The sequence below is a fragment of the Arvicola amphibius genome, chromosome 11, assembly GCF_903992535.2.
Source record: "Arvicola amphibius chromosome 11, mArvAmp1.2, whole genome shotgun sequence".
Lineage (NCBI taxonomy): Eukaryota > Metazoa > Chordata > Mammalia > Rodentia > Cricetidae > Arvicola > Arvicola amphibius.
In genome coordinates, this window is record NC_052057.2 from 52473031 (window position 1) to 52761388 (window position 288358).

General features: G+C 40.8%; 1 protein-coding gene across 3 annotated transcripts; it reads right to left on the reverse strand.

Moving 5' to 3' along the window:
• Positions 1-16576: 16576 nt before the first annotated feature.
• Tbl1xr1 (TBL1X receptor 1) lies at positions 16577-168475 on the reverse strand. 3 transcript variants are annotated; one of them, XM_038347411.1, is made up of 16 exons: positions 168292-168475; positions 80338-80404; positions 50531-50633; positions 42289-42434; positions 40720-40942; positions 40053-40185; positions 39502-39643; positions 39003-39066; positions 38807-38904; positions 37718-37778; positions 32912-33033; positions 32698-32772; positions 30244-30371; positions 29482-29647; positions 21955-22056; positions 16577-21299 (listed from the first exon to the last, which is right to left on the reverse strand). In XM_038347411.1, the coding sequence occupies exons 3-16, from the start codon at positions 50586-50588 to the stop codon at positions 21273-21275; spliced, it is 1545 nt and encodes a 514-aa protein (XP_038203339.1). In that variant the 5' UTR covers positions 50589-50633; positions 80338-80404; positions 168292-168475; the 3' UTR covers positions 16577-21272. The 3 variants fall into 3 exon arrangements, with proteins under 3 accessions (XP_038203339.1, XP_038203340.1, XP_038203341.1); XM_038347412.1 differs by lacking the exon at positions 168292-168475 and adding an exon at positions 167803-167848; XM_038347413.1 differs by lacking the exon at positions 80338-80404.
• Between the last annotated feature and the right edge of the window lie 119883 nt (positions 168476-288358).

Genomic DNA, 288358 nt, shown 5'->3' on the forward strand with positions numbered 1-288358 from the left:
AGCACTTGGAAAAAGTTTGTGGACATCAAACATTTTGGGAAAAGAATAAATGTTGATCCCTCTATAGTCAGATTTAAAAAGGTCATCTCAGACCACTCCTATCCAACACTATATTAGAAGTGTTAAGTTAGAGCAGTAAGTATATATATAATATAAAATGTTTGCATATATATATATATGTAAACAGACCCTCTGCCATGTAAGACACAATACCACCATAAACAGGGACTCTGTATCACTAAATTGTTAAGGAAAGGCAAGCTGAAACCACCCTTTTCACCTAACACACCATACACACACCATATACCTAACAACAGCTTCTATGGAAAAAGAAACTTTAGAAATTATTAATGCTGATGAAGATGTGGAGTGATAATGATTCTCCTTTGAATCTGATGAGAATCACATTTTAAAAAATAGTACAGCTATTTTGCCAGTCAACTTTTGTTTCTTATATAGTTAGTCTTGTTTATGCCACACCCACTCCTGTGCACTGACCTGTGACCTTTAAATTTCTGACACAAAAACGTGTGCATGAATAATGATACAAGATTGGTTCAAAATTTCCAAATACAGGAAAAAAGCAAAATGTCCAATAGCAGACAAAGATAGTCACGCTGTAGATGAAATAAAGCACCAACTGACAGAGCATGGCTGGTGAGCCATAGCTTCTCTTTAAAAACTGGGCAAGACAGCACATGTAAAGCTGCTCCCCTCCCCACTCTCTTGTGTGAGTATAAAATGTTTCAGTTATGTGATACCTGCAAACCAAAAACTGTGTTGAAAACGCATCATCAATTGAGGATTGAAACAAGAGCAGAATTAACGCCAGCGTCTGCACATAGGGATTTTCACAATGTTTTGCATTTCTCTATGGTGTTTTGGTGGTTAATACATAAATGACTCTATTTGTCAAGAGCCATAGAGTTGAACAACCTTGGAGTGGTATTTATGACATGCATGCTTAGAAGCGACTCTATATTGATGTCTGGAAACCGGCAGACTTATTGGAGACTCCAGTGCACATTCACAGACTAATGTACTGTGAATACTATGCTAACTGCAATTTTTCCAATGATGTTCTAGAAGATAATCATACACTATGTTTCTAAGAGTTTTAATTATCAGCCATTTTTCTGGTGACCTTCTCCTCCTATCAGTGCCTCTCATTCATCACCCAATCTTCTATTTTCCAGGCTCAGAGCTAGGATCCAGGGAACCAGAGAGAAGTAGAAGGTCTTTGTACTCTAGTGACTTGGTGACAAGTATTTCTCATCTTAAGAATGAGGAACCATTCTGCAAACAGCTAAAAAAGGAAAACCAAGGCACCTAATTCATATAAAGGCAGAGAAGTAAGCAATGAGCAGGTAGGTCATAAGCCTAAAGTTTGACTTTATCTGATAACAATATATTCAGCTACATGCACACACACACACATACAGACACACACACACACACACACACACAGAGAGAGAGAGAGAGAGAGAGAGAGAGAGAGAGAGAGAGAGAGAGAGAGAGAGAGAGAGAGAGAGAGAGAGAGAGAGAAATAAAAAAGAGCACAAAAAGACATCAAAGTAGAACAGGATTTTGCTAGGATGAAGGGGTCATCAGGAATGATCAGGAAGAGAGAATGATGGAGCAAATATCATCCTAATACATCCTATACCCATGTATGAAGTTGACAAAATAAGGCAGAAGGGACTGGGCAGGGTTTTTTAAGATTAAGATTTGCTTAAGATTATTTATGTGTATGTATTTGTTACTTGCTTATCTTTGTGTACATGTGCATCTTCTCTTCTGGATCGCACCAGTCCCTGGAGGATGGAGTTAACTCACCTACTAGCATGGGCCTGATATAGGCAAGAGGTTAGGAAGGGGAGGGGAGGATTTGCATGCAAATGAGGGGAAGGCAGAAGCAACTTTAGGAATAAAGGGAAAGGTAAATATCCAGGAAGTTCATGGTTTGCTAAGAATAGCTAAACTGAAAGTTACCAGCAGGCCATTCCCCAGTCCCTGTCATGCAGCCTCCACCGCAACTCAGCACAAAACTCTCCCCATTGCTCTCTAAAAGGGCCCTCTTTGTGTTAGCCTGGCTTCTGATTTGCTCCAGAACCTCATTTTTCATATACCGGTCCCCTTGCCCCATCAGGTAGGCCACAGATGACTCCCCCCAGAGAAAGAGGAGTCTTCACAGACACCAGCAACAACTCACAAATATGGGCCACACCTGTGCCAGGCATATTCTAACTAGAAGCCCCCATTCCCTGTATGTAGAATATTGTCATGCAAAATGTGACTGCTGAACTCTCCACACCCAGGGACTGTCCTGGTCTTCATCACTATTGAGTCAACCACTTCCCCAAGTGTAGAGAGCACTACAGAAGAAAAAATAAAAACCTTAAGTGATGCCAAGTGGTGCCATTAAAAACTGATAGTGACTCACTGTAGCTAGGCCTGTTGCAAGAATCATGAAAAGGTTTACTTTTATCATTATTTTTAGATAAAAGGAAATCAGACTGGGGACTGGACAGGATTTAGTATGGTCTGGGAAAGATTTGTAGGTGATCATTTACTCTAAAAGAAATTACCAAATTTCAATGCCACAGGATCTTCTGGAGTCTAGATACTAAAAATCAATCTATTGAGAGTAAAGGCTACACCGGCCTCGCACATCAACGTGGAAGATGAGCATGAGTCTTTAGTGAGCTCCTATAAGAATTCTGTAGTTAACAAGCTCAGCACACCTGGAGAACAGATGTGAGATAGATAAGACTGTTGCTCCCTCTGCATCCATCCCACTGGTGTAGGCATAAGAAGAAATACCACTTCTCGCACTGGGACTCCTGGACTTACACAGATAAGTGAAGTCTAAGAGAAGAAAATGTGACCTGAATAGGATATATAGTATCAAGTTATATATCACATAAGTTATCTATAACACAAGACTCAGACAGACCACTGGGCAAGGAACAGAATTTGCCATCCCCAAATAAACATGAATTCCATGGGACAGATGCAAAAGTAGAGTTTAGGAATAAAGCCAATTTCCAAATGGGCAATGAACTCAGCATATGTGGATAATTTGTATATGAGCTGTCATTATGAATACAAAGGACGACTTGATTCTCAACACAAGGGGTTAAGACTCTCAAATGCTAACCTAGCATCTTCCACCAATATGGCTTTCCTACACACTGAACACTGCTTTAAAATACATAGTCCTTACAATCAGATGCAGTAGTCACTGCCAGACAACAGAATAAGGCAAGCAGAAACCGTATATTGATCAGACAATCCAGTTCATTTGAGCTTATCTTTCATGACAACCCTTTGAAACAGTTTAGCTAGTGTTTATCCACTGAATGTTTTCATTAGTAAGCTGTGACAAGATTCTTTTAGGGAACCTCTTCCTTTTTCCTTGTACCCCATCAGTGGTCTCAAGAATTGCCACTATTTGGGGGCTGGATAGATGGCTCAGAGGTTAAGAGCATTTCCTGTTCTTCCAAAGGTCCTGAGTTCAATTCCCAGCAACCATATGGTGACTCACAACCATCTCTAATGGGGGGTCTAGTGCCCTCTTCTGGCCTGCAGGCATACACACAAACAGAGTATTGTATACATAATAAATAAATAATTTTTTTAAAAAAGAATTGCCACTATTCTTTAGGATAGCCATGGATATGGACATCTCTATTTTGATTTGTGTCTTTAAAGTTTTCCTGTGTGCACAGTTTACTTGGGAGATATTTCATCATAACAGATTTATTAGGTTCTTGTTTGTCAGATACTAGGATATCATAGCCAAGTTGCTAGTTTCAAAGTAGCCTTCTAAGAGCTGAACTGAGTAGCAAAAGGCACAAAGGCAGTGAAATGATCTGAAACATTCAGTTTATTTCTTTGGAAATCTGGGATTATGAAGAACATGAGATTGATAGGCAAAGGATCCCCAAACCCCCAAGTTCTTGCTCTCAGCAGTTAACTGCTCCATTCAGCTCATTTTTGTGAGAATTAGGATAAACGCATGATTCCTTTGCCATTTGTAGTTAAGAAAGCCAGGAGAACTATTTAATAGAAATGCTGCAAAGTGTAAGTGTACTGTGTGTCGGTGTCTGTAGTGAGAAAGACTGCATCCACCCATAGACCCAGTGTTTAAACATTTGCTGCCTGGATGGTCCAACTGTTTGGGAAAGATTAGGAGGTGTAGCCTGGACGTGTGTCACTGGAAGTGGACTTTGAGATGTTAAAAGTCCACATCATTCCTGTTGCCACACACATGGATCAGACACAAGCTCTCAGCTACTGTTCAGTGTCCTGCCCGACTGCAGCCATGCTCCCCACCATGAACCATTACATGATTTCTTTTATGAGTTGCCTTCATTATGGTATCTTTTCACAGCAATAGAAAAGTAGCCAAGACAGCGACCCAAAACAGACTCACACCACTCTTCAGTCCAAGGACTCAGACCCTCAGTCTCTTAGGGATCATTTCCCTTTGCACAGAACCACAAATCAGGCTGCATTATTTGAATCTACCACCAGTCGGCTCAGTTTTCATTAACAGAAATTTTAGGTATGTAGTTTTATTTAATTCTTTCCTCTTTTAGGACATGGCAAACTATCACCCCTGAAGTCTCACTTCAAAAGAAGACAGTCTGTTTTTGACTGGATCATGACTGCATTTTCAGTGCCAACAGGAAATGATGAAGAAAGGAAGACCACTTACTGGGGGAGGGGAAAATGAGTTCAAAATTCCTTTAAAAAGAATTTTCACAGAAAATAATCCTAAATGTTTGCTAGAACAGCATATGAACTAGGAGCCTGACTTCCTAAAGATCTGCAAAGGTGTCCAGAGTGGAGGCATAGGCCAATAATTTAGGACATGGAAATAGAATTATAAGACTGAGCACAACTTGGACTATGTAGTAAGATTCCATCCCCCAAAAGAAACATCATGGAACTTAGATTTTACACCCATACATACACACACACACGCACACACACATACACACACACACACACACACACACACACACCATATACTTTCAACAAAATCTTAATTCTATTTTTAGCATTTAATGATGAAATGACTTAATAAAAGACCAGGTATTTGGACTGCCATCCTGGCCTCTCACTCTCCAGTGTCTGCATGGAGTGGATGGAAACACCTGTCCCAGGGGTTCCTCTTCTACAAATTTCTAAACAGTTCCCTTTGAAAATGAAATACAGTAACTGACCTTCATGGACTCTCTGAAGTGACTCAAAGCCAACCTATGCACCAAATCAAACTGATAAATCTATTCTACCCATGGGTTTTCTCTTTCTGTATGTGTACCAGTTTGTAAATAAAGTTAATAAAGGAGTGTCTAGGAGGTGACTGAGTTTCTATGTGAGAAACATGGCTAGAGAAAGTCAGAGGGGCAGGCTGTGGACCAGGGAGGTGACTCAGCATGTAAAACTGCAGGCTGCACATGGCAGCACCTACAAACAGTGGCTGTGTCTGTACTCCCAGCTCTCCTATGAGGAGATAGGAGACAGATATGATGAGAAAAGGCTGAAGCTCAGGGTCCAGCTAGCTTTGAGTGTGCAGGACAGTGACAGAAACAATGGAGACAACCGACCTCAAAAGAAAACCAACAGCAAACCAAGGTGGAGGAAAATCAACTTGCCCTTTGACCTTCACACACATGTTGGGGCACTTGAACTCATATATAAAATAAATGAACGTATTTTAAAATGCCTTCATGGTGTGCTGTACACAAACAAGTACTGTTTTCTAAGTACAGACAACAAGATTAATCTTCATGGTCAATCTATGAAACAACTAACTACCTCTAGCACCATTTCATAGGGGAGGAAACATGTCCAACAGCCATGAAAATCAAGCTGAGCAGATACTAAGACATGCTACATCTACAGGCTGGAGAAAAGACACTAACATCCCCAGGCATCTCACGTGCAGTGATGTTTTGAAGAATACATCAAACTGCTAACAACTCATTAGTGAGAAACTGGTTACAGCTTAGGTGCACATCAGTTGTTATACTTTTTATTGATTTTCTTCATATGTATGAGCTGCAGTCAACCCCATGTCAATGAGAACCTCCTGCACAAACAAGTTCACAAAAGCACACTCATTGTCACCCCACACCCCACACCCGGTATGTCAGAAGTGAGCCAAGCACTTTATTTTTTATAAGAATTCTAATGCACATTCCAGAAATACTCCATTTTTATTGATTTTATGAAGCTATATATTTTTCTCCACTCCCCTCTCAATCTCTCTCCTCTCCTTATACCCTCTCCCATGGTCCACATGCTCCCAATTTACTCACGGGCTCTTGTCTTTTTCTACTTCTCATGTAGATTATGTATGTCTCCCTTAGGGTCTTTTTTGTTTTCTAGGTTCTCTGGGATTAGGAACTGTAGGATGGTTTTTATTTGTTTTATATCTAAAAGTCACTTATGAGTGAGTACATACGATATTTGCCTTTCTTGGTATGGGTTACCTCACTCAATATGTTTTCTAGATCCATCCATTTGCCCACAAATTTCAAGATATCATTATTATTTTCTGCTGTGTAGTACTCCATTGTGTATATGTACCATATTTTTCTTATCCATTCTTCAGTAGAGGGGCATTTATGTTGTTTCTAGGTTCTGGCTATGACAATATCGCTATGAACATAGTTGAGCATATGTCCTTGTGGTATGATTGAGCATCCTTTGGATATATACCCAAAAGTAGTATTTCTGGGTCTTGAGATAGGTTGTTTCCAAGTTTTCTGAAAAATTGCCATACTTATATCCAAAGTGGATGTACCAGTTTTAACTCCCACCAGCAATGGAGGAGTATTGCCTTTACCACACATCCTCTGCAGCAAAAGTTGTCATCAGTATTTGTGATCTTGGCCATTCTTACAGATGTAAGATGAAATCTGAGACTTGTTTTGATTTGCATTTCTCTGATGGGTAAGGATGTTGAGCATTCCCTTAAGTGTCTTTCTGCCATTTTAGATTTCTCTGTTGAGAGTTTTCTGTTTAGGTCTGTACTCAATTTATTATTGGATTATTTGTTCTTTTGATTATAAATTTCTTGAGTTCTTTGTGTATTTTGGAGATCAGACCTCTGTCTGATGTGGGGATGGCGAAGATCATTTCCCATTCTATGAGCTGCCATTTTGTCTTGCTGACTGTGCCTTTTGATTTATAGAAACTTCTCAGCTTCAGAAGAAACAATTTATTAATTGATTAACTCAGTGTCTATACTACTGGTGTTATATTAGGGAAGTGGTCTCCTGTGCCAATGCATTCAAGTGTACTTTCCATATTCTCTTCTATGAGGTTCAGAGTGGTTGGTTATGTGTTGAAGTCTTTGATCCATTTGGACTTGAGTTTTGTGCATGATGATAGATATGGGTCTATTTTCATTCTTCAGCATGTTGATAACCAGTTCTGACAGCACCATTTGTTGAATATGATTTCTTTTTTCTATTTGATATTTTTTGATTCTTTTTCAAAAATCAGGTATTTGTAGGTGTGTGGATTGATATCTAGGTTTTTGCTTTGGTTTCTTTGGTCTTAATGTCTGTTTTTATGCCAATACCAGGCCATTTCAGTACTGTAGCTCTGTAGTACAGTTTGAAGTCAGGGATTGTGATGCCTCCAGAAGTCCCTTTATTGTAACAGGAGATTGTTTTTGTTATCCTAGGTTTTTTTTTTTTTTTTTTTTTTTTTTTTTGCTTTTCTATATGAAGTTGTGTATTGTTCTTTACAGGTCTGTGAAGAATTTTGCTGAGATTTTGATGGGCACTGCATTGAATATATAGATTGCCTTTGGAAAGATTGCCATTTTTACTATGTTAATTCTAACATAGTATGGGAGATCTTTCCAATTTCTGGTGTCTTCTACAATTTCTTTCTGCAAAGATTTAAAGTTCTTATCATATAGGTCTTTTACTTGTTTGACTAGAGTTACTCCAAGATATCTTATGTTATTTGTGGCTACTGTGGAAGGTAAAGTTTCTCTGGTTTCTTTTTCAGCCCATTTATTATCTGTGTAAAGGAGGCCTACTGAGTTTTTTTCAAGCTAATCTTGTATTCTGCTATATTACTGAAGGTGTTTATGAGTTGTAGAAGTTCCTTGGGAGATATTTTGGAGTCAGTTATGGAAACTTATCATATCATCAGCAAATAGTGAGAGTCTGACTTCTTTTGGGGTCAATTATGGAAACTATCATATCATCAGCAAATAATGAGAGTCTGACTTCTTTTCTGATTCGTATCCCCTTGATCTCTTTTGGTGTCTTATTGCTCTAGCTAGGACCTCAAATACTATATTGAATAGATATGGAGAAACTGGACAACCATGTCTTGTTTCTGACTTCAGTGGGATCACTTTGAGTTTCTCTCAATTTAGTTTGAAGTTAACTTGACACACATTGCCTTTATTATGTTCAGGTATATTCCTTGTAACCCTGCTCTGTCCAAGACCTTTATCATGAAGGGATATTGTATTTTTTTCAAAAGCTTTTTCATCATCTAATAAGAAAATCATGTGTTTGTTTTATTTTTTTCAGTTTGTTTATATGGTAGAGTATATCAATAGATTTTTGTATGCTGAACCATCACTCTATCTCTGGTATGAAGCCAACTTGATCACAGTGGATGATTTTTTCTGATGGGTTCTTGGATTCGGCTTGCCAATATTTTATTGAGTATTTTTGCATCAATGTTCATGAGTGAGATTGGTTTGTAATTCTCTTCCTTAGTAATGTCTTTGTGTAGTCTGGGTATCAGGGTAATTATAGCTTTGTAAAATGATTTTGGCAATATTCCTTCTGTTTCTATTTTGTGGAACAATTTGAGGAGTATTGCTATTAGTTCTTTGAAAATCTTGTAGAATTCTGTGCTGAAATCAAGTGGATCTGGGCTTTTTATTTGGTTGGGAGACTTGATGACTGCCTCTACTTTTTTAGCAATTATAGTCCTATTTGTTTGTGTGGTCTTGATTCAATTTTGGCAAGTGATATTTATTCAGAAATTTGTCTATTTCTTTTAATTTTTCCAATTTTGTGGAGTACAGGTTTTTGAAGTATAACCTCTGATTCTCTGTATTTTCTTTGTATCTGTTGTTATTTCTCACTTTTCATTTCTGATTTTGTTAATATGGATATTCTCTCTGCCTTTTGGTTAGTTTGGATAAAGCTTTGTATAATTTGTTGATTTTTTCAAAGAAACCACTCTTTTATTGATTCTTTGAATTGTTTGTATTTTGTTGATTTCAGTTCTCAATTTGATTATTTCCTGCCATCTAGTCCTCCTGAGTGAGTTTGCTCCTTTTTGTTCTAGAGTGTTCAGGTATTTTGTTAACATAGTAGTCTGGGACGTTCTCAGCTTCTTTATGTAGGCATTTAGTGCTGTGAACTTACCTCTTCACACTGCTTAAATGTGTCTCATAAATTTGGGTAAGTTGTGTGGTCATTTTCATTGAATTTTAGGAAGTCTTTAATTTTCTTTCTTTATATTTTCCTTGACCCATTGAAAATTCAGGCAAGCATTGTTTAATTTCCGTGTATTTGTGCATTCTCTGAAATTAATGTTGCTTTTAAATTCTAATTATAAGCCATGGTGATCCGGTAAAATACTTGGGGTTATCCCATTTTTTATTAATATTTATTGAGCTCTACATTTTTCTCCGCTCCCCTCCCTGCCTCTCCCCTACCCACTTCAGCCCTCCTCCAAGTTCCCCATGCTCCCAATTTACTCAGGAGATCTTGTCTTTTTTTACTCTCTACTTCCCATGTAGAGTAGATCTGTGTAAGTCTCTCTTAGTGTCCACATTGTTGTCCAAGTTCTCTGGTATTATGGTTTGTAAGCTGACTTTCTTTGCTTTATGTTTAAAAACCACCTTCATGAGTACATGTGATAATTGTCTTTCTGTGTCTGGGTTACCTCACTCAAAATGTTTTCTAGCTCTATCCATTTTCCTGCAAAATTCAAGATGTCGTTATTTTTTTCTGCTGTGTCCATTGTGTAAATGTACCACATTTTTCTTATTCATTCTTCGATTGAGGGGTATTTAGGTTGTTTCCAGGTTCTGCCTATGACAAACAAAGCTGCTATGAACATAGTTGAGCACATGTCCTTGTGGCACAATTGAGCATCCTTTGAATATATACCCAAAAGTGGTATTACTGGGTCTTGAAGAAGGTTGTCTCCTAATTTTCTGAGAAATCACCACACTGACATCTAAAGGGGTTGTACCAGCTTGCATTCCAACCAGCAAGGCAGAAGTATTCCCTTTTCCCCACAACCTCTCCAGCATAAGCTGTCATCAGTGTTTTTGATTTTGGCCATTCTTACAGGTGTTAGATGGAATCTCAGAGTTATATTGATTTGCATTTCTCTGATGACTACGGATGTTGAACATTTTCTTAAGTGTCTTTTAGCCATTTTGGATTCCTCTGTTGAGAGTCTTCTGTTTAGGTCTGTACTCCATTTTTTTTATTGGATTATGTGATCTTTTGGTGACCAATTTCTTGAGTTCTTTTTATATTTTGGAGATCAGACCTCTGTCTGATGTGGGGTAAGTAAAGATCTTTTCCCATTCTGTAGGCTGTCGTTTTGTCTTATTGACCATGTCCTTTGCTTTACAGAAGCTTTTCAGTTTCAGGAGGTCCCATTTATTAATTGTTTCTCTCAGTGTGCTATTGGAGTTATATTTAGGAAGCGGTTCTCTGTGCCAATGTGTTCAACTGCACTTCCCACTTTCTCTTCTAAAAGGTTCAGTGTGTCTGGCTTTATGTTGAGATCTTTGATTCATTTGGACTTGAGTTTTGTGCATGGCGATAGATATGGGTCTATTTTCATTCTTATACATGTTGATATCCAGATATACCAGCACCACTTGTTAAATATGCTTTCCTTTTTCCATTTGACATTTTTTGTTTATCAAAGATAAGGTGTTCGAAGATGTGTGGATTGATATCTGGATCTTGTATTGGGTTCCATACGTCTTCCTGTAGGTTCTTATGCCAATACCAGACTGCTTTCAGTACTATAGCTCTGTAGTAGAGTTTGAAGTCAGGGATTGTGATGCCTCCAGAAGTTCTTTTATTGCACAGGATTGTTTTGACTATCCTGGGTTTTTTGCTTTTCCAAATAAGTTGAGTACCATTCTTTCGAGGTTTTTGAAGAATTTTGCTGGGATTTTCCTGGGCATTGTGTTGAATCTGTAGATGCTTTTGGTAAGATTGCCATTTTTACTATGTTCATTCTGCCTACCAAAGAGCATGGGAAATCTTTCCACTTGCTGGTGTCTTCTTCAATTTCTTTCTTCAAAGATTTAAAGTTCTTTTCATATAAGTCTTCCACTTGTTTGGTTAGAGTTACTCCAAGATATTTTATGCTATTTGTGGCTATTGTGAAGGGTGTTGATTCTCTGATTTCTTCCCCAGATCTTTTATCATCTGGATACTGGAGGGCTACTGATCTTTTTTGAGTTAATCTTGTATCCTGCTTCATTGCTGAAAGTGTTTATTATTTGTATAAGTTCCTTGGTAGAATTTTTGGGATCAATTATGTAAACTATCATATCATCAGCAAACAAGTGAGAGTTTGACTTCTTTTCCAATTTATATCCCCTATATCTCCCTTTGGTGTCTTATTGCCCTAGCTAGGACCTCAAGAACTATATTGAATAGATATGGAGAGAGTGGACAACCTTGTCTTGTTCCTGATTTCAGTGGAATCGCTGGGAGTTTCTCTCCATTTAGTTTGATGTTGGCTTGCTGTATATTGCCTTAATTATGTTTAGGTATGTTCCTTTTATCGTTGCTCTCTCCAATACCTTTATCATGAAGGGATGTTTTATTTTGTCAAATGCTCTTTCAGCATCTAATGAGATGATCATGTGGTTTTTATTTTTCAGCTTGTTTATATGGTGTATTACGTTGACAGATTTTCGTATGTTGAACCATCCCTGCATCTGTGGGACACATGAAAATGTCAACGTAATCCACCATTTTTTTTTTAATTTGGTGAGGTTAGCTCTGTTGTCTAGTACATGTTCCATTTTTGAGGAGTTACCATGAGGTGCTGAGAAGGTATATTCTTTTGTTTGGATAGGATGTTCTATAGATATCTGTTAAGTTTATTTGAACAATATCATGTTAGTTCCCTTATTTCTCTGTTAATTTTCTGTCTGACAGACATGTCCAGTGGTGAGAATGAGGTGTTGAAATTTCCCACTATTAGTGTGTGGGGTTTAACATATGATTTAAGTTTTAGTAGTGTTTCTTTTATACATGAGTGTGCCCTTGTATTTGGGGCATAGATGTTGGGTACTGGGATTTCCTCTTGATGGATTTTTTCCTGTGACCAATATGAAATATCCATGTCTCTCTTGATTGATTTTATTTTGAAGTCTATTTTGTTAGAGACTAGGATAGCCACACCAGCTTGTTTCTTAGATCCATTTGATTAAAAAAAATTTCCCAACCTTTTACTGTGAGGCAATGTCTGTCTTTGAAGTTGAGTTTATTGTATGCAGCAGAAGGATGGATTCTGTTTTCATATCCAATCTGTTAGCCTGTCTTTTTATTGGTGAGTTGAGTCCATTTATATTCAGGGATATTATAACCAGTGATTGGTGGTTCCTGACATTTTAGTTTTTGTTGTTGGTGATATTTTGTGTTTCTCTCTTCTTTGGGATTTGCTATTTTGTGATCCTCTATTGTCTATGTTTTTGTGGATGTAGCTAACTTCCTTGGGTTGGAATTTTTCTTCTGGTACTTTGTGCAGGACTGAGTTTGTGGCTAGGTATTGGTTAAATCTGGTTCTGTCATGGAATATCTTGTTTTGTCCATCTATTGTGATTCAAAGTTTAGCTGTGTATAGTAGTCTGTGCTGGCATCCATGGTCTCTTAATGTCTGCATAACCTCTGACTAGGACCTTTTGGCTTTGTTTCCATTGAGAAGTTAGATGTAATTCTGATAGGTCTGCCTTTATATGTTATTTGGCCCTTTTTCTTTGTACCTCGTAATATTCTTTATTCTGTACACTTAATGTATTATTATGCGGTGAGTGGACTCTTCCTTTTATCCAGTCTATTTGGTATTCTGTAAGCTTTTTGTATCTTCATATGCATATTTTTCTTTAAGTTGGAAAAGTTTTCTTACAATTTTGTTGAATATATTTTCTGTGCTTATGAGTTGGACTTCTTCTATACCTATTATTGTTAAGTTTTGTCTTTTCATGCTATCCCATATTTCCTGGATATTGTGTTAAGCTTTTGTTAATATTTTCTTTGACTCATGAGTCTATTTCCTCTAGTGTATCTTCAGAACTTGAGATTCTCTCTTCCATGTCTTATACTGTTTATATTTGCATTTGTGGTTCCTAATCATTTTCTTATAATTTCCTTTTCCAGAATTCCCTTTGTTTTATTGTCTCTACTTTGGTTTTCAAGTCTTCAATCATTTCCTTCATCTGTTTGCTTTTTCTTGTTTTTTTAAAAGTGATTTATTGATTTCTCCAATTTTTTTTCTTTTCCTTCATTTCTTTGAGGATTTTTTTTCATCTCCTCTTTAAGGGCCTTAAACATTCTCCTAAAGCTAATTTTTTAGAGAATTTTCTGTCTTCATCTATACTTGGATGTTTAAAGTTGCTGTAGGGCCACTAGTTTTTGTTGGTGTCATGCTGCTTTGTAGTGTTGTGTTCTTCCCTTATCTACCCATCGTTTCCTCTGACTGGTGTTTTTTAGGGCTGTGTCTCTGGTGATCAATCTTCCAGGTGCAAGTGGATCCAAGGCTCAGATGGTTGCTCCTCATGGTATAGTCAGGGCCATGGTCCCAGTCACCATGGAGGTCACTCAGTGCTCCTGGGGGTCTTTTGGGCCTGCTACTGCAGAGGTCCTGCTTTGGGTTACTCCCTTAAGGTTGCTGCCAGGTGCCTGCTCCAGTGAAGATCGGTGGTCACTGATTTACACCCAGTCCCGCAGAGGTCTCTAGCTCAGACTTGATACCTCAGCAGTGGCTCCCTTGTACCTGTTCCTGTGGAGGTCATTGCCTCTGGCCTGTCCCATTGGAGGCCACTGGCTCAAGTCTGCTTCTATGGAGGTTGATGCCTTGGACCTGCTCCTGTGGGGGTTGTTGCCTTGGACCTGCTCTGGTGGAGGTCTCTGGCTTGGGTCTGCTCCTTCAGCAGTCACTCCTTTGTACCTGCTCCTGTGGAGGTCGCTGCATCAGGCCTTCTCCAGCAGAGGTTGCTGGCTCAGGCCTGTTGTTTTGCACATGCTCCCTCAAAGGATTTCTCCAAAACATTTTGCAACTAAGCAGGAAGGCTTTCAGAATGTATGGGCTGGGCTTTATAAGGAGTTGCAGTGCATAGATGTAATCCCGATACTTGGGAGGTATGAACAGGAGTGCTTCAAGGTCCAGGCCAGCTAAGGAGGCCAAGAGAGGTCCTATCTGGATGATGATAGGCTGCACCTTTTCCGTTCTTTCATCCAAAAAGCCCAGGTATACTATTTTCTTAAGTTAAAATTAATTACCTGTTACTACTAACTGTTCATGCATTTTACTCCACATTGAAATATTTTTGCCAACCCAGCCAGAAAAATCAACACTAATGCTACACAGTATTTTTCATTCTTTGGGATGAAGGGGAATCTCATGTAGGCTAGGCTGGCCTCAAACTGGACATGTGACCTTGAACCCAAACTTCCTGACCCCACCTCCCACATGCCAGGATGACAGGTGTGTAGGCACTTAGCTCGTAGGCATGATCATGTAAACTACATTGGCTCTGATAATTTTGGGGTTTCTCTGTATCATCCCCACTTATCATGCAGGGGCTTGTGCTTTCTTCCTCCTCCTGTAAGTCTCCTCAAATGACCAAGGCAGTATGTAAAATAGTTGATGCAAAAGTCAAGTTTCTGGCAATGCACAGGTTTTTTACTTTCCTGAATTATGTGGACTGTCAAGCTGGTGTCTCCAGGTCTGTGATCCCACAACAGTGCCACCCACCCATGCATGTCCTGGACAGCAGAGTGGCATCTTGTAGGGCAGTCCAATCTGACACTGTATCAGTATGTTATTTTAAAGTAAATAATTGTTTTTCAGTGCTAATTCCAACCCATTGGTCCTAGTGTTTAAAAGAATTTCTCTTCCCTCTGGATCATATAAACCCAACAACCAAGAAACATTAGTAATTGTCAGCTGGACTTTACTAAACACTTTGTGTTTAATATATTTTAAATTATAAAGAAATTACAAGGAACTCCTAAAAAATTTAATACAAAAATATTACAAGTTAGGACAATTAAGCATTGGTAGATGACATTTAAAGAAGCATGCAGGAAAAGGTAGCATAGGATTAACATTTTCACTGTTAACAGAGCCTGTGTGCAGCAGAGAAAAGCACCACAAAACCAAGTGTCCATAATGGCTTTTCCTCTACTGTAGTTTTCAAGTCAATATATAGGAAAAACTAAAACCCAGTAAACTTTAACCTAGTCAGCTACATATTATAGTAGGTAAGAAACCTAATTCATGATAAAGTATGAGAACTAGGAAATAAAAAGTAACCCCCCCCCCCTGCGATGCCGGGCTCAATGAATTTCTGCTTAACTTCAGGCTCATACAGACTCTAATTCTTGGCAGCCCAATGCTTTCTGGAAAAGGTTAAAAACAGAATGCTATTAACAACCTATGCCATGCAATATAAGTTAACTGCTTGAAAACTAAAGGTTGTTAGCTCTAGTAACTGCAGTGACAGCATGACAAGGCTGTATTTGCCTGTTCCTATCGAGGAGCTAAAGAAAAGTAGAGGACATGGAGAAGGCAACTTGACTAAAAAAATGAAGAACATGTCCGATGGTTCTATTCTGAAAAAGTCTCTGGTAACTACAAAAGTGTTGAGAGTAATGGAGGCTGGAAAGGGTGCCTTGAGACTTTCATCATAGATTATGTTTGCAGTGATATAAGCAATTAGCTAACCACTGCAATATGCTTTGTTTATGTGGAGGGAGGAGCTCCTGCCCTGAAAGCCTTCAGTGGCACATGTGGTGTGTCTTGTGTCACTGCATATGAAGCTAACAGTGAACCCGAGTCTTCATTCATGAGAGAAATCCTCTCAATAAAGTATCACATTTTCAAAATCACTTAGGAGTCATCATGATCTTTTAGTTATTACATGCTATTATTTAACAAATATAGAAAATAATCCCTCCATTTTAAAAAATCTTATCCCCTGCAAGAAGTAATAAAATAGCAAAAACTTTAATTTCATCTATGGGCTTCTTTAAAGTATACATCTTGGAAACAATGTTTATGAAAAACAGTGATTCCCATGGCAGTTATACTCACTGGAGACAGTGAGAACTAGGACTGAGAGGTTGTAATAGGGAAGACTCTTGGAGCAAAATCATTTACTCTACACTGATTAGTGGGAGATAAAAGCAATTGAAATGTAAACAGGAAATTGTAAACAAACACCATCCCTCTCTTTACTTGACTAAATAGTCTTTACAAACCACATGGGGATCAAAGGTTTTATATATGTACACAGCCAACATAATATCAAAATATATTTTATTCTGGACCTCTTTCAGATCTGATTCAAATTACAGTTGTCAAAGCAATACAACGCAAAGGAGAAAACTGCAACAACAACACACACACAAAAAAAATGTGCCTGGAAAGGGTCAAAGGGTCATTAGGGACAAATCACTGTGATGTGGAACCAAAATACATCATAAGTGTCATTGACATGGTCCAGGAGAGACAGGCATTTGCATCAGTCTTCCTTGCACAATCATCATGAAAACTGAACAATAAAGTTCTTTAACATGTACAAAAACTGTCCAGGGCTGGGTTATACTTTTACAACAGCTTTACAGTTAACTGGGGAATTAAAGGGAGGATGCAGACATCACCACCCAGTGCTATGGTATGCTCAGAGAATTAGACCCAACGGATTTGCCAAACCCAAATGAAAACATTATATATAACAATAATGTCCAAGTCAGGAGAGAAATCACTTCTGTATTTAAGGATGGCAGAGATACACAAAGAAGTCTGCCTGCTTGTAATGAGATGAAAAAGTACACCAGATACGACATGCACAACATTTCCTCCAACTTACCCAGAAATTCCAAAGAAAACATAAAGTAGCCTGCTAGGTTTTTTTTAAACAAACAAACAAAAGCCTGGTTATTCAACCTGCTTCAACACTGTCACAGAAGGGCAGAAATAAAGAATGCTATGGACACCTCAGAACTGATATAGAAGACACAAGATTCTAAATAAGAGAATTAAAAAAAATGTGAGCACTCCACTCCCTTTTTTTCTCTCTTCTACATTCAACTAGAATCATGTATAAAAAACTGATATTAAACATGACAGACACTTCAGAGCTATTACTGGAAGGAGATCAACCTTCACTCCTTGCTGATTTCAGAAAAGAGGGAACCAAAATCAAACGAAAAATCACTCCCAGGGTCTCTGCAGGTTGGCTGCTAGCCCCCAAATGCTGGCTTTTGCTGGTGTGCCACAATGTTGGTCCACGCAGGCAGAATTTCTACAGCATCTATGCAAGTACCACTCTTAGTTCAAGGGAATGAAGCTTTGGGGAAATATGCAACGTGCTCACAAAAACATAAATGGTCTTTAAAAGAGCAAGACAGCACTGTCTGAGATGGTTTTCCTACGCATCTGGTAAAACCTGTCTGCTAGCAGAAGCCTGGTCATTTGCGACTCCTTTCAACACTACAATGCCCAGTCATCTGTGGGCCTCTGTTCCTCATTCATATTTTACAGTACTCTTTTTAACAAAATCATTCTACATTAACAGATAGCTCCTCAAAAATAGTACTCTCTCATTAAATCTGATTCGACAGAAAGGATCCTAAGAAAAAAGGGAGTGCTTTATAAGTGAAAAGTACAAATCTTTGGCCTGTCTCTTGACATTTTTATGTCAAAAAGCAAAAAACCTTCATGTGATTCAATCTACTGATTACTTTTTGCACCATAATTTGTTTTTTTATACCACAAAAGGAGGCACTTTCAGTATCTGCAAAAGGTGTTTAATCCTAAAAACATACTCACCTAGAGAATAATTTATGAAAACAGAATTTGCTACACTCTAAGACCTATTCCAGTTACTACTCCTAAAGTCATCTGAAAGTCAATATTACCTGATCATGGAAAAAGGAAATAGGGCAAATCTATGTCTCCAGCATGGAGAGCAGAGATTCATGCCTTCTAAGGGTGGCAGCTGCTCCCTCTATTTGATGGTAATCAAAGAGTATTCATGTAAGTCTCCTTGCTCTCTTTTCCTTATGATTAAGTTCCTTACCGTAGAGGAAAAAAAAAAAAAAGGTGATTTAAATGAACACCATAGAAAGAGTACTGGACTCTGGGGATCTTCAGAGTAAGCTCTCAGAAAAAGACAAGAGGGAAAGTAAGAACCCCAAGACAGAACTTAATATGCTGTGAAACATGGTCTCCCATGATCATCTGGAGAGACATGGTGCAGCATCTGTGGAGCAGCATTGTGGCACGTCAGCAGGCTACGGAGACAGCGACAGCAGCAGCAAAGCACACGGTCCTATGCTCACGAAGCACCACCAGGCTAAAGATGGACACATCTTCAGACAAGTCTGTCCGGAAAGATCCAAGACCCAAGACTTCGGGACAGAAAGCTCTGCACTCATGCTCTGTTAGACATCCTGTCATAGTTAGGTGCTGAAGTAAAATAGCCAAAGAAAGAGGAAAAGAAACCAAACCAAGAAACATACCCAACAGGAAGCAAGACAACATCATAAAATTCAGCTCTCATTCTGGCAGCTGTATTGCAGGAATTTGTGACTGTCTTTGAATCAGCTGGGAAGAATGTCAATGACTGTATGCAAATGAATAAAATGTCATATCAAAATACAAAGCACTATCAGCGACCACCTCTGACTTCCGCTTAGATTCAGTGCAACTGAGAAACGCACCGCTGAAGGAGATGCAGCGCAGGCATGCTCAAACATTTGTGTCTATTCCTGGGAGCATATTTAAAAATTATTGCACACATTTTTAATTTTTTTTTAAACAACAACAGAGGCCAACAGATGTGACCCTCTCTCAGTATAAGCAAAATCACAAGTGCCAGATACTCAGCATTGTAGATTTCCTACAGAGCCCCAGAGCAGTGAGCTCTACATATCTCAGTGGATCCAACCCTAAAAATACCTGGCACAAACCATAAACGACTGCCTCTCTGGGTGTAAATTTTAAAAATATTATTACAGTATCCTAGACCCCACTAAGAACAATGGGGAGATATAACAATGTATAGTGAAATTTAAGTGTATTCACCCTCTTTACCAAAAGCAAATGCCACCCTACCTTAGTGAAGACAAGACTTGCGTCAATCAATGCTGTTTTGCAAAGAACAAAGCAGCAGATACTGAGCATCAAAGCTGCAGGGCTGAGTTGGAGACGCTTACCAAAACACAGGGTGGGACTCAGCAGTCAGAGGCCTCAAACCAACTCGTGACACAAATAGTGTTATAAATTTTCTAAGCAGTTTCTTAATAAAAAATTTGAAGATATAAATTTGACAACTGTTCTCTTCAGAAGCGACACATCTGGGGTTCTTCTGTTAATCTTGACTCTCCTGTTAATAAGCACCTTCGCAAACATGGCCTCTAGTGAATATTTGTAGGTATATTGTACTTTCAGCTGAGCACAAGAAGAGATCTGATTGGATGCCTATTATCTTTAAAAAATACTTGATATGAACAGAGTAGAAGACATGATATAGTAGTGATTACTGGAAAACAACAGCTTAGATCTATGTTGCTTGACAAAGTGCAGCCCTGAAGCCACAGATGCAGGCAGAGTGGCACAGCGGCCACAGCTCTCCCTGAACTCTCAGTAGCCGCGACTCAGACCTCTAAGCAAGCCTTTAAAGTTGTTTTTAAAACTAAGGTAGCAAACATTTTGCTAAGTGATGGCAGTGTTATATGCCATAATCTTGCTTTGTAAAAAAGAAAAATAACATGAGAGATTTTTAATACTGGAATCTGGTTACATTACATATTTAAGCTTCTATACAGAATGATGGACACTTTGAGAAGCTAATCCTTATCCAGAAATATTTTAATCTCTTAAGAAATAAGTAAAACAGACAAATGGTTAAAAAAAGAAAAAAAGAAAGGAAAAAAAAAGCCCCATCCTAGGTTGCTCGTTCTCATAATAGTGCACATTTTGACCATAATTTAGTTATGGCTGCAAAACATCAGAAGATTTTTTTATTAAAAAACTGTCTCTTCTTTATGGTATTTAAAAAAAATTGTGCCCTTCTAGTCTTTAATTGGCAGAAATACGTCCCCAAGAAGAAACTATTTTACTTAAGCTATTATTTCTCTCTCTCTCTCTCTCTCTCTCTCTCTCTCTCTCTCTCTCTCTCTCTCTCTCTCTCTCTCTCTCTCTCTCTCTCTCTCTCTCTCGCACACATACATAAAACAAAAACAAAACCCCAAAAGAAAGATAACATAATAATACCCTTTGCTGATGTGTTCTAGAGAGTAACATGACGGGCGTCATGTGGTTTCCTTTAATTCCAACTCCTTCACAATATGCATCAACTGAATATATGCTCTGGGAGCCATAAAATGTACCAAACATCTACCTTTCCAAAGAATGCAGTAAAATATTTTTAAGATTTTTTTTTGTTTTTTAAAAGGTAAGGAAAAATAAAAGCAAGAAAATGATTCACTCCCTTACTTCATGCATCCATAATCTAAACCAAAACAAACTTGAAAGCAAGAACGAACTACCGCCGCGAGTTTTTGTTAAGTCCTTGTTCTCTGTACATACAAACTGTGCACTACTGAAGGGAAAAAGAATATAATCCATGGTGTCGGCTGATTTAAAGAGAGAAACAAGGCTGTTATTAATATCCAAAACTGGTACATGTGTGGTTTGCTCTTATAACGCATATTCCATCTCTTCTGCTTTTCATATCCAAACTTCTAAATGCTACTTAGGGGCACAGCAGGTTAGATCCCAGCACTTGGTGAGCAGAATTCACAAGCTGGGAAGAGACTCATCTTCAGGGTACAGCTGTGTTCATATATACTGCATGTATATATTTCTCTTAGATTTGGCTGTAGTGGACTGGCCATGGTTCAAGTGGGACTATAGCAGGATGTGGGTCAGGGATAGTCTTGTGGCTATGTACACATTCATAGTCGGTCCATGGCTTCCAACTAGTAACGCTATTTCCGAAGGTCTAAGACACAAACCTGTAAGAGATTATAACAGTCAGCCAGAAATCTGCCTTACATTTCAAGCGTAACTTGTATATGGATCACAGTGTAATTTTTAATGTTTCTAAGCTGAATATTCATAAAGTGAAAGCAACAAATCACAGAAAAAGACTTACGTGAAGAGCATAAGATCACTAAGCTGAGCAACGAATCCCCACAAGCTACAGTAACTGAAGAAATGCTGTCATAATTTTTAGGCATTAATCTTTATAGTCAGTAAAAAGGAGATGGGAGACATACAAAGTACTGTTCCTAACTCAAATCTTAATAAAAGGTATCAACATTATGAAAGCCATCTCAATGAATAGCCCTGGAACTCTGCAGCTTCTCCTGTTTTACAACAGCAGAGGCTGCACTACCGTTTTTCAAAAAACAACCTACTAAGAGCATCCTATTGGTCTCAGTGTCAAATACGTCCATGAAGAAATCAGTCTCAACTCCACAACCTTAACACTTCCTCCACTGACAAAGTCACCTTAATCTTTACTTTATTCAAAGGTAATGGATACATCCGGCACATGTCCAGCACAGGGAGCGGTGGTGGGATGATGCCAATACCTTTATTAACATTTTGCTAAGACTGTGTTTTCAACATGTCCCCTGCTTTCTAAAAATGTATGAGTATACTCACTGAACCGTCTGATGCACTGGCTCCAACTTTGTCTCCTGCTGCATTCCAGCAAACTTCAAAAATCCCACCGGTTCCCCTGTAACTGTGAACTAGAGCACCTGTCTGAAAATATAAAAAGCAGAACCCTAAGAATCATCATAGAAATGAAAATAGTGAGATTATAATGCGTGAGAGGGAATGAGACTCCACCCCCTACACACACACACACACACACACACACACACACACTGATCTAGAAGCAGCTAATGGTTGCTAAGGAAGAAGACATTTTCTTTAGTGGTGTAGCTGTTGCCAGTGTTCCGAAAAGGAACTCCATTTAGATTCACAGTCTTCAATCTCCAAATGCCACTAGAGGAGGAGGATTAACTGGGCAAGAAAAGGAGTCAGTGGAAGTGGAAAGACAAAGGCAGCATACATAATGGAACCTATTAGTATGTATAACTACCATATAGTAATTTTAAAAAGGAAAAGAGGGGAAAGAGAAAAACAGAGTGGGGGCAGGGGAAGAGAAACCCATTTAGGAGGTTAGTATCGTAGAATTATAATTGTAATTCATATAAACTTGGATAAAGTAGTTTAAAAAGCGGTATATGGGCTCAAGATAAACTGTCAAGGAAAACAGAACTTGTGAATAGTTGGGGTCTGAGAATGAGTCAAAAATATAAAAATATATTATGATGCATTATTTTTAGCAATCAAGAGGTAGGACTTCATTTCAAATAAAAATATAGGCAGGTTCTGAAACTCCAGAAATGTGCTATGATAACCCCTTCACAGATGTGATCAAACTATTCTGAATTGATGTTTGGTGACCATTCCCCATTAGGATCTTGAGCCTCTCTGAAACAGCTACAGGTGGGACAGTCAATGCAGGGTATAAAGAGTGCTGGCTACTGAGAGACGTATGCATTTTGTCAATAACAGCATCACAAAGATCAAGTTTAAAAAAAACAAGAAAGACACTGTGTTCATGCTGTTATGGTATGCTTCCTTGAGTAGTGTGAGTAGGTCAAGGATAGATAGTCCAAGGTAGGTAAAGGAAGAAAAGATGCACATATCCTTCTTGAAGGATGCTATAGAAGTTCCTTAAAAGTGTGTCCAGGAATGTTAACAATCCAATTCTCTTAGCTGAATTCTAAAAATAGCTATTTTATTCCTTTAATGAGAACAAAAGTTCAGTTGCCACTTAAGACCTAAAATCAGACCAGAAATGTACTTTCCTGTGAAGCCACAGTGCAAAGGGCAGAGGTTGTGCGGTGCAGCTAAAAAACTACAAAGGTCTGACAAAGCACGAGTGACCCTGCAGCTCAGCGGTAACCTGAGGATTTTCTTCACAACAAAACCCTCACACACCTTGCCCACCACTATCCTGGCACACAGGCCTCAACACCTTGGTCTTGACTTCCTGTTCAAATTTAGCCCAACACCATATACAAACCACAGATGTTATGACTGAACTTTCAGAAATGTCTCTTCCCTAAAGTTTTCATAGTTTGAGACCAATGACAAATGAGTACAGCAGCCTTAAGTATCTGTGCTTACTGAGAAAAAAAGAGGACAGAGGCAGGATGGAGAGTGACTAAGTGTAAAAGCAGAACCTGCAGACCACAGACCTATGGCAGATGGATAAATGTGGGGCTATAACAAATGGCCACCCACCTGCCCAAGCTACCTATATTAAGAAGATCTCCCAATCTATCTCTAAGTTGAGGCAGTATGGTAATAAGTCCAAACAAGACCAAAGGTAGAACTGAGATGGTGAGGATTAGTGGGTCACATTTATCTTTTCTGTATGCTGGAACAAGACACTCAGGGGACAAACTTTAACCAACAGCAGTCTGTACCTACCACCTGATGCCATCTGCCATTTCACACTCAAGTTTAAAAAGGTAAAGGGACTCAAAACAGTGAACAGCACAACAGCAGACAGCTGGTCAGATAATCTTAAATGAGTTACATTTCACTGAAATTATTTTGGCACAATGGATTACAATTGGAAAAATCTTCCAAGCATTAAGCAAACACCAAAGAGAACACGTATTTTAAAAAACAGCATTTATACAAATGTAAAAACCACAAAGCACATCAGAGCAATCATAAAAATTTACTGAAGAAATAAGCCAGAAAAATGGATATAGCGTATTCATGGGTAATGAATTCAAAGTAATACATAGACTTAATGTAGTTAAATCCAGAAACACATCTAATTTAGGAAATGCTGAAGACTAAAGTGCCAAGAACAGAGACACATGCCATAGAGAGTAGTTATGCCTGCACTGTGGATTCAGCTATGTACAAGGACACAAAAGAGAATTGGGGGCTAGAGATGCAGCTCACTGTAGAGGGTGCTTATCTGGGACATCTAGGGACCTAGCTCAATCTTCTGGACTATGAGGCAAGGAACAAGCAGCAAGCCAACCATCTTCATAATTGACAGATTTGGTATACATAGTAAAAACAGGAAACAATGAATGACTCTACGACAACTGCCTATCCACATGAAAAGATGACTTTCTTTCTGGACCTCACACCATACAGACCACAACAGGGACCAATAACAAAATCAAGCTTAAACATTGTAGGAAAAAAAGAAAAGAGACCCCAGTGATTTTATATATATATATACACATACACACACACACACACACACACACATATATTAGTGATATATATATCTCACTAATCTGAACACTCATTTGAAAGAGCGATACAGCAAGTTCTGCATGAAGCCAGTGGAAAGGAAGACTACTGCAATGATACCTAGGATGGAAGAGACCCAGAACATACAAGGACCAAGTAGCCAGCGATCAAAAAGAATAGCAGAGCTGTACTGTTTCTACTCTAAACAGAACATGAAACTGAATGTTTAAATAAGTATGATTACATTTACCAAATCACAAAAATGTTTAGTGAACTGAGAATTCAGGATACAGGAGATACGAAGTACAAAATGGTATGGATTCTTCATGAATCCAGAGTTTCCTTTCTGAGTATACAAAATCAAACATGCACACACATAGATATGCAAAAATACTTGAACATAATGCCCACATAAGCATTAGAAAAAGTTTGATTCATTTGCATGTCAATAACATTGAGGTTTTAGACCTCAATGAACTCCTATAATCATAAACCAGAGACTGTTAATACAAATCACAAATTTTAAAAGATATGTAGTATATCATACCATTTATGTACAATTTTACCACACAGAATATACATTTACTATGGGATTGGCTGACAGCTCTTCATGACTGATGCAGACAGGCGTTAAATACTTTAGCTGTGTCAATAAAACAATTTAGTTGAAATCCTTTTGAGAACTATAAGAAAGATATCTACAACAAACACACCAAAATATCCTTATAAAGTAAATCTGGAGATTTATGTTAATCATATTATTCATATTTATGTTCACCCCCAGGCATGCATCATTGTTCAGTTTTTAGAAGTTGAGCTGCATGCACAGGATTCTCTTAGGAACACAAAAGTAAAAATTTGGAAATGGTGGTTTTAAACAGGTATTTCATAACAACAAAATTTGTTTGGTATATATTTATAAAGAAAAATAAAAGAATAGAGATAAGACATTATATGTGTGTGTGTGTGTGTGTGTGTATGCATGCATTTATGGATATATGGAGCTGGTTTTTGAGTTGGCCACTGGCTCTGTCCCTCTCTAAATCCAAGCATGTTGTTACAATAAGAATTCAGAGTTTCTGTCTCATGTCAGGAGCATGATATGGGAAAGAAAAAGGAATTTAGAAAAAAATTTACTTTTCTTCCTATCTATTTTTGTCTCTATTGTACCTTTCACTGAATATATACATCTGTATACTTCTATATAAATAATGTTTAAGTTTTCCATAATGAATAATGAATTTTCCTGCAGTAATCTTTGAAGTTTCCATGAAGAAGATGGAGCCCCACAACTCCACCTGGTTGATATGACGTCATGATGATGACAGTGTTACTACAAGACCTGTTTTGAGTACCAGCTGCTCAAGATAGTTCCAACTTGGTTAGCTGAAATGATGCATTTTTTTTTACAACGTTCTGGCCAGACCTCCAAATAGGAAGCTCAGAAAAACCCTACCAAATACTCAGAGACTATTTGCAATTACACCAGACAGTATCTTGAAACTTAACCATCATTTTACTTTCACAGGATCCCATAGAAAGAACATTGTTCCCATGACAGCTGGATGTAATTCTAGAAGACAATGTCCCCTCTCCCAACAAAGTTTGTCCTCAGGGTCAGGGACATCATTTAGGGGTTGATTATAATTGGTAGAGGGCTGGGGGTTGGGGAAAAATTATGTCAGCTCAAGGATCTCTTTGGGAAAAAAGGAGGAAATTGTTGGGATAATAGATTAGTATGAGCTTACATTAATAAGTAACACATTAATAATAATAAGAGTGAATACTTGTGAGTTATTATTTATAGGCAATTACATTGGTATAGATTCTTGTATATTGATACAAAGTTAAATTACATTGAATATTGTATGCATGCATGCTTCTACCTCTGCTTAAAACATTTTTTATATGTTGATATATATTTATCATACTGCAATGTACATTTCTACCTCTGATCAAGATAATTATACATTGTTTGCAGTCTGAGGTCATTGTCCTCACTTGTTGGATATTTGTTTATTGTATAATATTCTAATATGAAGTCTTAAAGTTATATAGGTATTAAGAATTATAGATCAATAATCATCTGTGTTTGTCATACTTAAATTAGACTAATCAGGTTCTTTAAATACAGAGATTATATTCTGCATATATAGGTAATCTTCAACCACTTCAAAAAGCTGTAGGATATGGCATTTAAATAACTTAGGGTTCTGTTGAAGTGAGACACGATTGCTCCTGGCAGCACTTCCTGCTTACTCAAGCAATATTATTTCCCTTCTCAGATCTTCGATGGGGTTGAAGACCAGATAGTTGTAGTTACTTTCCTCTCATGACTTGGCCAAGTTATTTATTTATAAAAGACTTAAACTATAGTTAGGATAGGATAATTATTGAATATATTTGTTCTTATTGTATATAATTTTGTATTAGGCTTAGAACTCTCTTATTTAAACAAAAGGGGGAGGTGCTGTAGGAAGTCTTACAGCCAGCAAGTGGTTACCCGCCCACTGGGGCGTGGCTTCTTATAATATATAATCCGATGTAGAACATGAATCGACTCTTTCCAGTTGCTGGATTCAGTTTCTATTCTCCATTCAAGCAGAGGATTCTGATTTGTAAGTTTACCCCTAAATAAATAACCATCTATTTCTCAATTCTGAACTAGTGTGGGATTTCTTTTAAGCATTCTTCCACAACATTATCTAGTAAGATATTATGATACAATACATTTTTCTTTCTTTTTTTGATTTTATGGTTTGTTTGAGACAGGTTTTCTTTTATGGAACAGCCCTGGCTGCCGTGGAACTAGTTCTTGTAGACCAGGCTGGCCTCAAACTCACAGAGATCCACCCACATCTGCCTCCTGAGTACTGGTATTAAAGGCATGTGCCACCACCATCTGGCAAGATAGAATATTTTTATTTTAAATCCAGGAACATGCTTCTAATCCTAGCACTTGGAAGGGGAGGCAAGACAAGTTCAAGACCAGCCTGACTACAAAATGAAACCTCTCAAAAAACAAAAACCACCAACGATCCAGTTGAAAAAGGAAAGAGCATGATCTAAAAGAAGCCTCCCCTACAGGGGAATTAACTCCAAGCACTGATAGAGGAGATTACTTGAAATAATTCTGCACAGCAAAGCAAATATTCAGCAGAGTAGAGACAGAAAATTGAAACGGGAAAATATTTGTGCCAACTATACTTCAGATAGAAAAATATAGACAGAAAATATTTTTAAAAGTGAAGCACTGAATAAGTGACTTATCCTGTCAGTGAATCGGCCAACTAAGCAACTGACATGGCCAATAAATGTTTCCTAAGTTTTCAACATCCTTGCATCAGAGAAAGGTATGTTGAAACCACTTTAAACTCCCAGCTTCCCTACTCATGATGGCTGTCATGAAGCAGACAAGGGTCAACGTGCTGGCAGGCGTGCAAACCAGTCCAGTACCTAGAGAAACCAGAGCGCAAAGACAGGACCACATGTAGGTGTGGCATAAGTACACACCTGTAGGAATTCCTCAACACACCAAAGACACATGCACAGCCATGTTTACTGCTGTACTATTCAAGATGACCAAGAAATGAAATCAGCCTAGGTGTTTATCAACAGAGAAAAGGAATGCATATTTATGAATGGAATTTGATGTAGACTTAAAGAAAAAATAAAACCATGACATTTTACAGGGAAAATGGCTGAAATGGCAATTATTGCTAAGCAAAATATGCCAGACTCAGAAAGATAAATATAACATGTTTCCTTTCATGGGGATCCTAGATTTTAGTTTTTATTTATGTGGGTGGAGTACTCATTATCATCTAGTGACATCATAAACAGGAGGTTATGAGAAGGGATTAAAGAGGTCTTAATGGGGAGGGGGGTCGGGTAATAAAACCCATGTGATGTGAAGATGGAATGGGAGGCTGTAGGGTGGGTAGAAGGATCAGAGAGGGGACTGGGAAACAGTTCAACAAGAACAAAGTATATAGAAAGTGCCACAATGAAGTCCTTAGTTCCAATGCTAGTTTTCAAAGTAAAATTAAAATGAATTTTTAAAAATGCTTAGAAAAGTCAGCCTGCACCCTCAGGTGTGTAAGGAGACACTCAGCCCTATTCCCCACTGAAATGCCATGCTCTATGTGGGAGTCGGACCTCTGCTGAGTATGATCCAGAAATCTCATGGTGCTTTGTGCAATGAGCAACTCAGTAAGGATGAAAGAAGCTGCTAAGAACAGTTACTGTAGGGCACGAGGGCAGAGATGGCCAGAGCTCCTCAGTGTAGACCTTCCTACGCCACAGGATGTACAACTTAATGAAAACTACTCAAATGTGATGGTTTCTAGTAGGTAACTTGTGACATTAACTATGGTGGATATCTAGCAAAAGAGTTGCCAATAATATACTAGTATGCCAGACACCAACAAAGACCTGGGGAACACAGAAGACGCTGTGTATGGGGCACAAAAGCTCACCCACTGGCTTCTATTTGGGAGAAGGCTCTTTACAGTACCATCCCTGAAAAGGCAGCAGGGTGTTAAATCTGGTTCAGTCATGATCTTGTCTTTTAACCTCAACAAATGTCAACTACAACACTTCTTATTTCATATCCACTATGTTGATCAAAAATAGAATAACAAGACAAGAGATCTAATTCTAAATTCTGATTTGCACAAAAAATGCAGTGTTCAATCACTGCTGATTGAAAAAGTACACTGTTGATTTTAAAAAGGCTTTTTTTTTTTTTTTTGGTTTTTCGAGACAGGGTTTCTCTGCAGCTTTTAAAACTAAACAGTAAATTGATGTCAAATGAGGAATAACCAAAATGTAAGTAAGTAGGTAAATGCTTCTAACTCAGTGACAGTTTAAATGACTGGGACGTACCTGTGTGTTCCAGATGTGTACACATTTGTCAAAAGAACCACTTGCCAGATACCTGCCATCAGGACTGAAAGCCACACTGTACACAGGCTCTTGGTGTTTTGTCAAAGTATGGATACAAATCCCTCGGTCTACGTCCCATAACCTAACTGTAGAATCAAAGGATGCACTGAAAGTGAAAGTGAAAATAATTTTATAAGTAACTAAATATTCTCTTGGCCTTGTCCCCAGTTCCCCACATTCTGCCCAGCAGATTATACTGTTAAAATCCAAGTATTATAGAAACTGGAAAACAAACAAACAAAAGCTGAAGGCCCAGCTCCTGCCCAGTCACTGTATTCCCAACAGTCCTAGTTATTGGTCTATGGTTCTGAATATCAAACTGACTGTATTTTGGGATTCATCTCCCTCTTGAATAAAAAAACACTGCTGACACAACAATTTTATTATTATCCCATGCTCCAATATCTGTATGTCTCACTATAGAGCCCAAGTTGATTACTATGTTAGGCATACTGGCCTAAGTGCTGGATTACAAGAACAACCAAGCCTAATTATGGGGTTTTATTTAAGAGATTTAAAAAAGAAAAAAAGAAAAATGGCATTAAGGCCTGAAATACTAATGCTAAAAATCCAACGTTTAAAGGTTTCCATTGAAATATATCCCTCTCAAGATATAAGATATACTCCGTGTTTTCTGCCATATTTTCCCAAATTTTTTATTCTTGAGAGACTCAATAGGAAAAGTGAAACAGACACAATTACCTTGCTAGCATAAGGTTGGCATTTGGATTATTTGTCCCTGGTCCTGTTGGACTCCATTTAATAGTATAAATCTCTTTATTATGTGCTTGCAAATCATGGACACAGTTATCTTGCTTCATACTCCAAATCTACCAAGAGAAAAAAATTGGTAATTTTTCCATATAACAGATACATTTAAAAGCATTACTTTTCCAGTACAAAATGAGTCATATAATCAACCATCAAAGGAATGATTACAAACATTAAAAGTAGTTGAAATGTATTTAACATTACTCCATAACTTGTATTAAATTCTTCACAAATACTTATTGTAAAACTTGAAGGCTGAATTAATTAACTGCAGTTTTTCTAAGATTGTTTTGAATAGCCATAATGTGCACAAATCTTAACATTTAGAAAGTCCTTGGACTAGGGTTATAGTAACTCTGGTGGAGCACTTGTGTGAGCGGTAAAGTACTGTGTGAGGCCCTGGGTTCAGTCCCAAAACTACAAACACACACACAACCGAAAACAACTGGAATTCACACTCTGGAAATGCAGTAAACAGCTAAAGAATACCACAGTGCTTTGTAGCTTAGATAAATAGTCATAGGGAAGCAATCAGATCACACAGTTCTACAGTTCTCTTTGGTCTTTTCAACAGCACTGGCAAGCTTGACATACCCCTTGCAACCCTATTTACATTTCCTATCTACTTTGGCCATTGTCTTGATCTAGATTCTATTCTTGAGGTTCTTTGGAATCCTCTGTAGCCCAAACGTCTTTGTAAGGTTAAGAAAAGATCCAATCTAGAACCTGAGGTATCTAATTACAGGCTGTTTAGCTTGCAGCTCAATTCATGGTATGAGCTTCTCTGGATATTGGCTTTCCTTCATAGTAGAAGTCCTAATGCATGAACATGAGAAGAAAACTTGGAGACAGACAATTAAGTTATTGTGGTGGTATAGGCTCATACCCAGTGCTTGGTAAGATGTGAAGACTCTCGAATTCAAGACCAGTATGGGCTACATACTGAGAGTCTGACTCAAAATAAAGATCAGCCCAGAGCTGGCATGCTTTCTTAGTACACCTAAGTCCTCCATTTGATCCTCAAGATGGAGGGAGGGAAAAGAACACTTAGCTTGTACACAGTAAAAGAAGTGATTCTCTCTGCATGACTATCCTATTTGTAATGGTTGTCACTATACTCAACTTTACTGCAAGGCTAAAAATAAAATGTTTCAGGAGATCATGTGTGGCATGAGGAGGCACCAACATTCATTCTGGAGGTTAGCACTAAGCTAGTCTTTACCTAACAATTATGTTTTTACGACCTGTGGTACGAAAGGTATTAAGTTTTTAGTCACTTTTAGTCACATCACACTGTGTTCTTTGATGGTTAATGCTCTGTCTCAACTTGATTGGGTCATAGAGAAATCAGGTATTTGGCTAAGAAATATTTGTCCATTTTTCTCAAAAAGAAAGAACAAAGCAGACTGAATTCTCTATATGGGCGGGCAGTATTTATGTAAAAAGCCACCACTGTCTTCTCTAGCTTCACTACTGAGCTGAAATATGGGACTTCTGCCTGTGTCTTACTAAACGGCCCTGGCACTCCAGATTCTTAGGTCTTGGGCTTCAAGATTGGAATCACATGGCTGGTTGTGATGTTTGAGTGAGAATGGTCCCCAAAAGCTTATATATTTAAGTGCATGGTCCCCAGTTGGTGAGACTATTTGGGAAGGATTAGGAAGTGTGACCCTGTTGGATGATATGTATCACTAGGGGTGGGCTGTTTAATTTAAAAAAAAAATGCACACCATTCCCATTTAGTTCTGGGTGGCATGGTTGCTGATATAAGCCAGTGCCATGCCTGTCTGACTCCATGCTCCATGCCATAATGGTCAAGGACTCACCATCTGAAACTGTAAAGCTCAACAAACTCTTCTATAAGTTGCTTTCTTCATGGTGTCTTAGCACAGCAATAGACAGTAACTAAAGTATTGGCTTTCCTCAGTATCCAGTTTGATGACAGCAGTGAATACAAAGTCCCAGCTGCCATGATATATAATTTTCATAAGTCTCTTACAGATTAATGTATATCCCTATTACCTTCTTGCCAGTGAGAACAATAACAAATACAGCAGCATGGTATACCTATACCGTCATTCTTTCAATAGAATTTACTATATTCAAGTATACAAGTATTTCAGGGGGGAAATTAACAATCAAAAAGCTTTAATTTAGGTTTTACATATCAAAAGGACACTTTTAAAAAGTCTTAAGCCAGATATGGTAGCATTCAGGAGGCAGACTCTTGAGTTTAAGATAAGCTTGGTCTATATAACTGAATTCCAGGACAACCAGAACTACACAGCGAGACCTTGACTGAAAAAAAACAAAACTCCTTAAAATGCCCAGTCACACATCATGAAACACCTTCACCCTAAAGCGCCCACCCACATTCTAAATTACCTTCAAGGTCATGTCATCTGAGCATGAGGCCAGGAGATTGCCAGTTGGGTCCCATTTGATAGCGTTTACTTCATTCTAAAAACAGTAGTAAATATTTGTATTTTCATTTTATAGAACAGGTTGTTATTTGATATTTAATATGTGTAATCAAGAACTATTCTGAAATATTATTTGCTAAAAATAACCATTTTACACAAGGGAACAGACTTCTTACCGTGTGTCCCTGGAATGTTTTGACAGGTCTGTCTTGTCCCAATTTGCAGACATGAATGCACATATCTGTGCTACAAGACGCGAAGGTGTTGTTGCTCTGCCAGTCGACATCCAGTGCTGGGGCTGGAAAGATGCAGAGGTTAGGCTTGCATTGTACACAGGTTTGTCATGTAGGAGGAGAACTCTGAATCATGGCTAGACATTAAGAGTTCTAGGCAGTAAATATTTTTGTCTTCATACTTTTTTATATATTTATTTTTTATTTTTAATGTACACTGGTGTTTTGCCTGCATGCATGTCTGTGTGAAGATGTCTGGTACCAGAGAAGGAGAGTTATAAACGATTGTGAACTGTCATATTTGGGAATTGAACACAGGTCTTCTGGAAGATCAGCCAATGCTCTTAACTGCTGTGCCATCTCTCAGTCCCTACTTCACATTTTTTATGATACAAAGAAAAAATCTTAAAAGATAAAGCTATCTAAGTATCAAAAATACCAGGAAATTTCAGCTATATGATCACGGCACCCAATGACTCACACTGTGCACTGGAGCACTAAGTCTTGGCTTCTCATTTGTATAACAATAAAAGTCAAGCCTGCGCATGTGTGATGGAAGGAAGCTTTGGTTCTACCACTATTGTTTTTAGGAAAGAAAGTCACTGGTGACCCTGGGGTAACACCCACTTCTAAATGTCACTTAGTATTTGGAGATGGTGCCGGGACCAAGAAGACACTGCTTTTTGAAAGAATGCTACAGATTATAGCTCAGAGAAACGATGCACCAAAGCTACTCCCACTGTTAACTGTTCTACCCAAGCAAGGACACTGCAGATAATTAGCAAATATATTTTCTTTTAAATAATTCTTGCAAAATTCCTTTCTAAGAAAAATCAAATGAATCTTAAAACTGTTAAATTTAAAATCACTAAGTCCCAAAATTGACTCAGATTTAGTATGCAGCCTAATTTCAGCTCAGAGATGGTTACAGATTTCTTTTCTTTCCCCTATAGCAAGCAGCAATGGCTCTGTTATTAGTTTCACAGATCAAGGCAAGTGTAGCAGTAACTGGCTTAATTATGAACACACAGGGAACACTGTCTTCACACACTAGGCAGCTGTGTGCTGTGAGAAGTTTTCACAGGGGAAATAATAGGACATTTAGACTTAGCCTCAGTTATGACACAATTCCTATGGTCTGCCAAACTAGAAAAAAAATACTTTCTGAACCTTGCTAGTCTGTCAACCCCACTTAGAGACAAGAAGAAACAGAAAGGTGAAGGATATTTCTCCATTTGCATTTCACAGAAATTTCCTAATCCCATCTCTTACTTCATTTTCACACTTGGCTAAGTATGACTTCCAGGGGGTGGAACCTGCACCACCCAGCGACTGTAGCCACCCTGATCAACAGCATGTGATTGCTGGCATGCCAGATGTCCTGTTCTCTTCAGTCTGCCCTCAGGTTCACTCTCACAAGTTACCCTCCAGTTCCTGTGATCCCTAGTCCTGCACGTGTTTCATGGAAAAGAAAAGGGGGTCAGGAGCCCAAGGATAGTAGGAGACAAACTGCTGTTGCCCCTTGCTCAGCCTGGGTTTCTCATGGTTCCTGCTGTTACTGGGTAGCCTCTTCTCAGTGGTTTAGATTCCCACTGGACTGGTAGCACCTCCCACTACTCTGCAGTCTCTTTCCTGCAGTTGCTCCTCTCTGGGTGACCTCACTGTTCCTAATGGTCTCTCTTTCTGATACTGCAACAATGACTTCCTTCTGCTGCAGTTCCTGTCTTGGATCCAAGTATAGACTATTTTCCTGCCAAAAGCTTGATTCAGTAAATACTGCAATATTAACTTGAAATATTATTCTGTAAAATGCTATTTAAATTTATTTCTTTATAAAAAATAATTCTAAGATTAAGAAGTAGGAAATAAAGTAGGAAGAAAAGGCTGGAATTTTTAATGATTTTTAGAAAATAGATAATTATACAAAAAAAAGTACAAAGAAGGGTAAATACCTGACATGACCTATGAGAGCCTGACATGGACCGCAGACATGAGAGAGGCCAAAAAATATTAATCTGCACTAAGACAGACATACTTTGGTTCAGGGAAGAAAACAAACTGTATTGTAGCATAATTAATAAAAACCCAGAGACAGAAATTGGAGTTCAACCTGAAGGTCAGAAAAGTAAAACAGCCAGCCACTGGCTCTTACTTCTACCTCAGTCTGAAACGGGGATCCTAATGTGGTAATATTTCATTTGTGTTTTAATAAATAAAGCTTGCCTGGAGTTCTGAGAATAAAATAGCCACACTGATCAGTTTTACAGATAAGGCAGTGGTGACACACACCTTTAGTCACACTATAGTTGCCATAGAAACTGGGCAGTAGTGGTGCACACCTTTAATCCAAGCACTAGAGAGGAATATAAGACGGGAGGAAACAGTTCTCACACATAATCATTCTGAGATTCCTGGAGGCAGAATGGCCATTTTGGACTGAGGTAGAGGTGAGAGCCAGTGGCTGGTTGCTTTGATTTTTTTTGACCTTTAGGCTAAACTCTAATTTCTGTCTCAGGGTTTTTATTAATCGTGCTACACTAGTAACTAAAAAATTCAGCTAGGAATGTTAAATTGAGTGCTGTGATTCAAGTGCCTACAATGTGCCTGGTTTTGAAAGCCCACAGACCCAGACAACTCGGAAACGCTAGGGAATAGGCATCCTAAGATGGGCCAAGGAAGAGTAAGTTCCTAATCCAAAACAAACCCACGGGAAAGTCTATTTATTATTATGGCCATATTTTATACATGTAGAGGAAGCTAAGAAAAGTTAAGTAATTTTCCTGGAATACTTTTATTCTACAGTTTTAAAAGTTTTAAAGTTAAACGAAAAATTCTCTCTTCAATTCTAATTCATTTTTATTAATCCAAATGATTGCAGAATTTTTGTAAAGAATAAACCTATGGGGAAAAGGCACATTTATTTTTTACTAGTGTTCTTTAAAATTTGTTCTTTGACAACTCACTGGCATTTTTAATGGCCTTACTGAGATGTAATTCACCTATTTTAAATATCTCAGCCAATGGTGCTTAGAGCTTTTCGTTATTTTTAAAACTGGTGACGAAATGTGATTGTCTGGAGAATGACATCACAGAGAGGAGAAAAGCTTGATGCTAACGAATATACCTATATCTTCAGTGTAATGATTTCCATGGTTTACATTTGTAAAAACTGCAAGGCAAATACTTCCAGTTCATTCTATCTCAGCTACTTCTCACCAGAACTTTGTTAAATTATAAACTTCATATTTTGAAAAGTTTCAGTTCTTCCATCATCCCTCTTCATCCCGGCCCCTCTCGGGTTCTTGTTCCCTTATGTTTTGATTCCTGTCTAAAGGGCATTATATCCCTTAGCCCAGGATCTCATAACTCCCATATGTACATGCATACACGAGGCAGGAACAAATAGACAGAGGCTTAATTCTACTCCTTATTTAGCTTAGGTTGGAAGTCTGAGAGGATATACTGAGGAACACCTCAAATGGGTAGAATTCATTACACTGTGGCTAAGCATGCACACTCCCCTGACCCCAACTTTGTATCACTCCCAGGAAGTATGAAAAAATGAGAGTACCCAGAGACAGAGGGGAAGGACGAGGACCCAGGGTGAAACAGAAGCAGAACAGGTAAACAGGGGGTGCTGTATAAACATGTATTTGTGTGGTAAGCTCTGATGGAATATTCGGTGCTTAACACCATGTCTGCAAACCACTCTACTCATATCATACTGAAGTCATTTTGCTCCCAGTTGGTTTGTTTGGTCACAGCTGCAATTTTAGCTCTTTGTAAGAGCAGCCACCTGCTCAGCTTCCAGTGTAGAACCTCAGAGCACAAATCTCCAAGCAGCAACTGTTATCAGGTAATGGTAAACTCCTGCTCTGACTGGCCTCATGCAATCTTGCTGAAGTCAACATTACTCAGCTACTGAAATCAAGAAATTCACTAAGAATCAAAACAAACAGGTACACACCTATAACCCAGTACTCTGCAGGCTGAAGAAAGAAGAGTGTTTGAAGCCAGCCTGGGATATACAGCAAAATTTTGTTCTTCCCTCACTTCTCAGATAACAAACTAGTCAGTGAGAACAGGCACAGGGGTTCCAAGATGAAGGAACTGATGACAGTGAGCTGCATGCTCAGAATGCACCACGCAGGAAGAAGCCTGCAAAAGTCACTGAGGAAGCCTGTTTCAGTGCACAAACACAGGACATCTGCCCTAGACACATTAATGTAAAATGAGATGGTGATACCCAAACCTCTAAGAGTTGAATTTATCACCATATAAGCCGTTTTTCCTATCCTCACAATAAACAACTATCAAGAATCCTCATTTATGGGCAGTGGTGGAGCACGCCTTTAATCCGAGCACTCGGGAGGCAGAGAGAGGCAGGTGGATCTCTGGGAGCTTGAGGCCACCCTGGTCTAAAGAGCTAGTTGCAGGGCAGGCTCCAAAGCTACCGAGAAACCCTGCCTCGAAAAACCAATCAATAATCAATAAGTAAATATACATAAAAAGAACCCTCATTTACATACAGTGAAAATGAAGTTCATAAGGCGAAGTGATTGAGAGCTGATCAAGTGAAGAATTACACTCTCAACTCTACAGCACTGCCCCTAAGCACATCACTCAGGTGCTTTCTTTACAGCACCCCCTGAGGACTGGTACTAACAGTGCTGGCTGACACTCAGTCCTGAATGGATTCCATTGAGGCCAAGACCTCAGCTTCCTTCCCTGTGTATTGTCAAGATTTACCTGAATGGAACGGGAACTGCTGCTTGGCTTCACCCGTGTGTGCATCCCAAATAATGGTAGTCTGAGAATAAAGGGAAAAGAAAACTTAGTTTCTCTGATGTTAAAGAGTGCAAATGCAAGAACAGATAACCAGCTGTATTAAAGCAGAAGGAAACTTTAGAGTGAACTTCACTTCAATATTTTTATTCCTCACAGCACACGGCGATCTGCACCCAGGTCAGGGGAAATGATCATGATGCGGTTTAACTTTCTGTAATTTTTCACTAACTTACTGCCAATAACAATTATTGTTTGTCAATTAAGTATCTGACACTATGCTAGGCTGCTTAATAGATTTCACTGCAATGGTGCATTTAATCGACCTTTTACAGCTTTGAACTGATTATGAACTTATCAGGTTACAGTGAAATGACCTAGTTGGAAATACTGAAACATTTCTCCTTCTTCGAAGCTCACATGTACAAAAAAGAAAAAAAAATGGCTGCTTACATTTTTGATACCACTTAAGGTAGGTTCTGAAGCTGCCTGTGAGAGAGACAAGTACTGGCTCTTCTTCTCCCTCCCCAAATTCTTTTGTTAAAAATCACTCACTAGAATTGTGAGTCTAAGGCAGTTTATGTCCCCACCCACAACACCATCCAACTGATAATAACTGAATCAAAAAATCTTAAACCTTTGCTTATTGAGGGAGGTGTGGTAGAGAGGGACTGTAGGAGAGAGAAGCCAGTGCCAACCAGTCTCTGTTTACTTCCTGGAGCTAAAGAGGAACTGCTTCAATAAGCACAGGAGGACACAGAGGGTCCACTGAGTCACCCCAAATCTATGGTCACCACTAAAATAAACTGGGAGCACAAAGAGCTTAATGATGACATTTCATTAAGTTCAAATCCCAGCAAAAATGAAGAGTGATCATTATCAACAAACGAGATTATGAATAGATTTAAGAAAACAAGCAGATGAGAAATTATTTCTATTACTGCCATAAATTCATACTGGAAAAAATAGAAGTCTATTTAAGTGATTATCAGGAAAGAAAAAAAGTTACTTTCAAATAGTGTCCTTACAGAGCTTAGCTAAATGTTCATTTACCTTATCTACGCCAGCACTTAGGATGAAATTTCCTTTCTTATTCCATTTTAATGCAAATATAGGGCCTTTATGCTGCCCCAAGGTGCTGGCAAGATTACCTAAAGTTAAAAAAAAAAAAAAAAAAAAAAAAAAAAACCTTTAAAATTACTTCAAACTTTGTAACTTAGAACATGAATAAATTTAGAAAAATACATACCATCTTTAGTCCATATTCTGGCAAATCCATCGTATGACCCAGTTGCTAGAAGTGTACCTTCACTCTGTCATAGGATACATGTTGTTCATTACACAATTAAGGCCAATTAATTCCTACGAACATGTCCCAGGCACACTAGATGCTTATTTATGTGTAAGTGCCAACAAAGGCCAGCAAAACACCCTTCCCTGATGAAGCCAGTGTTCTTTGAAAGGCCCACCCCAAATCTGGTACTAACTGCTGTGGAGTAGGACTGACAGGATCCCTCTGCACAACACTTCACAGACGCCCATGAATGAGAATGGAGGCAGGTAGTAGACTAGAAGGACATCAAAATGATACCGCAAAAATGCTTTTTAAAGAAGTAACAAGTAAAATCTTCCAAAATATCTTTAATTCTGATTAGGACTTTGGGAACATGGAGACAAGTTGACCATATAATATGAAATCATCAAATGCCTTCATTCACAGACTATTTAGGCAAGAAGAGAGCACTCACATTCCAGTCTAGAGAAGTGACATCCTTGTTGCTGGGAACATCTTGTCCCCCTTCCCGTATGCAATGTCGAAGGACCAGCTGTGTGGGACCACTTGTGCTGTTCTCACTAAGATTCCATATTCTTGCTGTGGAGTCTCCAGACCTTCAAAGTCCAAAAATAGGTTTAAGTTCTCATGATAATCTCATGCATTCCAGAATTCAAGCCACACATTTATCATTTGAATAAGAAGCAGACTACCAGGCATAAGCATTTCTAATATTTTTCTTATTCTATATTATAGAGCTCCTATCAAGTAATTCTAAACTTACTTCACAAAGAAATACTACTTTCTAAGGCAACATGACCATAAGCAAGAAACAAGTGTCTGGAAAGTGCAGTCCATTCAGTAACGTAGCCTTAAATGGTAGTGTAGAGCTGGGTATGGTGAAGCAGGCCTATTAATCCCAGTACTCGAGGGTCAACAGTTCAAAGCTAGCCTCAGTTAAACAGTAAATCCTATCTAAAACCAAATAAAACACCCAACATCTAGAAGCACTTTTGAAAAACTTACCCTGATGCCAGGAGATCACTAACAGGGTTCCAGGCACAGATGAAAACTTCAGATTCATGGCCCCGTAGCACAACTGCTTTGTTGGGAGGGATTTCAACATCCCCATCTACCTCCATCATATCAGTATGATTGTCTGCATCATGAGAAGCAAAAGTCTGTCAGAGGGAATCACATTTCTACAAAGTATGAGTGTGCTAGTTTTAACCAAGGCAATGTCTATGTACACAGAAGTGGATATGGAACGAAGGAGTGAAAGGGGAGTGAGCCTTGGCAAGGCTGAAATGATAATGTGGCTGAATTAAAGTCTATCACAGTACTATTCTGAGTTTCTGCCAGCAGGGGTTGCTGATATCGTTCATATATCATGAGAGCCATCTTTACTCCTCAATGTCAGAGCCTTACTGTATGTTTAACAGAGAGTATTACAGATTTTATCTAGAAGTAAGATGCAGATTCAAAATTCATTTAAGAGTAGAAGGGGTTCAGAAACATCTAAAAAGGAAATCACAGTGAATTTAGCTTTTTGAATCCCAGGTATAAAATCTGAGCTGTTTTGTGTGATGTAAATTGGGGATAGAGGTAAACACCAGGTATCACTTCAGCTCTAAGGATGGGACATTCTTGTATGGCACAGTATTTTCTGAATGTCTAAACATTCTTAGCTCACTTGTGATGGTGTGTGCTCCATTCTCCTCCCCATTTGCTGTATTCTCTCCATTTTTTGCAGATCCTTGTTGGTTAGTGGCTGCGGCAGCAGCTGCAGCAGCGGCTGCATGTTGCTGTGCAAGTTTGTCTCTGTAGGCTTGTTGTCTTGTTTGGACGACATCAGGCATAACAGCATCTATCAGGGACAGAGACTCAATAGGCCGACCATCAAATAAGGTGCCATCCTGAGGGTGGAAAACCAAGAAAGAAAAATGAGATGTAGCTTTGAGAGTGACATGCACCCCACTAACAGGGCTTCATTCTGAGGAAAACTTGGTAATTTTTTGAACTTGAACAGCAAGGGAAGGAAGAAGAATGATACTGCAAGAGGCAGATGCAAGCAGCCATCTACTCTTCGTTCTGGTCCTGCTAAACTTCGCACAAAGACAACTGTAATACAAGAAGCCATTCGTAAAAGCTTAAACAAATGATAAAATGCAAATACCTAAAATTCAGGTAAAGAAGGCTGCTAGTAAAAAACATCAACCACTAAGACTAGGTCATACAACCGAGGCAGCGTCTCCATCAGTACTCTAAATTCAGGCCTTGGAATAAGTAAGTGCACCTATACTGAAACGAGGCAGATCTTTTTCTTGCTGGTTTTCTTTAAACATTATAGGGTAGCAATCACATCATACACATGATCTAGATGTGTGTGATATACAAACTTGCCATTTGGTATAAGTCTAGAGCACCTGCAGAGGGTACTACCTGTGGCAAAGTGGGAGGTACTATCCTTGAGGGTACCAACAGGCGCTGGGCTGCTAACAGCTAAACTCCTTCCACTTACTCTGGGGTTTGGGGTGGGGGGAGGACGTGTTCAGCTCTCAAGTAAAAAATAAAGGGAATTCTTTAACATGTTCTAAGTCCTGGATATATATTAAACTTTCTAGCTAGAGCAAAGTTCTGTAGACTTCCAGGGAAGAACAGGCAGTGTGTCCTTTGAAGACTGTAAGATCCCTGTCACAGTATCTCATGTTCCCAGCACCCACATATAGTTCAGAGTGAGTGAGTTTGGCTGTGTCATACAAAGCTGATTTACAGAATCAGGAAGCAGATAAGATTGTCTCAGGCACCAGTAGCATGCCAACACCTGAAATAATCACACTACTTACATATGACCTCAGACACACAGTTTTGAGCATCACAAGTTGGCATCAATTACAAGTAATTGGCTTCCATGCGGGTACATAAAACTAAAAATGGTTTTTCAACTAGCTGCCACCAATTTGCTCCCAGTACTATACAGTAAAATTCCTTATGTGTTAAAAATTATTTCTTTGTGCTTAAAGCACTTGTTTGTGTGCGCGCACACAAGCACAGCCCCCACCATTGCCCCCTTCACAAAAGAAATAATCTAGAGACCCTGGCCACTGGGTAGAAGCCCACAACTAGAGCTGCAGCAACATAACGGGTACAGTAAGAGTACCTTAATCTGTCTGAAGCCAGTGATGTAAGGTTAGATACTGAATAAACAAACACACATTTAAGAATCAGAATCAGTGTTTGAAATGAAGCTCATCTGTCTTACCTCATTTATGCTAACTTCTGCCTCTACATACTGCAGGCCTTTCTGGATGATAGAGATCAATGCGGCAGGTGGGACAAGGGCACCGTTTATATTGGATTGACTTATATGGCTCTCTATACCAAAGGTAAATGCGGAATGAGAAAATCCTAAAAGCAAAAGAAAAGATGTGAGAATTTATTTTCCTAGTAACTTCTTATTAAATTACAAATGTAACAAACTCTGTAAACTTTCATAATCACATATCATCACTTGAAACTGTAAATGGACAGCCAATGTAAAATATATATTTTAAACAAAATTCAATGTACTGTTAGTAAGTTAATGAAATCTACTGGCTTACATGGCTCTAGTTTTTCTAAACAAAAGGAATACAGCTTTCCTCAAGAAAATACAACACATGTAAACACTGAAAACCCTTGATAAACAACACACCTCAACTGACAAACTGAAATCAAGATATATGTAGCAGGTCTTCTGTGGTTATATTTGAAATTTTAGAGACAAACTGTCAAAAACCTTCAATGTTCTGTGGCTTTTAAAAAAGACTTAGTTAATAAAAATACAAGCTATAAGACAATAAAAACAAAGCAAAATTATAAGAGAGTTAGGCTGGAGATGTGGTTCAGTTAGCAATGCTTGCCCAGTATGCTTCGCATCAAGTCCTGGGCTCTAGTCAACTGTGCAGTGGTGCACACTTGAACTGCCAGCAGGCAGAAGGCAGAGGCAGGGAGATCAGAGTTCAAGGTCATCTTTGGCTACATAATGAGATAGAGACAAACCTGGGCTATACGAGACAGTTTCCAAAAGAAATAAAAAGCCGAACTGTAACACTTAAATTTTTATTTTATTTTAAAAAATTATTATTTTTATATATCTACTGTTTAAAAAAATACTAATTTACCATTTAATAACAACTCATCTAAACCAGTGCTTTTAAAATAAGAACTACGAAATGAAAATTCAGTAATGTCTCCTTTAACAATTAGTCCCAGCACCTAGGAAACAGAGACAGTGGTACATTACAGAACATATTCCAGGACAGCCAGGGGCTCGCTGCACTGAAAGGCCATTCAAAACATTAAATAACTTAAAAAAAAACTTAAAAACATGAAACTCACATAGCCAATATCTTTACATTAGTCTCATATTTTGATGAAAATCTAGTACAGTGAACAAAGTGAAGTTCCAGTAATGCACAGAGTGGTTGCTCTCTGTGAAATCCCATCACAGCTTACTAAGTGTTAAATGCTGTGCACTTCCTAACTGCATGAGGCTGGGAAAGGCCAAGGTTCACCTCAAAGCTCTCACTCCTATCCTAATGGTCCATGCTGGGGGAGGGGACATGGGCATTTCTCTAAGACCCTGGTTTTAAACTCATCTGTGATCATGAAGATGCTGAGGCAAGTGTGGCTGTGAGACAAGGGAGGAAGACACTTTTCTGAAGTATGCTTCAGGAATCCCAAGTTCCTAAATCAGGTAGGTAGGTTCCAGATCACTAGCAGAAAAGGGCAAGACTAAGTCCAGGAGGCATTAGGAGAGATGCCTGGAGATGAGGAAATGAAGTTGGAGATTGGAGATTTCTGTGTATATAACATGGCAGTCCCCAAATAAGTTCTTCAACAAACCAAAATTGGGGTGGGGACAGCCACCTGGGAAGACTTTGAAATAGAAGATGTCATTATGGAAAGTACATTAGATCTTTATTACATTATATTATGAACTCAGGCTGGGGAACAGTCACAGAACACAGTAAAGACTCAAATCCATTCCGCATCCTGATTCTCTTGAAAAGTCAAAATATGTCATCAAGATTACACTTGAGAGAGTCATCGTCACTGCTCTGTTGTTCCTCAGGGGCTGAGAAAAGGGACAGCACATTATGAAACATCAGGGCACCTCACTAGTTTTACTACCAGAACTGCACAGGTGGTTATACTCATTTGAGACCATAAACAGAGTAAAACTTGTTTTCTCTACATCCTCGTTGAATACAACATTACTCAGAACTACCAGATTCCAGGCCCTATCCAACTTCCTTCCAGTAGCAGACACAACTGTGTTTTAAGCAGAAAAGTGGAGTATAAATAGCATTTGTTTCTGGAGAAAGGCTCATGGACATCTCCAGCCACTGCAAATGTGCTCCAAATAATCTCAAGAAGTAAGGAGACAACTCAGAGCAAGTATTGGGTGGCTCTCTTCTCCACCCTGCTGCTCCCAGGGAAAGCCCATGGGTGCACATCTGATTAGACATTCAACTGGAATGGCTTCTCTAGTTCTACTAATCTCCCAGCACCACGAGGTCAGTACACTAAAAACTCCCCACTTCCCCTTCAGTTTTCATGTTCAACCATCAAATCAAACCATCCTTCCTGCACATTCCTGAGACTCTCTCTGCACTTATCCTTGTCTTCTAGGACCTCCCCTTCTTCTTGGACTGCCCCTGGCCTAAACCTGTTCTTCTCTCCTTCCTTCAGCTAGCTAAATAATCACCTTCAAACTGTCAGCATCACTTCACAACCCGTTGGTAATCCCCTTGGCCATCACAATAAAGACTTGCATAACACAGACAACTATTTCTCCGAGGCTCCATCTCTCCAATTCCACTGAGAAGCCCCACTCACAGTGCACACATTAAGTCTACCAAACAACACCCAACGTCTCCACCATGCTCCACTACCCCTGATGGTCTTCTCCTTATCTATCCGTTTCTCCTCCGCTTAACAAATTATAAAAAACGAACAGCCTACACAGATTACTCCATGTAGATGCCGAGAAATGTTTAAATACAGTAATCCTTTAAATCTGGGAACTAGTAAGTTACCTATTTAATCATCCGTTAAATCAGAATGCTACTCCACCATTTTGGCATATGTAAAAATCTGTCACTCCAGAAAAGCCATAGTCTTTGTTAAAAGACAACTAAAACTTGAACTAGGTTTATGCTCCTCTTAAATTCCCATTCACATTTGATGAAAATGTTCTTTTTCAGGGACAATCTTAGATTTATGCAGGAGCAAATGAAATTGCTTAAATCTGCAAACTGGTGAAATCTGGCTTATTAAAATCAGCAGCCTTTCTTTTCACAGGCAAAAGTGAGTCTGACAGAAGCAGCACCCCATGATGTATACTAAGGTAACAAAAAGTGGGAGGCAGAGGAGCTCCTCAAGAAGGCTGACGTAGAAACCAAGTCAAATGTCACAGTTTGTCATAGGAACAAACAGTGGCAGGGTGTGTATGTGTGTACCTCAATTACATGGACAATCATACAGCTCCTATTTTTCTACACTGCTTGGTTAAGCAAGTGCCTTCTAGGGACAAGTTGGGCTTTAAGAGGGGAATGAGCTCTCCAGAGCCTGGCAACTCTACTTTGCAAGCATAAAAGATGAGTTTTTGAAAAAAGGGAAAAATTGGTTCTTGAATATATTTATGGTATAAGGCACGTGGATAAGCAAGCAAACTACCTTTTCCCCACTTAAGGCAAAGCTTAAATGAACACAAAAGTGTCCTAGGAGGGAGATGAAGCTGATTACTCAAGGTCCTGTTTAAGCTCCATGCCAGTACTGCTCAGAAACTGTATCTTGTTCACATTACCCATACCCCTTTAGCTGTGCCTTCTAGACCCACCTTTGGGAAAAGACAGTGTCGCAGTGTCAACAAAGAATGTTCAACTCTGCATAGCTACAGAGACCACTCACGCACAAGATACACAGTTTTGTGCCCTAAATTTTGCTTAAAAATTAAGTTCAGGACTGAGAAGCTTGGTGCTAGAACGTTTTTACAGAAGGCCCTAGCTTGTGTGAGGCCACGCCCTCAAACAGACAAAACAAGCCCACTAACTAGTTTAGAGTTTATATGACTATTAGAGTCTCCCGAACTATTTAGCCAGGACCACAACATTGAGTCTGGGAGTCATTCACGCCTCAGCCCGACACCTTGCTTTACATAATGTTCACTCTTGTAAAGACTCTTATCTTGGATGTCTGTATACATGACTTTGGCCATGTGTGGATTTTGTCCTTCAAAAGATACACATGTGCACATGTGCGTGCATATTGAGAGACAGAGTGTGAGAGAGAAAGAGAGAGGGAGAGAGAGAGGGAGAGGGAGAGGAAAAGGGAGAGGGAGAGGGAGAGAGAGAGGAAAGGAGGGAGAGAATGTTTAAAAGGATGTCCTTATAACCGTCACACTACTTTCCAAAGAACTATGCAAAGACATAAAGCCACAAACAATACATGCTTCTTTATACTTGTAATAAAATACAAGAAGAAAAAATGGTAAGATTAAGAATGAGCAAGTGCTCTGGCAACTTTTCCATATAAAATGGTCATCCCACTTATAAAATAAGAAAAACTGATTTGAAAGTATAAAAGTCCTTTAATTAGGTCAACCCTAAACTTTATTTTATTATACACTTTATTATAAAGAAACACAAATGCTAACCTGCACTTCTGTAGCTAGTCATCTTCTCATTAAAAAAAAAAAGATAAAATAACAAATATAACAGAGGGAAAACTGAGGCTGGACACAGCCTGAGTTTCCTGTCCTATTCCCAAGCACTGAGGTGAATTACTGATTGCCAGTTTAACCTGAGAAGTGAGGTTTGGTTGGGGTAAGGAAGGTTCATATCTAATCATCTGTACAAGCGTCAACAGAAACTGCACTGTCACTTGGTTACTGACATTTGGTCAGCACTACTGAGGTTAAGAGAAAACTACCAGAGAAGAGAAATGAGTGGCCTGTGACTAGGGTACAGACACTCAATGCTAAACACCTTCTCCTTGTTCTGCGCCTGAGTCAACACAGGGTTTGGAGAGGTGATCTTGTAACTGAAACACAGGCCCAGGATTCCATGTCTGAAATGGCCACATGTGCTACTGACTGCGGATTCTGGAACATCTGCCTTCCTGTAATGAGACTGTCTCTTGGGGATGAGATCCACACTTAAACAAATTCATTTATGGTATATAGCACCTGTTTCAGAAAATCTAGAGGTATTCTTTGTAATATTATAGCTGGTGTGGCCTGTATTTTAACTGAGACCTATTAACATGAGGTCAGATGAGGAATTTTCTACTTGCCCTAAAATAGTTACTACTTGATAGTGGATTCTGAAGCACTTTGGATTTTGGATTTTTGGGTTAGAGGGGCCCAGTTTCTACATCACTTGGATAAGCACTGCATCATGAAGTACTATGGCCCATACCTAGGAGGTTACAAAAGTGAGAGGTGAAGTACAAGAGTGATGGCATGGAGACTCTCAGGTCTAAAACCATAAGAGTTTTTTTTCCTATGACTTTCCAACATCATAACCTAGTGATTTAATGGCTTTAGTAGTAGTAAGTGCATTTTGATTTTTGCAATTTCTACTTAGTCAATCCTAAGATTCATCCATTTCACACTTTTAAGAGCTAAGTTCACTATGTTGCAGAGCTCCTGAACATGTCAAATCTGTGGACTTCTCCAATGAGAAAAAGGGAACAAAATGAAATTTTATCTTGCCCTTCCCCCAATCCAAGACAGTATTTCTCTGCGTAGCCCTGGCTGTCCTAGAACTCACCCTGAAGTCCAGGTTGGCTTTAAACTCCTGAGTGCTGGGTTTAAAGGTGTGTGCTATCACTATCCGGCTGAAATTTTATCTTCTTAGACAAAGTAGATAGAAGAACAAATACCAGAAAGGTCACAAGAAATTACCAGGGAAAATATTTAACATTCCCGCCCAACAAATAAAACTGAATGTGGGTGGAGTGGTAGGAAATATCCAAACCAGGTTAGCTTTAGTGAACACTGTGCCTGGCTTAAACGCCATGACTCATCATGGACCACTGGGTAGCTAATGCACAGGGTGGTCAGGTAAGTCAATAGGGTAAGCAAATCCACACCCGAGGCAAACACTAACTAGAGAAGAAACACTGGTTCATGTCAACCCTTACTTAAATGTAACAAATACTTCACATTTTAAAAGTTATCTCAAAAGGAAGAAGAAATTACTTCCTAATAGGTATATGCTGTACTGGGTTGGCATCCTAAAAACGCTGAATGGTGGGGACCCCAGCAACTTTCTTATCACAAACTTAACTGAGACAAAATTGAGAAGTATGAAGTAAAAATACTTAACAAAAGTCCAATGATAAATAACACTTTTGTCTTCATCTTGACAAGTCAGGGACAGCCAATTTGAAAAGGCAAGCCCAACTGAATATTTAAAACTATCACGATACCATTCCTTTCGGCAAGCAACCCATCTCTGAATTTAGTCATCTGGAGGCAAATCATGTTTTCTAGTGTTAATAGTATAAAATATTTTATGACTAAAATTAGCTTCATTTCTTCTAGATATGAATGTCCCAATCTAGTTAACATTAAAAACAGTATTCGGGGGAACAGGTGTTACAAGTTCTTACTGAAAAATATCACTTCTTGCTGTGGGACAATGGTCTGTACCGTCACTTGTATTTTAATAAAACGCTGATTGGCCCGTAGCCAGGGAGGAAGTATAGGTGGGGCAACAAGAACAGGAGAATTCTGGAAAGAGTCTGCCGTCATCACCCAGATACAGGGTCGCAGGTGCCTCGCTGATGAAGATACCAAGCCATGTAACTAACACAGACAAGAATAATGGGCTAATTTAAGATGTAAGAATTAATTAATAAGAAGCCTGAGTGAGCTACTAAGCCAACCAGTTTATAATTAATGTAGACCTCTGGGTATTTCTTTGGGACTGAACAGCTGCGGGACCGGGCGGGACAGAAACCCCTGTCAATAACTTTTAAGCCAATTATTTATCAAAACAGAACCAGAGCTTCCTAAGACTTTTCTTGCCTGAGAGCCAGAACAAGACACTTTAGTCCAGTCATTTAACACATGAGTTTTCTAAGATTATCTGTCATGGTCTCCTTTCTCTCCATATCCTGGGCTCATTTACTTCATAGGGGACACAATAAGGAGTAAGACGGCTTTTTGTTGTGTGTATTATTAGATATTTCAATAGAAAAAGTTATGACTGAAACAACATATATTGTTTAAATATTTGACTGGCTGCTATGAGCACCCCTGAAGTCAATGGTGCAGATACAACTGAATCCTACAGTTCCAGAGATGACCACAATCATATAATGCTAGATGGCAGAACCAAGGTTGAACTCTCTGGACAAAAAGTAAGTGCCCAGTTCTACAGTCAATGAAGTTTGTTGTGGCTGGGATTCTAGGTTCCAATGGTTTGACCTAAACAGTTGCCTTTCCAATACACCAAATGAGACTTTTTTAACAAATCCCCATTCATCAGTCCCTCACACTGTTTTCTGTCTGCTTGTCTAAAGGCTTCAAAACTTTGGCTTGATAGACCGTCATATTCAAGAGTAGAAAGCCATGGCATCCCTGCAACAAACCCTTCCCATGGCATGGTGTTATATAACTATCAAACACTTTCACAGCCTTTGCTTCAAACAGTCATGAGGGCCACTATTCTGTCACTTGATTCGTCATCTTGAACAGTCTCTGGAAATCTTTATTGCATCTGTCTTCGCTCTCAGCTTAAACAAATCCCAAGCTTCCCAATAGGTTATTCTCTGTGGGGTGGTTACTCTAGTCTCTGAGCTCTTTCCTTCCCTGCTCTTTCTCATCAGACATCAATTCTCAGCTACTCAGAAAGAGGGGTAATTTCTTTACCTATTCCTGCAACATTTTCACTCATAGTTTTGCTTCTACCTTATGATTAGATATCTTTATCTAGAAAACTTGGATCATCAACATTAATTATAAACTGCATTCAATGATCTATATTAATAACTATACCAATATATCAATCAGAATTCAGATCAAAATATATTTAACAAATTGAGATTAATACTTAAGAAAATATTCTAAAAATATTAATTTAGTTTTTAAGATTCAACAATAAGTAGGAAAATTTAACTGTGCATATGCAATATACATTATCAAGCTGATGGTATCTGAGTTTTTCTAAACATATGCCATGCCACTTCATAACACCTTAGTTATTAAAAATGACCTCTGAACATCAAAAGAAAAACTGCTAGTTATATTTTCCTGAGATGATCCCAACATATTTGAAAGAGTCAGAGAGTTAAACCATGCAGCAAGCACAGCTTTAAACGGGCAGTCCAGACATCAAGAAACAGACAAAGCTCAACGGTTTGGACTGGTACAAATTTCAAATGCATAAAAAAATTATTTTGAGAATAGTGAAAGAATTTGAGGCCTATTACTTTACAGAAGTACTCACCTGACTCTTGCAAGTACCTATATACCAAGAAGTTGACCTCATCACTGCTTATACTCATCTTTATTCCCACTTAAACCATGAGGTCACAACACAGGATATAACCCTAAAAATAAAACAAAGTTAATTATTTTCTCAGTAAAATTTTATTAAAACGAAATGTAAACATTTAATTTTATTAAACGATGTTAAACAAAGGTTCTTCATTGCATTGCAATATTAACATAGTTATTTCCACTGACAGTAAAAGGATTTACACAAAAGCATAACTAGTGCTATTTTTCTATAACATCCTGTCAAGAAAAAAGATTCACAAAGGCCTTCAACATTGCATGTAATATAAAATTTACTCTTTTTAAGTCTCCTTAACTAGAAAAAAAAAAGAAAAGAAAGAAAGATTTAAGATTCAAGATAATCAGCCACTGAACACAGGCACAGTTTTAAAGCAGTCAGCAAGGAGGCTGGCTGTCCTCTGACTCTGTCATATCTACATACCTAGAAGACTTGCTCTCTAGCACCCCAGAATCTCTTAACATGGTGTTCGAGTCTTAAGATCTGGGTATGTGTAAAAGCAGGAAACTGGAACACAGTTCTTAGAATGCCACATTCTCTTACTGGGTAGGGTTGGGTATGGCAAGAAGGACACTATGACATGACTTAAGTATATATAATCATAAATCTATTCTCATAATTTAAGAAGTGGTCAGAAAACTTCTCATAAGAGCCAAACAATAAATAGTTGAGGTTCTGTCAGCCATACAGTCTGTCACAATTACTTGGTGTTACTATGTGGTACAAAAACAGTAAATACAAATGAACATGGCTGTGTTCTAATAAAACTTTATTTGTGGATACTGAAGCTTATATTTTACAATAACTGTGTTAAATTAAAAGTGAAAGTAAAAAATAACAAAACAAAACCTCTCTTTGATAGAGGTAGTGGGATAGATGTGACCCATTGTGTACTAATGTAATTCAAAACTCTAAACTGGCACTTACACAGAATAAAGACACACCAAACACGTGGGCTTATGCTAACTGTTCTGCTACATTGTGGCTCTTGTGTAGGCATGGCCCTTGCCTATCACACTGGGTAGATGTGGATGCGGAAGTAAAGGGACCTTCTAGCAGCAGAATCAACTGCACCACAACCATCCTGATTCATAGAGAGAAATGTCAATGTTCTCCATGGTTGAGGAGAACTACATTTCCACTTCCTTGTGGTACTGTGTGTGGATTAGACGTGCGAACAGAAACAGAACTGAAAAGGCTGCGGCACTCATGTAGAAGTGAACTTGCTGAAGCTACCTGAACTACAAGCAAGCCCCGGAGCTCTGACAAACACAACAAGGCTATGGCCACACCCCACAATCTTCCTGTTTGTGGGAGAAAAAAAAATCACTTTTTTTTTGCGATCACTCATTGCAACTTGGATAACTCTAAGTGCACACAAATTAGGCAGTGTGTCTAAGGAAGTAAAGGATGTGAAATATGGGTGCTTCACAGAAGCCACGGATGGCACAAATGGAAAATCTAGCTCTTGAATTCCACTCTTTTAAGTATAGCTAATTACCTTTATGACCATGGCATACATACTTCTTCCCATTAGCTTGGAATAGTAGGAAAAATGAAAGGGGTGGAAAGGATTTCCATTTATAGAGGACTTGCTAGACAGTAGGTAAAAAACCTGGTTAAATACACATTGATTTTCCTTTTCAGTATTATCTTCCTCATTTCAATGTGGCAAGATTCACAAAAAAGAAAACCATTTCTATACAAGGCAATGTACTCAAAAACACTTAAATACTTATTTCTGATGACTACTAGAAGTGCAAGACACAGTGAGACCAGTGGGAGAAGCTCAGCACTAGGAGGTCTCTCTACTAAATCCAAGTCTTTACCCATGTCACCAACCTATATGAACATTGGAAGATGTCACTCACAGTTTACACACAACACTATCTTAACAAATGGCATCACATCCTCAAAGGCAACCAGAACATGTTATGACAGGCAATAAAATCCCTCTTGAACGAGACCTCAGAAATACACAACAGCATCTTCTACTAGCACAATCCTGACTGGGGAGTGAACTCTCAAACACATCATTCATCTGTGGCCATGTTGCTCACTAGGGCCACATGATGTGCTCTGTCAAGCTGACTTTGTGAAACCAAGACACACTGTGATAACAGCACCTCTTTAACATGGTGGAGTCATTATACCTTTCAACTCCAAACACCAAATAGTGTAACTAGGAACAACAGTCTGTGTACAAGCACACAGGAAGTGACCCACCTTGGATGTAATTCTAATGGAGACATGGTCTTTCAAGTCTCTAAGTTCACATAAAGATATGTGGATCTTACTTGGCTGGTTCTCTTCTGATGGAGGACGGTCATCTGTCTATGTGTTACTTTCATTGGTTAATAAAGAAACTGCCTTGGCCCTTTAATAGGACAGAAAATTAGGTGGGCGAAGTAGACAGAACAGAATGCTGGGAGGAAGAAGGCAGTGAGGCAGCCGCCGCAGGCAGTTGCCAGGCCTCTCCTCTCCGAGACAGACGCAGGTTAAGATTTCTCCTGGTAAGCTACCACCTTATGGTGCTCACACATTAATAGAAATGGGTTAAGCAAGATGTGAGAATTAGCCAATAAGAGGCCGAAACTAATGGGCCAAGCAGTATTTAAAAGAATACAGTTTCCGTGTAATTATTTCTGGTGTAAAGCTAGCCAGGCGGCAGGGAGCCGTGCGGGAATGCAGCCCGCAGCTCCCACTACACTCTTCTCAGAGACACACTAGGGATACATGGGCAAAGAGGAGCCTCAGAAGATACTGACTATAATGGTGCCTTGGCCTTGGATTACCCAGGATCCTGAGAAAAGGTTTCTTTTGGCCATTCAGTCAGTGGTATTAGCTCCAGCTAATGTAAAATTACTATTGTTTGGTTTTGTTGTCTAGGAGGAAGGCTTAGCTTTGGTACCCTTTCTAGTAACCATCTCATGAGCTCAAGTGAACCTGTTTTTATATGTCAAGTCAATGGCACTACAGGGATGTGCCACCACATGTGGCTTCACAATGCAAAGTCTGAAACTTTACACAATCATTCTTCTACCTGTAGATTTAACATAGGCATAATCAGAGCTTGCGTTTGCCCTTCAGAAAGAGACTCCATCTTCAACATACCATGCCCTTCAGGATCACTCAAGAAGAACAGATGAACTCAGTAGATTAGCACCTAGTATCTCCTGCCAACCAATACCCAACTCCCCTCTCAATAAAACAACATTGAACACTGTAACAGCACTGAAAGTTCTCTACTCTCAATTTCCCACTTCATTAAAAATAATGAAAACCTCACCAATAGTTAAAATAATGCCATTTTGTGGACATAAAGTACTTGGGAGGAAGGAAAGCTTTGAGACAATTTTTACATCTTCTAAAACATACCTTAAAAGACAAGTAATGTCTAGTGTTTTAAGACTAAATAATATCCTGCTTATGAAAGCCCATTTGTAAACTGTAAATCAAATAAAACAAAGATCTTAATGGGATTAGACAATCTCAGGAAAAAAAGCCCCGAATGAAATGTATGCTTCCGTTTGTTTGATAACTAATCAAAAATAAATTTAAACCCCAGTCTAACAAAATCAAATCAATTCCTTTTCCGCCACTTTTTTTTTTGACACAGAGTCTATGTGCCCCTGGCTGACATGAAACTCACTCTAACTCAGAGATCCTCCTGCCTCTGCCTCCCAAATCCTGGGATTAAAGGTGTGAGCCATCATGCTTGGCCAAATCAATTAACTTCTTAAAGCATCACTAGCTAATAGTACACTTCCCTTTTCATGCGTATCGACACTGACTTGTGCCGGCAGTCTATCTAATCAAAACAACAACTCCCCAAGTTGGGAAAACAGCTCATTGGTCAAAAGTACTTGCCACAGAAGCAGGAGAAGCATAGCCCAGATCCCCAGAGCCCATGTGAAAGCTGGACACTGTAGCTTGAGTTCCTAAGCAAGCATTCACAGTGTGAGATGGAAAGCAAAGACAGGAGCATCTCAGGTGCTGGCAGCAAACAGCAACGTCGGAGGGGAGGATTCATCTTCCACATGCACACTGTGGCTCACTGTGCCTAATACACACAAGAGCATGTAAGAGCCATCTGGGGGATTTTAAAAAAAGAAGAAACCTGACCCCAAATTAAGGATAAATGCTATTTAAACTATATTTTCAATCGTAAAACTCTTCCTATGAAATACACAGTAAAATGAAAAAGAAAAAAGAAAAAAAGAAAAGTCACTGGATCTACATCTCATATTTTTCACAAGGCATATTTAATACTTTAAATATAATGCCCCAGTACAGATAAAGTACACTTGGCTAGATGTTCACTTACACAAAAGGGTACTTTCGTTTTGTATTTATACTTAATTTTGTGGGGTTTTTTTTGTTACACAAGATAGTCACCACTGTTTGATACTAGAGAACACTGTACTGAAATCCCAAATTAGCCATTTCAAAGGGTCTTAGCAATGTATCTAGAAAAATTTACAACCAGAATTTACAAGCCAACTGTATCAATTAACAATAACTATTCTCCTATTGAGAAGACCTGTGGTAAACTATTTCAAAGTTCAGATGTCTATAACTTCCAAAACATAAAGAAAGACTCTTTATAGAAGTATCTAAAATCTCTTTGAAACAGAGAGTATACAGGAACACATTAACTAGGTGCTGAATAGCCGAGTACACTCTAGTTTGAACACATGCATGGGGAGCACTGAAGGGTGAGATCCAGTAGACAGAGAGCAGGTCACAAAATACAACCACAGGATTCAAAGTAAACAAACCACTTTTTTTTTTTTTTTGTTGAGAAAGAACGTGAGAAAGTACAGTAGGGGAAGCAAACTAGGATTAGCATAGAAAGCTCATGGGCATAGAAAGATAGTACAGCCACGTCAAATGAAACCAATCCAATATATTGCTGCAGCTTCAGTCTTATAAGAAAGACTTAACACAGGCACACTCTCCAAAGACTGGTCAATCAGCAGAAGAGCTGAACACTGTGTTCTTAACTCATGAACTTCAGGAAGAATAGAGAAAACCATGCTTGACCAAACCAGGATTCTAATGATGTTTTTGAAACCATTTCCAGAATAAGGAGGTTAGCAAGCAAAGTTGAGAAAAGTGTTCACACACTGTTGTCCTTAGAATTTGTGGAAAAGGAAAAAGTGAAGGTCTGTGCCTAATGGTGCTGGTTAGCAAACAGTGGTAGATGGGGATTAAGTGTCCAATGAAGTGCAAAGAGAAGACTAGTATAAAGAAGGAACCAGCATCGACCTTAACAGACAATGGGAGCCTGTTCATGTCAAATGAAGAGTGCTTCAGCTACATTTGGTGTTTAGTAAGAGATAATACAGATCTTGGAAAGTGGGGAAAAGCAATAAAGGTGATAGCACTTCCTCCAGGGTTTTCTGCTCTGAAAACAAGCAGACAAACACACAAAACAAAAATCTACTCCATAATCACCAGAAGTCAGATACTGGAGAATCCTGTCAGGGACGTTATACAATCTCTACCTGCAACGAGAGGCAAGTATCCTTTTGGAAGATGCATCCTCCCCACTTCACAGCAAATGTTTCACTGTTACACCTGTTCGAGGTACTCACAGCTTCAAGCAAAGCATAATAAATACACAGAGTATACATGGCAAAATGGGATCAACTTTTAAAATTCAGTGCAGTATTGGATCTTAGGATGAGGTCTACAGAATTTTACAGTGTCCTGGGGGCAAACTTCCTTTCATACAATGCTGCCTTTTCTCACAGAGTTGACATCTGCACAGATATTCCCTAGCAATGATGAGCTTCCATCTCACAGGTAGAAACACGTGTTATGAATTTTCCATCTCTATGCATGACAACAAAACCAAACAAAAAGATCTCCCTGGAGAATTAACTGCATTACTATTTTACCACTAGTGTGATCGATATTAAGTTCATGTAAGCCTCTGCTTCTGGGGCTGATCTGGCTGCACCCTTATTAATTAGTTCACTCTTCAAAAAACACAAGAATGGCTTTTCAATTGGCATCTCACAGATATCTTTACAGATGAATAAGGTAAACTCTACTTTCAAGAAAATACTAAATTTATTTCTTGTTTAAACAGAAAAAGGGGAAATGGTGTAGAAAGGTCAAAGCCTTTTTTTTGTTTAAACAGAAAAAGGGGAAATGGTGTAGGAGGGGAGGGTCTTCTTTTTATGTGTTGCTTTCATTGGTTGAATAAAAGAAAACTGCCTTGGCCTTTTGATAGGGCAGACTTAGGTGGGTGGTGTAGACAGAACAAAATGCTGGGAAGAAGGGAAGTGTGGCAGATGCCATGATTCTCCCGCCCCAGATGGACGTAGGTTAGACACTTGCTGGTAAGTCACAATCGTGTAGTGATACACAGATTTAACATAAATGGGTTAATCAAGATGTGAGAGTTAGCCAAGAAGAGGCTAGATATAATGTGCCAGGCAGTAATCTAATTAATACAATTTCCATGTGGTTATTTCGGGGGTTAAGTTAGTCCGCCGCTCCTCATTACTACAGAGTGGCACTCCAACGTGGTAACTAACTCCACATAAAACCTAAGAGGGCTTAAAAAGTAATTCTATACACACAGAAAAAAAACAGACTTTAACACAGCTTTTTGCTGTTTGCTAGCGTTTTTCCCTGACTCAGCAGCCGTACAAAAAAAAAAAAAAGCCACACAATTTTAAAATGAGGATTCCCGGGCCCTGCCGCCGGTGAAAACTCCAGCTATGGAGCATTTCTGGACCCACTTGGGATTGGGAACAAAGTAGCTGAGACCATGCCCTTGGCTCAGCTCTTTCTGCCTGGGTAGGTGGTGGGATCAAGTCTACTAGAAAGTAGTGGTTTTGAAATACCAGATTCTGGGCTGTGCCACAATCATGACCTCTGGCTCCTGCGGGAGACAAAGCTTTTGAATGGGGTTTGTGATTAAAATGATATGGCTTGCTTGATGGCAATGTGGACTCGCTGCTGTGTGCCTGGAACTGTGTGTGGCTCAGGGGCACTAAATGGCTCTGAGGCAGGAGTGGCTCCACCATGCTGAACTGTACTGATCTCAGGCAGGAACTATTGTAATTATAATAATAACAGCGCAGTTAAGGTTTAGACCGGGCAGTAAACAGGCGGTACCGTATTATCTCTACACAGCGCAACATAAGTTTTTAAGAAGTGCTTAGCATTTTAAGAAGTACTCCTGGATAGTAAAGAATTACAGATTCACAATAGGCCAGGCTGCACAGTGCTCTGCGTGGCACATTTGGCTGTAACTCAGATAAAAAAGAGTTTATGTGCTGCATGCGCATTCTCAGAGTTAAAGTGCTGAGTGTGGCTCCTACCTGGCGGCCCCAGAGCCAGCAGAAATGGTACGTCCACCATTTTGAAATTAGAGAGAGGTGGAGCCAACATCAAGAGCAGGCACAACTAAACTGCTTAGCATTTTAAAAGCTCTTCAAGACATTAGAGAATTGAAGACAATGCAATAGGACAGATTCATACATAAAAGACCTCTAAATGGGTCATAGTATTAGATAGACATACATTGGCTTGGGAGAGAGGAAAGAATATAGATAATAAAGTTAATGCTTTAAAAAAGGGTAAAATCTTTAAAGAAACAGAGTACAGATAGCTAATAGATTAAAAGAAATAAAATAAGCCACGTAAAAATGGAAAATTCACAGAGAGCCTAGATTCTATGTACTATTGTGTTTTCTTTGAATTCTTTGACTGCTAAGGAGCTAAATTCAGAGAGACATTTCATTGTGTGGTCTGCTAAGCTAATCCAACATGTATATTATAAAGCTATCTTGACTTCAGAATTTGGGTCTAAGGATATAATGCTTTGGAAAAGAGGTTCTTCTTTTGTTTTCAAAGAGGATGAGACCCTATGGATTGCTTCTATCCCAATATGGTATGATAGACCACGCTCTCCTGAAAGGTTGCCGTAAACACTCTTTAAAAATTACTTTGCTCAACTGTTGACTGAGAGAAACCTAGCTGATGGAGGAGAGTTATCTGTCTATGTTACTTTCATTGGTTAATTAATAAAGAAAACTGCCTTGGCCCTTTAAGAGACAGAAAATTAGGTAGGTGGAGTAGACAGAACAAAATACTGGGTAGCACGAGTGGGGAGACGCTTCAGGCAGTCGCCATATGCAGACTCCATGCTTCTCCTCTCCGAGATGGATGCAGGTTAAGATCTCTCCTGGTAAGCCACACCTCATGGTGCTACACAGATTACTAAATATGGGTTAAAGGAAGATGTGAGAATTAGCCAATAAGAGGCTGAAACTATGGGCCAGGCAGTGTTTAAAAGAATACAGTTTCCGTGTAATTATTTCGGGTGTAAAGCTAGCCGACGGCCAGGTGGCGGGACACAGCCCCGCCGCTTCCTACTACAGATTGGCGCTCCAACGTGGTAACTAAATCCACGTAAAAACCTGAAAAAGCTTTAAATAAAGGAGAGAGAGAGTTTAACACAGCTTTTTGCTGTTTGCCTGGACATGCTGTAGAGAGATTTCCTGTTTCGGCAATAGTGGCAGAGAAAAAGCTGAGTCATTTTAAAACGCGGCTTCCTGGTGCTGTGCTGCCAGTGCAAACTCTGGCTATAAAGCATTTCAGTGGCTTTTATGGACTGGATGTTTGTGTGCCCGCTCGGGATCGGAAAGAAAGTACTCTGAGACCATGCCAATGGCTCACTGCTCCCTGCCTGCACCTGGGCAGATGGCAGAATCAGGCTTCGGCGAGCAGGAGAGCATGGCGGATTTCTGCCGATGTTTCCAGGCTGTGTGGTGCTCTGTGCGTCAGATTTGGCTGTAACTTGGATGAAAAGAGTTTCTGTGCTGCACGCTCAGTCTCAGAGTTAAACTGCTGAGTGTGGCTCCAATGTCGACTGTTGTGTGCCTGGAACTGTGTGCGGCTCAGGGGCACCAAATGACTGAGGCAGGGGTGGCTTTGGCTCTGCTCCGCCACGCTGAACTGTACTGATCTCAGGCAGGATCTATCGTAATTAACATGATAACAGCACAGTTAAGGTTTAGACTTGGCTGGAAACAGGCGGTACCATATTACCTCTACATGGCACAACTTAAGTTTTTTAAGAAGTAGTTAACCTTTTAAGAAGTGCTCCTGGATAGTAAAGAATTAAAGATTCACAATAGGACAGATTCAGACATATGAATGTACGTAGGCTTGAGAGAGAGAAGAAAATATAAAAAATAAAGTTGATGCCTTAAAAAAAGGGTAAAGTCTTTAAAGAGACAGAGTACAGATAGTTATAGATTAAAAGAAGTGATAGAGTAAAAATAAGCCACGTAAAAATGGAAAATTCACAGAGTCTGGATTATATATTTTATTGTGTTTTCTTTGAAATTTTTGACTGTAAAGGAGCTAAATACAGAGAGACATTTCATTATATGGGCTGCCAGTCTAGACCAGAATGGACATCTTAACGGTATGACTTCAGGATTTGGATCTAAGAACATGATGCTTTGGAAAAGAGTTTCTTCTTTTGTTTTCAAAGAGGATGAGACTCTGTGGATTGCTTCTATCCCAATATGGTATAATAGACCACGCCCTCCTGAAAGGTTGCTGTGAACATCTTCAAAAAATTACTTCACTCAACTGCCAACTGAGAGGAACCTAGCACACAGGTTACACCATGAAAGACCTAAATAACAGCGCCCCCATTCAGCAGAAAGCAGTTTAGAGAGAAATAACTGCGCCCATTTTCCCAAATATTATTTATAAATGTTTTTATATTTAAAGGGGGATATGATATAGATATGAATAATTTGCATTGGTATGGATTTTAAGGTCAATTTGTTATATGTATATGTATTTCTGATCTTGATTAAGCTATTGTGATTGTGTAGTTCATTTAAAAATGTAATGTATAATTAGGAAATATAGGTTGTTAATGGATAATCATCAATAATAGTCAAGCTTGTAGTCATGTTAGTCATTTTCTAGATGTGAATAGATATATTTCAGATAGGCATTCTTCATATCTTTCAAAGACTGCAGAATATGGCATTTAATATTTTAATTACTTAGGGTTTTTCATGACAATGAGACACGTCTGCTCCTGGCAGCACCAATCTACTTCGAGAGGAAGATGGGCATCGAAGAGGCTACTTATGGAGTTTGTTAGCCATTTGGGCAAGAAACTGCACTTGCCTGGACTGTTACATAAAGTGGACACAAAGAACCTGCAGAGAGAGGACTGCTGAACTTGCCTAAAGGTGAGATGGTCTTTTGGGGTTCCTGATTCATTAAAGAGTCTGCGAGACGTTCTGCAGGACACAGCAGAAAGTGACTGAACTGTCTTTGGAATTTCCTGCTTCATGGAAATGTCTGCTGGATACTTATGGGCCTGTAGGCTGAAGATGGATGCCCCAACGGTACAGAGGAACATTGGGTGACCGTCCAGGCAGCGAGTTGTCTCTGTCATTTCTAGAGTTTGAAAGCTGCAAATGACTTGTTTACTTAGGTAATATTATATCCTTCTGGAGTCTTTGATGGAGTTGAAGAATAAATAGATAGTTATAGCTTTCCTTAGTTATGATAAAAGATAAAATAGATTTAAATATTGTAACTGTAATTTTTGCTTGATAACTGTTTTGTTATATGTAATTTTGCTATATTAAAGTTGAAGCCTTTCTTTTTTGTTTAAACAGAAAAAGGGGAAATGATGGAGGAGAGTTATCTGTCTATGTTACTTTCATTGGTTAATTAATAAAGAAAACTGCCTTGGCCCTTTAAGAGACAGAAAATTAGGTAGGTGGAGTAGACAGAACAGAATGCTGGATAGCAGGAGTGGCGAGACGCTTCAGGGAGTCGCCATAGTGAGTCTCCATGATTCTCCTCTCTGAGATGGACGCAGGTTAAGATCTCTCCTGGTAAGCCACACCTCGTGGTGCTACACAGATTACTAAATATGGATTAAAGGAAGATGTGAGAATTAACTAATAAGAGGCTACAGATAATGGGGCAGGCAGTGTTTAAAAGAATACAGTTTCCGTGTAATTATTTCGGGTGTAAAGCTAGCTGGCGGCCGGTGGAGGGACGCAGCCCCGCCACTTCATTCAACACCTAGCAAACAGGATATACCATGAGAAACCGGATTAACAGTACCCCAATTCAGCACAAAGCAGTTTGGAGAGAAATTAACTGTGCCATTATTCCCAAATATTGTTTATAAATGTTCTTTTACATTTAAAGGGGATATGATATAGATATGAATAATTTGCATTGATACGGATTTTGCTTTAGTGATATAAATTTAAGGTCAATCTTGTTATAAGTATATGTATTTCTGATCTTGATTAAGGTACTGTGATTGTGTAGTTCATTTTAAAAATGTAATGTATAATTAGAAAATATGGGTTGTTAATGGATAATCATCAATAATAGTCAAGCTTGTAGTTATGTTACTTAGATTTTCTAGATATGTAGAGATATATTTCAGTTAGATAGGCATTCTTCATATCTTCCAAAGACTACAGAATATGGCCTTTAAAATGTTTTAATAACTTAGGACTTTTCATGACAATGAGACACGTCTGTTCCTGGCAGCACCAATCTACTTCAAGAGGAAGATAGGTATCAAAGAGACTACTTATGGAGTTGGTTAGCCATTTGGGCAAGAAACTGCTCTTGCCTGGACTGTTGCATAAACTGACACAAAGAAACCCCAGAGAGAGAACTGCTGAACTTGCCTAATGGTGAGATGGTCTTTCGGGGTTCCTGATTCATGAAAGAGTCTGCGAGACATTCTGCAGGATACAGAAGAAAGTGACTGAATTGTCTTTGAAATTTCCTGCTTCGTGGAAAAGTCTGCTGGATACTATGGGCCTGTAGGCCAAAGATGGATGCCCCAACGGTATAGAACAACTTTGGGTGACTGTCCAGGCAGCAAGATGTCTCTGTCATTTCTAGAGTTTTGGAAGTTTGCGTACTTCTTGTTTGCTTAGGTAATGTTATATCCTTCTGGAGTCTTTGATGGAGTTAAAGAATGGATAGCTATTGTTATAGTTTTCCATTATTAATGGTAAAAGATAAAATAGATCTAAATATTATAACTGTAAATCTTGCTTGATAACTGTTTTGTTATATGTAATTTTACTATATTAAAGTGAAAGTCTTTCTTTTTTGTTTAAACAGAAAAAGGGGAAGTGGTGTAGGAGGTCTTTCTATGTGTTGCTTTCATTGGTTGAATAAAGAAAACTGCCTTGGCCTTTTGATAGGGCAGCCCTTAGGTGGGCAGAGTAGACAGAACAGAATGCTAGGAGAAAGAAGGCAGGCAGAGATAGCTGCCATGGAGCCAGCTGCCAGGTCAGACATGCTGAATGTTTCCCAGTAAGTCATGAACTTGTGGTGACATACAGATTATTAGAAATGGGTTGAATCAAGATATGTGAGTTAGCCAATAAGAGGCTAGACATAATGGGCCAGACAGTGTTTAAATGAATACAATTTGTGTGTTGTTATTTCAGGGTATAAACTAGCTGGGCGCGGACACTGCCTGCTGCTTCTCCATACTACATGTTGGCAAAGATTAAACTTAAGCTTAAAATTAAAAGTTTTGAAATTTTGGAAACACTGTCCTAAATTTGCTAATACCCCAATGCCTAATCTTAGTGAAGAAAGTAGTAAATTAATGGCTCTGATGTTTTGATATCATATCACAGGCTTGTGAAAGGTTTTCCCAACTTAATCTTTTTCAAACGACCAGTACAAAATTTACAAAATTATGAGAAATAGAGGTATGTTAAAAAGTTTGAGAATGGGCCAGGTGTGATGGTATACATTATCAATCCAGCACTGAACAGCAGAGGCAGTGGATCTGTGAATGTGAGGCCATCCTGGTCTAGACCAGAAGCTCTAGGCAGGCCAAGTCTGCATAGTGAGACCCTGTCTTGGGGTGGGGAATGTGGAGGCTTGAGAAAAGCTGGTATATTTTAACATGAAAGGGGGCAGAGAACACAGCCATTCAGAGCACTCTTCCAGAGAACCCAGCCTTAGACATGGGAGGAGCTCCAGAGGATCAGATGTGCTGGCCTCTTCAGGAACTACTCCCCCACAACACACGAATAATTAAAAATAACAAAAAAAAAATCAAAACATATACATTTCCCTGATATAATTTCAGAGCCAGTGTCACAGTAAACCCTGACAAAGAACTGTTCATCTGCTGAGACTGAATCTAGTAATAAAGAAGACTATCAAATTGATTCTAAAGATAAATTCTGGTTTCAATTTGGAAACTTTCCAGCTCTCTGCACAGCCAGGGCTCCCCATGTTTCAACTGCAGCAATAATTCTTCACACCCAAATTCAGAGCAGATGTGAATGTGCAGCTGTGCATATCAAGCCAGAGATTAAAGGATTTGCAAAAACATAAAACAATTGCCGATCTAAATACTTTTCTTGGAAAACACTTTTATTTCATAAAATACATGATTTGTGTTACTATGTTATGCATGGAGTTTTGTTAAAATGAGAATTATATTTTTACACTTTTAGCATCTGATATAGTAAATACCAATACAACATATAACCCACATCAAATAAAAAATAAAAATCAAGAGTCCTCTGAGGTTACTAAATTAAAGCTGTAACAGGACTTTGGACGCCTGAGGACTGCTGGTATAAAACTCCACTCCTTCCTAGCAATGGCAGTTATCATCTCTTTGTCAAAGCCAGTTTTCTGGGGAGAAGGGAAACTACCTTACTATCTCACATTAGGCCACAAGAATTATTCAGATTTTAACCTGACCTAAATCTTTCATTTATGCTCATGTGAGAATACGCATTAGCTATCCCCCCAAATGTATTTAATAAATACTTTCTTCAACTCTGGCTGGCAAATTCCCCATGCCTCAGATTACTCCCTGAGTTCCTATGTCTGCCCAGAAGTCCTGCCTATCCTATTCTGCTTAATTACTGGCCACTCACCTCTTTATTAAGCAAATCAGGAGCCTTAACTGTGCGAGGACTGTGTAAAAGACTGATTGACATATCGTCACACAGTGTGATGAAACATCCTACAACATTATTTACCTTAAGAAAATTGCTCAGTCTCTATTTCACTGGAAACATGTCTCAGAACTAGGAAAATAAAAAGCTAATAGAAACAGTGATGGAATTAATGGGGAACAAATCTCATTAATTGAAAACTGTATTTTAATAGCAATATTTGATAATAATGGTAGTTTTGAACTTTGCCAATTTTTTTCATCTTTATAGAAAACAGTAATATTTGCTCTTTCATTCTCAGTCTCACACAAATATATATGTGTGTATATGCATGCATTATGTATATATGTATGTATATATTTCTATCATGATAGCTTTCCTAAGAGAGAGACTAAGACTAGACATCAGAGCAATATGTTATTTCTGTAGCACTGTGCCTATCAGTCACAGCTCTGTAAAGGAACCACACAAATCCAAACTAGTTATTTGCATTAACGCACTTGAACTTCTATCTAAAATGGAGATTGTGTGTAACACATGGACATGTTCATGTATGTGGACATGCAAGCAGCAAAGGTTAAAGGCTGGATTCTTCTTTAATTGTTCTCCAGCTTTTTAAGGTAGAGTTTCTCACTAGGCCTGAAAGCTCAACAATTTAGCTGGGATGGTTGGCCAATGAGACCCAGGATCTTGCCAGTCACACCTCATACTGAGTTACAGATGTGTACCTGTGATCAGCTTCATGTGTCTTCTGGAATTCAAACACATGCCCTCACTCTGGTACAGCAAACACTCTATCTACTAACTCTCTGCTGGCTCTCTAAAATGTAGCCTATATTTAAGTAAAGTCTTGTTATCTCTACTTTGATAATAATTTCAACATAAAATTCACAATTTTATGCTGAAATTCTCTTAAACTATTTAAAAGTGGTAATTTGTCAAGTGAGACACTAAGCAGAAAATGAAAAGCACCTTAAAAAGACTCAAGTACTACACTTTCTAACCTCAGTGGAACCTAAGCATGTGGTCACCCATCCACTACAATGTGTGTTTCAGACAAGGCTTTAGTCTTTCTATTGTCACTCTGAAATACAGCCAAGGAGTCTACAATCCCTAGTTGACCAAAAGAGTAAATGGCAGCACAGCATGCACACACTTGATTTCTGTCTCGTACAGTAGTAGTTGATAAGGAAAGCACGGTAAAGATTAAAAACGTCAACACAGCACTGTGCAGAGCAACAGCTGAGTTGGTGGGCATCGTACACAGTCTGGACACAAGAGCAAAGACATTTCATTACCATGGTAGGTAAGACAATCCAAGATTTCAAATAACCTAAAGCTTACAAAATTTTCATTTCTACAATCTTCCACTTAATATTCTCAGACTGTAAGTGACCAACTTCAGTTACTTCTTGATGAAACAAAGCCAGATAAATGGGAATAACTAAACACTTAGGCAAGTATGTTCTGTCTTCTCTGTTCTACTGCGATTTACAGTTCTGTATTTTTCTATATCTCAGGTAGTTCAGAGCTAAGAGCATGACAGAAGAATGATACCGAAGAATCATCTGAGCTATTAGTAAATTGATCCCAACTGTGATGACTGAATAAAACCATCACTAACAAAGGAATGTGACTTAAACACCTAATTCTATAAAAATTTCACATAAGCAAAAAATAAAATGCTCACAAAGCTACTGATTAGACTAACATTTCCTTGTATTTATTACCAAAAACATGATAGCCATGTGCAAGCCTACACTCAAAATGAAGCTTTAAGGTGAATTCTTGTGGCTCAACTGACAGGTAGCCACAGTGTTCATGTTCTCATGGTTGTTCAGAAACTGCAGGTGCCTGCACTTATGAGAGGTTTCCTGCGAAGGAGCACTACTCACTTTCCCTAATGGAAACCTACAACTATCAAACACACTGAGATTCCACAAACGACATACCTTTTCATTTTCTACCCTTAGTGTTTTGATTTAGTTACTCTCAATTTTAAAAGTCAAGACACAGGGACTGCTGGTAAATACCCGCAGCTCCAATACCTAGAAGGCTGAGAGAGGAGGATTACTACAAATCTTGAGCCCAGCCTAGGCTAGAGAAGAGTTCCACCTCAGTCTAGCCTGGACGACATAGCAAAACACCCCCTTCAAAGTTATTCCTTACTCAGGTCAAAGATAAAAAATAAAGAGGCCAAACTAAATCAGGAAATATTGTCAGTAGAAACTGGAAAATATGAGAAAATACCTAGACCTGATAGTTGCAGATGTGGCTGGCTCCTGTAACCTACAAAGTCCACCCAAAGATGTGCACATGAACACCAAATATCAATCAAGACAGAGAGGGCTTTATAGAATCCTGAGGACCAATGTAACTGGAGGTTTCCCTCCAGACCGCCATTTCTGAAATAACCACTCTGAGGCTTAATATTAATTACAAACTGTCTGACCTATTAGCTCAGGCTTACTATTAACTAGCCCTTATAAACTTAACCCATTTGTATTATTCTATATTTTACCACGAGGCTCATGGCTTGTTATTGCATATCTTGCTTTCCAAGTAGCTGCTAACCTCCTCCAACTCTGCCTTCTTTTTTTCCTGTATCTTTGCTTGGATTTCTTGCTTGGCTCTATTCTGCATGTTATTGGTCAAATCAGCTTCTTTATTAACCAATGGTAATAAAACATATGCACAGCATACAGAATACATCCCACATCAGACCAATATAGGTAGGAGGCTCCAAAGACTGGTGGACACACTCACTGACAGCAGCTAGGACTGGTCCTAGATTCTAAGCTTAAGCATCTTTATCACCTATTGTAATTTTTGAAATTAAAAACAAAATTTAAATTAATACTGTCCGGAGATGATGGGACTCCAATAACAGATGCTAAGGCTGAGAAGAGGCCATCAGGATTTTGTCAGAGAGGCCCTAGGCAGAAAAGAGTCAGTCTCAAAGGCATGAACAGCAGAGAGCCAAATGGAAATTTCCAGACTGAAAAAAAAAAAAAAAAAACAACAAAAACCATCATAGACAATATAATGTGCAGAAAAATAACAAGAATATCAAATTTTCCTAAGTAAGAAATTACAACAGAGCCGGGCGGTGGTGGCGCACGCCTTTAAACCCAGCACTCGGGAGGCAGAGGCAAGCGGATCTCTGTGAGTTCGAGGCCAGCCTGGTCTACAAGAGCTAGTTCCAGGACAGGCTCTAGAAACTACAGGGAAACCCTGTCTCAAAAAAAAAAAAAAAAAAAAAAAAAAGGAAGAAAAAAATAAAGAAAGAAAGAAAGAAAGAAATTACAACAGGGTAAGAAAAAATGTATTAAAGAACATTTAAAAAGAAAAGTAAGTTACATTTAAAAAGTAAGAAAACGGTTTTAAAAGAGACGTTTTCTAAAATAACATTCTTTTAACTCTTGGTAACAGTGGGTCAGATTCAGAGACCTCTTCGTGTATGCTGTCACCTCTGGCTCGCCCTCCCTCGACCCCGGCAGCACCAGGGGTGATTACCAGGAACCCTGTACAAACGTTGTGACTAACCTCCAAAAATTATTCTGGGAGCGAGGGAGCCCCTGAGGATCTAGAGGCAGTTAATAGCTGCTAAGAGATGGAGCTCGGAGGAGGAGGCATTTTATATGTAGACGCCAGTAAAGTTATCAATGCTTCTGTAAAAAATTCCTGACCCATGGTCCTATAAAAACCTTAATTAAATATATTTGGCACTACCTCACTGGAGGGAAGGAGAGGGAGGGAGGGAGGGAACACGAAAATCCAAGGGATCAGAGGAAAGAGGAGTGGTATGGGAGAAGGTAATGGAAATCAAAATACATTATATAGATGAAAATGCCTTACTGAAACCTATATATAATTAATAATGTATAATTATTACCTAATATATAATTAATGCAATTAAAATGAAGACTGAAAACAATTTAATAAACAGTAAACACCACCTCTGCTCTGTCCCTCTCTTCAGGCCAGCACTAGAGCAGGCTCTTTGGTGCTCTTTATGGTTTCACGGTTGGAAACGAGTTGCTAGACCATGCTTATGTGGCTCTCTCTGCCTGACAAGACTTGAAACACCACCACTCCAAAAAATAGATAAACCAGAATGAAACCACTTACATAAGTTCAATGTCTTCTTAAAGCCACATGAAAAATTTTAAGAGTAGAATTTGTTCCAACATGTCTTTGGTGTCATTACTTGTTACACAGAAGGCCATCACCCCACTCATATTTTCCTTCGCCACACTTCTTTTACAAATCACAGCCAACAATGACTAAGAACAGTTAGTGGGAGTTCTAAATTGTTTTCATTATATTACAGCTATGGTTATTACTGTCATTAGTCAAGATCCTGTTGAACATAATTCACAAATTAAATTTTATATGGGTGTGTACATGCAGGAAAACTTAATATACACAGGGCATGTGCAACCCATGCTCAGAAGTCCATAAAGAAACACACCCCATTTCCAGGTTTTTAAGTTACTTAACATTTTTAAAGTAAATAATTTCCTTTAAAAAACAAAAATAAGGTTATCTGCCACTTTACAGAACCACATAATCCCTAACAACAAATGTGTTCTTATAACGGCTGTTAAGTGTAGTCCCAATCCTCCTGAAGGAAACTTCTTTGTAACAAATGGGGATCATGATGGAAAATCACAACCAATCAAAATGAAGAACTGTAGAAGTCCAGTCCCTGGCACATTAGCAGTCCAGCTGGACCTAAGGCTCAAGGATTACCGAGGAAGACAGAGCAAGAGGCATGGAACACTGTTTGCTGACAGTGTTTACTTAGTAATGTCAGCATTTACACCCATAAAGTCTCACCAACATGACTGCCTGAATATGAGCTGAACATGAACAATAGAAATGGATAGGCCAAAGCGGTCAGGAGCAAGTACAGGAGGCCTCACACACACACACACACACACACACACACACACACACACACACACACACACACACACACACACGGAATGCTCAGTGGGAGAAACAGTCCATGAGAAAGCATACCAACTGGTTATCTAATACCAAATGGCCAGCACTGAAAAATACATACAGTAATAAAAAAAGATAAGCAGGTTGTATTTATGCATTTAGGAAAACACACGTGTGAGCACATGTGTGCGCATGTGCACACACACATTTTTTGCAACAACAAATAATAATAAAAGAGGCCATGAATGTGAAAGACAGCAAAGAAGAGTATATGGTATATGTTATGGTTTGAAGGGAGGAAGGGGAGGGAAGAAATAATGTAATTATAATCTCTAAAATAAAAAAATAATTAAAAATAAAATAAATAAGGCTGTCAACACAGTGTGCATTTTATCTCTCCAGCATACACAGTGACTATTCATTATCAAGTGTGCAACTGTTGCAGACCCCACAGCCCAAACAGAGCAGGCCTACAGTGGAAAAGGGCGTCAACAAGCTTCAGTGAGCTTCTGCCTAACTCTATGATGGTAGCAGTAACACTGGTATACGTACTGTCACACGACATGAACACGGATAAAAAAAAAAATTAGTTTTAAAATAAACCTCTATCCCTAAGAAGTGATTAGAGCTCAGCTTTTTAAACAGTTGATAAATACCAGGTGTTTTGCTGTAAGACAGATGTGCAAACAAGTACTAGCTAGGCCTTGTGGTGCATGACTTCAATCGATCACCCAGGAGGAAGATGTCAGGTAGGATGACACAGTGAGACTCTGTCTTAAACAACACCAACAATAAAACAATAACAGAAAAAAAAACACACATATATTTCTTTCTAGAACACTTGGGGAGGCAGAGGCAGGAGGATCAGAAATCTAAGGCTGCATAGTGAGCTTGAGGGTAAAGTTGGATAATATGAAACCCTGTCTCCAAAAACTTAAAACTAAAGCATGACTTCAACTAACCAAAAATGAAACTGACCAGCTGAATTAATTAGAGTCAACTTCTTTTCTCCAAGAAACATGCCATATGGGTAGACACTCACAGACTGAGAGCCAATGAATGGCAACAATCTATCAAAAGAACAAACCTGAAAACAGGCTGCAGAGCTTTTCTGACAACTGAAAAAGTCGGTTTGTCCAAAATTAGCCAGAGAGAAGGCAGGCCACTCATGCTTAATAAAGGGAACAATTTCTCAAGATGTAGCTCTAAATGCACATCCACCAAACATTATGGCTCCCAATCTCATCATAAAAACACCACTGAGCAGAAAAGGTCAGACAGGTCCTGATATAAGATGGGGGATTTCATTTCTCAAATTCATCTTAGATGGGAGAAATCAAACTGAAAACCAGCAAAGAAAACAAGTAGCTAAGCTATAGTACAAAGTGGGCCCAACTACCACCTACAGCATAGAGCATCCAACAGAAACAAAACACGCATTCTCCTCACCAGCCAAGGAAAACTCGGAAAACTGACCACATTCCAGATCACAAACCAAGAATTACCAAATGCAAAAGAATCAAAACAACCTCTCTTATCCACCAGATCAACATACAATAAAATTAGAAATCAACTGAGAGAAAGTTGAAGCAACTACAGGAATACATTGCACCTGAAAAATATGCCCTTAGATGACCAATGAAAACCTTAGCAAAGGAAAAAGTTCATAGAACATCATAATCTGAGATATCTGGTGTACAGATAAGGCAGTTCTAAGAGGAAAGCTTATAGCTCTGAGTGTTTACATTAAAAACAAACAAACAAAAACCCCAAAATATCACAAATAATCTAATAATGCACCCCAATATCCTGGAAAAGCAAGAGTAATCCAAATGCAAAAGCAGCAGATGGTAAAAGTTTAAGGAAGGAATTAGTAAAGCTGAGACTAAAAAACCAATGCATACAATCAGTCTAAGTCAGAATAACAAACCAATAATAAACAAACCTACCTGGCCAGGAGAAGAAAGACTCTCAAATTAATAAAATTAGCAGTGAAAGGGGAGGTTACTACAGACTTCAGTTTAATTAAGTCAGTCATTAGGAATTATAAATAAAAATTGATACCCTAAAAAAAATCTACACAGAATAGATATATTCCTAGGCCATGCAAGACCTACCAGAATTCAGAAGATAAAAACAGTTTGATAATGCCATTGAAGCAGTAATTCAAGTTTCTCAACAAAGAATAGTCCACATTCAGATAGATTTACTGGTAAATTCTACCAGGATTTAACTTTTTTATACTTATTTTCTTAGGGGAAGAAGAGGTTGTTACATCTCACATATGAAAGTCAGACACTTGGAGTACTTTTCTCCTTCTTACCATGTAGGCTCCTCAAACTCATTCTTCTACAACATTACATTAATATCCACACTGGATAAGGATACAAAGAGAGCAAGCTAAAGACAATTTCACTGATGAACACACATGTAAAAACTCATAAATCTTTTACAAATCAAATTGAAGAATACATTAAGATCACACCCATGACCAAATTGATTTTATCACAGAAATGCAAGGTTAATTCAATCTACAGAATTGTTAAGTGTAACTAAGCACGTAAGGAGATTTAAGAACAGCACCCTTCATAATAAAAAGCCCCAAAACAGAAGGAACATACCTCAGCAAAACAAAGGTTAGATGTGACAAACCTATGGTCAACTAACTATGGAGAAAAGGCTGTTTCCTCTAAAATTTGGACTGAGACATAGGACCCTATTCTCTCTATTCTTATTCACCATGGTGCTGGAGTCTTACCTAGAGAACTAAGGCAGGAAAAAGAAACAAAGAGACACAGACACAAACTACTTGAGATCTTACCTAGGTTGTTTTTTTAGGATGATCAATTCCTGGTGGACGGTACCTGGACACATCATCCAACTTTTCTGAGCAGCTGGGCAATTCAGCACAAAGCATGGGGGTGTGGCGACAGTGGCAGGGGTATTCTCTACCACAGCTCTGTCAAGAAATACTGAGCAGAACTGGCCTGCCTTCCTCAGTCTGCCTGCACATCAACAAAGGATGGCTGATACGTCTCCCTCCCTAATGCTACTCTTCAAAAGATACCCAGAGTTTTCTTTCTTTGCTAGCATATCTACCTGCCCAAGAGAACTTTCTGGATATGTCTGAAAACAAAAGGCTTTGATTAAAGCTCTAATTCTGTTCCTATATTCAAACCTAATAGAGCCACCTTCATGGTTCTGCTTATAGGCGCCTTGTTAAATGAAATTAGATTTTCCATGTTGTGGGATGACTGCAGAATAGTTCACAAACAATTGTGAAGCAAGAATTGCTCTTGGAATACTTAGAGAAAAAGATGTGCAGCCTTAATATCTAGCAGAGATGACAATCAGAAGCACAGTGACAGTCTCATCTGATTAAAAGATGCATTCCAAAATGTCCGCTATGTATACACACACACACACACACACACACACACACACACACACGTATACCTATGTAAAAGTTTATTTACTTATGTATGTGGGTGGTCTGAATGCCAAGAGTATGCCCAGTATCCAAGGAGGCCAGAAGAGGTTTGAAATCCGCTGGGACTGCTGTGAGTCACCTTGTGGATACTGAGAACTGAACCCAGGTTCTCTGGAAGAGTAGCAAGGGCTCTTAATTGCTTACCTACCTACCTCTCTCGCCCCTATAGCTACATTTTTAAAACTAGAGAAACAATATGAATACTTTGTGTTGTCTGTTTTCTTTTTTAAGCATTTATAGGAAAAGATAAAGGCAAGACTATAACATACCATGAACGCGTATTCATGCTTAATTCAAAAAAAAAAAAGAATCAAAATTTTAAATTCGATATACTAGAAGCAAAGCAAATGTATCCTACCAAATGCCAAGTCAGGGCACGGCGCTCACACAAGGATTTCCCAAATAATTTAACAAAGTATGGGTGTCACATCTGTCATCCAGGACTTAGAACCCAGGAAGCTCCTCATAAGTGTCAGGTCAGGCTGGTGGCACAGTGAGGTCAAGGCCACCAACAAGAGCTTCAGAGTAAGACAATCACCTCCCCACACACAAACAATTTCAAAACATAACACTAAACATAATGGTAAACCAGTGGGGCATAGGGAGGAGAAAAATAAACAAAACACTCAACTGTTTTCAGATCACAGAAGAGCACTGTGCATACAAAGGGCCAGGAGAGCCAGTGTGGCACACTGTAACCTCAGCATTTAGAAGCCTGCGAAAGGAAAACTGAATTGAAGGTCAGCCTGGGCTACGTAGGTACATACGTACGTACATACAGAGACTGTATCAAAGAACCCAATTCTATTCTTAGTATTTAATTACATCATTTTCTTATATAATTATTTTATTATTCACTATTAAATATAATTAAAATACCGAATAAAAATATGGTTGTTAACAATTATGTTATAGTTATAATTATTAATAAGTAACAAATATGGCAATTATATAGTGAACATTAGCTATAATTAATATGATAACTAATATATAACATTGGTGACTTTTTCCCTTATGGTGTGTTTATTTTTAAATATTTTGTAATTTATTACTATATTATATTCATAAGTACAAAAAAATCAGGTTTATGTAAAAAGATTTTTCCATCATGAAAATACCAGCAAAGGATTTGTATTTTAGAAATAAAATGCTAAATTTGTACCAGAAATACCATTATCTTGCTTCCCATAGCCAGAATCAACCTGCATCATGAGACAAATACTGTGGTCTGAGTAGACTTTTGTCCTTCAAACAATCAGGACTTCTTAGAGACAGTGGTGACTTGGGGAGCAGGAACATAGCACGGACTCTATCAATGCCTAGTATAGTCACTTCAAAGACTGGAAAGTCAACTTGAAGGCGCCTTTCTCCAAGAAAATCTCACATCAATAAGAATAAAACCACAAAGCAATAAATATGTCAAATGTTTAAATCCACAAGCTCACAATAACACTTAAACAAACCCTACCTTCTGGGAACATGGAAAACAAGTCAGTATTTGAAAACCAGTGAGGAGAAAAAAAAAGAATCCAAGCCTGTTTGCTTCTTTCCTGTATAAGTCTAGGACACTGAGTGCCTGGGAGAGGTTTCCTAAAGAAAACACTGTGAGCTGGAACACAATGCTTGTGCACACCAATGGAATAAAGAATTTTGAGTCTAGACCATGGTCACCAATGATTAGCCTCACTATTAGATGCTTCTTTAGGGATGTACTAATAAAGTTTATAGATAATTCTGCTTCCCTAACCTTCCAGATAATAAGAGCTGACAGCAAAATCGGATTACTATCCATAGACCTAGCTGTTGATTTATAGAAAATACAAGGAAAAAAAATTCCCTAAAGAGATACAATTAAAAAACCACAGGGTCAGGGAAACTTTACAGACAGATAGGAAGTGACAATTAAGTAAACTGTGCACTTGTAGTAAACTAGGCATCTTGTTGCTCTTCTATGAAAACATACTAAAGAGAAGTTGAAGGAATTTAAATGCTATTAAAAATTGTAACATCTCACATCTATTAGATAACTAATAGCTGGAGTACAGTATGAAATTCTCAAAAAAAGTAAAACTAAAATACCTACATGATCCAAAGGCCTGCTTTAAAATTCCAAAAAGAACTTAAAAGTCTGAAATAAGGATCTCATAAAACTCTATCAAGGAAAGAACCAAAGGAGAAGCAATCCAACTGTCCATAAAGCAAAGCAAATCAGCAGACAAAGAAAATCATGCTCATAAAATGGTGTGCAAATTGGCTGATGAATTGGTAATGCATGCCTTTAATACCAGCACTCAGGAGGCAGTGGAAGGTTGGTGGATCTCAGTGAGTTCGAGGCCAGCCTGATCTGCAAAGTTTGCACCAGGGCTGCCAAGGGTTAGATAATATCTCATACACAAACACACACACACACACACACACACACACACACACACACACACACACACAAAGTAAGGAGGCAGACAGACAAGGAAATAGTGTCATCCACTACAATATGGAGACCAGAAAAGGACAATCAGAAAGAGACAAATATTGTCAGGATGCTGCTTCCAAAAGGACCCTAAAGTATTCAAATCCAGAGAAAAGAGAAATAAAAGAGCTATAGGTTTGATGAACTGCTAGGAACAATCAGTGATTGCTGATACTTGTATTAACAATAGTGAAGATAGCAACTGTTTTGTGGTTTCAAGTATAAATCAAAGCATACTTATATTCCTTCTCACACCAAAAGACAATAATCAGGGGGCAGGGCACAGCAGGAAACAATTGTTCAGAGGGAAAATCTGTACCAAAGGCCATGGCTATGAGAGGGAACTATGAGCTCTCTCTCTAACTCATGTTTGAAACTCTTTTTTTAAAGTCAAAATAATCATATAACCTGATAGCCAATGAGTCCTAATAACTTGATGAGAATTCCACAAAGAAAATAAAACAACATGCACAGGAAAACACTGTTGGTCCTGGTCCATTTTAAGAAGCTAGGCAATTTAAACTCAATGTACGCACAAGGAAGGCAGCAAAGGGATCGACCAATCCCCACAAGGCTTCTAGCAATCAGCAGTGCATATGTGGTGGAAGATAGGAAACAGCAGTCTCTTCCTTACATGGTTTGCACACATCTTTTATACAACGAACCTTTCCTACAGCTTGTGCTATGTAGCCAGAAAGTTTAAGTGAGTTCCTCCAGCCAGTGGAAGGCCTTAGCCCTCCTTTTTGGGTATTAGATAAAAAAACAAGCAAAAATTACTTGTACACATGCATCCTGATGGCTAAATGACAAGTGGTCAGGAAAGACTGTGGATCACTGGACAGAGGTGTAGATGTCAGATTATGCAGGCTATATTCCTACATTGTATGGCAGTCAAAATTCTGAGCAACCTGGCACAGTGGTCCGCTAGCCTTTTGATAGTGAGACAATCTGATGCCGTCCAAAGCAAGTGGTCAGGATATGCTAATATCGTTCTGCTCCTTCTACTGTAATTCAGGAGGTCACCTGGGGAAGAGGTGTTTTTCAGTCTACATTACAAAATGGACATGGATAGGAAGATGTGACCCTAAGTCATCTCCCCTCCACCTAGGAAACAGAATGCTAATGAACTTCCCCCTCAGTTTACATTTTGATATAAAAGCTGTTTGGAGAATAAACATGGATGGTTTTTCAGGATATGAATTCAGGATTTCATGAAGGATCCCTGTAAACTCCCTCCCGATACAGTCATGTGAGTTATGCTTTCATTCCCACACCTCCACTCTGGTACCAGAAATGGTGCTTGTCGGGGCTGTTCCCCAACACAGAGAGAGGGATGAAAGGAGGCTCCATGTCTAGAACAGGACAATCAAGCTTAACCATTATTCAGAGCAGTGCTGAAAATTCAGTGAAAGTTTATGTTGTAGTTTGAAAGAAAATAGCCCCCAAAGAGATTGGCACTATTAGGAGGTATGGCTTTGTTGGAGGAAGTGTGTCACTGTGGGGGTGGGCTTTGAGGTCTCCTTTGCTCAAGCTTCCTTTAGTTGACTTCCAATTGCCTGCAAGATATAGGACTTTCAGCTATTCCTCCAGCACCACATCTGCCTGCATGCCACCATGCTCCCCACCATGACGATAATGTACTGAACCTCTGAAACTGTAAAATCTCTCAATTAAATGTTTTCCTTAAAAGAGCTGCTGTGGTCATGGTATCTCTTCAGAGCAATAAAACCCTAAGACAAAAGTTGGACAGGGGTATTGCTGTGATAGGCCTTACGTTGTTCTCCTTTGGAGTAACACGGACTTTGGTTCTTTGGGTTAGGAAAGCAATTGTGATTTGATGAATTGTAGGGGACTCTCTAAAGAGGTTTCAGAGGAGAAGAGTTTTAGTATGTGGCCTAGAGATTATTCTTATGATGCTTTGGTGAAGAAAGTGGCTGCCTTCGCCTTTGTCCAAAGAGTCTGCCTGAGACTACAAAGAAGAGTTCTGATTAATTCTGTTGATAGAAATAAAGACTATGTGGTGTGATTTTTAGGGTAACTCTAATGAAAATTTATAATGAAAAGGAGCAAGATGAGCAGGGTAAATTACAAAATATAAACTTTAAGGAGAAAATGAGCATCAGGAAGTGAAACAGAGTTAAATCCTGCCTTCAACGAGATAAATAGATTAAGAAGTGGAATAAAGAGAGTGGTAACCTCATGGCAAGATCCCACCCAGCTAAATTTCCAACTTGTGAAAATGAATTAAAGAAAAGCTTAGAGTTGGTGTGTGGTGGTGTATGCCTTCAATTCCAGCACTGGAAGGCAGAGGCTGGGGATCTGGGTCTGGTGCTAGCCTGAGCTGCACAGCAAGGTTCAGGACAGCCAAGACTGAAAGGTTTTGAAGGTGTGTCCACGTTCCAGTCCAAGTAAGCAGCAGAACTTGGCAGCTTTGGCCACATGGTTCTGGAGTCAGGAATAAAGCTGCTGAGACCAGGCTTGTGTTAGGGATGTTCCTGACTGGAGGCCGCTGCATAACAGCTGTGAAGTTGAAGCCTAGATTGTCTTGGAGAACCCAAGAGGTTAGATATACCAGAGTTGTGGAATACCTGCAGAGGGGAGCTACTAACAAGAAGTGGAACCAGCCCAAAGAAAGATGTATGTTACAGTCAACAAAGCTGAACAGAGCTGGAGATCTGAAGAGCGTTTTGACATGAGATATTCGGGTGCAGAGTTTGAAATTTGCCCAGCACTTTCCGATTTTGCTTTGGTTCAGTATTTCCTCAATATGTTCCTTCCCTGCGTTTTAAATGTGCTATTAAATGTTGGAAGCATGTGATCTGCTTTTTGACTTTGATCTTTTTTTTACAGGAGGATTACAGTTAAGAGATCGCCATGTGTCTGAGAAGAAACTTTGTTCTTTGAAACAAGTTTGAAACTGTTTTAGACTATGGACATTCTTGTTGGACTGAATGTATTTTTTGCATTATGATAATGCTTATAAGCCTTTGGGGGTAGGGAGAAAAACCTAACTAAGACAGTTTATTTCTCGAATTTTGTATTTGCTTTTTTCAGATCATGGTTGATGTAGGTTAAAAAAAAAAACGGCAAGTCATAATGTGAGTAGGAGAACTACTGTGCTCCATGACATGGTCAACTTGAGGAAACCACATTATGAACCATCTCTAAACACATGACACACTGATGCAAGTACAAATGGCTTCAGAGCTCTGAGAGACTGGATGTCCTCTGTAACTCTGGCTCTCTAGCACTAAGGTACTCAAACAACTAACCACAAGTTTATAGTTTGCAATGACATAAAACAATCATTTTCAGCAAAATTAGCAAACGTTTGAAATGATCCAATTTAACGTAGCCCATGAGCTGTTTCAAACATAAAAGCGGTAATACAGTCTTCATGTTGGTTCAGGGGAGGAGGGCCTTAGAAGAGGCCGTCACATTTTAAGTTAAAATGCCAACAACCAGAACACTAGTCTTGAATGAGAACTTCAAATAAAACAAACAGGTCTCCTCAAAGCAAAAAAGCTAGCACTCCAGAGAGCAGAGGGGACGGAGGGAGGGCAGGAAGGAAAGGGTCAGATTCTTCCAAATCTAGAAGGATGATGAAGTAACCTGGAAAGTAAGGGTACTTGTCATACTTCAGGATACCACACAGAAACTGGTTCTCTGGTCACTGTGTGGAAGAAAATGTTTAGAAGGTGCCAGTAAATGACGGTAAATGGTAGAAGGATGGTAAATAGCTGCTGGGGGGGGAGGGGGCCTCCTTTTTCTTCAGAAATGGAGCTGTCCCTGTTCCAGCAAATAACCCTACACCCATTCACCAAGATTAACCATGATTAAACCCATGCTTAATATGGTACCATATGTCTTCAATCCCAGAACTCAGGAGGCAGAAGTAGAGACAGGCCTAGCGTTGATTAAGTCTAAGGTATCTAATGTCAAATTTTTATCTACCATCAAATTTTCACAAGTCACCACACTCTGCCAAAAGTCAGAGAGCCCTGGTATAGGTACATTCAGCAGTGTAGTCGTGTAGTCACTATTACATGACAGCCGAGATTTATAATCCAAAATGAAAGACTTCTAAACTTTTCTAAAGAGGTAAAAATGTTTCTCCCTAAAGTTATTAACTAAATAAACAAGTAAAATCTTATTTAATTGCATACTTAGTAATATCAGGATAAGCAAAATGCCCTAAAACTCACCAAAATGATGGACACAAAGAACTGTTACCAGCAATATCAAATTTTTAGCCCCCCCTCAAAAAAAGTCACAAAATGTAGGTAATTTCATAAGGATCATATTCATGTCACCTTTTCATACTGATGTGGTGGTACATCATGATAAATGATGAGACTGTTCCCCAAGAGCTCATACATTTAGTTGCTGAAACAGTGGGAAAGGACTAGAAAGTGTGGCCGAGATGTATCACCGGGGGTCGACTTTGAGGTTTCAAAAGCCCACATTATTCCCAGTTAGCGCTCTCTGCATACGGTTGTTGATTCAACATGTAAGCTCTTAGCCACTGCTCCATGCTTGCCTACCTGTTGCTGTGCTTCCTGCCTTGATAGTCATGGACTCTAACCCTGTGAAACTATAAGCCCCCATAAATGTTTTCGTTTTGGTAATTTGTCTTGGTCATGGTATCTCAAGACAACAATAAAAAGGTAACACACTTGATAACCATCAAAATTATAGAAAAATTATAATCTTCAAAGTAGGGGTACCTTTTGCTAAAATGCTAAATTCTTCTGAGAATCTTGAGAAATTTTTATTTCTCAAACGTCTCTTCAAAACAGCTACAAATCACTGACCTGGGAGAGAAGGAAAGGGGGAAGCATCTTACCATTGGCAGTGCATTGATGTGAGAATGTACACCTGGATATCTGACCACCAAACACAAGCTGCTGAGGCTAAGAAAAAGGAAAACAAATTTAATTTAAGATTCCCCACAGCAAATTTTGCATGTTCAAAATACTCACTTATAAGCTTTTGCATCCCACCAGTGAGACTCTCCCCAGGGTAGCTGTGTCACAAATAGCAACAAATGCTAGCTGCCTACATTCCTGAGAGGCTAGTGCAGTTGGCATCCAAGGAAGGTCATGCATAACCCCCAATTCAGTTCAATCCCAGAGTGTACAACTGAATTAGGGTGCTACGGTGTGTTCATCAGTCATGACCATGAGCCATAAAAATCATGTGAATTTGCATTCTATAATTTTATTCATGAGAAACATATTTAACTGGTTTTAAATTTAACTGGTTATCACAACGTGGCAGGCATTAATCTCAGACTTCACACAAAAGGACTCTACCTCTCTACTTTTCTCAATGAGTGAAGCACAGCACATCACACCGATAGAACTTCTGCAACATGCAAGTTATGTTTCATATGCTACATCTAAGAGGTGACACTCAGAAAGGACATGGATCAGTGCAAAGTAGATTAGCAGGCTGATGCCACCAAGAGGAGGGGTAGCCACAGTGGCATGTTTACATTTCCTATAGCAGACCTTCGAATTTAAGTATGTCAATAGTTAAGATTACCAATATCCTGAATAACCATAAAATCCAAGTTCCTTTAGACTTGTGCCTCTGGTTTTACTTCCCACTGAGCACCCTAGGTATCCTGGCACATGACCACACTTAGTAGAGACCCAGAAATTCAAGTTAGCATTAGACATGACATATTTATAGAAGGTCATCACTCCACTGGCCTCCAGTTCTTTAAGCAATGCTATGAAAACAAGCCTAGGATTTTTTCTCTCATTTTTAATTATTATTATTATTATTATTATTATTATTTTGGTTTTTCGAGACAGGGTTTCTCTGTGGCTTTGGAGCCTGTCCTGGAACTAGCTCTTGTAGACCAGGCTGGTCTCGAACTCACAGAGATCCGCCTGCCTCTGCCTCCCGAGTGCTGGGATTAAAGGCGTGCGCCACCACCGCCCGGCTTATTATTTTTAAAAACAATCTTATTTTACATACCAATCCCAGCTCCCCCTACTACCCCTCCTCACACTCCCCCACCTCCTTTCCACTCCACTCTCCATCTATTACTCAGAGAGAGCAAGGCCTCCCATAGGGAGACAACAAAGTCTGTCACATCACTTGAGGCAGGACCAAGGCCCTACCTACTATCTAGACTGAGCAAGGTATCTCTGCAAAAGGAACAGGCTCCAGATAGTCAGTTTATGCACTAGGGATAAACACTAGTTCCACTGCTAGTGGCCCCACAAACTACCCAAGCTGCACAACTGTCACCCACATTCAGAGGGCCATTTTTGGTCTTACACATGTTGCCCAGCTATCAGGCCAGAGTCAATGAGCTCCCATTTACTCATAAGTTGTTTCTGTGTGTTTCCCCATCATGGTCTTGGCCGCTCTGTTCATAATATCACTCCTCCCTCTCTCTGACTAGACTCCAGTTCAGTCCAGTGTTTTAGTGTGAGACACCGGTTTTGGGTATGAGGAGCTAGGACACGCTGTGAAGCACTCTATAAACAGAACTACTGAATCCTAACAAAACCTAGATACCATCAAACTCTGCTTACCTTAGGGTTACTCAAAATGAACATCATTTACTTTATAGTAAGTATAAACATTTTTAAAGGATCTTTAAAATTTTTTTTTTATGTATGTGACCATCTATCTGTGCCTGTTATGTATGTGTAAATGCCTTCAGGGACCAGAAGAGGGCACTGGATTCCCTGGAGCTGAAGTTTCAGGCAGCTGTCTATGAGCTACCAGTGTGGATAATGGGAAGGGAAAGGCTCTTAGGTGCTAAGTCACTTGCCCAGCTTTTATTAATTCTGAGCTATCTCTTAGCACATTTTCCCCCAACCCTTTACTCTGAGGCGATGTCTGTCTTTGAGGTTGGGATGTATTTCTTTTTTTTAATTAATTTTTTAAATTATTGATCTTTATTAAGCTCTGTTCCCCTCCCTGCCTCTCCCCTCCCCTTCAAGCCTCCTCCCAAATCCCCATGCTCCCAATTTATTCAGGAGATCTTGTCTTTTTATACTTCCCATGTAGATTAGATCCATGTATGTCTCTCTTAGAGTCCTCATTGTTGTCTAGGTTCTCTGAGATTGTGGTTTGTAGGCTGGTTTTCTTTGCTTTATGTTTAAAAACCACCTATGAGAGTAAGTACTTGTGATAATTGTCTTTCTGTGTCTGGGTTACCTCATTCAAAATGATTTTTCTAGCTCCATCCATTTGCCTGCAAAATTCAAGCTGCTATTTTTTTCTGCTGTGCAGTACTCCATTGTGTAAACCACATTTTTCTTACCCCTTCTTTGGTTGAGGGGCATTTAGTTTGTTTCCAGGTTCTAGCTATGACAAACAAAGCTGCTATGAACATAGTTGAACACATGCCCTTGTGGCATGGTTGAGCATTTTATGGTTATATACCCAAAAGTGATACTACTGGGTCTTGAGGAAGGTTGTTTCGTAATTATCTGAGAAATAGCCACACTGATATCCAAAGGGGCTGTACCAGCTTGCACTCCCACCAACAAGGCAGAAGTGTTCCCTGATTCCCACAACCTCTCCAGTATAAGTTGTCATCAGTGTTTTTGATCTTGGCCATTCTTACAGGTGTACAGTGGAATCTCAGAGCTGTTTTGATTTTCATTTCTCCAATGACTAAGGATGTTGAACATTTCCTTAAGTGTCTTTCAGCCATTTTAGAGTCCTCTGTTGAGAGTTTTCTGTTTAGGTCTGTACTCGATTTTTTTTTTTATTGGATTATTTGCTCTTTTGATGAGTTCTTTGCTGTAGGAGGGTCTTCTGCCTATGTGTTACTTTCATTGGTTAAATAAAGAAGCTGCCTTGGCCTTCTGATAGGCCAGCCCTTAGATGGGTGGAGTAGACAAAACAATGCTGGAAGAAAGAAAGCAGAGTCAGGCAGATGCCATGAAGCTTGGGCCTGAGATGTACGTAGGTTAGAATCTTCCCGGTAAAGCCACAACCCCTTGGTGATATACAGATTACTAGATATGGGTTAATCAAGATGAGAGTTAGCCAGAAGAGGCTAGAACTAATGGGCCAGGCTGTGTTTAAATGAATACAGTTTCTATGTTATTATTTCCAGGGCTAAGCGAGCCGTGCGGAAGCTGGGCGGGACAAAAAGCAGGCCTGCTCGCATCATCACTACACTTTGCACATTTTGGAGATCAGACCTCTGTCTGATGTGGGGTTGGTGAAGATCTTTTCCCATTCTGTAGGCTGCCATTTTGTCTTGTTGACCGTGTCCTTTGCTTTACAGAAACTTTTCAGTTTCAGGAGGTCTCATTTATTGTTTCTCTCGGTGCCTGTAGCACATTGTTCTTATCAGGGAAAAAAAAAAGAGCTTTGCTCTGCCATACATGCTTTCTATTTATTTATATACAATTAATATATAACATTTTATTAAATTATGTGTATTTCAAAATACACAGAAGTAAAAGAGATAAGGTAAGCTGCAAACAAATTTTCTGTTGCTTTAACATTGTGACCTTTTTATATGTCTTTTTAATCAATGCCTTTTTTGTCATCATTAAGAAATATTTTAAGTCAGGCATTGGTGGTGCATGCCTCAAATCTTAGCACTCAGGAAGCAGAAGTAAGGGGAATCTCTGTGAATTTGAGCCCAGCCTGGTCTTCAGAATGAGTTCCAGGACAGCCAGAGTTATGTGATGTAACCCTGTTTCAATTTAAAAAACAAAACAACTTAAGGTACAGCTTTCTCTAAGGCTAAGAGTTAGTACAAAAAGGAATGGGTCTGTATCAGGCCTTCCTTGAAGATCTTTAATTTCAGACAACTAAACTGATTAGATCTAGCAAGTGGGTGTTCATTTTAGTTTCTATCAGTTTTCTACCACCCTGCCCTGTTCTTATTTTAATATGCAATTTCTTTGTAAAAATGTTCTTGTAAAAGTGAGCTAAAAAGTAGATACTATAATCCAAACTGGGGATTCTGGAAAATGGAATGATGAATAGGAGAGTCATGTATTTTCTCTCTCTCTCTCTCTCTCTCTCTCTCTCTCTCTCTCTCTCTCTCTCTCTCTCTCTCTCTCTCTCTCCCTCCCCCTCCCTCCTTCCCTCCCCCCCTCCTCCCTCCCTCTCTCCCTCTCTCTCCCTCTCCCTCCCTCTCTCTCTCTCTCCCTCTCTATCTCACACGCACACACACCCCAGTCAGTACTGTCGTCTATATTATAAAATGCTCTTCCAGCAGAACAGAGCCCTTCATCAAGTATCAGAAACAAATGTCTTGTCACCTAAAATGAGCATCAATAAACTACAATTTCCACCCAGAGACACCTCGTAATTCATGTACATAGCCACACATATGAACTTAGGGAAATACTGAATCAGCTCATTCCAGTTAGTTTCCATTCCAGGGCTCTTTTCCTTTTTTGAAGTCAGTGTAAACTTTCCTCACTATCCCCCATAGATGTATTTAATAGAAGTTCTACTAATTATCTCTCCTCAATACCCTTTACTTTTGTATTTAACTTGCCCTCATACTATAGCTCTTTCAAGTAGGTCACTTAAATGGTTAAGTAAATATCTGGTTCTACAGCATCAAGGACGAGTTATCAAAAGTAAACAGTAGGGTAAGCGACACAGCTATGAGTAGACAATCTGAAATAAACGTAGGAATTTTAGAAACATGTGGAAGCCCACACTACTTTCCAGTTCAACTGTTTTCTGAGAAGTCAATACATTTACCTGTATCTATCTAGTTGCTATGCAGCACATTTGAAAAGCATATCACAGGAAAGGAAATTTTAACTTTGTAAGACACAGATATATACAAACTTGCAGGAAAATTACGAACACTGTCGGAGTACTTAAATCAAAGGACAATGAAATTAAACCAAGACAAATCAAGTTGTAAAGAAGCTGCATCCTGTACACCTACTTTTTCATTTCTTTTTGTTTTCTGGAGAATGGTTTTACTCTGCAGCCCAGGATGGCTTCTAATGTGCACCCCTCCAGGTCTGTGCACTACGGCCTGTTTTACAACTGTGGTTCTGATGTCAGCTTCTCTTCCTGCTTAGCCATCAGTCCTCGCAGTCTGTAACCAACATGACACTGACATTCTAGTACTGGAATGCCCTCTGAAAGGTTCTGCCCTCAAACCTATCCCCAATCTTCCCTCTGAGTTCAGCCCACATCAGACTGGGGGGAGGAGGAGCTCTCTGAGCATGTCTTTCCACAGCTATCTTCCTAGCATGCATCATGTAGCGTCCCAGCAGTTCCTGCAGACCAGGGCCTATTTGCTCATCCTGCTGTTCCTCTAAAAAACGAAGACTAGCACCTGGAAAATTTGTAGTTCTTGGAACCAAATGTTCAGATAGTACCTAACGGGTGCTCCTGAATAAGAGAACTGAAACAGACTGATCACAGGAAGTGGAAAGGAAGTGGCTGGCTGCTATTCTGAGCTTTTTCACACCACTTCCGGGAGGTGGCAGGAATAGACTGACCTGCCACTAACAAAAAAACTCGTGTACCTCATGAATATTATCACAAAGCTAACTATTTTGGACTGCTAAATTTAAGTTCATTCAGTCTCCAAACAAAATATTTTGTTTTTTAAATTATTGTCAACATTTTACCTAAACTGAATAGAGCATCAATCTTAGAAAAGGCCCTTTAACATATAATTAGGCTTTTTACATGTTAAAAAAAATCTGCAAAATGACTGGTTTCTGACAATAAATTCACTGTACTCACTGACCCCTTTGAAAAGCAGTGGAAAATATGGTTTCTCCCCAGGAAAAGTGCAAACACAACAAACATTTACTTTAAAGGGAGTAAAGTCCAGTCTCCCATGACAACTGCAAGAAAATGTATCTATGTACTTAAAGAAACAAAGAACAATTAATTTCCATTTTGTGTGGATAATTTGGAAGTAACATTTACAATTGAGGAAAAATAAAATCTCATCAGAGCTGACTGTGTTAATTAAGATTTCTATTAAATGGGTAAAGCTAGCATACACAGCTGGGGTTCAATTCCAAATCATAAATGAAAAGGGGAAGATTTTATTAAATAATTCCCAGGGGAAGGTGTCACAGAATTCCCAGTGAATCCCCTAGTACATGATTTGCAGAATGATAAATGAACTAACTCCAAACTGGGTGACTTTTTTTGTTTGTTTGTTTGTTTTTTGAGACAGGGTTTCCCTGTAGTTTCTAGAGTCTGTCCTGAAACTAGCTCTTGTAGACCAGGCTGGCCTCGAACTCAGACATCCGCCTGCATCTGCCTTCCAAGTGCTGGGAATAAAGGCGTGTGCCACCACCGCCCGGCTAAACTGAGTGACTTTTAAAGGCAGCTATGTATGTAAATCAGTTTCAATTGGCCTCTCTTCATTTCTTGATTTTACAAAAAGAAAAAAATGATCCTTTTCCTTCCTCAGCATGACAACCCTACAGTGTGCAGAAGAAAGCCTTTGAAACACTGTACTCTGTGCCTAAATCGATAGTCATGCACCTGTGCTTGCCAGACACCAGAGGATAAGGTGGGGTAGCTCCCCCTGCAGGGAGGTCTTGATGAAGCAGCCTGAGCTTAGCTGCAGTCAGGAGGATCTCCATGAGCACCTGCCTGCTTTCCCCTTCCCACTGTTTTTCAAGTTACTTGAGGAAATTGAAGCCAAAGAGTTGTATATCATGACCTTAACTTTTCTAGAACTAGACAACTCAAGACCATATATCCACATTAAGACACCTAACTCCCCAGTTACTACTTTCAACTAAGTTAGTCTCACGGGTGCATAATGCAGTTGAACCTTATGTTAAACATAAAAATAAACCACTGTGCAGGGATAAAGCAAAAAGTTGTCAAATATTTCAAAATTTGCTTAAACTACAGCAAAGTTCCTAAATTAAAGTGCAGTCTATTCTGAGTCAAATTTGCTGCTAGCTTTTGGGATGTGGAGAAGCAGGAGGAATCCAAGGCTGCCCTGAGTTACATGAGACCCTTTCAGAAACAAACAAAATTAACAAGGCCAAATTCTTTTCAAGTTTAGGTTTTGTAAGTTTTAGGTTTCAGCCAGGAATGCTAGCACATACCCATTTCCCCAACATTTAGTTCAAGGCCATCCTCAGCTACATAATGAGTTTGAGACCAGCCTGAACTACTCAGATCACATCTCAAAAAAAAAACACAAACCAGAAAAGGTTGACTAACTGTCAATAACGGAGAATTTCAACAAACTTTTAGCTAGCTGTTACTAAAAAAGGTTATGAAAATTCATGAAAAAATGTCCTTACTTCTTAAAATGTGTGAGCACATCATTACTGTTCAGTACAACAGTACTGTTCCTCTCCTCTCAAATTAGAGATACAGCTCACAATGCCTAACAAATTCTACAGATCTGATACAGTTTTCTTGGTGACACAAAGTCAGTATGGACTGTGCCTTACAAGCAAACAGACAGTAGTTTAGGGGATGAAGAGCCAGAAGAGAAAGCTACAGAAACTGCACAGGTACCTAAAAGTTGACAGGAACAAAGATACCTCTGATGCTTAAAATCCTACTGGTACACCGGCTTGGGAAGCAGAAGAGCTGACAACTTTCCTAGGTCCTACTAGATCACACTCTTTGCAATTGTTGGGTAGCTGAGTCATGTATAGCATTTATCAATACTCTAAAAAGATAGACTACAATAGCACAACACAGGTGAGCAACTTAGAGGAGAAAAGACAAAAGCACATCCAAGGATGCTTTGTAACTGATAATTACTATGGAAACGCCTCTCCAGACTTAAAAACTATACCACCCTGGGTCCTCCCTAGATAATGTCTCTAGGGTAGCAGTTCTCAGCCTGTGAGTTGTGACTCTTTTGGGAGCTGAATATCACAGTAGCTAAAATAGTTATAACTTAGCAACAAAACAATTTTATGGTTGGCGTCACCAGGACATGAGGAACTGCATCAAAGCACTGCAGCACGAGGAAGGTTAAAAACCACTGCTCCGGAGTAAGACCTGCACATCACTTGAGCTTCAAACTGCAGGAGCAGTGAACCACTGGCTGGAGCAGTTTCTTGTTATTCTAATTATTATCCTGCTGGAGGTGGAGCAGAGGGATAGTCTGTAAGTATTACAGTGCTGAGAACTAGAGAGAAAAATACACCAAAAGTGATGGCTATATCCATCTCATTTCAAGATGATGAGGAACCAGAAAAACTCGGTGTCTTTCCAAAAATCAATTACAAAGGAAGCATAATAAGGACCTTACAGAGAGGTCACAGAAGAGCACACAACAAATAAGCTATCATGGAGATTTTTTTTAACAAGGCATAAAAGGAGACACAACATGAACTGTTTTCTTCTGCATTTTGAAACACACAGAAAACCTGAGCTTCTGCAGTGAGCACAATCTCTAACAGAAGTTAAAGATTCCTCTTCCCCTACCCAATAGAGCAGAAAGTGTTTCACAGTAGGTGGAGTGGCAAGCACAGCGCTCCCCCATCTGTCTGGGCAGTGGCTCTGGGCTATGCACTTGGCATCACAAGGCTGCTCACCACAGCAGGGCATGCAGCAGGTACAGCTTCAGAGGATGAGCACTGGTGAAAAGTTAAAGCCAGCAGGGCTTTTTAAGGACTCACAAGACAGAGAGAAGCAGCACCTCTGCCTTAAGATTAACAGCATGGCCAGAGCCACAAGAGCCTCTGAAGAGCCCTAGGTCTCTGGGAAACTGCTTCACTCTGTCGCTGCTCTCAATCTGGCCTGGAGTCCATTTTAACACCTTGGGCTGGTGTTAACTCCAACTTCACACTGAAAAAAAAAAAAAAATCACACCAGGAATGTTAATGTTCACAAAATGGGTTATTTCTGTTTCAAGCACTCTAATTTCTTTCTCTGAAATCTTCCATTTCCTACACATTATAAAGCTGCAATTCCTAAGAGAGGTGTTATAACATAAAGACCTACCTTGCTAGTACTATATTATGGAGAATATCATAGACGTTATCAAATGCTAATAAGAAACACAAATCAGAGAAGTTTCTGCAAATTGTTCAAAATACATTCAATTTTAAATTTTATTATCATTGTGTATATATGTGTGTGGTCGAGGGCACATGCCCTTCTACATTTGTAGAGGTGATTAAAAAAATGACTTTTCAGTTTCGGTTCTCTCTCTTGCAGTGTGAGCTCCCAGAACTCAACTTAGGTCGTCAGAAATCCCATTTACTACCTGAGTCATTTATATAGTTCTTAAAGATTTCCAATTGTTTTCCCAAGACATGTGATGCCGGAAAATGTTCATTCCAAATAACAAATGTGTAGTTGCATAAGCCCTAGTACAGTTTAGACAGTAAACTTCGTAACCAGCTACAGACTTTGCAGCATTCATAGACACTTATAACTCTCATCACTATTTTAAAAATATTTCACTGTCAAAATTAAAACTGTAAGCAAGCCCCCTCAATTAAATGTTTTCTTTTATAAGGGTTGCCGCAGTAGTGAAATCTCTTCCCAGCAACAGAAATCCTAACTGAGACAGGCACCCTGGTTCTTTTTCCACTCGGGCTCTAGAACACCAGCATCTGATGCTGTTCCATGTACTGACTCACCTACAGACATCTGGGTTTGACTTATCAAATAGAGAGCCACTGAAAGCTTCCCAAAAGGAAAAGATAAAAGGAAAGCATGCACAAGGTGGGCTCACAGAAGCCACATCTCCAAAAGAAAAGATCTTCTGCCTTCTGCTACACTGCCCAGAATGTTTGTTAATTAACAAGAAATGTTAGGTGGAGGACAAAAATGACTCATCTAGTGAAGGAACCTGCTGCCAAGGCTGACAATCTCAATTTGGTCCCTAGACCCACTGCAAATGAAAGGAGAACTGACTCCTGCAAGTTGCCCCCTCAACACACACAGACACCTAAAAAAAATCTAAGTCAACAAAAACAAAACTCCATAAATAGCACAGAAAAATTATTTCAATGAGAAGATTGAAGAAAATTCAGCATAGTTTTTTTCGCTCAATACTATCTGTTTTATGCATTTAAGGACTAATGCAAAAAGACTGTTGTTCTTCTAAGGGTGACTCTAAACTGCGTTTTTTTTTTTTTTCATTTAAATTCCAGGCAATTATTACAATATCTCTGCACCAGGTAAAGAACCAAGGTCACTGAAGCTGAGCGAAGTTCCCAAACCAAGATTACACAACTGGTAGGCAGCGGGAGGTTTCATCTTCCACTCCAACCCATCCTCCCCTAGATCTGTCTTAGGAATCTTTTCACAGGCTTGGTTTCCTAAAAATGACTCCAAAAGATTTAAAGTATCGCTTTACTGAGGGAAAAAGAGGTGTGTTCTTATTGTCCCCAAGTAGAGTTGAAGAAGAAAAAGCCACGGGACTGACTCGCCTACCAGCAACACATTCAGTCTTTTGCCATTCACTCTGCCCAGCTTTCTGGATGGTTCTGAGCTTCTATTTTATATAACACTTCATTGCAAAATACCGCTGCCTTAATTTAAATATCACTGCCTTGATTTTGTTTAAAAACAAAAACAAAAGAACTGACAATACAGAAATCAGGGACTTCATGTCAAAGTTTGGATTAATTTGCACAATCTGAATTTCTAAAGAAATTAGAATTTTAAAACCCATAATCCTTTCAAGTTTACCAGTAAGATTTGAAAAGCACTATTCATATTCAAATATGCAGCTACTTACTGCCTAATATTCCACCCAATTTAAAATGTCTACCAATATATTTGAAAGGGGCCTTGATTTATAACTGTCTTTGCTGTTACTATTCAGACTTCTGTTACCACATTGGAACATGGTATTTGGGGTTATGTCCATCTTTGTTCTGGGGGGTCACATTAACTCATATTTGTCCCTAGAGTAGACAATTCCCAACCAACACAACCACACTAAGAATCAAAAACTGAAGACTGCCTCTCAACTTGCTTCAATGTGTCATTACTTGTAGCAAATAGGCTATCTTTCCCCCACCAGTTATTTCTCATAGCATCTCACACTTACCTCTCACCCCAGACTCACCCCAGCTGTAAACAGAGCTTTCCTTCCACTGCCTCTGACAGCTAAGCAAGTCCCAGTCACCTTGCTACTACTTCAGGTGCTTCTTCTTGTGTCTCCATCTAAACATGTTGCCTTCCCTTGGCTAACCATTGTCTCCTCCACTCAAGGTGTAATCTGACAGATGCTACTTCAGAACCTGAGAGAACATACTATCCTGAATCCTCCCATGAAGGAAGGATTAGCAGTTTACACAGTGTTATCTCCTCAGCTGGAGGGAGGGAGGGAGAGATCAATGGTGATAACTTTTTAACTCACAAGAAACATCAGAAGATTAACATAAATGCTACAAATGCAAACAGTATCTGAAACTTAGAAAGCCACAAGTTTATTTTTGTTGTAAAGGTAAGGAATGATGAGATATTATATCGCCTGAACTTACACTATCATAACAGGCCTCCACATCTTAAAAGCACCATATTTTACAAGGTTCATGCTACAAACATTCATATAACCATGATTCTTCAAAGGCATTTCCCATACTTTGCTCTTGTGGGTCTATTAATTCTTACTTAAGGTCAGAGTAGAAGACTTTTAAGCCCCTGCAGAGCTCAAAGGAGTAACAACCACAGCCTCCGGACACTGCAGGCAAGGCCCTGCTGCTCCCCTGGAGCTCTGTAAATTTATTTTTAGAGCCAGGCTCTCTAAGCAACTGAGTTTCACTGCTATTCGTTTTTTGTTTTTTTAAAGGTTGGGGGAGGGTACTATGTATGGAGGTCAGAGGACGACTTGCAGTGTTTGGGCCTTCTACTGTGTGGGTTCTAGGGACCGGTCTGAACCACTGTGCCAGGGCATCTTGAGGGCATGAACAATCTGTGCAGGTCCCCAAGATCAGAGAGCTGAATTCCCTGTCAGTCATTATAAGCTACTCAATTTGGGTGCCAAGAGCAGCAAGTATTCTTAAAGCCTGAGCCATCTCTCCAGCCCCTCTTTTCCCCACAGTTAAAGTGAATGGCCAGAAAGGCCACTTCAGGAAATGAGGCAGCTGAGGAGGGCGGCGGGGGAGGGTGTCTTCCTTCTCCATGAACTTCTGGTCCCAAAGTCCCAGAAAGACAGACTAGAGACAAACATTCTTGCTGGACAAAATGATGCAGCTCAGGGGATTACTGTCTGTCAGATTCCCTGGTGGCCATTGTGACACACAGTCCACACAAAGACATTGCATCCCTGGTCCACTTCCTGCTCCTCTTCTGTGTATGTCTGGGTAGCTTAACTTTTTCTATCTTTGTGCCAATGCCAGACTGTTTCACCTGTAAAGCTCCTAAGACACCAAGTTAAACACAAGTGCCCCTTAAAATAATAATACTCCAGCCTTCCTTTTCAGATTCTTCTTTTTTGAAACTTTAGTTTCAACTTGTTTGTGTGCACATACACATGGATAGGGTGGGGGTTCGCTCCCTCCACCCTGGGCTCTGGTACAGAACTCAAGTCATCAGGCTCACATAAGAAGCTTGAGTACTTGTTGAACCACATCACTAGCCCAAGTCAGTCATTTTCCACTAATTACTAGGAAATCAACAGAAAATTCTGTTTTTCTCTCACAAGCCAGAATGAACTTCAAAGCTGGTATACCCCTGGTGGAGGATAAACCAGGCTTACAGTGTGCTCCATCTGGTCTGTGCAAATCTAAAGACTGGAGTATTACCTACTTTCAGAGATGTGCTTAACACATGTCCTCATCCTAGACTCTGAATGTGACGAAAAACTGGTTGACCCTCCCTTTCTAAAACAACTAATGTGATGTAGTAACACACCAATCCCACACACTAATGTGAATGTATAGGTTACTAAAACAAAAGAGGACTCCATTCATAAATACAGGTATAAGCATTCTGAAAATCTCAATATAAAAAGCAAGATGGGTCACTCCCATGGAGATCCAATGCCTTCTTCTGGTTTCGAAGGCACCAGGTACACATGTGTTATACATACAAACATGCAGGCAAAACACTCGTACACAAAGTAAAACAAGTGAATCTTTTTTTAAAAAAAACTGTTTTTATATTACTGCCTAAATCAGCAAGACTAAATTCCTGAGATGATCTTCACGTTAACAAATAATGGGTAAACGGAACAGGCTTCTCTGGCGCCTTCTACTAGACACGCAGGATTTCTCAATGGCACTTTTACTATCTATGATCTTGATAGTCACCAAGAGTACACTGAATAGTGTCGATTCCTTCACCTGCATATGACATTGAAATAATTTTAAGCCATTAATGTTGAAATAACCAGGCTAGCTAAAGGATACAACAATTATATCTTTATTTATTATAAGTGGAAAACTCACAAAACAGGAAGCAAGAAATCCAAGCACAGCAGTGTCCCGAGGGAATGGCACAGAGAGAGCACCTGGGTGGTGCACAGGTTTTTCCTCAGGTCCCAGAAAAACATGCCTCACTTGGGCTCCACCTTTTAAAGATAATTGGCTAACAAGGTTTTCCCCCATCATCTCCCCCTTTTGTCTAAACAAGAGCGATTCAAATCCAGAACCAAACTATATACAATAGGAACAGATATCAAGCATAAAATTACAGACAACACAAGCAATATTAAGCAAGGAACACATGACAAATGTTTTAATGAACATTCTATTCTAAGGAGTTTAAATCTTGCATCAGAAATAAGCTTGGCTAAATTATAAGAGAAAGGTAACTACAATTACCTAATCTTTAACCCCATTGAAGGCCTGAGAAGGGAGATAATATTACTTGAGTAGACAGGAAGTACAATCAAGCAGCTTCCAAAGCTAGCAGAATATGATGGAGACAATTAGCTACCTGAGCAATCACCAGAAGTCTCATTTGCAATGGTGAAACAACCAACCTTGGCTAAGGCCTAGTGGAACAGACCATTTTCAGAGGCAGGAAATTTTTCAAAACTGCCTTACCCTGTCTTGGCAAGATTTAACAGTCTTTTTCCTTGTGCCCTGTTTATCCATTCCAGATAACATGTACCTTGTCAGTGGTTGAGGCATGGACAGTTCCTTGCCCAAAGGCCAATTGTGCCAAGAAGTAAACAAACTCCGAGTGGAGTGTTTTGGGTGCTCAACATTCTCTCAAGAATAGATTGGTGCTGTCAGGAGCAATCATATCTCATATCAACAGAACCCTAAGTTATTTAAATGTCATGTTCTACAGATTCTTGAAGTGGTTGATGATTACCTATCTAGACAGAATTCAATCTCTATGTATCTAAAGAACCTAACTAATCTGACTGTATATATAACAAACATTATTGACCTAAAATATTTAATACCTCTATAATACCTGTATAACTTAAAAACTAAGACTTCATGTCAGAATATTAAATAATCTGTAAACAAATGTGCAGCAAATGAGGACATGAGAACTTCAAAATGTAAACTATGTAGAAGTATCTTGAACAGAGGTAAGAATAATATATAATGCAATATCCGGTGGTGGCACACGCCTTTAATCCCAGCACTCGGGAGGCAGAGGCAGGCGGATCTCTGAGTTCGAGGCCAGCCTGGTCTACAAGAGCTAGTTCCAGGACAGGCTCCAAAGCCATAGAGAAACCCTGTCTCGAAAAAAAATTAAAAAAAAAAAATATATATATCCTAAGGGTTGTATCAATATACAAAATGTCCTAAACAAAGGTAGAAACATGCATGTATATAATCTGACAGAACAACTTGCATAGGTGTACAAATATTGTAAACAAACAAAAATAGGCTTGCAGAATTAGAAAGGTTGAGAAACACTGCTCTAGAGAACTTTGACAAACACATTGCAAATACATGGGTAGGATAAATGGTTAGCAAAAGGGAGTGCAGTGACCCAGTAGCTTGAAGTCTTATAGAAGAAGTGATACTGGTACCCTATCTTTGTTTCTTAATCACTACAGGACAGATTATTCAGACTACTCTGAACTGCCAAGGGTACTTTCCGTGCTATGCTATGCCACTGGCTTAAATATGGTTAGGCAACAACACAGGCTACCTACTGTGCAGCTCATTTAATACACATCTCCAAGACTGCTTCCCATTGCTCCAGAACCAATATCATACTTAGGTGTCTGAGTCTTTGGGTACTCCAAACCAACTCCAGGGCACAGAAACAACATGAACAAAGACTTTGGCATCTGGACTGCATCTATAATTTAGCCTGAGTCATTTTCTTCAAAGGTCATTTACTAGTGCTGCCATTATCATTACCTCTTCCTTTCACAAGCTTTGGGATCTGTTATAGCAAATATCTCAAATAAGAGAACAAGGATGCAGCTTCTCAAACAGAAAGCCCCTTGGAACTCCCTAAGTCAACAGTTTACAAACCATCTCCCCACACAGTATACACATGATCAATATAGGGCCAGAGACATCTCGTCAACCTTTATGAAATGCCTAAGGGGCCAGTTCCTATTTCACCAACCCTATGTTCCATGCCTAATAATAATAATAATAAGATCCTTGTGCATAGCACAGAACAGATAGCCTTAATGTGTTGTTACCTGTTGCAGAACAGAATATTTGTTTAACTATGTAAAGATGTGTAGCTATTTTACCTTGCCTTTCTAAGGCACCTGAATGGTCTGATAAAAAGCTGAACAACCAATAACTAGGTAGAGGAGGAATAGGCAGAACTGGCAGGCAGAGAGAAAACTGGAGCCAGCCAGCCAGTCACAAAGCAAGCAGAAAAGCAGGAAGGACAGGATGTGAATGAAGTAAGCAAGCCTCTGGGCAGAGATTTCATGAAAATGGGCTTAAGTTACTCTAAGTTACTAAAAACAAGCCTAAGCTAAGCTAAGGCCGAACATTCATAATTAAATCTCCACATCAAGATCTGGGGTCTGGCAGTCCCTAAGAAAGCCTAATACACTGGGTTCCAATATTGGGCATGTATTTCTACATAGGGCCTGAGAAAACAGGAAAAGGAAGGAGGGAGGGAAGGAGGAATGGAGGGAGGGACGTAGGGAAGGCAGGCAGGCAGGCAAAATCCAACAAGGCTTCCTGGTATCTTGATGCTCATTGCATAGAGGTAGTCCTGCCACAAAGTGAGCATTTGAGCATCCGGCATGTTAAATAGAAACAAGAAGCTAAGAAAAAAACACTTGCCACAGTGCAGGCACCAACTCCTAGACCTAGGGCACAAGGCAGTTACTGTAGCTCCAGGCTGGCAGTTCTTGGCCAGCCCCACAGTGTATAAAGCTCAGCTCTCAGAGAGGGGCAGAGCCAGCAGCCAGTGCAAAGCCCTGCAGAGAGTTCAAAGTTTGGCTCAGTCAGAGGACGCAATAGGTACATAGTAAAAAAGGTTGACTGGAAAAGTATAGAGGCTGCTCTAACACCTGCCCCAAACCCATCCATTCCCCATGACCTCAGAGGAACTCTGATCCACAGACTGCAATTGCACAGAGCAGACCAAGAGATAAGTGAGCTTATTAACTAAACATATATCACATAAAATGACAATGCATGACAATAACTTGTGTGCTTACCTTTCTTCCATACCTAAGCAGAGTCGTGACCTCATTTGAGCATGGTAGTTATCAAAAAGAGTAACTTGAAATCTCTAATGTAAACCTGTACCATTACGGAAAAGACAGGGTGGAGGCCAGTCTTTAACCTGAGCACTTCCTTGGAGAACAGATTCTTCTGTTTTCCCAAAGAATTTTTGGTTTGTTCTTTTGTTTGTTTAGTTGGTTTTGGTTTTTCAGGTCAGGGTTTCTCTGTGTACTTTTGGAGCCTGTCCTGGAACTAGCTCTTGTAGACCAGGCTTGCCTTGAACTCACACAGATCTGTCTGCCTGCCTCTGCCTCTCTAGTGCTGGGATTAAAGGTGTGCCACCACTGCCTGCCTGCCAGCAGGGAGTTTCTAAAGTGGTCTTTTTTTATTAGCTTACTCCGAACAAGCATTGTTTACCTACCTTCGGAGTTAGGAATGCATGCTGGATATACAATCATGTTTTCAAAAACAACTTTTGTTGGTGATACAGTCTAGTGATCTTGATAGGGTTCTCTTGCTCTGCTAGTTAAAGGACTAAAAGACAATAAAAACCTGAAGCTCAACAGGCAGCAGCAGAGATGTCTCTAGCACCACAGACAGAAGCTGCAGTTGAGTTTGTTTGGTTTTGTTTTGTTTTGTTGAGGTGGGGGGGTGACAAAGTGATGGAGGAGGGTCATCTGTCTATGTGTTACTTTCATTGGCTAATTAATAAAGAAAGTGCCTTGGCCCTTTAATAGGACAGAAAATTAGGTAGGCGAAGTAGACAGAACAGAATGCTGGAAGAAGGCAATGAAGCAGATGCCTCATGTAGACGCCATAGCTCTCCTCTCCGAGATGGACGCAGGCTAAGATCCTTCCTGATAAGCCACCACCTCGTGGTGCTACACAGATTACTAAATATGGGTTAAAGAAAGATATGAGAATTAGCCATTAAGAGGCTGAAACTAATGGGCCAGGCAGTGTTTAAAAGACTACAATTTGTGTATTGTTATTTCGGGGCATAAGCTAGCCAGGCATGCGGGAGCAGGGCAGGACGAAAAGCAGTATTTCTTTGAACTTTTTGACTGTGAAGGGGCTAAGTACAGAGAGACATTTCGTTGTATGGGCTGAAAACTAAATCAACATATATGTTCTAAAGGTATCTTGACTTCAGAATTTGGATCTAAGGATATCATGCTTTGGAAAAGAGTTTCTTCTTTTGTTTTCACAGAGGATGAGACCCTGTGGATTGCTGCTATCCCAATATGGTATGATAGACTACGTCCTCCTGAAAGGTTGCTGTGAACACACTAAAAATTTACTTCACCCAACTGATGACTGAGATGAACCTGGCACACAGGTTACACCATGAAAGATCTGATTAACAGTGCCCCCACTCAGCAAGAAGCAGTTTGGAGAGAAATAACTGTGCCCATATTCTCAAATATTGTTTATAAATGTTCTTTTACATTTAAAGGGGGATATGATATAGATATGAATTTGCATTTGTATGGATTTTAAGGTCAATTTTGTTATATGTATATGTATTTCTGATATTAAGATATTGTGATTGTGTAGTTCATTTTAAAAATGTAATGTATAATTAGGAAATACAGGTTGTTAATGGATAATCATCAATAATAGTTAGGCTTGTAGTCATGTTAGATTTTCTAGATATATATAGAAAGATAGGCATTCTTCATATCTTTCAAAGACTACAGAATATGGCATTTAAGGTTTTAATAACTTAGGGATTTTCATGACGAGACACATCTGCTCCTGGCAGCACCAGCTACTTCAAGAGGAAGATGGGCATCGAAGGGGCTCCTTATGGAGTTTGATTGCCATTTGGACAAGAAACTGCTCTTGCCTGGACTGTTGTATAAACTAGACAAAAAGAACCCGCAGAGAGAGGACTGCTGAACTTGCCTAAAGGTGAGATGGTCTTTCGGGGTTCTTCATTCATGAAAGAGTCTGCGAGACATTCTGCAGGACACAGCAGATAGTGACTGAACTATATTTGAAATTCCTGCTTCATGGAAATGTCTGCTGGATACTATGGGCCTGTAGGCCGAAGACAGATGCCCCAACGGTACAGAGGAACTTTGGGTGACTGTCCAGGCAGCAAGATGTCTCTGTCATTTCTACAGTTTGGAAGTTGCTTATTTCTTGTTTACTTGGGTATTATTATATCCTTCTGGAGTCTTTGATGGAGTTGAAGAATAAATAGATAGTTATAGTTTTCCTGAGTTATCATAAAAGAAAAACTAGATCTAAATATTGTAGCTGTAATTCTTGCTTGATAACTGTTTTGCTATATGTAACTTTACTATGTTAAAGTTAAAGCCTCTCTTTTTTGTTTAAACAAAAAAGGGGAAATGATGGAGGAGGGTCATCTGTCTATGTGTTACTTTCATTGGTTAATAAAGAAACTGCCTTGGCCCTTTAATAGGACAGAAAATTAGGTAGGTGGAGTAGACAGAACAGAATTGTGAGAGAAAGAAAGCAGAGTCAGACAGACAGCTCAGGCAGACGCCATAGCTCGCCTCTCTGAGATGGAAGCAGAATAGAATCTTCCCGGTAAGCCATCACCTCGTGGTGCTACACAGATTAATAGAAATAGGTTAATCAAGATGTGAGAGCTAGCCAATAAGAGGCTAGAGCTAATGGGACAAGCAGTGTTTAAATGAATACAGTTTCCGTGTAATTATTTTGGGTAAAGCTAACCAGGTGGTGGGAAGCAGCCGCAGCTCCTTCTACAACAAAGCATACAAGTGCAGCAGCCACAGAGAAAACTGCCCTCTGCAAAATAGAAGGGAGATTGGTAAACCTAAAAATCCATTCTCTTCTCAGGGGTTCTGAAGACTCTGAAGAGTGTCCCTCCCTAATTTAGGCTTGGTCAGTTTGAAGCCAGTATGATTGGCTGACCTAGAACTATGATCTGACTAGTCATGATCCAATCTTAGACTTGAGGAACAGGTCCATCAGCAGGCTGCCTGATGATAAGAGACAAAAGCTGGAAGACGCTTGTCTCATGTCAGGAGTTTGAGGAAGATGCTGTCCATCTTGGAGATTTGCCACCTTTATTACCTAGCTATGGCTCTTCTCCATGCCTGTGTGCCTACTTGGAAGTCTATCTAACTTCTGTTCTCTCATTGGGATAGCAGTTCTTTGGGCATCTTAAACACATTACATTTGCCCTTTTTTCCTGAAAATTACTTTCATTTTTTAAAGAGTAATAGTTGATAAAGCAAATAACCAGCTGCACAAAACATTACTGCAAATAATGTGAAAATATTTTTTAAAAAAGAAATGCAGGTTAATAGTCAGTCATCTATAATAATCAAGCTTGTAGTCATGTTAAGTGTGTTTTCAAACTTAAAACACATATTTTAGATAAAGAGATGCTTTTCAAATTTTTCAGAGAACATGGTATTGAAGATGCCTAATATCCTAAGGGTTTTCATGATAGTCAGACATACCTACTCCTGGCAGCACCAATCTACTTCATAAAAGAATGACGGGCACTGAAGAACCTCCATATGGGGGAATAATCATTGTGACAAAGCTAGACATTTGGGCAAAAAGCTGACATTGCCTCAACTGCTGGCAGAATACAATCCAAACTGGACATTTAGGATGCAAAAGAAAGTGACTGCCGAACTTTGCTCAGATGAGGAGGCACAATCCTTCAAAATTCTTGTTAAATAAAAAAATTTAACAGCTATTCTAGGCCTGTCGGCCGAAGACCCATATCCTAAACCTGCAGACAAACCTTGGGTGGCTGTCCAGGCAGCCAGATATCTCTGTCATTTTTATAGTTTCAGAAGTGGCTTCCACAGCACCCTGTTTACTCAGTATTATATCTTTTTGGGTTCTTTGATGAGTTGAAGACTAGATAGTTATAGTTAGTTTTCCTTAGTTCTGATAGAAGGTAAGTTAGGCAGAAAACTTTGGACTCTTGAAGAAAAGATAAATAACGAGTGTTTTTTCTGAATTTGCCAAATACAAATAGACTGGATATTGCAAATATAATTCTTACTTGATAATTGTTTTTATTGTATATAGTTTTACTATGTTAAAGCCTTTCCTTTTCATTTAGACAAATAGGTGAAAGTGTTGTGAAATAGGAATATTTATTTAATCATGCAAACATATGCTGCATTTGTTTAACTATGTAAAGATGTGTTGCTGTTTTACCTTGCCTGCCTGAGGCACCTGATTGGTCTAATAAAAAGTTGAATGGCCAATAACTAGGCAGAGAAGGGCTGGTGGGAAGAGAGAAAAGGGAAGCCAGTCAGCCAGGCAGGCACAAAGGAAGCAGGAAAGCAGGATGGAAAGTACATGGATGAGGTAAGTGAGCTTTGGGCCAGCACACAGATTAAAAGAAGTAAGTTAAAATCAAAAATGGGTGGGTGGTGTTGATATTTAGGCATCATCATACTCGCCCACCCTTAGGTTCCTAACAGGATACATCCTCAGCTACAGCCACTAAGCTACCTCCTGTGCATACTTGCTAAGTTACCTTTTAAAAGATAGGCCCTGTCCACCCTGTCTTTTTTTTCTCTCTCTCTCTCCCATTCTTTCTTTTCCACCACGGACTAGTCTGTGCCCACCTCTGGCCTCTGGCCTCCTCTCCTCTTCCAATAAACCTCCCATCTGAGCACTGTTGGATGGCATGACTTTCCCTGTGACATTTTTTTAAATTACAACCAGTGGCAGGGGGCAGGGGTAGATATAAGACTAAACTAAAGCTGAGCATTCATAACTAATATGTCTACAGGTCATAATTTGGGGGCTGCTACAGTTACCGCTTTTCAACACACATCACCTCTAACCTGGCTCCTATGTCTACTGTCACCTTCTTTGTTTCAACATTCCTATTCCATAACATTCCCATTTCTCTCTACTATTTGAACCTTGTATACCTTTAAGGTCATTCTTCAAAACTCAGGTAACTCAGCTAACTGCTACAGACTACGTCCTGCTAGTGATACTCTTCCCCTTAAACAAATGCTGCAGTTCACCAAGCCCTGCCCGGAGCTGAGCAGCAGGGTCCAAAAGCACGCAGACGAGCTTCAGGCTCCACACTCTGACAGCTCTTCCAGCATCCTCTAAGGTTACCTCCCATATAGAATCTGACCCTAACTCTCCACATCAACTTTAGCTAAACTGAACACACACTTGAAATCACAGGTCACATGCTAGCTTCCCTGTTCACACTCTTCTACACTTTGATGTGATGCTACGCCTTCTATTTATTTTAACCAATATCGTATCATATAGCATGGCTCCTTTGTATAATGTGTTCTCCTGAGAAGCAGAAATTTAGCCATATATCACAAACTGCTCCAAGATGCTAATTACATCATCTGGTCTACATCTATACAATTATTCATAACAGTTACATACCCCCAGAGCTAAGACAGTCATTTTCTTAATAAACACTAAATTATCTTCTGAGAACAAGACTTCTAGACTTCTGGTCCAAAATTCTTTGTACTCTATTTGTAGCTTCAGCCATGGTTCCCATATTTATGTTAATTAAATGCACTAAGCTGAACCCAACTCTAATTAAACAGTCAAACATCCTATACAAGAAAGTGTCTTTGCACCCACCAAAGTCATAATAATCAATAATGGTTGAGAAGCTGATCAATTACAGACTGAATACAGGGCTGCTGGTGTGGCTCAGTGATCCCCAGCACCAGAGAAAGAAGAGGGGGCGGGAAAGGGAATGAAGGTAAGAATGGGGGAATTTAATATATTTTGGCAACTGCTGCTGCTAAGCAGTAGAAACATCAAAACTTTTATTATCTCTTATACACTTTCAAATTTTGCTTACTAAACATTTTATAGTAAAGGCATTGCTTCAAGAAAAAAACTGCTAGAAATCAATCTCTTCCCTTCCAATCATTCTCCAGAAATCAGTCCAATTTAAATTCATGCATCCTTCAAATACTGGCTCCATTAAAAAGTGTACTTACTACTTTAGCAAGATACACACAGGGGGCTGGAGAGATGGCTCAGAGGTTAAGAGCATTTCCTGTTCTTCCAAAGGTCCTGAGTTCAATTCCCAGCAACCATATGATGGCTCACAACCATCTCTAATGGGGGATCTGGTGCCTTCTTCTGGCCTACAGGCATACACACAGACAGAATATTGTATACATAATAAATAAATAAATAAATAAATGAATGAATGAATGAATGAATAAATAAATAAAGATGCACGCATTAATGAGGGAAAGGATCTGTCTTCTCTGGTTAACATAAACTGTATGGCCCAGAAGATCAAGCAGCACCTTTCATCCATGGCTCTGAATCTGGCACTCTTTGGCACCTGAAAAACAAAACTCTCCCAACTGGTGTATGAGAACTTCAGGGAAAACAAGGCTGTTGTAATCAAATGTCTTAATTTGGGTTTTTACTGCTGTAAAGAAACTACTATGACCACAACAACTTGTAAAAACATTTAATTGGGGCTGGCTTACAGCTCAGATATTTAGTCCATTGTTGTCGTTGTGGGAAGCAAGGTAACAGGCAAGCTGCTGGAGAAGAAGCTGAGAGCTCTCCATCCAAATGGGCAGGTAGCAGGAAGAGAGACACATTGGGCCTGGCTTGAGCATCTGAAATCTTAAAGTCCATTCCCAGTGATACACTTCCTCCAACAAGGCAACACCTACTACTTCAAGGATGCTACACCTTCAAATATTGCCACTGCCTATAAGCGTAAGGGGGCCATTTTCATTCAAACCACCACATCCAACGATCTTTATGTCTGACACACCTTTTGATTTTACGAGTGGTTTAAGTGTTTGTACTGAAATTGCAAAATCCATAAAAATAGCAACTAACAAAGAGGCAGCCATATTCAGAAACCTAAAATCACAAGCCCCAGAGATATGGAGCTTAAAGGAAAGAAAATGAAGAAAAATCCTCAGCCTCCATCCTAAAAGATACAGAAATGGAGGATAATCCAATGTTTCAATTGATATGAAGGTTAAAATCATGGAGTATTTAGAAAGCTAGCATGCTAATAAGAAAACATACATTCTGCTAATGGAAGACATTAAAGGTCTGCCTGTACTTAGATCAGCATACCAAAATGTGCCACAGCCAGAGTTGCTTAGTGCTATGACCATGCTCACTAAGGGAATATATTCTACCTGGTACAGCCAACAGGGCTGCAAAGACTAAAACATACTCTTGTGATGGTGTAAGACTAATATAAACACTAAACCTATCTCAAGACATCTAGGAATACAGATAAAAATTTCACTACTGGCTGAAATAACAGGAGGTGATTCTACTGAGCTAAGAAGATTCAAAGTCAGCAAAGAAGCATTCAAACTCCCAAATATCATGACAGTGGACTTCCAACCCTAGTCAAGTTCAGTCATGTACTTGCCTTATCTCTGGTATACCTGAACAAAATCTCTGATTTAAAATACTGATTACTATCAGTGTGCCCATACTGAAGCCACGGGTTGAAATCCAACATCTCTCAAGTAGGTTTTCAGGTATGAATAAACAGTTATTTGATGGATGGCTTCTGGCATCAAGGGCTTAATGAGGAAGCTGAAAGGGCAAGCCATTCTTTTCAACAGTGGTCACAGCTGAGAACCCAAGAGCAGATCACCCACCACAAGTACTTAGAAAGGCTTAGTCAATTGTTAATCTCCCCAATCTCATTACTGAGGTCAAGCAATTAACACCATCAACTAAACCTTCCAAAGCCAATAGCATTTTAAAATAAAAACAGCTTATTCCTCTTGGAAGTGGGGTACTCTTTAACACAAATTCAATTAACAAGACTGCAAAACATTGTAAGAGGGAAGCCACCGAGCAACAGCATATGCAACACCTACTATGCATGGCTTACTCTTATGTAAATGGAAGCTCCAGGGGAGCGAAGTTCTGACTAACTCCAGCTACAATCCAGAGGAAAAGAGCACAATCTATAAATAGGTCTTTGTGGTGGTTTGAATGACAATGGCCCCCTTAGGCTCACAGGGACTGGCACTATTTGGAGGTGTAGCATTGTTGAAGTAGGTGTGATCTTGTTGGAGGAAGTGTGTCACTGGGAAGGAGCTTTCAGGTTTCAGATATTCAATCCAGGCAGTGTCTCTTTCTCTCTTGCCTTCTGATCAAAATGTAGAACTCTCAGCTCCTTCTCCAGCACCATGTCTGTCTGCCTGCTACCATGTTTCCTGAACTGTAAACATGCCACAATTATTTTTCTTTTCCTTTATGTAACAGCTGCCATGGTCCTGGTGTCTATTGACAACAATAGAAATCTTTCAAAACACAATCTTTGAAAAACAAAATATCTTAATTAGTGTATTTTAACAAATTAAATGTAATCACATAAAACTTATCACTAAAAATAACATTTTACTTTTTTATCCCCTTGGACAGAAGCTAAGACCTCCAACTTAGACTCCAATCTAAGTTAAGACTCCAATCATGCTGGGCCACTGATGTAATTCTGTCCATCTCTCACTTTCATTCTGAGACAGGGCCTCACAAAGTTACCAAGGATGGCCTCGGGAACTCTGTGTAGTTCAGGCTGCACTTGGACTTGTGATTCTCCTACATCAGTCTCCCAAGCAGCATGAATTACAGGCTGCACCATGAGGTCTGACTATTCTTTACCTTCTTAATCACAAGTACATAACTGTTTTAATTGAAGTCTTTAAAAGTGCACAGGTTCTCCACTGCACATACACACAACATTGCAAAACAAAGTTTTCTGTCCAAGAAATTCCAGACTTTGCTCAAAATGGGAATCGAGAATAATCTATGTCAAAGGAAAAATACCTAAAAATACCTAAAACTCAACAAGAAAAGATAGATTTTAACCAATACATGAAAGATTGCTGCACAAAGCTTTTTCCTATTTCAAAAGGTTGGGGGGTGTGGCTCAACAGCAGATTGATTGCCAAACTGTGGAAAGCCTTGGGTTCAGTCTCCAGCAAAGCCAAAAACAAAAACAAACAAGAACAAAGGAGGAGGAAAGAGACTATTCAAAACCTATCACTTCGAATTAAATGTGTGTGTGTGTGTATGCATGAGCATATTCATGATCCACACACGCATGATTCCAAGCATATTTTGAGAAATACAGTACTCTGAAGTTGAAGCCTTACTACTAAAATTCAGATTTTCCAACTACTATGCCTGAAAGCTGGGCATCTGCACTCAGCCCATTCAACCACTATCATCAAAAGAACAATAGGGCTGCAGAGATGGCTCAGGATGGAATGTACTTGCCGTGCAATAATCATCAGAACCTGTGCTCATTTGGATCCCATAAAAACCCTGTTTAAAAAAAAAGTGGGCTATGATGGTGCATGACTACAGTCCCAGCAAGATAGAAGATAGATCCCAGGGACTGCTGGCCAGCAAGGTCCCCATGGTCCTCTGCAGTAACTGGGAAACAAGATTACTCTGCTCAGGGAGGAGGAACAGGCTCTGACATGAACCTTCAGGATGACACATAACAGAGCTAGTCAAACACTGTGTCCTCCCACAGTTCAGTCACTTGAAGCAAAACGTCTCACTTTCCTTGCTTTCATTTCACTATGTGGCACAGTTTATGAGAGGAGGAGCCTTGTGGTGGATAGCTCAGCAAATGTAGGTGTCACCTAAAAGGGAAATGGGACCCCCTAACATAAAGCCTAGAGAGTAAGCCAGCGAGCAATCCAGGGCTCAGCCTCGGGGCTAGTACACAATCCTCTTGCTGACTACAAGTTACTAGACAGCTATAATCAGCTATCTCTTCTCTGGGAATCACCTATAACTTCTAATTGGAGGCTCAGGAGCTACTCAAACAAGCTTACCTCTCCTGAAACTCCAGGAAAGCCTGTCTTTCTTTCAGTCTCTCAGCCCTGAATGTAAATATGTTAGCCTCAGTTTTGAAGATTCAATATAAGTACAGAAACATACTTTCTGAAAGAATAAAAATTCAGAACCCAATGTGTTTCGGTCTGTTTCCTTCTCAACTAACTGCTACGAAGCAACAGGTCCTTATTTACAGCACACTTTCATCAATATTTACTGCTTACCCTCTGAATTTGGGCAATGAGATGTGGGAAAGCTCAAGATCCATTAAGTGTAATATGTTATTTAAGGTACCAGAAAAATTGTGAAAATGAGCTAGAGACAGTGAGAAGGTACTAGTTGGTGCCTGTACCTGAGTCCTGGAGAATCTGAGGTATGAATAAGCAGCACTTCAAGCCAGCCTGAGCTGAAAAACAAGATATGGTCTCAAAGGACAACTATGTTCATGAGAGCCTGGGGTAAAGAAAACACTGTGGCACAAGCCAACTTCATATGCATAAAGAATCGTGCATAAAGAACCGTCACAATCTGAGCTGGAGGTAAAAAAAAAACGAATAAACAAACAAACAAACAAATAAAGATCAGCGGGACACGTCTTTGTGACCTGGAATGAGTGAGCGTTTTCTTAAACAGGGTTAAACCCAACAACAAATGGAAAAAACTGGCATCCCAAGTTTTCAAGTCTCTAGTTTAAAGGGCATGAGAAGGTAACCCAGGAAGAAGACAGCAGCGAATCCCTCCATAGGGATTTTGTGTCTATAATATATGAAGAAGTTCTACAACTTATTAAGAAAGAAGCATCTTTAAAACGCAAGCAGGTTCTCTACAGTGCATGCAGAGGATCAGCATGCACAGAAGGAATGCTCAGTGCCACTTACCAGAGACTCTATGACCCCAAATGCCCAGCAGCAGAAAACACTGAAGAACATGAAGGAGTATGGGCGATCGAAACCCAGCTCCATCCAGCTGGTGGTTGTGGATCCCAGCACACCTGTGGTGGACCCTATGCTGGCAGCTCATCCTTACAATATTGACTGGGTAACAGACAGGTGTCATGCTTTTGCAAAAATGAAAATATGCACCAAGATATGTGTCATGTATGTACACAACATCAATTACTACAATAACTTATTTTAAATTCCAGGTGAGGTCATGAATGATATTACCCATCTTTACTCCCACTATTCAGGAGGCAGAGGCTAAGAGGATGTCTGAGTCAGTCTGGTCTACACATAGAAGAGCAGACCAGTCAATAAGACCCAGGCTACACAGTGAGACTATATCTCAAAAATAAATAAAATTTAAAAAAAAATAAATTCTAAGTGTGAAGGAAAAAGTATACATAATGTGCGAGAGAGAAATGCTGGCAATTTTGTCTTCGTGATAATTAAAATAGCTTCTTAAAGTAATCCAATTCTTAAAACTTCCAAATTTAAAAGTGAAGAACTTATCCTTCAGGGTGGTGAGATGGCTCAGCAGGTGCTCACATCTAGCCTGATGACCTGGTTCTGATCCCTGGAGCCCATATGGTAGAAGAGGAGAACCCACTACCTTGAGTTAACCCTTATTGGAGGAATGCTGTAACATTCATGTGTACATATACATATAATATACACACACTATACACACAGGGTATACAAACAATATACACACATACAGTATACATGCACAAACATACAGTATACACGCACATACATATAGTATACAGACACATATACACACCAAAGATAGTTTTAAATAGTTTAATGATCTTTTTCAAAATTATTCTTCAGAGTGACAAGATTTTTACTTTCATAATGAGCTTGAAAAGAATGACTTTAACAAGAATATGAAGCAGCTGACAGGTATACTGACCTGATGAAACTGGTAAACCAGAAAGAACATTTTAAAAGACTATCTGGGCTGGGAATGCCTGCTCCTCTAGAGGCGCTGAAGACCTGCTGAAGCACAGCTGGTTCCTACCAGCAGCATTTCCAACACATTACCAAGACCACCCTCAGGGCTGCCCACTAACATATGAGAAATTGCTGCTTTATTCACACTAATGTCCTGATCCCAGAAAGGTGCAAGACTCAGCCCTTTTTTTAAGTATTTTTGTGTTAGCAGAAAGCTCTTTCTTTCTTTAAATATCTCTTCTAAGAAACATGTCAACCTTTTGTAATACAATAGAAATTTAATCCAAAAAAGAGGCAATTATTTGTTTCTAACACCAGAGGCTTATACTGTTTAGGTTTTTCTCAATGCTGTCTTCTTCAACTGACATGTTACTTTTTTTTTTTTTTTTTTTTTGGTTTTTCGAGACAGGGTTTCTCTGTGGCTTTGGAGCCTGTCCTGGAACTAGCTCTTGTAGACCAGGCTGGTCTCGAACTCTGCCTCCCGAGTGCTGGGATTAAAGGCGTGCGCCACCACCGCCCGGCTGACATGTTACTATTGACACACCCAAGAGATGCCTTGGGTCAGTCCTCCATGATTCCCACAGGTAGAAATAAGGCTGCTACTCCTGTGAGCTTCACAAAACTTCTCACTTTTAAGCACTTTAAGATGTTGATAACAATCTGCTTCATATGCTTTGGAATTCCATCTCACCTACTGAACGAAAATCTATGCAAACCAGTACTTTAAGAACCTCACAACACTGAAAACTATGCACAGCATACAATTACTGTAATGTATCCTTGATTGCATCCCAGAAGGACAGCAACAAAAAAAATGATGACAGTACTTGGCTGAGAAATAAACTAGATAAAACCCTTTTCATATGACTGCACTTAACACCAGAATGGGTGGTTCAAAATTCTCGATTTAACATGCACAACAATTTTTTTTTCAGTGGGTCAATTAACCTACAGTTCTCTTAAAAATATGAATTTGTGCCGGGCGGTGGTGGCGCACGCCTTTAATCCCAGCACTCGGGAGGCAGAGGCAGGCGGATCTCTGTGAGTTCGAGGCCAGCCTGGTCTACAAGAGCTAGTTCCAGGACAGGCTCTAAAAAAGCTGCAGAGAAACCCTGTCTCGAAAAACCAAAAAAAAAAAAAAAAAAAAAAAAAAAAAAGAATTTGTGTAAAATAGCAGGTCATTTGCTTTTAAGGTTAATGTGTCAAATGTCTCTGGGAGGAGCTTGTTAACTTTAATCTGATCACTCAGGAGCTAAAGATAGGTAGGTAGATCTATGTAAAATTAAGAATTAAGGCCGGCCTGACTACAAAGGGAATTCTTCACTAGTCTCTCTCTCTCTCTCTCTCTCTCTCTCTCTCTCTCTCTCTCTCTCTCTCTCTCTCTCTCTCTCTCTCTCTCTCTCTCTCTCCTCTCTCTCATATTTAATTAAAACAAACACCCTAAGAACCAGGCATGACAGCACATGTCTTTCAATCCCAGCACATGGAAAAGAGGTCACAAAAGAGTCAGATCAGGAGATCTGACTGATCTACCCAGTGATTTCTTAGGCCAGTCAGGATACAGCCCTGTCTCAAAACATAGACAACACCTCTTTGTTGTTGCCTGTGTCTCAACAAGCTGCTGCCTGAGTAGTACAGAGGATCAATTTGAATGACCAGCTCCCACAAATTCCCTTCAGAACAAGAATCATTCTTTCATGGTATAGCCAATATCACAGAAAGCACAAAAGGTTCAGGAGCCCTAAATGTTTAAAAATTATCCCATTTGCAGTATCATGCATTACAATCACTCCATGACATCTCTGGGTAATGGCTTAATATCTTATCTGCCTGTCTGCCCATTGTAGACTGTGACAGGACATAAGCAAAGAGTCTATTATATGGTTTTTAAAATACTTTTACATTTTTATTATTGTATATGTCTATTATTTATAGTTTTTAAGATCTATTTTTTACATTTTTAGTGTGTGTGTACATGTGTGTATGTCAGCGTGGAGGTCAGAGGACAACCAGAGTTAGTTCTCTCCTTCCACTATGGAGCTTCCAGGGATCAAACTCGGGACATCAGGCTTAGCTAGCAAGCACCTTTCCCTGCTCAGTCATCCCTCCAGCCCTTATTATCTTTTCATGCTCCAATTCCAACAATGAAGAAATGGCTGTGCAAAACTCAGCTTACACTGACTCCTTAAAAATCAACTGAAGGAGCTTGAAAGGTATGATTTAGTGATATTTCAGGTGGTAGTGTAGGGCTGCAAAAATGATCAAGGTTAAAAATCAAGCCAATCATTCTTTTCTTTTCTTTTTTTGGTTTTTCAAGACAGGGTTTCTCTATAGCTTTGGAGCCTGCCCTGGAACTAGCTCTTGTAGCCCAGGCTGGCCTTGAACTCACAGAGATCCACCTGCCTCCCCGAGTGCTGGGATTAAAGGTGTGCGCCACCACCGCCTGGCGCAAGCCAATCATTCTTAATTAAACACCGAAAGTTGTTACAAATATGAAAATAAAAATTGTTAAATTATTATTTAGTATTACTTAAAATAGACAATTGTAAATTAGTCTGTAATTCAGTTGTTTTTTTGTAAATTCAATCAAGTGCTTTGAAAAGCATGTGTCCATGATGCAGATTTACTATCTAGTTCTTTCTGCATCATGAGCCATTGTGTGTGTGTGTGTGTGTGTGTGTGTGTGTGTGTGTGTGTGTTTCCAGCCTTGTGCTCTAACATAAAAAGTTCCAGGCCAACCAAAGGTACATAGTGAGATCCTATCTTTTTTTTTTTTTTTTTTTTTCATTTTTAAAAGGGGACAGGCTGGGTGACTAAACGGAGAAAACCATTACAACCCGTACCTTATTTACAGAAAGGGAGTGCCATAAGAGGAAACAATCCTATTTCCCACGAGTACAGAAAATAAAGCATTTTCAGAACATAAAAATGGTAAAAGTTAAAATATAATGGTATTTATTCTTCCTGGTAAAAGGAAGCAAATTAAGATTTCACTAAGGGGATGGGTATATAACTCAGGTGGCAATGCTTACCTGGTGTGTACTGAGTTTGGTCTAAAGGATCATATAGACACAGCTTGCCTATAACCCCAACTCAGGATGTGGGGGCAGGAGAACCAAAAATTCACTGCCTTTCTTGGCTGTCTAAGGTATTCCAGACAAGCAAGACCAAGCCAGCAACCACATCTTTAAAAGGAGATGGGGGAGGAACAGATTTCACTAAGAACTTTTGATGTAATTTCATGATTCTCGGGTGTATAGCAGAATTAAACACAGGTAAGTATTCGAGCTTCGGGGTCTTTGAAAGTAAGAAACAGAGCAAAGATGTAAGCCAGACGCCAGAGTCGTGACTGGATCATCAGTTACATGGGTCTTTTCCATGTAACACAAAGAGACCTGTCTTTGTGTGTGGCCCAAGCTTCATCTTCCAGGTTGGTAAATATCAGGGTCACAGATATGCACCAATTGCATGTGGAGGCCAATGATGGCATCTCCAGAGAGAAAGCACTTCAAACACACACTGAAAAGCACATATATTTTTATTTGAACTAAAATTTCACAGAATTTATCCTCCAAAATGTGCTCACACTCACTAAAATAACTTGTTCCCAATATTATTCATGGCAACATCATCAAAATGAACAAAGTAACTTATACAATAGTAATGGGTCTGGTAAAAACTAAAATAAAAATAAAAATACAGCTTTCAGTTATACTTATAGGCCTGATCCTAAAGCACTTAACAGTGTTAACAGGGAAAGGCTGATGGGACAAACTGTCCATAATAAAGTAATTTTTAAGAGTACAAGTCATGAAAGAGGATATAAAGCTTTTTGTTTCTGTTGTGGACAAGAGCATAAAAATATCTCTGATAGTGAAAATGTGAAATCCAATGTAAAGTTCCAGAGTTTCAAAACCGCTGTTCTAACTGCGAAAACTCATTGAGATAGATAGAATCTGGCTAATCTCTTACTGCATGTTTTGTTTTGTTTTTCAATTTCCTTACAATGAAGTTTTAATTGAAAAAAAAATGAGCTGAAAGAGCATTCTGCGTTCTTGTATATGATAGCATCGCCTCTGGAAGGCTCTCAAGAACAGTACTGCTTTGCTGCAGGTAGAAAACCGAAGTCCCTGAAAATTGGTATGGAAGCCTCATTTACTGCATATATTTTTCTACATTTTTATTTTGCACTAGAAAAATAGTCAAATGTTCTAAACAACTAAGCTTAACACTCCTGACCTACTAGAGAAGCAAGAGCAAAGATGCCTAAAGAGATGGTCAGAGCCTCAACTCATCAGAAGGGTGTCTAGAAAACATCTAAAGCAAAGGCTTCAGAAAACATGCAGAGAACACTTCAGCCCATGAAGGACACCCATGTCAAGGAATCTTAAGACTATTTGATATGAATCCCATAAAGACATGGCAGAGTGGAAAAGCATGAGTATATAAGGAAGCAAAGAACAGACACTCACAGTGTTTTGTTAATCTAGAATTAGCAAGTATAAAGGGAAGACTGTATTTCCATAACTGCTGACACCCTTTCTTTTTAAAGGTACAGGAATGCAAGAACAATTTACATGGGAAGCCAGATCTGCCTTTGCCAATATTCACTACCCACGGCCTTAAGCACAGTACTTCCAGCACACAGTAGTTCACATGCACAACATTTCCCAGCCTCACACTGCATTTATGTAAAGTAAGGATATTACTATCAGTCCTGGTGCTGGGGCTGGGTGTGGAGCACAAACATCAGCAGGCACAGTCAACTTGTTTAGTGTGGGAAAGGGGCACTCAATAAGTAGCTGCTACTTTTAAACTGGTATCCAACCTGATGATAAATACTAAAACAGAATTTCTTTGGTGGTATTTTGGTTTCATTTCCCGGGTTTTGTTTTGTTTTGGCTTTGTTTTTGTTTTTGTTTTTTTTTTATGGGAATTGGTGGGCTCTAACTTACTATATGCAACATAGGTTGTTTTCAACCTCGCATTCAGCTTCCTTGGTGCTAAGAGGACAGGAAGGCACAAAACACATTCTTTCCATAGCAGAGACTTTGGAGAGTACTCTGCATTTATAACTGTTCCTCCAAGACACCTAGCAGCACACATGAATGAAGCCACATTTGTCTAAACACAAAAGACCCTGAAGGGAGAATCAAATCAAATAAAGACTAAACCACCATGAGGAGACAGATATCCCCATCCCCTCCCCCAACCACCACCACCAGCAAGACACTCTTCACTGGTGTTGCACCTCACTACACGGAGTGTCAGATACTGAGGTACCATAACTAAAACCTACAGCCTGAAATGATGAAGATACTTTCAATTCTTCTGAAAAGCTGCCATCTGATTTTCAGATATTTGGATACAATTCCTGGCATCTTCCAATACAGGCAAGATTCCTTGTCTACTAGGATGCATAGTCTAGTAGAATAGGAAATAACATATACAGAAAAGTATTCAAGGATTTAACTCCACAAAGACAGCACTGATAATCCAAGAACAGAAGTGCTTCCAAGCAGAGGCCAGTGGGCTCTGATTGATTTGCAGGCCAGTACTGTTTACTATGAACACACTAGATTTTGGTGAGACACACACACACACACAGAGGCAGGGGCTATCTGCCACTGGGCTTGATTACATAGCTCCATGGGCATGAAAGGCCCTATTGAACTGCACTGTGAGCTCTCTGAGGCTGAAGGTCCCTGTGAATTCAGCAGTGGTTCAAGCCAGGAGCAGGTGGCTGCTGAGAGACAAGGTATGCCATATTTCAACCCAACCACACAATATCACAGCATCCTTTCTCATCAATTCCCTTTGGTGGAAGGGCTGTTGTTTAGGCAATGGCATGGTTTTAGCAGCTACTCTGCCTAACTTCCTTTAATGAAACAGAAAAGTCAAAACAAAATTGGAAGTACTTAAATGTAACTTAAAGTAATAATAAAATGTAATCTAATACTTTTTTGTAAAAATCCAGAGCCACTGAGAATAGAGAATAAAACCAAAAATGAGGAGGAAGCATATGAGCTTAGGGCCAAATCTAAGCAGGTGATAACCAGAGTACAACAGTCTAGGCAGATGACCACAGCAAAGACACAGGCTCAAAGATGAGAAAACAGATGTCACAAGAGTGGCACACAAGGGATAAATGCAGGGAATTAAACCAGCCAGATAGGTTAAGTGTATCATAGACATGTATAAGGATTTCAACTAAGACCATATATTTATTTCAGCTCCTGCTGCCTCTACGTTCACACTTGTTCCCTCCTTCCAGAAGTTAGAACCTAGTCAATGTCCTACGGAATAAATCACATAATCTCAGTTTAAAATACATGAATCCAAAACTGTTGCATCTACATTCCTTTGTCTGCTACCATTCATGCACAGTGGAATACAGGCTACATCATATCTTGACTCTAGTTTCACAGCTTCCAAAGCTCTCTTTTTCTTCCACACCCTATATGAGCTCAGCAGACACACCCACATTCCATGTGATCTCAGCAAACATGCCCCAGTAGATAATGGGTGGGATGAGATAGCTCTCTGGAGTGCAAATTTTAAATAATAATGCAGTACTCAAGATCTGTGGTTTCCAGACCTCTGATTTTACAGTGAAGGAACTATATATAACTTCTACTGCAGTCTTGGAATTAGATAATACTGTCCCTCACTCTTCTGACAAAAACATAAAACAGACTGTCAAGATAAATAACTGAGGATGATCCTGAGACCAGCCAGGACTCAAGCAGCCACTGACCTAAAATCTGGTCTCTCTCCCTTAGGTTTTTTTTTTTTTTAACTCAATGAACTACTGTGTCCTTCCTCTTTTTCTTCAATTAACTAGACTCTGTTGTTTGCCAACCAAAAAAACTGAAAATCTAAACACTAAAAGTGATAGAAGCCAGGGGAAGTCACAGCACAGCACAGCACAGCACGAAGCACAGAGCATGAGAGCATGCTTGCCTACTGGAGACAAAGAACAAAGCTGCAATGATGATAAAATGGTAGGCTTGAAGTGCTAACACTGCTGCTGAGAACACAGAATTCAGACCCTAAGAAGATTGTGTTTTAAAGCACATAATTATCCATGAAGCCACGATGGGAATGCATCAGCTATGGCAGCACACATCTCCCAATTGTGATGGCACTCCCTTTTTCCTTAGCTACCCATGGACCTGTGAGCTGGAGGCAACTGGAGAGAAACCACACCTTCAATTCCCACCCCAACTCTTTCTATTTCTGCTGTGGGAAATGCTCTTGTACACTGTAAAGATTTGTCACATGTATTGGTTTTTATAAAATGCTGATTGGCCAGTAGCTGGGCAGGAAGTACAAGAGGGGCGACCATACTAAGAGAATTCTGGGAAGAGAAAAGGCAGAGTCATCATCCAGAAGCAGAGAAAGCAAGATGAGAATGCCTCACTGAGAAAAGGTACCAAGTCACATGGCTAAACATAGGTAAGAATTACGGGTTAATTTATGTAAGAACTAGTTAGTAACAATCCCGAGTAATAGGTCAGTTTATAATTAATATAAACCTCTGTGTGTTTATTTGGGACTGAAAGGCTATGGGACTGAGCGGGACAGAAACTTCGTCTACATATTTCTAATACAGGAACACCCTTCTCACTCTGCACAACAGATTTATTATCTGTATACTTCTATAGGAAAAAGATTACATCCCAAAATAAAAGAGCCATTTAAATGGCAGAATCTACTAGCTGGAGTATAATAAAATGAATAATAACAGACAAGCTTTAATTATTAAACATATCATTTCTAATACTATGTTGTGTGTATGTGTGTGTAAATATATTATTTCCAATTTATGGTGCAAAGAGAGACAAGAAAACGACTTGAAACCTTTAATCTAGAACCTAACATTCTCTTGTCTCCAATTTATTCCTACCTTCCCATTACTCCAAGGCTCATTCTGTTTTTCAAACTGTATCACATCACTCAACCAGTTGGTAAACATCATGAAATAAAGTCTTCCTGTACAGCTCAGGCTGGTTTAGACCTCACAATCTTCCTGCATCCGCTTCTCAAATCCTAGGACTATGGGCTTGAAGCACTATACCCAGTCAAGTCAGATTTTTTTTCAACAAAATAGAAAGTATGACTGCATCACATAAAGGCAGTTCAGCAGCCTCTGCCCACCAACTCCAAGCTTTTCTGTACCTAAAATAGTTCTTTGTTGTCCATTACTCCAGCAAAGTCAATCCCTAAGCTGAATCCCTAAATTGTGCAGGTCACAGCATACAAAGCAAGCCACACATTTATCACACCTACAATGGAAGGACAAAACTGAGATTTGAAGTGAGCTATCAGGAACAATTAGAATCATTCACAAGCCCAGCAGAGTACATGGCTCTGCCTCCAATCCCAGTACTTGGGAGACATACCAAGACCTATCTCAAAAGCCAAGATTCGGTAATCCAATGTACCCAGAAGTTAAGGCAGGAAGACCCCAAGTTTAAAGTTAGCTGGGCTGAGTGATCACTGTATGACAGAATACAGAGAACCAAAAGAGGCTGGAAATATAGCAGTTTCTCTCCTAGCATGGTGTAAAGCCCTGTATGATCCCAGTACCCTAGTAGAGGAGCAGGGATAAAATTATCTATTATTCTATTTCTAGACTAAAATAAAAATTATTCTATTTTATCCTAGTGAAATCTGAATGCATAAAACAAGTCTCTGATTCCACAGAGATAGGTGAAAACTATTTGAGACTAGACTCCTATAGCCTAGAGTTTGCCCTTGTGCATTCCAAGTTAAGTCACCAAGTATGCTGCCAGAAGCCACTGAACCACTCAAATACCATTATCTTCCAGCAAGGACTTGAAACTAGTTGGAGAGTATTGCTTTTCTAAGTGAAATTTGCCATGCAGATATTTTCAGACTTTCAAAAACTTAAAAATTAGTCATTAAAAAAAAACTTAAAAAAGCAGAACAAAATTATGAACCAAAGGAAGAAACACCAGCGTGCTGCGGGAGGACCTTCCGCTCCTTCAGCCAATAGCCGCTGAAGTACGAGAACACTGTGCTAAAGGAACGGGAAGCATTAAGACCTTGGAATCACAGGTGCAGAATGGGGACCAAAAAATTGATACCTTAGTGAAATCCCTAGAAACACATGCAGGTCAGGAGATTCAGTATTTAAGAGAGACAATGATACAAAAATTTGAAATGATTGAAGAAATTACTGGCGCTGGTGAACAGAGTAAAAAGGCACAAGGACAGGAAACTATGCCACACCAGCTATTAGAACTGGCTTACCCAGGGTTTTAGCAACATACCCTCTAATTTATTCTGACAAAGATCAACTTCTAAAGGTTCAAAGGGAGCCAAAGGAGTTAGATGGACACCGGTAGGAATGAATGACCTAAAGGAAATTAAGCAAGCCGTCGTTAATTGTGGCTTGTACTCTACATTTGTTAAGGAAATGATAAGGACTTGGGCTTCTAATGTCAGGGCTATTCCCCACAATTTCTCACAGCTTCAGTGGTCCTCGAAGATGGACCTTCCTTGATGTTTGGAGGTTATTTCAAGGAAGAATCCAAACATAAACAGCAAGGAAGAACAAAAGGTGTGGAGGTTTCACAGGATCAAATTCTTGGTGTAGGGGGTTACGCTGATCCACAGATCCAAGGTCTTTATGATGATGAAGTATTGTCCCTATTCCACAAGGCAGCTTTAAATGCCTGGGATATATTACCAGAGCCAGGAAGAAAGGTAGAGTCATATACTAGGGTTAGGCAGGGACAGGAAGAACCCTATACTGACTTTCTGCAAAGATTAATTAAGGCTCTGAATACAGGAGTAACAGACCCAGAAGCAAGACGACTAATTCTTGAATTGCTGGCTTTTGAAAATGCAAACTTAGACTGCAAAAAGATCATTGGACCTTTAAGGTCTAGATCAGAACCTAGGAATGGATCCAGCATACCATGAATTTTCAGACCTTTAATTACGATGATGAATCTTGGGTAGGAGAAGCGATTTCCAAAGCAATGAGGGGATATCACCCTGCCAAATGTTTTAACTGTGGTAAATTAGGACACCTGAAAAGGGATTGCAGGCAAGGTGTTTCTAGGAATAACACTTCATCTGGGAATGGCAGGAATAGGAAACCTCAGCCTTCAGGTATATGTAGGAGGTGTGGTAAAGGACGACATTGGACGAATGAATGCAGATCAACAACAGACAGACAAGGCAACCAGATACCATCGGGAACCTCCCTAAGGGGCCTCTCGCAGGCCCCCAAGCCAAAAGTGGCCCAGTCATTCCCAGTAACCATGGAGGACATGTCACACCAGGAAAATTTAAAACTCTAGAAGCTTCTGTAAAAGATCATAAGGTTCTAAATGATGCAAATTTGGAGGATAAGTCAGAAATTCATTTAGGAACTAAGAAGCGTATATTTTGGCAAACTTCTATAAATGATCAGAGACTGAAGCTGAGAGTACATATAAATGGAATTGTGATTGTTGGCTTGATAGACACAAGAGGAGATGTGAGTATCATCACTCCAGAATCTTGGCATCCAAATTGGCCTCTTCAAGAGGCAGATGTTCAATTACTAGGAATTGGAACCATATCTCGAGTTAAACAAAGCACGAGATGGGTCGACTGTATTGGGCCAGAAGGTCAAAGGGGAGAGCTAACGCCATATGTACCTGATACTGCAATAAATTTATGGGGCCGTGACCTGCTACAACAATGGAATACCCAGATTAACATTCCTGCAGTCTCAGGAATTCATAATTCAGGGAAGGATGTAATAAGGTACTATGCACAAAGGTCATCAGCCATTCAGGCTGTACAAGAACATAAAGCAACTAACAAATCTTTAGAGGTACCAACAGCCCTACCTTTAAAATGGCTAACTGAGAAGCCAATATGGGTTAAACAATGGACTTTAGCTGAAGATAAATTGCAGACTTTAGAATAATTGGTACAGGAGCAATTAGATGCTTGACATATTGAGGAGTCAACTAGCCCTTGGAATGCTCCTGTGTTTGTTGTAAAAAAGAAATCTGGCAAATGAAGAATGGTGACAGATCTAAGGGCTGTCAACAAGGTAATTCAACCTATGGGCCCTCTACAATCTGAATTTCTTCTGCCTTCTCTGTTACCCAAAGGATGGCCTCTTAGAGTAATTGACTAGAAGGATTGCTTCTTCACTATACCATTACAAGAAAAGGATAGAGAAAAATTTGCCTTCACAGTGCCTACGTATAATAACTCCCAGCCTACGAGGAGATACCAGTGGACTATCCTCCCACAGGGAATGCTCAATAGCCAGAGCCTGTGTCAATACTTTGTAAGTCAACCATTGGAAATAATACGTAAGCAATTCCCTAAATCTGTAATATACCATTACATGGATGACATTTTGCTATCCGATTCAAACATAGATACTTTAGAAAGAATGTTTGAGGAAGTAAAGATAATTTTGCCTAAATGGGGATTACAAATTGCTCCTAAAAAGATTCAAAGAGGAGATTCTGTTAATTACCTAGGTTACAAAATAGGTTTACAGAAAATTAGGACACAAAAGGCACAAATTAGGAGAGACCGGTTACGGACTCTTAATGATTTTCGGAGATTGTTAGGAGACATTTCCATTCTATGACCGGCTGTTGGGATAACACCTAATATAATAATTCATTTAAACAAAACCTTAGATGGTGACAAAGATTTGAATAGTCCCAGAGAGTTAACAGGTAAAGCAGAAAAGAAACTGACGATGGTTGAGGAAAAATTACAGGAGGCACATGTAGATAGGGTGGATCCAAATCTTAGTTGTATTCTAGTCATATTGCCTTCCAGAATTTCTCCTACAGGAATTTTAATGCAGAGGGAAGATACTATTTTAGAATGGATCTTTTTACCACACAAACCAAGTAAAAAATTGAAAACCTATGTAGAAAAGGTCTCTGAATTAATTATAAAAGGTAAATTGAGACTTCATCAACTAGCAGATACAGACCCAGCAGAAATTATAGTGCCTTTCACTACAGGTGAAATAAAAAAGTTATGGGAAGAGAATAAACCATGGCAAAGAGCTTGTGCTAATTTTTTGGGAGAAATTAATAGCAACTATCCAAAAAGCAGTAGACTTATCCTTATAAAGAGAACTTCCTGGATTCTTCCTTGAATTGTGCGTAATGCTCCAATAACTGGAGCGCATACATTTTATACTGATGTTAATAAATCAGGGAAAGCTGGTTACAAATCAGATGAATTGAGTAAGGTGGAAAAAAGTCGTTATACTTCTGTCCAGAAGGCAGAATTATATGCCATTCTTATGGTGCTAAGGGATTTTTTAAAACCTCTTAATATAGTTACAGATTCACAATATACAGAAAGAGTTATCTTGCATATTGAAACTGCTGAATTTATGCCAGGTGATACAGAGCTGATTTCATTGTTTATCCAGGTAAAAGACATAATCAGGAATAGGCTTTGTCCAATGTATATAACACATATCCGGTCCCATACGGGTCTGCCAGGTCCTCTAGCACAAGGTAATGCAGAAATTGATCAATTATTGATTGGAAGCATGTTGCAGGCCTCAGAATTTCATTTAAAAAAATCACGTCAATAGCAAAGGTTTAAAGAAAGAGTTTTCCATTACATGGCAACAAGCTAAGGAGATTGTAAAGAGATGCCCTACTTGCTCTTTATATAACCAAACACCACTACCTGCAGGGACTAACCTAAAGGGTACTCAAAGGAATGAAATCTGGCAGATGGATGTGTCCACTTTGCAGAATTTGAAAAATTAAAATATATACATCACACCACTGACACTTATTCAGGTTTTCAGTGGACAACTGCTTTAAGCTCAGAAAAGGCTGACTCAGTAATCACACATTTATTAGAAGTTATGGCCATTATGGGTATAACTGAGCAAATAAAAACATAATGGTCCAGCTTATGTCTCTAGGAAAATGAAACAGTTTTTTTTGCTTATTATAATATTAAGCATGTTACAGGTATACCATACAATCCTACAGGTCAAGCAGTCATAGAAAGTTCAAATCGAACAATAAAGGATATATTAAATAAACAGAAAGGGGTGGAAAATGCCCCCAGAAATAGATTACATAATATCTTATTAACCTTGAATTTTCTTAACACTAATGAGAAAGGAACAACAGCGGCAGAGAGACATTGGATAAAAGAAAAGTCTGCTGAACTAAATCAACCGGTTTATTTCAAGGATGTGCTGACCTCTCAATGGAAGCCAGGAGATGTGCTACGTTGGGGAAGAGGTTTTGCTCTTGTTTCCACAGGAGAAGAAAAATTGTGGATACCATCAAATTAATAAAGGTTATATTTGAAGAGGAGAAACCTGTTGGAAAGGAGAAATGACAGCATCTACAATGATGACAATCATACAGGTGGTAAGAAAAACATAGAATGGGGGCAGGGTTCTGTTCTTATCTCCACAGGAAAACACTCATCTTTGAAAAATTCAAGGAACCCTGGATGTTTGAATACTGACAGATGGAAAAACAACTACCCAATAGGGACTATCAAGAAAACTGAATAGGTTCTGTACATATGGAGCTCTGGAATGCACTAAATCATATTTCTAAATTTATACAGCTGGTTTTGGAGTTGGACTCTTCGCTCAGTCCCTCTCTAATTCCAAGCCTGTTGTTAAGAGAAAAACCCAGAGCTTCTGGAGTTTCTGTCTTATGTCAAGAGCCATGATATGAGACAGAAAGAAATATTAGTTTAGAAAACATCATTGCTTTTTCTTAATATCTATCATACTTTTTATTGAATATTATCTATCATACCTTTCATTGAATATATGTATGTCTATATATGTCTATATAATTAATGTTTAAGTTTTCCACAATGAACAATGAGTTTTTTCTGCACTGACATTTGAAGTTTCCAGGAAGAAGATGGGGCCCCCATAACAACTCCATTCGGTTGATATGACGTCATGATACTGATTGCACTACTACAAGTTCTGTTTCGGATATCCGCTGCACAGATGATTCCAACTTGGTTAGCTGAAATGGTGCACATCTTGTACAACATTCTAGCCAGACCTCCACAAAATACTCAGAGACTGTTTGCAATTTTAAAAGACATTGATCTTGAAATTTAACCATCATTTTACTTTCACAGGATCCTTCAGAAAGAACATCGCCCCCATGACAGCTGGAAGAATTTTAGAGGACAATGTCCCCTCTCCCAGCAAAGTTTGTCCTCGGATTTAGGGACAATATTTAGGGGTTGATTATAATTAGTATACAGTTGAGGGATGGGAGAGGAATTTTATAAGGATCTTTTTAAAAAAAGAGGGAAAATTGGATAGATAATAATGGTATTTGTGAGTTATTGTTTATAATTACATTGGTATAGATTTTTGTATATGGATACAAAGTTAAATTATATTGACTATTGTATGCATGCATGCTTCTACCTCTGTTTAAAACATTTTTTATGTATTTATATATTGTACTGATATATGTATACCATATTGCAGTGTACATTTCTACCTCTGATTAAGATATTTATATATTGTTTATGTATTGATATTCATTGTTTACATTTGGAGGTCATTGTTCTCATTTATTGCACAGTTGTTTATTCTCTTAGTCTTTAAGTTAGACAGGTATTAAGAATTGTAGATCAATAGTCATCTATGTGTGTCATATTTATAGTTAGACTAATCAAGTTCTTTAGATACATAGAGATTATATTCTGTATAAATAGTCTTCCACCTCTTTGAAGATCTGTAGAATATGGCATTTAATTTAATCTTAGAGTTCTGTGGTAGTGAGACACAATCATTCCTGGCAACACCAACCTATTCCCAAGAGATTGTTGAGCTTGTCTTCTTTTTAAAACTGGCCTCTGGGCAAGGAACTGCCCATACCTCAACTACTGACAAAATACACAGTATCCGGAAATGGATAAACAGAACTGTCAAACCTTACTAAGACAGGGTAAGACTGTTTTGAAAAATCTCTTGCCTGTTAAAATCCGGAAATGGATAAGCAGAACTGTCAAATCTTGCCAAGACAGGGTAAGACGGTTTTGAAAAAATCTCTTGCCTGTTAAAAATAATCTGTCAGTTATTCTAGGCCTTAGTCAAAGTTGGTTGCTTCAATGCTAGTCAAAGTTGGTTGCTTCAACGCTGAAGACATGAGTTTGGGTGATTGCCCAGGTAGCCAGTTGTCTCTGTGATTTGTTGCATGTTTTGGAAGTTGTTTGATTGCACTTCCTAATTACTCAGGTAACATTTCCTTTCTCGAATCTTTGATGGGGTTGAATACTAGATAATGTAGCAACGTTCCTTTCATGACTTGTAGAAGTTATTTATTATGCAAGGCTTGGGCTAGTTAGGATAGGATATTTGTTCTTATTGTATATAATTTTGTAGTAGGTTTAGAATGCTCTTACTTAAGCAAAAGGGGGAGGTGCTGCAGGAGGACCTTCCGCTCCTTCAGCCAATAGCCACTGAAGTACGAGCCCACTCCAGGCAAAAAACAAGACACTCCTGGGTAAGATGGCAGAGCATACCGAGGCAAGTCACTTAAGACAGACAGAAAAAAATGAGCTTTGAAAATTCAAAGCCGGGCGGTGGTGGCGCACGCCTTTAATCCGAGCACTCAGGAGGCAGAGGCAGGCGGACCTCTGTGAGTTCGAGGCCAGCCTGGTCTACAAGAGCTAGTTCCAGGACAGGCTCTAAAATAGCTGCAGAGAAACCCTGTCTCGAAAACCCCAAAAAAAAAAAAAAAAAGAAAAAAGAAAATTCATCAAAACACCAGGCAGTGGTAGCACATGCCTTTAATCCCAGCACTTGGGAGGCAGAGGCAGATGGATCTCTGTAAATTCAAGACCAGCCTGGTCTTGTTGGGGCAGCTGGCCCAATCCCTGCGTTCAGGGGCGTGGCTGCCCCAGGGGAGTAGGATACCCTTAAAAAGGATCGGGGCGCCGGGAGGACCACTGTTTGCTATCCCCCGCGTTACCTTCTGCTCCGCTGGACCCTTGGTTCTGTAAGTTCCCTTATTTCCCCTTTTATTAAAACTGATTTATTATAAAAGGACTATTTTGGTTATTTCCAAACCCCTCCGACCGCCGGTACACGCCGGTACCCGCTGGTACATTTGGTGCCTTCCACGTGGGGCAGAACCCCGGGGGCAGTAAGTCTGCTGCGGTATGCTCACAATTCACAGGCGGGCTGTACCGGCTCAATTCTAATTCAGCTGATTGAGCAGGAGCACGCATTTTTTTTTATTTCCACGTCTCCATATGGAGACAGCCCACGGCCGAACGACACAGTATCCTTTGCTGGGCCAGGCCTGCTGCTTTGCTCCGCCCAGGAGCTGTATGCCCCTGTGTGGTTAGCACTGCGGGACCAGACAAAACCGCGGCTCGCTCCTGCCCCGCGGTGTCACCATAGCCACCAACGCACTCAGCCCCGTCCAGCCACCGGCCGTTGGGAGTCCCAAGCGCGCGCATTCCCCCTCCCCCAACCTAAGGGCGCCAGGTCGCCCGCCAAATTGTTTGTGAAGCTCTTGCAGAGATTCAACATTGATATTAAGCTGGCGGGTCGCTACCCGCTCGCCCGCCAGCTGTTTGTGCAACTTTTGCAGAGATTCAACGTTGATTTTAAGCTACCGGAACATCGTCGCCGCTTCCCCAGCTACTGTGCTCTGCGCGGTACGCCATCTTTGGTTTCCGAAAAAAAAAAAAAAAGTGAACCTAGGTGCACTGCGCCATCTAGTGGCATCCAACGGTAATTACAGGTAATTTTTCATTTCATTGAAATTAAGCATTCAGATTGAAAATGTCTGATAATATCACTATTAAAGGATTCTATAATTTGTTTAATTATACGATGACTGAATTTTTGAGCGATACAGATGTGGTTTCCTTTGGCTGGATATTTACAGGGCTTGGTATCTTCTTTATTTTTATTTTTTTCATTACAACGTGGTTGGAAGATAGAAAAGTGAGAGAGTCCTTACAGGCAGGAGTTAAAAAACTAAACAAGGACATAACTGGTTTGGAAAACACTAATAAACAGCTTGAAAAGACGGTTGCAGCTCTCGAGGAAAGGAATAATAGAGTCTCCTCTGAGATGGCTTTGTCAACTGAGAAAAATATGCAAGAGTTTTGTAAACGGTTTGAAGCTTTCGAGGAGAAGTTTGAATCTCATGAGGAAAGGAATAACAGATCTCTCTCTGAGATGGCTTTATCACTTGAGAGGAAAATGCAAGATATGGAGGCAGGAGCAGCTGATTTGAATCATAAGTTGCAATCCCTGTCTGTAGGAACTGAAACACTATCTGAGAATTTGAATCATAAGTTGCAATCCCTGTCGGTAGGAACTGAAACATTATCTGAGAAGATTCGAACCGTTGAATGTATTAACAAGACTTTATCAAAGAGCTATGAAAGATTACTGGACAGAATTTCAATACAAGATGGCACCATTCATGCCATAAACATTCTGTCCAAGGATGAGAGGTTATCGGTGTTGGACAAACTTCATACCTTTGAATCCTCTATGAAAGCCTTGGAACATAATACTGGGCAAGAGATTGAGGCATTGCAGAAGGCAATGGTAAATAGATTTGAAAAGATCGAGGAAAGTATGGACTCTCATGAACAGGAGCAAATAGTACAGAAGAAAGTCCCAACCCCATCGATAAATAGAACTCTCCGGGATAGCTTTAACAGAACTCTACCTATTTTCCCTGTGATAACTACAGAAAAGGTGACTGGTTCTAAAAACCCTAAGGTCACCAAGGAATATACATGGGAACCCATCCGTATGAATGACCTGAAAGAAATTAAACAAGCTGTTATGAATTTTGGGATGCATAGCTCCTTTGTTAAGGAGATGCTAAAGTCTTGGTCCATAACAATTAACCCCACCCCAAGGGACTGGTTGGATCTAGTCTCGGCAGTTTTAGAGAACGGACCTCAATTGAGCTGGAAGTGTATGTTCAGACAAGAGGCTAGGCTTTTAGAACAGCAGGAAAGATCAAAGGGAGTTGACATCACCCTAGATCAAATTATGGGTGAAGGACTTTATTCTGATCCTCTAGAACAAGCTAATTATGATGAACACACTTTATCCATATGTACTACCGCAGCCTTGAAGGCTTGGGACAGGGTTCAAGACCCAAGACAGAGAACGGAATCATATATCAGAGTTAAACAGGGTCCGAGAGAACCATTTGTTGACTTTTTACATAGACTAACTAAAGCTGTACAAATAGGGATATCTGACCCAGAAGCAAGGCAGGTAATAATTGAGTCCTTGGCTTATGAGAATGCCAATGTAGAGTGCAAAAGGGTTTTGACACCTCTAAAGATCAGATCAGCACCCCTGGAGGAATTGTCTTACATACAATGAATATTGAATCGACTGAGTTTCACATCGATACATGGGTAGAAGAAGCCATTGCCAACGGTAAAAGGAGACATCAAAATACCAAATGTTTTAATTGTGGCAGAATGGGACATATGAAACGGAATTGCAGACAAAGGATTTACAGAAATAATAATAATAATAATGCCTTTTCCAGGAATAACAGGAATAGGAGGCCTCAGCCTTCAGGGTTATGTAGGAGATGTGGGAAAGGTAGACATTGGGACAGTGAATGCAGATCGTCAAGAGATAGGCAAGGAAATCCACTGCAGGAGGGAAACGCCATGGGGGGCCTCTCGCAGGCCCCCATGGCGAATGTGGTCCAGTCATTTCCCGTTACAATGGAGAAGATGCCTTGTCAGGACAATTAGAAATCCCCATGTCTGCTGTTGGAAGCAAAAATAGCCCAAAAGATGAATTACATGTATTTTGGCAAACTTCTATAAGTGATCAAAGACCAAAGTTAAGAGTGTGTGTAAAAGGCATTTTCATTACTGGCCTGCTGGACACAGGAGCAGATGTTAGTATCATTACTCCAGAATCTTGGCATCCGTATTGGCCACTACAGGATGTAAATGTTCGACTCTTGGGATTTGGGACCCTATCTCGAGTAAGACAAAGCACGAGATGGGTTAAGTGCATAGGACCAGAAGGACAAATAGGAAAATTAAGGCCATATGTAGCTAATATTGCAGTAAATTTATGGGGTCGTGACCTATTGCAGCAATGGAATACTCAAATTAACATTCCTGCTGCCTCTAGAGCATATATTTCTGAGGAAAACATCAAAAGGTATTACAAATGGCGAAAACCGGCCATTCGGGCTGTACAAGAACACAAACCAATGGATGCCCCTCCAGAATCACCAACGGCCCTACCTCTAAAATGGTTGACTGAGAAACCGATATGGACAATACAATGGCCTTTATCTGAGGAAAAGTTGCAAGCTTTAGAACAGCTAGTACAAGAGCAATTGGATGCTCAACATATAGAAGAATCTACCAGCCCTTGAAATTCTCCTGTATTTGTGGTTAAGAAAAAATCTGGTAAATGGAGAATGGTGACGGATCTCAGAGCTATTAACAGGAATATTCAACCTATGGGCTCTCTGCAATCTGGACTTCCTCTGCCTTCTTTATTACCAAAAGGATGGCCTCTCATAGTTATTGATTTGAAGGACTGTTTCTTCACCATACCTTTACAAGAAAAAGATAGAGAAAAGTTTGCCTTCCCAGTGCCTACTTATAATAACTCTCAACCTACCAAGAGATACCAGTGGACCGTCCTCCCACAGGGCATGTTGAACTCTCCTACCCTGTGCCAATACTTTGTAAATCAACCATTACAAATAATACGCAAGATGTTTCCCAAATCTATCATCTATCATTATGTGGATGACATTTTATTGTCTGATTCAAACGAGGATACCTTAGAAAGACTGTTTGAAGAGGTGAAAATAGTTCTACCTCAATGGGGATTACAGATTGCTCCCGAAAAAATTCAGAGAGGAGATTCTGTTGATTATCTAGGTTATAGAATAGGCTTACAAAAAATTAAGACACAAAAGGCACAAATTAGGAGGGATCAACTGCAAACTCTTAATGACTTTCACAGGTTGTTGGGAGACATTTCCAGCCTTCGACCGGCTGTTGGGATAACACCTGATATGATAATTCACTTAAACAAAACCTTAGATGGGGAAAGAGACCTAAACAGTCCCAGAGAATTAACAGCTGAAGCAGAAAAAGAACTGACAATGGTTGAAGAAAGATTGCAGGAAGCACATGTAGATAGGGTGAATCCAGAACTCAGTTGTATTCTCGTCATATTGCCTTCAAAAATTTCTCCTACAGGAATTTTAATGCAAAGAGATGATATTATCTTAGAGTGGATCTTTCTACCTCATAAGCCAAGTAAGAAATTAAAAACCTATGTGGAAAAGGTTTCTGAACTAATCATAAAAGGCAAATTGAGACTTCATCAACTAGCAGGCATAGACCCAGCAGAAATCATAGTGCCTTTCACCGCTGATGAGATACGAAAATTGTGGGAAGATAATGAACCATGGCAAAGAGTTTGTGCTAACTTTTTAGGAGAAATTAATAACAACTATCCAAAAAGCAAAAGGCTTAACTTTATAAAGAGAACTTCTTGGATTCTTCCTCGAATTGTCCGTGATGCTCCAATAACTGGAGCCCGCACGTTTTATACTGATGCTAATAAATCAGGGAAGGCAGGCTACAAATCAGAAGACTTGAGTAAGGTGGAACAAAGTCCTTACGATTCTGTCCAAAAGGCAGAGTTATTTGCCATTCTTATGGTGCTAAGGGATTTTAAGGAACCTCTTAACAATATTACTGACTCACAATATGCAGAAAGAGTTATCTTACATATTGAAACTGCTGAATTCATACCTGATGATACTGAACTAACCTCATTGTTTATCCAGGTACAAGAAATGATCAGGAACAGACTTTGCCCTATGTATATAACACACATCCGATCCCATACGGGTCTGCCTTTAGCACGAGGTAATGCAGATATCGATCAGTTATTGATTGGTAGTGTGCTGCAGGCTTCCGAATTTCATGAAAAGCATCATGTCAATAGCAAAGGCTTGAAGAAAGAGTTTTCTATTACATGGCAACAAGCTAAGGAGATTGTAAAGAAATGCCCTACTTTCTCTTTCTATAACCAAGTACCACTGCCTGCAGGGACTAACCCAAAGGGCACTAAAAGGAATGAAATCTGGCAGATGGATGTGTTCCATTTTGCAGAACTTGGAAAATTAAAATATGTACACCATACCATTGACACTTATTCAGGATTCCAATGGGCAACTGCTTTAAGCTCAGAAAAGGCCGATTCAGTAATCACTCACTTATTAGAAGTTATGGCCATCATGGGTATACCTGCACAAATAAAGATGGATAATGGTCCAGCTTATGTCTCTAGGAAAATGAAACGGTTTTTTGCTTATTACAACATTAAGCATGTTACAGGTATACCCTACAATCCTACAGGTCAAGCAGTCATTGAAAGATCAAATAGGACTATAAAGGATATGTTGAACAAGCAAAAGGGGGTGGAAAATACCCCCAGAAATAGATTACATAATGCTTTACTAACCTTGAATTTTCTCAACGCTAATGAGAAGGGGACAACGGCTGCAGAAAGACATTGGATAATGGAAAAGTCTGTTGAATTAAATCAACCAGTTTATTTCAAGGATGTGCTGACCTCACAATGGAAGCCAGGGGATGTGCTGCATTGGGGAAGGGGTTTTGCTCTTGTCTCCACAGGAGAAGAAAAATCGTGGATACCATCAAAGTTAATAAAGGTTCGGTTTGAAGAGGAGAAGCCCCTTGGAAAAGAAAAATAACAATTCATGCACAAGGATGGTGAACATACTGATGGTAAGAGACCTATAGTTCGGGGGCAGGGTTCTTTTCTTATCCCCACAGGAAGACGCTCACCTTCGAAGGATCTGAGGGACCCTGGGTACCTTGAATACTGATGGGTGGAAACCAATTGCAACCCATCAAGGATCAGCATTAACATTGGGTAAGCTCCGTGAATATAAAAAACAATTTTTTGAATGTGTGTCAATATACATTTCTTTATAGATATTTAGAGCTGGTTTCTTGGAGTTGGACTCTGGCCCAGTCCCTCTCCAATTCCAAGCTTGTTTAAAAGAGATTTTTCAGAGTTTCTGTCTCAGGTTAGGAGTTATGTTATGAGACAGAATACTAATAACAATAATGTTGATAATGGTACCAATATATTTGCCTTCTTTGCCTTCCTTCATATCTATGGTTGTCTTTAATGCACCTTTCATTGAAGATATGCACGTATACGTCTGTATGAGTCTTTGTAGATAATGCTTATCTTTCTCGCAACAAACGACAAATTTTTTCTTCAGTAATCTTTGCAGTTTCCAGGATGAAGACGGGGCCCCACAACATCAACTCCTGCTGGTTATTATGACGTCATGTTTTTGTAGCACTAATATTTGGCCTGTTTTTTGGTACCAACTGCACAGAACACTTTTGAATAGTGCACATTTTTGACAACATTCTGGCCTGTGTTCCTCAAAATATTCAGAGGCTGGACACATTTTTCCTAGATGAAATGTTACCCTGGGTATTCTACCATCATTTGCTTTCACAGGACCCCCTGAGAAGAAAAGTCGCCCCTATGTCAGCTGGAAGCAATCTTAGATGACGACGCCCCCCCCTCCCAACAAAGTTTACCCTCAGGTTTAGGGACACTAATTGGTGGCTGGTATAGGGTTGTCGGGTTGCGGAAGGCTTTATATGGACTCACGGGTATAAATTAGGTATATATATATATATATATATATATATATATATATTTATAAAAGGGGGGGATTAACTGTGATCTGAAGGAATAATTGATTTTTGTGAGTTATTGTTTTTTGAAAAACTATATGAGTGTTGATTCTTGTATATTGATATATTGAACATTGTATGAGAGTATGATACTACCTCTGTTTGAAACAATTGTTATATTGACATTGTTTACTATATTGCAATGTACATTTCTACCTCAGATATTATTTATGTAATGACCCTGTTTACATTTGGAAATCATTGTCTTCATTTATTGCACAGTTGTCTATTCTATTAGTCATACAGTTAGATAAGTGTTGAGAATTATATGTTGGTCATATTTATATTTAGGATAATCAGGTTTTTTAGACACATAGAGGTTGTATTTAGTATAGATAGCATAATCTTCGACCTCTTTGAAGAGCTGTAGAACATGGCCTTTAATCTAACCTAGAGTTTTGTAATTATGAGACACAATCACTCCTGGCAACAATGCTCTACTCCCGAGAGAACGTTGAGCACCAAAGACACTCCACTGGCAGTTTGTCTTCTACTTGGCAGAATTGGCCTTGGGGCAAAGAAAAGTCCATACCTCCATTACTGACTAAAGTACGAAATATCCGTAAGTGGATAAAACAGAATTGTCTTATCTTGCCAAGACAGGATAGGATAGTTCAAGTAAAGGTTCCTTGCTGTTGTATAATGGTATGTCAGGTTTTTTCAGGCCTCAGACAAAGGTGGTTGCCTCAACATTTCTATCAAGATTTCGTGCCGGGCGGTGGTGGCGCACGCCTTTAATCCCAGCACTCGGGAGGCAGAGGCAGGCGGATCTCTGTGAGTTCGAGGCCAGCCTGGTCTACAAGAGCTAGTTCCAGGACAGGCTCTAAAAAGCCACAGAGAAACCCTGTCTCGAAAAAATCAAAAAAAAAAAAAAAAGATTTCGTGTGGTTGCCCAGGTAGTCATTTGTCTCTGTCTTCTGTTGCACATTTTGGAAGTTTCTCGTTTGTGCTTCCTGGTTGCTTTGGTAATATTACTTTCCTTCTCAGATCTTTGATGGGGTTGAAGATTAGATAATGGTAGCTACCTTCTACATTATTTAGACTTCCCAAAGTAGAGTGATTAGTAAAATTTTTTTCTTTGTTATATGCTCCTCGCCTGATATTGTTTACTTCTTGTAATTTTATATGATCTATTCCCGTTGTATATAGTTGTATTTGGTTTCTGAATCTGCCTTATTTAGACAAAAGGGGGAGATGTTGGGGCAGCTGGCCCAATCCCTGCGTTCAGGGGCGTGGCTGCCCCAGGGGAGTAGGATACCCTTAAAAAGGATCGGGGCGCCGGGAGGACCCCCTTTTGCTATCCCCCTTGTTACCTTCTGCTCCGCTGGACCCTTGGTTCTGTAAGTTCCCTTATTTCCCCTTTTATTAAAACTGATTTATTATAAAAGGACTATTTTGGTTATTTTCAAACCCCTCCGACCGCCAGTACACGCCGGTACCCACCGGTACATGGTCTAACACAGCAAGTTCCGGGACAGGCTCCAAAACTACAGCAAAATTCTGTCTCGGGGGGGAGAAATAAAAAGAAAAAAGGAAACAATTCACCAAGGCAGTGACAGAACCAATGAAGAGCCAAAAATCTCCCATGGGGGTTGAAAGAAGAGAGAAGTCTCCATTAGGAGGGCTGATGCCTCAAGCATAGGCTAATGAGGGAGAAGACCCCAAATAAAACTGCAAAGAACATATTGAAAACAGATACAAAAGTCTCAATGCAAAAACAGGAAAAGCAAGGCAACCTGACTCCTCCAAAAAATATAAATCAACTTATATATGCAAACAGGAAAGCCTCCAAAAGCTTAGTAGTGAAGATGAAAAAAATAACCTCAAGAGGATAAAAATAAACATAAATCCACTCAAGACCTGGAAAGAACAGTCACCCATAAACACGCAGAGGCCAGCAGAATGGGGGACAAAATGAGTACTATGAGTAAGAAAGTCAGGAAGGAACATGGAAAATTCTGCAAGAAAAATGACATTTTTGAGGGGAAATTTTAGAAACATGAACTACATTAACAGACTCGCCAAGTATTGAAGTACAAGATACAGACAATACTATATCCAAAAGTCAAAAAAGAAACAAGTGAATGCAACAAGAAGTTCCAAGTACTATGATACAATCAAGAGACCAAACATCCACAGTACAGGAGCTGAAATTCAAACTAAAGGGACAGAAAACCTATTCAATGAAATTATATCAGAAAATATATTGAGATCTGTGAAAACAATTTTTAAAAATTAAATAAAAGCTCAAAAGCCAAGTCATGCTGGTATCTCATACAGGAGAATTCAAGCCAAAATTAGAAGAAAAAAGACCACAACACATTAAAAAAGGAACAATTCATCAATAACATGAAGCAATTTTAAGTAATAAACACAAATGAAGAAAAAAGGTTACACAGATCCTGATACTAAAGAATTAGATGATGTTAATAATTGCTTCCATCTTTAAACAGATCATCTGTTGTTGGATAATGTTCTTGTAACCTGTAAAGATTTGTCACTTGTATTGGTTAATAAAATGCTGATTGGCCAATAGTCAGGCAGAAAGTATAGGTGTGTAAAGAGACAAGGAGAATTCTGGGAAGAGGAAAGACTCAGTCTGCAGTCACCACAAACAGAGGAAGCAAGATGAGAGTGCCTCACTGAGTAAGGTACCAAGCCACGTGGCTAAACATAGATAAGAATTATGGGTTAATTTAAGTTGCAAGGGCTAGTCAATAATAAGCCTGAGCTAACAGGCCAACCAGTTTATAATTAATATAAGCTTTTGTGTGTTTTGTTGGGACTGAACAGCTGAGGGACTGGGCAAGGCAGAAACTTTCATCTACAATCATCTAAACTAAAAATCAATACAGACACTGAACAGGAGACAGCTCAGCAGGTACAGCATGAGCATGGGCACATGAGTCTGGATACTAAGAATTTATCCATGTAAAGTGTGATGAGTTTGTATTCAGTGCTCCTTCAGCACAATGGAAGATAACAAGCCCCAGGATCAGCGTGTTTGCACATTAGCAAGAGCCACCCAGTTTGTCCTCTGACCTACACATATACATTGTAGCATATGCACACACCTATGTGCCAAAAAAAAAAAAAGATTTTTTTTTAATTGGAAAGATAGCAAATTAAAAACTGAGTGATTATCTCCAGGTCTCAATAAAACAAGAACAAACCAGATTTAAAAAGCAGTAAGTAGAAGAAAATAATAAGACCAAATAATAATAAGACCAAAGTAGAAAATTTTTAAATTAAGACCAAAATAACAATACTTATAAAGCATGCTATCAAAAAGTTGGTTCTTTTTGAAAACAAACAAAACTGAAAAGCCTCTAGGCCAAACCACCAAACAAGGAGGTAGAGGACACCAGCTAACAAATACAGGCCAAGTCAGGAAATGCTAGGGACACTTGGTGAACTATGGAAGCTTAAGAGACAACTTTAAAAACTTTTATTTCAAAAATCAGGGAAATTTGCAAGAATTGGACAAATTCTAACCAAATATGAAATATCAAAAAAAAAAGATATAAACTATTTAAACTGATCTGTAACAAATGAGACTGAAGTAGCAATCAATTGTGATGGCTAAACTTGGTTATCAACTTGACTATAAAGGCACAGGGCATACCTGTGAGTGATTTTTTAGAGTGGGGAGGATGCACTTCTAGACCACTGAGGTGGTAAAGATACACGTTCACTCTGGGCCACACCTATTTAAGGACATGAAAAAAAGGCAGCTTTTGCTCCTTGCCTGCATCAAGTCCATTCCTCCAGTGGCACCTACTTTGAGAGTCCAGCTTACACTGAAGATAAAGTGAGACATGCGGCTCGTGTACTGAAAAAGTACTGGATTCTTAAACTTTTCAGTTCACACCCAGCCCCTGCTGGATTAGATAGAGTGCAGCCTATAAATTATTCTAATAAATACCCTTTCTATATATAGAGAAATTTAAGTTGTTACTCTAGAGAACCTGAACTATTACACTCTCGAGTACGGAAAAGCCCCCAAACCATGAAATTTAAAATCAGTATTTCTCAGACTGTCACAAAACAGTAGAGATAACCACTACTGAACTTACTCTAAAAAAAACAAAACCAGATGACATGACAAAAAGAAAATTATAAACCTGTTTCTCTGATGAACACAGATTATAAGATTCTCAATTACCTACCTGAAAATCAAATTTAAGAACACAAAGAATATACACAACAATTAATTATATTTCTCCTGTGGACACAAGTTGGCTCAACATATATAAGTCAAAAGATGTATTGCAACACATAAATAGACTTAAGGACGAAGCCATATGGCCCTCTCAATGTACAAATATGTATGACAAAATTCAAAATCCCTTCCTGATAAAGGCTCTCAAGAAACCAACAAGGAAAAAACAGCACACAACAGAGCCAAGGCTAAACATGGCAAACATATTAGCCAACATCAGACATGGGGGGGGGGGACATTTCCTCAAAGTCTGCAACAGGACAAGGGTGTCACTTTTATCACTTTTATTTAAGATAGTACTTTAAGTCTTACCTAGAACAGAAAGAGAAAGAAATAACAGTTCTAAATAGAAAAATTATCCATATTTGCAGAAAATATGGATACTGAAAAGACTCAACCAGAAATCTCTTAGGCCTGATCCTATCAGCAATACTGCAGGATGCAAATACAGTAGCTTTCCTATAAATCAATTAACAAACTTTCCAAAAAAGAAATCAAGAGAAAAATCCTGTCTGTGATAGTTTAAAAACAAATAAAATATCAAGGCATAAACTTAAGCAAGAAGGTGGAAGGCCTCTAAAATGTAAACTCTAAGATCTGAAGAAAAAAAAACTGACAGGCCTTCCATGCTCACAGGCTGGCCAAACTAGTCCTGTAGAGAGATACTGTACCAAAATAGGGATTCCAGATCCAACGCCAGTCCCATCAAAACTGTAATGACTTTTCACAGAACTAAAGAAAAAAACATATGAAAACACAAAATATTCCAAAGAACCAAAGCAACCTCAACACAAACAATGCTATTGGAAAGCCAGGAATGACGATACACTGGTAATCCAACACTTGAGGTGGTGAGGCAGAAGCATCACCATTAGTTTGAGAGCAGCCTGGGCTACATAGTAAACATCAGGTCAAACTGGTTAAAAAGTAAAACCACCCCTATCAAAACAATCAACCAGGGGCTGGAGAGATAATTTACCAGGTAAGAGTACTGGTTGCTCTTCCAGAGGACTTGGTTCATTTCCCAGCACCCACATGACACCTCACAACCATAACTCCAGTTCCAGATAATCCTATGTGCTCTTCTGCCCCCATGGGCACTGCATACATAGTACACAGACATAAATGTAGACAAAACACCCATATACATAAAGAAATTTTAATAGAAAAAGGAAACCAACCAACAGTAGCCAAAAAAAAAAAAAATACTAAATGTATTATAATACCTGACCTCAAATTATTCTATAGGACCATACAAAATCAGTAAGTACAAATGTACTAAAAGACAGAACCAAAAATATACCCCACACCTACCACCACCAAATTTATGACAAGAGTTAAAAAAACATACATGGAAAAATCCTCCTAAAGTAATGGTACTGATAAATTCACATGCAGAAATAATTAGATCCCTATCTCTCACCTTGGATCACAGAACTTAATATGAGATCTTAAGCACTGAAATGCTGAAGCACAGGGAACTTCCAAACGGGGGGAGGGAATAACTTTCTGAAAATGACCTCAACAGCAAAAGGAAAAAAGTGGGAAAACATGAAATTAAAAAGCTTCTGCATGCCGGGAGGTGGTGGCGCACACCTTTAATCCCAGCACTCGGGAGGCAAAGGCAGGCGGATCTCTGTGAGTTCGAGGCCAGCCTGGTCTACAAGAGCTAGTTCCAGGACACGCTCTAAAGCTGCAGAGAAACCCTGTCTCGAAGAAAAAAAAAAAAAGCTTCTGCACAGCAAAGGGAACAATCATCTGTACTAAGAGACAAGGCACAGAATAGGGTAGGGTGAGAAATCACTGCCAACTATACATTACACACAGCCTTCCAAATAATACTCAATAGACATTCTCAAAACAGTGGAACCAGAGGGATGGTTCAGCAGTTCTTCCTGAGGACCCAGGTTTAGTACCCAACCCACCTGGCAACTCTCAAGGGATCCGTCATCCTCTCTGGTCCCCAGAAGCACTTCATGCACACAGTGTAGACAAACACACAGGCAGAACCCAAACACATATAATAATAATAATAATAATAATAATAATAATAATAATAATAATAATAATAATAAATACAATATTTTAAAGACATACATATTTGAAAATAAAATGTTTGACAACCTTAGACATTGGAGAAAGAATACAATAATGCTGAGATGACTAACACAAAGAGAACAGTAACAAAAACATGCTGACATGTGGGGGAGGGTAACCCCTCCAATGCTGGCAGAAAAATAAGCACTATAAAAATCAGTGTTCAGGTTTCTCAAAATACTAAAAAAACTAAACTGTTACCTGACCTAGAGATAACCTTTCTGGGCATATAGTGGAAGGGAAGACTTATAGAGAGAGATTATACAGTAGACTTACATATCACAGAGCTGTTTACCCAAGAGACAGAACTAGCCTAGATGCGTCTTAAACTGATAAACACATAAAGAAAATGTGATTTGCATACAACGGAATTTTATTCAGTCTCAGAAAACAGAAATCCTAACATTTACAGGAAAACAGATGGATTCTACAAGATAACTCAGACTCAAGAAGTCTTGATCCTAGAATTTAATCTTTTTACACATATATTGTGGGGGGGGGGGGGATTTGCTAGAAAGGGGTCCATCAAAGACAAAAAGATATTTTGAAGAGAAGGAAGGTCCATGAGACCAAGTCCCAAAAGAAGAAAGAGGCCAACTGAAAGGGCAGGAAGAGACCAGAAAGAACAAAGTATGTGTGAGATATACACGAAACTATTGCTCTGTGTACTAACTTTAAAACCCAAATGATATATGCGTCAGCAACATGGCTCAGCAGGTGAAGGCTAACAAGGCTGAATCCCTAGGAGAACCAACTCTACAAAGTTGTTGCCTGACCCCTGCGTGCATACATATAAAATTAAAGAATAAGTATAATAAAAATGTAATAAATATTTAAACTAAATAAAAAGTGATGATGTCTTAACAGGGTTATCACTGCTATGATGAAACACCATGATAAGGCAACTCAGGGAAAAAGGGTGTCCTTTTTGGCTTACATTTCCACATCACTGTTCATCTTTGAAGAAAATCAGGCCAGGAAGGATTCAGGCAGGAGCTGACGCAGAGGCCACGAAGAGTGCTGCTTCCTCACAGAACCCAGGACCACCAGCCCAGAGGTGGCCCTACCCACAATGGACTGGCCCTCCCCCATCAATCACTAATTAACAAAATGTCCTACAGGTCTATCTGCAGCCCACTGTTAAAGATACATTTTCTCAGTTGAAGTTCCTTCCTCTCTGACACTTGTTGGTCAGACTTCCATAAAACTAGCCAATAGAGAAGGAGAAATGACTTTGAGATCTACAAAGATAAAATAATAACTATTAGGACTGTAGTTTAAGAAATGTTCTAGTAAGACAGAATATGATACTGGATAAATCCATTTGCCTATGCAGTGGAAAGAGGCATGAAGAAAATGGTAGCTGTAACTAATACACTAAGACAGGGTAACCCACTTCTAAGCACCATTTCAAGGTGGGTAGTATACTCAAGAACTATGCCATAGAGACTAGTTTAACAATACAAAGCAGTAAGGAGGCAGAATTTTCTATTAATCCAAAAAAGAGATTGAAACTCGCTGAATAAGACTACTCCACATACATCATACATCAACCAGACCTCATACATAATCAAAACACTGAAACAGAATCTAAGGAAAACACACGGACCATGCCACCTCTACTCAAGAGAAAGCTGAAATGACTACAGAAATATCAGATAAGGCAGACTGTCAAAGCACAAAATATGAGCAAGGTGAAAAAAGGTAATAATGAAGGGTCAATACAACAGAGAAACAAAATACTACACATTCACAAACCTAGTCACACTACTTCAAACTAAATAAAGCAAAGACAAAGTTTCACAAAGAAAGAGAATCTGTGTTCCCAATGGCTAAGCAATTTGAGTATATGATTCATGGTAGTTAGTAAAGGGGGACAGAAAAATCAAGAAAGGCTAAGTGAAAGACTTGAATATTATCAAACAAATCAGCCTAACAGACATGAGAAAAGTGAAATTAAGTAGGCAAACAGCAGCTGACAAAGCTCAGGAAACTAAAATAATCAGAAACCAAATAAAGCACCCCTAAAAGTCATTTATTCCAAGAAAATATTGGGCTGGGTTGCAGAGATTTATAACTCCAGGGACACAGGTGCAGAGGTATATGGTAAGACCCTGTCTCAAAGTGGGGGTGGGGATCAGTTGGTAGAGTGCTTGTTGGCAGCTACAAAACCGTTCCATCCCCAGCATTTTGTAAACCAGGAGTAGTACATTCCTGTAATCTCAATACTGTAAAAGTAGAAGCAAAAGATCAGACTATCAGTTACACAGTAAATTCAAGGCCAGCCTTGGCTACACGTCAAAAAAAAAAAAAAAAAAAAAAGCCAAGGTGATATCATTCGCCTATAGCAAGAAATACTCATATTTAGAAAAGTCTCAAACACTGAACTCAGTCCTTCCTTTCAAAACATTAAAGCAAATTATACTGATAGTGAACACCTGGGACACAAAAGAATACATTTCAAAATTTATAGAATTAATTTAAATTAAGAATGTCCAGGACATCAGGGCATAGTGGGTAAAAGAAAAGTAACTACCACATTGGCCTCAAGATTGAGTTCAATTTCCAGAACCCAGTAAAGGGTAGATGCAGTGGTGAGAGTCTATGAGCCCAGCGTTCCTATAATGGGCAGATGCAGTGGTGAGAGTCTATGAGCCCAGCGTTCCTATGGAGACATGAATGACAGGACAGGAGACGTCAGCCAGAAGCTCACAGGCCAGGTACCCCAAGTACGCAGTCAACAATACAGAAGACAAGGAGTCCATACATGGACTGTGGCATGCATGCACCCACAATCTCATGCATCAAGAGAGACAAAATGAACATTTACAAATTAGAAAAAGAAAAGGAGAATGTCCAGTTGACTAGAAGGGAAGAAAATATTTGTAAATGAAACAAACAATCACTCAGAGGCAACTCTTCCTCATCTCCAAGCAGAACCTGTCACAAAGGCAAACAAGGACCTGATAAGGATGGGAATTCTCAGACCTTCCCGCCTTAACTTCTGTGACATTAACCTAAGCTACCTGTCAAGGCACCCACTATTTGTCACCCTCTTTTAAATGGAAAAACATTTTAGCTTTTAAACAACCCACCCATACACAAAGTCAGCCCAAGTGTCTCATACACCATGCATATGAGAGCTTGCTATTATAACTGTCTTAAAGAGCCATGGTTCCAGGCGTGACCAGCTGTTTAAAACCTTCTATTCTCATTACTAGCCAGAGCAAACTGTTGTTCTCAACGAGGAACTGGAATGAATATATCTGGTCTCCTTTTCCATAGAAAACGGAAGTTTAGAGCCAGCAGCGGATATCCATGTCTGTGGTCTCAGCATCTTAAGGTGGTGGGTCTGAGGTGAGCCTCAGTGCCATAGTGAGATGCTCCCTCACAAAGGCTTCAAATAGCTAGCTGGCTCATGACAGCGGGTGCGATTACTTTGCAATGTTCTACAATTGCTTAACTAATACAAGGACAGGTACTCAAAGTCTCACCAGGCACTGGCAAACTGTGACCATGGGCCACATCCAAGCTGTTTTTTCTATGTTCTCTGAGCTGAGAATAGTTTTACATTTTTAAGTGACAAGGGAACAAATAAACATGAAAATAGTATGAACTTCAATTTTAGTGTCTATCATGAATAGAATTCTTGGAGCAGAACCACATCTGTTCATTTAAATACTCTTTATGGATGTTTCCCAATATACCAGTGACTTAACTATCATAAATGTCTGCTATGTGACTGGCCCTTAACCCAATGTGCTGCCTCTGGTCTGTAATTACTCTAGGAAAATGAATTCTGAAGCAGACGTCTATGGAACTACAGCAACCCAGGGTATCTACTTTGAGAACACAACTACCAGGCTACACAATTCAGTGACTAAAGTAAAGTACAACTGCTTTTCTTATCTGTTCAAAAGCAAAAGCAGACAGATTAAACTAGAAGCGTTGTCTAGTTGGTGCACAGTATTAAATTAAGTCACTAGGATTTTCTTCCATTTAATTAAAATATACTTGCATCATTTCTCCCTCTCTCCTACCTTCCCATGTCTGTCCCATGCCATTCATGGCCTCCTCTTTTTTAACCACTGTTGTTCATATACATACAGTATTACTTTGCTCTCTCCTGCTGTGATAAACACCATGACCAAAAGGATCTAGGAAAGGAAAGCATTCTTACAGTTGTGGTCATCATGAAGGGAAGTCAGGGCAGAAATATGGATGCAGGAACTGATGCAGAAACTTGCTAACTTGCTCACCATGGTTTATTCTACTTGCTTTCTTATGCAAGCCCAAGGTTGGCACTGACCACAGTGGGTCGGGCCCTCCCACTTCAATCATTAATAACAAAATGCTCCAGACTTGCCTACATGCCAATATGATGAGAGATACTTTTTTAACTGAGGTTCCTTCTTCCCAGATGACCCTAGCATGTGTCAAACTGACAAAAACAAAACAAACAACAAAAAATAGCCAGCACATATAAATGACTAAACACACAAAAACAACTCGCTGAGTCTGTTCAGTGTTTCTAAGGATCAGAAAAGGCCCTGAGTGAAGCTCTGAGTGAATGTACGTTGCCAGCATATCCGGCCATGTCACGGACCTAGGCTCTGACCATGATGGCATGGTGAAGACTTCCTATGGCCTATGTAGATGTTGATAGCATGTACAGAAAATGTGCACCATAGCATTCTCTCCCCACAGCCTGCAGACTGTTCCCTCACAGAGACTGCTTCTACCTAGGTTAGCTAAAGTCGTCTCCTTGTTCCAGCTCTATACCACAAATCTTTCCTCCCTATTGATCTGTGATTACCCCCTCCTGTTAAACTGTATGCAATAACTCACCCCCTCTACATGCAGGCAACACCTGCCTCATCTAGCATGGCTCCAGAGTCATGGCTGGACCTAAGTGGGGCAGCAAAGGAATGAAAAAAGACAATCAGAAGGATACAAGGACAAAAAGCTGGAATCAGGCGGCCATGCTCTCTGCTTAAGAAAGTGAAGCACCCAAGATGCTCACTGCATTAACAGGGAGGAGGGTAGATATTTTCTGGAGCTATAGACAACCCTGGCTGAGCAGCATACTCTACAGAACAGTAGACAGTCACTGACAATCCTGAAAACATTCAAACCTGGGAGGCACTCTCAACTGCTGTGATAACACTTTGACACAAAGCAGTTTAGGCAAGGAAAGGGTATATTGGGGTTATACTTCCAGGTCATATTACATCACTGAAGGACGTCAGGGAAGAAAATCAAAACAGAAACCATGAAGAAATCCTGCTTGTTGGCTCACTCACATATTCATGCTTAGCTTTCTTATATAGTCCACAACAACATGCCTAGGGCAGGTAGGCTAACTAGGATGCATCCTGAAAGTTGTACTGTGCAAGGAAGAATTCTTCTATAAACAAATAAATACAAAACAAGAATAGGTACAGCCATCTAAACGACTAATGTCTCTAAAGGACGTCTTCCCACCTCCAAACTGAAACTATAGAAAAGACAATGTTCTCTGAAGTCACTAGAATTCAAGAGGGGGGGTTCTACTAGTGAAGTACACCCCAAGAATGATATACGAGGCTTGAAAAGTGAAGAATCCGAACATCACAAGTTAGAGGCAAGCATGGGCTATTAGTCCCTGTCTTTAAAAACAAAACAAACCACACAAACAAAAATATCCTCAGTGAGGCACTGGCTCATGTTTGTAAGTCCAGGTCAAGGCCACTCTGCACACTGAGGAACTGTAAATTCCAGATCATATTGAGTGGCAGGATGAGGAAAAACACCGAAGAAGAGAGATTCAACTAGATGTTTTAGATATTCTGCTCTCAAATTCGAAACACTGCATTTGTTTTTTGGTTTTACAGACAGATTTTTCGTTCTGTAGCCCAGGCTGGCCTTGAAGCAATCTTCCTGCATCAGCAAAGAAAACAGCTCAACAAGCCCCTTGCAATTACAGAAATGGTAAATACGCACTTCAGTGAAATTATAGTACACATTTTATAAAGAGCCCTCAATTTAAAATAAGAGCACATCTAACACTCCTTTACAATGGCTGCATGATTTTTTTAAAATGCTAAGAAAACGTTAAGTATTGTAATATATCATGGCCAAATCTGGTTACAGTAAGTAGCTGCTACTTGACAACACCAGGGCAAAACTCCATCCCACACACGGCAGCACCATCTCCATTTTCTACTTTCTCATAAAGTATAAACAGCATTCCTTGTCAAGAGTAGAAACACAAGTCCTGAGTAACGAGGAGAATGAAGAATGACACCAACAAATCCTCAGCACCATCACTAAGCATGAGAGCCACTAGCTCCAGAAAGGTCAAGCCCATTGCTCTACCAGCCACAAAGAAGTGCTGCTCCCAAGCACAGAGGCACAGCAAGGCAGTGTTTAGGAAATTTAGGTTTGGGAAACAAACTAGTTGGACCCCACGTTTCAAGACAGTAATCATGCACCTGCTAGTTCCAGAAACATTGGTATATTTACATGTTTAAAAGTTGCAAAAGCTTGACCAATAGTTCGAGTTCACAATATGTTAATGTTTCAGCCTCACAGATCAAACCTAACTTAAAACATGGAAGATTTGCATGTGACACTGCATGCGATACTTAACGTGAAAGAGGGGGGAAAGGAGGGGCAGGAGAAATGAGAGTGAATGCTTCTTCCTGATGACCTCTAAGTCACAAGGCAGCTGGAAACTGGCTTTGCTGCTTTGGGCCCTGCTAAGTGCTATTCCCAGACTTCGGAGAGGACTCAAGTCCAGAACCACCTCCTCTAGGTCCCTCCCTCTTTCCCCTTCCATTTCCAACTTCAGGACGTGTCCCAGCACTCAAGATTTCAAGGATGCATTTCCATACATCTCCTTTTTCATCAAGCTCTCATTATACATCTCTAAAGACCTAAGAGATTTTCTAGAATACAAATAAAGTATATCGTGAGCACTAACCAAGTCAACCCAAGACTGTACATACATAAACACCAGCAATATTGGAGTCTGCTTTCCCACAGCTTCCTTACATTTCTATGAACACCAAGGGTTTTTCTTTCCTTTGGAATTTTAGGACAGGGTCTTCTATTTCCACTGCTCGGTAACCGATCTTGCCTTCACCTACTACATGCTAAGATTATAGGCATATGACACCATGCCAGCTGGCTAACTCCATTTCTCAATTAATAAAATGTACAGAGAAAATTCTTAATTCAACAGTAGCCAAGGAAAACTCCACAAAGGAAAATCTGGTAAAGAAAAACAGCAGCAGCATCCCCCAGAGCAGCATGAAGCAGGACTGTGGATATTTAGAAGGCAGTAAACAATTTAGCTACATGTATGAATGGAGTTTATTTGTAGTTTGGCCTCTATATGACACGCAAAGTACAGTTATTAACAAGGTATTCTGATTTTTTTAAGCTTAGGACAATACATTGTAAGGAAATTAATCTGGGGAAGAATGCCTTACTTTGATTTCATAACATTCTTTAACTGAAGAAATTTATAATTACTGTTGAGACTGTGCAGACAACAGTCAGAACGCGACCTGAACCAACAATGGGCCTCTCAAGGTCACAGACACAGAGATTAAAGGGAAGAATTCAGGAACTACAGAATCTGAAACATTTGCCAAGATTCCCAAGTCTAGAATGGAAAAACACACCCACACACAGACTAGCTCTTCAACTGCAGAGTCACCTTAAGAGGCTTGCATCAGCGGGATTTTCTCTCTCCAGATCCATTTAAGAAGCATTCCCAACTAGCATGCAATACTGCATGGAGCAAAGTAGACAAACACCCTGGTAGTTCCAAAGTGGATACTTCTATCATTCATTCATGTTTTCTCTCTCACATATATACAAGAGTAGCATGCAATACAAAATGCTAAATTAAGCCTGGCATGGTGGCATATACTTGTGTCCCCAGTAGTTGGCAGCTAGTCGAGGCTAATCTGAGCTACTTGGAGATACCTAGCCTTAAAGATAATAAAACAGCAAATAAATAAATAAATGAATAAATATATATATAAATAAATAGAAAAACAGAATAAGCTAAATTTAAGGTATTAAGACCCTATGTAAATGATATAAAAATGGTGTTAACTCAATATAGCAACTTTCTTCTTGTTTTATAAAGCTTCTTAAAATAACCAACTGTCTGATACAGGTTCAATATAATCATCTCAAACTAGGGGATTTTCAAATGGATGCTGCATAACTCAGAAAAGGCAAGACAGAATCTCTAACTGCGACCAAAGTTTCTGTTTAAGCTAATGTGATTTTGGACAAACAAGCTTTAAGGAGACTATCACATATCATAATGAGCTAACTTAATTTCTGTGATCAAAAAATTAAAAAAAAAAATCTTTAAATCATTGCAAGTTCCATCCTCAAGTAAGAATCAGAATACCATGGCCAATGAGACGGGCCAGTAGGTAAGAGTATTTGCTGCCAAGCCTGGTGACCTAAGTTCCACCCGTGATAAAAAGATCTCAGACCTCTACAAATACAGTGGGATGCAGATCTCTGAATGAGTACACTAAAAATATAATCCCTTATAACTTTTTTAAAGAATCATGTACCAACAATAAACAAATGAAGAGATCTCATATCATTTGTCATGAAAGCAATTCAAAGTCAGTGTATACATACAAACACACACACAAGACAGATAAAGTACTAAGTGTGAACCAAAGCAACCAGAGAGCTCAAATACTGACAGCTCCTATGCGGTTGGTACAGCCACCTTGAGGACCCTCAGCAGCTATCCATTCAGGTTTAACAGACTATTTCTACAGCCCATCAGTTCTGTGTCTAATCTATAACACTAACACACAACAGTTTTACCCATAATAGCCCAAAACAGAAATTTAAAACATCATTTCTAAAATTCAAAATATCATTTCTATCACAAGGACAACACCAAAGAATGCAGGTACCATGAGTCCCAGTATAGCTTTACCCAAAATAATTACACAGAAACTGTATTCATTTAAATACTGTCTGGCCCCTGGCCCGTTATCTGTAGCTTTTTATTGGTTGATTCTCATATCTTGCTTTAACCCATATTTAGTAATTTATATAGCACCACGAGGTGTGGCTTACCAGGAGAGATCTTAACCTGTGTCCATCTCAGAGAGGAGAAGCATGGCGACTGCATATGGCGACTGCCTGAAGCGTCTCCCCACTGCCTGCTACCCAGCATTCTGTTCTGTCTATTCCACCTACCTAATTTTCTGTTCTCTTAAAGGGCCAAGGCAGTATCTTTATTAATAATGAAAGTAACACATAGACACTCCTCCATCAGATCCAAAATAGCCAGCTTAAAACTGCGGGAGGAAAAGATGATGCTGGACCTACTAGTAAAGCAGGAAGGACAAAGCTCCCAGAAGAGGCAGGAGTAGAGACCACCATACTGCAGAGGCTCCTTCCAACAAATGCTGCAATAATAACGAACCCTGGGCATTGGAGATGTGGCTCAATAGTTAAGAGCACAGGCTACTTTTCCGGGGGACCTGAGTTCGATTCACAGCACCCACGTAGCAGCTCACAACCATCTGTAACTCATCTCAGAGGATAGGACGTCCCTCTCCTGGCCTCTGAGGGTACCAGACAAACACTTGGTGCACTAACACAGATGCAGACAAAAGATCCATACATATTAAATAAATAACAGTGACCCCCACATTCATCACAGCAATGAAGCAGATCAATACCTAAATGTGAAACAGAGAACTATTTAAAATTTCTCAGAGTGATGTGACAGGACACATAAAGGAGACAACAGACAAGCTGGATTTCATCAAATTTACATTTTCTGTTCTGTAAAAAAAAACATGTCTGCAGAATGAGAAGTGGACAGAAAACACAGACAAATGTTTGCAAAACATATCTGATAAAAGATTGTTAACCATCTATATAAAAAAACATTTTTCCCAGTAGCTGCGGTTCCAAAAACAGGGTCTTGCATATAGCAAGAACTACTAAAATTCATCAGTAAGAAAACAGCTGGGTCTGGGAAAATGGCTCAGTCATCAAGGTGCTTGTGGCACCAAGCATAAGGGCTTAATCTTGGACTACCAATACCCAGTGTACAAGCTATGTACAGTGGCCCATGTTTGTAACCTCATACTGGAGAGAGACTGCTGCTCAGGCAGGCTCACTTCATCAGTAAGTTCCAGGTTCAGTGAAATGCCCTGCCTCAAAAAGTGAGGAAGGTATGTGATATCTGCTCTCTACACTGACATGAATGCACATGTGCACACAAAATAAATGTAAAAGAAAGAAGATACAAAAATGAAAATTAAGCACATGTACTAACCAGGAAAATAAAAATTAAAATGCCACACCTGCAGGGATAGCCAAAATAGAGACACAGACACCACCAAACATGGGAGGATCCTCTGGACAAGACACTTCTGCTGCTGCTAGGAACACAACAGAGACTATGGAAGACCACTTGGTTGCTGTTTATAAAATAATACAGCCTTAACATACATCCCAACAATTGTGCTACTTTGTGTCTACTCACATGCACAAAGACCCACATGTGGATGTTTCTACCAGTTGTATTCATAACTAGCCAAATTTAGAGCTAACCAAGAAGATCAACAGAGGAAGCCAGATTCAGGCAGACAATCCTGTGCTCTTCACTAGAAAGGGGTAAAAGAAGACAGGAGGGAAATCTGAAATTACTCTAATAAATGACTGTGAAGAGACCACATACTGTATGAATCATCATCATATCTGTATTCATAGCCTGAAAAAGGCCAAACAATGAAGACTTAACAAAGATCATGGATTGGGTTGGGGCGATCGGGAGAGGGTAGGGGATACTTTGCACAATATTGTATGTAGGATGAGCACCAGCTTGACATGGAATCTGTGTGATATTGGCCAGTCTAAACTACAAATATTCTGGTAAAGAATTCAGGCATTGGAGACAAAGCCCAAACAGGGACACCTCTGTTTCTTCCTTTCAACTTTAATGTGAACCTAAAACAGACCTAAATAAAGAAATTCTTTAAAAAAAAATTGTTACAGAGCAAAATCTCATAATTACTACCCTTGAGTTTCAGGAAGAAATTAACAACTTCCAGTGCCTTTCTAATCTGATAAGAAATAAAAATATATAAATATGATGGCAGTCTGGCATGTTATAAGCCAAATGTCTCTCACAGGTAAATAAGTCACCAATCATATGTCAGTCTGTCTGTCTTTGTCTTTTTTTCAGGTCTCATATATAGTGGGCAGTTGTTCTGTCTGAGTATGGTAGTCCCCCCATCCCATTCATTAATCCTCTTTTAATTAAAATTTTAAAATTAGATGCATTCATAATATCAAGCAAATGGCTGCAATACTTCTGTTACACGTTTTGCAGAGGTGTTCAGTTAGAGGGCGATTCTTACAGCAGGTGCATCAGAGACAACCAAGACCTAAAACTCAATCCATGTGTAGCTAGTTTGCTCTATGCATCAGCACAAAAATAGCCTTAATTTCCATGGGAATCACAGTCCAATCCTGTGTCGTGCCAGGTTACTGGCTATAGACAAGGTTATCTAAGACACACTTAGTAGTGTGCTAACTACACCAAAACAGGACAGCATATTGGTTTAAAAACCAATTTTGCCACCTTACATTACAATTTCTTCCCTTTTTGAGGCATGAGTAGTACAAAGGAGTGGTAAATACTTTACAGCCAAGACAGAAACTGTGCTAGAGCCTATTTCCTCTTCCTCCTCACCTCTCATCACGAATTCCTTACATATGCAGAGCATTCTCCTCCAACTTACTTGCCTTTTAGACAACACTCAAAAAATAACTAGGAGACATCTGGGCCCTGGGGTCCTTCTCCTCCACCTTCCCCTTCAGGAAGCAAGATGGAGGTTTTCAGTTCTCTTTCCTTACAAGCCTTGTCCACACCCACCACAGCTTCCAGTTCTCTGTGGCAGGTATGGTCGGTCCTCCCCCACTGGCATTCTCTCAGACTCTGAGAGTCACATGGCACCCAGTGCCGCGGCTCATGTTCCATCGGTTTGCAGAGAACACATATGTGGGGGAGGGAGGCAGGGAAGAAGTAGAATAGAGAGGAGAAAGGAAAAAAATTTAGCTGTATTTTAATTAAATTAAAAAGAACACATGGGCAGCCCTTTTGCTTCTGATAAGGATTACCTTGGTTTTCCCTCAATTAGGCACAGAGCCCATGAATCCCTTTCTATAAGATATAAACATAACTATTCACATGACTCACAAAATTCTAAGAATATGCTTCAAATAAAAATTAAAAGAAATTAAATAATTTTCTAAATGTTCCAAAATACAGCTCAATAAATGATCAGTTTCCCTAACTTTTAGCATCCCTGCACACAGGGTTCCATCATGCCCTTTAATACACTATCAATCCACTTTTTAAGATGATCTAAATGTATAAAATAAAATTCCAACTACTTGAGAATGTAACTATTAAATCTAAAACTTATATTATTTGATTTAGGATTTAAATATTCATGCAACAGCAATCTTTCGTTACTGTGGTGCCTGCAGTAGACAAGAGCTGAGTGACGTTCAGCAATGCGGCATCCGGCAATGTGGCTGGCTTGGCCCACCCTGACAAGCAAGCCACTCAAAGCAAGCAATAAGCTTTTCTATTCTATTTCCAATCTACAGAATTTATCATTTGAGGATTTCTTAATTCCTAAAATGACTACATGTTTATATATATACATTATATGCATCCTATCAAAACGAAAACTCCATTTCAGTTGTAGCCTGAGCTACAGAGTGAGGTACAGGTCACTATGGACTACAAAGTGAAACCCCAACTGAAAAACACAAAAGAATAACCAACCAGCAAGTGGTTGAGCACACCTTTAAATCCTACCGCTCGAGAAGCAGAGGCAGACAGATCTCTGAGTTTGATGCCACTCTTGTCTAACAGAGTGCGTTCCAGGACAGCCAAAGCTGCATAGGAAAACCTTGTCTCTAAAAATTAACAAAAATAATAATTTTTAAAAAGGGAAAGAAAATCTAAGTCTGGTGCTCAGCACCCATGTCAGGTGGCTTAACTCCTCCAAAAGAGACACCAAGGCCTCTGGTCTCCAAATGAAAACATGCACTCACATAGGCAAACCTACAAAAATAAATACATACACATAGTACAAAATAGAATAAATCAGATTTACTTACTCAGAAATCACAATGTCACCACTATTTGTAACAAGAGATCACTGCCCTCCCCTAGGTGCCTTCATTATCACTGTATCTCTATGGTGGAGCTCATGCCGAGGATAGTCCCTGTCAGCACCTCATGGCTGACACAGACTGAAGAAAATTACAACTACTATCAAAAATTTTACAAAAACTTAACAAAAAAAAAATTACAACTAGTCCCTTAGCTTCCATTTTAAAAACAGGTTCATTTGAAAAAGCTGGGTGGCAGAGGTGAAGAGACACATGTCATTTGCAGGGATTTTGCAGGTAAAGTAAAAAAGTCATATTCAAATACTGCCACACTTCCCAGTGTGCGAAGGGCTAGAAGCACAGAAGGAGGAAAAGCAGTGAGGCTGCCTTACTCCAGACATCCCTGGTGCTCAGACAGGCCTGGTTTGACATGAGATGCCCACCTGGTCCAGTGTTCCTCCCACAGGGGAGTAATGCAGCAAGACTTCTGGATTCCACATCCCAATGAGGCTTCTTTTTGAATCAAACCAAAAGCTTGTTTGGGGCCTCTACAGCACAACTCCTCTGAGTTCTTTCTGACTCAGAGCTAGTCATCACCACATCGCAGGTAAACATAGCTAAGAGTAAAGGACAAAATGTCCTCAGCTCACTTCACTGTAACTGGTGCTATCTAGCCTACCCTTCCTATTACTGCGGAAAATGAAACGTACCTTATTAAAATCTAATATCTTGGCACAAATGTTTTGTTAAAAGTTCATCAACTATCCCTACTAAACTAAACACTTACAGGTCCTATTCCAGGTGCTGGGGAAGAGTCAAAAGGAAGCCAGAACCCAACTCTATTCTCATCAGGTTTAAATTATGCAGAAAGGGGGTGGAGAATTTTGAGGTAAAATGGTAATACAGAAATGAGTAATATAAAGTGGTCACATGGATGAGCCATTCATGTACATGCCAATCTCATGGCACAGCACACATGAAGAACAAAGAGGTTACGATGAGGAGGGAGCAAGCATGCCCTTGGGTATGAACTGCAGGGCTGGCCAAGCAGTACCAGAAGGGAAGGCACTGTGAAGTAAGATATATGCAGGGAGAGGAAGGTGTACTCAGTAAATAATAACTGTCCCCACTTTGGTTTAATTTATTAACATTGTGTTTTTTTTTGTTTTGAGCCATAGTTTAATGTGGCCCAGGCTGACTTGAATTTGATCTGTAGCCAAGACTAGCCTTGAACTCCTGACCCTCCTGCGTCCACCTCCAAAGTGTTAGGATTTCAGGTGTGGACCACCACTCTCAGCCTTTTTGTTTGTTGCTGGCTTTTGGGAACTAAATTTCACTACATAGCCCTGGCTACCCAGGACTAACTATGTAGAGCAGGCTATCCAAGCTAGCTGCTAGTTGCTTTCCTCCTCCTGACTGCCTTGGTGAGATTAGAGATGCAGTCCTTTGAGGAAACAGAAAGGGAAAGTGACTGACCTCACTGGACAACTCCGCGGTGCCAGTAAATATACATAAAGGTGGTTTCTGCTATAAATTACAAAAACAATACAGATTAGTGGAAAACTTCAATTTATTCAAAGTCCAAGGCTGAATGAAGACAACAGAGGTTTTATTATAAGGGGGAAACAAGACAATCGAAATCCATACAAACTTTATAACAAAATATTACCAAAATCAGCAATCCAAATTAAAACGTTAATAAAAATTATAGTGGCTAATTTCTCAAGAGAAAAATATTCAACTTCAGGTAGAAAAACAAAAACCTAAAAGAATTAAAGAATATGTGCTGCTAAATAAGACTTGAGCGCAATACAACCCCTCCCCCCCAGGGCCACCAATGCCTGAGACAAAAGAGCCTGGATCTCAGCATCGGGAGGACTATAGTGTGGGACTCGCTCTCAAAAACGATATGGGGGAGGTGGTGGACACTGAAAAGATGACCAGCCAAACTCCTCCAAAAGGAAAAACTCAGAAACCTCCAAGTTCAGGAGTAGGGGAGGACACAGGAGCCAGAGCAACTGTCTTACAGCCGCATGACTTCCCTGTTTCCACACCCTAGCCCACTCTTTTGAGCTTGTCCTCAATTGCCCACTCTACTCAAACCCATGAGAAATATGAAGTATTTTCCAAATAAAGGAAAGGAAATTGGTAAATTAAATTTTTCCCAACTGTTCTTTATTGCAAACTCACTCAGCAGCTTTCTTCACACTGCCCAAACCAGTCATTAACTTATACCATGGACACACGCAATTTTGTTACACTATTCATTTGTGTATATATGTGGTATCACACATGCATGTGGGCACAAAAGTGCCACAGTGCACACCTGCAGGTCAGATGACAATGCTGTGGAGTCATTTCTCTCACTGAACTCAGGTTTTGGTGGTAAGCACTAAGTCACCTCACTGGCCCACATCATGTTTGTCCAAAGGTAATAAACTATTGTCCCAGGATGGAGGGGAGCACTTTTCAACTTGTAGAAATGATTTAATGCCTCTTTGTCAGACCAGTGTATCCATCCACAAGACTGTTGGAGTCATCAAGGAAAAACACACAAGAAAGTCAAAGGAGGTATGAAAGAGGACAGACAGCTCTGCACAGGAGCTGATGGAATGGAGAGAAAGACACAGATTGAGAAGTAATGAGCTCAAAAGCACATCTATAAACAAGCAGAGTCTAGCAACTGGGGCTCAAATTACCCACCTGAGGGGGACAAGAGACTACAGAAAGAAGGGCCTGCAGGACCAACCCCTCCTGACTGCCACACCAAACCACAGTGGAGCAAGAGACAGCACAGACTTCTCATTGCAATACCCATGATGATTTAAAATTTACTGGTGAGCTTTTTAATTCTTTGCAAATATCAATTACATATTATTTATGGTAATCACTTCAGTTCATCTGTAAACTAGAAGCCCTGTCTTCTCAAATGCAGATCCGATGCTGAAATGATCAACAAGCTCCCTTCTGACAAAAGATTTGTATACTCCAAATCCTGGAGGCTCAATTCTTATCCCGCCCCCTACTCTCCAGTATCCAAGGTTACAGATTATGTGTGTCAGTAGATAAGGATGTGGTCAGGGAGTTACTTCTGTTTCTCCCAACTCTGACCCTCTCTGACGCTAGCTGTTCATGATCATGAAGTGAATATGGAGCACTACCATCAGTGAACATCCAACAACAGACGCAGGGAGAAATGCAGCTCCTTATTTGACACAGTAAATGACTGACCAGTCAGCGGGAGACAGAATTACTTGTGCAATGCACAGCCTTGAACCCTGCATGCATGCCACGGTGAGTGTGTATGGTGGATCAAGAGCTCACATAAAGATGTAAAAAGCAATGCTATAGCAGCATTAGGTAAGGATGTAAATGGAGAAGGGAACTAAAAGAACCACATTACAAAGAACAGGGGAGTCAGGAACCAGTGCAGAAGACCAGAAGATGAAGATGACTCAATTAGTTGTAACTGGTAATCTTAGGTCCAGGTCTTTGTTTCTTTTACCCTAGTTTTGGGACTATTCCTTGCTCTCACAGTTTACCTTAAGTTGTTCCCAAGCCAAAAGAAAAGATTCTACAGGTGGCCCAACCTGCAGAGCAGTTCTAAGTTGTTCATTCCCACTGCCCAGAACTGAAATAATTATACAGAAACTGTATTAATTAACTGTATAATTAAATAACTGTTTGGCCTATCTAGCTTCTTATTGGCTAACTCTTATATTAATTTAACCCATTTCTGTTAATCTGTGTATTGTCACATGGCTGTGGTTTACCAGCTAAAGTTTTGGCATCTGTCTCTGGCAGGGCTACATGTTCTCTCTGACTCCACCCTTTTGTCTCCCAGCATTCAGTTTAGTTTTGCCTGCCTACCTCTATTCTTTTGCCCTATCAGGCCAAGTTCTTTATTAATTAAACAACTGTATTCACAGCATACAAAGGGGTAATCCCATATCACCTCCCCTTTTCTGTTTAAATAAAAAAAAGGTTTTAACTTTAACATAGTAAAATTACATATAACAAGACAGGTATCAAGCAAGAATTACAGTTATAATATTTACATCTACTTTATCTTTTACCATATCTAAGGAAAACTACAACCATAACTGTCTATTTTTAAACTCCATCAAAGACTCCAGAAGGATATAATATTACCTAAGTAAACAATAAGTTCATTGGATGAAACTTCCAAAACTCTAGAATTGACAGACTTCTCGCTGCCTGGACAGTCACCCAAAGTTCTTCAGTACCATTGGGGCATCCAACTTTAGCCTACAGGTCCATAGTATCTGGCAGACTTTTCCATAAAGCAGAAAATTTGAAAGACAGTTTTGCCTCTACTGGCAGTTTGTCAGTCATGTCTTTGTGTGTCCTACAGAATGTCTGTCACTCTTTCATGAAGCAGGAACCCCAAAGGATCATCTCACCTTTAGGCAAGTTTTAGCAGTCATTTCTCTACAGGTCCTGCATGTTCCGTACATCAAGCACTCCCAAATGGCTAACCAATTCCATAAGAAGCCTCTTCAATGCCCACCTTCCTCTTGAAGTAGTTGGTGCTGCCAGGAGCAGACATGTCTCTTGTCATGAAAAGTCCTAACTTCTTAAAACATTTAAATGCCATATTCTGTAGTCTTTGAAAGGTTTGAAAAATACTTATCTGAAATACATCTCTGTACATCTAGAAAATCTAACATGACTACAAGCTTGACTATTATAGATGATTATCTAGTAACCTATATTTTTTAATTATATATTACATTTTTAAATGAGCTGTACAAGCACAATACTTTAATCAAGAGCAGAAATATATATATATAACAAAATTGACCTTAATTTTGTATCAATAACCAAAATCCACACCAATACCAATCTCTATAGCATATCCCCTTTTAAATGTAACAGAACATTTATAGACAATATTTACAAATATGGGCATAGTTCCCACATCAGAGCAGGACATCCAAGCAGAACCTGATGACCTTATACTTTGAACACCATGCATCCAAGGAGCAAGGAACTAACTTACCTAAATCAACCTCTTTACTGTGCTTATATGACTTTCAAAGAGACAAGGTTCTACAGGGACCAGGAAACCTTCAAATTACTTGGAAAAACCTCCCCAATTCAATCCGAGCAGAGTCTGCAGTCTGCCTGTTCTTCAGCAGAGGCTGCAGGTAAAATAAGTGTCCTCAGGAAGGCACCACCTAACTAAAAGTAAACAACCACACCAATGACACGTCTACAGATATTTGTTCTAGAAACAAGTGACTACTCACAGATGCCAAAACAGGGCCTTCGGAGAAAGCCAGGCATGGTGGCTCACCTATGATGCCAGCACTCAGGAGGTTGAGGCAGGAAGAACAGAAGCTCAGGGCTAGCCTGTGCTACATAAGAAAGTCAAGATGATTTGTCTATGTTCTATCATGCATAATGTCAACTTTCTTCCCATTCTGATTATAAAATCATAAATAGAAAATTATAATTCTATATCACTTTAAATCTAAGTTCCCAAGTTTGTTCAATTAATAATAAAATAATTATTAAATATTATAATCAATAGGTTTTAAAGAATAGTCACAGGACATTGGAGAAATGAAGCTGGTATAACGGGAAGACTTTCTCCCTGCTTGCTCACTTTCATGGTGCTGCAAGTTGCTAATAAAGGCTGGAGAAGAAAAGCCATCAGTCTTGTGAATTCTGTGAGCTATAGTAATAACTAGACTGGTTAAGATAGGCCATGGGTCCAACAGTGACATATTATGTTATAGGAGTAATAAATAGCTTTTTTTCCTCCTCTTCTTTTTCTCCCCTCCCCCATTTTTTTAAATTGGATTCAAGGCCAGTTCCACAGAAAGAAACTTTTGCCTACCATCTAAGTTTGGCCAAGAACTCATGACTTCAGAATTGTAAACCCAGGGGTGATATCACCACTGTTGCTAAATGGACAGACTATCAAACCACCTCTAGATATACATATCAGCGCAGCTCCCAGTCCTTATGCACAGTGAGGGTCTGTGCAGTGCTCAGCCATACAGTTCCCAAGTTCAGAGAACATCAAGGAAGAGTGGGGAAAGAAAGACTAAGAACCAATGGTGCAGGCTGACTAAGCTAAACAGTGTCTTCTAAACATAACAGGACTGAGCCCTCAGACTCTCAGCAGCCGTGGTTATTTGTGGAAGGCCCGACATCATCAACGCAGTCGGCATTCAGCGTAGGAGGGAAGAGAGCCTCATTAGGTCCCACCCCCACCTAAGATGATAATGACAGTTGATGGCTTCTGGTAGAGAAAAAAAGTTTTATTTATGGGTCAGTTAACTATTATCCAGTGGATGACACCACAATAAAGTGTATACAGCCAGCAGAAATTGGACTGGGTGGAATTAGAAAAGAAAGAGAATATGAAGTTAAGAGTGGGATAAAGGGTCTAGATCCAAAAGGAGGTGGAGAAATGGGGGAAAATGCAATCAAAGCACAATATAGAATATTATGATGAAATAAACTTCAAAGAGGGGAAGGGGAAATAAATGGTTTGTGTATGCACAGGCGAGCACATTCATGTAAGGAAGAGAGGTCAATACTGAGCAGGCATCTTCCCTGGTTGCTCACCATCCACCCCATTTTCAAGGACAGAGTAGGGTCTTCTTTCTCACTAAACAAGGATGTAAGGGACAAGCCCAGACTGGCTTGACCAGTAGGCTCCAGGATCCTGCTTGGGTTTCAAGCGCGTGTCACTATGCCCAGCTGTTTACATGAATGCGAGCAATCCAAACTCAAACCACTCATTCTTGCATGGCAAACGTTTTCCTGACTAAATCACCTCCCAAGTCAGTTTAAACAAGATGTCAGTGTACACCTGCAATCCCAGCACCTGAGGAGACTGAAGCAGGAGGATCAAGAGTCTAAGGCCATAACCTGGGCTACAGAGTAAGACCCTGTCTCAGGCAAACAATTTTTTAAAGACAAACAAGGGCTGGCAAGATAAGGTAGTAGGTGAAGATGCTTGCCAGGTTCCTAACTCCACCCATGAAAATCATGTAAAACTAAGGAACCAACTCCACAAGTTGTCTTCTGATTGCAAAATGCACTCAATGGTGTTCTATTTCTTTGTGTGTAACATGTACATGCACATGCACATGGACACACACCAGAGAGAGACAGAAAGAGGAGGAAAATGTTTTCTTAAAAGAAACAAGAAGAAAAAGAAAATGACTGCAGCACCTGTCACCAACCCCTTCGTACTTACTCCTTTCCGGTACACTTCCGCATACACAGACGGGGTTGTTTCGCGCAGGTTTTTTTCAAGGATTATCAATCACACCTGTTTTCATGAATTTACCATGTACCCTGGAAATGACCAGAGAAAGCAGTGCAACTACCTCCTAAGGTAGCAACCTTCTTAAAACATCGGTGTTACCAAACTCAGTTTAAATCAACATATTTGAGGCACCACATCCTATAATCCAGAACTTGGGAAGGACTATCAAATGTTCAAGGTCAGCTTCCGCCACATGACAAGATACAGGTCAACATGAGATCCTAGCTTTAAAAAACTAAATAAATCAACAAAAAAGGCCTACATCTTTCAAACACAACAAAACTGCATTATCCAATCTTATTCTAAAGTGAGCCAGAAACAAAAATGAACAATCCCCAAATGCCTTCCTTCTCAGCTATGCAGCTACATCAGCTATGCTGCTGCTGATCCCAAAGGTCAGCAGGCTGAGAGATGGTTTGCTGGGGCCGAGTTAAACTTTCAGCATCGACATCAGGTGGCTCACAACAGCACGAGACTACAGCTCCACCATTCCCTGACATCAGAGGACACTCAGTACACAAACACATATTTAAAAAAAAAAATGTACTTTCTGAAGGCCAAGAGGCAGTCACTAGAGTATCTGAGGAATCCTCTTTGCCAAGCCCCATACTAACCACTGTACCACGCATCCTCATTTCAGTCCTCATAACCAACAGATGAACAAAGAATTACCCTCTATTTCCACTTCCAGAGTGGAAACCAACTGTAATTGTCACATGATCTCACAAAACCATCCACAGATAAACAGGGGTGACAGGAATCAAGCCAGGACTGCCTGGAGCCAGTTCTTCACACAGTAGCATGATCGAGAAAAAGCCTGCTGCCAGTTCAGCCAGGCTCCAGTTACTGTAGGAGACGGCACCGCCTCAGGAAGGCTGACATCTCTTCACTGCAGCAGACTTCAGCACGAAAACAAGGCATTCAGCTTGCCTCAGCTGAAGCTGAAAATGAGGTACACAAATAACTGGAAAGCAAGACCCTGCATCAGTAATCTAAACTGCCACAGATGAGTACAAGTGCCACAATTGTAAGTGATCAACTGCAACCAGAACCAGAAAAGGAATCTGATGTTTCCACTGAGTCAATACAATTCCCATGTCACAGTACGATCCATGCAGAATCCACACAGCAATATAAATCCTACCAAACCAGAGGCTATCATCATCAACTCCCAGCCTAGGAGAACCTGCCTTCACCTGATTCCCAAACCCCTGACAAAATGTCCCTGTGAAATAAGATTGCTTACGTGTTGCTGAACAACTAGAACTTTTTACTTCTTTCTTTTTTTTTTTTTTTTTTTTTTTTTTTTTTTGGTTTTTGTTGTTGTTGGTTTTGTTGTTATTGTTTGTTTTTCAAGACAGGGCTTCTCCGTAGCTTTGGAGCCTGTCCTGGAACTCGCTCTATAGACCAGGCTAGCCTGGAACTCACAGAGATCCGCCTGCCTCTGCCTCCCGTGTGCTGGGATTAAAGGTATGCATCACCACCTCCAGCTGAACTTTTTATTTCAAATTATCAACTTTAAACAGGACTCAAAAATCATAGCTTCATCAATGGCCTGATGACCCAGCTAAAATAAATACCAAAATGTGGTATGGTAGCACAGGCCTTTAATCTCAGCATCTATGAAGCAGAGACAACTGGATTTCTGTGCACCAGCCTAGTCAACAAATTCCAGGCTAGCAAGAGCTGTATATATAGCAAGACTGACTCAAAAGCAAGAAAAAACAAAACCCAACAACAAAAAAAATCCCAACGTTTGATCGATCATATGACAATTTTGTTACCGAATCTGAGAGTAAATATAAAGTGCTATCAGAAATAATGGATCTAGATCTTTCAGAACAGGGGGAAAAAGGGAGAAAACAGCAGATCCATCTCCTCAAAAGGAAGCCTGTTTTGAGGTAAGGACTCACCGTACACTCTAGGAATGCCTGAACTGGCAGTCCTCCTGCCTAAGCCTCCTGAATTTGGAAACTGCAGGCATGAGGTGTCATGCCTAGCTCTTCCCTCTTCTAATTATCCAAATTAAAAGATTAAAACTTTTTTCTTCTTTTTATTTTTAATTTCTGAAACAAAGTCTCACTGGCTTTGTAAAGCAGGCTGGCTTTGAACTAAAGAGATCCACATGCCTCTGCCTCCCTCACTGGAATTAAAGGTGTGCTACCACACCCAGCAGGTACACTACCAAGCATCAAGGTCTGAATTCTATCCCCAGGACCCATGAGGAAGGAGAACTGGTTGTCCCAAGTTGTCCTCTGACCTCCACACAATGTGCAGCATGGTATGTGTTCCACCCCCAGTAACTACATATATATTAGACAAAGTATAATTTTACAAAAGTCTGAGCTGGGCATGGTGATACATGCCTAAAATCCCAGCATTTAGGAGGCAGAAGAACCCAACACTTCAAGATCATCCTCAGCTATATAACAAGACTGGCTGGGCTGACATGAGACTTTGTCTCAAAAAGTAAAAAATAAAATAAGTAACAGACTCGGAGCTGGCAAATGGCTGTCTGATGCCTAGAATCCACACTGTAGAAGGACAACACTGACAAGCTGTCCTCCGACCTCCAATCCCGCCCACACACTCACCAGGATCACACAAAAGAAACAGAATAAACACTTAATATTTTAACTGACTTCACATTTCATTTCAACACAGAAGTAATAAACTGAATTGAATGAGTGAGAAAATCTTGGGTAGTAGATCATTACCTTGATATAAATTTACAGAAGCTAAATGTTTTTCCCTCTGTAACCACAGGTTCTTGGGTTTTTTTTTTTTGTTTTGTTTTTGTTTTTTTGTTTTCTTGGGGGTGGGGGGATAATCATCTGTTGAGTTCAAACCCAGCACGGAGAAAACATAAAAAGGCTAGCAAGATACCTCATGGGCAAATAGGCACCTGCCACCAAGCCTGAACGCCTGAATACAACACCCAGAAGCACCAGGGCGGAAGGAGACAACTGACACCACTGACTCCTGGGAAGATGAACTCCACAGCCAAACAATAACTGTGGGAGTGCACACATCATAAATGTAAAAAATAATAATGGTTCTAATTAAAAATCAAAATAAACTTGTTGGCTTAGCACTGGATCCATGTTAAATTGCTGCCACTGTTCAAGCAAACACACGGTAATAACAAAAGCACAAACCTCTGTAAACCTTCCCTGGCACTGATCACCTCTTCACAGCACTCTACTTTCTAGACCACCAAGGAAAAATGAAACCACTAACACCCTTGACACAGAGCAGCAAGCCTGAGGCCCTAGTGTCCATCCCAGCACTGCACAGATGGAGCATCTGGTGCCCTCCTGTAATTCTTGCACTTAGAAGGTGGAGGCAACTCAGACTCAAGATTATCCTCAACTAGATATCCAGATGGAGGTCATCCTGGGACTGCAGGCAACGCTGACAAAAAAAAAAAAAAAAAAAAAAAAAAGTCGAGCGTCTTTACTTAAAATACAGAGAAAGAGCTAGGCATGGTGTCACATTATTTGGGAAACAGGCAGGAGAATCAGAGTTCAAAGTGAGTCTGGGTCACATGCACATGAGACCCTGGGGCATATGTGGGAGGAGGGCAAGTCTGAACACCTATAGCACAATTTCACATAATTACTGGAGTCAGACCTGGTAGATGAATCTGCAAGCCAAGTAGTTGGGAGGCGAGGTTTGGAGGGTTAGGAGTTCAAGGTCAAACTGCACCAGAGACTTAAGGCATCTCTAAACCACAGGCGAAAACAAAAGACATACTCCATTAGGATGCTGAAATGATCATCTCTGACTTCATCACCAAGTTCTCCCCTGGTTTTTAAATTCTACCTCCTCTAGGAAACCCCGGAAGGCGAAGGTTACACAGTGGAGGAAGACTAGACACCAAACCTCAACTGGCTGGTGCCCATTCCGCCATTCCTCCTCCTGTATGCAAGCCTGGTCCCTGGAGTTTTTTCCTTACCTGAGAACATGGGCTCCAGGGCAGGCCTTGTGTTCATTCTGAGCGACAGTCTCTAAGCAGAATTCAACTCATTTTGTTCAACTCAAAAATCATGCTGGAAAGCACACATCTTTAAACTCTAAACTAAACATTTTGAAAGGACACAACATCAAATTAGTTGCCTTAAGAGTCAATTACCTTGGTGGGTTGGCATAAAAACCTTTGGAGGGAGATGGCTAAGAGGATGTTCTTCTGGTAGGTTAAACCCACTCACACTGAATATACAGACCTATACTGAATGCTAATGTGTTAATGGCTCAAATCAAGCTCCAATGTTCATCAGAATGTTGTAACCACAGAAAGGCCAAAATCACAATTTTATTTAGGTATACTACTGAGAAAAGCCTGAGTTAAAAGACCAGGAGAAAACAGGTTCAGTGGAGTGTGGGAATGGCATTCAGGAAGCAGAGGCAGAATTGCTGCAAGCTCCTGGCCTCACTAGGCTGCATGAATAGTGAGACCCTTTCCAAAAACAAACAAAACTAGGAGGTGGTGGCACACCCCAGTAATCACAGCACTCACAGGCAATCGGTTGTCTGTGAGTTCAAGGCCAGCCTGGGTCCACAAAGCAGCCAGGGATACACAGAGAAACCCTGTCTCAAGAGACCAAAAAAAAAAAGGAAAAACTAGAAAAGAAATAGCCAGAGGGAACATCTAGAAAGTGAAGTCTTTTGCGCTGTTAAGGAGCCCACAACTGGACTAGCATTCTCTGAGCCGCAACACTGCAGAAGTGGAAAAGTCTAAGACCAGCCTCAGTTACACTCAGGTCAAAGGAAGTCTGGGTTACCTGATATCCTGTCTCAACACACACCAATTCCAAAATCTTAAGCATCATACCTGGCAAACACACAACACAGCTTGAACATCCCTGACCAGAAAACCCACAATCTGAAATGCTGCAAAAATCCAAACCAGACCCAAACGCAAACTCCACCCTGACCTCAGATAACAAGACACTGACCAGCAAAAGTATTAACACTAAATACGAAATCACTTTAGGCTATGATACAAGGTGCGCGTGAAAACAAAACTGACGTTCAGATTCAGGCTAGTATCATAGCCCCAAGATCCCACGGTAAAATCTGAAGGAAAAATCCACAACCCCCTTGTGTCCCAGGCATTTCAGATAAGAAACAGTCAATGTGCACACCTGGATGAAGTGGAGAAGCTAACACAATTCTAAACTGGAGTCCAGTATTCCAGTTCAAAGGACAAACCTGCCCACTTTCACTAAGAATGGACCAAGTTTTTCTCCCTGGCCCATTCCAGCAGCATTAAAATTGCAGCAACACCTCCATGTCTGAAATACTCTTAGAAGCCCAAGTCAGAAAGCAGACTCTAGCCCATCAATGAACAGACAGGATGGGCACGGCTCATTTTAACACAGGCGCTCTGTAAACAACCCATAGTCCACGATTCTCCAAGGAAGACAGAGTACTTGCACAAAGGCACAAAGGGGCCTATCCCCACAAACACAGCAAAAGAGGGGAAGGGGATTGCCACAGGCATTAAATGCAATGGACCCAGAGAAGAACATGTCAGGACTGCAAAAGAGACTTCTTGAAGTGCAGGGCTGAAACTACACAGAAAAAGCCAAAGGGAAGGGACGGCACAAGTAGAACTACAGCACTAACAGACACAGCAGCTCCAGGATCGGGGGGCCAGTGAAGGGCCAGCTGGAAGAGAGGACATGGAAAGTGGAACAGGTGAAAAAGAGTCCTAAATGTCCGGCTGAATGAAGCCCATAAACTCAGTCTAGTTGGCAAGAGGCAACCATCTTGAATTTTTTTTTTTGGGGGGGGGGGGGACTAAGTGATGAAAGCCAGTAGAAATGGCACTGTCAATACTTACATAAGGTAAGAGAAACCTGTTCAGAAAACCAGGAACGTTAATTAATGCAAAGACCAAACCTAAAACTCTCCCACATTCATGGACTTCCTGTGAACTTGCTGCCAGGAGACACGAGCCTCAGAGCCACATATACTGTCCCCAAGCCACTGCCCCTGCCCCTCACTACCTGAGCCTCTGTTCCTCAGTTAAATTTAGGGTACCAGCTGCTCAAATTGTCACAAGGACTTGTCAAAGCACCAGTCTCGTCCTGACAGACAGACATGTGACACTGCACTAACGCTGCTGAGAGAGGTAAAAAGAAAAACTGATGGGGCAGAGACCTGAGCGAGTTTCCTAAGAAGACTCATGACAGCTGAGCCAGGGAGTGCGGACTCACACATGGTTAAGGCTTGAGGGCAGAAAAAAACACCCACTTGTAGGACAGACCACAAGTTCTGTCAGACATCAAAACTTAAAAACTTGAAAATGTTTCCAGTGAAACGCAGATTTGAAGCCTAAGACCAGAAACTAAGATATGGGAAAACCCACACCAAACAAGTATTGACAATGCAGGCTAATCCTCATGAGCAAGCCTCCAGCACGACTTTGAGAATAAATAAATTATGCTAAGTTTATTTCAGGAATTTTGCCCACAAATTCAGGAAACAGAGCTGCCGAGGGAGGGCTTTACGTGCTATTATGCCCCATAATGGTAACACACACAAAAAACCTACATCATGACAAAAGGCATGGCTTGACATTCAGGCGATGCTTGGCAAGTCAAACACTGCTCTCAACACTACACATACACCAACTGCACTGCCTCAACTATGATACAAGGGGGAATCTTAACTAACAGCTCTAGTCTACCCTCAAGGAAGGAGAACCAAAGGACCTTGCTCAGAGTGCTGCACTACATAACATGTAGGACCTTCTACAAATTTTCAGAAATGCACACTTCTGAAGACAGCTGGCCACACTCTTTTGCTTTCCATTCTTAATTTTCTTTTTCTGTCATAGTATTTGGAGAGGCTATCTTTAGTATTAGGAAAAACAGCAAGTGACAGGACACTCCATCTCAGCAGACAGCTGGAGGGCTCTGCATGCCGGCAGAGCTCCTGGCCCATCCATCCATCCACCACACCAGCACCTGACGGAGGTACCTCAGAACTACAGTCCCAATTAGAAACACAAGCACTGTCAGGAAATCGGAAATCTAAGCTTGGCAAAGCCACAGGGAAATGTGTCATCTAGAAAGAGCACGGAGGAAGGGTCAGAAAGACTAGGTGGAGCACTTCTTCAAGGACTACAAGAATTATCTTCTGAGCACTTCTAAACCACCTCATCACCCACAGAGAAAGCCAACACTACAGACTGACCACAGGGGATCACTCTAAATTGACAAGCTGCATCTCACACCTTTCCTCTGGCTCTCAGGTAAAGGGCAATGACACCAGAGGCAGTAAGTAGTAAAACTCCTGAGCATGGGCTCACTACACTTTTGCTGGCAGTCTGGCGGGCAAAGTGAATGGTTCCCAGCTACACAGGCACAGGGGAAGGAAGAGCTGAGGACAAAATATAAACGCCTGCTGCTCACTGCCTTCACCTTCCAACTTTAGGAATGTACACTGTAAATGTTATTTCTGAAAAGGAGGAAAATTTTCCTTGTACCAGAAAAAAAAAAAAAAGTCCTAACCAGTGGCAGTGTTTCTGCCATCATGTCTCCCCTGAGTTCCAATTTCTCTGTTCGTTTTTCTATAACTAACAAATCTTACAAATTTTTCAACTAACTCCATCTAAATGGCTCAGTGACTCTCCACACTAAGGGAAGACTCATTGTACACTCTGAGCACACTGCGTTAGACTTCACCACACCTGAACTAGCACACTCACTCAAGGCCGAAGGTTCCAAAGGTCCATCTGGCACACCCCTTTTTATCAGAAGCCCCATGTTTATAAAGCAGTGGTTACCCTTCCTGCTCACTGACTTGAATGCTTCCCGGTGCACTGGAAGTATTTATTTCTTGTTTTCTTTGCAGACAGGTATTAAGAACCAATCTTACAAAACCTTCATTAGACTGATTCCAAGTACCAAACGGGTCTTGGGCACATGTAAAAAGTTTAAGTGTTTAACGGTTCTTCAACAAAAGTCAAAACAAAATTTAATCTCAAGGCTGTATGCAGCTCAGTGGTAGAGCACTTGCCTCGATTGAGTGAGCTCTAGCATCAATTCCCAATACTGTGCAAGAAACACATCCAAATTGAGAAACTACTCAATTTAGTGTTTCCTATGAAAACAACAAGTACAGGTTAGACATATGCTTCAAACATAGGGCAAAGGTCCAAGAATTCTGAAGTAACTAACAAGTTAATTAATTAAGTGGCTTAACTTTTGACACACACTGATTCCTTCCCCCACAGCTTAGTGTTTGTCCTAAATACTAGAGATCTGACTCTAAAACTACAGCAAAGAGGGAAAGTGATTTGAGTGTTTAAGGGCTGTGATTAGACTCCATGCCTTGCAGGCCACCAAAACTGAGACAGAAATATCCTAATGCAGCAGAAAAGCCTCAACTTAGAAGCTAACTGCACATAGGGCCTGCCTACCTCCTTTTAGGCACGTTTTTTGTCTTGCCACCCCTCCCCCATAGGTAAATGCCAACTGTTTCTAGAACTCTTAATAATTTGGGAAGCTTGCCATTAACTCCCAGGACTCAATCCAACTGATACACAATGTGTCTTTGCAGACAAAGATGCCCTACTTCCCCAGACTATGAACTTATTAAGGTGGTGAGAACGCACAGTTCCAGGAAGTCGGGATTACTGAAGTACTCCAATAAGCATGGCTCTTATTTAACAAAAATGAACATGTATCACATAGGGAAACCCCAAACTCACTACCTTCAACGGGCCACCAAGATGCTAACTGCAAGTCATTTTAGATAAGTTAAATCAGTAATGATAGGGCCTTGTACTATCCCACAAGATTTGGGGAGAGGAGGAAAAAGGCATTACTTTACATTGGTGGGGCATTTAGTCTCAAGATTCAAACTAAAACTAACACATCATTTCACCCACCATATTTTATTAACATGTTTAGACCAGCCAAAGGTTCCTATATGGGAAACAAGAAAGTCAACAGTAAACTTGCCTAATTAAGTGTAAATGACATAGGTAGGAAAATCCCTCACCCTGGGTCCTGTGGAGTGCAAGGTTTTAAGAAAACTCCAGACTGAGGAAATGTCATGTTCAGCGACGTTCCAACACTTCTGTGTGATCACCAAATTATTTCAGTGTTTGGTAACCCAACAAAAAGAGCGTTTCTTAAAAGCCACTCAACTCACATGTTACACGGAATAGACCATTTTCACAAATTAAATTTAATCCAAATTGAGAACTTCCAAAATTACCTAACTCTTAATACATGCATGGCTCGCCTCAAGCTGCCTTTCAACATGGAATATTACACTTAAATGAAAGTCAGCCCCGTTCCAAAAAAAAAAAAAAAAAAAAGACATCGGTTGCAAAGAGGAAGTCACCCAGCAAACACTCACAACCTGGCCTCTACACGGTCAGAAGATAATGTGACTTGTGTGCCACCCCGAAACTTACCAGGAAGCTTACAATAAGTTTGCCAACTGTATACACTTCTGACCCAACTTTACCGAGGCTGTGGCCAGGGCCTCCTTCTGGAGAGGCCACAGACACAAGGTGCCCACACGCGCGTCCCGAGCGAGCGAGGCCCGGCCGCGCCCCTCCCCCGCCCGCGCCCCAACAGCCGCCCGCAGTCCCCGCCACCACCCGGGGTCTCCGCGCGGCGCGGCGCGGCCCGGAGGGGAGCGCGACCGGGTGACTGCAGCCCGCGCGCCCGAGCGCGGACGGGCGCCCATCCCGAGCCCAGCCCGCTCCCCCGCTACGCGAGCCTCGGGCGGCTGCGGCCCCGCACCCAGCCTGCGCCCCCACGCCCGCTCGCCGTGGCTGAGCGCCTCCCGCAGCCGGCCACCCCGACCCGGGAGGGGGGGGGCAGCACGTGAGCGCGGCCGCCCCTCCCCCGCGCCCAGGCCAAGTTCGCAGCGCCCGCCGCCCCGGGCCCGCGCTCACCTGCTTGGAGACGCTGTCCCCTCCAGGACGCGCGGCGCTCCCCTCCTGGCCGCCGTCGGCACCCCGAGGCGCCCTGGGGTGCGGGCGCTGACAGCCGAGCGGCGGGTCGGGCGGGGGAGGGGCGCGGGGGCAGGGCGCAGCACCGAGGCAGGAGGGGAGCTGTTACTAAGGGAGAGAGCCAAGCGCGCGAGCGGCCAACGGCTCGGGCTCGGCACCGGGGAGCGCAGGGACCAGCCAGGCACAAATGAGCTCCGGGCCCGCGGCGGCGGCGGCAGCGGCCGCGCAGCAAAACAAACCCGAGCGGCCTGCGCCGGGCGCGCGGGGAGGGCGGAGGGAGCGAGGAGGGGGAGGGGACGGGGAGGGGGAGGGGAGGAGGACCCGCGGAGGGGGAGGGGAGGAAGTGTGGAGAACCCCGGGAGGGGGCAGGGAGCCTGGAGGACGCAGGAAGGGGGAGGGGAGCCTGGAGGAGGGGTGGGGAAAGAGAACGTGGAGGGGGAAGGGAGCCTGGAGGAGGAGAGGCGAGGGGGCAGGGAGCCGGAGCCTCGGAGGGGGAGGGGAACCACGAGGGGGGGAGGGAAGAGGAGGAGCGCGGGGTGGAGGAGGGGCGCTCCGGAGGGGCGGAGCCCCAGCGGAGGCAGCAGGGCGGTGGGGGTGGTGAGCGGCTCCAGTCTCCGCTTCCTCACTCGCTCTGCGCTCCAACCATCCTCCCTTGCTCGCCGGCGGCGCTGGGGGCTGGGCTCACAGCGCATTCTTTCCAGAGCCAGCAGCCGGAGCTGTCCCGCGGCCTGGGCGGCTCTCGGGTCCGCTCGCCCCGGGCAGCTCTGCAAGCCGCGGCCGCCCAATCCCCGGAGGCAGCGGGCAGGTACGGGAGCGCGGCGCGGGCTCCGGACGGACATCGCGTGCTAAGCGCCGCACACTCCGTTACGTGTAAACTCGCCTGCTCCGAAGCGTACCTAGAAAGGGGCTTCATCTGCCGAGCGAGTTACAGGATGGGATCCGAGCACCGCGCATGAGGGAGGCTCACACACGGCGAGAGGGGTTTGGTGCTAAGGCAAAGCTGTAATTGAAGTATATGTACCCAAATGTGCGACTTATCGTCTTCTGGGTCTGTTGGGAAGGTTTGATCAATCAGTTCACATTGCGCGAAAATAAACCCATAGACTGAATGAATGTTCACTAAGTATGCACCGTGGTGTGGCATCCGTGGGAGTTGATCTCCTACTTTCTGCATGCATGTGGTACGTGAAGGCGGTTTCTTAAATACAGTTCGGCTGACCAACAATGTCGCAATGTGATTTGGAGTGGGGTGCAGAGGGCTTGTGTTTTGTTTTTTTAAGGGAAACATTTTTAAACACTGCGTTAACCTTCCTGAGCTTCTCAGAAACCTGGATTGTAAGAAGCAGCCTTCCTTTTCATTCTAACATATGACTTGAAACTATATTTACAAGTAATATTTTGTTACTTTCTTAGGTGAGAGGTTCTGGTTTCAAGTTGTCAAAGTATTTAGATACATGCGTGTGTGTCCTGTCAAGCACTGGTCTTCCTTTAGTGCCTCAAACAAATTTTCAAACAAAGTATCTTTTAAGTAACTTTCACCGCTATAGACTCAGTCCTACCTAATAAACTCAGTGACTAGACTAGTTTTTGTTTTGTTTTGTTTTTTCCAGTCAAGATCAATGTATCTATCTTCCCTATGGGCCCCTCCTTGCCGGCAGCAGTCTCTTATGACGGAGATTGCTTGAAGAGAGTCGAAAGGCCCCCCAAAAAGAAAGTGTGTGGAGTTGGAAATGCCCTACCTACCAGAAAGTTCAAAGCCTGTGCCTGGCTGTCCTTGAAGTTGTAGTCCCTGGTGAAAGAGAGTTTTATAAATTAAACAACGTCATCTGATGGCGATGTAGATAACCGTTTCCAAAACACTGCCTTTCAGCGGCCTGCCAAAGCTCAGTCCCTCAGCTGACCAGAGGATGTAGTATCTTTCCATTGGGCAAATTTGTTTAAGAACTGTCCAGTGGTATGTATGTCCTCTCCCTCCCTCCCTCCCTCCCTCCCTCCCTCTCTCTCTCTCTCCCTCTCCTCTCTCTCTTTTCGAGACAGGTTTTCTCTGTAGCTTTGGAGCCTGTCATGGAACTAGCTCTTGTAGACCAGGCTGACTCAAACTCACAAAGATCCACCTGCCTCTGCGTCCCGAATGCTGGGATTAAAGGTGTGCTCCACCACTGCCTGGCCCATAAACCTCTCTTAAGTAAAGTAACCAAGGTTCTTTGTCTGAACCACTCAGTGAACCTGTGTTGGATGGTGGGGTGGGTAGGCAAGCTGAGATTCCTGCCCTTGACCTAGACAATAGCTACAAGAAAATGAGAGTCCATCAGCTCTTCCACTCAGCTCCAAGCGGGCGATTCTTAAAGCTCCTGTGAAAGATCTCTAGTTCTAAAGACAGTCCTCCTTCCCGCCAGTTCTTAGCTCTCTGCCAAGCTGCATCCTGCAGTGGTTGCGTGTGCACTGGCAGTTGAGAATAGTGAGAATCTGAGAATTTGTTAGGCATAGTATCTTAGGATGGAAATTGCTTTATTTAAGTGCCATGACAGAAATCAGACTTGCTCCAGTAAAGTGCTTTTCAAGCTTGTTTTTTCTGGGGGGGGAGGGGGGAGAATTTTTTTCTGTTTTGTTTGTTTGTGGGGCTTTGGGGAATTTGTTTTCATGGTTTGCTTGGTTTCTGTTGCTTCTGAGAAGGATTTTCCTGTGTACCTCAGCCTGGTCTCAAATGCTTGGCAATATTCCTGCCTACCCTCCTAAAACCAAGAGGATACCTTAAAATTTTTAAACATTACCTGGGCCTTTGATATTGCTCAGCAGGTTGATATGCCACCTGATGACCTAGGTTCAGTTCAGTTCCTATGTTCCAGTGACAAAATGGGAGGCAGGAAACTTCTCTGCCAGATGACACCGCTCAGCAGATCCTTTTGAAGGTTCACACCTTAATCCCTGCACTTGAGAGGCAAAGGCAGGTAGATATCTGGGTTTGAGGCCAACCTGGTCTACATGGTAAGCTGACACCAAAATATGAAAGGTAAGAACTTAGTCCAGAGGTTGTGGTCCTCTCACTGTGGCGTGTTTGCACCTGCACTCACACACACAGTCAACAGCGTCCTAGCATCATTTTAGATGCTCTACTTTTCCCTGAATGTGGGAAATGCTTGAGCTTGAGTCTACCTGCTAAAGAGAGCTGGCTATTCTGGTTTCTAGATACAGGAGCCCATCTGAAAGCTCAGTGTGGCTTTAGCATTCTTTATTTTTTATTGATTTAATTTTTTGATCCCTGTGTGTGGTGCATGACAAAACTTTTTCTTGGGAGAAGAAACATGCTCATCCACTCACCCCAGATAGTGAACCCACGACAGAACAAAGTACTGATACCACCAAAGTCCAACTTAGTGAGCCAGTTGGGGTTACTTACAGAAGCAGAAATGACTCAAAGACAGCTGTATTTCCAAAACCCACTCCGACATGGGTGACAGCTCAGAAAACTGGGCACCTAGAGCACACTGCAAGCCTGAAAGCAACGTATAGGGTGGAGCATGCCCTTTCCAGGTGCCTCAGTTGGCCTGACCTCTTCAGGCAGCTCTGTGGTGTCTGTTTCTTCCAGACAACTGGTCTTGGGTAGACTTCACAGCCTTTCTCCTCCCAGTGTCTTCTTTGTAACTCACCTTCTCTTCTCTGAGAGGGCCTCTCAGCTCTTGTTGTTTACACTAGCAGGGAAAGCCCAGTGAATCTGGTCAGTTGCAGGAAATTCTTAAAACTAGTTTTGTATTGGTGACCTGACTGCTTAAGGGGCTTTGTGTTGGGCCTGTAGGAATGTTTTAATCTCAAGGAAACTTACACAGCAGTGTGTGTGTGTGTGTGTGTGTGTGTGTGTATGTGTGTGTGTGTGTGTGTTTAAGCTACCCAATGGAACCAAACGTGGGTCCTCTGCAAGAGCAGCAAGCACTGTTACCCTGAGCTATTTCTCCAGCATCAGCATCTTAAAGACTTAGATAAATGGGCACTGTGTGAAGGTAGAATGAACCTCACCCTTTATCCATTCCAACATTCCCAGCACACAAAGTCAAAAGCTGCAGTGAGGTTCAAGCAGTAATTAGACCTGGGCAAATTGATAAGAATTGTTACTAATTTTCAATGACTGACTGCCTAATTCCCAGGAACCATCCCCAGCACTGCCTAAACCAGACCTGGTCCTGCAGAATTGTAACCCAAGATCTGGGAAGGTGGATAGAGGGTGATCAGAAGTAATCATTATTATCATTTATAAACAGGTGGTGGGGGACCCACGAGGGGAGTCCCTCAGCCGGTTCCCTTGGCGGGTAGAAGACCGTGGCAGGTGAGAGACAGACAGATACATCTTTCAGAAAGAGCGTTTGGGTATAGAATTTATTTAGTGGGTTGTAGAGGGGGAAGAGAAGGGGAGAAAGGGGTGGGGGAGAGGGGCAGAAGCTGCCTCTCCAGAAGGGCAGAGAGAGAATCTGCTTGCCTCAGCAGAAGTGGGGAGGTTGGGAGTGGGCAGGGCTTGTCTCTTAAAGAGACAGGGTACCAAGGTGACAGACCAGGCCAGCAGATTATAACAGTCCTATCTTTTTCTTATAATAAAAAGGTGGGAAGTTAGGCATAGCAGGTTGAGGGAATTGGGATGGCAGTTTCTCAAGACTGTTTCCTGCTTATTTGTGGGCATTGTCTTGGGTGGGGGGTCCTGAGAAAGCTGGGTGCTGGTCTTATCCTGGGGTAGATGGTCGCTTTACTCCTGTCCAGGGTTTGTGGTGAGGAACTATCTGATGTCTCTTGGACCTGGCAAGGTTTTGGCAAAGCAGAGGACAAAGTTAAGTTTAGGAAGAAAAATTTTAGGGCCAGGGAATTAAGAGGGGTATATCTGACCTGTTTCAGGTGAATCCTTCAATTTGGCTCCCTGGCGCTCACAATAATTTTTGAGTTTGAAAACATAAGTTTTAGACATATATGTATAAATGGCAACATATTTATGTCATAATGACTGTGACAGATATTTTTGTACAATGAAAAGTATTTTTAAGACTATGAAAGGAGCATGAGAGAGAAATTTGATAACTTGTATTTGTCCTCATACCTTTATAATTTGCAAGCACACACCTTAATAATTTGCATTTGTATCTTAAAACACCCTTTATTTAGAACATATTAAGAAGTTATATTGAAATTTGTTTGGTGAGTTTGTCCTTTTAAACTGATAAATCCTCTCAGCTATCAAACTGCATCAGAGATCTTTGAGAAGGATAAAATTTTACGTGAGTTACTGATTAAAAAACGACAGAGAACTTACTTGGTTGGTCAGGGTCCTCCATGATCATTGAGGGTAGGGGCATCAGGACTGTATTTGCCATCTGCTGCTGTTAGAAACAGGGCCTGCCAGGCTCCAGAAGATCCTGTGTGTGAAAAATCTGTAGGAAGACAAGCCTACCTTGACCTGAGCAGCTGGCTCCAGAGATTCTGTCCACTGTCTGGAGATCTTCAGTTTAGAGGAAAGGCAGTTTTTCCCAGTGGTTAGTGCTTTCACTTGATGAAGCGAATTGAGGATAGGCATTGTTCTGTGCCCACCTGTCTTCTGTCTTCTTTGGAGGAAATAGAGTGCTGCTGCTAGGAGCCAACCTGTCTCTCTGTTATGAAAAGTCTTTTAATAATTAAACATATAAATGCCATATTCCCCAGATCTCTGAGCAGTTGAAGGCTGTTTATTGGGTATATAGATAAGTTATAACTACAGCATAGAATCTGCCTGGAGATTCTTGAATGCCTGGGTCCAAGCTTGAATGTTTTTGACTTATCAGGTGAGATTTATACTTGTAAAAGACAAAGAAGGAAAAAACTGCTTACAATAGAAGCTTAACAGTAGAATTGACAATAGTGGAGCACAGCTGAATATATTTTAAAGCAGGAGTGGATTACATATATGGTATTTTTGTAAGAGGCTTAAAAGTACCAATTTAAAATATGAAACCTATTGCTTTCTTAGTCTGGAATGAGATATAATGAATTTTAAAACATTTAACAGTAAGTATACATATATTTACACATAGTTGAATTTAAGTTCCACATAAAGTTAAATGAAAAATGAGCAAGAAACCTCACGTGGAGAGCCTACTACCTGTGCTCTTAGACTAAGGTGGAACCTCTGGATCCTCCCTTGTTAAGGTCAGAGAAAATGGCAACAGCATGGTTGTCCACGTGCTGTTACTCTTTAAATTTAGCTGTCAGCTGATAGAAGTTAGAAGTGTCAGCCTGATTCCCACGGATGAGGCAGAAAAATAAACAACGGGCTCAAGCCCAAGCCTTGTCCATTCGGCCACAAGATAACAGGGGCCAAGAAAGGGCAGTCCCACAAGGGGCAGCGGCAGATACATCATGCTGAGAGAGAGTTTGGGTATAGAGTTTATTTAGTGGGTTATGGAGTGGAAAGGGAAGGGGAGAAGCGGGGAGGGAGAGAGGCAGAAGTTGCCTCTCCGTAAGAAGGAGAGAGAGAGACAGAGAGACAGAGAGAGAGAGAGAACAGAGAGAGAGAGAGAGAGAGAGAGAGAGAGAGAGAGAGACTGCTTGCCTCAGGGGGAGTGGGCAGGGCTTGTCTCTTAAAGGGACAGGGTACCCAGGTAAGAGACCAGGCCATCAGATTATAACAATCATCCCCTGTTATGTAAGGAATTCTAGAACAGTATGGACTAGTCTCAAAAAATATACAAATATATAAATGAATAAGTTAAAAAATAAGTTTTAGGTAGGTATCGTGGCACATGTCTTTAACCCCAGCAGTTGGGATGCAGACCCAGAAGGATCTCTGTGAATCTGAGGCCAACTTCGTTTACATAGTGAGTTCCAGGACATCCAGAGCTATGTAGAGAGACCCTGTGTCAAAAAATAACTTTCAGTTCCTGGGAGTTTCATTTAGTAAAGGCAATTATTATGAAGCTGGAAAAAAAAACAATCACTGTTCACACATACACACACACACACACACACCCCTCTGACTAAACAAATCCTGACTCGTCTTACTTCACCCAAGGAGCGTTATCTAGCAAAATTTTAAACCACTATGATGCTTTAAAATGTTTATGTAGCCCACAAAATTAAAGTACATAAAACAAACTTAATAGTATGTATAAGATCTTTGGTGCCCCAAGTATTAGTCAGCTATAACTCGTGTCTTTCATTCTCAGCACTCAGTTTGCTGAGCTTCAAAGGGCATTCTTCTGGTGCACTGGGATGGGTTCCTTCTGCCTCGTGCAGTTCTGTGGCTCTTGGGCTCCCAGGCTGTGCTGTCAGGACTGATGAGCAGCTTGGCAAGAGTCTGGATCTCATCACATCTGTGCAAAGTATACTCCTGTGACCTTTCTCCGTCGGCATGACCTTGTCCCAGGCTGCTTGACCTGTGCTCAGATTCTGTAGGTGTTGGTCCCATGCAGTCCCTCAGACTCACAGGTCACATGACAAAAGCCTGGTACTGCATCACTTGTGTTCGCTTTCCTGGCCGATCGGAGACAGCCCCCTTCCAAGGGAGGGACACCCCTCTTTTTTCTTTTCCCATGGTAGAGCCCTTAAAGCGGCTATGTGTCAGTCAGCCATTGCTGTCTTTGCTTAACCCAGGGGCATTGTGCTTATCCTTTGGGGGTAAATAAATCTCCTTTGTACTGAGAATCTGGTGTTGTATGCTGACTCCAAGGTCCTTTCAATAAGCTCAGTGGGCTTTACTTGAGAGTTTTCATTTCAATAAAAATAATAAAATTATATTGAAGGAGATATTTTAAAAATAAATAAATAAATGACAAACAAGCTAACACCCGGGAGACTGAGGCAGGAGAATTGGCATAATTTCAATAGCCACGGCTATTTAGCCAAGATCCTATATCAAGAAAGGCAGAAAAAAGAAGAAAGAAAGAAAGAAAGAAAGAAAGAAAGAAAGAAAGAAAGAAAGAAAAGAAAGAAAGAAAGGCCCTCTTTAATCCTAGCACTTGGGAGGCAGAGGCAAGCAGATGTTGAGGCGAGCCTGGTCTACAGAATGAGTGCCAGGCCAGCCAGGGCTATAGAGAAGCCCTGTCTCGAAAAACCAAAAAAGAAAAGGGGTCAGGGAAGATGACTTAGCAGTTAGGAACATTATGTCATATGACTCGCAATCACCTATAACTTCAGCTCCAGGGTACTTAATGCTCTGTCTGGCCTCCACAACTGAACATATCCACATGCAGACACATACATACATGTATGATTGTTTTTATTTCTTTTTGTTTTTATTTCTTTTTGTACAGGTTTCCCTGTAGCTTTGGAAGCTGTCCTGGAACTCTCTCTGTAGACCAGGCTGGCCTCAAACTCACAGAGACATCTGCCTGTCTCTGTCTCTCAAGTGCTGGAATTAAAGGCGTGAGCCACCAACATCTGGCAACATATAATTTTAAAAATAATAATCTTAAAAAAATTATACCTACTATTCATATCTCTCAGAATCTGGAAATAGCAGGTAGGATCCTGTTTGTGATTCGGTCAGAACAGAAAGCCAGCCACACACAGCACATCATCCCACCAGTCACCTTTAATTGACAGCCTTGTACTGCCCTGGCAGCATGAAAAACTTCATATTGTGTTGACAATTTTGCTATCATTCAACAAACATTTATTTATGCTTAGTGAAGAAGGCATTCAGAAGCTGTTTACAGTGAACCAAACGGCAGCTACACCTTATGGAGTTTACGTCTCAGTCTTGTACTAAGTAGGGGTTAAGAATATAAAGAAACTTTCAAAAAATATATTCAAGTTGCATAATTGAGGCTTTGTAGGCTCAGTTGGGAGAGGCTTACCTAGCATGCATGAAGCCAGGGTTTCTTCTTCAGCACTAAATAAAGAAGATAAGGGAGGATAAGATGTCCAAAGCCCTCCTAACTTCACATAAAATTTATGGTCATCCTGTGCTAAGTGAGACTGTCTAAAAATAAATAAAAGAATAAGCTAAGTTGCATTATGGTCTTTTATCATAAAGACAATATAAAATGGCTTGGGTAGGTTTGTCCTCTTTTGATGCTCCTGTTCACTTGGAGCGTTTGAATAAACTGTCAAAGAACTAGCTTGCAAGCATGAAGCCCTGAGTTTGACTCTCACCCACCCACACAAATGCTGGGCATGGGCCAAAGAGATGACTCGTCAAGTAAAAGTGCTTTTTCTGCAAGCCTGATGATTTCAATCCAGAACCCATTTGCAGGAAGAGAAAACCAGCGGCATTAAGATGTCCTCCTTTGCACATGTATTCCCACGCTTATTACGTACATATGCACACCCATACACTCACATACCCAGCAAAGGGCCAGACTGTTCTGTAGTACACCGCCTCCAGCAAGGCTCTCAGATGGCTTTTCCAGCTCCTGCTGTCCCAGGAAAGTCCAGTCACTGGTGGTTACACTCCTCACTGCCACTCCACGGGCCCCGGGCTGGTCAGATAACCGCACTCAAAAGTGAAGTCATAACAAAGCTTAAGCAAAATAAGGTGGGGAGTGAGCATGGTGCATTGTTTCAGATAGAGAGAGAATCCATTGTTCTGAGTTATACTGACACATGAACAGAACGTTAATGACAGAGAAGTGAGTATCCACCATCAGGAAAGGAGCACCCAGGTAGATGGCACATCAAGTACATGGAAACAGAGGTGAAAGCGCACCTGCTGTATCCTGGGAATGATACAGTTGTCAGCTGGTTGGTAGGAAGCAAAAAGAAAAAAAAAAAAGGTGAAAGGCCTTTCCCTTCCCAAACATGGAAAGCCATAGGAAAGCCTCGGTCCATACACAGAGGACCAGCTGGGAGAGGGTGCTGGCTGAGGACTCAGAGATCCTAAACAAGATGGTGTTAGAAAAATTAGATAATGTACAGACAGGATATTACTCCGTTGCCAGGATAGCCCATAATTCAGTGCTTGGCAGCTGGCCTTGAGCGTCCGCGCTCTTCCTACGTCAGCCCAGAGCACTAGTAGGACAGCTCTATGTCTCAATGCCTGGCTCAGCTACCTACTTGCCAAGATAAAAAATGGAATAGTTTTTGGTATGTTGTTGAAAAGGAGAATCCAAAGATGATTACTGGGTTTAGACCAACAATGCAGAAGAGGGAAGTTGCCATTTGCAGAGGTGGGGAGGAGGAGCAGTTTTTTAAAGTGCTTGTTTTTATACTTTGATGAATATGGCATGTCCTCAGGAAAGTGTGTGCCAGGCAGACAGATTTGCACATCTGGTGTTCATAGGGGGCGGGAAGCGGAGACATGACTTTATGGCTCACTAAGAACTTTGCCAATCTGGATTCAGTCTCAGGGATCACATAGAAAAGCAAGAGAACAAAAGTGCTGCGGCATGTACACACATGTACACACACGTGCGTGTGATAAATGTATTTTTTTAGAAACTGATGGGTGTAAACATTGTGAACTAAACAGTCAGTGTAAACAAAGAAGTCCTGAGTTATCGTGTCCTCTGCTCCTGCTGCTTTTTTGTCTTGTTTTGCCTGTGTTTTTTCTCAGACAGGATTATATGTAGCCCAGGTTGATCTTGGACTCACTATGTAGCTGAGGATGACATTGTACTGATCCTTCCAGCTCCACCTGCAGAGTACTGTAGTATGGACATACACCACCAAGCCCGGCTTAAATGTTTTATTTATTCACTTGTTTATTTATTTTTGAGAAAGTCAGGCAAGCCTTGAACTCACAAAAACAGATAAACCTGCCTCTGTCCCACAAGTGCTAGGATTAAAAGTGTATGCCACCATGCCTAGATAAATGTTTCCTTTTTTTAGGAGTATCCTGATAGGGCTTTAAGTTGCCCACCCCAACATCTTCCCCATCTAGGAACTGCTGGAGCACATGAAAGTGTCAGCCCTGTGCATCCATAGCTGCAGGATCCCACATGACTTAGGGCAACAGCAAGATATCTGAGAGTCTCTGTGAGGGCCCAGTATTGACAGTGTAACAGAAGCCAGAGACCTTGAACTAGCCCAGCTACTCACTGCAATGAACAGTCACAAGTAAAGTTGTTTGGGCTGGGCTGATTTAGCATGATACTGCGGGATGCACTGCAAATTCCAATGTCACTACAATGAATGACAATATCGTGGACATGCAGGTTAAAACTCACAGAAACACTGTGGTTGATAGAAAAGCAGGTCGCTGCCCAGAGGGATTGACATTTTTGTTGCTGTTCTTGTTTTACTTTCTTTTTTTTCTCATTTTTATTTTTTACTAACTTTTTGTGGAGGCAATTACAAGGGTGGAGGGTGGATATGGAAGGGCTGGGAAATTAGCAGAATTGGGGTACATGGCATGAAATACCCAAAGATTCAATAAAAAAAATATGTTATTTTTTAAAAAAAAGGAGTCTCCTGCTAAACTTATGTAATCCCAGGTCAGCGTGCAGTGACTTTGTACATGTGCATATACTGTAGTGTCTGTTGCTCTCATTCATAAAGCGTGGTGCAAGCACTTTTCAAGACATTGTGTGTACTGTTTCTAATTTTCTCAACAACCAAAAAGGCAATGTCTTCCTTAGACAGGATGGTATGAAAGTCAAACACGTTCCTCACAGTTTGTGGGCTAGGAGGCCTGGAAACAAGGTATCAGCCTGGTCAAGTTCTGGCGACCTTTCTCCCTGTTCCCTCACAGCAGAAAATGGAAGCAAGGTCTCTGTGTCTCCTTGTAGAGTACTGGGCCCACAGTGGGTAGACAATGTATTCTCAGTCTAATGCACGGCATAATGAAATCAAATAATGGATTGCAAGCCATGCTGCTGGTAAGCCAAGAACATGAACTTAAGGCTTCTGAAGGCACAATCTGCATTTCCATGAAGGGAGACAGTGCAGGTCCAGACTAGAAAGGGCAAGGACTGCTAAAAATTATTCTGATGTTTGGGCTCTGGGTGTTGCTCAATTTATAGATTGACTGCCTAACATTCAGGAAGCCCTGGATTCCACAGTGCAGAGGCACACATCTAAAATCCCAGAATAAAGAGGTGGAGGTGAAGCAGGAGATCAAATGTTGAAGGTTGTCCTTGGTTACACACAGTGAAGTTTGAGGCCAATGTCGGCCTCAAAATAAAAACAAAAAAGGGGGCTGGAGAGATGGCTCAGTGGATAAGAGCACTGACTGCTTTTCCAAAGGGCCCAGGTTCAATTCCCAGCACCCACATGGCAGCTCATAACTGCCTATAACTCCAGTTTCAGAGGATCTGACCTTCAACAGACATATATACAGCCCAAACCCCACTGTATACTAAATAAATAATCTTTTAAAAGCTTTTTTTTGTACAGAGAGGAGAAAGGAGCCAAGTGGGCAGAGCTCCTTAATGGAAAGGACCACATTATAATAGAATTCATGCCACATGTTTCCTTTCTGAGCATCTAAAAACTGTTCACTGCATACAGATAGGGCATAATCAGGTGTGTGTCCTCTGTTTGCAGTGTTTATAGTGTTAGAGTATGTACTGGCTAGGGAAAGAAAGTGAGCCTACCCTCTCCTGGCCTCCTCCTCCTCTTCTGCCACCATAAGAGAACCTGATTACAGGATATGCCACTCTATAGTAATCTTATTAGTTATGCATATAAAAACCTGACTATTCTTTTAACCTTTGGAATTTGAGTTATCGAGATTCATGTGGTCACACTCACCTGTAATCCCATGACCCTGGCAGCTGAGGCAGGAAGATTGCCACAAATTCAAGGCCTGCTTAAGCTAGTATTGAGATCTGGGTCGAAATGGCAAAAAAAAAAAAAAAAAAAAAAAAAAATCTAACTTTAAAAAAACCTACCTGTTCCCTTTTAAAACGCATTTTGTAGTTTGGTTAATGAAATTCCCTTGTATTAAACTGCATGTATATGTTTAAGGAGTCCAATTTCCTTTTAAAAGCTATTTAAATTGCATCCAGGTGGTGGTTCACACACCTTTAGTCTCAGCACTTGGGAAGCAGAGATAGTTGTATCTCCAAGTTCGAGGCCAACCTGGTTTACAGCGTGAGGCCAGGACAACCAGGGCTGCAGAGAGAAACACTGTCTGGAAACAAACGAACAAAAAGCTTGAGTTGCTGGGGAAGTAAAATCAAAATCACTTGTCTAATGTTCCTAAATATGACTGACCGTTTATAAAATGTGTCTCCTAAGTTCTCTTGAACATTACAGAAGTGTTTATAGACTTAATAAAACTCATATTGAGCTGTGTAAAAGCTTGAGACCAGCCTGAGCTACAGAAGATTCTGCCTTAAAACAAATGAAAGCAAAGAAAGTTTAAAAAAAGAAGGAAGAGGAGGAGGAGGAGGAGGAGCAGGAGAAGGAGAAGGAGAAGGAGAAGGAGAAGGAGAAGGAGAAGGAGAAGGAGGAGCCAGGCAGTAGCGGCACACATCTTTAATCCCAGTACTCGGGAGGCAGAGGCAGTAATTAGAAAAAGTCTGTGAGTTTGAGGCCAGCCTGGTCTACAAGAGCTAGTTCCAGGACAGGCTCCAAAAGCTACAGAGAAACGTTGTCTCAAAAAACCAATAAATAAATATATAAGTCTCATATCTTCTAAACCCACAAATCTAAATCAACTATAGTTCTAATTTACATGTTTTACATTGGCTTTCTAAGAGAATTTGCTGTTCTTTTATTGTATGGGATGTGCACAAATGCCACAGTGCACATTTGGTAATAGCTTCCACCGTGTGGGGCCCAGGAATCCAACTCAAGTCATCAGGTCTGGCAGCAAGCCCCTAACTTATGAGCCATCTCGATGTTCCTGTTAGTTATTTTAAAATGTTAAATTATCACGAAATTTAACCAAACACAGTCTTGTAATCCTAACCCACAGGAGGATCAGGAGTTCAATTACAGGCCAGCCTATACTACTTGAGATAGTTTTACAAGAACAAAAACAAAAAACAAAAAGAAAGGAAGAAAAAGAAAGAGAGAGAGAAAGGAAGAAAAAAAATCTCACAAAGTTAAAATACCAAATACAACTATGAACAAATACTTCCAAATAAATAAAAATACCAGTACTGTGGTCATCTGAATAGGAATGATCCCCATAGACTCTTATGTTTGCATGCCTGGCCCATAGGAAGTGACTCTATTAGGAGGTGTGGCCTTGTTAAAGGAAGTGTATCAAGGTAGAGGCCGACTTTGTCATCTATGCTCAAACCACTCCAAGTGTGGCACATCTTGTGCTGCTTGCATGCTGCTGTATTTTCGACCATGACAATAATGGACTAAACCTCTGAACTGTAAGACAGCCCCAGTTAAATGTTTTCCTTTATAAGAGTTGTGGTCATGGTGTCTCTTCACAGCAATAAAAATCTCAACCTAAGACAGGTACTATAGTTTCAATTTGTGTGTACTTTCTTCACCTTTGTGTTGTTCTGAGTCTAAAAGAAACTTTTCCTTAAAATAGACAATTCTTTTAGTCCAAGAGATAGATCAGTGGTTGAGAGCATTTGCCTATCTTCCAAAGGTCTACAGTTTAGTTCCCAGCACCCACATCAAACAGTTCACAAGAATCTATATCTTTAGTTCCAGGGAACTGGATGCCCTCTCTGACCTCCCTGGGTAATTCACACATGTTACACACTCACATAGGTAAATAACACAGAGATATTTTTGTAAATAAAAGTAATAAAGATTTCTGTCTCAAGTAAGCTAAGATGCTATCTTGGTTTAGATTGTTACTTCAGATTACACAAACTGGGTAGCTTTTAGACAACAGAAATTGTCCTCTATTCTGGAAGCTTGAAATGCCAGATGCTGGTTCTGGCAGATCTGGTGTTAAGTGAAGAGCCCACATCTAAACTCATCTAACACCTTCTTGATGTCTTCTTCAAGGGTGCAGAGTACAAAGTAGCTCACAACTCTTTAGGAAGGCTGGCACACCCCTTAGTGAGGTCTAGCAGAAGAAGCTCCTCATTGTATGTCACCTTTGGCATTGGATGCCAATATATGAATTTGGGATGGGGGAGCACAAATATTCAGATGACAGGAAATGCCTTTCCTGTTCACAGAGTGGCTGACTCTGCTGGCAGATGCTGGCTGCAGACAGACACAGGACAGTATTTCTCAGTCTAGTTAGAAGATGCTGGACCTTCCTTGACCCAGACAGTGGAAACTCCTGCCCTTTCAAAAGACAATCTGGAAGCAATTCCTGTTGGCAGTTCTGTTGGCACTGCTTCTTCCCAGTGGTTTGGCTTCAGACCCTACCTATGAGACTCATGATATAATCTTGGACATATTGTGGGTTCATGCAAGTGGCTGGTTCCACTATTAACACGCAGTCCCAGACACTCCAGTCTTACAGGCACTACAGTTGAAGCCCACTGTACTTTCTGAGAAGAATGCCCAGGGTTTTTTATTTTGGTGATTTCACAGTTATTTTACAAGTACAGTCATTCCTTATGTTGGCATTTCTCAAACTGTGTTGCACTCAATATGCCACTTAATTCATGTTTCTGACAATAAAGGATTAAGTCAGTCAAAAGCAAATGAAAGGTAGAGTGCTGGCACTGGATTGCAAGGCCCCAGCATTCTATGAGCCAAGTGTGGTGCATGTGTGTAATCCCAGCTCTCTACCAACTTAAGAGAGGAGAACCAGAAGTTCTCATGCTTACTACATAGTGAGTTTGAGGCTAACCTGGGCTACATGAGACCCTGTCTCAGAAAAATAAAGAAGTTCTGAACTACCACATTGTACTTGTCTTCTAGAAATGTGTGGTATTCATTAGCATGGTGGAAAACCTTATGTAAACGCCAGAGCTAAGAATTTATAAAAAGAGTCAGTGAAGTGGCAAAGGCACTTGTCATGCAGTCTGTGTTAGTTACCCTAAGCTCACATCAGTGTGGAAAGAGGTCCTCTAATCGCCACATACATACACTCACACAGCCACCATCCACACACACAATAATAAGAATAATAATCTAAGTAATTAAAACAATAAATATCTTTGAACCTCTTTTTCTCTATATTTGTGAGTGTGTGTTTTCTTTTTGACAAGGTCTCTCCTGGACTTTGTCTACTTTGTATGTTCCATGCCAACAAGAGACTCTGTCGCAAAAAAACAAGTCTCTTGAGGAATGGCGCCTGAATATGGCTTCTGGCATCCACAAACATACATGTACATGTAAGCACACAGAAAAAGAACACAGGAGAGCTGGGTATGGTGACCCATACCTGTAATCCCTGCACTTGGGAGCTGGAGGCAAGAGGGTCAGAAGTTCAAGGTCATCTTTAGCTACAATGTGAGTTCAAGGCCATCTTGTGCTACACAGTATCCAAATCTCAACAGCCCTGACTGCACTCTGACTCTCCTCCAACTAGGAAAAAAAAAGCTGAGAAGCCTTGTCAACACATTTTACCTGTTTCTTAGTCTTGCCAGCCCTGTGGCCTAAGTTTGAAATGGACTTTTCTTTAAGCTATACTGGCGTGAATAAATACATATTGTGTTGAAAGCAAGCCATGACACACTGCTTAAGCCTCAGAATACTAAGCAACAGAGAGAGCTGGCACTTTCTTGGCTACTTACCAAAAGCTCAAGACAATGTCATACAGATGAAATAATTTAATCGTTATATAGTTCAATGAAATAGGAAATACTGTTATTCCCCTCTCTATAATGAAAAGCCAAACCACTGACCCATTGAGAAACCAAGGTCTCCAGAACTAGGTTTTTATTTAGGGGACCAAGTTCAAGACTTTGTTTTGTGTTTTGAGACAGAGTCTCAAGCATCTCAGATTGGCCTCCAACTTCCTATGTAGGGGAGAATGTCCCTGCCTTCACAGGTGCAGAAATTCTCAGTGTGCCACAGTCAGAGTGCAGTCAGGGCTGTTGAGATTTGGATACTGTGTAGCACAAGATGGCCTTGAACTCACATGGTAGCTAAAGATGACCTTGAACTTCTGACCCTCTTGCCTCCAGCTCCCAAGTGCAGGGATTACAGGTATGGGTCACCATACCCAGCTCTCCTGTGTTTGTGCAGCACTGGAGTTGAACCCAGGACTTTTGTGCATGTTAAGCAAGCCCTCTTCCAACTGAGCTACATCCCATGTCTGAGTTCAAGATGCTAACGACCACCACAGACAGTGGGCAGATCTAAGCTTGGCAATGGAGACAACTCGTGAAGGAAGGGCTAGCAACCCAAAAGCACTCTGGGTCACCATACTGAGTCCAGGGGCCTCATGAACCCTTCCTTGAACCTAAGGGACCTCCTGTCTAAAGCATGCTTCTGCACTGCCCTGGACAAGGAAAGCCAGAATTCTTGTTGCTTGTAGGTGTGGCATCCCTAGTTCTGGTTCCATAGGGAAGCCCAGAGAAGGGCCGTTGTGGAGGAGAGGAAACATCCTGTTGTCTGTGGCTTTGGCTCTGAGCGGAAAGGCAAGCTGTAGTTGGTGAGCACTGTAGCTGATCAGCAGCTGAGGACTCGGTCAGCTCCTTTCTGGAGGAGATGAAGAGGGGTCACTAAAAGCGAGTGCTGGCAAAGGAACAGGAACTCTGCTCTAGGGTCAGCAAACTGACTGCCAGAGAATAAAATGCTAGGCTATGCTTTTCTCTGTTGTCCTTTTCCTCCATCTTTAACGCTTAACGGAATTGAAACTACTCATGGCAGGAAGACTGGTCTCTAGGTTACATTTTACTCATTTCTGCTGTAAAGATATCTGTAAACACACACACACAGAGCTAACGAAATCTTTTTTAACTTTCTTTTTATTTATTTTTTGTGTCTTCCACATCATGCATCTTTGATCCCACTCATTTTCCCCAGCCAGCACTAATTCTTGCTTGGCAAGCAGAAGGTTTGGCATTTTTATGACATGCACAGCTGTACACATGAACAACTGGGCAAGAATTCTGTTTCATGCTACATTTTGTTTGGGAACTAGTGCCCACAACAATCCTGCAGAGCCAGGAACCTCAGCAGGATTGAGCTGTAGGGGAAGTGGATTTGAACTCTTCCATGCTCAGGACCCCCAAATGGAATATGTCCACATCTTTGAGAAGCTTTCCCTAGCACGAAGATGGTAATCACCCTAACTCTGTTGCATCTCATGTGAAGAGTTCAGCTACCCAATAAGGAGCCACAGTGGTAAAGACCAAACAGTGGTTTTTTGTTTGTTTGTTTGTTTGTTTGTTTTAGTAGGATAGCTGTTTGTCCAATCATCTGCCCAAGACTATCCTTCAAAGCCCTGAATGTGAACTGCTAGCAGCGAAATCTTTTTCAGCATTTTATATATTTTTGTTTTTGAGACAGTGTGTTCTGGAGTTACAAGCATGTATCACCATACCCACTTTTGTGAAATGCTGGAGATTGAACTCAAGATCAAGATTGACCTTGATCCTGCTAAGCAAGTCCTCCAGCTACACCCCTAACCTCAGTGAAATGTATTACCAAACAACACAAAGGCATAATTTTGAGGTCTGGGGAGCAAGAAGAGGGGAAATAATTTATTTTAATTTTTTAATTTAAAAAATCTCAAAAATATGTTTATATATCAACAATGGTACACTTTATTATTATAACATACAATAGTAAAAACAAATGCATTTCTCAGTGTTTTCAAATTTCTGACAAAACTCCAGAGAACTCCATACCCTACTATAGAGATAGTGTTTCTCCATTTTATTGTGTCTTATTCACTCTAGCAAGGAAATGGACCCAATGTGGTTGTCGAATACAGATGATGGCTATACAGTGATAGATATTTTGTTAGTTTGAATAAGAATGGCCGCCATAGGCTCATACATATGCTTGTTCCCAGTTGATGGAGTGTTTTAAGAAGGATCAGGAAATATGGGCTTGTTAGGGGAGTATGTCACTGTTGTGGGCTTTGGAGTTTCAAAAGTCATGCTCTCTCTACCTGAGAGTAAGGATACAAGTTCTTAGCTATTGCTCAAGCACCATGCCTGTTTGCCAGACTGCTGCCATACTCCCTCCCATGATGTCATTCTGAAGCTGTAAGCTAACACCCTTTAAATGATTTCTTTTCTATGGAACCTTTGTCATGGTGTCACTTTAGAGCAATAATATAGGAACTAAGACAAATAAAAATGGAGTATCATTCAGCTCTACAAAATCACAAATTTATAGAAAAATGGATGGACTTAGAGTGGATAATATTAATAAAGGTATTCTGGCTAGACACAACTCAGGGTCATCTGGGAAGAAGGAATTTCAGTTGAGAAAATGCCTCCATTAGATTGGGCATTTTCTTGAACTGGTGTGGAGAGGGTTCAGTCTACAGGAGATTGATAAACTAGCCTGCATCCATCTTAGGCTTAAAAATCATCTTACAGACTAGGTTGATTTCTGTTTATGATCAAACTTCTGTTTTTCAAGGATTGGGCTATGCCTCAGCTATAACCTTAATTACAAATTGTTCTGTACTGCCTTTTCCAGGAAACAGCCACAGTATCTTTGTTTCAAAGCCATCTTGCAACCCTATCTTTGTTTCAGGAGGTTGTTATGACTAACTTGTTATGACCACCTCGCAATCCTGTCTTTGTTTCAGGAGGTTGTTATGACTAACTTGTTATGCTTATGTTCTGCTCCTGTAACCCCACCTATTTTGTCCACCAAGTTCCCCCTCCCCATTTTAGAAACCCCTACCGCTGAGCTATAGAACCTTGTCTTCCTTACATTCAATGCTGACAACTCAAACCCTGCCTTAGTAGGAGACATTCTATATGCTTTCTTTAATTAATTGTTTGCTTTAACTAATTTTGTCATGATGATTTGGATCGGTTGTCTTTCTCCTCAAAATCTTTCAGATTAACAGGGTGAAATTATTCCGGGATAGGTGAGCCTGATTTATATAAGAAAGCAAACTAAGCAAGCAAAGTGGCAAGAGCCAGAGAGCAACATTCCTCTAGTGCTGTGGGACAATGGTCTTTTATCCTGTCACTGTATTATTTTAATAAAACGCTGGTTGGCCAGTAGCCAGGCAGGAAGTATAGGTGGGGCAGCCAGGCAGGAAGTAGAGGTGGGGCAATGAGAACAAGAGAATTCTGGGAAGAGGAAAGAGTCAGTCTGCAGTGTCACCCAGATGCAGAGGAAGCAAGATGAGAATGCCCTACTGATAAAGGTACCAAGCCACGTGGCTAATACAGACAAGAATTATGGACTAATTTAAGATTTCAGAAAGAGTTAATAAGAAGCCTGAGTTTACTAGGCCAACCAGTTTATAATTAATGTAGACCTCTGTATATTTCTTTGGGACTAAACAGTTGCGAGACTGGGCAGGACAGAAACCTCAGTCAACACTGTATGACCTCTGCATCAGTTTCTGCCTCCAGGTTCCTACCTTGAGTTCTTCCCCTGACTTCCCTGAATGATGAGTAAGTTTAAATAAATCCTTTTTTCTTCTACTTGCTTTTGTCCATGGTATTTTATAACAGCAGAAGAAACCTTAAAGTACAAGGTCATCTGATCTCAGAGGGGAAATCCTTGCATCTCCTCTCTCTCGTGCAAATCCTCGTAATGTGTGTGTGTATCAGTGAACAAATGTGTGGGTATGGCACAGCATTTAGAAAAAAACAAGAAAGTAATAAATAATAATATGCATACTGAGGAGTTTTCATGTCTGGAGTACTTTTGTACGGTTTTTGTGCTCTCAAGGTATAACACACTCTCAATGCAAAGTATGGCAGTATTCACAATGTGATTCCATGAGGGGCATTACTGTACCGAGACTTGAAGTTTACATTGTCTTTCAATGAATATTTCTGTAGGCTACAATGCATTGTAAATATTGCTGAACCTAATGTATTTTAATCTCTAAGCAAGAACTCTTGCTATTCAAATGATAGAGAATGGAGGCTGTTAAAATGTGTTTAATATCATAATTTTGAAAACTGAAAATACCAGAAAGTACTGATTTGAAAATTTAAAAAGTTTCCTTTATACAAACAAAACACATTTTTACATCAGAATTTTCAGGCAGCCATATTTTCCAAATGATTGTAAGAGGTGCATGTATTTAACTTGATCGAACATTCCAGAACCCTCATCAGTTTGCTGGTACACGGGTACGGAGAGAAGAGATTTTGTCTCATTTTGTTTTGTTTTTTTCAATTAATTACCTTTTTATTTAAATGTTTTTTATACAATGTATTTTGCTCATCTTTTTCCCCTTCCCCAATTCCAAGGAAACAGTGTCTTCCAGACTTACCAGGACTGATGCACGGATGAACTCATAGTCTGAGACAGCACACAAGCAAGGCCTGCACAGGTTCAATCCAGACAAAGTCCCAGCATGGTGAAAGGGAAGTGGCCACAAGATTCTACCCCGATCCAGAGTAGTGTTTGCCATTGATACACCTGCTAGCAAAGGAAAAAACAGCTTTCTCCATGGAGTCTCAATGAGTGTATCAACTACACTGCAGGGCAGGGCAGGGCCCGTGCCCTGGAGTAGTTGGCCAACACAAAATAAAATAGTTCCAGAATAACTTATTTATGTTCATACCGGGGGGGGGGGTGTTATTTTTTGCTTTATTTGTTTTCTGTTTATTTGATTTTCACTTCTGTGTTTTTGTGTTTTTTCTCTTTTATTCTTTTTTAAGCTGAGAAGAGAAACATAAAGTTGGGTTTGGAGGGAAGTCACCGAGGGTCTGGAAGGAGTTGGGGGAAAGAACCATGATCAATATATTCTGGATGGAAAAAATGTAAATAAAATTTTAACTTAAAAATTAACATAAAATAAAATGAGCAAAAAGAAAGAAAAACAAAATAAATTAGGGTTGCTTACAAAAATTTGGGGGAGGGTTTATTTGTTTATTTACCTGGGCATGGGAACCTTAGTACCAACCACATCACTAAGGAAATGCCTCTTCCCCTGCCCTGCTGGTACAACCACGGACTGCCCTTATGTCCTCAGGAAGAGTGGGTCTTCTTGAGACCCACTTGGTCATGGATCCTGGGCCTCTCTGTCTTATACGGGTCTCATGAAGGCTATCAGAAATGTGTGAGTTCAGAAGAGCAATGGCTCATGCCATGCCTGGAGACGGCATTCCACAGTACCCCATCCCGTCCTGATGAAGCTTTTATAGCTCTTCTGCCCTTCTAGGATGTTTTCTTTAATCTTATAAAAATATGAGATTAGAATATTAGCAATAGGAAATATCCATCTCATAGCTTATCAATCAGCACAGGTTCAAATATTTTATGCGGAACATTATGCATACAGAAAGAGAGACAGAAACAGAGACAGGCAGATCAGGGCAACAACAGTAAATGTTAATATCTTTTTTTCTTTAGAATCATTTTATTGATAGTGTCTGAGATTATAAATTTATTGGACAAGTTAACATGATTCACTATCACCTTCACTAATACAGAAATATATGTCTTTTATTTTATTCAATTCTTTATATCCCGAGGACACAAAAAGTACCTTAGGGTTTTTTCTCTTATGTGGAGATTTTCATTGCTTGATTCAGTATTCATAAAATAAGCCATTTACAGACAAGTTGAGGAAAATAACTCTAGCTTTTTGCAAATATATGTGTGTGTATACATATATTAACATAAAATGTGTCTATATATACTGAAATGTAAGAGCTGTTGGGAAGTGGAGAGATGGAAGAAGTGGGCAGAGCCTTTGTTCTAGTCTGAAAGATGGACCGTGTTTAGGAGGCTTGCCGATCACTTCTCATGACTCATCCGTCAGAAAGCATTTAGTTCTATGAGGGACTTCTCTTGTCAAGGAGGGTCATTCAAGCCATCACTTCCCTGTGCTCTTCAGTTAAATGCCTTCTTTGGTTGTGAGGACCCTGGGCGAGAAGAACTAGGCATGGTAAACCAGATAATTTTCACCTTAATCTGACCTAGATTCTAGGTCATTGTATGTTACCACTAAAGTGCCAGTCTTCTGTGATAGTCTTACACAACCCATTCTCTCCTGCTTTTGACATCCTGAAGGCAAGTTTTCAGCTAGTTTTAGGCCATGTTTTCTCCTGCAAACAACTGTAGCTCAACAGTATTTAAGATGCTTCTTGCCTGATCTCTGAACACCTTCTCATCTCTCTCCCAGCACTCAGTCTATCTAGTAGGGCTTGGTGCTAGGTGCCTGCAAAGAGGCCAGACAGCTGTGTCTTCTCATTACAGCATCTGCTTGCCTTTCTTACAATCAGTCCATGTTCTTGGGGTGTTTGAAAGTCCTAACCAGAGAACTGAAACTGCCTTCAGAACAGACTCCTTCTGCAAACATATTTTCTGGATGCCGAGGTTTGTTTCCGCCCCAATATTGTCAGTGTCTCAGCTACCCTGCATTCTCACACTCTTCCCAATCAGCCCTGTACTTCTCGCAGCTTTGCATTCTCTCTTCCTGTCCTTGGTTTTTCCCTTAATTTTCAGTTTCTCTAATTAGTTGATTCTCATTTTCAATCCAGATCTTTTACCTATGTCTATTAAGATCTATGGGGCTAAGCATACACCTTTAATCCCCATACTTGGTAGATAGAGAGAGGCAGATCTCTGTGAGTTTGAGGCTATATAGGGGAACAGCCAGAGGTACACAGTAAGATGATATCTCAAAAACAACAATGAAAACACCCCAGGGATGCACTTTTCTTCTTTCACCTTTGATCACTCCAGCTCCTCACTCCCACCGCAAGCATTCTTACCTATCCACACTCAAGCCTGTGCACACCACATTGCATTACAGAGGAAGCAGTGCACATCGGTTGTTGTCAATTGTAAGTTTCCATATTCCTTTTGATGAGATATAATGCTGAAGTCACTAAGGAATAATGAAAAGTTACTGCCTTTTTTAGGTACTTCCCTGCTTTATAGCCCTCCCAAGGGTCTAAAATGCTGGATGACCAATTGCACACTTGCTGTGTACCATTGTTGGGCACCGCACATCTACAGCTTCCTGACCCTTGCTTGTCCCCAACCACACTAGCATTGGCCAGTTTTATCAACACAGCACAAAACCACTTCCTCCTAGCAGGAAAGATTCCTATTACTATCTCTTTCCCCACCCCGCCCACAAATTTCCTCTCTAGGGTCCCAGTTAATTCCCTCTCATGAGGTTGGACTTGGTCATTCAGGTGGCTCGGTCTCATCTGGAGAATCCTTTGTTTATAAATACCACCTTCCTGGGGAGAAGCGTCTCGCAGATGCTAAAGCCAATTAGACAGTGAAATGAATTATGGAAGGAGGTTAGTATTCACACTCACTGGAGGGCTGCAAATGCAGGATTGACTCTTACCTGTCCAGTGATTATGTGGAACACTCTTGACAGCCAAGAAGACAGACTGGTTGGTCATCCATGACCAAAATTTATGAACTTCCTGGGGATTCATAATTCTGTTATCGATCTCATAGATATAAAGAAATTCTTGGAAAAACACAGGCTCTCCCCACCATGAATATGAGGAAAGGTACATGGGAGAGGTTGGAGAAAGAAAAGGAAAATGAAATGATGTAATTATAGTTTAATGATGATAAAAAATTGCAGAACATATAAGTAATGTTTATTATATAATATTTATTATTCTATGCTTGGAAATTGAGCAATGCAATATTTCTGCCCCTTGCTTTGGGAAAAAGGGCCTTGACTTTCCTATGCAGGAAAGAATGACTTTGAACTTTGAAGCCTCCTGACTATTTCCAAGTGTTGGGAGATTACAAATTTCTGCCACTAAAGCTAGTTTATGCAGTGTTAAAAGAGATGCCAGTGCATCAAAACATGCTCTCTACCAGCTGAGCTGCCTCCCCAGCCAATCAACAATCACATTTTTTAGCTCATATTTCACAGGAGTTTGTGAATGATTTGTAAGATGTATGGACACTGGAAGAATTAAGTAGGGGAGAAAATATACAGTGGCCTCAGTTCCAACATACAAACAACAAGAAGCTACTGGGTTTGGTCTCAAATGATTCTACACTTAGGATACTTTGGAATTCTGGTTTATCTGTAATTAGGGCCAGGAGGCAAAAGGTTGTGAGGAAGTGGGAAGAAAGCAAGTGATTGGACAATTTCTTTGTCAGAGCCATAGCAGAATAATGACCAGGACTCTGTCCGAGGTGGCCTTTCCATTATTGTCTAATGATTTCTCCATTTAATTGTCATGAGGTTCTGTTCCTAGAGACTTGCCTATTCCCTGCAGGCCTGCTGCCTGAGAATGTGTATGTAACAGTCACACTAAGATACTGGGCCTTCTCTGTCCTGTACAGCCTTCATGACCAGTGTTCCGTCACTCATATCTGCACTGTCCAGAGTGAGCAGCATGATGCTGCACATTCATAAGACTTTCAAAAGTGGCTCCACAGCCATGACTACTTGAGATGCTTAGTTTATTGGAAATTTATTTGTTCAGTGAAAACCAACCTCAGATAGACTCCCTGGAACCCATTGTAAAAGGGGAGAACTAAATCGGAATGTCTCTACAGGGTTATTTTTTTATTTTTTTCTTTTTTCTTTTTTTTTCTTTTTTTTTTTTTCCTCATGGTTTATTTTTTTTATATTTAAAAATTTCCATCTCCTTCCCTCCTCCTCCCCCCTCCCTTCCCTCCTCCTCCCCCTTCCCTCCCCTCCTTCTCCCCCTTCCCTCCCCTCCCCTCCACCCATACCTCCCCTCCCTCCCTCTCAAGGCCAAGGAGCCATCAGGGTTCCCCACTCTATGCTAAGACCAAGGTCCTCCCAACTCCCCCCAGGTCCAGGAAGGTGATCGACCAAGCTGAGAAGGCTCCCACAGAGCCCGTCCATGCAGAAGAATCAGAGCCCAGCGCCATTGTCCTTTGCTTCTCAGTCAGCCCCCGCTGTTGGCCACATTCAGAGAGACGGGTTTGGTCGCATGATCCATCAGTCCCATTCCAACTGGAGTTGGTGATCTCCCATTAGTTCTGTCCCACCGTCTCCATGAGTGAACGCACCCCTCTCGTTCCTGACTTTCTCCCTCATGTTCTCGCTCCTTCTGCTCCTCATCAGGACCTTGGGAGCTCAGTCCAGTGCCCCAATGTGGGGCTCAGTCACCTTCCCCATCTGTCACCAGCTGGAGGTTCCCTCACGGTCCTGACTTTCTTTCTCATATTCTCTCTCCTTCTGCTCCTCATCAGGACCTTGGGAGCTCAGTCCGGTGCTCCAATGTGGGGCTCTGTCATTTTCTTCATCTATCGTCAGGTGGAGGTTCTATGGTTATATGCAAGAAATTCATCAGTATGGCTATAGGAACTGGCCTTTTCAGGCTCCCTCTCCTCAGCTGCCCAAGGAACTAACTGGGGGCGTCTCCCTGGACCTGGGAACCCCTCTAGGGTCAAGTCTCTTGACAACCCTCAGGTAGCTCCTTAAATTAAGATATATGCTTCCCTGCTCCCATATCCACCCTTCCTATATCCCAAGCACCCCATTCCTCCGAGCTCCCCCCGTTCTCCCCTTCACACTTTTCTCTCCCCATCTTCCCTTGGCCCAGTCTCGCCCAACCCTCAAGTTCCCAATTTTGCCTGGCGATCGTGTCTACTTCCAATATCCAGGAGGATTACTATATCTTTTTTTGGGAGTTCACCTTCTTATTATCTTCTCAAGGATCCCAAATTTATAGGCTCAATGTCCTATAATCATGGCTAGAAACCGAATATGAGTGAGTACATCCCATGTTCATCTTTATGGGTCTGGGTTACCTCACTCAGAATAGTGTTTTCTATTTCCATCCATTTGCCTGCAAAATTCAAGATGTCATTGTTTTTTTACCGCTGAGTAGTATTCTAGCATGTATATATTCCACAGTTTCTTCATCCATTCTTCCACTGAAGGGCATCTAGGTTGTTTCCAGGATCTGGCTATTACAAATAATGCTGCTATGAACATAGATGAGCATATGCTTTTGTTGTATGATTGGGCATCTCTTGGGTAGATTCCCAATAGTGGAATTGCTGGGTCCCGGGGTAGGTTGATCCCAAATTTCCTGAGAAACCACCACACTGCTTTCCAAAGTGGTTGCACAAGTGTGCATTCCCACCAGCAATGGATGAGTGTACCCCTTACCCCACAACCTCTCCAGCAAAGGTTATTATTGGTGTTTTGGATTTTAGCCAATCTGACAGGTGTAAGATGATATCTCAAAGTTGTTTTGATTTGCATTTCCCTGATAGCTAGGGAGGTTGAGCATGACCTTAAGTGTCTTTTGGCCATTCGAACTTCTTCTGTTGAGAATTCTCTGTTCAGTTCAGTGCCCCATTTTTTAATTGGGTTAATTGGCCTTTTACCGTCTAGTCTCTTGAGTTCCTTATATATTTTAGAGATCAGACCTTTGTCAGTTGCAGGGTTGGTGAAGATCTTTTCCCAGTCAGTAGGCTGCCTTTGTGTCTTAGTGACAATGTCCTTTGCTTTACAGAAGCTGCTCAACTTCAGGAGGTCCCATTTATTCAATGTTGCCCTTAATGTCTGTGCAGCTGGGGTTGTGCGCAGGAAACGGTTCCCTGTGCCCATTTGTTGTAGAGTACTTCCCACTTTCTCCTCTATCAAGCTCAATGTGTTCAGATTAATATTGAGGTCTTTAATCCATTTGGACTTGAGTTTTGTGCATGGTGATAGATATGGATCTACTTTCATTCTTCTACAGGTTGACATCCAGTTATGCCAGCACCATTTGTTGAAGATGCCCTCTTTCTTCCATTGTGTACTTTTGGCTCCTTTATCAAAAATCAGGTGTTCGTAGGTTTGTGGTTTAAGATCCGGGTCTTCTATACGATTCCATTGGTCAACTTCTCTGTTTTTATGCCAATACCAAGCTGTTTTCAATACTGTAGCTTTGTAATAGAGTTTGAAGTCAGGGATGGTAATGCCTCCAGAAGTACCTTTATTGTATAAGATTTTTTTGGCTATCCTGGGTTTCTTGTTTTTCCATATAAAGTTGATTATTGTCCTCTCAATCTCTGTGAAGAATTTTAATGGGACCTTGATTGGGATTGCATTGAATCTATAGATTGCTTTTGGTAGAATTGCCATTTTTACTATGTTGATCCTCCCAATCCATGAGCAGGGGAAATCCTTCCATTTTCTGGTATCCTCTTCAATTTCTTTCTTCAAAGACTTAAAGTTCTTGTCAAATAAATCCTTCACTTTCTTGGTTAGAGATACTCCCAGATATCTTATGCTATTTGTGGCTTTTGTGAAAGGTGATACTTCTCTGATTTCCCTCTCTGCTTCCTTATCCTTTGTGTATAGGAGGGCGACTGATTTTTTTGGAGTTGATCTTGTAACCTGCCACGTTACTGAAGGAGTTTATCAGCTGTAGGAGTTCTTTGGTGGAGTTTTTGGGGTCGCTTATGTATACTATCATATCATCTGCAAATAATGAAAGTTTAACTTCTTCCTTTCCAAATTGAATCCCCTTGATTCCCTTATGTTGTCTTATTGCTATTGCTAGAACTTCAAGCACTATATTGAAGAGATAAGGAGAGAGTAGACATCCTTGTCGTGTTCCTGAATTTAGTGGGATAGCCTTGAGTTTCTCTCCATTTAATTTGATGTTAGCTGTCGGCTTGCTGTAAATAGCTTTTATTATATTTAGGAATGACCCTTGTATCCCTAATCTCTCCAAAACTTTTATCATAAAAGGGTGCTGAATTTTGTCAAATGCTTTTTCAGCATCTAATGAGATGACCATATGGTTTTTTTTCCTTCAGTTTATTTATATGATGGATTACATTCATAGATTTTCGTATGTTGAACCAGCCCTGCATCTCTGGGATGAAGCCTACTTGATCGTAGTGGATAATTTTTCTAATGTGTTCTTGGATTCGGTTTGCCAGTATTTTATTGAGAATTTTTGCGTCAATGTTCATGAGTGAGATTGGCCTGTAATTCTCTTTCTTGGTTGAGTCTTTGTGTGGTTTAGGTATCAGGGTAACTGTAGCTTCATAGAAGGAATTTGGCAGTGACTCTTGTGTTTCTATATTATGAAATACCTTAAGGAGTATAGGTATTAGGTCTTCTTGGAAGTTCTGGTAGAATTCCGCATTGAAACCATCTGGTCCTGGGCTCTTTTTGGTAGGGAGGTTTCTGATAACAGTTTCTAATTCTTCGCGACTAACAGGACGATTTAGAGCATTTACCTGGTCCTGGTTTAACTTTGGTATATGGTATTTATCTAAAAAACTGTCCATTTCTTTTACATTTTCCAATTTTGTGGCATACAGGCTTTTGTAGTAAGATCTAATGATTCTCTGAATTTCCTCTGTGTCTGTGGTTATGTCCCCCTTTTCATTTCTGATCTTATTAATTTGCGTGTTCTCCCTCTGCCGTTTGATTAGTTTGGCTAAGGGTTTGTCAATCTTGTTGATTTTCTCCAAGAACCAGCTTCTTGTTTCATTGATTCTTTGGATTGTTTTCTGTGTTTCTATTTTGTTGATTTATGCCCTCAGTTTGATTATTTCCAGTCTTCTACTTCTCCTAGGTGAGTCTGCTTCTTTTTTTTCCAGAGCTTTCAGGTGTGCTGTTAAGTCACCAATGAGTGCTTTCTCCATTTTCTTTACGTGGGCACTTAGCGCTATGAACTTTCCTCTTAGCACTGCTTTCATTGTGTCCCATAGGTTTGAGTATGTTGTGTCTTTGTTTTCATTAAATTCAAGAAAGACTTTAATTTCTTTCTTTATTTCTTCCTTGACCCAGGTGTGGGTCAGTAGTTGACTGTTCAGTTTCCATGAGTTTGTGGGCTTTCTGGGGGTAGCATTGTTGTTGAATTCTAATTTTAATCCATGGTGATCCGATAAGACACAGGTGGTTACTAATATTTTTTTGTAACTGTGGAAGTTTGCTTTGTTACCAAGTATATGGTCAATTTTTGAAAAGGTTCCATGAGCCGCAGAGAAGAAGGTATATTCTTTCCTATTTGGGTGGAATGTTCTATAGATGTCTGTTAAGTCCATTTGGTTCATTACCTCCATTAAGTCTTTCAATTTTCTGTTAGGTTTCTGTCTGATTGACCTGTCCATTGGTGAGAGAGGAGTGTTGAAGTCTCCAACTATTAGTGTGTGTGGTTTGATGGCTGCCTTGAGTTCTAGAAGTGTTTCTTTTACATAAGTGGGAGCTTTTATATTAGGGGCATAGATATTCAGGATTGAGACTTCATTCTGATGGATTTTTCCTGTTATGAGTATAAAGTGTCCCTTTCCATCTCTTCTGATTGATTTTAGTTTGAAGTCAACTTTGTTGGAAATTAGTATGGCCACACCCGCTTGTTTCTTAGGTCCATTTGCTTGATAAACCTTTTCCCAACCCTTTACTCTGAGTAGGTGTCTGTCTTTGTGGTTGAGGTGTGTTTCTTGTAAACAGCAAAATGTTGGATTCTGTTTTCGTATCCAGTCTCTTAGCCTGTGCCTTTTTATAAGTGAATTGAGTCCACTGATATTAAGTGATATTAATGACCAGTGGTTGTTAACTTCAGTCATTTTTAGTAGTAGAGTTTGTGTGTTTCCTTTCTTCTAATTGTGCTGGTGAAGGGTCGCTAGATTCCTGAGTTATTGTGGGCGTTGTTGGACTCCTTGGTTTGTGATTTTCCTTCTATTACTTTCTGCAAGGCTGGATTTGTGGCTGCGTATTGTTTAAATCTGTTTTTGTTCTGGAATATCTTGTTTTCTCCATCAATGGTGAATGCAAGCTTTGCTGGGTATAGTAGTCTAGGCTTGCATCCATGTTCCCTTAGTGTCTGTAGCACATCTATCCAAGCTCTTCTGGCTTTCATGGTTTCCATTGAGAAATCAGGTGTAATTCTGATAGGTTTCCCTTTATATTTTATTTGACCTTTTTCCTTTGCAGCTCTTAATATCTGTTCTTTATTCTGTATGTTTTGTGTTTTGATTATTATATGGCGTGGGGATGCTTTCTTTTGATCCAGTCTATTTGGTGTTCTGTAGGCTTCTTGTACCTTCATAGGAACATCCTTCTTTAGGTTGGGGAAGTTTTCTTCTATAATTTTGTTGAATATGTTTTCTGGGCCTTTGAGTTGTAATTCTTCTCCTTCTTCTACCCCAATTATTCTTAGGTTTGGTCTTTTCATGGTGTCCCAGATTTCCTGAATGTTTTGTGTTAAGAATTTGTTAGATTTGTTTAGTTCTTTAATCTGTGAGTTTATTTCCTCTATAGTATCTTCAGAGTCCGAGATTCTTTCTTCCATCTCTTGTATTCGGTTGGAAATACTTGTCTCTGAAGTTTCTGTTCGTTTACTCAGAGTTTCCATTTCCAGTTGTCCCTCAGATTGTGTTTTCTTCAATACCTCCATTTCATTTATCAGGTCTTGTACTGTTTCCCTTACCTGTTTGATTGCTTTTTCTTGTTTTTCTTGTTTTTCTTGGGTATCTTTGAGAGATTTATTTATTTCGTCTACCTTTTTGTTTGTCATCTCCATTTCTTTATGGCAGTTTTTTACCTCCTGTTTAAGGTCCTCTATTATTTTCATAAAGTACTGTTTAATGTCGGTTTCTTCTATATCTTCTGGGGTAGGTTGTTCAATTCTTGTTGTTTCGGGATGTCTGGCTTGTGGTGATGGCATGTTGCCTTTCATGTTGTTGGAGGAGCTCCTGCATTGGCTCCTGCCCATCTCTTCCTTCAAAAGGAGCCCGGAGGCATTTGGTGTCCTAGACCAATCTTTGCTGTGACTGAAACTGGTTGGATCTCCCCAGTGCCAGAGGAGGACCTATTCTTTGCGTCACAATCTGAAGAAGCCCACACTCCCTAGCAGGAATCCTCAGACCTGCCTGGAGGCCAGAGTCTGACTCCTCGGGGTGGATGGCCTTAGAACAGGAGCAGGACACCTGAAAACACTAGGGAAAGCTTGGGAGACACACAGGGAAGGGAGAAACCGACACAAGCCTGCAGAGGGAAGTGGGGGTAGGGGGTCTGTGCTCTCTTCCAGGGCAGGTTGCCCCCGGGTCCGCATTCACTCACCAGTTCAGATGGAATGTCAGGGCACAGGATCAGGGATTCCAGGCAGGCCAGGGTCACAGCCCAGACAAAAGGGCCAAGGTGGGGGCAGGGCGGGATGGAATACCACACAGCGAACCTGGTAGCACAATCTGAAGGAGCCCGCACCCCTCCACAGGAATCCTCTGACCTGCCTGGAGGCCAGAGTCTGACCCTTGTGGGTGGATGGCCTTAGAACTGGAGCAGGACACCCCAAAGAATGATGGATCCTCTGGCAGACTGTCAGGTCCCCTTGCAGGCCAGGCAGCTCTCAGACAAAGGCCTACCTTGCTCCGGGCAGTCAAATGAAGGAGGGGACCTCCCACCGGCCTGGGTGCACTCAATTCCAGGTCCCCAGAGCCCAAACAGGCTGAGCTGTGGGATTTTGTGGCCCCAAAGACGGGAGGATGAGGCAGGGGGAGGGGAGGAGGATTCTGGGTGCAAGCTGGGAAGGGACAGGAAGAGAGAGGCAGTATCCGGGGAGAATAACCCCTGCAGGAAGAGCAGGAAGTGTGCTGGTGGCAGGGGGAGTTGTGGAGAGTCGGTGGTCCCTCTCCGGGCAGCTGCCGCGGTTCGGGCACTCACTCCTCACTCACCCCAAAGAATGATGGATCCTCCGGCAGACTGTCAGGTCCCCTTGCAGGCCAAGCAGCTCTCAGACAAAGGCCTACCTTGCCCCTGGCAGTCAAATGGAGGAGGGGACCTCCCACCGGCCTGGGTGCACTCATTTCCAGGTCCCCAGAGCCCAAACAGGCTGAGCTGTGGGATTTTGTGGCCCCAAAGACGGGAGGATGAGGCAGGGGGAGGGGGGGAGGATTCTGGGTGCAAGCTGGGAAGGGACAGGGAGAGAGAGGCGGTATCTGGGGAGAATAACCCCTGCAGGAAGAGCAGGAAGTGTGCTGGTGGCAGGGGGAGTTGTGGAGAGTCGGTGGTCCCTCTCCGGGCAGCTGCCGCGGTTCGGGCACTCACTCCTCACTCACCCCAAAGAATGATGGATCCTCTGGCAGACTGTCAGGTCCCCTTGCAGGCCAGGCAGCTCTCAGACAAAGGCCTACCTTGCTCCGGGCAGTCAAATGAAGGAGGGGACCTCCCACCGGCCTGGGTGCACTCAATTCCAGGTCCCCAGAGCCCAAACAGGCTGAGCTGTGGGATTTTGTGGCCCCAAAGACGGGAGGATGAGGCAGGGGGAGGGCCAGGGTTATTTTTTAAATTGTTTTTATTGAGCTATTTTTTTCTCCGTTCCCCTCCCTTCCTCTCCCCTCCTTTTCTATCCTCTTCATGGCCCCCATGCTCCCAACTTAATCAGAAGATCTTGTCTTTTTCTACTTCCCATGTAGATTAGATCCATGTATGTCTCTCTCAGAGTCGTCTTCGTTGTCCAGGTTCTCTGTGATTGTGAATTGTAGGCTGGTTTTTCTTTATGTATAAAAGCCACTTATGAGTGACTACATATTATATTTGTCTTTCTGGGTCTGGGTTACCTCATTGAATATGATGTTTTCTAGATCCATCCATTTGCCCATCAATGATGTCATTACTTTTATCTGCTGTGTAGTACTCCATTGTGTAAATGTACCATATTTTCCTTATCCATTCTTTGGTTGAGGGTCATTTAGGTTGTTTCTAGGTTCTGACTATAACAAATAAAGCTGCTGTGAACATAGTAGAGCACATGTCCTTGTGATATGATTGAGCTTCCTTTGGGTATGTACCCAAAAGTGGTTTTGCTGGGTTTTGAGTTAGGTTGTTTCCTGCTTTTCTGAGAAGTCACCATACTGCTATCCAAAGCAGCTATACCAGTTTGCACACCTACCAGCAATGGAGAAGTGTTGCCTTTACCCCACATCCTCTCCAGCATAGCTATCATCATTAAAAGTTTTGCTGGGTATAGTAGTCTAAACTGGCATCCATGGTCTCTTAATGTTTGCATAACACTTGACCAGGACTCTCTGGCTTTCATTGTTTCCATTGAGAAGTCAGAAGTAATTCTGATAGGTCCGCCTTTATATGTTACTTCAACCTTTTCATTTGTAGCTCTTAATATTCTTTCTTTATTCTGTATGTTTAGTGTTTTGATTATTATGTGGCAAGTGAACTTTTTTTCAATCCATCTACTTGGTGTTCTTTAAGTTTTTTATATCTTCATATGCATATCTTTCTTTAGTTTGGAAAAGTTTTCTTCTATGATTTTGTTGAATATATTTTCTGTGTTCTTGAGTTGGACTTCTTTTTCTATCCCTATTATTCTTGGGTTTGGCCTTTTCATGGTGTCTCATATTTCTTGGATATTTTGTGTTAAGCTTTTGTTAGCTTTAATGTTTTCTTTGACCAATGAGTCTATTTCCTCTATTGTATCTCCAGCGCTTGAGATTCTCTCTTCCATCTCTTTCATTCTGCTGTTTATGTTTGCATTTGTGGTTCCTGTTGGTTTTCTCATAATTTCTGTTTCCAGAATTCCCTCGTTTTATGTTTTCTTTATTGTCTCTATTTTGGTTTTTAGGTCTTTAATCATTTCTTTTATCTGTTTGATTACTTTTTCTTGGTTTCTTTAAGGAATTTGTTGTTTTCTTCCCATTTTTTTGTTTGTCTTTTCCTCCATTTCTTTGAGGGAATTTTTCATTTCCTTTTTAAGGGCCTCAAACATTCTCCTAATGTTATTTTTTAGGTCATTGTCTTTTGCTTCATCTATAGTGGAGTGTTCAGGTCTTGCTATTGTTGAGCCACAAGTTTTGTTGATGTTGTGGTTTTTTTTGTGGTGTTGAGTGTGTTCTTACCTTGTTTACCCATCTTTTTTCTTGATTAGTGTAGTTGGGCCTATGTCTCTCATGATCAATCCTCCAGGTGCCAGTGGATCCAAGGTTCATATGGTTGCTTCTTGTGGTGTCTGGGTCACAATTCTCATCACCCCAGAGTTCCCTCAGTGTTCCTGGAGGTTGCTTGGCACTCCTGAGGTTCACTCTGCAATCCCAGAAGTTATTTGGGCCTGCTCTCACAGAGATCCCTGCCTCAGCCTGTTTTTGCTGAGGTCCCTGGCTTTGGCCCAGTCCCACAGAAATCTCTGGCTTGGGCCTCCTCTCTTGGCGGTTGCTCCCTTGTACCTGCTCCTACAGAGGTCGCTTTCAAGGACCTCCCCTGGCAGAGGCCATTGGCTCAGACCTGTTCCCTCAAAGATTGCTGACTTGGGCCTGCTCTGGCAGAAGTTGCTGGCTCAGGTCTTCTTCACTGGAGGTCACGGGCTTGGGCCTGCTCCCGCAGAGGTTCCTGGCTTTGGCTAGGTCCCACAGAGGTCTCTGTCTCAGGCCTGCTACCTCAGTGGTTGCTCCCTTCTCCTCTACAGGCTCATTTGTATCCATACAAATACATGTCATAACAATCAGTAATGCAACTGATCGAAACTTCCATCTTTTTAGTCAGACATTTAAATCTATTATGTAATTGGTTAAATATTCCTATTTAAACTCTTTTTAAAGATTTCATTTATTTATTTTCAATTGTGTAAATAAGTGTTTGTCTGTATATAGCTGTTAGCATATGAATGCAGTGCCATGGAATTCCTGGAGCTATAGTTACAGACAGTTGTGAACTGCCCAGTGTTGGGGCTGGGAATTTACTTCGGGCCTTTGCAAGAAAAGCAAATGCTTATAATTACTGAGCCATTTTCACAGCCTGAAAATAAAATTCTTAGGCTATTATTTAATCTGTTCATCATTCTCAACTTTCAAACACCTTGCACACCCAGATTTTCAATACATGAGAATTGGTCTATGTTTTAAATTGTTATTTTTAAAAACTTTCATGCATGTATATATGTTGAACATACTCCTTTATCTCATCCCTTCCCAATCTCTTAGACCCCTCTGTCTTCTAGACAGCTTTGCTTCTCTACTTTAATGTCATATATGAATCCAGATTTTATAAACCTATACAAAATTTGAGAAATACAAATGATAGGAAACATGATGTTTATCTATCTGTGATAGGCTTAATTTGCTTTATTTGTTCATGTCCAGCTGAGACTATTTTTATTCAAAACAGAACTTTGTTCTTTATGGCTAAGACAATTCCATTGTGTAATATATGTATGTATATATGTGTGTGCATATATGCATATATATCAAATGAAATGCATATATATTACATTTCTCTGATCTGTATATCCTTTCTTTAAATAAACAATCTCTCTTAGAATGATAAGTTATAATTTTACACACATCCAGTCACTTAACATCTGTTTTTTATGAAAGTTTCTATCAGGCTAAGGGGATTTTACGTATAGGAGAATAGATAACAGCAAGACTTTTCATTGACTCTCCTACCAGGAGATCATCCCAAAGTCAGAGATGATCTAATTTTCTTCCTTTGTAGTCAGCTGTTATTGTGGTCCATTTCAGGAGCAAATACAGTGAATTCAGAGGGCTGTTAAATATGCAAGGGAGGAGCACAGTGCAACAAGACTTTCTGTACCAGTGCAAGCCCCTGAGGTTAGACTGATGCATCAGAGCCAAGAGAAGGGACCAGGAGATCCAACTTCTGTGTTTCTTTATTCCTCCTGCTTCATACCCCTCTTATAAAATTCCTGTTAAAATGTTTTTGCCCACATCTGTCCCTCTGTCCACTTGTGTCTCTAGGTCTCCTAGTTTCATTTAAAAGACTTATTTCTTGTAAATCTATCCCTTCCAACCTTGACCCCAATGTTGACCTCAGCCTTGACTTCTTTTTTCCCTTCTGACCTCCAATTTCCAATGCCAGTCTTCTCTCAATTCTTGTGTTATAGCATTCTCGACTAGGCTTCTGTAAATGCAACCATTCTGCCATGAAGGCATGTAACCTCACGTAATATTGCAGATTCTGCAGCTCCTGTGGTTTTGTGCTGCCACATTTTTGCAATACTTTTTAGTTACAAGAATGTTAATGATGTATGTATGGGTAGAACAAGGAGACATGAGGCAGTCTGACATGGAAGCAGATATTTATTGTGAACTGAGACAAAGTGTAAAGAAAATTTTCTGTGAAAGTTAGGAAGTAGGAGAAGATGAAGAAAGTCATGAAAGGCTCTGCGGATGTGTCTCAGGGTAGAGTGCCTGCCTAGAAAAACAAAACCATGTGTTTCAGACTCAACACTGCATAAACCAAGTAGCAACACTTAATAATCCTTGAACTCTGGAGTGAAAAGGAAGCAGGAGGATCAGAGAAATTCAAGATCAAAGAAAGAGGAAGGCAGGGCAGTCTACCACCCCCTCTCCTCTGACCTTCTCATGTAGATTGTCATTTCATTCTTGTTTACCTCTCCCCACTGAAAGGCATGCATTCTAGTTCTTACTGCTGTTATTGACTTCTAATCTCCAGAAAGGCCCTAATTAACTTCTAATCTCCAGAAAAAGTTGCATGATGAGTGTGTGCATCCTGAAGGGCCAGTGGAGCACATATGCATGCAGAATGTAGGACCTGAAAACAACAGGGCTTCACTGGAGGTGGAGTAGAAGATAGAATATATTATTTAAACAAACAAACAACAAACTTTTTAAAATTGGTTTCGCTTTGTTTTTGTTGGCATCACAGGTGTTTACCACAACACTTGATTTATTATACAGTTTTAGAAATTAGGTTCAGCGCTTTGGACATGCAGAGCAACTGAGCTGTATCCCTACAAGATATTAGAATTTTGTTTGATTAGTTTTGTTTTTCTTTGTTTTTCAAGACACAGTTTTCCTGTGTATTCTGTCTATCTTGGAACTTGCTCTGTATGCCAGGCTGACCTGGAACTCAGAGATCCTCCTTCCTCTATCTCCTGAGGGCTGAAATGAAAGGTGATTGCCACCACCACCTGATAGTAAGATCAAAATACTTCTAGTCCCACAAAGGCCTTTAGTCAAGCTTTCTTCTGACTTGTACTATAGTCAGTAGGTTCATAATATCCCTGGGGAATTGTTAAAGTTGTCTTCTCACAGGCTTCCCTACTTGCAGTTTATATGTTCCTGTTTTGTCTATACATAGGCAGGAAGTCCATCTTTTCCTTGTCCTAAAGGACTGCTATAAATGATGTAGCCTTTCTATTAAAGAGCCATAATGGACTTCAAGTTAATACCTGTTTCATCTATTCTGTCTTTAGGCCTTGCTTTCTCTCCCTTTACTTTCCCCATTCTTCAACTCTCTTCAGCCAGCAATCTACCTTCTCTATACATATTTAATGCTTCTATTCTAGTCCAACAGGGCAACTTGCATTGACTGGGTAATACACAAGGGAGAGATATTGTCTCTAGGTCTCTGTAATTCTTCTTCACCCTGGGTCTCCCCTGTCCCACAGCTGGAAACCTTGGAGTATCATTACCCATCCTCTTTTGCCAGCAGGATTTTAGATTCACCTCAGCTCTTCCAAGAAAATGGATTGGTGAGAGATATGGAAGGAGTAGTGGTCTGAATGACAATGACCAAGGTGTTTTAAAACAGCATAGAGGTTAACAATCTAGCTTGATAGAGCAAAACTGTGATCCTCGCCTTTAGGAGGCAGAGGCTAGAGGGTCTCTGCAAGTTCATGACCAGATTGGACTACATAGTAAGACACAGATCAACCTGAGCTACTACACAGTGAGACTTTGTTAAAGCAGGAGGAACTGGTAGCAATCAAGGGAAAGTTCTCTGGCAGCATTTCCTTTCTGTCTCGGAAAGCTGAGGATCCCAGCACACAGTTCCTCCCTTGGTAATCCTTCAGAAAGCTGAGGATCCCAGCACACAGTTCCTCCCTTGGTAATCCTTGTCCTGGTGTCATTTTACTACAGTGCTGTATTTGCATCTTCTTTACCTCAATTCAAAGACTTGCAGTTGATTCTAAAGGAGGAAGAGTGAAAAATAGCACGTGTAGCGGGCAGTGGTGGTGCATGCCAGTAATCCCTGCACTTGAGAGGCAGAGGCAGGCAGATCTCTCTGAGTTCAAGACCAGTGTAGTCTACAAAGCAAGTTCCAAAACAGGAAGGAGTGTTACTCAGAGAAATCATGTCTGGTAAAATCAAAGAAAAAGACAAACAAGCAAACAAACAAACAAAAACAAAATCCCACCATGTGCTTGATTTCACTTGTGAACAGTCCTGGCTGCAGAGATAAACAGCAGGATGTTATCAACGCCACAACATAGAAAATACTATCTAACCAATAAATTTCCCTATTCTACTCTCCAAGTTGTTCAAAATCAAGCTACATTTTTAAATATTATAGCTATGTACACACACACACACACACACACACACACACACACACACACACACCACTTTTGAGAGAAGGGCTTCTGTATGCAAGGCTGACCTCAAAACCCCTAGATAGCTAAAGATGACTTTGAACTTCAGATATTCTAACCTCCATCTTCTATGTACTCAGATTACAAGCATAACCACTTTAAGGTTTAATTTTTAATGACACAAGAAATCTGACGTAAGGCATTTTTATATGGCCTGCAAAAAGAATGTCTAGTGTGTGACATGACGTAAAATACACGAACATTGTATATTACCTTTTACACGGATATCGCATGTGTACATGTACTCAGATCCTTAAATCGTATGACTCTACACACATTTCAATGGAGCAGTGTTTAGAGAATGTGCTACAGTTGTGGTGAACCCTGAACTTTATATTTAAACCCTGTTATGCAACATCTCAGAACAAGTCAGTAGCAGAACTCATAACATGATCTTTCCATTTCAGCCCTTGCTCCTAGAAGAAATAAACACCTTTGACTGACTAACACTCCAGGCATCCTGGGAAAGGTAGCAATCTACTACATGTGCACACAGCTTTCCTGCTGGACAAAGAACCTTATCTGCTGCAGAGGGTCAGTAGGTTGTTTTCTGAAAATATAAACTACTTCTGTACACCACAATAGTTAAAGTATTGATAAACACATCGGGGAGAAGAGGTCAGCGGTAAAGGCTCACTCCTGTCTCCTAGAAAAAAAAAACTGCTACACATTTTTATTTTTATAACCTCTTCCACCACACTCCCCTAAATGACTGATCAAAACTCTAAATCCTTGGTTCTCAATCTTCCAAATGCTGCAACCCTTTAATGTAAATATTTTTGGAGACAGATGTCTTCCAAAACGGTCACAACCCATAGGTTGAGAACTACTGCCCTAAAGGAAAGAAAAACTAACACTTATCGTGAAACTCTCAGTTATTTTTAGGAAGGGTCTTCACATATGTATAGACCATAAATAAACACAGTTAATTAGAAAATACACACTATCTATATTTTTAGATTTACAGATCACGTACATAAAAGAGTCCACTAAAGAGTGTACTGAGAACACATGTAGTAATTTGAATGTAATTGGACCCCATAATCTCATAGGGAGTGGCCACAAGCCTCATGGTAAAATATAAAATAATGGAAATGGGTTAGTTCTAGATGTAAGAGCTAGTTAGCAATACACACACACACACACACACACACACACACACACACACAGAGAGAGAGAGAGAGAGGAGGAGAGGAGAGAGAGAGAGAGAGAGAGAGAGAGAGAGAGAGAAGCATATATAAAGGAACTATAGGAGTGTGAGGGGCATAGGGAGTGGGGTTAAAAGATATGGAGGGGGAAACGGTTATACTCTTTGTACAAAATATACATGTAAAACATTCAAAAATGTAATTTTACTTCTTATTTAAATTGCCTATTGCTCATTAATTAACCTGTTGATTTGATTTTTTTGTGTTTTAATTATTTTTTGTTTGTTTTTTGTTGTGTTTTGAGACAGGCTTTCTCTGTAGCTTTGGAGCCTGCCCTGGAACTAGCTCTTGTAGACCAGGCTGGCCTCAGATTCACAGAGATCTGCCTGCCTCTGCCTCCTGAGTGCTGGGATTAAAAGTGTGTGCCACCACTGCCCAGCCTTTTGTGTTTTAATTTTAAGAGAGGGTCTCACTGTGTGACCCACTCTGTGTCCTGAAACTTGAGAGCCTCATGCTTCAAGTCCTAAGTGCTAGCATTACAGGCATGTATTACTATGCCCAGCAAACACATTGGGTCTTTTAAAATTGTGTTTTGTTGTTTCTCAAGCCTCGTTGAGAAAGTACCGTGTGAGGAATGGCAAGCAGGCAGTTCAGATTACAATCAGCATCCAGTCTCTTGCAGTTCCTGATGTCTATGGTTTTTTGTCAGATATTCTCCCAGGTGCTACAAAAATACATACACAGCTAACAGGCCCAAGTCTCTATCTCTATGGGAAACATGATAATATAAAATATTTTTGGAAATGAGGCTTTTCCTGCGAGAATGAAACAGAAGAGACTGATTCACAGGGATATAGTCAGCCAAAGGAAAATAATTTAGCACACAGAGCTTGCGCACACCTTCTGTTTTCAGAGGATCTGATCAATGGGGCACTAGAGGAGGTTCAGGAAGCAGATGGACTGTTTTCATTTTTTTTAAAAAAAAGGGAGGGGAAAATACTTATAACTTGTTTTGTTTCTCGGTATTTACATCTTCTTTGTCTTGAAATGCATAGTGATTCAGACTCGAGATCTAGAGTCAGTTTTATTTTTAAAGTAAAAGTTAGGAACCTTGGATACATGGATGCTTAAAGGGCAAAAGAGCACATAAAACATCAAAACCTAAAATCATTATTTTTTTTTTTTTTTTTTTTTTTTTTTTTTTGATTATATTCTTTTTTTTTTTTTTTTATTTCCATCTCCTTCCCTCCTCCTCCCCCCTCCCTCCCCTCCTTCTCCCCTTTCTCTCCCCTCCTTCTCCCCCTTCCCTCCCCTCCCCTCCACCCATACCTCCCCTCCCTCCCTCTCAAGGCCAAGGAGCCATCAGGGTTCCCCACTCTATGCTAAGACCAAGGTCCTCCCAACTCCCCCCAGGTCCAGGAAGGTGATCGACCAAGCTGAGAAGGCTCCCACAGAGCCCGTCCATGAAGAAGAATCAGAGCCCAGAGCCATTTTCCTTTGCTTCTCAGTCAGCCCCCGCTGTTGGCCACACTCAGAGAGACGGGTTTGGTCGCATGATCCATCAGTCCCATTCCAACTGGAGTTGGTGATCTCCCATTAGTTCTGTCCCACCGTCTCCATGAGTGAACGCACCCCTCTCGTTCCTGACTTTCTCCCTCATGTTCTCGCTCCTTCTGCTCCTCATCGGGACCTTGGGAGCTCAGTCCAGTGCTCCAATGTGGGGCTCAGTCACCTTCCCCATCTGTCGCCAGCTGGAGGTTCCCTCACGGTCCTGACTTTCTTTCTCATGTTCTCTCTCCTTCTGCTCCTCATCAGGACCTTGGGAGCTCAGTCCGGTGCTCCAAGGTGGGGCTCTGTCATTTTCTTCATCTATCGTCAGGTGGAGGTTCTATGGTGATATGCAAGAAATTCATCAGTATGGCTATAGGAACTGGCCTTTTCAGGCTCCCTCTCCTCAGCTGCCCAAGGAACTAACTGGGGGCGTCTCCCTGGAAACCTGGGAACCCCTCTAGGGTCAAGTCTCTTGACAACCCTCAGGTAGCTCCTTAAATTCAGATATATGCTTCACTGCTCTCATATCCACCCTTCCTATATCCCAAGCACCCCATTCCTCCGAGCTCCCCCCGCTCTCCCCTTCACACTTTTCTCTCCCCATCTTCCCTTGGCCCAGTCTTGCCCAACCCTCAAGTTCCCAATTTTGCCTGGCGATCGTGTCTACTTCCAATATCCAGGAGGATTACTATATCTTTTTTGGGAGTTCACCTTCTTATTATCTTCTCAAGGATCCCAAACTTATAGGCTCGATGTCCTATAATCATGGCTAGAAACCGAATATGAGTGAGTACATCCCATGTTCATCTTTATGGGTCTGGGTTACCTCACTCAGAATAGTGTTTTCTATTTCCATCCATTTGCCTGCAAAATTCAAGATGTCATTGTTTTTTACCGCTGAGTAGTATTCTAGCATGTATATATTCCACAGTTTCTTCATCCATTCTTCCACTGAAGGGCATCTAGGCTGTCTCCAGGATCTGGCTATTACAAATAATGCTGCTATGAACATAGATGAGCATATGCTTTTGTTGTATGATTGGGCATCTCTTGGGTAGATTCCCAATAGTGGAATTGCTGGGTCCTGGGGTAGGTTGATCCCGAATTTCCTGAGAAACCGCCACACTGCTTTCCAAAGTGGTTGCACAAGTTTGCATTCCCACCAGCAATGGATGAGTGTGCCCCTTACCCCACAACCTCTCCAGCAAAGGTTATTATTGGTGTTTTGGATTTTAGCCAATCTGACAGGTGTGAGATGATATCTCAAAGTTGTTTTGATTTGCATTTCCCTGATAGCTAGGGAGGTTGAGCATGACCTTAAGTGTCTTTTGGCCATTCGAACTTCTTCTGTTGAGAATTCTCTGTTCAGTTCATCGCCCCATTTTTTAATTGGGTTAATTGGCATTTTACCGTCTAGTCTCTTGAGTTCCTTATATATTTTAGAGATCAGACCTTTGTCAGTTGCAGGGTTGGTGAAGATCTTTTCCCAGTCAGTAGGCTGCCTTTGTGTCTTAGTGACAATGTCCTTTGCTTTACAGAAGCTGCTCAACTTCAGGAGGTCCCATTTATTCAATGTTGCCCTTAAAGTCTGTGCAGCTGGGGTTATGCATAGGAAACGGTTCCCTGTGCCCATTTGTTGTAGAGTACTTCCCACTTTCTCCTCTATCAATCTCAATGTGTTCAAATTAATATTGAGGTCTTTAATCCATTTGGACTTGAGTTTTGTGCATGGTGATAGATATGGATCTACTTTCATTCTTCTACAGGTTGACATCCAGTTATGCCAGCACCATTTGTTGAAGATGCCCTCTTTTTTCCATTGTGTACTTTTGGCTCCTTTATCAAAAATCAGGTGTTCATGGGTTTGTGGTTTAAGATCCGGGTCTTCTATACGATTCCATTGGTCAACTTCTCTGTTCTTATGCCAATACCAAGCCGTTTTCAATACTGTAGCTCTGTAATAGAGTTTGAAGTCAGGGATGGTAATGCCTCCAGAAGTACCTTTATTGTATAAGATTTTTTTGGCTATCCTGGGTTTCTTGTTTTTCCATATAAAGTTGATTATTGTCTTCTCAATCTCTGTGAAGAATTTTAATGGGACCTTGATTGGGATTGCATTGAATCTATAGATTGCTTTTGGTAGAATTGCCATTTTTACTATGTTGATCCTCCCAATCCACGAGCAGGGGAGATCCTTCCATTTTCTGGTATCCTCTTCAATTTCTTTCTTCAAAGACTTAAAGTTCTTGTCATATAAATCCTTCACTTCCTTGGTTAGCGATACTCCCAGATATCTTATGCTATTTGTGGCTATTGTGAAAGGTGATACTTCTCTGATTTCCCTCTCTGCTTCCTTATCCTTTGTGTATAGGAGGGCGACTGATTTTTTGGAGTTGATCTTGTATCCTGCCACGTTACTGAAGGAGTTTATCAGCTGTAGGAGTTCTTTGGTGGAGTTTTTGGGGTCGCTTATGTATACTATCATATCATCTGCAAATAATGAAAGTTTAACTTCTTCCTTTCCAAATTGGATCCCCTTGATTCCCTTATGTTGTCTTATTGCTATTGCTAGAACTTCAAGCACTATATTGAAGAGATAAGGAGAGAGTGGACAGCCTTGTCGTGTTCCTGAATTTAGTGGGATAGCCTTGAGTTTCTCTCCGTTTAATTTGATGTTAGCTGTCGGTTTGCTGTAAATAGCTTTTATTATATTTAGGAATGACCCTTGTATCCCTAATCTCTCCAAGACCTTTATCATAAAAGGGTGCTGAATTTTGTCAAATGCTTTTTCAGCATCTAATGAGATGACCATATGGTTTTTTTCCTTCAGTTTGTTTATATGATGGATTACATTAATAGATTTTCGTATGTTGAACCAGCCCTGCATCTCTGGGATGAAGCCTACTTGATCGTAATGGATAATTTTTCTAATGTGTTCTTGGATTCGGTTTGCCAGTATTTTATTGAGAATTTTTGCGTCCATGTTCATGAGTGAGATTGGCCTGTAATTCTCTTTCTTGGTTGAGTCTTTGTGTGGTTTAGGTATCAGGGTAACTGTAGCTTCATAGAAGGAATTTGGCAGTGACTCTTGTGTTTCTATATTATGAAATACCTTAAGGAGTATAGGTATTAGGTCTTCTTGGAAGTTCTGGTAGAATTCCGCATTGAAACCATCTGGTCCTGGGCTCTTTTTGGTAGGGAGGTTTCTGATAACAGTTTCTAATTCTTCGCGACTAACAGGACGATTTAGAGCATTTACCTGGTCCTGGTTTAACTTTGGTATATGGTATTTATCTAAAAAACTGTCCATTTCTTTTACATTTTCCAATTTTGTGGCATACAGGCTTTTGTAGTAAGATCTAATGATTTTCTGAATTTCCTCTGTGTCTGTGGTTATGTCCCCCTTTTCATTTCTGATCTTGTTAATTTGCGTGTTCTCCCTCTGCCGTTTGATTAGATTGGCTAAGGGTTTGTCAATCTTGTTGATTTTCTCCAAGAACCAGCTTCTTGTTTCATTGATTCTTTGGATTGTTTTCTGTGTTTCTATTTTGTTGATTTCTGCCCTCAGTTTGATTATTTCCAGTCTTCTACTTCTCCTAGGTGAGTCTGCTTCTTTTTTTCCAGAGCTTTCAGGTGTGCTGTTAAGTCACCAATGAGTGCTTTCTTCTCCGTTTTCTTTAAGTGGGCACTTAGTGCTATGAACTTTCCTCTTAGCACTGCTTTCATTGTGTCCCATAGGTTTGAGTATGTTGTGTCTTTGTTTTCATTAAATTCAAGAAAGACTTTAATTTCTTTCTTTATTTCTTCCTTGACCCAGGTGTGGGTCAGTAGTTGACTGTTCAGTTTCCATGAGTTTGTGGGCCTTCTGGGGGTAGCATTGTTGTTGAATTCTAATTTTAATCCATGGTGATCCGATAAGACACAGGTGGTTACTAATATTTTTTTGTAACTGTGGAAGTTTGCTTTGTTACCAAGTATATGGTCAATTTTCGAAAAGGTTCCATGAGCCGCAGAGAAGAAGGTATATTCTTTCCTATTTGGGTGGAATGTTCTATAGATGTCTGTTAAGTCCATTTGGTTCATTACCTCCATTAAGTCTTTCAATTCTCTGTTAGGTTTCTGTCTGATTGACCTGTCCATTGGTGAGAGAGGAGTGTTGAAGTCTCCAACTATTAGTGTGTGTGGTTTGATGGCTGCCTTGAGTTCTAGAAGTGTTTCTTTTACATAAGTGGGAGCTTTTATATTAGGGGCATAGATATTCAGGATTGAGACTTCATTCTGAAGGATTTTTCCTGTTATGAGTATAAAGTGTCCCTTTCCATCTCTTCTGATTGATTTTAGTTTGAAGTCAACTTTGTTGGAAATTAGTATGGCCACACCCGCTTGTTTCTTAGGGCCATTTGCTTGATAAACCTTTTCCCAACCCTTTACTCTGAGTAGGTGCCTGTCTTTGTGGTTGAGGTGTGTTTCTTGTAAACAGCAAAATGTTGGATTCTGTTTTCGTATCCAGTCTCTTAGCCTGTGCCTTTTTATAGGTGAATTGAGTCCATTGATATTAAGTGATATTAATGACCAGTGGTTGTTAACTTCAGTCATTTTTAGTAGTAGAGTTTGTGTGTTTCCCTTCTTCTAGTTGTGCTGGTGAAGGGTCGCTAGATGCCTGAGTTATTGTCGGCGTTGTTGGACTCCTTGGTTTGTGATTTTCCTTCTATTACTTTCTGCAAGGCTGGATTTGTGGCTGCGTATTGTTTAAATCTGTTTTTGTCCTGGAATATCTTGTTTTCTCCATCAATGGTGAATGCAAGCTTTGCTGGGTATAATAGTCTAGGCTTGCATCCATGTTCCCTAAGTGTCTGTAGCACATCTATCCAAGCTCTTCTGGCTTTCATGGTTTCCATTGAGAAATCAGGTGTAATTCTGATAGGTTTCCCTTTATATGTTACTTGACCTTTTTCCTTTGCAGCTCTTAATATCTGTTCTTTATTCTGTATGTTTTGTGTTTTGATTATTATATGGCGTGGGGATGCTTTCTTTTGATCCAGTCTATTTGGTGTTCTGTAGGCTTCTTGTACCTTCATAGGAACATCCTTCTTTAGGTTGGGGAAGTTTTCTTCTATAATTTTGTTGAATATGTTTTCTGGGCCTTTGAGTTGTAATTCTTCTCCTTCTTCTACCCCAATTATTCTTAGGTTTGGTCTTTTCATGGTGTCCCAGATTTCCTGAATGTTTTGTGTTAAGAATTTGTTAGATTTGTTTAGTTCTTTAATCTGTGAGTTTATTTCTTCTATAGTATCTTCAGAGTCCGAGATTCTTTCTTCCATCTCTTGTATTCGGTTGGAAATACTTGTCTCTGAAGTTTCTGTTCGTTTACTCAGAGTTTCCATTTCCAGTCGTCCCTCAGATTGTGTTTTCTTCAATACCTCCATTTCATTTATCAGGTCTTGTACTGTTTCCCTTACCTGTTTGATTGCTTTTTCTTGTTTTTCTTGTTTTTCTTGGGTATCTTTGAGAGATTTATTTATTTCGTCTACCTTTTTGTTTGTCATCTCCATTTCTTTATGGCAGTTTTTTACCTCCTGTTTAAGGTCCTCTATTATTTTTATAAAGTACTGTTTAATGTCGGTTTCTTCTATATCTTCTGGGGTAGGGTGTTCAATTCTTGTTGTTTCGGGATGTCTGGCTTGTGGTGATGTCATGTTGCCTTTCATGTTGTTGGAGGAGCTCCTGCATTGGCGCCTGCCCATCTCTTCCCCAAAGAATGATGGATCCTTCTGCAGACTGTGAGGTCCCCTTGCAGGCCAAGCAGCTCTCAGACAAAGGCCTACCTTGCTCCGGGTAGTCAAATGAAGGAGGGGACCTCCCACCGGCCTGGGAGCACTCAATTCCAGGTCCCCAGAGCCCAAACAGGCTGAGCTGTGGGATTTTGTGGCCCCAAAGACGGGAGGATGAGGAAGGGGGAGTGGGGGAGGATTCTGGGTGCAAGCTGGGAAGGGACAGGGAGAGAGAGGCAGTATCCGGGGAGAATAACCCCTGCAGGAAGAGCAGGAAGTGTGCTGGTGGCAGGGGGAGTTGTGGAGAGTCGGTGGTCCCTCACCGGGCAGCTGCCGCGGTTCGGGCACTCACTCCTCACTCACCCCAAAGAACGATGGATCCTCCTGCAGACTTTCAGGTCCCCTTGCAGGCCAAGCAGCTCTCAGACAAAGGCCTACCTTGCTCCGGGCAGTCAAATGAAGGAGGGGACCTCCCACCGGCCTGGGTGCACTCAATTCCAGGTCCCCAGAGCCCAAACAGGCTGAGCTGTGGGATTTTGTGGCCCCAAAGACGGGAGGATGAGGAAGGGGGAGGGGGGGAGGATTCTGGGTGCAAGCTGGGAAGGGACAGGGAGAGAGAGGCAGTATCCGGGGAGAATAACCCCTGCAGGAAGAGCAGGAAGTGTGCTGGTGGCAGGGGGAGTTGTGGAGAGTCGGTGGTCCCTCACCGGGCAGCTGCCGCGGTTCGGGCACTCACTCCTCACTCACCCCAAAGAACGATGGATCCTCCTGCAGACTTTCAGGTCCCCTTGCAGGCCAAGCAGCTCTCAGACAAAGGCCTACCTTGCTCCGGGCAGTCAAATGAAGGAGGGGACCTCCCACCGGCCTGGGTGCACTCAATTCCAGGTCCCCAGAGCCCAAACAGGCTGAGCTGTGGGATTTTGTGGCCCCAAAGACGGGAGGATGAGGAAGGGGGAGGGGGGGGAGGATTCTGGGTGCAAGCTGGGAAGGGACAGGGAGAGAGAGGCAGTATCCGGGGAGAATAACCCCTGCAGGAAGAGCAGGAAGTGTGCTGGTGGCAGGGGGGGTTGTGGAGAGTCGGTGGTCCCTCTCCGGGCAGCTGCCGCGGTTCGGGCACTCACTCCTCACTCACCCCAAAGAACGATGGATCCTCCTGCAGATTTTCAGGTCCCCTTGCAGGCCAAGCAGCTCTCGGACAAAGGCCTACCTTGCTCCGGGCAGTCAAATGAAGGAGGGGACCTCCCACCGGCCTGGGTGCACTCAATTCCAGGTCCCCAGAGCCCAAACAGGCTGAGCTGTGGGATTTTGTGGCCCCAAAGACGGGAGGATGAGGAAGGGGGAGGGGGGGAGGATTCTGGGTGCAAGCTGGGAAGGGACAGGGAGAGAGAGGCGGTATCCGGGGAGAATAACCCCTGCAGGAAGAGCAGGAAGTGTGCTGGTGGCAGGGGGGGTTGTGGAGAGTCGGTGGTCCCTCTCCGGGCAGCTGCCGCGGTTCGGGCACTCACTCCTCACTCACCCCAAAGAACGATGGATCCTCCTGCAGATTTTCAGGTCCCCTTGCAGGCCAAGCAGCTCTCAGACAAAGGCCTACCTTGCTCCGGGCAGTCAAATGAAGGAGGGGACCTCCCACCGGCCTGGGTGCACTCAATTCCAGGTCCCCAGAGCCCAAACAGGCTGAGCTGTGGGATTTTGTGGCCCCAAAGACGGGAGGATGAGGAAGGGGGAGGGGGGGAGGATTCTGGGTGCAAGCTGGGAAGGGACAGGAAGAGAGAGGCAGTATCCGGGGAGAATAACCCCTGCAGGAAGAGCAGGAAGTGTGCTGGTGGCAGGGGGAGTTGTGGAGAGTCGGTGGTCCCTCACCGGGCAGCTGCCGCGGTTCGGGCACTCACTCCTCACTCACCCCAAAGAACGATGGATCCTCCTGCAGACTTTCAGGTCCCCTTGCAGGCCAAGCAGCTCTCAGACAAAGGCCTACCTTGCTCCGGGCAGTCAAATGAAGGAGGGGACCTCCCACCGGCCTGGGTGCACTCAATTCCAGGTCCCCAGAGCCCAAACAGGCTGAGCTGTGGGATTTTGTGGCCCCAAAGACGGGAGGATGAGGAAGGGGGAGGGGGGGAGGATTCTGGGTGCAAGCTGGGAAGGGACAGGGAGAGAGAGGCAGGTATCCGGGGAGAATAACCCCTGCAGGAAGAGCAGGAAGTGTGCTGGTGGCAGGGGGGGTTGTGGAGAGTCGGTGGTCCCTCTCCGGGCAGCTGCCGCGGTTCGGGCACTCACTCCTCACTCACCCCAAAGAACGATGGATCCTCCTGCAGATTTTCAGGTCCCCTTGCAGGCCAAGCAGCTCTCGGACAAAGGCCTACCTTGCTCCGGGCAGTCAAATGAAGGAGGGGACCTCCCACCGGCCTGGGTGCACTCAATTCCAGGTCCCCAGAGCCCAAACAGGCTGAGCTGTGGGATTTTGTGGCCCCAAAGACGGGAGGATGAGGAAGGGGGAGGGGGGGAGGATTCTGGGTGCAAGCTGGGAAGGGACAGGGAGAGAGAGGCGGTATCCGGGGAGAATAACCCCTGCAGGAAGAGCAGGAAGTGTGCTGGTGGCAGGGGGGGTTGTGGAGAGTCGGTGGTCCCTCTCCGGGCAGCTGCCGCGGTTCGGGCACTCACTCCTCACTCACCCCAAAGAACGATGGATCCTCCTGCAGATTTTCAGGTCCCCTTGCAGGCCAAGCAGCTCTCAGACAAAGGCCTACCTTGCTCCGGGCAGTCAAATGAAGGAGGGGACCTCCCACCGGCCTGGGTGCACTCAATTCCAGGTCCCCAGAGCCCAAACAGGCTGAGCTGTGGGATTTTGTGGCCCCAAAGACGGGAGGATGAGGCAGGGGGAGGGGGGGGAGGATTCTGGGTGCAAGCTGGGAAGGGACAGGAAGAGAGAGGCAGTATCCGGGGAGAATAACCCCTGCAGGAAGAGCAGGAAGTGTGCTGGTGGCAGGGGGAGTTGTGGAGAGTCGGTGGTCCCTCACCGGGCAGCTGCCGCGGTTCGGGCACTCACTCCTCACTCACCCCAAAGAACGATGGATCCTCCTGCAGACTTTCAGGTCCCCTTGCAGGCCAAGCAGCTCTCAGACAAAGGCCTACCTTGCTCCGGGCAGTCAAATGAAGGAGGGGACCTCCCACCGGCCTGGGTGCATTCAATTCCAGGTCCCCAGAGCCCAAACAGGCTGAGCTGTGGGATTTTGTGGCCCCAAAGACGGGAGGATGAGGAAGGGGGAAGGGGGGAGGATTCTGGGTGCAAGCTGGGAAGGGACAGGAAGAGAGAGGCAGTATCCCTCCGATATCATTTTTTAAAAATCTAAAATCATTATCTTAAGCTAGTTGTTCTTAACCTGTTGTGACCCTTTCATACAGTTCTTCATGTTGTGATGACCCCTAACCAAACCTGGTTTATACTTCATAACTGTAATTTTGTTACTGTTATGAGTCATAATGTAAATATCTCTGTTTTCTGATGGTCTCAGGTTACCCCTGTGAAAGGGTTGTTCAACTTCCTAAGTGATCAGGACCTATAGGTTGAGAACTGCTGTCTTAAGCAGGAGAAAGGTCTACTTATGAATTTATTAAGACCTGTAAGGGCCAGGCAGGTTGCCACTTGCCTGCTTTGAGTGCCCTTTCTGGGTGCCTCAGTTGGTTTAAACCTCTTCCAGGTAGCAGGTCTGGCCCCAGTCTTCTTTGCAGCGCAGCTTATCTGAATCTTCTTGGCAGCTCTGCTTTTTTTGAGAGTCTACTTTGCAGCTTGGCTCTGCTTACTCTGGAAAGGAGGGGCCTAGTAAATCTGGTCATTTTCAAGGACTTTCTGAAACTATTTGAGTTGTTTACCTTCCTGTTTAAGGAGTTTCCCTGCTATCTTGACACCCAATCTTCCAGTCTAGAAATGCCCTCAGATATACCCAGAGGTATGTCTCTGAGATGACTCTAGATCACGTCAAGTTGACAATCTATAGTAACCATCACACCTGGAACTGGAGAATGGAGGAAAACCTGAAGATCCAGGCAAAGCATGTCTCTCTAGAAATTGGGTGTTTCAGCAGGCATGTTGAGGGAGGTGGCAATTTGGAAGGAGATATGAAGGAAGACAGATGGAGCTGGCATGCAGACAGCCAGATGTGAACAGGGCAGCAGAACTGGCAGACTCCCCAAAGGGCTCATAAATCACAGAAAGAATTTTGGTGTCCATCACAAGAGCAATGGAATGTAATAAAGGATTTGAAGAAGAGGACCAGACACAGTCCCATGTTCATTTTAGTAAGATCACTGAGGCAGACCAATTCCACGGGTATAGAGTGGAAATACAAACAATCAGGAGATTACTGCCAAGGTTTCTATGTTTATTTATTTGCTCAGTTAGTTTTTGAGATGGGGCCTTCTGTATCCCAGATTTGCCTTGCTTGAACTTTCTATGTAGCCAAGCATGACCTTGAACAGGATCCTGATCTTCTGCCTGCACCTCCTGCATGTGTACATGAAGGGATTACAGGTGTGCATCATCATGCATGGCCACTTCCATGACAAGCGGCACCAGCTGTGTGAGAGGTTACTTTTGTTAATATTTCTGGGAACCCGAGATGCACTTTGACCTTTCGACACTGACTTGAATTTTGCCGTCTCGGCATGGCTAGTCCATCTCTCCTACAGGCAGGAACTTGTTTAGATTCCAAATATAACCCATAAGAAGCATTTGCACTTAAATTTCCTTTGCCTGTTATAATGTAAGATTGAAGATATGAGGGAGTGGGTCTTATAGAGGGCATCCAGATAACTAGATAATAAAAAAATTGAACATCATAAATATTTATGGGACCCATGACAGAAAGGGAAAAATATGAGGAACCATAAGTGAAGACTTCTCTGAAGTACTTCCTATGGGGCAGGAAAAGTAATTTTCAGGAAGGAGTCTGTACTTTAGCAATCAAATCAATATTTTTGTTTGTTTTGTTTTGTTTTTTCTATTTGCCCCTGGCTGCTCGGGAATACTGTCAACCATACTGAGTCTTGAACTCAGAGTTCTGCCTGTCTCTGCCTTCCAAGTGCTGGGATTAAAGGCATGTGTCACCACCTGGCAGCAATGGACTCTCTCAAGCTGTTTCTCTGTCTCAGTCATTCTCATGTTTAAGCAATAGTTCAAGAATTGGAAGTGTAGTTCAATGGTAGAGCACTTGTTTCGCGTAAGCAAAACCCAGGATTCAAATCTCAGCACCGCAAAATAAATAACTGCCCAAGAATCCCTGCTTGGCAGAGCAAAGAGTAAGCCCATCACCTACCATGGGCCAGAAATAATAACCGGCCAATCTTCTTCAGGCTCCATGATAATTTTCTCTGCAGTTTTGATAAATCTGAGAATAAACACTCTTTTGCATAAGTCTGATTTTACCATCAGATGGCCCCAGATTCCTATCTGCAGCAGCTAATAAGGGAGACGTCTTATTGGCTATGGATCCTCAAATGATAGAATTTTCTCCCCCTCCTCAGCCTCTACAAAGTACAGGAATGGACTGTCCATCATTATACCCAGGGTGGGAACTTTCTTACAGGTGTCTGCTGAAGTTTGTCTGTCTTTGAACTGTGTACCTTTATGAATACTTTAGATCAAGACAAATTAATTAGAATTATTTTAGAGTTTGTCACAGTCATCATACAATCATTAAACATTATTGGGAAAGAAAAAAGAAAGAACAGCGCAATGTAAGACTGTTGTGGGGTTGTTGTTAGTACCCCTGCTCTGTTGTTCTTGCTGCTAATAGGTGAGGTACTGGCCTTACCTGGGGTTTGTGAAGGTTACCAGCCATAGAAGGGGACGTGGAAGTGAACACCAAAAGTGTTCCCTTTAAGAGCAAAGCCAAAGTAGAAAACAGTTCAGCTTAACATACTTATTTAATTTGAATGTACTGTTACTGGATGCATGAAAAACAAATCAGAAACAGACAGATGGCATTCTCACCTACTGTGAGGGTGTGAAAGAAAATGCACCCCAAAGAAAATGGCACTATTAGGAGGTATGGCCTTATTGGAGAATATATGTCACTGTGGGGCAGCTTTGAGGTTTCTTTTGCTCAAGCTTCCCTCAAGTAGATGGACTAAAAAAAAGTCCACTTGCCACATAATAATTAAAACACTAAACATACAGAATAATGAGAGAATATTAAGAACCGCAAAGAAGCTGGGCGGTGGTGGCGCACGCCTTTAATCCCAGCACTCGGGAGGCAGAGGCAGGCGAATCTCTGAGTTCGAGGCCAACCTGGGCTACAAGAGCTAGTTCCAGGACAGTCTCCAAAAGCTACAGAAGAAACCCTGTCTAGAAAAACCAAAAAAAAAAAAAAAAAACCACAAAGAAAAAAGGTCAAGTAACATATAAAGGCAGACTTATCAGAATTACTCCCGACTTCTCAATGGAAACAATGATAGCTAGAGGGTCATGGTCAAGTGTTATGCAGATACCATCCCAGACTACTATACTCAGCAAAACTTTCAATCACCATAGAAGGACAAAACAAGATATTCCATTACAGAACCAGATTTAACCAATACCTAAACACAAAACCAGCACTGAACAACATACTGAAAGGAAGACTCCAACCCAAAGAAGTTAGCTACATCCACAAAAACACAGACAAGAGTTGATCATACAGCAGAAAATTCCAAGGGGGAAAAAAACACAATATCATCACCAACAATAAAAACTAAAATAACAGAAACTACCAATCACTGGTCATTAATATCCCTTAATATAAATAAACTCAACTCACCTATAAAAAGATACAGGCTAACAGATTGGATATCCATCCTTCTGCTGCATACAAGAAACATGCTTCAACCTCAAAGACAGACATTACCTCAGAGTAAAGGGTTGGGAAAAAATTTTCAAATCAAATGGACCTGAGAAACAAGCTGGTGTAGCTATCTTAATATCTAACAAAATAGACTTCAGACTAAAATCAATCAAAAGAGACAAAGAAGGACATTTCATACTAATCACAGGAAGAAAATCCATCAAGAGGAAATCTCAGTACTGAACATCTATGTCCCAAATATGAGGGCACCTTCATATATACGAGAAATACTCCTAAAGCTTAAATCACATACTAACCCCACACACTAATAGTGGGAGACTTCTACACCCCACTCTCTACACCATTGGACAGGTCAGTCAGACAGAAAATTAATAGAAAAATAAGGGAACTAGCAGATGTTATGACTCAAATGGACTTAACAGGCATCTATAGAATATTCCATCCAAACATAAAAGAATATACCTTCTTCTCAGCACCTCATGGAAACTTCTCAAAAATTGATCACATATTAGGTAGCAAAGCAAACCTCACCAGATAAAAAAAAAATTGGAATAACCCAGTTATCTTAAACCAAATTTTTACAGAACCAGACCAGTGATTGGTAGTTTCTGTTATTTTAGTTTTCATTGTTGGTGATGATATTGTGTTTTTTTTCCCCCCCTTGGCATTTTCTGCTGTATGATCAACTCTTGTCTGTGTTTTTGTGGATGTAGCTAACTTCTTTGGGTTGGAGTCTTCCTTTCAGTATGTTGTTCAGTGCTGGTTTTGTGTTTAGGTATTGGTTAAATCTGGTTCTTAAAATTAGAATTCAAGAGCAACACTAATTTCAGAAAGCCCCCCCAAAATGGAAATTAAACAATGCTCACATTAATCATCAAAGGGTCAAGGAAGAAATAAAAGAAACTAAAGACTTTCCTAAAAAATCAACAAAAATGACCACACAACATACACAAATTTATGGGACACAATGAAAGCAGTGTTAAGAGGAAAGTTCATAACACTAAATGCCTACTTAAAGAAGCTGGAAAAATCCCAGACTAGTGAGTTAACAGAATACCTGAAAACTCTAGAACAAAAGAAAGCAAACTCACTCAAGAGAACTAGACAGCAGGAAATAATCAAATTGAGAGTTGAAATCAACAAAATAGAAACAAAGAAAACAATACAAAGAATCAATGAGACAAGGAGTTGGATCTTTGGGAAAATCAGTAAAATAGACAAACCTTTATCCAAACTTGTCAAAAGGCAGAGAGAGAATATCCAAATTAAGAAAATAAGAAATAAAAATGGGGACATAACAACAGACACAAAAGAAATCCAGAGAATCATTAGACCATATTTTTTAAAAAAATATACTCCAAAAAATTGGAAAACAAAGAAAATGGACAATTTTCTGGATACGTATCACTTACCAAAATTAAATCAAGAGCAGATAAGCAAATTAAATAGACCTATAATTGCTAAAAAATAGAAAGAGTCATCAAAAGTCTCCCAACCAAAAATCCCAGGACCAGATGGTTTCAGTACAGAATTTTATGCAAGATTTTTATACACATTATTAAGAAAGAAAATCACAGACAAATCTCACTCATGAATATTGATGCAAAAATACCTAATAAAACACTGGCAGAATTCCAGAACACATCAGAAAACTCATACTCAATGATCATGTAGGTTTCATCTCAGAGATGCAGGGACTGTTCAACATATGAAAAATATGTCAATGTAATCCATCATATAAACCATATAAACAAAGTAAAAAAAAGAAAGCACATGACTTCTCATTAGATGCTGAAAAAGGCTTCAACAAAATACAACATCCCTTCATGATAAAGGTCTTGGAGAGAGCAGGGTTGCAAGGAACATACCTGAACATAATAAAGGCATTATACAACAAGTCAACAGCCAACATCAAACTAAATGGAGAGAAACTCAAAGTGATCCCACTGAAATCAGAAACAAGACAAAGTTGTCCACTCTCCCCATAGATATTCAATATAGTACTTGAGGTTCTAGCTAGAGCAATAAGAGTTGTCTTATTGGAGATCAAGGGGATACAAATCAGAAAAGAAGAAGGCAAACTCTCACTATTTGCTGATGATATGGATAGTTGACAGAAGTAAACTAAATAATTCTCTCCAGGAACTTCTACAACTCATAAGAACTTTCAGCAATGTAGCAAGATACAAGATTAACTCAAAAAATCAGTAGTCCTCCTTTACACATATGATAAACAGGCTGAGAAAGAAATCAGAGAAACATCGCCTTCACAATAGCCACAAATAACACAAAATATCTTGGAGTAACTCTAATTAAACAAGTGGAAGACCTGTATGATTAGAACTTTAAATCTTACCAGAAAGAAAATGAAGAAGACACCAGAAATTGGAAAGATCTCCCATGCTCTTGGTACAATTAACATAGTAAAAATGGCAATCTTACCAAAAGCAATCTACAGATTCAATACAATGCCCATAAAAATCCCAGCAAAATTCTTCACAGATCTGAAAAGAATAATTCTCAACTTCATATAGAAAATCAAAAGAGCCAGGATTGTCAAAACAGTGCTGTACAATAAAGGATCTTCTGGAGGCATCACAGTTCCTGACTTCAAACTCTACTACAGAGCTACAGTACTGAAAACAGCCTGGTTTTGGCATAATAACAGACAGGAAAACCAGTGGAAATGAATCAAAGACCCGGATATCCATCCACACACCTACAAACACCTAATTTTTGACAAAAAAGCAAAAAATATAAAATGGAAAAAATAAATTATATTCAACAAATTTTGCTGGCATTACTGGCTATCAACATCTAGAAGAGTGAAAATAGATCCATATCTATTGCATTGCAGAAACCTCAAGTCCAAATGGATCAAAGACCTCAACATAAAATCAGCCATACTGAACCTCATAGAACTGAACATGGGAAATACACTTGAATGCATTGGCACAGGAAACTACTTCTTAAATATAACCCCAGTAGCAGAGACATTGAGAGAAACAGTTAATAAATGGAACCTCCTGAAACTGAGAAGCTTCTGTAAAGCAAGGAACACAGTCAACAAGACAAAACGGCAGCATACAGAATGGAAAAAGATCTTCACCAAACCCACATGAGACAGAAACCTGATCTCCAAAATATACCAGGAACTCAAGAAATTGGTCATCAAAGGTCATCAAAAAATGAGGTTTAGAGCTAAACAGAGAACTCTCAACAGAGGAATCTAAAATGGTTGAAAGCCACTTCAGGAAATGTTCAACAACCTTAGCTATCCAAGTAATGTGAATCAAAACATCTCTGAGATTCCATCTTACTCCTGTAAGAATGGCCAAACTCAAAAACACTGATGACAGCTTGTTCTGGAGAGGATGTGGGGTAAAGGCAATACTTCTCCATTGCTGGTAGGTGTGCAAATTGGTATAGCTGCTTTGGATAGCAGTATGGTGATTTCTCAGAAAAGCATGAAATAACCTATCTCAAGACCCAGCAATATCACTTTTGGGTACATACCCAAAGGAAGCTCAATCATATCACAAGGACATGTGCTCTACTATGTTCATAACAGCTTTATTTGTTATAGGCAAAACCTGGAAACAACCTAAATGACCCTCAACCAAAGAATGGATAAGGAAAATATGGTACATTTACACAATGGAGTAGTACACAGCAAAAAAAAAAAAAAAAAATGACATCATTGGAGAGAAAATGGATGGATCTAGAAGACATCATATTCAATGAGGCAATCCAGACCCAGAAAGACAAATATAATATGTCCTCATTCATAAGTGGCTTTTAGACATAAAGCAAAACAAAACAAAACAAAACTATAATTCACAATCACAGAGAACCTGGACAACAAAGAGGACTCTAAGAGAGACATAAATGGATCATATCTACAAGGGAAGTAGAAAAAGACAAGCTCTCCTGAGTAAATTGGGAACATGGGATCATGGCAGAGGGTAGAGTGGGATGGGAGGGGAAAGGAGGGGAGTGAAGAAAAATATATAGCTCAATAAAAGCAATTAAAAGAAGGATGTGTTTTCTTAGAGTCCTTATTATTTCTTAGTGTCCTGAAAGTATTGTTTTTCTTCCCACTAAAACAAGTTTTAATTTGTTTAATTTGGTTCAAATTACAGTTTAATTTAGTCAAATCTATAGACTGCAGGTGACTCCTCCCCCAGAATACTAAAGTCAATTGTTAATTCATTTTAAAAATAATGTCTTTAATATTTTAGTCAGATTCATACATTTGGTGTATGTGTGCATGCACACAATTATACTTGCTTTTGTGAATGAAGGTTACTCCTGTGCCACAACATCCATGTAGAGGTTAGAGGTCAATTTGCCAGAACAACTAACTCTCTCCTTCCACCATGTGAGATCAAGGGTTGAATCCAGGTTGTCAGGCATAGTGACAGGTGTCTTACTTACTGAGCAAGCTCAACAAACCTTGCTAATAATTTTCTAAAATCAATTCCCCCAGTGTAAACCTGCAATCCAGTCAGTTATTATTTCTTTGTAGACTGTTCCATGCTTGTACGTTTTTGATATTTTATTTCTTTTTTTTCCTGAGACTATTGAATTTCACCAAGTTTGTTGGTTTAAAAGTTCCATTTCCATTCATCTTGCTCTTCCCATATCCAGCCACAGTTGGACTATGAAGCTTCCTGAAGTTCAGGCCTTCAACTTTGTATTTTTACTCTTAAATACAGTTTCCCATATAGGGTAAAAGGTCTGAGCCCATTTCTGGGTTTGAAAACATACCAAAATCCATCAATCTCTGAAAGTCAACCAATTTCTGACCTCCAAATCTCACCAGTCCCTAAGTTTGAACTCCCACAAATCCCTGGACCTGGCTGGAAATCCCACCTATTCCACCCTGGAACCCTGGAAAGCCCTACCCTCAGGAAACCCTGCATAAACCTTCCTACTGCTCCATCCTCTGCTGCTTCTCTCCAGCAGAGGCAGCGATCCTCCTGTGTATCTCCCAATGAATCTCTTGTGTGAAGTTTGTTGTTATGTGTGATTTTGTGTTATTCCTTGACTCCCAACTGCAGGGATCTTTTTCCTTTTAGAGCTGTAACACCTCCATTAGGGAAACCTTTTTCCTCAGACCTATGATACTTATCCCATTCTCTTGCTTCTTCTTTCTAGAACTCATTTAAATGACTATTGGAAATGTTTCTTGTTTTGTTTTGTTTTGTTTTTGTTTCTGTATGTGTATACAGGGTGTGGTAGATATGCATGTACACATGTTTGCATATGTATCAGTATATGTGTGGGTACCTGGATGAGTATTTGAGTGTGTAAACCAGAGGTTAACATCAGTACCTGTGGTTTTCTGTGATCATTCTCCACCATGTATATTGAGACTGTCTGGTTTTTCCAGCTTCCCTCAAAGATTCCCTGTCTCCCTCCCACTGGGGTTATAGATGGACCACTTTACTTCCCTGGCATTATGTGGTACTAGGGATTCAAATACTGGTCCTCATACTTTCATGGCTTTTTGTCAAGAGCTTTACCTCCTGGAACTAGCTCTTGTAGACCAGGCTAGCCTCGATCTCACAGTGCCTGCCTGCCTCTGCCTCACGAGTGCTGGGATTAACAGTGTGCACCACCACTGCCTGCTAGAACTTTTTAATTGCCTGAAATATCTATTTTATAATGTTTGATACTAGTTTGTCTGTCTGTGTGTGTGTGTGTGTGTGTGTGTGTGTGTGTGTATTGGCTATGTGTTCAAGTGGATGCCTGTGTGTTGTGTAGAAGTTAAGGCCTACTAGGCTAAAAGGAGCTAACCTGGAGTCTGCTTGGAGCTGTCAAAAGTCCTATCTATGCCTAGCCAATAAGGCATGAACAAGTAGTGTTTCTTGAGCGCCTAGCATCAGGCACTGTCAGAGGTCCTGATCGTGCCTAGCCAAAGAGAGAAGAGCATGAAATGTCAGCTATCAATTGTCACCCAGTTTGGGTACTGGGAGGGTATGTAAGTTTTCCATTGTTGTTAAATAAATGAGTGTGATGTAAAACTTCTACCTGACTCCTGGCATCTGTGGTCATTGACATCACACCTTTGCACCCCCTCCCTCGAGGAAGACCTTAGGACCCAGCAATATCTGGCCCCTGGAACACAGACTTCTAACAGGTTTTGAACTTGCTCAGAGTACTTTTTGTGTTTGTGGCTGTAACTTTAGGGTTTTGCCTGGCACAGGTTCTAGTCATCTTCTCCTCACTTGTGGTGCCTCACAGCATCCCCAAAGTGTGTAGTTTTGGTGAAAGGCCCCTTGTTCCCTTAGCGGGTAAGTGTTGACACCCCCATCTTTTCCTTCCTTTGGAAGGTCCCTTGGTCCCTTCATAGGGTAAGCCTTTGTACCACCATCTTTTCATCCGTGTTGTCTGTCATTGGTGTAGGAGGTTCTTTTGTCTATATGTTGCTTTCATTGGTTACTAAAGAAACTGCTTTGGGTCTATAGCAGAGCTATAGGAGAACAGAGCCAGGCGGGGAAAACTAAATGGAATGCTTGGAAGAGAGATGCCATGGATCTGCCATTGGAATCAGATGTGCTGAAACTTTGTTGGTAGGCCACAACCTTGTAGTGATATACAGATAAATAGAAATGGGTTAAATTAAGATGTGAGAGTTAGCCAATAAGAAACTAGAGCTAATGGGCCAAGCATTGATTTAATTAATACAGTTTCTGTGTGATTATTTTGGTTCTGGGTGAGGGGATGAACAAGGGGCTTCTACAAATTGGCGTTCCCTGCAACATGTTTGTCTGCCCATTAGGTTAGGAAGGCACTTCTTTTGTTGTTGTTTTTTCAGTTCACCTGGCATCCCCATATAAGGGCTGACACCCAAGGAGATGGAACCACGTCTCTGCTTCCGACCTCCATCCCTCTTCTGGAGACACAGTGTTGGCATGTGGCTATGGCCTAATGAACCACAGAAGTTCACCCACTAACCGCTAGACATAAGGGTCCGATACAGTTCCTTACCCCTGTTGACTGTTGGCTGCCAGCTGCCCTTATCAGAGGGCGCTGACAGGCGGGGTGGAGTGAACTGTCATTTGTGGGAATTCCACGTTTGTCTCAGCAGAGAAAAGTGAGCTGCATGAAGGCGCTGAAGATGAGGGCCCAGAGGCCGATGCTGACCAGGCCCGAGGTGTGTGAGCTGTGACTCCTGTGAGCTTCCTGCTTGACTGAGGTGCTGTCAGAGCCTCAGGAGTAGGTGATACTAGCCACAGTAAAAACTGTGGGCCCCTCTCAGACCTCCGCTGGGCTGTCTGTCATCTGAGCTGCCTGCTTCTTCCAGTGCTTCTGTCCTTCCAGGTGATCCCAATAGGTCTGTGACCCTATGCCCCTGACCCCGCAGATTTGGCAGTAGTGCACGGAGGGCAGCCTGGGGCTGCCTTGGGCTTCGTCAGCCCTTCCAGGAATGGCAGCCTGTCTCTGGGAAAGCTGGAGTCCCAGGGCCCAAGGTCTGTGCCACCCCAGAGGTCTGACTCCACCAGAGCCATCAGGGACACCTACTCTTCTTCAGTAGGTAGTCCAAGTAGTGAGAGCTTGGTGCTAGCCCACAGAGCAAGGCTGCATATGGATGCTCCAGTGTGTCCTCACAGCTCCTGGTCCCCTTTGACTTTCAGCAGCTGGTGGGTGCAGCAGCGGCCACCGCTTCATGCTGCTGCTGTCAGGGTACACCCTCACCTACCAGGGGCTGATCTTCAGTTGGGTGCTGCTGGCCCTTAGGCTTCTTGCCTGGAGTCACAGGAGCTGTGGCCTCAAGGCCAGTGGCCTGTGTGATGCACTGGCAATGTTGGAGAATAAGGAGCGAGCTGTGCACCTAGGGGTGCATGCTTGTAATCTGCCTACCTGGGTTAATTTTCCAGATACTGAAAGAGTAGAATAGCTAAATAAGATGGGGGAGCACATATGGCCCTTTATTTGTCAATTTATAGAGAAGCTTTTTCAAGAAATCATAAAACTAGCTGTGCGGGGAGCAAATGTCCACCTCAGTTTCACAAAAGTGAACGTGGATTAGCAGCCCCTTAGAGTCAACAGTGTTAAGGTTTATACTAAAAATGTAAACTCAAGACAAACTATTCTGGGCCTTCAAATTAGTTCTGCAGGATATTTTGAGATTGATTTGAAGATCAAGCAATATTTTTGTGGAGCTGGTGCAAAAAGTATTCAGACTCATGGGACAATGTGGGTGATCCTGGACATGCCTTTAATTGGATCATTGCCCATCTTATTCCTTAGAAAATAACTTTTAGGGATTAGCTGGACAGGACTGACTAATCTCCTGGTCATTCCTGGACTGAATGGCTTATCAGATACTATCATTTTGATATAATATCAAAATAATTGACAATCATTTGCCAAAATGCAATCTTAGCAGGACACCCTACACTTCACATAAAGATACAGTCCCATGCAGTTCCCTCCTCCACTTTGATCCCTCATATCACACTGGCATTTTCAGATTCCAATGAAAACCCAGAGTACTGAGCTCTGGTACCTATCACATATTAGATCTCACTACCTAAACACCTATATCTCTTTAATTATCAGAAAAGTTGTAGTCCCATTTCAATTAAAAATCAAAGCTGGCTTTGGAGTTGGAGTGTGTCTTTCTCCTTCTCTAAATACAAGCACATTGTTAGAAGAAAATGTCAGAGTTTCTGTCTCATATCAGAAGAGCCACCTGGTGTGGGACAGAAGAAAACCAAAAATCTAAGAACTATTGCTGTTAAAACTGTGTTATCTCCCCAAAATTCTGTTTCTCCCCTTACTTATTTTTTTCAATTTTTTTTGTACCTTTTTTTTTTGACTAAGTAACTTAAGTATACTTTGACAGACTGATAGGAAAAATAAATAGACTGATAGAAAGATAGATGATAGATGATAGATAAAGAGATAAATAGATGATTGATAGATAAAAGATAGAAGATAGATAAATAGATGATAGATAGGTAGATAGATAAAGATAGATAGATGATATAAAATTAGATGTATCAATAGATAGATGCATAAATAGATGATACAAGATAATAGATGTGATAGATGTGACATATATTCAGTAGAATAATATTGCATTTTAACATATTTATCTTAGACTAAATTATTTTTAAGTGTATCTATGTCTATGTGTCTGCATGTGTAGTTCTGCCTATTCCTTTCAAGAATTCAATGACTTTCTGAACTTTTGGAAGATTTCCCATACCACTGGCATACCCTACAGTTCACAGGGAAAGCCTTGTGGAGAGGACAAACTGATTTATTAAGGGCAGAGGTTATGGCCTTTGACTGCTTATTTTTTTAAAAAGAAGTTTGGCATAATATAAAAAAGCTACTGAATCCCTCCTAACACTTATTCTCTTTAAATGTCTCATGCAACAAATCCGACATGAACAGACAGCAACTAAAGCAATTCTTCAGGTATTAATGGCTCTCAGGAATCCTTCTCACAGTTTTCCACAGAAGGTTATGCATGTCTGCTTATTTGTAATTCAAAAGGCTACTACCTAGTACCCCCCCCACCTTGGCAACACTCCAGGAATGAATGCTCTTTGAGGCCTCATAGTCAAAGATGGGTAGCACCATGTTTGGCAGGCCAACCTAAGACAAGCACAGTCCATTTGCTGAGCCCTCCTGAGGCAGAATCAACAAGGACTGAGCAAAAACTCTGGCTCCTGCTGAGTGCCCTATGTAATAATTTTAAAAGGGTGGATATGTAGGAAGCTAAGGTCTACCAGGCTAAAAGGAGCCAACCTTGAGTCTGCCTGGAGTTGTCAAAGGTCCTATTTATGCCTAGCCAATAAGGTGTGACCAAGCAGTGTTTCCTGAGTGCCTAGCAACAGGCACTGTCAGAGGTCCTGATCGTGCCTAGACAAAGAAAGATGAGCATGTGATGTCAACTATCAACTGTCACCCAACCAGGGTGCTGGGAGGGTATGTAAGTTTTCCCTTGCTGTTAAATAAATGAGTGTGATGTAAAACTTCTATCTGACTTCTGGCATCTGTGGTTGTTGACATCACACCTTTGCACTCCCTCCCCCAAGGAAGACATTAGGATCCAGCAATACCAGTACATATTCATGCAGAGTCCAGAGGCAAGCCTGTGCATCAATTTTCAGGCATAATCTACCCTTTAAGGGGTAGGTGAGGTGTCTCTCACTGACATAAAGTTCACTAAGCAGGCAAGCAGGCCTGACTGGTAATCAAGCCACAGGGATCCACCTATTTTTACTTTCCCTGTGTTGGGATTGCAAGCTCATGCAGGCCTATTTTTTGTTTGGGTTCTGAGGATTGAACTCTGTTGCTACTAACTGATCTATCTCTACAGCTACTGCTGGCTCTTTATAAGCCAGGAAATGTTATGTGGTCTTCTAGCTCATGAATTTGAATTTTGATTTTGGTCCTTACTTATTCTGCCTGGTGAATTTCAGAAACCCAAACATTCATTTGTGAGTTTTATTTTTTTAAATTAATTGATTAAAAGAATCAAGTTTGTTCTCTGATGGTGCGGGAAAATTCTGTATTCTGTCAATTATGTTTTAAATAAACGCTGATTGGCCAGTAGCCAGGCAGGAAGTATAGGTGGGACAACCAGACAGGAAGTAGAGGCAGGGCAAGGAGAACAGGAGTATTCTGGAAAGAAGGAAGCTCTTTCTACAGTCCTGATCCATCCACAGAAGAAGCAAGAAATGACTGCCCTGCTGAAAAAGGTATTCTGAGAAGAAGGAACCTCTTTCTGCAGTCCTGTCCAGATACTGAAGAAGGAAGATGTGACCTCCCCCGCTGAAAAAAGTACTGAGCCATGTGACTAACATAGAGAAGAATAATGGGTTAATATAAGTTATAAGAACTAATAAGAAGCCCAAGTTAATGGGCCAATCAGTTTAAAACTAATGTAGACTTCTCTGTGATTCTTTGGGACCTAAAGACTGTGGGAACCGGGCAGGACAGAAACCCCAACAAGCAGACCCTCATGTTACACTCTGATGAACTCAGGAGTGGATACAAAGTGATTACTCTCACTTCATTCTTTCTTATCACCCTCCCATCAGGTATGATATGTATACAATACAACAGTCATATTTTCAGGGTTGAACATGTCACCCCAAAATTTCTCTGTTCAGTGTGAGGATGTGGCAGATGACAGACTTTCAAGTGAGGACTTCCTTGGAAGGAAGAGTTCCTTATGACCTCTGAGCCTTGTCAGTTATTGTAAAAGTTTTTTTTTTTAAATTTAAGATTTTAAAGATTTACTTTTTATTATGTGTCTGTGTGACTGTATGGCATTATATGCACATTACTGCAATGCCTTCAGAAGCCATAAAAGGGTGTTATAGTTATAGATGTTTGTGAACTGTCCATTGTGGGTGCTAGGAAACAAACTCAGGTCCTCTGAAAGAGTGTTCTTAACTTTATAACCAATTCCTCCAGTCCATAGAGTTATTCCAAGTGTCAGTTACTATAAGAGAGAGACTGTCCCCTGTATGACCTGTGGCTTCTTTCTTCTTCTGCAGAGTTTCTTCTTTGCTTTGCTTTGTTCGTTAACGTATATATGTGGTCCAGGCTGGCCCAACTCACTTCTAGTCAAGGATAACCTTGAACTTCTGCTTCTCCTGCCTCCACCTTCCAGGGGCTGCTTTGAATGGTTCATGTGGTACTGGAGATCTAACCCACTGCTTAGGTAATGCTAAGTGAACAATCCACAAGCTACATCCCTAGAGCCTGCACAGTGCTATTTGGACCCTCAGCATCAAAACTGTGAGTTAAATAACATAAATCTCATTTTAAAAAGAAAGTTTCCTGCCTCAAGTACTTTTCTTTGTTGCCTTATTTTTGAGACATGGTCTCATTTATTCAAGGCTAGTTTTGCATTCAGTATGTAGCTGAGTTCTGATCCTCCTGCCTGTACTGCCTAAGTGCTGAGATTTTAAGTATGTTCCACCAAACCTGTCCACCAGTGTTGGAGGGAGTCCCCTTGTTCGTCCTGGCTGCCCAGATAGCTTAGCTCCAAAGTAACCACACAAAACTGTATTAATTAAGACACTAGGGGGCTGGAGAGATGGCTCAGTGGTTAAGAGCATTACCTGCTCTTCCAAAGGTCCTGAGTTCAATTCCCGGCAACCACATGGTGGCTCACAACCATCTATAATGAGGTCTGGTGCCCTCTTCTGGCCTGCAGAAGAATATGTATACATAATAAAAAATAAATAAATAAATATTAAAAAATAAAAAATTAAAAAAATAAAATAAAACACTGCTTGCCCCATTAGCTCTAATTTCTTACTGGCTAACTCTTACATCTTAGCTTATCCCATTTCTATTAATCTGTGTATTGCCATGTGGCAGTAGCTTACCAAGTAAAATTCCCAGCATCTGTCTCTGGCAGATCCATGGCATTCCTCTGACTCTGCTTTTCTTTCTCCCAGCATTCAGTTCCATCTTCCCTGCCAACCTAAGCTCTGCCCTATGAACAGGCCAAGGCAGTTTCTTTATTCATTAATGGTAATTACAGCACATAGAGGGTACTCCCACATCACACCAACCTACTTTTAATCCATCTGCTTGATGTATTGGAATACTTTTCTAAGGTTATTATTGATAAAACAGTTTTTATGGAAAGAATGCCAAATTTCTCATTTTCAATTTAATGCCAATATGCATATTTTATTATATATTGTTGGCAGAGACCACTCATTCATTTTCTGGCTGCTCAGACTTCCAAAATATTCACAGAGAAATCTGTATTAATTGCAATTGTTTAGCCAATACCTTAAGCCTATTTTTGGCTAACTCTTAAATATTAAATTAAACCATTTCTGTTAATCTGTCTATCACCACGTGGCTGTGACTTACTGGCAACTTTCTAGTGTGTCTGTCTGCTGTGAGCAGCTGCATGGCTTCCCCTGACTCTGCCTATGTAGTAGGAGGCTGCTTGTTTGTTTCCCAATGGCCCAGCAGCTCAGACCAAAAATAACCACACAGAAACTATATTAAATAAATCTTTGCTTGGCCCATTAGATCTAGCTTCTTATTTCCCAGCTTTTACATCTAAATTTAACCTATTTCTATTAATCTGTGTATTGCCACATGGCTGTGGCTAACCGGGTAAAGTTCCATCCAATGTCTGTCTCTGGTGGGGCTACATGGCTTCTTTCTGCCTCTGCCTCCTTTCTTCCAGTATTCAGTTTAGTTTTCTCTGCCTAGCTCCACTCTACCCTATCACAGGCCTAAGACAGTTTCTTTATTAACCAATGGTATCCACAGCATACAGAGAGGAATCTCACATCACCTCCCTTTTCTATTTAAATAAGGAAGGTTTAAACTTTAACATAGAAATATTACATACAATAAAACAGATATCAAGCAAGAATTACAGTTACAATATTTATATCTACTTTATCTTTTATCATATCTAAGAATAATTATAACTCTAATTATTTATTCTTCAACTCCATCAAAGACTTCAGAAGGATGTAATATTATCTAAGTAAACAGGAAGTGCATTGTAAGCAACTTCCAAAACTCAAGAATTGACAGAGACATCTTGCTGCCTGGACAGTCACCCAAAGTTCTTCTGTATCTTTGGAAGATCCATGTTCAGCCTACAGGCCAATAGTATCTGGCAGACTTTTCCACGAAGCAAGAAATTTCGAAGAAAATTCCACCTATATTAGTAGCTTGTCAGTCACTTTCTTCTGTGTCCTGCAGAATGTCTGACAGACTCTTTCATGAAGCGGGAAGCCTGAAGGACTGTCTCACCTTTAGGCAAGTTCTGCAGTCATTTCTCTGTGGGTCCTGCATGTCCGGTTTATACAGCATAGCATCAAGCAATCCAGGCAAGAGCAGTTTCTTACCAAAATGGCTGACCAACACCAAAAGGAGCCTTTCAGTATCCATCTTCCTCTTGACGTAGCTTGGTGATGCCAGGAGCAGATGTGTCTCATTGTTATGAAAAGTTCTAAGTTCTTAAAACATTTTTAAATGCTATATTCTGTAGTCTTTGAAAGGTTTGAAGAATGCCTATCCATCTGAAATACATATCTGTCTATCTAGATAATCTAACATGGCTACATGCTTGACTATTAAAGATGATTATCTATTAACCTATATTTCTTAATTACATTTTTATTTTTATTTTTTATTAAAAATTTCCATCTCTTCCCCTCTTCCTCCTCCCCCTTCCCTTCCCTCCCCTCCCCTCCACCCATACCTCCACTCCCTCCCTCTCCAGGCCAAAGAGCCATCAGGGTTCCTACACTATGTTAAGTCCAAGGTCCTCCCAACTCCCTCCAGGTCCAGGAAGGTGAGCAACCAAACTGACAAGGCTCACACAGACCCCGTCCTTGTCGTGGAGACCAAGCCCATCGCCATTGTCCTTGGCTTCTTGGTCAGCCCCCACCGTCAGCCACTTTCAGAGAGTCCAGTTTGGTCTCATGTTCCATCAGTCCCATTCCAACTGGACTTGGTGATCTCCTGTTAGTTCTGTCCGGCCGCCTCAGTGGGTAAACGCATCCCTCATGGCTCTGACTTTCTTTCTCATGTTCTCTCTCCTTCTGCTCCTCATCAGGACCTTGGGAGCTCAGTCCAGTGGTCCAATGAGAGCTCTGTCTCTATCTCCATCCATCGCCAAGTGAAGGTTCTATGGTGATATGCAAGATATTCATGAGTATGGTTATAGGATCTGGCCTTTTCCAGCTCCCTCTCCTCAGATGCCCAAGGAACTAGCTGAGGGCTTCTCCCTGGACACCTGGGAACCCCTCAAGAGTCAAGTCTCTTGACAAATCTCAGATGGCTCCCTTAATTGAGATATATGCTTCCCTGCTCCCATGTCCACCCTTCCTATATCCCAAGCATCCCATTCCCCCATGCTCTCCCCATCCTCCCCTTCACGCTTTTCTCTCCCCATCTCCCCTTGCCCCCATCCCACCCCACCCCGAAGTTCCCAATTTATGCCCGGCAATCTTATCTGCTTCCAACATCCAGGAGGATAACTGTATGTTTTTATTTGGGTTCATCTTCTTATTGTCTTCTCAAGGATCCCGAATTATAGGCTCGATGTCCTTTAATTATGGATAGAAACCGATTATAAGTGAGTAAATCTCATGTTCATCTTTTTGGGTCTGGGTTACCTCACTCAGAATAGTGTTTTCTATTTCCATCCATTTGCATGCAAAATTCAAGATGTCATTTTTTTTATCGCTGAGTAGTACTCTAATAAGTATGTATTCCACAGTTTCTTCATCCATTCTTCCACTGAAGGGAATCTAGGTTGTTTCCAGGTTCTGGCTATTACAAATAATGCTGCTATGAACATAGTTGAACAAGTGCTTTTGTAGTATGATTGGGCATCTCTTGGGTAAATTCCCAAGAGTAGAATTGCTGGGTCCTGGGGTAGGTTGATCCCGAATTTCCTGAGAAACCACCACGCTGTTTTCTAAAGTGGTTGCACAAGTGTGCATTCCCACCAGCAATGGATGAGTGTACCCCTTAACCCACAACCTCTCCAGCAAAGGCTATCATTGGTGTTTTTGATTTTAGCCAATCTGACAGGTATAAGATGGTATCTCAAAGTTGTTTTGATTTGCATTTCCCTGATAGCTAAGGAGGTTGAGCATGACCTTAAGTGTCTTTTGGCCATTTGAACTTCTATTGAGAATTCTCTGTTCAGTTCAGTGCCCCATTTTTAAATGGGTTAATTAGCATTTTAAAGTCTAGTCTCTTGAGTTCCTTATATATTTTAGAGATCAGACCTTTGTCAGTTGGAGGGTTGGTGAAGATCTTTTCACAGTCAGTAGGCTGCCTTTGTGTCTTAGTGACAGTGTCCTTTGCTTTACAGAAGCTGCTCAGCTTAGGAGGTACCATTTATTCAACGTTGCCCTTAATGGCTGTGCTGCTGGGGTTATATGTAGGAAACGGTCTCATGTACCCGTATGTTGTAGAGTACTTCCCACTTTCTCTGCTATCAGGCTCAGTGTGTTCCGATTAATATTGAGGTCTTTAATCCATTTGGACTTGAGTTTTGTGCATGGTGATAGATATGGATCTACTTTCATTCTTCTACAGGTTGACATCCAGTTATGCCAACACCATTTGTTGAAGATGCCCTCTTTCTTCCATTGTGTACTTTTGGCTCCTTTATAAAAAATCAGGTGTTCATAGATTTGTGGTTTAATATCCGGGTCTTCTATTTGATTCCATTGGTCAACTTCTCTGTTTTTATGCCAATACCAAGCTGTTTTCAATACTGTAGCTCTGTAATAGAGTTTTAAGTCAGGGATGGTAATGCCTCCAGAAGTTCCTTTATTGTATAAGATTGTTTTGGCTATCCTGGGTTTCTTGTTTTTCCATATAAAGTTGATTATTGTCCTCTCAAGATCTGTGAAGAATTTTTTTGGGACCTTTATGGGGATTGCATTGAATCTATAGATTGCTTTTGGTAGAATTGCCATTTTTACTACGTTGATCCTCCCAATCCAAGAGCAAGGGAGATCCTTCCATTTTCTGGTAACTTCTTCAATTTCTTTCTTCAAAGACTTAAAATTCTTGTCAAATAAATCCTTCACTTCCTTTGTTAGAGTTACCCCAAGATATTTTATGCTAATTGTGGCTATTGTGAAAGGTGATACTTCTCTGATTTCCCTCTCTGCTTCCTTATCCTTTGTGTATAGGAGGGCAACTGATTTTTTGGAGTTGATCTTGTATCCTGCCACGTTACTGAAAGAGTTTATCAGCTGTAAGAGTGCTTTGGTGGAGTTTTTAGGGTCGCTTATGTACACTATCCTATCATCTGCAAATAACGAAAGTTTAACTTCTTCCTTTCCAATTCGAATCCCCTTGATCCTCTTATGTTGTCTAATTGCTTTTGCTAGGACTTCAAGCACTATATTGAAGAGATAAGGAGAGAGTGGACAGCCTTGTCGTGTTCCTGAATTTAGTGGGATGGCCTTCACTTTCTCTCCGTTTAGTTTGATGTTAGCTGTTGGCTTGCTGTAAATAGCCTTTATTATATTTATTAATGACCCTTGTATCCCTATTCTCTCCAAGACCTTTATCATAAAGGGGTGTTGAATTTTGTCAAATGCTTTTTCAGCATCTAATGAGATGATCATATGGTTTTTCTCCGTCAGTTTATTCATATGATGCATTACATTGATAGATTTTCATATGTTGAACCAGCCCTGCATCTCTGGAATGAAGCCTACTTGATCGTAGTGAATAATTTTTCTAATGTGTTCTTGGATTTGGTTTGCCAGTATTTTACTGAGAATTTTTGCATCCATGTTCATGAGTGAGACTGGCCTGTAATTCTCTTTCTTGGTTGGGTCTTTGTGTGGTTTAGGTATCAGGGTAACTCTAGCTTCATAAAAGGAATTTGGCAATGACTCTTCTGTTTCTATATTATGAAAGACTTTAAGGAGTATAGGTATTAGGTCTTCTTGGAAGTTCTGGTAGAATTCTGCATTGAAACCATCTGGTCCTGGGCTCTTTTTGATAGGGAGGTTTTTGATCACAGTTTCTAATTCTTTGCAACTAACAGGACTATTTAGAATGTTCACCTGGTCCTGGTTTAACTTTGGTGTATGGTACTTATCTTAAAACTGTCCATTTCTTTTACATTTTCCAATTTTGTGGCATACAGGCTTTTGTAGTAAGATCTAATGATTCTCTGAATTTCCTCTGTGTCTGTGGTTATTTCCCCCTTATCATTTCTGATCTTATTAGTTTACATGTTTTCTCTCTGCCATTTGATTAGTTTGGCTAGGGGTTTGTCAATCTTATTGATTTTGTCCAAGAACCAACTTTTTGTTTTGGTGATTCCTTCGATTGTTTTCTGTGTTTCTATTTTGTTGATTTCTGCCCTCAGTTTGATTATTTCCGGTCTTCAACTCCTCCTAGGTGAATCTGCTTCTTTTTTTCTAGAGCTTTCAGGTGTCCTGTTACGTCTCCAATGAGTGCTTTCTCCGTTTTCTTTAAGTGGGCACTTAATGCTATGAACTTTCCTCTTAGCACTGCCTTCATTGTATCCCATAGGTTTGAGTATGTTGTGTCTTTGTTTTCATTAAATTCAAGAAAGACTTTAATTTCTTTCTTTATTTCTTCCTTGACCCAGGTGTGGTTCAGTAGTTGACTGTTCAGTTCCCATGAGTTTATAGGCTTTCTGGGGGTAGCATTGTTGTTGATTTCTAATTTTAATCCATGGTGATCTGATAAAACACAGGTGGTTACTAATATTTTTTTTGAAACTGTGGAAGTTTGCTTTGTTACTGAGTATGTGGTCAATTTTCAAAAAGGTTCCATGAGCCGCAGAGAATAAGGTATATTCTTTTTTATTTGGGTAGAATGTTCTATAGATGTCTGTTACGTCCATTTGGTTCATTACCTCCATTAAGTCTTTTAATTCTCTGTTAGGATTCTGTCTGATTGACCTGTCCATTGGTGAGAGAGGAGTGTTGAAGTCTCCTAATATTAGTGTGTGTGGTTTGATGGCTGCCTTGAGTTCTAGTAATGTTTCTTTTACATAAGTGGGTGCTTTTATATTAGGGACATAGATATTCAGGATTGAGACTTCATTCTGATGGATTTTTCCTGTTATGAGTATAAAGTGTCCCTTTCCATCTCTTCTGATTGACTTTAGTTTGAAGTCAACTTTGTTAGAAATTAATATGGCCACACCTGCTTGTTTCTTAGGTCCATTTGCTTGATAAACCTTTTCCCAACCCTTTATTCTGAGTAGGTGTCTGTCTTTGTGGTTGAGGTGTGTTTCTTGTAAACAGCAGAATGTTGGATTCTGTTTTCGTATCCAGTCTCTTAGCCTGTGCCTTTTTATAGGTGAATTGAGTCCATTGATATTAAGTGATATTAATGACCAGTGGTTGTTAACTTCAGTCATTTTTAGTAGTAGAGTTTGTGTGTTTCCTTTCTTCTAATTGTGCTGGTGAAGGGTCGCTAGATTCCTGAGTTATTGTGGGCGTTGTTGGACCCCTTGGTTTGTGATTTTCCTTCTATTACTTTCTGCAAGGCTGGATTTGTGGCTGCGTATTGTTTAAATCTGTTTTTGTCCTGGAATATCTTGTTTTCTCCATCAATGGTGAATGCAAGCTTTGCTGGGTATAGTAGTCTAGGCTTGCATCCATGTTCCCTTAGTGTCTGTAGCACATCTATCCAAGCTCTTCTGGCTTTCATGGTTTCCATTGAGAAATCAGGTGTAATTCTGATAGGTTTCCCTTTATATGTTATTTGACCTTTTTCCTGTGCAGCTCTTAATATCTGTTCTTTATTCTGTATGTTTTGTGTTTTGATTATTATATGGCATGGGGATGCTTTCTTTTGATCCAGTTTATTTGGTGTTCTGTAGGCTTCTTGTACCTTCATAGGAACATCCTTCTTTAGGTTGGGGAAGTTTTCTTCTATAATTTTGTTGAATATGTTTTCTGGGCCTATGAGTTGTAATTCTTCTCCTTCTTCTATGCCTATTATTCTTAGGTTTGGTCTTTTCATGGTGTCCCATATTTCCTGAATGTTTTGTGTTAAGAATTTGTTGGATTTGATTTGTTCTTTAATCTGTGAGTTTATTTCCTCTATAGTATCTTCAGAGTCCGAGATTCTTTCTTCCATCTCTTGTATTCGGTTGGAAATACTTGTCTCTGAAGTTTCTGTTCGTTTACTCAGAGTTTCCATTTCCAGTCGTCCCTCAGATTGTGTTTTCTTCAATACCTCCATTTCATTTATCAGGTCTTGTACTGTTTCCCTTACCTGTTTGATTGCTTTTTCTTGTTTTTCTTGTTTTTCTTGGGTATCTTTGAGAGATTTATTTATTTCGTCTACCTTTTTGTTTGTCATCTCCATTTCTTTATGGCAGATTTTTACCTCCTGTTTAAGGTCCTCTATTATTTTCATAAAGTACTGTTTAAGGTCGGTTTCTTCTATATCTTCTGGGGTAGGGTGTTCAATTCTTGTTGTTTCAGGATGTCTGGCTTGTGGTGATGGCATGTTGCCTTTCATGTTGTTGGAGGAGCTCCTGCATTGGCGCCTGCCCATCTCTTCCTTCAAAAGGAGCCCGGAAGCGTTTGGTGTCCTAGACCAATCTTTGCTGTGACTGAAACTGGTTGGATCTCCCCAGTGCCAGAGGAGGACCTATTCCTTGCGTCACAATCTGAAGAAGCCCACACTCCCTTGCAGGAATCCTCAGACCTGCCTGCAGGCCAGAGTCTGACTCCTCTGGGTGGATGGCCAGTTCAGATGGAATGTCAGTGCACAGGATCAGGGATTCCAGGCAGCCCAGGGTCGCAGCCCAGACAAAAGGGCTGTGATTTTCCTTCTATTACTTTCTGCAAGGCTGGATTTGTGGCTACGTATTGTTTAAATCTGTTTTTGTTCTGGAATATCTTGTTTTCAGTATCGATGGTGAATGCAAGCTTTGCTGGGTATAGTAGTCTAGGCTTGCATCCATATTCCCTTAGTGTCTGTAGCACATCTCTCCAAGACCTTCTGGCTTTCATGGTTTCCAGTGAGAAGTCAGGTGTAATTCTGAGAGGTTTCCCTTCATATGTTACTTGACCTTTTTCCTTTGCAGCTCTTAATATCTGTTCTTTATTCTGTATGTTTTGTGTTTTGGTTATTATATGGCATGGGGATGCTTTCTTTTGATCCAGTCTATTTGGTGTTCTGTAGGCTTCTTGTAGCTTCATAGGAATATCCTTCTTTAGGTTGGGGAAGTTTTCTTCTATAATTTTGTTGAATATATTTTCTGGTCCTTTGAGTTGTAATTCTTCTCCTTCTTCTATGCCTATTATTCTTAGGTTTGGTCTTTTCATGGTGTCCCAGATTTCCTGGATGTTTTGTGTTAAGAATTTGTTGGATTTGATTTGTTCTTTAATCTGTGAGTTTATTTCCTCTATAGTATCTTCAGAGTCCGAGATTCTTTCTTCCATCTCTTGTATTCTGTTGGTAATACTTGTCTCTGTAGTTTCTGTTCGTTTACTCAGAATTTCCATTTCCAGTCTTCCCTCAGATTGTGTTTTCTTCATTACCTCCATTTCATTTTTCAGGTCTTGTACTGTTTCCCTTACCTGTTTGATTGCTTTTTCTTGTTTTTCTTGGGTATCTTTGAGAGATTTATTTATTTCGTCTACCTTTTTGTTTGTCATCTCAATTTCTTTATGGCAGATTTTTACCTCCTGTTTAAGGTCCTCTATTATTTTCATAAAATACTATTTAAGGTCGATTTCTTCTATTTCCTCTGGAGTAGGGTTGTTTCTTGTTGTTTCGGGATGCCTGGATTCTGGTGATGTCATGTTGCCTTTTGGGTTGTTGGAGTAGTTCTTGCATTGGCACCTGCCCATCTCTTTCTTCAAATGGAGCTAGGATAGACTTGGTGTCTTGGTCCAATCTTTGCTGTGGCTCTCCTCAGTGCCGAGCAGGAGCTATTCCTTGTAGCACAATCTGAAGGAGCCAGCACTCTCTTGCCGGAACCCTCAGACCTGCCTAGAGGACAGCCTATCTCACCTCTGGGTGGGTGGCCTTGGTACAGGAGCAGGACACTTGAATACACTAGGGTAGTCTTGGGAAAGGTAGGAACGTGTGTACCAAAGACACCCTTGTACCAGGCGCTAGGGGAGGGGGGATTTGCTCTCTTCCAGGACAGGTCGCCCCATGATAGCATACACTCACCGGTCCAGATGGAACTCCATAGCACTGAATCAGGGATTCCTGATAACCGAGGGACACCGCAGGGACCAAAGAGCAAAGATGGGGGCAGGGTGGGATGGAGTATCCCACAGCAAACCTTGCAGCACAATCCTCCCCTGGGTCTTCTGTTTCAGGCTAATGGCTCCTTGCTGGGCAGGTATCTCAGCCCCATTACATTTTTAAATGGGCTGCACAAACATGATACCTTAATCGAGAGCAGAAATATGGATCTATCTATCTATCTATCTATCTATCTATCTATCTATCTATCTATCTATCTACAGTATAACAAAATTGACCTTAAATTTGCATCAATAGACCAAGATTCATACCAATGTAAATCTTTATAGCATATCCCTCTTTAAATATAAGGAAACACGTAAACAATATTTGGGGAATTTGGGCATAGTTCTTTCTGAACTGCTTCCTGTTGTTTACTGGGCGGAGTAACTTTTGTGGGCATTCACAACAACCTTTCAGCTGGTCTTGGTCTATTAAATCACATTAGTCTAGAAGGATTCCACAGGTTCTCATCCTCTGTGGAAACAAAAGAAGAACCTCTTTTCCAAAGCAACATAGACCTAAATTTTGAGGACAAATGTGTGTATATGTATATATATGTATATATATGTTACTTCACTCCTTCACAGTCAAAAAATTCAAAGAAAACACAATAATATACATCATTCATATTCTCTTTGAATTTTCCATCTTTATGTGGCTTATTTTTCTTTACTCCTTTTAACCTATGACTGTCTGTACTCTGTCTCTTTAAGTACTGTTTTATTTGTTTATAAACTATTTACTTCTTCCTTTAACTCTCTGTACTCTTTTTCTCCTCACCCCAAGCCTATACATTTATTCAACACTGTGGCCCATTTAGAGGTCTTTTTCCACCTGAATTTGTCTTTATTTTGTATCTGTAATTATTTTCTGTTCAGAAACACTTCTTAAAATGCTAAGCACTTCTTAAGAACCTAAGCTGTGTCATTGCTAGGGAAAATATGGTGGTGTCTGCTTGCTCTACCCAGTCCGACATGGAGGAAGTCCATTTACTGCCTCTGAGAGCCATGCACATTGTCCCATTTTCAGGCACACAGAGGGTCTATGTTGTCATTAAGCAAGTTGTAGCACTCTGCTTACAAACCCCATTTAAATGCTCTATTGTCAAACCTCCTCAATGTTTGTACTTGCAGCACGGCCCAGGAAACCATTTTTTTTTCTGCTACCAATGTATCAGGAAACCTCTCTTAAAGAAACCATGATGTTAAAGCATGCTAAACTCTGTGTTTTTTTTCTAGAATTCCTTCCCTAACTCTCTCAGGTTTTAAGTGGATTTTAGTTGGCCACATTGTCACCAGTTTCTAGCAGGAAGCTGTTTCTTTGTTTCCCAATTGCCCAGCAGTTCAGACCCAAAATAACCTTATAGAAACAGTATTAATTAAATCACTGCTTCGTCCATTAGATCTAGCTTCTTATTGCCTAACTTTTACATCTTAATTTAACCCATTTCTATTAATCTGTTTATTGTCACATGGCTATGGCTTACGAAGTAAAGTTCCATCCAGCATTTGTTTTTGGCAAGGCTACGTGGCTTCTCTCTGCCTCTGCCTCCTTTCTTCCAGTATTCAGTTTAGTTTTCCCTACCTGCCTCTACTCTGCCTTATCACAGGCCTAAGATAGTTTCTTTATTAACCAATGGTATTCACAGCATACAGAGGGGAATCCCACATTATGCCTACTCTCTCTATATATCTCTTTCAGCCTGGCTAGTAAGCCATTGGCCAAAAGCAGCTTCTTTATTAAGCAGTGGCAATAAGACATATTCACAGCATACATCCATATATCACCTCCCACACCAATATATCATTTTTTTGAGACAGATCCTTATTTTCCCCAGGCTGGGCTAGAACTGGGTTTGAAGTTGGAGGAGGGTGACCCTAGTACTCAGGGTACAACCCACATCCTGAGTATGGGGATTGTAATCATGCTTTGACATGGCTGGCATATTCAATGCTGAGGGTCACTCCTGGGGCTTAGAGCATGCTAGGCAAGCCTTCTATAGAGTGCCATTCTCAACCTCTACATCACTAACTTTTAGTTCCTTTTTCTTGTCTTCTTGTGAGTTGAGGAGCTTGTTTTGGGTTTTCCACTGACCCAGTTTTGTCTTTTGTCTTTTATTTTCATTTTTACAAGATTTCCTCTAAAGCTCCCCATACATCTTTAATGTTTATCTCTAAATCACTTTATCATCCTCCTTGATCTGTAATGATTTTGTAATATGTTAACATGGCTGGATTATTTCCAGAATTCTTTTCTCTTTGTTTCTTGTTGTGGTGGACTGTAAGAAATACTTGGAGTAAGATTTTGAAGGCAGAAACTAACCCTTAAGTAGTGGCACAAGATTACTCTTTTGGAGCTTAGGAGGCAGGAGGAGGATGATCCAGAGTTCAAGATCATTCTTGTATATATGACCAGTTCCAGGACAGCAAGCCTGCTTGAAACCCTGAATTCCCTATACCCCTAAGGTGATGAAGCTAAGCAGCAGACACATTGCTATATTTTATTTCATGAAGTAGTGTGAAGACAGAAGGAATATTGGTAGCTTGTGTGTGCTGTCTTATCTTTTGGCTGCCTTTGTGATCAGGGCATAGTCAAGTGTGCCCAGATCCACTCCCACTCCACATCTGGCTGCTCTGACTTTTGCTTCCCTATGTGTTTAACTCTATAACAGGGATGCCAGCTTTCTTATGGAATACCCTTTTTTAATTTTAGAGGTATGAGGAGATGAAGCAACGACTAGTTCATCCAGATTAAACTGCCTAGTTGCTGTTACATTGTAGTCTCTTCTGATATTTTTTCTCTAACTGCCCTCAAAATAAGTTATACATTCCATTTTGAGACCTCAAAACAGAAACCTTACCAGGTCTATTAGCTAGCTACCATATTAACAAATTAATTCCCTACAATAAATTCTAGAATTAGAAATCTAATAGCTGGTTAACAAATTATGCCAAAATGTGGTACCTACAGATACTTACATCTATTAAAACTGGGAGTGGTGACTCAAGTCTGTTATACTGGTCCTTAGGAGCTAGAGGTCCGAAGACAAGACATTCAAGGTCACACTGCCGTACATAGCAAGTTTGAGGCTAGCTTATGCTACATGAGACCATGATGCCAATATGGCATCATTACCACAGCCACCAACAGTAACAGAAGACGAAGAAGAAGAAGAAGAAGAAGAAGAAGAAGAAGAAGAAGAAGAAGAAGAAGAAGAAGAAGAAGAAAGGAAGGAGGAGGAGGATAGAAAAATGTATACTGAAAAAAATAATCCCTCAGAAAATATCCAGTTGCTTCACTGAGCATTTACCCTGCAGCTTACTGTGAGGTTGCCGTCTAGATGTTATCTGTAGTCTCTGGAGGAAAGGCTAAGGAGGCACCTCACTCACACAGCTGGGAGGATGGAATCTGTTAATGGGAGAGAGGTTGACCTCTTCCCCAGAAGGCTCACTCTACACAGTCGGCTGAATATCTTCATAATGCACTCACATGTAGTACACCTATATATACTCACAGGCAAAACACTTATGCACATAAAATTTAAAATAAACAAAAGTCCATTATCAGGTTAGTTCTCTCTTTCTACCAGGTGGGTCCTGTGTGTAGAACTTATCTCACTGGGCTTGACTGCAAGTACATTTTCCTACTGAGATATTGTGCTGGTCCATTTTTAATTTTTTATAATTAATCATACAGTTCAGAATCATTTGTCAATTTTGGGGGTCGAGAAGCCTGCTGGTATTTGGTAAGAATTTCAATTGGGAGGGGATTAAATTATCACAATATCAGATACTGCTAAAATGAGATATACAAACACATTGTGTCTTATTGTATCTTTATTTATTCAGGGTTCCTTTACTTTCAGAAGTGTTTCATAGTTTTGGTGTGAGGTTCCTAATCCTCTGAGACTTTTTAGTGAATTTATCATCTTGAATGTTTTGTACTCTGGCGCTGGGAGTGTGCGGTTCTTTACAGTGGAAACTTCTGTCTTTGCTACACTCACTTTTCCTTCAGGTCCTTGGCAGTACTTACAATGGCTGCCAGGTAGCAGGCACTTTCTCATTTATAAAGACCTCTCTTTTTATTCAATAGTTTCTTGCTTCTTGCATGTTTTGATATTGTTCATGTAAGCCACATATGGTGACTCACATTTGTAATCCCCCAGCATGTGGGGGAATTACAGATGTTGGAGGACTGTGGCAAGCTTGAGACCAACCTGATATATGTCGAAAGTTCAGGTGAGTCAGGGCTACACAGTAAGACTGTCACAAATATATATATATATATATATATATATACATACATACATATATATAATATATATATATTTTATTTATATATATATATTTTATATTGTGATTATGTTTCTAAATACATTTCTGAAATCTATTTCTTTTCATTTTGTTTGCTTTAAACAATGTTCTGTTCTTTTTATGAGTGGCTATGTACGTAACTATATATTAGCATGCTCTGTTTGATGCTTATTCCTGTATTTTGCTTTTTGATTTTTTTTTTTTGCTTTTTGATTTTTTGAGACACATAGCTCAGTTTAACTAAATTTACTGTATAGTCAAGGATGACCTTCAGTTCCTTACCCTCCTTCCTATACCTCCCAAGTGCTGGGACTATGGGCATGGGCCCATGCCTGGCCTTTTTGCTTTTATATTTTTTTTTGCTATGTCATATCTATATAGGACTTATTTGCTAGATGTGCTTCTCAAGGCTGTAATTGCAATACATGGAAAGCTGAGGCAAGAGGACTGCCTTCAGTAAAAGGCTAGCCTAGTCTGCATTACAAGTTTAATTCCTGTACAGCCTGAGCTACAAAGTGAAACTTTGTCTCAAACAAAATAAAATAATTTTAATACATTTAAAATAGCCTTATTTTAATAACATTTTTATTTTTAGTTTTTTATTATCTTTTACCTTTTTATCAGGTTTCTTCAGGACTGTTAGCATTTGGAATCTCATTCTTTACATTTATTTTTAACAACATGCATGTGTGTGTGTGCACATGCTCACATGCATGTGAGTGCAAATGCCCATGGAAACCAGAGGCATTGGATTTCCTAGAGCTGGACTTGCAGATGGTTGTGAGACAACTGGTGTGGATATTGACAATCAAACATAGGTCCTCCCCAAGAGAAGCAGCGCTTGGTAACAGGTAAGTCATCTTTCTAGGCCCATGAGAAGTTTTTTTTGCATTTGATGTATATGTGTACACTTTTGTGTGTGCTTGTGTGCTCATGTGCAGGTGTGTAGAGGCCAGAGGCTGCCAATGGGTGTCTTCCTTGATGCCTTTCCACTTATTAAGACAAGGTTTCCTGTTGAACCAGCACTCACCTATTCAGCTGGTCTTTCTAGCTAGTCTAGGGATTTCCTGTTTGTCCTGCCAAATGCCAGGATTACAGGCAGGTGCTGACTTTTATGTGGGTTATGATTTAAACTCAGCTGAGGTGTCTGCCCAGTCTCTATGGTGAGACTTTTAGCCTGAAAAGTTCCTGCAGGCAGAAGGCTAGTTAATATGGAAGTAGCCTTACTTGCTTTTCTTTTCTGGGAGATTGCAATCTTCCTGCATCTTTGTGAAGCAGGTCTTTATCTGACCCCTCATGTGGTTGTTTTTTGGTGTTAAATTTCCCCATGACCAGAAGTGGAAGCATCTATTACCCACACAGCTCCCAGGTGCCTCTGGTAATAAAAGCACTTGCCACATTGAATGCAACCGTCATGAATTGGGAGACCTTCATCTGAACTCCTTAGCTTCCAAGTGTAAGGCAGGCAGTACAGCAGTGTTTAACCAACAGCGAGTTTCCAGCTTTCAGTTCCAACACTGAGGAAAATCAACTGCATTTAATACTTTAAAAGACATTCTTGTCAAGTGCAATGTTGCCTTTCCCTGACAACACTTTAAAAATAGTTCTTATTTCTTCTTTTGGTCTTATCATTTTAAAAAGTCTTGAGGCTTCATAAAGATGGTTGCATTGTTTGGGAGACAAAGTTTCCAGGGGATAATAAAAACACCTTGAGTGGTAGAATAGCTGCTACACACAGGGAGCTAATGAGACCAAAGGGAGGGAGGCTTGGCCTCCTGCTCACTGAGGTGTCTTCTGTTGAGGGAGCTTGGTACACCATCAGACTTCTTTTTTTTATTAAAAATTTCCGCCTCTTCCCCACCTCCCATTTACCCCCCTACCCTTCCACTCCCCCTCCCTCTCCTATCCAGAGACCAGTAAGGGTTCCCTGCCCTGTGGGAAGTCCAAGTTCCTCCCCCCTCCATCCAGGTGCAGGAAGGTGAGCATCCAAACAGGCCAGGCCCCCCAAAACCAGTATGCATAGTAGGATCCAAATCCAGTGTCATTGTCCTTGGCTTCTCAGCAGCCCTCATTGTCTGCCATGTTCAGGAAGTCCGGTTTTATCTCATGCTTTTTCAGTCCCAGTCCAGTTGGGCTTGGTAAGCTCCGAATAGATCAGCCCCAACATCTCAGTGGATGGGGGGACCCCTCGCAGTCCAGACTTCCTTGCTCATGTTTTCCCTCCTTCTGCTCCTCATTTGGACCTTGGGAGCTCAGTGCGGTGCACCAATGTGTGGCTCTGTCTCTATCTCCATTCATTGCCAGGTGAAGGTTCCGTCCAGATCCAGATGGAACTCCACCGTACCGGCACCATCAGACTTCTTAATCACTTTCAACAGTTCTGAGACTTTGATGATGTTTATAACTTTCTCCATATGTATGCTCACTCATCCCACACACACACACACACACACACACACACAAACACACACACACAGAGAGAGAGAGAGAGAGAGAGAGAGAGAGAGCGAGAGAGAGAGAGAGCAGAATGGGAGAGCAATTGCCCAGGGCTGTTTTTCCAGGTGAACTGGCCCTCTACTAGCCCTAGACTTCTGGGAGCTCACCCCAGAGCAGTAGAGCACAACACACTACACTTTAGACACAGAAGGTATATAGTGACAATGACTTCCCCTTCAGTGGGAATTTCCTTCTTTAAACTGAGTCTGCTTATCTAATACGTCCAAACTGGAATGATCATTTGTGTTCTAGGGTAAGTGGGTTTTGTTTTTGTGTGTTGGCTAATTCCCTTTAGTTTTCTATCACTATATTTCCTAAATTTTTAGTCGGGCGATAGTGTGAAGGGTTTTTAAAAAATATATGTATTAAATAAATATAAGTATATATCACAATTTCCTTTAAATATAGGTGAGAAAACAGATCAGCAAGTAAAAGTGTTAGAAGTGTAAGTCTGACAGTGGAATTCAATTCCAGGAGCCCAAGTAAAACAACAAAAACAAAACTCTGGGTATGCGACCTGCATCTGGAATTCCAGCCCTCCACTGAGGGATAAGAGGTGGTAAAGCTCCATGTTCTCCTCTCTGGTATCACTGTCTTCTCTCATGGCGGTGCTTCCTGCTCCTTTCCATTCTTGACTACCTCCAGAGAAGACACTCCACACCCAACTATTATGGAAGCATGTTCGGGTCTCAACTGCAATCACTTCTACAAAGGTCTCCGCAGACTCCCGAGGTCCCATAGCACATAGCACTTTCTTCAATGCACTTGACACCATTTGTAGCTGTATTTCCTGCTATTATAATCAATTAGTTTATTTCCTTTCTGAGAATATTAGGTTCATCTTTGTACCCCAAGATCAAATATGTTTCGCTCATTGTTTCTTAGCTACACAGAGTATACATGACAAAAGTAATGCTGTTTGAACGTAGATATTAGAATGACAAAAAAAGATTGGGGTTGGAATTCTTCTTGTACTATATGACAAATATTTATACTTATAGCCTAGAACACAGGAGTTTGTACATACACAGCTATAGATCTCTCTTCTAAAATATTTAAACATATCAGTGATATCATTTTTAATAGATGCCAAATTATTGATTTTTCTACTTACATATTTTTCCTGGTAATATTTTATTTAACACACTTCAGCTTACCTGTATTTCAATAAATCACTGTTTACAAAAATGTTATAATGAACTACTGTGTTTCCATTTCTCAGCCTCATTAACAACTTAGAACATCAGGGTGAGTAATATTCTTTAGGTAGCAAACATATGGCTACATTAAGAGGACCAATATTGATATAACAGATTCTATAAATCTGTTAATGTTTATTTGCTTATATACAGAATGGAATAAGTTACCCTATGTTATAGATACAATTATAGTGCACAGGGTCTATTTAGGTTGTTAAGTGTATATGCATGCATACAGACATATCTATGTGTAGTTTTCAGAAAGCTTACATAAAACAATCTATTAACAGAAAATAATTTGAGAAGTCCTGTTCACAGACAGCGACCACAAAAACTCCCCTTACTTCAAATGCTGTCAGAGGGGATGCCCCACCTGCCTAATCATTACCCCTGAGAAAGGAAGAGCTCTGAGGGCTGACTGGGCTCCAGCTTCAGGAGTCTTGTGCTGGGGAGTATCACTTTCAGGTGTGTTACTTTTGTTTATGCTGCATTTGATTAACTGTGAAGCTGTGATTTTTTTGCCTGTCTAAAGTAACTAAAGGTCCTAATAAAGAGTTGAATGGTCAATAGTGAGGCAGGAACAAGAATAGTCAGGGCTAGCAGGCAGAGAGTATAAATAGAAGAAGAACAGAGAAAGAGGAGCAAGAGAGAACAAGGAGAGTAGAATATCAGGGGCCAGTCACAGAGTAATAAGGAAAGTAAGATATACAGAAGTAAGAACGATAAAAGCCTAGAGACAAAAGGTAGTCCGGATAAATTAAGAAAAGCTGGCAAGAAACAAGACTGGGCATTCATAACAAAGAATAAGCCACTGCAGGTGATTTATTTGGGAGCTGGGTGGTGTCCCTGTCACCAAGAGTGCAAAGACCTTAACATCATATAATAGTCTTGGTCCTGTTTTTTCCTGTTGCCCAGAGTTGATATGCAGGCATTAATGCCCAGTTCCTTGCATCTCTGGGTCACATCCTACGCAGGCAACATGGCTACATATGGAGAGGACTCATCTATGCCAGTCCTTACCTTCATTCCACCAGTTACTTGGTAGATGGTTTCCTTGCTAGAAAGATTGGTAACATGGACAAAGATATTATTGAAGAAAGCAAAGACTACATTCTCTCCTTCAGCTAGTTGAGGTCCAAGGACTTATTTTCTTTTCTTTCTCCTTTCAAGGGGCAATTTCTGAACATCATCTCCAAACTCCTCCACCAAAAAGAGTATATATCACTTTTTTGAGACAAAGTTTCATATATGAGACTTATCTTAAATTCCTGATCCCTCTGCCTTTGCCTTCCAAGTGTTGGGATTACAAACAAGTCTTAGATTGTTATATAATTTTATAGTCCTAAAATATCATGGAATTGGGCTAGAGTTCTTAATTAAAAACAAACGAAGTCACACCACTGAGTCACCAGGCCTCCAGCTGAGTAGAGCCCTGGCTTACCCTTCAAGCATTTAGTAGCAACCTTTTCACTTGTAAAGGTATTTTTTTTTTGCAAAATATTTGTTAAATTGTGCAAAACTGTGTTGCATTTGTTTAATTTTATAAAGATGTGTTGCTGTTTTATGTTGTCAACCTGAGGCACCTGATTGGTCTAATAGAACACTGAATGGCCAATAGTGAGGGAGTAGGTATAGACAGAACTTCTGGGTAGGTAGAATAAGTAAGAGGAAGATTTCAGCTTGGAGAAGAAAGAAAAAAGATGCTAGTGGCTAGTTAAACAGACAGACATGGAGGAAGTCGTGAAGGCAGGACATACAAAATGAAAGAACTAAAAAAACCCAGGGCAAAATGTAAATGAATAGAAACAGATTAAATTAAGTTAAAAGAGCTAGTGGAACAAGCCTAACCTAAGGCCAAACATTTATAATCAATAACAAATCTGTGTCTTTATTTTGGAGCTGGTTGGCAGTACAAAGAGAAATCCAGCTACAAGTATTATAGTTTAAAAGATAAACATAGCTGTCCTTACACAGGATCAGAATTCAAGAAACATATATAGCCAGAAATTACCTTGAACTCCTGACCATCCTTTCTCCACCTCCTGAAAACTAGGATTATAGGTGTGTACAACCACTCTTAGTTTATGTTGTCCTGGGGAGTGAACCCAAGGCTTTGGGTGGCTAGGCAAATATTACCAATTGAGCTTAATACATCCCCAGCCTAGCTTGCTCTATATTTAAAAGTTATAAAGTTACTGCCTTAAGATTCCTTCTAAAGAAAACAATACAAAGAAATAATCAAAAGCAAGATGAGTCTTAAAATAGTTTGAAAAAGCACAAAAGTCTTATTGTTAGTGTAGACATGCATCAATTTCCTAAACTTAATAGGGAATAAGAATACAGGCTAGAAAGATGGCTCAGATAGTCCCTTACCAAGAACCAATAAAATAAAGCAGGAGAAGCAGCATGAATTTGTATTCTTAGTGCTGGAGAAAATAGACAAGAAGTGCCCCTGGGGTCCCTGGCTGGCCAACCCTAATCTAAGCAGTGAGACCCAGATCCCAGTAAGAGACTCTATCTTAGAAAGAATGAAGATGCCAAATGGCTCAGTGGGTAAAGGTGCTTGTCACAGGACTGAGAACCTGAGTTTGATCCCTGAGACCCACATTGTCCCAGTTAGTTTTGTGTCAACTTGACACAAGCTAGAGTAATTTATTTGGAAGAAGAAATCTCAGTCAAGAAAACATCCCAACTACATTGGCATATGGGCAAAACTGTGGTGCCTTTTCTTGATTGATGATTGATGGGAAGGCCCAGCTCACTGTGGGTGGTGCCATCCCTGGAGTGGTTCTGAGAGCTATAAGAAAGCAGGTTGAGCAACCCATGGGGAGAAAGTCAGTTAGCAGCACTTTTCCATAGACTCTCTGCTTCGATTCCCACCTCTAGTTTCCTGCTCTGCTTGAGTTCCTGCCCTGACTTCCAGCAATAATGGAGCGTATCCTAATAGTTGTAAACTGAAATAAATCCTTTCTGAGCTGTTGGGTCTTTATGTTCTATTACAGCAATAGAAACTTCAACTAAGGTACACATGGTAGAAAGAGAAAATCAAATCTCACAAATTGTCTTCTAGTATCCAAGCACATTATGTGGCATGTATGCTCCCACCCATTAAATAAATAATAAAAATAAATCTCAAATTTAAAAAATGTAATAGCACATGAGGAATATCCCCAAAGCTTGTCTGCTGGCTTCCACATGTGCCTGCGCACACATTTACTTGCACATTCACATATGTGCTCCTATATTCCTTCCTTAAATAAGATCCACTTTCCTAATGAGGTGATTTCACCCTCTCACCAAGCAAGTAGATTCAAAACAGTTTCTAGGTCTTCAGTGGAGAGTAACCTACACTTTCATTTTTCAGGAGCTGATTCTGTACTAGAAATGCTTGTTTGTGGGAGCTATAGTCTCTTAACCATGTTTAGGAGGAACATGACAGTCAAGCAAAAGAGGGAAAAGGCTCAGGGTCATCAAGAGAAACACACACAGAAGGAACCAATGGCAGAAGAAGGCTGTAAAGTCTTTGAATCAATGGCTTTATTACCAAAATGGGGCAAAAGAAAAAAGAAACAAACAAAACCCCCCAAGCTCACACTCTCTAAGTGTTGGAGAAGGCGGCTCTATGGATAAGCTATGAAGTGTCAGGATTTGATGACTTTTGAGCCATAGATCTACCTCAGCTCTCCTATTCCTGTCCTCCTGATGTTTTGTCTTTCTGATAGAAATCTGTAACCTGGAAATCTCAGCAGGTGCCCTCTCTACCCTGATCCACATTTATAACAGTAATACCGCAATACCTGGATGCTGTAGAACAATGGTCTTGACCCTGTCACTTGTATTTTAAATAAACACTGATTGGCCAGTAGCCAGGCAGGAAGAACAGGCAGGGTGACCAGGCAGGAAGTAGAGGTGGGCCAATGAGAATTCTGGGAAGAGGTAAGTTTCAGTCTACAGTCATCACCCAGATAGAGAGGAAGCCAGACACAGAGCAATCTGACTGTCTTGCATAAAAAAAAGGTACCAAGCCACGTGGCTAACACAGACAAGAATTATGGGCTAATATAAGTTATAAGAGTTAATAAGAAGCCTGAGATACTAGGCCAATCAATTTATAATTAATGTAGACTTCTGTGTATTTCTTTGGGAATAAGTGGATGTTGGACCTGGTGTGACAGAAACCTCTGTCAACAGAATGGCACCCATGTGGACATCTGCATCCATATAAAGCCTGAGAGAGCTTGAAAAATAATTCTAGATACAAAATAACAGTGTTAAACACAACTTATTGATAGCAGCATTTTCTCAGGTGGGCTTTGCTTGCTAGAGGCAAGTGCTCTCATTTAAGAGAGGCTTCCTGACTCAGCTTTATCTGCAAAACCTTGTAGCTCCTTTAAGAGGTCCTGCCATTCAACACTTAAATGGTGTTGATGGAAAGCTGACTGTATACTTTTTGGTGGTGGCAGGGACCTTGAAATGCCATAGAGTTGGGGCAATAAACATTGTTCCACCAGTACCTCTGCCATGAGGCTAGACTCTCAGATAAGGAATGGGCTAGTTCCAGCTGTCAAAGCCACAGCTTTAATCCTAGCCATATAGTTTAGCAAATTAAAGACTCACATGGTCAGAAAAAGAGATATATACAGTAAAGATAAATTAAAAGATGAAGAAAACCTCTAAACAATTTTCTGTGTGTTTAAAAATATATGTAGGCTTGGGAGGATAAAAAAGGGATAAAGTCCTTAAAAGAAAAAAGAAAAAAAGAATAGTTGCTGTGGTGGCACACACCTTTTATCCCAATACTTGGGAGGCAGAGGCAGTCAGATCTCTGTAAATTCAAGGACATCCTGGTCTACAGAATGAGTTCTGGGACATAGATACACAGAGAAACCCTGTCTCAAAAGGCCAAAAATTAAAAAGAAAAAGGAAAGAAATGGAATTTAAAATAAAGCCACGTAAAGATGGAAAACACTCAGAGAACATGGATATTGTATGTTATTATGTTCTCTTTGAATTGTTTGAATGATGAGAAAGGAGCAACAGCTGCTAAAAGATATTTGTTTATAAATGCTGCTAAATTAATCCAAGATAGGTATTTTGAAAATACCTTGACTTCAAAGTTGAAGCCAAAAGGTATGTAACTTTGGAGAAGAGGTTTTGCTTTTGTTTCCACAGGAAATGAGAGGCTGTGGATTCATTCTGGTTTAAGAAAAATCAGGTTTGATCAAGGAAGACCCCCTGAAAAATCTCTGATAGGAGTAGATGGCCCAGATGTCTGAGTTCTCATCCAGAACAATTCAAAGACTCCCACCTGAGATGATCAAGCCTCACAGGATACTCCAGTCAGGACTTTATCATAATTCTAAGTTTTTTAAGGTTCCCATAAGATTATGAGCACCCCCCCCAAATCAGCAAGAAGTAGCCTGGAAAAGTACACCCACATTCACCCCCCCCCAAATGCATTTTGGATGTTTGCCTTTGTTTAGAATGTTGGTTACAAGTAGTTATGGATAATGGTCAGTAGAAAAGCTAAACAAAGGAGATTTGACTCAGAGTTCTTGTTTAAAAAAGGGGGGGAAGCTCTGTAGGACAATGGCCTGGACCCTGTCACTTATATTTTAAATAATTGCTGATTGGCCAGTAGCAAGGCAAAAAGTATAGGCAGGGTGACCAGGCAGGAAGTAGAGGTGGGCCAATGAGAATTCTGAGAAGAGGGAAGTTTTAATCTGCAGTTATTGCCCAGACAGAGAGGAAACCAGACACAGAACAAGCAAGACTTGCTTACTAAAAAAGGTACCAAGCCACGTGGCTAACACAGACAAGAATTATGGGCTAATATAAGTTATAAGAGTTAATAAGATGCCTGAGATACTAGGACAATCAGTTTATAATTAATGTAGACTTCTGAGTATTTCTTTGGGACTAAGTGGATGTGGACCTGGTGGAACAGAAACCTCGGTTAACACCTCTAAGTACCAAGTCTTAAAGCAGTATCTCTTGTTTCTACCTTGTGATCAGAAGTTATGAAAAAGATTTTTCTTAAGATGCTGCAGACTGATTCAGAGCCTGGAGCATGAGTGGTGCTGTACCAGTGAGCTACTAACCAGTCAAGGTAAAATTCTCATTAACGGTCTGTATAGGAGACATTGAGAAGTATGGCTCCTAGCTGTGCTTCCTGACTTTGAACTCATTAGCTTAGAATTCGTGGTGATCTCCCTGCTTCCTAATGCCTGGTTTTCTTTTTTGGTTCCTAAGTCTATGTATTCTAGCTTGGAAAAAAATAAAAGCATAAAACACATGTATTAGTTACTGCTTTGTGGCATGCGCTATATCTTCAGGAAAGCAGCCTGGCTTTGAAAATAGTTGCCAATAGGAACCAAAATGAAGGGGTTTATTTCACAGTTAGAAACTCAGCTGCTTTTCCTTAGACACCTTGATGCTTATGAATTTAGTTACTTTTCCTGCCACTGTTACTAAATGCTTGGCAAGAAGGGAGTTAAGAGGGGAAGGACTTATTTGGCCCAGAGTTTGAGAGGATATGACCCATTGTGCTGGCTCCATAGTGTACAGCTGCTTGCTCATATTTCTGCAGACCAGAAAGCAGAATGATGCAGTGTGCAACTGAGGCTGGGCTACCATCTATCACTGCTGCCTCAACAGTCCTACACCTGCCAACTAGGTCTCAAAACATTCTACAACCTCTCAGAAGAGGGCCACCAACTGTGGGGCAGCTGTTCAAACATGTAAGTCTGTGGGAGACAGTTCACATTCAATCCACAGCAGCATCCTATGGCATCTGTCCAGTATCCTAATCATTTTGGTATAAATAAGATTTTGGGGCAGAAGTACTGATCTGTGAGATACAATGCTGTTGAAGTGAGGGAGCCGCTTGTTTGTTCCCGACTGCCCAGCTAGCTTAGACCCGAAATAATCACACAGAAACTGTATTAATTAAATCACTGCTTGGCCCATTAGCTCTAGCTTCTTATTGGCTAACTCATATATTAATTTAACCCATTTCTATTAATCTGTATATTGCCACATGGCTGTAGCTTACCAGCTAAAGTTCCCAGGGTCTGTCTCAGGCGGTGAATCCATGGCTTCTCCCTGACTCTGCCCTTTTTTCTTGGCCTAGCTTTCCCTGCCCAGTTCTGTTCTTCCCTGCCATAAGGTTAAAGCAGTTCTTTATTCATTAACCAATAAAAGCAACACATAGACATAAGGGCCTCCCACACCACAGTGCCATTGGTTAAGATCAGAAATGAGACAGAGAGAAGCTTGTTAGACCAAGTAGATAAAAACAATGTTAAAATGTGTAGTTTTAGAGGGACTGGGCTCCACCTCCCCTAGGTGCAGGATCCTGGTATAATTAACCTGCTGACAGAAGACTGGTTAGTTCTTTTGGACTATGATGCTCCATGACAGGGCTAATCTTGTCTCTCGCTGCCCTCAGATAGAGGTCTCAGTGTAGAGAGGGGAAGGCCTGCCTCGTGGGCTAAACCCTTTCAGTAACAACAGTCAAACCTTTCTCTTAGGGACATTCAGCAGCTCCTGGGCTGACTGTAATGAAAGAGCCACAACGCCAGCTCCACAAGGCTGATCATCCATCTAGTCCAGCCATCTTTGTTTTTCTTGTGAGTGCATGTAAATGCGTTTTTACGTGTGTGAACTCGTGTGTGTGTGTGTGTGTGTGTGTGTGTGTGTGTGGTGTGAACACATGTGCTATAGCAGGTAGATATCAGAGAACAGTTTTGTGGAGTTGGTCTCTACTTCTTCCTTTACATGGTATACTAGCTAGTTTTATGTCAATTTGACACACACACACACACACAACCTGGAGTCACTGGAGAGGAGGGAGCCTCAACTGAGAAAGAACCTCAGTAAGACCGAGCCCTTGGTAGGCCTGGAAGGTGTATTCTTAACCAGTGATTGATGTGAGACGGCCATCCCACTGTGGGTGAACCCACCTGGGGCGGGTGGTCCTGGGTTCTGTAAGAGCGCAGACTGAACAAGCCATGAGGTGCAAGTCAGCAAACAGTTCCTGTCCATGGTCTCTGTAGCAACTCCTGCCTCCAGGTTCCAGGCTTGTTTGAGATCCTGTCCTGACTTCTTCCAATTATGAGTGGTAATACACAGAGCTAAGTCAAATAAACCCTTTCCTCCCCAGTTTACTCTGCTCATGGTTTTATCACAGAAATAATAATTCTAAGACACATGAGTTCTAGCAATAGAACTCAGGTTTTTAGGCTTACAAGGCATGAACATTACCTCCTGAACATCTTGTAGGCCCGTTTGTTTTCTTAAGAACAGAATCTCCTGTAGCCCTGATGGGTTAGGGATGACCTTGAACTTCTGATCCTTTTGCCTCCCCCTCGCAAGAGCAGGGATTACAGAAATGCCCTGCTATGACAGGTTTATATTTATTTGTTTTAATTAAAACTTCAGGAGGGGGACTAGATCCTGGGGCTTATATTTGAATATTTCTACCACAACATCTTTTACACTCAGGCTCAGGGTCTAATGCGGGATTTTGACAGTTGAGTTTATCTAGACAATTCTGAGAAGTGGGGAGGTATCAACATTATGTCTTCAAAGCTCATTCGCTGCTTGACCCCCTGGGCTTCCATTCTAGTCAGTGACAAGAGTCTGGGTTCCCAGGAACAAACTGCTGCTCAGAGCTGAAGTCTAGAAACACTTAACAGCATTTTCTTCTCTCACAATGCAGTGTATTCCTGATTCCTTTCAACAGTTTCTGATGTTGACAAGGCAGAGGATAGGTTTACCTGCTGCTTGCCTGCTGTCCCTATGGGCCTCCCACACCCATGAGCTTTGCTTTAACTAACTCAGGCCTTGGAATTTGATGATTTTTCTTTTTTTTTTCAGCACTACAATAATTTTTACTATTTTATTGTTGTTGCCTCTGGTAATTATGTTTGTGGTCATGATGTTTTATAACCATATGTATGTACACACACACACACACACACACACACACACACACACACACACATATATATATTTGGTATGGATCTCACTTTGTAGTCCAGGCTGACCTAAAACTCACTACACTGGTCTAGAATGCGAGGCATCTTCTGTCTCCAGCCTCCAGAATTCTGTTATAGATGTGAGTCATGATACCTGCCTCACTTTTCCTTCCATTATTTTAATTACCAATTTAAAAAATATTTTCATAACATTTAGTTATTTATTGTGTATAAAGGGCTCTATCAGGCCTGAGCATGGCAAACATGATGTTGCCCATCCCTTCTATCTTGTCTAAAACCTTTAGATTACTTTCCTAAAGCTAACAGGGCCAACAAGGTCCATTCCCTTATTTGGCTACTTCCTCCTCCCAAAGCTGACTACCAAGGTCCAGTTATCAAAAGCCTCCTTTCCCCTTCTCCTTCATTCTCTTTCTCTGGTTTTCATTTCTTATTCCCCACCCTGTGTACCTCTGGAAAAATAAATCTCCTTTGTGCTGAGAAGTTGGTCTTGGGGTGTCTTGTGCTTACTCTGATTCTTTCAATGTATTTATGTGTATGTGTGTGCGTGTGCACACGCATGTGAGGGAGTGAAAGGCAAAAGTCAGCCTGAGGGAATTGGCTCTTTTCCCTCCATCATCCAGGTCCTGGGATTTGAACTTAGGTCATCAGTTTCATTAGCAAGCCCTTTTACCTCCTCATCCATCTCATTAGACAGGCTTGTTTTATTATTATTATTATTATTAATTATTATTATTATTATTAGTGTGTTTGTCAGCTTTCCATTACTGTTTCAAAATACCTGAGAAAATCAGCAAGAAAGAAATATTTTGTCTCATGGTTTCAGCATTTCAGTCCGTAGTCAATTGTCTCCTTTGTTTCAGAGACCAAGAAGAGATAAACCAGGACACTCACCAGGGTCCTGCTTCCTCAGCTGGACCCACCTCCTTGTTATCTCCCTGAGCTCACTATCTCACAGAAGTTTGAGGAAATAAGATACAGAATAGGTCAAAGTGTTCAGGAGCCTGTGAACACTCAAAGCCCCACCTCTGAATTCCACTGAGTGTAAACCACCCCTTAACTGTAAGTCTTTGGAGAAAATTCACACACTCTAGTCAGGATGGCAAGACAAATCATCGAAGGCTGAAGAACTTAGTTCTCCTGTAAAGAACATGGGAAGAGGCCATTGCCAGTCTCGGCTGTTACCTGGAACTCAAGAGAGATCAGAATGGCCTCATCAGACAGATCAAGAAGGGCTGCTTGGGTCTGGGAAAGCCAGAGGGACTTGGGAGTTTGAGCATGAGTCACCAGACTTCTTAGTATCCCATCTAATCATTGACTAGGAGATTCTTAGAAAAATTAGGAGGTGCTGAAACTCAGGGTTGTTGTAACTCAACAACCCATAAGATAAGAATATGTCATAATTTCAGTCTCTGTAGCCACACAACACAAGACATTCTTTTTAGAGGGCATGTGGTTCTCTAAACCAATCCTGTTTGGATTAGTCAGAGTTCTGTTTTTCTGAGGATTTGGAAAAAGATTTCAAAGGAATTGGCTCTTGCCTTTATAGGGGCTGCCAATCTGAATCTATCTGTAGGAAAGACAGTAGGATGGAGACTCAGGAGAGAGCCCTGTTCAATTCTGAAGACAGCCTTTTTTTTTTCTTTCTCTTAGGCTTTTCAACTGTTTGTGTGAAGTCCACCTTTGTTAGGGACTCAAAGTCGATCAGTATAATATCACTTAAAAAATGTCTTTAGGAGGGCCAAGGGCAAAGTTTAATTGGTAGAGTTCTTGTCTGTGAAGCCCTGGATTCTACCCATAAATCCATAAATCTGGTCTGCTGATGCACACCTTTAACCACAGTGCTCTGGAGTGGGAGGCAAGGGATCAGGAGTTCAAAAGTCATTTTATTCTACATAGGGAGTTGGAGGTAAGCCTGGATTCATGAACGTCTGTCTACTAGAACAAACAATACTCTGGGCCACGGAGGTACTTCAGTTGGCAAATAGCTTGTTCAGAAAGTTCACAGACCTTAATTTGATCCCCAGAACCCAGGCAACAAAATCTGGTCACAGGCACTGGAGAGATGGTTCCGTGGTTAGGATTTGAGGACCTGAGCTCAGCTCCCACACTCACAAGGTGGTTCACAGTCATCCATAACATTTTTAGACACCAGACATGCATGTAATATACATACATACATACAGACAGACAGACAAAACACTAGTGCACAATAAATAAATAAATAAATAAATAAATAAATAAATAAATAAAGCGAAAGCTTTTAAAAATCTGATTGTGCTGGTGCACATTTATAATCTTAGTTGTGGAAAGATGGAGATAGGGGATGCTTGGGGTTCATGGGAGGCTCTCCTACCTGACTAGATAAATACTATTTCTCTCTCAGCACCCCCTAAAACAAACAAACAGACAAACAAACAAACAAATAAAAAAGTAAAAAGTTTCCAGAGCCTGAGGAAGGCTGCCCAAGGCTGCCTTCTCGTTTCCATGTGTATATATGTGCACCCTTCCCCTCCCTATGCATACATCCATACAAATATGGAAAGAAATAAATAAACAAGTGAGTAATAAATAACTTCATAACTACACCCTGGTCTCCAATGAACCAAATATGTAGGTATGATTGACCTAGGTAAGCTGACATATAAAATTAACTATCACACTGTCTTTGTTTCTGTAATAGCATCCAGACTAACCTGGATTTTTTTCTCTCACATAATTTCCTCCTTATAATAATTAGGGACTTGGTCTTCCCAGGCTTGCCAAGCTCTTCCTTGCATGTGGCCACAGTTCTCCAGAGCAGCCTTTCTAATGCTGCAATGCCTTGACTCCCACAGTAGCTTTTAATTTGACCCCATCAGAGAAACAATTCTTGAGGGCATTGTTGCTTAGCCTCAAGTCTGCTGTCATTATCATACTGGTCAAGGTTCTTATCTGCAAATAACATAGTTCACCCGGACTAGTTTTAGTTGAAATGGGCTTAATAAAGGCTATCATGTGGCTCATAAGGGAATTGAGACAAATGCTGTTGCCATTAAGTTACACTGAAGAAAGAGCCTCAGGAGGAAGTTGTCCTGTAGCTGCCAGCATTCAGAGCTAAGGAGGAAGTGCCTAAACCCCAAAATCCATGCATGGAGGTCTGAGAGTTTATTATTTCTGGGGAGTAATTGGAAGATTTGTTCATATCTTTTCACTCTAGTCTGAGGAAAACATGATGAGTAATCTTCACTGTCAACTCAATGTCAGGTCCCAAAGCAACCCAGGACAAATCTCACTCAGTACGTGGCTCCTGCTTCCCCTCCCCAAATTTCTTTTTCCTATAGAAAACTGGCTATTTTGGCCTTGGAGCAGTCATAGACAAATTTAGTATAGACAGCTCACCCAACCCTGCTAAGTGTTCAGGGCCTTGGCCTTGGGTTTATAATGCTTCTCCTTAGGGATATTTAAATGAAATGGTCCAAAGCCAAACACATTTCAGTGTAAACTTTTGTGCTGCTCTTGGCTCCTGGTGCTCTCTCTTGCCCCTCTCTCTTCTTTCCTTCCAACACCCCCAAACCCTCACCCCAGTTCTGTTTACTCTCATGGCCCAGTTTCAGTCTGTACTCTTCCAGACACCTCTGGCTGTTCTCTCTCTCACATCTACAATAAAACCCTATCCTCAGCCACACGTAGGAGTGGCCAGGCCTAGAGATTGTTTAAGAGAGCCTCTGGGTGTGTCTGTGAGGGATCCAGAGAGAGGAAAATCCACCCTGAAAAACGGTCACTATCCCACCTGCTGGAGACCCAGATGGAATGAAAGAAGAGAAGGAAGTAAGCTGAGCTGAGATAACTCTGCTTCCCAGCCTGCCACGCAAGAGCTGTTCTGGCCAGTTCTCCTTCCTCCCTTCAAGAATAGACTGAACTTTGTGAAACCATGAACCCAAAGACATATTCCCTCTCATAAGCTGTTTATTTCAGGTATTCTGCTACAGTAACAATAAAATTAACTAATAGAAGCGTTATCATACTGACATGTAGTTTCAGGATGGTAGTGACCATGTAGTGCTAACAATGACATTCCTGGATAATTTATAAGAACATGGCATTTCTTTCCTCTGCAGAACTGTGACCTAAAAGTATCCATTATAACTGCCTTTTCACCCCATTATGCCCAGAACACGGAATCCCCCCCAAACCAACTAGGAGACTGAGTCCTGTATATAAAAGCAAAGAGCCTTTATTCAAGCTTAAGCTTGGACTCTTGTTTGTCCAATGCAGCGGTTAAGGGCAGAGAGTCCCAAGCCCAGGCGGGGTGGGATTTTATCATAGTAGAGGTTGGGGTGAAGGGATTTCTAGGTTTTAGGACCCTTATTGTCTGACATTTCTCTAGGGGTCTTCACAAAAAGAGAATAGGTGAGTTCTAGGCTCAGGGACGTCAGGTGGTCTTCTTTTATCTTATCTAATGAATGGAATGTCAGGTACTTCCCCTTAGATGCTGGTCCTCCCTGGGTGGTGTCAGTTTATGGTTTTTCCTGGAACCTGGTACTGCCTGGTATGGCAGCTGTGCAAACCCAGGGACGTGAGTGTTCAAGGCTGAACCATATCCCCAGACCCTTTACCTACTTTTCAGATAGGTCTGGTATGTTCAGACCATAGACTTTTTGTTTGGTTGTTTTTGAGACAGGATCTCATTATATAGCCCTTGCTTTCCTAGAACTCACTAGGTAGACCAGGCTAGCCTTGAACTCACAGAGACCCACCAACCCTCTGCCTCCTAAGTGCTGAGATTAAAGGCATGTGCCACTATGCCTGGCCAGGCCCTAGATCATTAACTGTGTTTTCAAATGACAGAATGCTCTAGAATGTTGGAAGCATTCTTATGTGCTTGACATTGTGGTGTGTATGACATTTAGAGAGAGCTGGGAAGAAAGCCTGACCCTGAGAGCATCTGGCTTGTCTGATGCCCTGACTTCAACCTTGTGAGGTCTTGAGCACATGTGCTCCCCATAAGTACTTTCAGAGATGATAATTGGGTGTTTATTGTTTCAGCCACTGAAGTCAATGGTAATTTCTTACATACAATAGATACTGATTACAGACCTGATTGGAATTCATCAATGAGATACTTGTTAGTGGCATAAAGATGCCCCTTCAAATCTCTTTATTTATTTAAAATAGAAACATTAAGATCTTTAAAATGTGTTTATTTTTATTTTATGTATGTGAATGTTGTTTATATGTATGTATGTATAACACATGTGTGCCTGGTGGCCATAAAGGCTAGAAGAAGAAATTGGATCCCCATGAACTGGAAATGCAGATAGTTGTGACTTTTCATGGGGGTACTAGGAACTGAATTCAGGTCCTTTGTAAGAGTAGCAAGTGCTCTTAGCTACTTAGCCATCACTCCTGTTCCTAGAGACATTTTTTAAAATGTGGGGACAAGAGAAGAATTAATTCAGTAATATACCTATAAGCCCACTGAATGTTTTCATTCTTTAAGTGTGGGATTCTTGTGCTCTGATAAGTCATTGAAAGATATAAAGAAAGCCCATATTTCAGAGTCAGTGGAGGGCCTGCCTCCAGTTCCTAACTGCTACAGAGCTGGGATACAACAGACACATTTTCAATAGTAGCTGTTATCCAATACATGTAACCTTTTTGTGTTAATGGAAATTGAGCTCTGGGTCTTGGGATGCCAGGCAAATGCTTTGCTATTGATCTATATCCTCACTCCTTCTTTGCCTTTGTAAAATTTGAGACAGGGTCTTACTTTTCCAGACTGCCTGGCACTCACGGTGCAGCAAAGGCAGATCTTGAGTTTGTCATCCTGCTTCAGTTTTCTGAGTAGCTAAGCTTAGAGGCTTGGGCCATCAGACTTGGCAAAAAGTCTCATTCTTATTGGAATTTTTTTTTCCTTTCTTTTTTTTTTTTTTTTTTGGTTTTTCGAGACAGGGTTTCTCTGCAGCTTTTTTAGAGCCTGTCCTGGAACTAGCTCTTGTAGACCAGGCTGGCCTCGAACTCACAGAGATCCGCCTGCCTCTGCCTCCCGAGTGCTGGGATTAAAGGCGTGCGCCACCACCGCCCGGCCTTATTGGAATTTTTAATAGTTATTTTTTGTCTTATTTTGAGTTTCCTTCTTTTCCCTGCTTTTAAACGCTTATATTGACTATGTACAGTTGTGTATTTCTTTAAGGCCTTTTAAAACTGTATTCACCTCCATTACCTTCTGTTGTCCTCTTCCACTCATGATGAACTCAAGTCCTCACACTTCCCAACTAGAGCCCTCTACTTTCATAGCCTCTTTCCTTTGTGTGCTTTCCCAGAAGTTCAGTTAGGGCTGCTTCCAGAGGCTTCAGCATCATACCAGTGGCTTCAACATTGAAGAGAATGTTTTTCTCTCTGCCCTAGCAGCCATTAACTGCCTAAGATCCTCAGGAAGGAGCAGGTTTTCATGTGTGTCTCCTACCTCTATGACAGGATGTTAATAGGACCAATCTTGTAAAGATCTTATATGGGCAATCCCAGTCTCTGTGAGCCCAAGAGAGTCATGACCAAGTTATTGCCAGAGGACAGCATCCCACACCACCAGTCCTTCTTCCAGTTCTTACACTCTTTCTGTCCTCTTGTCTGCAAAATTACAAGCTGTGAAAGGATTGATATTAATGTTCTGTTTATGGCTGCATATTCAAGAGCCACTTGTTCTCATCACTTTGACTAATTATGAATGTCTGTGTTAACTACAGCCCATTGCAAAAAGAAGCTTCTTGGACCAAAGCTACAGCAACAGTAATCTATGTGTATAAATGCAATTATTTAGAAGGTGACATGATGGACATGTCATAGCCATTTAGCAAATGAACATCTATAGTTTCTCTACAAGGGACTGCCCCCACCCTCCGGCCCCAGCCAGGTTTATAGTACCAGACATAAATTCCCTTCTGGGCAGGAGCCTCTGATCTAGTCAGAAAGTCGCTAGATCCCACAGCAAACTTGCCACTAGAACTTGATCTGTCCAGTGAAAAGGTGGTGATCCTTCTGCCTCAGCCACCCAACTGTGCTAAGGTTGCAAGAAAACACTAAGACAGCTGGCTTTAAACTTTTTTCAAAAATCTGTAATGTGAATTCTACTTGGTCTTAATAATGAAATCCTGGAGTTAGATATTAGGGGATGAAAACTGAAAGATCAGAGAAGCAGAGCAGCCAGCCACTAGTTCTTTCCTCCATAACTCCTCAGACCGAATGGGGTACGATGTCTCTACATGTCCTCAGACTGAATGCTCTCTCTAAGAAGCCTCAGGCTGAATCCTGAGCTCCTGTCTCCTCCCGCCTTACATTCTTCTCTCTACCCAGCCATATCACTTCCTGTCTCCACCTCCCTAGTGCTGGGATTAAAGGTGTGAGCCACCACTGCTTGGCATTATTTCTCTTTTAGACTGATTCAGCCCAGGGTGGCCATGAATTCATCTGCCTCTGTCTCTCAAATGCTTGGCCTCTATGGCTAACTAGTGGCTAGCTCTGCACTCGGATCTTAAGGCAAGCTTTATTTGTTACTTCAAAAACAAAATATTACCACATTAATCTTTCTTTCAGAGGCTTCTCTTGCTCTCATCATAAAAACTAAGACCCATGTTCTTGAGTGTACATGGTCCTGAACACACAGTTTTTAAGTAAAAACAAAACAACAAGATTGAATACTTTATAGATTTGACAATATCTAAAGGGAAAAATCATAGATACATGTTCTTTTTATGTGCAAATTAATTTTACTGAAGTATGTGGAGAATGGTCTTTTAAGATAACTGAATCATATTTTTGCATGATTGATCTGATTCACCAACAGATCATCTGATTTCAGATGCTGTTTGGAAACACCTAGTGGCTGATGACAGAATGTTTAACCATGCCTTGTAGACCTATCCCAGCTTTGAAGCTTCAATATGTTGAAAACCTTTCTATCTTCTGCTGCTGTTTATCTGATCATGTAGAAATTAGAAATTTTATTTTGTCATAACAGAAATCAGAAAAAGAGATGTTTAAGGGGGAAAAACATCCTGTTATTCTCTTTACATGGAACTGGCTTTAGAGCCCCATTCTTTGTGTTCATTCAGGGGAGTCCACCCTAACAGAACCCTTCTGATGTCACTTCTCCCGTGAAGGAAAGGAGAAGAAAAAGGGAATAGGATCTGTTAGCTGAGTTCTCCCCTCTCTTTAAGCTGGTTTTTCAGAAGGCTCACTCAGTGACATAATCTACATGTGGTAGGTCAGAGCATGTGACTATTTTTATCTGCCTGGGAGCTTCCTCAGGAATCCAGCAATGTCTTTGCTTTTTGATATATATTTTATTTATTTTTCATGTGTGCGGATAGGGAAGCATGCCTCAGTGCATGTGTGGACCTCAGAGGACAGCCCTGTGGAGTTGATTTTCTACTCCTACCTCTCAGTGGGTTACCTTGTTAGGCTTGTGTGGTAAGTGCCCTCACCCATAGAGCCATTTCACAGCCCTGTTAACCCCTTTACCTCACATAGCACAGGAAAGAGTATTATTTAAAGAAGAGTTATGCGAACTCTCCAAGTTTGTGCTGGAGAGGAGGAGGGTTTCAAAGTATCAGTGCTATATAGAGTGACAGCACAGTACAGTTGGATGCCTTGACAGTGAACAGTTAAATTTCAGTAGAAGAGCTCTCTCTATCTCTGTCTCCTCCCCTCCCCTCTATGCATAAAGTCTGGTGAATCTTTTGTGGAATCATTAACAAAACCACAAAAACACGGAGTTTGAAAAGTAGGAATTTAAATTCTGATACTTCCTATAATAAAGAGAAATATAGAACTGTAGTTCTCATTGACAATTATGAAACAATAAACAGCCCACTGATGGGGGTCTTGGGAAATACATGTGAAGAGGTGAGCAACACGAAGCCCTTCAACTCTTTTCCTAGCCAGTAACCCCACTTCCGCTAGCTGGGCACAGTCTGATTTAAGTACAGCCTCAGCTTAGAGGGTTAAGTTTCCTACTGAAGAAGTGACTTAAAATAATTCCAGGTGAAAATGTGAGTACTCACACTTCCTCAACGGTTGCTACTCAGTATGCTAACAAAAACCAGATGTCATTTTTCATCCTACAAAAATAAACTTATTTACTAACAAACACATAGAATGTGTTTGTGCTGTGTTTTTCTCTTGTCTGTAAAATGGAAAAAAGTAATTATAATCTCCCTCATGGAGTTGTAATAATAGCAAGAGTTATCATATGAAAAATTCATCTGTAGAAATGCTGTTAAGAGTTTGCTGCTGCTATCTAAGCACATGAGAAAATAAGGTTAATCCCCTTGTCCTTTGGATGGACCAGTATGATGTTGTCTAAAGGTCATTTTCTCCACCTGGTGATGGTGAGAAACCAGGGTTTGAAGTAGAGTTTTACCTCCTGCTGTCTTTACTGGGTTGGCAATAAACACATTATTTTCCCCACACTCTCCTATGGGCCTCAACAGGATGAAGGGAAAAGCTACATTTAGAGTGTTAGCAATTAGCACTTGCTGTGGGACCCTCTGTTTCTTCTTCTCACTTCTAAAGTCTCCTTGTTCTTCTTGGTCCTCTGGTTTCTGCTTTAAATTTCAAGACTGAAAAAGACCTGACAAATTCATTAAAAAGAAAATCACCTTTCCTTCCCAAAGTGCTCCTGGACCAAGCTGATACAGCTATGAATTTGGCAGGTCTGGGAACTACACTCTCCTTAATAGAGGAATCATGACTAGCTCTGAACAGGGGTCTACCTCAGGATTGGAACAAAATGCAGGATTTCAAAGTGGGATCACTTTGTTGAAGAATAACATTAAGAACAAAGACATCTGAGCCTCATCCCTGTTTCTCAGTGACTGCATCTCCTGCACGGAGCTGAGTATCCATGAGGATAGTGACATTACTGTATTTGACAGTGACTCACAAAAGCTTCTATAACAAACAGTAGCCAAATAACATTGTCTTAACAGAAAATCAGTGCCCTTTCTTCTCTTGCAGAAGTCTGCCAGCTTTTTCCTATACATTTCACTGTCAGCAGAAAGGAAGTATCCAGTACTTCATGTTTTTGAATGAAAGGCTGAGAAAAATTATGTGTGTCTATTTCTCACATCCCATGGGCTGGAACTCAGTTGATTGTACAATCTCTTCCTGCTGTCACAGTGGCCACAACAGGGATCTTCACCTTGATAGCTATGTGGCCAGTTGAAGTTCTATTCCTATACTGGAGAAGAGATGTCGAAATGTAAGAACCATTGGGCTTCTTCCATGTTAGATAGACTATTCATCTCCTTTTTTATAATTTGAAAAGCATTGCATCAAATGATCTCAAAGTCTACAGCTCTAGGATTCTAAGTGTGTCCACAGCAGCCTTAATCCAGAATGGAGTACACAGACCACAGTCAGATCCTTGAGTTTCTAATATGGACACTGCTGGGATAGCCGTTTGGTTTCCTTGTCATGGGCTGACGTTCAGGCAGAGAAGAAATGATTGTGGAATCTTTGTGAATATAGCAAGGATAAAAAGAAGCAAAATTGAACCCTGAAGATTATTCATTAACTCTTTAGATATCACTTAGCCACAGTCAAGTATAAACTTTGCTCAGTGACCTGGCATAAGACTGACTGTATGAACAAAATCAGGGTAGTAACCTGGAGAGAGCATGTCATGTTATGAGTTCAGTGATGTCACTTTCCACGTGTTTGGATGTCGTACGCAGCAACATTTTCAGAAACAAGAATCTGTACAAATGAGCAGAAACTTTTCCTTCCTCCTCACTGCTCAGTTTGTGCATGTGGCAAGCCCTGGGTTTGAGTCCAGCTCTGTGCTGTGTGCACTTTGGATGCAGCAGCTATCTTATCTTACACAGGGATAACGATTTCTCTTTTGCAGCTCCGTGGAAGGATTAGACCAGATAACTGTGGTGAAAGCGTTCTGTAGCTAGCACAAAGTCCTCAAAATGTAAAATTGCATTTGCCATAATGAATAATGACATGTTCAAGCAAACAGACCAGAATGAATGCAGCTATGCAGATGTGTTTGCATATAATCAGACAACACGTTTATTCCCATATCCATTTATTTACTCATCCACTCCATACCTCCCACCTTTAGAGCATTAGTTCCTGGGGTATGGAGGAAGTACATGAAAAGATACTGGCTAGATTAAACTAGATCAAGGGAGCTGGCAGAAAGTAAAGATGCTTGCTACCGAGTCTGGTGACCTGGCTTTGATTCGTTGGGTCCTCATGGCAGGAGATAACAGACTTCCACAAATCCTCAGACCTACCCACATACCATGACACATATATTCACACACACACACACACACACACACACACACACACACAGCACACACACACGCACACATTGTGCAAGTAGAGTGGGGGCTTTGGATATTTGGGATGAGTGAGTGCTCTGATGCTAGGATCTGGTTTTTCTGTGGGAAAATGCAGAACAGGAAGATGACGCCTTCTTCAGTGGAGAGACTCATGGTCACACAGGGGAAGATGGGTTTAACTCCGACCCAGTCACTGTCAGGGCATCCAGAGCTGTGCTGCCCTATTCAGGAAACAGAAACTGATTAAATGCAGATTTTTTCTCCCAGGTTTACCTTCTAGAATGTTCACTGATTTGTTTTCTGTTTGACAGATCTAAAGCATCTTTTGCTAAGGCTTCAGGTCTCCCAAATGTTCTGAATAAATTCCAAAGCACCCAGATTGAACCCATTCAAAATCAGATGAGTAGACTTCTATAGATTATAGACATGCAGGCTAGTACAGTGGTGGTCCTGAGAGCCTGTCCTATATAACACAGGAGGGAGAATGGCCTCCCCTCCTTCCTCCCTCCTTCCTCCCTCCCTCCATCCCTCCCTTTCTTCTTTGCTTCACTTCCTTCCTTTCTTTTGTTTCTTTCTGGACAGAGTCTCACATAGCCCAGGCTGATCTTCAACTTCTGATTCTCCTGCTTCCATCTCCCTAGTGTTAAGATTACACTCATGTGCTACCATGTCCAGTTTGCACACCACTGGGGGTTGAATCTGAATAAGCTAAGAAGGCATTCTATTAACTGATTTACATCCTCAGCCCCTTCCCTGGATGACAAAATAAAATAAAATAAAACTGTTGTGTCACTCCTGAACACTGTCTTTTAAAATTATAGTAGAAATGTGAAGTAGGAGGCCTCTTGTTATTTCCCAGCCACCCAGACTCCCGAAATAACCACACAAAAACTGTATTAATTAAATTACTGCTTGGCCTATTAGCTCTAACTTCTTATTGTTTAGCTCTTACATCTTAATTTAACCCCTTTCTATTAATCTGTGTATTGCCATGAGGCTGTTGCTTACCGTGTAATGTTCTGGTGTCTGTCTTCGGTGGGGCTACAAGACTATTTTCTAATTCCACCTTATTTCTCCCAACCTTCAATTTAGTTTTTACCACCTACCTAAGTTCTACCCTGCTCTGCTATAGGCTCAAAGCAGTTTCTTTATTAACCAATGGTATTCACAGCGTTCAGAAGGGAATCCCACATCAGAAATGGAAAGTGACTTAGCATGGCTATGTGCAAGTCAGTTGAGATGATACACAAAATGCTTTCTTAGGCAGCCAAGTGGTCTGTTTTCCCGTGGCAGTCTTATCTGGGTCACCACGCCTTTTGGGTCACCCATTTCATATCATGTGTGATAGGCAATGGTTTCCCATTTAGATTAAGTGTTCAAGGCTTAATGTAAACTTGCTTTTAAGGAACACAAAATAAAATCTAGTGTAAATTTGCTCATGCTTTGAATGACAGGGTGGAGATTAGAATTTTTCATCATTAGTCAAGTCTTGTCCTTTAATCTCTCTTACTTGTCTCGGAAAACAGTGACAAGGAACAGAAATTTCCTCTCTTATTGAGTATCCCTACCCAGCCTCTTCCTCTTCTGGGAGCTCTTAGGGCAGAGGAGAAAAAGCTGCATGGATTTTGCAATCCAGTGAGACAGGACAAGGATAAAGGTCACGGTTCCTGATTGTAGAAGCTTGTGCCAGAGGCCTTCTCTCTGAGCCTCAGGAAGTCCCTGCTTGGCCTGCTCTGGGCTTCTCTGTGTCTGTGACACTGATTTGTTTCAAGCACTCTTGCTCGAGAAGTTACCTAGTGTGTCTTTTCTTTTTTATGGTAAAAAAAAACCTTTCAAACTTATGTGACATTCAAGTATGTACCTCACAGTCTGATACAAATAGACCTCTCCATGGTGTTGCAGGAGGTAGCTCTGCTCCCCTCTTGACAAAATTTGGCCAAGGTCTAGGGACTGTGCCTTGGCCACTCTAGGCTCTGTAATCTGCACTTATTCAATGTCTAGTTGATAACTCTTTTTTCTCATGGATAGTACTGCTCCCTTTTTTGCCTTTTTGAGACAGGATCTCTTGTTGTCCAGACTGACCTAGAGCTTGTTATTTAGCAAAGAATGACCTTGAATGATTCTTTGGTGTCCACCTCCCAGGGTGTTGGAGCTGTAAATATGCAATACCACAATCAGGGCTGGGTGTCTGGCCCAAGACTCTATGCAGGCACTCTCCTTTCCTTGCTGAGATACAACTTTTAAAGAACTACTTTCTTTAAAATTCTGTATTTTTTTTTTTTTGAGACAAGGTTTCTCTGTAGCTTTGGGGCCTGTCCTGAAACTAGCTCTTGTAGATCAGGCTGGTCTTGAACTTACAGAAATCTGCCTGTCTCTCCTCCCTAGTACTGGGATTAAAGGCATGTACTGTAGTGCAACGCCTCCTCTATGTGCTACATGCTATGTATGGTATAGTTCACGAGTTGGGCAAGGGCCTGGAGATTGAAACACACACGCATATATACACATGTTACAAGGAGAGAGGCCACTTGTTTGTCCCGGCCACCCAGCTAGCTTACACCTGAAATAACCACACAGAAACTATATTCATTAAAACGTTGTTTGGCCCATTAGCTCTAGTTTCTTATTGGCTAATATTTACATCTTAATTTAACCCATTTTTATTAATCTGTGTATCTCCACGTGACTGTGGCTTACCAGCAGAATTTTAACCAGCGTCCAACTCAGGCAGAAGATCCATGGCGTCTCTCACTCTGCCCTTCTTTCTCCCAACATTCAGTTTTATTTTCTCCACCTACCTAAGTTCTTCCCTATCAACTAGGCCAAGGCAGTTTCTTTATTCATTAACCAATGAAAGCAGCACATGAACAAAAGAACCTCCTATACCACACAAACACACACACACACACACAGAGAGAGAGAGAGAGAGAAAGAGAGAGAGAGAGACAGAGAGAGAGAGAGGGAGGGAGAGAGAGAGACAGAGAGAGAGACAGAGAGAGAGAGAGAGAGAGCGCGAGAGAGCGCGAGAGAGACAGAGAGAGACAGAGAGTTAACACCAAGATGTCCCCTTTATTGTGATCCAGGGCAGCTTATATAGAATCTCCTTGATTAATGGCTATACCCTAACTCTCAGCTAGCCCACCAGAAACCACTCCCCTGCCATCAGGAACTCCTGAGGGTCTCATGTTCAGAGCAAGTTGTTTGCTCAGAGCAGCTGCACGCACAGGAAAACAAGATGTTTACCCTAGCAGGCAGGGGGTCACAGGAAATTTAGGGTTTGGGAGTTCACAGTCCCCAACAGTACACCACCAACACCTGGCTTAAAATTCTGTAAGTAGAGTCACAGATGTACAGTCACTTACAGGGTTCTCCAAAACTTTTGAACCTTTAGGGGATTCATTTCTCACAAATGAATACTATGATAAATTAGTGATTTCACACTAAATTTCATAATCCCAAGACTGAGGTTATCCCGAAAACACCTCTTAACACAATAACAATGACAATCAGCAGGTTGTTAAGTCTTAAAGTTTAAAAAGTATTTTTCCAGGCAGAGTTAGGAGTTAGGAATTAAGGGCTATCCTTTACTATATAGGAAAATCTAGGTCAGTTTAGGCTGTGTAAGCGCCTGTCTCAAAAAATCCAACAACAACAAAATACTATTTTTCCCCTTGAGATAGGTTTTTCTGTGTAGTCCTGGCTATCCTGGAACTTACTTTGTGGTGTTAAACTCAGACAACCACCAGCCTTAGCCTCCCTGATACTGGGATTAAAGGCATGCGCAGCTACCACCACCAGGCAAAAGGTACTGATTTGTTCTTCACAGTGCTGTCACGTAACTGGTAGTGAACCAAGGTGCTCAGAGGACAAAAGATGCAGTTTCAGACTCTAATCCAGGAATTGAAGTCATAGGGCTTGCTCAACTTGCTTTTCTCTGTGAGTCACAGGATCTGGCTAAGACTTGGAGGCCATGACTACATAGGAATGGACACAGAGAATGGGTGACAAGGTCACTTGGCTGTCCATGTGATTTTTGAGTCTCTTAGTTTATTTAGTATCTCCAAACTCTTCCTTTTTGGGAGCACATACTTGCACAATGCTAGAGACGTCAAATAAGGTCTCTGCTCAGGTATGCTAAAGGCCTGCCTTCCAGAGTTGGAGGCTGACATTTGCCCCAGCAACCATTCTGGACTGCTGTTTTTGAAATTCAAAGTTGGTCTACAAATAGCACCTTAGTTCATATGTTGCAAAAATGAACTCAAAAAATATTTTTAGGGAAAGAATCCACTGAACAGAACCAACCAGAAGATGTTGAAAGCTAGTTATGTAAACTTTACCCTTCATCATTTGAAACAGAAAGGAATTAAAGCTGGAGAGGCTGAGCCTAGATGTGAACTGGAGTCTGAGATCTCAGAGCATTGTCAATGTGCTGTTAAGGCTCCTTATGGTGGAAGGGGAAGGGAGAAACACTTCAGGACAGTCTCTTGGAGACCTTGACATAGGTAGGTCCTTGCAGTTGGAGGACAGCTAATTGAGAAGTTCAGAACTCAGCACTCAGACATAAGCTGCTTACATGCAGTGTAGGACTGTGCTCCAGGAAGTGGCTGCCTGGGTTGCCTATGGCAGAGAGGCATGCTTCCAGTCCAGTCTATCCTAGGAGGGGAAGAAGCTGGTTCTGTTGGTTTGACCTCTGACTAGCTAAAATATTAAAAAGGCTTCTGGAGAAAAAGGCTGGAGGCCAACATTTATGAAGATTTCATCATCTGTTTGAATACATTAATTTACAAACTTCCCCTGAACGGCAGATAGAAGTACACAGAAGTGAGGAGTCTTGCAGGAACCCATGGTAGACCTCAAGAGAGAAAGGGTAGACTTTGTAAATCACTCACAGCAGGGCCATTGATACCTATTGGTAAAAATTTTCCTGTCTTGTTGGGCAGTGGTGGTGCACACCTTTAATCTCAAAACTCAGGAGGCAGAAGTAGACAGATCTCTGTGAGTTCGAGAACAACCTGGTCTACAGAGCAAGTTCCAGGAAAGCCAAGGTTACACTGAGAAACCCTGTCTAGAAAAACCAAACCAAAGCAAAACCAAACCAACTAACCAAATAAACAAAAGAATGTTCCTGTCTCTTGTCTCTTCTTTCTGGAGGTGTCTTCACTTCACAAACTGAGTGGGGAAAGGCAGAAGTGGGAAGCAAAAAACTAGATTAGCCTGGAGAGATGGCACAGCAGGTGAGGTTCTTACAAGGACCCAAGTGGTTCATGCTTATAATCCCTAGATAAGGTTGGGGTGGGGCAGAGATGAGTGCATCCTTGCGGTTCACTTGTCAGGCAGTCTAGCCAAAATGTCAGGCTGCAGGTTCAGTGACAGACTGTCTCAAAAACAAACAAACCAGAAATGCAATAACGTGGAGAGTCAAATGAGGAAGACATATTAATGTCCAACTGTGTCCTCTGTGTCCTCAGTGTGTCTACATACACAGATGCACATGGCAGGGGTGGGGCTACTCTAGAAACTAGATGTGCTGGCTCATGACTGTAATGCCAGCATTCCAGAAACTAAAACAGGAGGATTGTCAAGAGTTGCAGGCCATTCTGGGTTCCATAACTGAATACCAGCTCAGCCAGTGCTACCTAGCTAGATGCGGTCAGACCAAAGCCCTTTCTCCTTGGGGGCATGCTGGAAGCACTTTGGAGGGAATTTTGAGTTTTCTTAACCCTGGATTTATCAGATTAACACTAAGGCAGAGCTGGCTGGAGGCACAATGCCAGCACAGAGCTTGTCTTTCTCTTTAGGCGGGAAGGGGGAACCTCAGTCTCAAAGAACAGGCACAGAATGAAAGCAGTGGTTTAGGGTCTGTTTTGTGGGCCCTATGTCCATATATAATTTTTCTTTGTCCCTAATGAGCTGATTTGAAAAGGTGTCCCTTAGCTGCTAGAGCACAGTCATCACAGTTCTGCGTGTCCGTGTTTTCTTCAGACACCAGTATCCAGGCCAGTTATTAGAACGGTGGGCACAATGGATGTCCTTTTCCTTACTTTACTGCTGTGTCTGCAGCCACTTAGACTTTAAGGCATGAAATTTAAAGAAACAAAATTCTTTTCTCTTTCATAAAGCTATGGCAAACTTGGACCCAGCAATTCCCCAGCTGATAACGCTCACATTTAAATTATAAGCAGAGAAGAGGAAATGAAGAAAACTGTCAGAGGAGGTGGCAAAGGAGAGGTTAAGGAACAGAAAATGAAAGAGGAAGTGGGGGGAAAGTTTACTGTGGGCACAGAAGAGCCTTCATGATCAGCAGGGAAGAATTCAGAGTGATGGCCTCTGCATTGGCCGTTCTTACAGAAAGGAGGACCAAATACCCACCTCTGTGACTTACTGTTCAGCATGGTACCAGGCTCATCTGTAGCTCAAGTGTGACTACTTGGGGCATCTTCTTACTGTAGGATTCGTTTTCTATCAAGGCATTATTCTTTCTTTCTCTCTCTCTCTCTCTCTCTCTCTCTCTCTCTCTCTCTCTCTCTCTCTCTCTCTCTCTCCCTCTCACTGGTATATAAAGGTATGTGTTTGTAAGCCAAAACTTGTGGGCATCTGTCTCATTTTTCACCTTATTTTTGAGACAGTGTCTTTCACTAAATCTGGATTCACAAATCAGCCTAGACTAGCAGGCCAGCAATTCCCAGTGATCCTTCTGTCTGAAATCCCCAGCACTGGGGTTACAGTTGCATTGCTACTGAGCACTGTAGGTACTGGGGTTCAAACTCAAGTTCCCTTGCTTGTCCTGCAAACATTGCCCACCAAGCCACTTCTGTATTCCCCCAAACAGTCTTTTTGTTGTGTGTGTGTGTTCTGAAACAGGGTATAATGAATTGTAAAAAGCTTGAAAAAAAATCAGGCTGGAAATGTAACTTGGTCAAGTGTTTGTCTAGTAGGCATGCCACATTGGCTTCAGTTCCAGCCTTGTAGATAGTGGTGTAGTGTGCCTGCAATTCCAGTACTTGTAACGGAGAAGCAGGAAGAGCCTGAGTTCAAGGCTATGCTTGGCTGCAAAGTCTAGTTTGAGGCCAGCCTGTGCTTCATGAGACTCAGTCTTGGAATATTTTCTTTAAGTAAGGCAATGATAACACATGGAAAACCTATTAGTCTTTAAGGAGACATCTAGGTTGCCTTTGAAGTTTCTGTATAGCTTAGGATGACCTTGAACTTCACATCTTCTTGCTTCTACCTTCCAAGTGCTGGAATGACAGATGTGTGCCACCACACCACATTTGTGCAGTACTGGAGATTGAACCTGGGTCTTTGTGAGTATTAGACAGGAGCTTTACCAATGGAGATACATATCTCTGCCCTCATCATCGGCTTTTGACATGGAATTTTTGGCAGGGCACCTTATGGCTTGGTATAGAGTGTGTCCATCCCCTCCACCAGCATCTTCTTAAAATGACAGAAAAAATAAACCCAGTGGAGGTGGAGACAGTCAACCTGGCACTCATAGATCTACTTTTTGCCTGTAACATCAATTCCTAGGCAGAGACTATTTGCCTCTGTGCTAACTCAGGACCAGTCTCACTCCCTAGAGACTATCCTGTGCCTCTGATGACTCTGAGGTGAACTCTGCCAACATAGAGACTGAACTTGGCCCTATTGCAGAACCTGGTGTTTTCTCAGTTGCCAAAATTCACAAAGCTGCTGTTCACTTTCCTCCTACAGCAGGTAAGCCTAAGGCATTTAAAGAAATGATCCTCTTTGAATAATTGTGTGTCCTACAAGTCCTTTCCTTGGGGGAGGATGACGAGTGTGCTCAGTTCTGAGATCTGGCCAGACAACTTTGTGCAGTCTGATGAGGCCAGTCATCAGTACCTTCAAGGACCCAAGTTCAGCAGAGGTTGAGCGGGCTTTTATACTGGTCATTAATTTGCCAGGGAAAGCTGGACACTATCTTGCTCATCTGGTTCTTGGAAATCAAACAACCTCATTGCTCTTTACAGCTTGATAAATGATATAGTCCAGTGTGAAGGCTGAAGTTAGGTTTTAAGATTAAATTACTGTGCTTAAGAAATATAAAAAACAAAAATGCTTCTAACCTATAAGCCCCACTTGCTCACGGGCTGATAACTTCCTGAAATGCTGGGGGTTATTGTTCATGTAAGACAACAAGCCATGTGTTTACATGCTTATGAACAAGGCTGGTTGCCCCAACTGCACAGGATGTGGTTGATCATACGTACAGTGTGAGGAACGTAGGCAGGAGGTATGTCAGAATGTATGCTTGCCCCGAACGGGATAGAAGCAGAAAGTATGTAGCCCCATATGTAGCTTTATAAGCACTGGGGTAACATGATTTGCTGTCATTCTCTGGGAATCCAGGGTATGGACCTGGCCAGTGTTACCTTATTTTGTACATGTGCTGTTCCCTGTGCATCTGGCTGGCTGCCCTAAACTCCACCTTTTTTTCCCCAGAGTTCTCTCTCTGCCCAAAGTCCCACCTACACTCTCCTGCCTAGCTGTTGGTCATTCAGCTTTTTAATTACACCAATCACAGTAAAACATCTTCACACTATGTACAAATATCCCACAAGAAGTGCTAATATATTCTTGGGATCAGATATAGAGGCAGGCAGATCAAGAGTTCATGGTTTTCCTCAGTGACTATTTAGAGATCAGGTTGGGCTAGGTGATACCTTATCTCAATAAACTAAAAACCAAACACCACCAGCAACAAAAACCAGTTTAGATGCGTAAAATTGGGAAAAACAGATTTTGGAGAGATTTCTAGAATATTCTCCAATTTGATTTCGTTTTTTTCCAACTAATGAAACTATTTTATGCAGACAGCTTAAGGAGGTTGAATTTAGTGAATTATTATTATTATTATTATTATTATTATTATTTATTGCTTTAAGATTGCTGGGCTTTGATCTTCTTCCTGGGGGACATTACTTACAGTGGGCAGTGGCACCATGCTTAGCTCATGGCCAGCCTATCACAAAGGTGAACAATCAACATTCCCAAGCATGGTTGCTTAGCTTAGCTGGTTTGTTCAGTAGGTGATGGATATTAAGTGATATTTTCATCTTGTGATGGACTTACCAGGATATGACTGCATTGTTATTGAGAAATGTCTGTAATTGTTTTAAAAATGCAATTAACTATGGATGAAGACTTAATCTGTGCCAATTTATATATATATATATATATATATATATATATATACACATATATGTATGTATATATACATATTGCCTATCTAAATCTTAATATGTGTCACATTCAGTGATCTTATTCCTTGAGAATCAGCAAAAAAGCAGAGGTCTCTCTGTCTCTCTGTTTTTCTCTCTCTCATGTGGTGTGTATGTGTGTGTGTGTTACATACTTGTAAACGTGTGGGTATATGCACTGTTACACTTGTAGAGGCCAGAGCAGAGTGTTCAGTGTCTTCCACTATTGGTTTCAGTTGCTTTGAGAAAGTGTCTATCACTGAACCAGAAGTTTGCCATTTAGATGACATCTGCTGATCAATGAGCTCGCAGAATCTGCCTGCCTCTGCCCCGCAAAACTTAGGTTATAGACAGGAGGAACCATACCCAGGTGTCACTAGGATTCTGGGGATTTGAACTCAGGTTTTCATGCATGCACAGCATGAGCCACCTCTCCAACCCCTGAGAATTGTCTGAACTCAGAAGTACCTGCTGTCACTGTCCGCATGTGGGAACTCTGCCTTCTGGATGACAGTGTCTGTGCCATTTCCCCTGGCTCATTGTGGAGGTAAAATCTTGGAAAGTGGGAGTGTGTGAAGGGTCCCCTTTTCTTCCTTGCAAGATTCTGCAGCTCTGTGAGGAAATTGAGAGTTTGGAGAATGAGAATGACTGAATTTTGAGTCATCTTTGGTAAGTACTGTGTCAAATTTTAAATGGCATGAAGCTAGCTAGGGAAGAGATTGCTATATTTAGAATTTGAAATGTATTTTAACCAAACAAGAAAAGAGCATGTGTTACATTTCCCCTGCAGCTGGTATTTTTCAGATGAACTTCTAGTGTATTCTAAGATGGAGACTGCTTGAGAAAACTCCCAATAGGATAACTAAAGAAGACCACAAAGGAAAAAAAGAAAACTGCTACTTCCATTTAAAAACTGCCTAGCTGTTTTATTTTGTTTCACATTTATTTATTTGTTTGTTTGTTTGTTTGTTTGTTTATTTTGTTTTTCGAGACAGGGTTTCCCTGTAGTTTTTAGAGCCTGTCCTGGAATTAGCTCTTGTAGACCAGGCTGGCTTCGAACTCAGAGATCCGCCTGCCTCTGCCTCCCAAGTGCTGGGATTAAAGGCTTGTGCCACCACCACCCAGCTCTCATTTATTTATTTAACGTATGTGTGTGGCCTTCTGCTGGCTGCAACACCTGAGCAGAGATAGAGGACATTTTACAGAAGTCACTGTGTCTTCTACCATTAACACCGGGATTGGTATAGATGGGCTCCAGCTAGCAGGTAGCACTGTTCTCCAATGAACAGTCTTGCCAGCCCTGCTCTGACATTTTAAAAAGTAACTCAAACTCTTTAGTCAAGTAAAAATGTGAAAATAAGTTTGATTTATTATTTATTTAGAATGGCATCACGAGAAATTGCTAAAGTTAATGCTGAACGGACTTCTGTCTTTCCAGGTAGACATTTAAGTAGATTGAGTGTATAAAAAACGGCATCATGTCGCATTAATAAAGAAAGTACTTGCCTAGCATTCACCAAGCCCTGGGTCTGATCTTCAACACTGCATAGACTGCAGGAGGTGGTGCATGTAATCCTAGCACTCTGAAGGTGGAGACAGGAAGATCAAAAGTTCAAGGCCATTGTTAGGGCTTTATCAAACACTATCTCAAAAGGGGGAAAAATAACAACATAAGAACAATAATAAAACCATTGAATTTAAAGAAGAAAAATCGAATGAAATGCAACCAAAGGAAATGAACTTCAAAAACTTTTTATCTCTTGATTCAGGGATATTCTAATTGCACTGACTTGATCATTAGCAACTATATATGTCAAAATATCTCACCACCCATTTATATGTACAGATACCATGAAAAACTACAGCAATTTCTCTATCAGAAGCACTTTCTTTTCTTTTTTTAAAAAAATTTTTAATGATTATTTATTTTTGTTTTTTTATGTCTATTGGGTGTTTTGCTTGCATATACATCTGTATGAGGGTGTCAGATGCCCTGGAACTGGAGTTATAGACATTTGTGAGCTGCCATGTGGGTGCTGGGAGTTGAACCCAGGTCCTCTGCAAGAGCAGCCAGTGATCTAACCAGTGAGCCATCTCTCTAGCCCCCAGAAGCACTTTCTACAGCAGCCCTCCAAGGTTGTATAAGAGGCTGTGACAAAAGTCTTAGGGCAGAATGAGGACACTGGCAAGTTCCCTTCTCCTCTCTCATTTGTCCTGAGTTATGTTCTTGCTTTAGCTTCAACTTGCTGTGACCAATGTCTGGAATCACGTTTATTTTGCATCATATTTTTTGAGGCTGTCCCATGTGATCAGGCTGCCACACTACTTTAGGCTTTTGGGGCAGTCACCTCAAGAGCCAGAAGCAAAAGCAGAAAGAGGAAGGTGTTGGAGTTCCAGAATCCTTTACCAGGGATGCCTACATGACCAGAAGACCTGCACTGAGGTTCTGCCTTTTAATGTGCTACTCTTTCCAGTAGAACTAAGAAGAGGACCCAGCCTTAGCAAATAGAACTCTGGGGGCCATTGAAGATCCAAACTAATGCTCCCTCCCCTGATTCTTTCTCTTCTTCTGAATCAGGGTTTCATGTACACAGATTCGTCTTAAGCTCTCTACATAGTCAGTCGAGGCTGACCTTAGCCTTCTTATTCTCCTGCCTTTCCTCCCAGTGCTGGGGTCTCAGGTGAGTACTACCATTCCTGGTTTAGGAAACGCTGGATATTGATCTAACTTACGACTGCACACTGGATGAGAATTCCACCAGCTGAGCTATGGCATTATTCTGTTCAAATTGCCCGTATTTATGTGGTTACTTCCTGTAATTGTAATTTTTGCCATGTTAGTGTCATCCCCTTGCGTTCACAGGCCTCCTGCTGGCCTCTGTGTACAGCTTCTTCCATCCTAACTCGTCTTCTCTCTTGTTTGCTTAGGTTTCACTGCCTATTTTCCCCAGAGGATCACATTGCCACTGTTCTCCGTTTCCTTTATTTTGGAAAGATCCGTGGTTCTCATCATACTAGAATGATGGCCTGACTAAATGCTCCCAAGTCACAGTTTCTTTTCATTAAAACTTTGTGGATGCTTCTTGAGGTTTCAGCCATTGTATGCTAGTTGCTTATAGAGACCTATGAGGTCAGTTTGATTATTTTTCTTTACCTTTTTTCCTTTTTTTTAAGGATTTTAGATGTACGAATCAGGATTCTTCAGGGAAATGGAATCAATAGTGTGTGTGTGTGTGTGTGTGTGTGTATGTGTGTGTGTGTGTGTGTGTGTGTGTGTGTGATGTACTTGTATGAATGTCTAATTTGTATGGTGGCAAGAACTGACTCCTACAAGTTGTCTTCTGACCTCTACATAGCAGCAACATAAATAAATAAATTTTTAAGGTTTAAAAACCACACTATTTGAAAAAGAGAATATGCACAGACAAATTCATGCTATGGTACTTGAGTTTCTTTTCTTGAACATCTGAGCTCATGTCGTCAGGCTTGGCATCAAGTGTCTTTACTCTCTGAGCCACTTTGTTGGCCCTGTTTTGCTTCTTTATGGAGTGGGAGTTTTCACCATCTGCACATGCTAAGGTGCAGACCCTCAAGAGCCATGATGTTGCCCGGTACCACCTGGATCTGCAGCACCAAGAGCCAAAGACTGGTGATGATGGCCTTGTGACAAGGCAGCCAGGCTTGAGAACTGTCTTAGTTACTTGTGTTTGCAGTGCTGGGCATTGAACCCAGGATCATGTGTGGTTAGGCAAGTAGTCCACCAACTGAACTACATCCCTCTGCTTCATTCACTTCTGCATGGTTGTGTCGAAACATCTGAGAGAAGCCAGGTACCTAAGGGAGAAAAGCTTATTCTGGCTCTTAAGCAGAGAAAGAAGGTGGTGTCAGTGGCAGGATGGCTGAGCTTCTCCCATTATGGTGGATCAGGAAGCAGAGAACATGATCGGGACAGCAGCTGGACTCTAACCTTCAAATGTTACCTGTTTCTGCAGTCAGGCCTCAGCTCCTATAAGTTCCACAGCCTCCCAACAGCACCGTCAGCAGGGGATGAAGCACACAAACACGAGCCTGTGGAGGCATTTCAGACTCAAACTGTGATACAGCTCAGTGAGAAGAGGTACTCCGTTTGTCAGTTTGTCTTTGAGGCCTGGAAAAGAACAAAGCTCAAGGCCCCAGAACACCCCTAGGACTCTGAGCTCTTTTCGCTTTCCTCTCCTTCCCGCCTTCCTTGACCCAGGGCTTCATGTAACCTCTGTTTTACAGACAGAGAGGACCTTCCACTGCTCCCAGCTGTTGTGCAGTTGGCTGTAGCCAGCACCGTGGCAGGTTATGGAGATTCAGGTTAGGGTTGCGTGTGCTAGACAAGCACTCCGTCAACTGAGCCACGTCTCCAGTCCACGGCGAAATTTGTCCTCTGGACTCCACACACACACACACACTGTGTGCTGCCTTCTCCTAATAAGTACATACTTGTTCAAAAATGCAGTTTCTGTTTCTGTAGTGCCGACTCTTCTAGCTTCTTCAGCCCAGTGACTGGTTTTGTGCCGGTGGAGAAATGAGACTAATCTGCCTTTCTCTCTCATGCCACATCAAGTTCACACGTTCAATGATTTATGTTGTATTAAACAAGCTCAAATAATTATCTTCTGGACTTCAAGTTCATTGTTCTCTTAGATCTCTCCTTTTCTCCATCCATTCATCTTTCTATCCTTTCTTCTTCCCTCTTTCTCTTTCTTCCCTGCCCCCCTTTGTTATTCTTTCCTCTCTAAAAGCTCTACCCAGTCTTCTCTCTGCACCCTCCCTTCCTCTTCCCTCTTCTCTCCTTTTCAGTCTGTCTTGCTCCTCTCCCCCCTCTTCACAGAGCAGACATCAAGTGCTCTTAACTTTATGTAATTTCTGAACAAGCCGGATTCTCAGAATTTTTTTCTACTTTTTATTTCCAGAAGTATCTATGGCTTCGGGGTCTTGAGCTTACTGTTAAAGTTGAATGAAGCCATCTTGCTTTTGTTGGGATCTTCTTTCTTTCCCGATGGCCAGCTTTTTAAATAGAATGTTAGCATTCATTCTCTCCTTGTACCTTTGTGTTGGGTGAAGCAATGCCTAAGCACACTCTTAAATCTATATTCTGTTCAATTGTTATATGCTTGAGGAAATTCTTTATTTCCTCTCCTTTCACGTTTTCAGAAGTTGTGAGCCAGCAATCAGAGTGACAAGAGAGGAAACTAATGAAATGTACTCATATAACTCCAGTGACTTTTTCTCTTTTTCAGTAAAGAAGGAACATCTTGTTACATTACAAGTAGACTGTGTTTTATAAGATAAAGAAGCCTGGGCTCAAGGGGGTCCTGTAACCTCCTGGCCAAGGGTTCACTATCTACCCTTGCAAATGGGAAGGCCATGAGCTCCCTTGATCCTCATTTTCTGAAGCTGTGGGGGTGGGATGAAAGCATCGGCCAAGAGTACCTGCCTCTGTCAGCTGTTCAAGGCTCAAATGAGAAGGGAAAGGGTTGATCTGAGTGTGGTGGTACTAGCCTGTGATCTCAGCACTGGGAGGCTGAGGCAAGACGAAGGCAAGTTCATAGCCCAACCTGGGTTACAAAGTGAGACCCTTTGTCTCTGTGACTCAAAATACCAAATCAAATGAATGGATGAACTAATTGCGGGAATCTGTACTTAGCACAATGACAAGGGGAGATAGTGCCCATGTTGGCGGGTGTTCTTAGGTTATTTCTGCTAGAATTGCCAGGGTTAAACATTAAGACAATCAAGGAGAGGCTCTGTGCAGTCCACACTGGGACACTTCTCTGGCAGCTTTCACACTGAGGGGTGGTTAACAGCATTTGTGAAGTATTTTTTTTTATGATTGTTTCTTAATTTTAAGAGATGGGTACTGTTGCTTTTACCTGGATAAAGGTTTTCAAAATATAGGTATAAAAACTATGTTCTTGAAAGTGAGTTACCAAAGTCTAACCAGGGACTTAGCAATAGCCTTGTTTATTGTACAGTTCAGCCTGGAACATTCAGATAAGATGCGTTGATTATAGCTTTATTCTGAAAAGTTAAATTTTATTTCGTCATTCTACAGCCATTACTAAACTTTTACGTTTTTTTCTTTCAAATGTGCATATTTCCAATAGCAATCATTACACTAGGCAGCATTTCACAGTTTCATAGATGCTGGAAGGTAAAATTCATTTTGTTC

Coding starts and splice junctions, on each gene's coding strand:
- Tbl1xr1 (XM_038347413.1), bottom strand. CDS start 50,588: ATGAGTATAAGCAGTGATGAGGTCAACTTCTTGGTATATAGGTACTTG. Junction 40,943..42,288: donor CAGAAGTTAGCATAAATGAG/GTAAGACAGATG, acceptor TTCCACCCTCAG/GATGGCACCTTATTTGATGG. Junction 32,773..32,911: donor AAACATTCCAGGGACACACG/GTAAGAAGTCTG, acceptor TACTGTTTTTAG/AATGAAGTAAACGCTATCAA.